Raw genomic sequence first — 288,358 nt, forward strand, 5'->3', positions numbered from 1 at the left:
GCCTAAATCCATTGTTTTTTTGCTCACCATGCCATTTGAGTTTGGATCCAGCCATATGCAAATCAGTCTTGACCCTGCGTCTAATGGGATCAGTCCAGCCCGAAATGCCAGGCCAGGTCCTCCCTGAACTGGAAACAAGCATCCTAGGTACGGGTTTGGGCTTTCAGCCCTCATCAGCCAGGATAGCTTGACTCCAGTGGCATCGAGAGCACGGGACTCAGGTCTGAGCATACTTGTCCCCCTCGGGGTGACTAATGCAAAAAGAACAATTGGTGGACAGAATGCAGAACAATGTCATACATTCTACCCTCAGTACAGAGATCTGGTCCTGAATGCATTGTACTTTTTGCTCACCATGCCATTCCAGTTAGGACCCAGCCATATGCAAATCAGTCTTGACCCTGCACCCAATGGGAACAGTCCAGCCCGAACTGCCAGGCCCGGTCCTCACTGGAATGGAAACAAGCATCCTAGGACCAGTTTTCGGCTTTCAGTCCTCATCAGCCAGGATAGCTTGACTCCACTCACATGGAGAGCATGGGACACATGTCTGAGCATACCCGCCCCACTCGGGGTGATAAATGCAAAAAGAACAATTGATGGACAGAATGCAGAACAATGTCATACATTCACTCCAGTACAGAGATCTGTTCCAAAATCCAACTTTTTTTTACTCACCATGCCATTGCAGTTTGGACCCAGCCATATTCAAATCAGTCATCACCCTGCACCCAATGGGAACAGTCCAGCCCAAACTGCCAGGCCAGGTCCTCCCTGAACTGGAAACAAGCATCCTAGGACTGGTTTTGGTCTTTTAGCCCTCATCAGCCAGGATAGCTTGACTCCAGTGGCATGGAGAGCAGGGGACTCATGTCTGTGCATACCCGTCCCACTTGGGTGACGAATGCAAAAAGAACAACTGATGGACAGAATGCATCTCAATGCCATACATTCACCCCAGTATAGAGATCTGGGCCTAAATCCATCGTTCTTTTGCTCACCATGCCATTCCAGTTTGGACCCAGCCATGTGCAAATCAGTCTTGACCATGTGTCCAATGGGAACAGTCCAGTCTATACTGCCAGGCCAGGTCCTCCCTGGACTGGAAACAAGCATCCTAGGACCTCATCAGCCAGGTTAGCTTGTCTCTAGTGTAATGGAGAGCACGGGACTCATGTCCGAGCATACCCGTCCCACTCGAAGTGACAAATGTAGCAAGAACAATAGATTGACAGAATGCACAACAATGTCATACATTCACCCCAGTACAGAGATCTTGGCCTAAATCCATCGTTTTTTTGCTAACCATGCCATTCCAGTTTGGACCCAGCCATATGCAAATCAGTCTTGACCCTGCGCCCAATGGAAACAGTCCAGCCTGAACTGCCAGCCAGTTCCTCCCTGGACTGGAAACAAGCATCCTAGAACAAGTTTTGGGCTTTCAGCCCTCATCAGCCAGGTTAGCTTAACTCCAGTGGCATTGAGAGCACAGGACTCACGTCTGAGCATATGCGTCTCACACGGGGTCACAAATGCAAAAAGAACAATTGATGGACAGAATGCAGAACAATGTCATACATTCACCCCAGTACAGATTTCCGGGGTTAAATCCGTCATTTTTTTGTTTACCATGCCATTCCAGTTTGGACGTAGCCATATGCAAATCAGTCTTGACTCTGCGCCCAATGGGAACAGTCCAGCCCGAACTGCCAGGAAAGGTCCTCCCTGGACTGGAAACAAGCATCCTAAGACTGGTTTCAGGCTTTCAGCCCTCATCAGCAAGGATAGCTTGACTCCTGTGGCATAGAGAGCCGGGGACTCAGGTCTGAACCTACCCGTCCCACTCCGGGTGACAAATGTAAAAAGAACAATAAATGGACAGAATGCAGAACAATGTCATACATTCACCCCAGTACAGATGTCTGGGCCTAAATCCATTGTTTTTTTGATCAACATGCCATTCCAGTTTGGACCCAGCCATATGCAAATCAGTCTTGACCCTGTGCCCAATGGGAACAGTCCAGCCCAAACTGCCAGGCCAGGTCCTCCCTGGACTGGAAACAAGCATCATATGACCGGTTTCGGACTTTCAGCCCTCATCAGCCAGGGTAGCTTGACTCCAGTGGCATGGAGAGCAGGGGACTCATGTCTGTGCATACCCGTCCCACTTGGGTGACGAATGCAAAAAGAACAACTGATGGACAGAATGCATCTCAATGCCATACATTCACCCCAGTATAGAGATCTGGGCCTAAATCCATCGTTCTTTTGCTCACCATGCTATTCCAGTTCGGACCCAGCCATGTGCAAATCAGTCTTGACCATGCGCCCAATGGGAACAGTCCAGTCTATACTGCCAGGCCAGGTCCTCCCTGGACTGGAAACATGCATCCTAGGGCCTCATCAGCCAGGTTAGCTTGTCTCTAGTGTAATGGAGAGCACGGGACTCATGTCCGAGCATACCCGTCCCACTCGAAGTGACAAATGTAGCAAGAACAATAGATTGACAGAATGCACAACAATGTCATACATTCACCCCAATACAGAGATCTTGGCCTAAATCCATCGTTTTTTGCTCATTATGCCATTCCAGTTTGGACCCAGCCATATGCAAATCAGTCTTGACCCTGCGCCCAATGGGAGCAGTCCAGCCCGAACTGCCAGGCCAGGTCCTCCCTGGACTGGAAACAAGCATCCTATGACCAGTATCGGGCTTTCAGCCCTCATCAGCCAGGATAGCTTGACTCTAGTGGCATGGAGAGCATGGGACTCACGTCTGAGCATACATGCCCACTCGGGGTGACAAATGCAAAAAGAAAAATTGATGGACAGAATGCAGAACATTGCCATAAATTCACCCCAGTACAGAGATCTGGGCCTAAATCCATTGTTTTTTTGCTCACCATGCCATTCCAGTTTGGACCCAGACATATGCAAATCAGTCTTGACCCTGCACCCAATGGGAGCAGTCCAGCCCAAACTGCCAGGCCAGGTACTCCCAACAATATTTGGCAAAAAAAAGCATTTTTGCCCCTTCATTTTCCTGTAGACGTATAACGAATACAAGCACTTGTGGCTATGCAATGTCCTATGGCCTATACTTTATGAGATATTATATGCACAATCTTTCATTTGTCAAGTTTGACTTTTCCAATTTGATTCTCAATCACATGCTTTTACAAAATATCTACATGGAAAAGGTAGGATGGGTATATATTTAAAAGGCATACAAGTACCACAAAATACCACAAAAGGCATACAAGTCTCACGACCACAGGCTGTCGATGTCAGGCCTTGACGAATCCTACAGGCTCGCTCAGTAAAGCTATTGCTACATTATGGACAGAATAACAGATCAGGCCGCACATAGGCTAAACCAGTCTTGCATGCTTAGACCTCAGCCAGCAGCAGTTACAACATCACAGAATGTTTTATAAATGTGGAAGATGAAATGCATCCAAACAAGCGATGATGCAAAAGCCACAGCAGCAGGTCCCTCTTTTTTAACCAATAAAGTATGGACAGCAATAAGGTTCCTAAACTATCAGGAATTATTGCCGAAATATAGGCTTTGAATATATTGTATAGGCGCCATCAGTTTTCCATGTTCTAAAAACACTATGAAAAAATAGCCTTTTTCATAATTAAACAAATTTACCAGAACAGAAAGAAGCTTGTAAATATTCAAGAAAATAAAACTGCTTGTCTCAATTTTTTTTTTATTTTGTCTAAATACAATTTTGGCTTCTTGCAAGTGTGCAGAAAGGAAAGCAAGACGGTTCTTCAGTTTCTTCTCCTACAGACAATCAATATGGAGCGCTTTTTGGTAAACACAAAGTATCCCCATTATGAAATGTGTCAGATGCGAGACAACTGCCAAAAGGAGTGGATGTCCAGTCCAATTTCAGATAATATATAGATACGAATAAATACTAAATCAGCCAATTTCTAAGGTTTAACCAAAGTGCCTTGTTTTACTTTTACTTTATTTAACAGAAGAAATACTTAATTTACTTAGATTTTTTTTATCTTGCAGGACATTCAAATAAAACATACCCACAAAAGCAGGGTCATCTGGTGGTTCCTTAGTCATTGTATCATGTCAAAAAATAAATAAATAAACAAAGTGGTAACTTGTCCATGAATAACCTTTTGCTTCTTTTTGTACTTTACAATGCTGCGCAATTTAACTCCGAACATTTCTTTTTCAGGCGTCTTCAGCATGCAGGCATTTTCTGCCAGAGTGCTTATTATGTATGGGTTATACAAAGAGTAGAGTTTCCTTATTCCTTAACTCGTTTTTAGTTTTGGCCCATATTGTCTGTCTGTGTTCTGCCTGTGTTCATGTTTAACCAGGAATTCAGTTAGTATATTTGTATGGGCTTCTGCCTTGATTCTCCATGGCCTTATTGAGTTTTGATGAGTATGATTCTTTTTACATGCCCCCAAACTTTCCGAGGCCCTCATTTTGCTGTGCTACTAACCTTGTTTAACTGGTTTCCACCTTCCTATATTGGTCTCAGCTATCCTCACAGATCTTTTTTTTTTTTAAATAATATTTTATTGGAAAGAAAAACAGAGTCATGAAATCAGTCACATTAAAAACGACACAATTGAATCAACGTACAAATCAAGCAGAAAAATAAATTCGCATACATTCCGTCATGTGGGTCCAACTCGGGCCATAGCCAGCTCAGTTGTCCGATATTCACAGAGTTCACCTCGATATTTTATCCAGTGTCCCCATTTCTTATCCCACTTCTTGGGGCAGCCTCTGACTTTGTACACTGTTTTTTTGGCAATCATGCAACGGTCCATCTCAGCCATCCATCCCACCACCAGCGGCCTCTCTGGAGCGCCCCACTTCATAGCAATGGACCGCTTGGCAAGGAGGAAACCTAGCGCCACCCATTGTAGTTCCAGTTCGTTCAGGTCATTGGGTCCCCACATATTAAGGACACACTCCTTTGGTGATTGTGGGACTGTCTTACCAAAGGGAGTTTCCCATCTTACGAATAGTTCCACCCCAAAAGTGTTGAATCACCGGGCAGTCCCATAGGCTGTGATAGAAGGTGCCAGGTGAGCCACAACCTCTTAGACACAACACGTCATGGCGTCTATCAATTTTGCCCTGTGTTGGAGCAGACATGTATGCTTTATGTAAAACCTTCAGTTGGATCAGTTGGAAGCGATGGCAGATAGCTGCCTCCCTAGGGGACATTAGGGCCGCCTACCATTCCTCATCATCTAAAAGACCCAAGTCGTCCTCCTATTTGTTCTGCAGAGGTTGGAAGGAGTCAGTGAGATTGTTACAGAGCTTGCGGTAAGTGTAGGAAATGGCCTTCACAGGGAGAGGTTCAGACAGTAGTCAATCCTCCAGGGGGGAAGTTTCAGGTATGGATGTGAGGTCGGGGATTGCGGCAAGGATGGCGTATTTGATTTGTAGATAACGAAAGGATTCAGTCAGTGCAAGGGAGTGTTTGGCCTGCAGTTCAGCAAATGTCAGTAGTCTGCCCCTATGTACTAGGTCTCCTACCGTCGAGATCCCTATCGTGTCCCATTTGTCAAAACCCTGAAGGAAGCAAAGGGAACCCAGTCGTTGCGACGACCATAAGGGTGTTGCCTTGGTAAGTTTATGTGACCATCCCATACACTTGTTGGCCCTGTGCCATATAGCGACCGTGTGTGCCATGGGTCCCGCATATCTATTTCTGACCGGCTTGCTGTAGAGGGCTCCCAAATATCCCTCCCTCCCGGTCTGGCATCTATCAAGGAGGAAGGCCGGATTCAGGGGTGGACCATGTATCCAATGGTTGACTGCCACCAATTGCGACGCCCCATAGTAAAGGTGCAGGTTAGGCAAGGCAATTCCCCCATCGTACCAGCCTTGAAAGAGTTTGTGAAGGGCAATGCATGCTGCCCCGCCGTCCCATAACAGAAGGCGGATATCACTCTCCACCGCATTAAAATAGGAGTCAGGGATCGGGAACGGACAGTTTTGCATAGCGTACAAGAAACGCGGGAGCGCCAGCATTTTAAATAGGGCCGCCCTGCCAGGGAGGGAGAGTGGGAGGGACCGCCAATGAGCCACGTCACTGTGTAATCTTCGCAAGGGACCCAGCAGGTTACGATCATGGAACACCTTGGGGTCTGATGTAACATTGATACCGAGGTATTTGAATCCGTCTGGGGCCACAGCAATGGGGAACCCCCGGGGAAGAATGGGCGGGGGGCCATGTAGCATGTATAAGGTTGACTTAGACCAATTGATCGAGTAGCCCGAATATTTCCCAAAGTTAGTAAGGACATGGAACAAACTGTTAATAGAGGACTTGGGGGAGGATACATATACAAGGATGTCGTCGGCGTAGAGGGAAATTTTGTCTATTACCTCCTCGTTCCATTGGAAGCCTCTAATGGAGACGGCTGTGCGGACCCAGTGGGCCAGGGGTTCCAGGGTGAGGGCAAATAACAGTGGTGACAAGGGGCAGCCTTGTTGGGTTCCCCTGTGTAGTAGAAACCGTCAAGACGTATGGTTGTTGACCCGGACTTGGCCCAATAAGTCTGTGTACAGGAGTCATACCCAGCAGATGAAGTTGGGTCCGAAGCCAAATCTAATCAGGACCTCAAAAAGATAGGGCCACTCAATCGAGTCGAACGCCATCGTGGCGTCAAGGGACAGGATGGCTGCATCTTGATGGATAATCGATTGCAGAGTTAAGACATTGTTTACTCTCCGTAGGTTTAGGGCCGTATTTCGTCCCGGAAGGAAGCCCGATTGGTTGTCATGTATTAAGGAGGGGATCACGAGGATGAGACGATTAGCCAGAAGTTTAGCATCCTCACAGATCTTGACCCACTTAAAATTAAGAAACTCAGTTTTCAAACCATAGCTCAGTTAGCTAAAGTGCCATTCGTTATGGCATCCAATTTTTCCTTGTCGAATATCATTTATCAAGGTCACTCTTTGGATGAAACTGCTTTTCCTAATTCAGTTGGGTACTGATGTCTCTACTCTTCAGGTTTAGTTAATCGATTAAACAACCTTAGAGTTGGCTGGTCATGGTTCTGGTGACTCCAGTTGTGATGGCTAGGCTTCCCTTGGGTCTTGTTGTTTGCTTGAGGTCCGGGACCAATCATCTTTTGCTCCAAGGTTTAAGTCAGGGCAGTCCCACACCTTAGCATATGATCAGCTATTCTTGGTCATAGGTGAGACTTTGATACTTCTGTGTTTTTCAAAGGGGTAGGTAAATCAAAGATCTTCCTCAGTGGTTGCTTCCATCGTTGGTTCCCCTGGACCACCTGTCTTGTAGACCATAGCAATCTCTCTGGCCATGCCCTGGGTGTCTGTTGGGTTGCTATCTACCACTGGTCTTGGGCAGGCTTTATTGGATCAATGGTTGAAATCGGTGCTCCTCCACTGGTTGAAATCATGCCAGTTGCACTTGATCCTAGGTTAGGCTTTGATCCTCATGGTTTCCTTCATGGAGATAGTTGAGAAAGGCTTGTTCCTAGTGGTTGGGATGATCAGTGGTTCCCTCCAGTTAATCTGCCTTGTGGACCATTCCAATCCCTGTTTTTTTTTTAAAATAATCCTAAAGATCAAGTTTAAGTACTCACATATTCCAGTTCCTGCCCCAGTCATTCTTTCTGGCTTTTGTTTATAGAGGTGGGTGTGCGGCTACATTTATGCATCACAGTCTCCAAATATCACAGTGCTTTTTTTTGCTTCATACCAAGCATTCACCTGCGCTTCCTTGCAAATTGATAACTTCGGTCAGAGATCAGCTCTTATTCAGCAGCTCCACCTTGTTGTGCTCTGCCTATGGTCCCACCCAGGCAGGGTTTGAGACCTCAGCTTGCTGGGTCCCGCTGGTGCCTAGCTGCAGTGCCGGTATTTCCTTATTTTTCCTCTGCATCCCCTCACTACAGCCCATTAATGCTGTTCCCCCTCATTTTATTCTGTATCACTGTTATTGTGTGATTGTACTGTAGTCATCTGCTGCTTGTATCCCCCCACTATAGCCCATTAATGCTGTTCCCCCTCATTTCATTCTGTATCACTGTTACTGTGTGATTGTACTGTAGTTATCTGCTGTTTGTAGTTTGCCGTATTCCTTGCTGCTGTTCCGGTAATTTTTCCGGCCGCAACCCGGCCCGCCTCCAAGCTGCATGTCCCTACCCCACTTAATGGCGACCGCTGTGGGGAGCGCGAACTAGACCCCTGACTCTAGGTCAGAGTTCAGCTCTTCCCCAGCAGCTCCTCCTTGCTGTGTTCTGCCCACGGTCCCACCCAGGTAGGGTTCGTGACAACCGCACCTAACTGAGTCCCGCTGGTCCCTCGTGCAGGGCCGGTGTTTCCTAATTTTTCCTCTGCATCCCCACACCATAGCCTATTAACGCTGTTCCCCTTCATTTTATTCTGTATCACTGTTATTGTGTGTTTGTAGTGTAGTCATCTGCAGATTGTATCCCCCCACTATAGCCCATTAACGCTGTTTCCCTCATTTTATTCTGTATCACTATCACTGTGTGATTGTTCTGTAGTCATCTGCTGTCTGTAGTTTGCCGTATTCCCTGCTGCTGTTCCGGTAACTTTTCCCGCCCCAACCTGCCCCAGCTCCCGCCTCCCAGCTGCATGTCCCTCTTCCCTCCCCTACTTAATGGTGACTGCATGGGGCGGGCGAGCCAAAGGCAAGAACGTCTGCGCCCGTCCATGACCCGCCCGCGACCAGCGCCAGGAACCCTGAAACTCTGAGCCCCCGCCGATATGTCTCTGCCGCCCTTCACGCATTTAACTGCGGAAGACACGCTGACTGCCAAAGAGCCGCACCTAACACAAGAGAGTCTCTTTCCACGTACCCAAAAGGAACCTCCACTCCGCCGACCTCGTCTTGGCAGAGACCCCCCCGCATCTGCAGAAACAGAGCTGGCAGACAAGCCTTCTCCTACATTTGAACTGTCTCCCAGCAAACATCTGATGCTCACCAAACCTGCAAACGTTCAGGAAAAACCTCGAGCTGCCCCCTCCCCAACGCCTTGGGACCCTCACGGGTGAGCATCGCGCTTTATAAGCCCCCTGAATGATTGACAACTAAAACCTTGAAAATCCATTTATTTTAAGTATCAAATACATGAAGTGGTCATCAAATGCAAGGGATTCTAACAAGTATTATGCCAAGGATGGCTCTATTGTGTATGGTTGGACCAGGAGGAGATTTTTCTCCTGCTTCCATCCAACTTTGTCGGACTGTTCCTATTGGAGTAAGGCAAAGGCTGCTTTGCATTGCCTGGTTCAAATTTGAGGTGGCATGGTGGGCAAAAAGAAAAATGCACTGGGATGTGACCGAACTACTTATCAGATGCTGGGATTAATCCAAGCATCCTTTTGTTCAATGTAGTTTATCACCGTAGGATGTGGTATTCGAGTCATGACACCTTCTACGGTAACTCCACAATGAGAAGTTACAGATGGTATAAAAAGACAAGAATTGGCCCCCAAAGGCAAACATTAACAGATTGTGTTAGAACACAATGCCACAGCAGAATTCAACATCAAAACTTGATTTAGAGTTAGTAAATAAAGAAAGTGGGCTCTGATCACCTAGTGCAGATGCCATTTGTGTTGCTGTAGATGTTTCACCTTCCCCAAGGAAGTCAATATATGAATCCACAAACTAGACTAGCACTTGTGATTGACATAGCTTACTAAAACGTAGAAAGTTCATCTTTTGGAAAAACACACGCACATTCCACATTAACCTCTGTCTGGAAGTGACAAAAGGATACCGGATAGTCTCATGGAGCAAGAGATCCCCAATAACCCATCAGTCTAAACCCTTGACAGTGTTTTACTCAGCCAAGCTCATTGAAAGGCCTGCAAGCCTTTAGAAGGCAACAATTGAGGGTTCTCTGTGAGTCCTTAGGCTGTCTTTTTGATAATAGAATTAGTTTTTTCAGTTTTCCCAACTGGGGGAACTCATAGACCTTAACTGGTCAACCAATACTTTTTTAAGGCACAATCTTTATTAAGCTTATATAACAAACTAAATACATTCTGGATTCTGCTATGAAGGCTACACAAGAAATCCACTGACCTGAAGACAGAAAATAGAAGTAGACACGATCATTTTAGGATCTCAGGTACTCCAGAGAAGCTTGAAAGTTATTACACACTTTCGTTGCCTCACAATTTATGTTTTAACCTCTTGAAAATGAAGGTAAACCCTTCACTGGAACTTCAATTGGCCAGTGAAGTGGGAATGTGCAATTATTGCAAGTCATTTATGTCACGAACTGAGTCCATTGCCTGCAACACCAACAAGCACAAAAGGTCCTCTTTGGAATGAAGAAGCATGGCCCATGTCTACCGGCCAATTGCCACATTTATATCTTGGGGGACTTTTAAGATATGTCTGCCAGGAATAACGTTTAGCTCTCAGACCCCACCTACACAAATCAGAGATTTACTATGGATTGCTAAAACCAGAGATGATGTTGATTACTACTGATTGTCCCTCTGAAATGTATGAAAAACAGGGACATTTGAAGAATTTTCAAAATTCACTGGAATCCCCAGGAATGGACATTTCAGGGCCAAACGTCTTTCTGGAGTTAACATCAACAGCATAATAGACAGTGAATAAGCCCTTAGAACTGGACGAGAAGACCAGGCTAGAAAAGGCCTCTTTGATGCAGGCATCTGGAGAAAGACCTGGGACAGAATACATTTTACACCAGGGACCAACAGAAACCTCTCCAAGATTAAGGACCATGTGAGAGGACTGGAAGCATTAAATGATAGTTACATTCTCAATGTGGCAAATAAACCAGCCATCCTCCCATATGACCTGAGGAAATTTGGAGGAGTAAAGTGTTAATGTTGTCTGGTGAATACAATTGTTCTAACTCTTTTGTTAATGTAGCAGTGGTATATACATGGGTGAGGCAGTGCTAGATTGATGATACCACCAGAAATGATAAAGGAATGATGTTGGTATGCAATATTATATGTAAAGTCTGAAACTCCTCAATATTAACATACTACATTGGCTTTGTTCTCTCCCCTTTGGCATTCTCCCAAATCCTAACAGCACCACTGATTTTAATTGGGATTGAGACATAAGGACATGAGCAATGATTGATGCCAAACCCTGCACCTTCTGGAGGGCACCTCAGAACTGTTACTTCATCAGGGCATAACATCATAGAAGTGTGCAGTTTGGGGTACGCACTGCCCGAAGTTTGCATGCCACCTAACTATTCATGTTACAATTGGATATATTTATCCACTGATCTTATGGAGCTGCATGTCTAAGCTCAGTTAGGTGGATCCATTTAGTACACTGCAGATTATTCCAGGATGTTTTCTTTCGTTTTTGGGAATCTAGATATTCCTACCACCCAACCAATGTTAACAAAATTACCTGAAAAACCTTAGCACCATATAAGCTGATGATCCTCACAAGAGACTCTGGGTACATGTGGCATCTCTCACTTTTATATTGGAAATATTGAATTACCAGCTGCTCCAATAAGTTAGACCTTTGTTTCCACTGAATAACATTTGCTTTAACTTTACATTCACATTCACTACGCTCTAAGGGAGGACAGGTCAAATTAGCTTTTTAACCACCAACTTTACTCCTGAAACAATGTCTCCTAGGCCCTCACCGCCTTTTTCTCTCAATGTAAAATGACCTTATAAAATCTAGAAAGAAAAACAAAGTAAGCACACTCCTGGATTCAAACGCCCTAACATAGTCCTGTCTCAGGAAAATCATTTGACCATAATTGAAAGTAAGACATTTAAAAACATGTCCCATCAGAATGGAGATGACCCCAGAACCCCACTGGAACACAGAAAGGAGTGTTTCACAATTATGATTCACAAATCCCTTCAGGTGTGGGTTCTACGGACCTGGTCTGATAAAAGCCAATTTTGCTTTTTCGCTTTTTAATGGATCAGTAAATATACCAATAGTTGATCCAACAGAATTTTGGTAATCATCTCCATGACACCACACTCTTATGGTTATGAAGTACTTTTGGGTGGAGACTGGAATTTAACCATACACATTATACTGGACAAGTCTAACAAAGCAGACTTTTTGCACTCCTGAAACAGATAAAATATGGCAGATCAGTCAGTGCTGGACCATATGTGTTCATTAAACCCATGGAAAAAGGACGATATTTTCACCTGGCATGCATGAAACGTGCTACAGAATAGAATTCTTTGTCACTGTCCATTTAAATTGTCCATTTCTGTCAGTCTTCACTATCTGGATATTATATCCAACAATGTCCTGATAGATATTAAAATAGAGCTAGACTTAGCACCTCCCCTGGGAAACCAACAAATGAACGTTTTTCAGATGCATAGTGCCAGACAAAGATCCCTATGTTCCCCCCTATAAATGTGTGTACATGCTAACAAAGGTTCAGTTGCTTGTGCTCATGCTCTATGGCTGTCAGAGAAGGCATAAGCTAGAGGACATATAGGAGATTCAGTGATCAACATTAAGAAATCTATGCATAAGAAACAGTATGTACAAGTTATAACATAAAAGCTAACCTCCTCCTTTAATGAATCGCCTACTGAAAACACTCCGACAGCCATTGCCAAATCTATATAATACTTTAACATATTATACGTCACCCAAGCAGAAAAAAGTTAACTGAGACAATAGCACTATGTAAGAGGAGAAGAAGCTGGAATGCTATTTGCTACTCAACTAAAACAATTAATCTCTTTGGGGGATCTTCACATCTAGGGACAATCAGCATAGACCACTGACTACACCAATAGAAATTATAAAGGAATTAAGCTCATTTCATTAAACACTTTGTAGATCAAATGTGACGAATATAAAAGTCAGTTACTACAAGATCTAAAAGTGCAATGCCTGATCGATTAACATAGGGAAACTTGGGTGATGAAGATGATTTCTAATGAAGAAATTGTGATAACATGGCAGTGAGTAAGGTGCTAGGTGAAGAAGGACTTCCATTGGAGTTCTGTAAGATAAACAAATCCCTGGTCACCCCATTATTATGCAATGTCTTTAAAGAGGCTACCAAAGTAAGATATCTAGTAGATAAATTCAATAGGGCTAAAATCTCAAGGATACCTAAACCAGTTAGCGACCTGTTGAAATGGCCTAACTGTATACCCATATCCCTTATGAAAATGTATGTAAAGCTATTAGTAAAAATGTTGGCCAATAGTCTTAAACATGTAATGCTACAACTAATCACAGGTTGGATGTGTGCTGGGGCACTCGCCCATCAATCACCCATACAAAATCTTGCCCTTCCTCTGGCAGGTTACGGGCAATAATGAGGATTTGGTATTAGAACTGGACACTTAAAAGATATTCAACTACACGGACAGGTCCAACTGTTTCACATGATGGGAAAGCTACGAAAAGGGCAACACTTCCTTGACAAGATACCCAGTTGGAAGATTAAAATCCTTGCACTTAAAAAAACAGGAAAATGGACAAGACTACCATCTGTGATCCCTAGGGTTTCTGACAGCTCTTGAACTCCTGGCCATTGCCATCCATAAAGACTATGAAAGCAGCATTAATACCGTGACCAGATAACAAAAGCATTGTATTAGCGGCCAATTACATTCTAATGACACTTTCAAACCCAATTACCTTTATCCTGGCAGGGCCGGCTCTAGGCTCACGGAGGCCCTGAGCAGGGAGTGTAGGTAGGGGGCCTGAGGCCGCCAAATACCTGCCAGGGGCCGCCACGCAAATATGTATTTAAGGATATATATTGGCGTGGCGGCCCCTGGGGTTTGGCGGCCCTGTGCAGGTGCACAGCTTGCACATGCCTTAGGCCGGCCCTGATCCTGGCTATAAGGTCATTCATAGCCTGGTTCTCAATGTTTTCAGGATACAAACTCAGCTGGTCGAAATGTCAGGCATATCCTACCATCACATCCATGACAATAGCCTCCCTTGTGGACTTACCCATTGAGTGGACCCCGCCTTTGAGTACACCCAATCACACCTAAATTATCTCTGAATCTATCAAAGAAAGGCCTAGAAAACATAGACTGGGCAATGTTTCTTCATAACTTGAAGGGACCATGCACATCATTCACAAAAGGCCTACACCAGCTGTCCATCTGGCCATCTCAGATGACTATAAAATTGTGGCAGAAAACAGAGATGGCAATAGATTAGGAGGGGGAGTAGCCATCATTATCAAGACGGACTGGGAAATATCACACAAAAAAATAGTAACCAAAGATCTGTTGGAAGCTATTTCTTTCAAGGTTACTCTCTCCCCCACACTTAGTATAGCAGGAATACTTATTTATAGACCACCTGACTCAAAACCCAGTGAGTTATGGAATATATGCGATTTCATAGCTGACCTCTCGTTGACATATACAAATTATCTGGTCTTAGGGGATTTCAACATTCACATAGACAAGGTACACTGTTCCCTAGCTTTCCAACTGGTCGATTCCCTTAAAGGCTTAAATCTCAACCAAATGGTCACAACACCTACACATTCAGCCAGGCATATTTTAGATCTTGTTTTTACAAATATCTCTACCCTCGTGGCCGAGAAGTCTATCCCCCTGGCATAGTCTGACCACTATTTGGTCCCATTCAATCTTAGCTTTACTACCAGCATAGACAGTAGGGACAATAAACATGAGATCCAAAGAAATTGGCGGAAAGTCAACCCCAAAACTATTGGCAATGCACTTCAGAATATACCTCTTTTATTTACGGGTGAACCTAACAGCGATGTGGCTACTTTTAACCACTGGGTCACCGCCGCTTTGGACACTATTGCACCCTTGAAAGAGATGAAATCAGCCAGGCTTAAACCCTCCGCAACCTGGTTTACGCAGAATCTCCAAACAGAGAAAATCTGTTGCAAAAGACTTGAGCGAATATGCTGAAAATCCTATGGTATTGAAGCAAAAAATATCTATAGGAAGGCAGTGAACCAATTCCATAAACTAAAACACACAGCTATAAAAAAAACTACTTTGCTATTCAAATCAAAGCATCCAATACCTCTACAAAAGAAGTTTTTAAAATTGTCCAAAGTTTTATGAAACCGGAGGCTTTGAAAAGCAATATTACTCCGTCGAAAACTGTGAGAATTTAGCGAGTTTTTTCCACGATAAGATTTAAGATATTTACACTTCATTTACTGAGAATGAGATCCCAGTCACACCTTGGTCCTCACATACAGAAATCTGAACGAACTTTGGCCCCCTTCAGTACTGAAGACTTGCTTAATTTATAAAACTAAGTCTGGCTCCCCACTGGATCCCCTTCCGGCCAGATTATTTAGAACACTAGCTTACTTGATTAATCCCACTATGGAATGCTTCTCTAAATACTGGTATTTATCCATCTGTATGGAAAACACCCCTCATTCAACCCATCCTAAAAAAAGAAAATGCAGGCCCATCCATTTAAAAAAAATTTAGACCCATTTTCCTTCTGCCAGCCCTGGCCAAGGTTCTTGAGAAGGAGGTACAAAAACGGCTGTCTAGCTTTTTGGAAACCAATAAGCTACTGCATGATACACAGTCTGGAATTAGAGCTGGCTACCGCACCGAGACCGCTCTACTGGAAGTTACGGAATGCATCCGAGACACCCTTGACAAAGGCTGCTGTGCAATGTTGGTGCTGCTTGGCTTGTCAGCAGCATTTGACACAGTGTCACACAAGATTCTGCTCGACAGACTCAGTTAATTAGGGATTTCAGGGACTGTGTTGGCTTTGTTCCACTCCTTCCTTGAAGGACGAGTCCAGAGAATCTGACTGCAACCATTTGTGTCATCACCCCGCCCTTTAATCTGTGGAGTCCCCAAGGGCTCAGCCCCCTGGCCTCACTCATCGAACAATATGATGTCACTGTCATCTCATATGCTGATGACACTCAGCTAATTGTTTCTTTTAAAGATCATTCGGAAGCAACCTTCACCAAATTTCGGGACTGTCTGGCAGACATATCCACCTGGATGACTACAAACTGTTTACGGCTTAATGCCGATAAAACTGAAGTTCTATTTTTTAATCATCCTGCACCCTCTAGACCAGACCTTTGGTGGCCCTCAGTACTCAACCCACCACCCTGCCTTGTCTCTTTTTTTTTGTAAATCTTTTTATTGGGTTTTCACAGTTGTTACATCAGTAACATAATGAAATAAGTCTAAATGAACCTTCACACTACAGCATTCAACTTCCGGGTGATACAATTAATTGATGCACGTAATCTTACACTAAGCAGTCGTACACATATAGTGTAAATCATAAAGTAATTCAGAGTTAATCAATATCATCAACAGTTGGGTTTTCACGCAAATATTCCATGAGATATTGCCAGTAGTCCCGTGGTCTATATCTGGTGGGCAGTTCCTCTCATAAGTGCGCAATGTGTCCTGACAGTGCATCATATCTTCAGTCCAGAGTTTAACAGTAGGTACATTTTTACTGTCCCAGCACATGGAAATTCTGCGTTTAGCTAGCAACAATGCCACCATGCAAAATTTACGCTTTAAAGCACGCACATTTGGCCATAGCCCCAGTAAACACATTTTTATAGTACAAGCAACATCCACCCCCACCATCGCTGTTAACAGGGCCGTGACCCGTTCCCAGTATTCGTTTTTTTTACAACCCCACGCTAAATGGACAAAAGCAGCACGTTCATAACCACACCTTGCACATCTCGCGTCTGTGCGGAGACCATACTTATAAAGTTTTATAGGTGTGTAGTATGTTTGATGTAAGTATTTGACGTGGATTAATCTAAGGTTACCGTTAGGTGTCAGTAATTGGGTTAGTGTACATGCCGTGCGCCATTCCACCTCTGTAATAGGATCTTCTAAGAATTCATTCCATCTATCCTGTGCTCTTTGACTATTGCATCCTATTTCGTCCTGTGCGACAGTATACAGTCTGGAGACTAGATGTGCAGTGTTAGAGGATGTTATCAGGAGCTGAAGGGTATTCAGTTGCGCAGGTTCGTTGGGAAAGTTGGGGTATAATTGCTTAATGGCCCCTCTTAACCTGTGGTATGTGAATTGGAACAATAGGGCTGGGTTTTGAATATACGATAAGTCTTGCGCTGTGTTAAATATGCCATCTGTGTATAAGTCCCCCATTGTAACTATTCCTACTTGATGTAGGAGTCCCATTCCTACCTCCTCGTTTGTAACCGATATCTCAAGATGATAGTGTAGCGGGAGAGCTGGGGCATACAAAGGTAATTTGTGTGCCAGTTGCCCCAATCTGCTCCATGCTGTGTTTGTCGCGTCAAGGGTGTTGATGACGTCCCTTTCGCGCAGAGGCGGTCTGCGATGCGTAATAATCGCAGTTAAGGGGATTGGCTGCGCATCGCCCTCCTCCACCGCTTTGTGTGTCAAGTATGGAATTGTATGATACCTGTAGGTAGCATATTGTGCCTCTGCGCACAAATAATAGAGCAAAAAATCCGGTACACTAAGCCCCTCTTTGGAGTATGGTAGTGTGAGCGTGCGCATCTCAATGTGCGCCTGCTTACCGGCCCATATCAACTTTAGTACAACCAACGTTATTCAATTAAAAACCTCTCGCGGAGGGCAAATAGGAATATTGTTAAATAGATAAAGCAGTTTTGGCATGATCACCATTTTAACAATCGCAATACAATCTGCTAGGGATAGCGGTAACTGTATTCATCTATTTACCCTATCTTGTATTGAGGAGACCACCCGTCCATAATTAGTTTGGATGACCAATTCTGGGTCTCTATGATACCACACGCCTAGGTACTTGATTGGCTAGCTCTACCATTCTAAGGGGAATTCAATATCATGTGGTATGGTGGTGTCCGTGAGTGGTATAATGGATGACTTGTCCCAATTTATATGCAAGCCGGAGTGTCCTCCAAACCGAATGTATTCCCGCAGCAGGGGTTCCAGATGTCGCTCAGGATCTCTTACGTAGAGCAACATATCATCCGCGTACAGGGAAATATGTAGGGGTCGCCCCGGAAACTGCATTGTCGAGGGGTGATGGAGTTGCCTCACTTTACAAGCCAGGGGTTCGAGGGCGAGAGCGAATAATAGGGGGGATAGCGGGCAACCCTGTCGGGTCCCTCGTTCAATAGATCGGGTGTCCAGAATATCACCGTTTATGCGGACCCTAGCTACCGGTTTCATATATAGGAGTTTCACCCAGTGAATAAACAGCAGGGGAAACCCCATCCTATGAAGGACTGTAATTAAATAAGACCATTCAAGGGAATCGAAGGCCGTAGCTGCATCTAACATGACCGCTATGGCCTTAGTATTTGGGGTCAGATAGTGGGATAGGGCAAATAACATTCTAGTGTTGTGTGATGTGGATCTTGAGGGTATGAATCCGGATTGATCGGGGTGAACTAAATTGGTCATAAGGGGCTGTAAGCGGCTGGCTAGTATTTTAGCTAAAATTTTGGAGTCAACATTTATTAGCGATAGGGGTCTATAAGTGTCACATTTTTTGGGGTCTTTTGTAGGTTTTAACAATGCTAATATTTCCGCTTCCATAAGGTTGGGGGAAAGATATTGCTGTCAAAGGCTGCGCCATACATTTCTACCAGTCGGAGCGCTAGCATGTCCACGTGTGCTTTATAAAATTCACCTGTAAACCCATCGGGGCCTCGGGCTTTTCCGTTTGGTAAGGATTTGATTGTTTCTGTTACCTCCTCGATAGTGATCGGTAAGGACAAGTATGCCCTTTGTGTGTCCGAGAGCCACGCAATGGCTACGTCTTCCAGATAATTGAATATGTCAGCAGGTGATGTAATAGGTTGCGACTTATAAAGTCTGCTATAGGTTTGTACAAATCCAGTCAGTATCCCCTGTGTATCTGTGCAGAGATTACCCCCATCGTCTCTTATCTGCAAGACTGTTTGCTGCTTACGCCCTTCACAGATTCTGGCCGCTAGTACCTTGCCTGGTCGTCCACCTTCCCCAAATTTCCTAGCTATGGGACGCTCGTGTACATATTTAACCTCATCTTGAGCAAATGAGTGGTATTCCGTGAGGGTTTGGAGAATGTTGCTTAGGATGGACATGCCTGTTTTTGTAGGCAGTTTCTTGTGTTTTGAGGCGGGTTCACAGCGCGTGAGTTGGGCCCTGATGTGTCGCAGTATCCCAATTGAGGTGCTCATGCACACTCCACGTAACGTGGCCTTGAAAGCCTCCCAAAGAAGGCAGGGGTCGTCTGTGGAGTGTTCATTAAGTGAGAAGTAGTCCTTGATAGCCTTAGATATAGTGTCCGCATATACAGGGTCAGTGAGAGCCGTGGTGTTAAATCTCCAGCTGTATGGAGGTGGCGTTTAATGTGGTATTGGAAGGGTTAATATGAGAGGATTATGATCCAATAATGTCTTCGGCAGATGTTTAACTCCCGTGGCCCACAACAGTGCAGATTCCGAACCCAGCAATATATCAATGCGGTACCAGCTGTCATAGGCCGCAGAAGTGTGTGTGGCTTCTCTAACCTCTGGAATCCGAACTCCTCATATGTCATGTAGCTGTAAATCACCCATAATATCTTGTACTTTGTTCCTCGCTTTCCTATGGGGTCCGCCGTCAACCCTGACCTGTCCATCTAATCATGCAACGCTAGATTCAGGTCCCCTCCCCAAATCAGTGTTCTGCCTTATCCGTCTTGCAGATGCTGCCACATTTTGTGATAGAATTCAGGAGCATCAATGTTGTGCCCATACGTATTAAGGAGTGTCACTCGCTGCCCATGCAATATCCCCTTAAGTAACTAAAAACGTCCTTCTTTATCTATGATTGTGTTTTCTACTCGGAGATTCGTGCCTTTTTTAATAAGCATGGGCGCAAAATTTGTTCCGCTCGTGGATTTTTCGGATTTTCGGTAAATCCGCAATCCGCGAACCTCGCGGATGTGGCGAAAATACGCAAATCCGCGCGCGGCGGATTTTTTGCTTGTGTTCGCACTGCTCGCGGGCCGCGGCGCGGGCAGCAACAATCTCGCACTCGCGAAATTACAAAAATTACAATTGGGGAGGGGTGAAGGAAGTGACCCAGTCTCCAACTTCCTCTTCCTGTCCAGCAAGCTCCTCCCATTGCTTAGTCCATTTCCTGGCCACTTTGAATTCGATCTTGACTGGGAAGGATTACATTTTGTGGATGCTGCTGGAGATTTGGCTTTGAGGCCTTTTGGATTACTTTTTGATTAGAAATTTGATTTACAAGTAAGTTGATAAGTTGATGTTGTTTGTTTGTGGTGATTTTTGTGTGTGTTTTTCGACTTTTTAGGGGTGGGTTTGGGGGCTGGCTATGTGTGGGAGGCCATTTTGAGGCATGGTCCTGCAGGTCCATGTGGATGGGGTCAAGCGGCCATTTTGAAGTCAGGCAGTGTGCTTTGTGCCCTATGCCCACCCAGTCTGCTCTGATTGCTTTCATTATGCCCAGGGGGCCTCGAACTCCCGCGGATTACCCGAAAATCGGATTTTATAAAAAAAATGTGCCTGTGTTCGCACTGCTCGCGTCCCGCGCAGCAACAATCTCGCACTCGCGAAATTGTAAAAAAATTACAATTCTGCACATGAATTGAAAACTACCAGGCTTAGTTATTGGTGCATGCATGATACAACAGTTTTTTTTTAATTTTAACATTATTCTGGCCAGGGCATGGATGGCATTGGATTGTTGTGATTTTTGTGTGTTTTACGACTTTTTGGGGTGGTGTTGGGGCCTTGCTATGTGGGTGGGGGCCATTTTATTGCCTGGTCCCGTGTGGGTGGGGGTCTAGGGGCCATTTTTAAGCCAGTTTGTGTGCTTTGTGCCATAGGCCTGCACCCAGTGTGCTGTGATTTTATCATGCCCAGGGTGCCCAGGCCAGAATACGTCTGTTCGCGGATTTTGCTGGTTTTTCGCCACGTTCGCGTCGTGAAGCAACAATCTCGCACTCGCGAAATTGCAAACATTGCAATTCTGCACCAGAAAACCACCAGCAGGCAGCCTAAACCTTCTGAAACTTGATGGATGGCATTAGATTGTGGTGATTTGATTGGTGTTGTGTTTTTTGACTTTTAGGAGTAGGGGTTGGGGGCTGGCTATGTTGGTGGGGGCCATTTTGAGGCATGGTCCTTGCCATGTGGATGGGGGTCAAGTGGCCATTTTGAAGGCAGGCAGTGAGCTTTGTGCCATAGGCCTGCACCCATTTTGCCTTGCTTTCACCCATTTAGTCCAGGGGGAGTCAGTGGTACATGAAACTATAACCCTCTCTGTGTGTGCTCTCTTGGATCAATGTTAAATTCCTGTTTCCTCCTGATTCCCAAAAATTTAGCAAATCCTAATTTTGACATTTCCATATTGTGTGGTGTGCATGTGTGTATTCATAAATGCCTACTTGCAAACTATTTATTGAAGCGCTACATATGCAACATATATTTACTGATGTTCCTCTGTCTTCGTTTGCTTTTAGGTGCACAAAGTCAATACCTCCGCATCATCGTTGAGCATCAGTGCCAGGAAGAAGTCCTGCTGCGGCCTGTTGTTCCGACATCTGAAGAAGATGGCTCCAAAAAGAGGTGCCCGTAGCTCCTCTTGCAAGAAAAATGTCTCTACTAAGGAGAAGAAGAAGCAAGTGGCACCACTTACCAAGGAGACTGGTGGCTCGACCACTACATTTTTGTGGAACAAACAAAGGCCCACCATGAGTGCTGCACAGGTAGCCTGTTTAGTGGTTCAATCACCAACGACCAGTGATGTTGGCTCATCGCAAGAAAGTAGCAGCACACCATCAACACAGGTTGTAACTCATCTCACAAGTACTATTCAACAACCAAAGCCGCAACAACAACTGCATGGGCTACTAGTACAAGCACAAGTACATGCGCAAGGAGCTGTCCGAGAAGGAGCTGTCCGAGAAGGAGCTGTCCGAGAAGGAGCTGTCCGAGAAGGAGCTGGCCGAGAAGGAGAAGGCCGAGAAGGAGAAGGCCGAGAAGGAGAAGGCCGAGAAGGAGAGGTCCATGGAGAGTTGCAAGTAGAGGTCAGTGAAGAGGCCCATGTAGCGGCGCATGGAGTGGTGCAAGTGCCCACAATGGTTGTTCTTCCAGAAGTAGGGGCACAGGAGGAAATTGACTTTGGAGCCGGGGTATCATGTCAGGAAGACGAAGGCATTCCTCCTGATGATTCATTTTCTCCCAGCTCCCCACCAAGGAAAAGATCAAGGAGTGTGTGTAGAAGTTCCTCTTCAAGCCCCGCTCCATCAGATGATGATCTGGATCTAGATTGGCAACCATCTCTGAGAGGGAGGCACACCATGAGCTGCGAAAGGTATCAAATGTTAAAAGGAAGGGCCCCGGAAAGCTCATACTTATGGATCCGAACGTCGGACTTGATGAAGTGGTGCATTCTGATGTTGTTGAACAGGATGACAGCAATGACCTAGTCATCACACACGTCATTCCAGCCACACCGGCCATGCAGCAGACAGACATTTATACCCTATCCCGACGTCATGCTGAGCGAGACCCTGGCGACGTGGCACTGGTAGCACCACCAACGCAGTCAAGTAGTACAACAAGTTCAACAAAACCTACAGCTCCCATATTTTCTCCCCAGAGGGGGACTCCATCCAGCTCGACCCCCTCAAGTAGGGTTGCTGCAATAATTGCACAACCCAGTAGATGTCTGCAAGGCTCATCCACCACTGCTTCATCTGGCATTGGCAGTATCATCTCGTGCGGCAAAACCAGAAGTTTCCAGTCCCCAGTTTGGAACTTTTTTAGTGTCCATGCAAAGTATGATAACATAGCCGTTTGTTGCATTTGTAAGACTACAGTTAGCCGTGGTAAGACTGGTACCAACTATGGAACCGGAGGCCAGATAGATCATCTTCAAAGAAGGCACGCTGTCGTATGGTTTGCGCACCTAGCAAACATCAAGGGAAAGCAATCCCAAAGGGCAAGTGGCCAAAATATACCCATACTAGGTGTTTCATCTGAAGATGACGGGGAGGTAGAAGAAGCGTCAGACATTTGTCCGGTTGCACCCAGTACCCCTGGCAGCACCACACCCTCCGGAACACATAGGAGGCACACTGAGAGTCTGGGAGACACACCAATGCGGAAAATGTCAACACTGAGCAGAAGTGGGTCGAAGAAGGCATCAGCATCATCCAGTAAATTTGTCCAGCGCACCATTTCAGCCATGTTCTCCTCAGATGCGCAATTTCAACGCAACCACCCAACTGTACGCCTGTATAACACTAAGCAGGCTAAAATGCTAGCGGTGGACCTTCTCCCTTTTTCGTTTGTCGAAAATGTGGGTTTTCTTGAACTCGTGGCAACACTGGCCCCTAAATGGAAGGTTCCTAGCCGGTTCTATTTTGCCAGGGTTACTGTTCCAGCACTACATAAAGAGGTGCTTGAGTTGGTTGGGGCAGCTTTGCAGAAGAGTGCTGTTCACACTATACACCTGACAACAGACATGTGGACCAGTTGCCAAGCCCTTGATTACATGTGCATCACTGCACACTGGGTCTCTTTTTCAGGGGTTGCACAACAGATAAATGCAGGTGGTGACTTGGTCGAGATTTCTAAGGGTGCTCGTAAACATGCAACATTAGCCATGTTTGGCATGGAGAAAAGTCATACTGCAGTCAACATTTTGGATGACTTTAACAAAAAGGTCTCGCAATGGCTGCCCCCAAGAAATTGCAAGGTTGGTTATGTTTCTACTGATAATGGCAGCAATGTAGTTAAGGCCATGGAGAACGGTTACTATTTCAGAGTGCCGTGTTTGGCGCACTGTATGAACCTTGTCGTGCAAAAGTTCTTGAAAAAAGAACTTGCAGTCGACCAAATACTGATCATCTGCAGAAGAATATGCACACATTTCAACCATTCTTTTAGGGCCCGGAAGGAGCTGAGGTGCCAGCAAAATGTACGTAGAATGCCAGTGAAAGCACTTATCCAGGAGGTGGCAACACGTTGGAACTCAACCTTCTACATGCTTGAGCGTCTGCATGAGCTGTTTCCAGTAGTCAATGAGTATTTCTACAACCTGGGTGGTGATACGACAGAAATGATGCTAGCGGTGGAGCAATGGCAGCTAGTTAAAAGCCTGACAGACATGCTTCGTCCTTTTGAGGTCTTCACGCGTGACGTCAGCAGGGAGGACTGTTCTTTGAGCAAAGCTATCCCATTGTTGCTGAAGCTCGAGCACCAAGTCAAGGTGGTGTCTTCAGAATTAAAAGATGCTGGAAAGAATGAAGCATATGAGTTGGCGCAGAGATTATTACAACGCCTAGTTAGCAATAAACGGTTTGTAAATATCAAGAAACAACAGCACTACATTTGTGCTACTATTCTGGATCCACGTTACAAAAAGCCATTGTTTGGCAAAGTAATAATTCCTTTTGAAACATCAGATGTTACAGAGTACAAAGGTTGGCTAGCTCAGTCAGCCATTCGTTTTGAAAGAGAGCGGAAGGAAACTGTAGGAGAAGACAGTACTACTAGTGAATCAGCAGGCCATCAGGCGTCCCAAAAAAACACTTCTGCATCTGTGCCTGTGGCAGAAGTGAGTGACTTTTCCTCTGAGCCGTTAACCACACCAGCAACCGTATCATCTGCACCAGGCAGAGGCGATATGTCTGAAGCGGATTGGCTAAGTGAGCTAGGGTTTCCTTGTCCCAGAAAGGACACAGAAGTGCAAAGTACAGGAATCCGGGAGGACATTCTTTCAATGGTGCAGGCCTATCTGGATGACTCAACAGCGGTCAATATTACTGAGGACCCATTGGCGTATTGGCATGGGAAAAGAAACATATGGCAAGAGCTCACCAACCTGGCTATCAATTACTTGTCTTGCCCACTCGCAAGCGTGTCTTCAGAACGTGTTTTTAGTTCTGCCGGTGGCATTGTGACTTGCAAAAGGTCCCGCCTCTTGCCCGCAAATGTGGAGCGGCTCACCATGATAAAGATGAACCAGCACTTCATACCACCAGATTACAAAGTACGAGAATGCACGCAGGAAGAAGACGAGGACACCGACCTACCTGAGGAAAGTTCTCCTCAGTTACCAGAAGTACTACCGACTCAATTTGCAGAGTTTGAGGACGAGCTCTGCTTCCCTGACAGCGAGTTCTGAAAATGAGTCAATGATCCATTAACTTTAATATTAGTCCTTATTCACTTTTATTCCTGTGTGTCTGTCTTTCTTTTTTTAGCAAGTGCTTCATCACATTCACAACAAAACTGTAATCAATCAAACAACAAGCCCATCAACAGAACTGTCTTGATTTTGATGCCGCAGCATTCCTCAGGTTCACAACAGTTAGTTGACAAGAACTCAGTCCGGGTCGTCTATCTTCCTCCTCCAGACTCACCCTATCCATTTCCCGTAATGCTGATGCCTGGATTCTGCACAATGAAGAAACTTACGTTGACGAGTCCCCTAAAGAGGGACTGTCTGGAAGTAGTGAGTCCTCATTTAAATACATTTTGCTAAGTGTGACTTTTTTGCGTTTGGGTTTACGGGTCTTGGCTGGGCCATTGCTGGCAAAGTCTATTAATGGATGAAATTGGTTAGGCATTTACTTTGGAAAACTTTTGGCCTATTACACGTGAACGTTTAGGAGTTATTATTGCTCGCTTGCCTGTCTTAGGGGTGCTGTCTGTGGGGCTTCTAGGATTTTGGGGTCTGTGAGCACCGCAACCATATTTCTAATGTTGATTGCTTTTGTTTTGCAGAAAATCCACGCAGGGAAACTCCAGTTGGGGCCCTGCTGCAGAACGCTTTACGACACTGTGATTTCCAGGTGGAGCCAGCCCTCAAACACAAATTACAGGTAAGATAAGCGTTTGGATGGGAGGTAGTATAATGGAGTATTAGGAGAGGTGAGAGAGTGACAGTGGTACTAGTAGTAAAGTCCTAGGACTCCTCAATTAACAAACTCTGTGACAGGCATTTACTTTGGAAAACATTTGGCCAATTACACGTGAACCAACACGATGACAGTGTTCAGTAAAACGAACTTACTGCTAAACCACCACCCAACAGGCTCAAAAGTAGTTAAAAAAAAGATATGCTCAGATAAAGTTTGAAAAAGTATATTTTTATATCCCTAACAAAATAATCTCCCGCAAGACCCTCCCTAACCCCAACAAATAAATAGTCCCTCAAAAGTCCCCAAAAAACCCAACCCCCAAAAGTCTCTAAAAAAGGGGCAAGGGACACTCTAGGGATGCATGGTGTTGTTAACTTTGGCCTCCAGGGCATCATGCCTTAGGGCCAGGGCATCGTATTGCTCCCGGAGGGTGGCGTGATCTAAACGGAGGCCCTCCACCAAATTTTGGTACTCCTTCCATTTCCGGACCTCCGCCTCCAGGTCCGACACTCTGCGGATTGCTCGGCGCAAGCGAGCCTTTACAGTACTGTGAGGTGCAGCTTTTGCTGCTCGGCGGTGGCGTCTTCCAGCACGGCTCCGTTTGGCTGGAGCACTGCGCTGACCGGCAGAACGTGGGGTCACGGAGGAGGATGCAGATGTCACGTTGGAATTACTGGACTGCGTGTCGTCCCCCTCCAGTTCCACCAGCCGCCGATATTGGGCAACAGTTTCATCCAGCCTCTGTTGCCGGGCCAGTACAGCCTGCATACTCCTTGTAGGTTTTGTTTTAGTATGACCAACTATATGAAGAAAGAAAGACATATTCTGTAACCAATGCTCTTTAAGAATATGATTAACACAAAATGATTCAGCAGGAAGTTGTTTCACAGTACAACTAGCAACTAGCCAGCGCAGTACAAAAGAAACTATTCAGGCCAATATCATGGGCGTCCACAGGGATGGGCAAGAGAGGGCGCGATTGCCCCCCTCTGGATCGCAGGTCCATCCAGTGCTGGCCCAGTGACAAATTACAATATGGTAATTACAGTAGGCTGGGACCGACAGACAGATAGAGGCAGAGACAGAGAAAGAGGAAGACAGAAGGAGAGAGAGAGAGAGGGAGGGAGCCAGAAGGTGACAGAGGGAGGATGAGGGAGGGAGACAGAGAGAGAGGGAGGGGGAGAGAGAAAGAAAGATGTGTGTAATGTGTATGCCAGGTCTGGTGGCTCAGTGGACGAAGGCATCCGCTGCAGGGGCATGATTTCAATTTCATGGTCATATTTTTTTGTTGTTGCTCTAGATCCACCCCCCTCCCCCACTGACCCTGCCCCCTTCGGTGCGGCCCTTGGCCACAAACCACACTATCAATCATGTCAGGAGTAGGACTCAGGAGATGGTGATGATGTTGCACCCCCCCCCTGGAAACATTTCATAGTATGTTCGTAGTTCATCCAGTGACCGTCTACTCTCTGTAGATACACATCATATGCTATATAAGAGTCAGATAGTACCATGATCCAGCTTACCTGTACCTGCCACCACCACTGTCTCCTTCCTCACAGTCTGTACTTCTTGGTCCGACTCCTCTTGCGCCGCCTCCTCCCCAGAGTGATCCTCGGACTCGGAGTCGATCACTATTACCACATCCGAGCTGGCCCCGCCACCAGATGTTCCACCTACAAAGTAGATTTAAGAATGTTAGATTACACCACTCACTAGTATTTGGTCTATGAATGAAGAATGTGAAAACAACAGAAAAAGTAATTGACTGTCTACTCTAGTCTAAAGTAAAAATGTCCCTCCTTCCAGGGAAGGCTGTTGTCTTGCTGCATTTTTTTGTCATAATTGATGAATGCTTGATTAATTTTAACACACATCATTTTTCTCTGAACAGACAGAAACTGGACTTCTAAGGACAAGAGCAACATCAACTTCAAACCAGGTGAAAGCTCGGCTCGACCACAAGAAATGTGTTCCATTACTCATCAACTCAGCACCAAGCACTTTTCCATTTCCAACTAACTTTATTTTAAGATATGTGTTTACTTCAACTTTTAATAAAGCTTTTAAACTTGAATAGACTCTGTGGTTTTTGGTCCTCCAGACTAGAGTGACTGAGCGAAAGGTTTTGCAATTTTTGCAAGGAGGAGTCCGTGCCGCTGACACTACCAGGTTTATACAGTGTGCCAAACACGCCACTCTGATATATTATTACTCTGGTCTTTGGTGTCCATAGTTAGGTTTGTGGAGAATTGTCCCTGCAACAGTAGTATTATTGATTTTGCTCCTATCTAAACACTATTTCAAAAAAATTAAATTAGGAACGCTTGGACAACAATAGGTCCTCTATATTTAAATGAAAACTTACTGGGGCCAGCAAAGGAGCACTCGCCGCCCTGGCCTGCATCCTCTTCCTTTGGAGCCACTGCATCTGCTTTTTCTGTCCGCTTGCCCCTGGGCGGACCTGACGTACAACATGAAAGAATGAACAGAAAACATTGATGATTGCTGCTTGTCGATGGCCTTGTCAACCAAATCAAACATTTAGAAAGAACAAGAACCAACTATTTCAGCCAAAAAGAGAGCTACAAAGGAAGGACTGCACCTGAGCCTCTACTCTAGGGGCAGATTTACAAGCCCCTTGCAGCTCTTTTACTCCGTTCTTGCGTCACTTTTGTGACGCAGCGCCACAACAAGAGAGGCGCCATGGTGTGGCGTATATTAACAACGTGACGCATATGGGAGATGCATCCCATTCTAAAGCCCTGCGCCATAAGGGAGCGTTCCAGCGCAAGGGAGGGCGTTCCTGCACAGGAACGCATGCTAAAAGTGGCTATGGGGAATATATAAAATTTCAATCAGTCATTTAGGACAATGATGCGTCACTGAAACCATGCGCCTGCATGAAGCAGACTTACGGCTTGACGCAGCATTGCTGGAACTGCGCCATCGTTGCAACACAACTCCATCAATGAGCCGCCTTTACGGCACCGATGCGTAACGCTTCAGTGACGTTTTGGGACCATGGTGTGCCGCATTGTAAATACGGCGCACCATGGGTGGTGCTGGCGTGCCGCACACTTTGCAGGGATGCGCAGGTAATTGCTAATCTGACACTTAGGGCCATACTTACGAGTTCTGAGCTGGACACCTCCAGATGTGCACCAGAACAAATGCGTAACGCAAAACTAACCTTGCGTCACGGCAGATGCGCCGCAATTACAATGCGGCAAACCCTGGCGCAAGGGTAGGCAGATGCGTGACGCATCTCGTGACGAAAGAGGGGCGCATCTCTAGAGTCGCGTCGCAGGCGCGATGCAACTATAGCAATGCTCAGGGCTGCCCAATACTCAACATACCGCATCAGTCCTTATGCCTGCTTCAAGCAAGCAGGCATAAAGAATTGACGTAGCAGCGTCGCGGAAGTGCCTGCGTTAAATCTTGTAGATTTCACGCAGGCACTTTTGCGAGGCGCACAGCTGCCTGACTGCAGCGTCAGGCAGCTGAATGGCTGCGTGGGAACGCACCCATTGTGGCGCAGGCCCAGGCCTTAACGTGGCGCATCTCCTTAGATGCATCTCGTTGTACATGACTCGCATGGATTCGCCACGTTTACGTCGCTGTGCGTCAGGTAAGGCAGCGTAAACGTGGCGCAAGGGGCTTGTAAATCTGCCCCTTTGTGTCTAGCATTACGCAGTTCTGTAAAGTACACTCATACATTACTCAGCCCAATTAAATGAACACAAAATAGAAAACAAATAAGCAGTGGCACCGCCACAGAGAAGGAGAACAGTGCACCTGAAATGCACAGAAGATTTTGAAATATTAATTTACCTCTCCTATCAATGTAATCAGCAGCATTATTGCTGTTTGTAAAAAAGTTAAAGCAAACATTTGCAATATAACACAGTCACACAGAGCAGGAGAAAAAACAGAGTAGTGAGTGATGAAAAAATTGCTACTACTACTCACCAAGCCCGGGGACCTCCACTCCCAGCAGGTCTAGCAGGTCGCGCTCCCGGTCCAGGATATCGGTCCAGCGGTGGGTCACTTGATTGTAGGTGCGCTGGACCCCTGTGATGTCAAAAAGGGCACGGCACACCTGCCCCCACCGCTTCCGTCGCTCCTGGCTGTTGGTATAACCAGCAGCGATCCTGCCGCCTGCCGTGATGGTCCTGGGGAGACGGCGCTGCACATAAAAAACGAGTGAGCCCACCTCCTCAGGGCTGAAGATCTCCCTGGGCACCACCATTTCCGCCCTTAAACGGCCACACGGGAGCCGTGCACGGGCTGCGGGGGCCGTCTTGGGCAGCTTGACAGCTGTCTTCACCATGTTCTGGGCAGGTGTTAGCAGTAAGGAGACAAAATGAAAAAGAATAAGAGTAGGGAAGAAGGAAATAAAAGTTTAAAAAAGTAGTTGAAAAGTAAACAAAAGTAGCCTTAAACACAAAAATATAGACCTAGAAAAATAGAGGGATAGAAAAAAAGTTAAATAGATCAAAAAAATATTAAAACAAGTAAAGGATGGCAGAGATATACAGAGGATAGAAACACCATGCCCAGACACATAGGAATGAATGAAAAACAAGATGGCGGCCCGAACACGTGCGTGTAAGTAAGTTCGCACGCGATTTCTCTCGCGAACTTGCATTCGCAAGGCGCTCATTGCGCGAGATTACACATAGCGGGCGGAAACGGAAATACGTCATGCAAACAAAATGGCGGCGCCCATACTCAACCTTGGGGTAACTCCCACGAGTTCGCGGCTTCCACGGTCGATTTCGCACGACGCCGCGCCTCGCGAATAGGGCGAAATTACCGAAAAACGAGTTTTGCAAAAGCAAAACCAACGAGCAGGTGCAAAAGTTAGAGCTCATCATTTGTAACCATTTACCTGTAGTGCTTCCTGAAGGGGCCCTCCAGAATCCGGTTGCCTACTTGCAACTATTGTGTGACCCTGCTCTGACAGTCACAGAATAGTTACAAGTATGCCATTGCATCCTGTTATTGCAACAAAAAGGAAAGGGAGCAGACAAGCAGGTGCCAGCCTTCATTAATGTCAGTTGGAGCAGGGCAGGTGTTGTTGTTTGCAAAACTTAAAGCACTTAGCAGGTGTGCTTGGCTTTGCCACAATAATGTACACTCACTGGTCAATCAGACGGTGCTGTGATGACACCGAGGGTGGCATGGGTGTGCCAGCCAGAGGGTGGCATGGGTGACCAAGAGTGCCAGTGTTGACAGAGGATGGCAGTGCTTTGCTTTGCCCCAATAATGTACACTGGTGAACCAGAGGGTGCTGTGATGACACAGAGGGTGACATGGGTGAGCCAGAGGGTGGCATGGGTGACCAAAGAGAGTGCCAGTGGTGACAGAGGGTGGCAGTGATGAAAAAAGCCTTGCAAACAGGCTGGGCACGTAGAAACAACAAGTTCGCAAAACTGGCGACCCGACAAGTAAGTTCGCAATTTGCGAAATTGTACAAAACCCTCGCGAACTTGCAGAAACCCGTGCGAACACACACCCCAAAAAAATACGCAAATCCGCGAGAATTCGCGGATTTTGCATATTGTCGCAATCCGCAAATACGCAAATCCGCAAATTCGCGGATTGCGAATCCGCAAAATCCGCCCATGCTTATTTTTTAACCAATATGGAAACCCCTCTAGAGTACGAAGAGTACGTGGAGTTGTGTACAGTTTCAGCCCATCGTCTTACCAATATTTACAGATGTGTTTGGAGCGACATGAGTTTCCTGCAACATTACAATGTCGATGTGCCACCTATCCAGACATGCAAACATCTGCCTTATTTTTTTCGGGTTCATGAAGCCCCGGATATTCCACGTAATTAAGTTTAGTGCCGTTTTACCTAACATGTTATTAGCCATAGTCAACTGTTATACTTGGGGGTGAGTTTGCCGTGTCTGTGTGTACAGCGACCTTCATTAGATAGTGCCAGAAAATCCTGCATAACAAGAAAATAACGCATGTATGTTGTTCTCCCCGGAACTCAGCAATGCCTTTTAAGTGTTTCGGTTCATGAAACAGAACATTCCCCATCCCTCCCACCCCCCCCACCCACATCAGCAGCCCAATGCTGCCAAAGCCATTCCCAAACATGAAATCCCCAACAATACATAATCAGTTTGGGGATCACCCATTTGGAGGTCCGCCTAGGGTACACATCTCCATCCAATTTAATGGATGTGGACGGGACATATCGCAGTGGCAATAGCTGTGCTAAATATATCAGACAGTTTTTAGCATAATCACGAGCAAATAGTCCCAGTAGGCCTAAGCATAAAGGAATGCATAACTAAACCAGTGTAATAAAAAATTGTGTTATAGTCGCTCATCTGGAAAAGAATGGGCCTTTGGTGTGCCTTCCTCAACAGATGAAGATATGGATATCTGTATCTGCGCTACCTCACCATTTGACCCACTTCCCATGTTGCACCACTTCAGATGGACCATACGTTGGGCGGCAAGTTTTCCCTCGCCCTTTGTTATCCAGGGGCATTCAGAGGGTGCCATGAGTCTTAGTCCAGCAATTGCCACTAGATTAGTAGGAGTGGATAAGGTACAGTGGTAGCAAGTGATTTCGCATGCTGCCTTGTGTTTAAGGCCAATACAGTGCAGGATAAGATACCCTGCATCTCACCACAATGTCTGGAAAAGTCGTATTGCCCATAGTTCCAGGTCAGGCATCCTGCAATTCCTAGAGTTTCAATATGGGACTGTGCAACACCAGACCCATAATACCTGGATTCGTGCAATATTTTGCCAAAAGTCATTAATAACATCATAATATACCACCCTCTCGTCCAACTGTTGTGGCGTGTACATTGCTCAGTCTATTTCGCAACCCATAACCGTTAGCGATCATTTGTACAGTACCTTGTCGTTGCAATTCTTGAATTTCAGCATCTCCGCTACACTTAAAAGTTGTGGTGTCGATGAAGAATATTCAGCATCAGGATCTCAGTCCGACTCCTGCGAGTTATCTGTTTGCTTTCGTTCTTTCCGGTGTTCGTGGATTTTCTTAATGAAATTATGGGCAGCCTTCGGCGTAAAAAGGATCGTAGTTTTGCCATTCCATGTGACTTTTAGGCTTGCTGGATATAGGATTGCATATTCCACCTGTAGATTCCGTAACTTGGCTTTTGCAGCGGTGAACTCCTTACGTGCTTGTTGCACTGCCATTGTGTAGTCAGGATAAAACTCCAGGTGGTTGTCTTGATAGTCGATATCCTGCCGTTCCCTTGCCATTCGCAATATACCATCTCGGTCGTGGTAATTCAAGATCCGCGCTACAATGGGTCGAGGTGTTGCACCAGGCGGCGGTCGAGGCACCAAGGAGCGATGGGCACGTTCTACTATGAAGATGGGCGATAGGTGGTCCGCGCCAAAAACCGCTCTGCAGAGGTCCTCCACACACGTCTCCATGCGGCCTGTGTTGGTTGACTCTGGTATACCCGCTATTCGGATGTTATTTCTCCTCGATCGCGCCTCTGAATCTTCTGCTTTGTTTCTAATCACTTCTAAGACTTTTTCCATCTTGCTGCATTTGGAGGTGCTACCGTGCGCTTCATCTTCCACTGCTGACAGTCGTGTTTCTGCTTAATCCAGCCTCTTGCCCTGTCGGTCCATTTTCGCCGCCATGTTGTCCATACGACAAGTTAAGTGATCAAGTTTACCGTTGATGTCCTGAAGACTAGTTTGGATTGCTTTCAATATAGTCTCCATGCCATTCTCCGTGGCCCCCTCCGCTGCCATGTCTGCATCTGCTGTATTTGTGGGGCCGCGTACTGAGCGACGCGATTCAAAATTCAGCTTCGGCTGTTGCTTGACTGGTTTCCCAATTGCACAATGGGGGGTTATGTGCCTGATGACGCCACAGTGGACTATCCTGATGTCACAGTCTGCAGTTGTCACTGCTAATTCGTGCCTCTGCTCCAATGCACCGAAGTTGTCACGTGCGCTGTCGCCTCAAGCACCCCAATTGTTGCCCCGTGTGGGTGGAGCACCCAGTGAACCTGCATGAAGCTCCATAAGGTGTGATGGTCGTAATTAGGTCCGCACAATGGCCTGGTGCCTGCTATTAGAAGTAGCATGCAATGCAGGTAACAAGGTGATCAAGCTCTGTAGTGGTGGTGACTATAGGCAGGGTAGTTCTCCCGAGGCCCCACATCCGGTGTCAGAAAGGTGCGATCTCCACAGTGCCACAGTCCATATGTGTCTTCCTCTGTATCTGGGCCATCAGGCAGTCAGGCGCATTACAGGCACTTCCGCGCAATCATTAGACTGGCAAGGAAAGTGGCGCATTTTACAATCAACATGAGGGCCTCCCAGGTTTACCGCGGCAGTATCTCCCTTCAACGCCGTCAAAGCCAGAAGAGTTCCGATTTATGCCATCCGGCCGTGGAAGCAGCACACATTGGGCATAGCAAGCTGGTGTTATGGGCATTCGATCGTGTAGCTACCTCAGCGTGTGGCAGTGCAGTAGTGCAAATCAGGGGGCCACCATTAACGCAGTGCCTTACAGATCATTCACAGACCAAATGAAGCCGGAGTCCTTGATGAGCGGTCTTTTTAATCATAATGGGCATGTCAGCAGAGGTATATGGCAGTTAGCAGAGCCAGTGTTGTCTTGTCGCGCTCATTGCGACCATACGTGTGCAGTCAAACAGGGGGCCGCCATCTTAGTTCACTCCGCCGACGTTTTCGCGTCCGAGTGGTGTAGCGGTTAACAAATGTTCCAAATTGTCCCCTTCGTAATAAATCGCTATTCGTTTTTCATCCCACAGCTGGATAGGTTGCGGCGCGCAAGATTTGACCCAGTACTTATGCTGTCGGAGTGTGTGTACGATCCTTAATACAGCGCGGCGGCCGCCATCTTACCGTCTGCAGCTCGGGTGCTTCGGCAAGCAAAATCGGCGTTTTACCCGCAATGAGCCAAGGAATTAGTACAGTCACCACATCTTCAGGCGCCTGATAGGTTCCGATCAATCACGCTGCCTTTTTTGTTCACAGAGACTGCCGGAAAAGCAGCAATTTAGGCCGATCATGAGCCCGTCCGGCGGAGCTGCCTTCTCAACCAGCCATCAAGCAGTGCGCCCTTTAGTGCCTCTCCCCTGCCTTGTCTCTTCAGCAACAAATCTGGGTTTTAAAATCGACGAGACTCTGTCATGCAAAACCCAGATAGGTCAGGTCTCCTCCACATGTTTTTGGAAACTAAAAGACTTGCGTAAATTCCTTCATCTACTACCTGTAGAATGTAGGAAAACAATTGTTCACACATGAGTGACATCCCAATTAGACTATGTTAATAGTCTATACCTGGACCTACCAGCATATATGTACAGAAAGCTGAAGATAATACAGAATGCAGCCGCAAGGCTTATAAAAATATTCCCGTAAGACACCACATCTCGCCACATCTGCGTACCCTTCACTGGCTCCCAGTAAGGAAACGCACAGAATTTAAGGCACTCATTTTCACTTACAGAGCAATAAATGACACTGGCCAGCACTATCTAAGAAAAAATATTCAAATATTAAGACATACAAGAAACCTAAGGTCAAACTACCAAGAACTTCTTGTCATCCCCTGTTTTGCCAATGCCGGACTGGGTGGACAGTCTTTCTCAGTAAAAGCAGCCACCCTCTGCAACTCTCTACCTCTATAAATCAGAAAGGCCCCATCTGAACCCAGTGCCCGTAGGTTAGTGAAAAAATGGCTCTTCAGTCTACTGTAGTTTCTGACCGGGCCCCACAGTACTGACTTACATACTCCTTTTCTTTGCTTAGCGCAGAGACACTCCCGTTGGGGGTAGCTGTGCGCTCTAAAAGATGCATAATAATAATAAAGAGCAGCAAAAAATATTTGACATGGAGAGCTACAAAACCCAGAGTAAACATATGCAATTACAACCAGCTGCAGCGGATGGATCACTAAGCCTCACAAATACAGAATCAAACTATTTTATGCCTCAACATCTATTTGTAGCCACAGACATGAGCATGCATAGAGAAAAACATTTTAAAAATCAGCACAGGCTTGTACCATGTTATACATGGGAAGTCCTCAAATGTTAACCAGAAATAAACTGATATTTCACTTTTCTTCAGATTTACAGCAGAGGGTGCATGTATTGATCAAGAGTAAGAAAGAATTGCACTCAAAGATGCCCTGTGACATAACACGGTGATTCGAACTTGGGAGAAAGGAATAAGTTAGTCAATATTTTCTGGGTTACATCATTCTACATCTTCAGGGAAAATATGATATACCCCGGTCTCAATATTTGAGATATAAACAGTCTCCTGAGCACCAAGAAAATATCTAAAATCAATAAGTTCACTTGTCAGTTAAGATTCTTTATTTTGACTCTCAATCTTCACATTCATCCAACAAACTAGGGAAATCTTGTAGTCATTAGCTTACATGTATTTCTTTTTTTACATCTACCATCAACTTCATCAGGATACAAGAAAGATAAAATACACTCAGCCTTAATGATATGTTTTGACCACTTTTACTTAACCCCTTCAATGCCATGGACATAACGATTACGTTCATGGCTGTGGGGCTCTGGTGCCAAGGACATAAACGTTATGTCGAAGGGACACCACCACCTAATCAATCTGCTAAAAACAGCAAAGGATTTCCTTTTTTTTTGTTTGCCTCGGGAGGTGGGGAAGAGCTTCCCCAACATCCCAAAGCATTTATTTTCTTCAATGTAATGATTTGGCGCGCTGACGTCATTACATTGAAAGTCAAACTGAAATGAGCTGATTGGGTCATTTCAGTTTCAGTGCTTTGGTGCTCATGGGGCCATCTCAGCACCCTGAGCACCGAAACACATGGGAGAGGTATCATTGTAAAGGGGGGAACCCTTCCTTAGTGGATCACTGCTTGGGAATCACTGCAGAAGGGCGATTCCCAAGCACAAATCCACCACTAGACACCAGGGAGGAGTAAGTGGCCCCTTCGGCAAGGGTCTTTGCTCCCCATATTTAAATGAGCATATTCAGTCTTTCTGCCCCCCTGGGATGCAGATGGGAGCAGTAGCCCTCATGTGCCCACCAGGGGGCAGAGATTACACTAGACAACAGGGATTTCATTTTAGTACTTAGGCGTGGGGAAATGACCTAAATGGGAAGTATAAAGCCCTCATTCCTCATAAACATTTGCCAGTCTTTCTGCCCCTCTGGGGTGCAGATAAGGGTAATGGCCTGGATCTGCCCCCTCTGGCAAAAAGACCACTAGGCATCAAGGATGATAGTTTTTTTTATATATGAAAGAGGGGTGGTGGCTGCCCACAATGGGCATGCTAATGCCCCAACCCCCAGTACAAAAGGGACGCACTTTCTTCCCCCCAGGAGGCAGATGGGGGTTATGACCGCGTTCTGGCTCCCTGTGGACGAAAGCCCACTAGACATCAGGGATCATTTATTTTAGTACTTAGGGGTGGGTCACTATAATAACCCCAACCTTCCCCAAAATAACTAGTCTTTCTACTGCCGCCATGGGCTGCAGTTAGGGGCAATAGCAAAAGCCCACTCGGTAACAGAGATATGTTTATGTGCATGTCAGGGGGTGGACCCTTAAGCAAGGGTTGCTCCCATTTTTTGACTGCTTCACACATTATAATTGTAATGAATAACATTAAATGTAAATCTGTGTGAACATTGTGAAAATCAATACTGTTGATATGTTAAAGAAAAAACTGTGATTTATATAGTTTTAATTTAAACTCTTGTTAGTAGGAACATGAACACCAGGTTAGGATATAGAATAACACAGTGTTTATGTTTTTGTCTAGATGTTTTAAAATTGAGAGTATAGTCCTGAAGAAGGTGACGATCCTCATTTGAACACCGAAACGCCGCGTCAACAGAATTGTTTTTAAATAAACTTGTTTTTAATTGTACCTAATTTGTTTTTAATATATGTAGAAATCAAATGTTTGTAATGGTTTGATATGGGCAATGATTATATGCTTTCTAGCAGATAAAATAGATAACGAATAGATTCTTGACTTTTTTTTCTGTTTTCACTAAAATCAATGTTGTTTGTAATTGAAAATTCCTTTTGGTAACCTACCTTAGACTTTATATTTCAGAAATAGACTGGTGAATACTCCACTTTAAAGTGTAAAAGGCATAGATCCCCATTCTGTACAAAAAGCAGGGAAAGGGAGCTCTTTATTTGTTGTAGTGGTATACACCCCCTCCCTTTGCCAGGTAAAAGGGTACCTCCTTCATGTTGGTTAGTCATATTTCTGGGCACATCTGCTCCCAAGGGGGGTAGAAAACCAATAGAGACTGATGAACATTTCTGGGTGTTTATGTGAAGTGGAGTTTGGCGGAGGGTCTGTGTTTCCTGGCATTTGGCTGGCTGTGTGTAAACCTACATTTTGCTGGTGGTGTGTGGCCTTGTGCTTAGCTGGCAACATGTGTGGACTAGCGCTTGGCTGGAAGTTTGTGTGGACTGTCACTTGGCTAGCGATGTACATTGACTTGTTTGGCTGATAATGTGCGTGGGCTGTCGTTAGGCTGGTGATGTGCTTGGATGGTGCTTGGCTGGCAGTGTGCATGCATAGTGCATGGCTGATGGGGTGAGTGGATGCCGCTTGGGTAGCGGTGTGACTAGCGTGGATCCACCAACATTTTCTCACCCAGAATGCCCCGCAAATGTCAAATATAGCTAAAATAAACAAACAAAAAATCCTCACATTTCTGCCTGGGATTACCGAACCACCCAGCCTTCCCCTTGGTCCCCTGAGTAAAATGATACCTCACTTGTGTGGGTGGGACAAGGGCCTGCGACTGGGGAAGGACAAAAACTTGAAATTGAGGGAATAGCACAGCGTGCTCTAAGAGTTATATATTTTGTAATATATATTTTTAGGAGATTATGCATCAGGCAACCAAACAAGTGAGCTATACATTTTAACAGGAGACTAAGGGGAACGCTGAGTGGTAGGAAATTTGTGCTGGTGCGATGATCCCTGACAGAAATGTTTTAGCTAAATTTGACATTGCAGAGGACTCTGGGTATGAAATGACACCAACCTGGACTCCCCTGGGTGTCTAGTTTCAGAAATATCTGGGTTTGGTAGTGGTCCCAATATTGCAGTTAAGCCTGGGTCCAAAAATGCAGGTGTCTGCCTTGCAAAACCAGGTTGTTTTGTGAAAAATGATTTTGCTGTCTCAACAATAAGTTTTGGGCCATTTCCTGTTTCAGGCACTAGGCCTACCCATACACGCGAGGTACCATTTCTGTCAACAGACTTGGAGGAATGCTGGGTGGGTTGAAGTTTGTGGCTCCCCACAGATTCCAGAACTTTCCTTCACAGAAATATGGAGAAAATGTGCTTTTTACAAAGTTTGAGTTTTGCAACGGATTCTGGATAACAGAACCTGGTGAGAGCCACACAAGTCGTCCTATTGTGGATTCCCCAGAGTGTCTAATTTTCAAAGATGTATAGTTTTACTAGGTTTCCCTAGGTGCTTGCTGAGTTAGGGCACAAATTCCACAGCTAGGCACATTGCCAAAAAAAGGTGCGTTTTCACTGGAAAAATGTGATGTGTCCAAGTTGCGTTTTATGCTGTTTAGTGTCGCAGACACTAGGCCTGCCCACAGAAGTGAGGTACCGTTTTTATCAGTAGACTTGGGAGACTGCTGGGTGGATGGAAGTATGAAGCTCCCACCAGATTCAAAACATTTTCCTTCACAGAAATATGAGGAAAATGTGTTTTTTGACAAAGTTTGAGTTTGCAAGGGGTTCTGTGTAGTAGAACTTGATGAGAGCCAAACAGGTCACCCCATCTAGTGATTAAGTGTGGCTCAATGGTTAGAGCGGCGGACCCTGATGCAGGGTTCAATTCCCTGCCTCGGTGGGTCTTGTGCTCAAAATTCCACGGACCTGATAATTCTCGCCTGATATTCCAATCATGGGGTCCCACTCTGCAACTCTGGGCAATAGCTTGCTTAATCTCCACAACGGCCCCCGCAACGCTAAGGATGCCTGGCCTCCGCCTTGGGGGTGCCCAGGAGTGGACACCTCACAGGGAAAGCCAGGATGGGTTCCACAGCGGTATTTGTACAAGCGCCTTGAGACCCTTGCGGGTGAGTAGTGCGCTATACAAGTATCAATTTACATTTACATCCTGGATTTCCCTGGGTATATATATTTAAAAAGAAATTACAGGTTTGCTAGGTTTCCCTAGGTGCTGCCTGAACTAGAGCCCAAAATCCACAGCAAGGCACATTGCAAAAAAAAGGGTCCACGGTGTATTTTGGGCTGATTCCGGTTGTGGGAACTAGGCCCACTCACAACGGAGAGGTACCATTGTTATCAGCAGACTCGGAGAAATGCTGGGTGGGTGGATGTTTTCGGCTCCCCACAGATTCCAGAACTTTCCACCACAGAAATGTGAAGAAAATGTGTTTTTTTAAGTTTGAGGTTTGCAAGGGATTTTGGGAAACACGTCCTGGTGAGAGACACACAAGTCAGTACAGGTTTTCTAGCATTCCCTTGGTGCTGACTGAGCTTGGGCCCAAAATCCACAGCTAGGCACATTGCTAAAAAAGGTCCACGTTGTGTTTTGGGCCATTCATGTTGCAAACACTATGCATACTCACACAAGTGAGGTATCATTTTTATTGGGTAAATTAGTGGAACACAGAATAATAGAACAAGTGTTAATGCCATTTGTTTTTCTATGCATTTCTGCCTTCCAAATGTAAGCCATTGTGTAAAAAATAGTTATTTTGAACAATACCCTCTAATTCACATGCTAATGTGAGTAACCACAAATCCAGAGATGCACAAATAACCACTACTTCTAAACTCCATATATTCTTCTTCCCATTTCAGATATACATAGGTTTTCTCGATACCTATTTTCCACTCTTTATATTTTACCAAATGATTTACTGTATACCCGGTACACAAAAACTAACCATTGCAAGCTACAGCTCACTTATTGGCTCCGGGTACCTCAGATTATTGATAAACCTACAAGTATCATATATCCTCGCAACCAAAAGAGTCCCGCGGACGTAATGGTATTTAGCTTTAAAAGACTCTACATATTTAGAAGGAGCTACAAGGGTAAATGTAGGCACAAATGGCTGTTTTTTTTTTAAACTAAATTTCAATATTCTTTTATTTTAACTGTTCCTTTCTATAGGAAAACCTGGAAGGATCTGCACAATGACCCCTTGATGAATTCAGAATTATATATACTTTTAAAAAATGTATAGCTTCACAGGATCCACTATTGCATTCACACCCCTTTTAACCACTAGCTGGAAGGAGGTTGAAATCACAAAAAAATAAGGAAAATTAAGCGATGTCCCAGAAAAATGCCACAACTGTGTAGAAAAGTTTTGTTTTTCTAACAAACATTTTCCTGTTCCTGAAAGCTGGGGAGATGGTGATTTTAGACAACAAACCCTTTGTTTACACTATTTGCTGTGAAAAAACAGATGCTTTCTTCTTCAGCATTTAAATCCCACTTTCCCCCAAAACCCACAATTTTGTTGTATTTTGCCTAATTTCTCAGTCCCTTCCAGGTGAATCCACAAACCCTGGGTGCTTTTAGACTTCCCAGCATGTTGGAAAAAAGTTTTCAAATTTGGCATGGATACCCTATGTGGACAAAATGTTATAGGGGCCTAAGCATGAACTACCCCAAATAGCCAAAAAAGTGCATGGCACGGGGGAAAGGGCTTGGAACCGAAGGGTTTAACCATCATCATAGCCATGATATTTTCTTTTGGGGTAAACCTGGGTGGTCCCCAATTGCGATGATAATATCTTCAAAATGTGTATGAACCCAAAAAAAGAAGATATAAAAAAAGAAAATTAAGGTACCCTTATGTAGCATGTACAGATAAAAAATAAAAAAAGCTAAAAGGCAAAACCTGTATTGTGACTAAGTAACAAACCACAGAATGGTCACTACTTGATGAAAAAAATGCCCAAGAGACAGCATCAATATCCAATAAGATACTTACTACTCATATATTTGGACTAATGTATTCAAGTTCAAAGAAAGCACCTAGTTTATCCCCTTCTATGCTCATAAGGGAACTGTTCCGTCATGAGCACAAGTTCTAGCGTGTTCAAGACGGAACCATTCTGTCATGAGCACATGCTCAGGAAATTCCTCTGCTGCAGACATCAGAGGGATTTCCCATTTTTTTTAACTGGGAAGGTGGGGAAGAGCTTCCCCAACCTTCCCAGGTATATTTTGTGATTTCATTGCAATCACGATCATGCGCATGGCGCGCGATCATCATTGCAACGAAATCGAAACTAAACTTCGTTTCACTTTCTCATTTTCAGTGCTTGTGGGGCTATCTCAGCCCCCCGAGCACCGAAAAAGATCGGAGAGGTATTGTTGGAAAGAGGAGAATGTCCCCTTTCCAATGGTACCCTTCCCTAATGGATCCCTGCTTGGGGATCACCCCAGGATGGCAATCCCCAAGCAGGGATTTACCCACGAGCACCAGGGAGGGGGAGCGGACCCTTGGGCAAGGGCCTTTGCTTCCCCCATAATTTTTGGGTGGCAACAGTCTTTATGCCCACCTGGGAGGCAGTAGCCCCCAATCTGCTCCCCGGGGCGTAAAGCCCACTAGAAACCAGGGATTATTGTTTTTATTGATGTTGGGGCTGCCCAAACAGGGCATGACAAATGACAATTCCCCCCCCCTGAAAAATGCAAGTCTTTCTGCCTCCCCTGGGTGGCAGATGGAGGCAGTAGCCTCTAATCTGCCCCCAGGGAGGCAGAAAGCCTACTAGAAACTAGCGATTTTTTTATTGACGTTGGGGTGGGGATTGCCCAAAAAGGTAATGGCAATGCCCCCCAGAGAAATGTCAGTGTTTCTGCCCCCCTGGGGGCAGATGGGAAAGTAACCCCCAATCTGCCCCCGGGGAGGCAGAAAGCCCACTAGAAACCAGGGATTCTTTTATTGATGTTGGGGTGGGGGCTACCCAAAAAGGGCATGGCAATGCCCCTACTCCCAGAGAAATGTCAGTCTTTCTGCACCCCAGAGAGCAGATGGGATAGTAGCCCCCAATCTGCTCCTGGGGGGCACTAAGCCCACTAGAAACCAGTATTTTTTTTATAAACATCGGGTAGGGCTGCCCAAAAGGGGCATGGCAATTCCCCCACCCCCCCCAAAAAAATGCAACAGTCTTTCTGCTCTCCCCAGGGGCAGATGGGGGCAATAGCCCTTGATTTGCGCCCGGGGGTCTGAAAGCCCACTAGGCACCAGTTTTTTTTTAAAATAATGTAGTGGTGGGGGGTGTCCAGAATGGGCCTGATAATGCCCCACCCCAAAAAAAATTACCACAGTCTCTTTCTGACCCTTCCCGGAGGCATATTGGGGCAATGGCCCCTTTTCTACCACCCAGGGGTGGGGTAGAAAGCCCTCTAGGCCTCAGGACTTTTTTTTAATTCAGGGTTGAGGTCAGCCCTGAATGAGCATGTCAATGCCCACACCTCCCCAAAAAATGACACAGTCTTTCTGTCCCCCACGAGGGACGATGGGGGCAGTGGCCCCTGATCTGTCCTCTGGGGAGGCAGAAAGCCCACTAAGCACCAGCAATTATGCTGGCTTTTTTTTATGCATGGGGTGGGGGCTGCCCAGAATGTGCATACCAATACCTCCAACCCCCAAAAACATAGCCACAGTCTTTATGCCCCCCTGGGGGGCATTAATTGGGCAACCCCCCCGATACCCGCCCAGGGCGGCTGAAAGCCCACTAGGCACAGACTTGTTTTTAGCAATGTGCCTACCTGTGGATTTTGGGCCCTAGCACAGCCGGCACATAGGGAAACCTAGCAAACCTATACATTTTTTAAAACTAGATTTTCCTAGGAGCTTGCAGAGTTAGTGTTCAAAATCTAGAGCTAGATACTTTGCAAAAAAGGGACAGTTTTCACTGTGAAAATGTGGTGTGTCCAGGTTGCAATTTGGGCCGTTTCCGGTCACGGACCCTAGGCCTACGCACACAAGTGAGGTACGTAGCTGTTGGTGATTTATATAACACTTGAAGCGCCTGGATACATTCTTGTCCAAATCCTGCTCGAACCATGATGTTTCATAAATATTCTCATGAAAGGCGATCAAACGCTTTCTCCGCGTCTAATAATATCAGTCCCAGATCCCAGCCTGAACAACATCAACTAATGTCACAACTTTATTAATATGAGCTGCAGTCCCTCGAGAGGTGATAAAACCATGCTGGTGTAAAGAGATCAAAGGAGATATAACTTTTGCTAATCGGTTTACCAATATTTTGGCATACATTTTGCTGACACAATTAAGCAATGAAATTGGTCGATATGAGCCTGGGATCTCAGATGATTTTCCCTTCTTTTTAAAAACAACAACAGTGGCTTCATCCCATGTTTTAGGTGTCTGGCCGCTTTGAGCGAACCAAAGCAGGAGTGGGACCCATAAACCAAGTCGGGATTGGGTATAGTATGAACGTAAAAAACAATATCCCAACAGGTATCAGTTCAAATTCAGTTATGTATGTATGCGGAAAGCATTACACAAACAAGAAACAAGGAGACTCAATTGGATTGTCTAAAGGTTGTTATTCACCGAATGATATCATAAACAGTTACATAGGGGTATACAGTTAAAGCAGCACTGTATAGAGAAAATCATATGACAACCCGAAGGCACTTGGTGTATAGTGATATATACAAGTGGATAAAGGTGACAACGCAAGTGATCAGAGTGAACAGCATGAACGGCGCAAGGTGAACAATAGTAAAAAAATAATATACAGTGGTGGCTCAAAGAGTAACAATTTACATCAATTGCATTCATTATTTGCCATTTTTTTGTGAGCCAAACGGAAGAAATACGACAAAAATTGTGCTGTGGTGTCGACGGAGTTTCAATCCTCTCTACTAGGGATTGTCTTCAGGACGGGGTTGTCAAACTTGCTGAGTGCTAAAAGGCACCACCCTGGGTCTCGGGTGCTCGGGGAGCCGGCCGGAACGGCAGCGTCTCCGTGTACCCCTATGTAACTGTTTTTTATATAATTTGGCGAATAACAACCTTTAGACAATCCAATTGAGTCTCCTTGTTTCTTGTTTGTGTAATGCTTTCCGCATAAATACATAACTGTCTTTGAACTGATACCTGTTGGGATATTGTTTTTTACGTACATGGCCGCTTTGAGCGACACATATCGTCTCTAACAGCTCCTTCTTAAGATAGTGAAAGAGTACTCTATACACCTCCCCGGGGAGCTTGTCCAGACCAGCAGCCTTCCTGCTTGCTAAACCATTGACAGCGGCCTCTAATTCATCCATAGTAATACCACCATCTAGCTGCTCCGCCTCATCCCAATCTACTTGTATAAATTGCCTCTACCCGTTAGTGGGTAGAGGCAATATTTTAAAAATAAATATCTTACCCAGGGTTCTATACTTTTTTTCAGATCTGTTCCTTTAGAGGTGACTAAAGAGCAACTTCAGCAATTGCAAACTGTAAGTGCTAAATTTTAATGGGGCCCAGGTAGACCTAGAAGAGCAATACAGTTTATGACACTGCCAATAGAAAGGGGTGATTGGTCAATACCAGATTTTACTTTTTATTATTATGCCTGTTTTTTGCTCAAAATGCGTGTATTGTTGACCTGGGAAGAAGTCAGAAATGCAGCAGAAGCTCCATCAATCTTTCATGCATTACTTGGGTCGGAAGTTAAAAATTGTTTGTTTAAGGAAGTGGATGGTAGCTATTATAAACAGACTCGCTTTAAGATTATGGTGGCCTCTTTTACGGTTTGGAAAGTTATCAGGGCAAAATGTTCTTTAACTGGGATAACATTTTACACTCCCACTAATGCTGTACGCATCTTGCCTTCCATTGTTTGGGACCTGGTGCTTAGAAACTGGAGATGCATAGGTATTGTTCAAATTGGTGATTTTTTTGAAGGGGAGGGCCTTTATTCATTTCTCCAAATCCGGGATTTTTTAAGTAAGAAAAAGTTGGTAACGGTACGCCATAAACTGGTTGAGACAATTAAGCGCCAGGAGAAAATAGGGGCTGTATATAAAATATTGTTATCATCAAAAGTAGATAATTTGGAGACAAATAACTTAAAATGGGCTAATGTTCTGGGCGAACAAGAGGTTTCTTTAGAGAAGGTTATCATTATGGCTCGAGAAACATTTTTATCAGCGAATCTGAAAGCTCAGTTTTTAAAACTACCTTCAATTTATATTATACAACTGCAAAGATGTTGAAATGGGGCAGGAGGTATGATGGCACGTGTTTCCGCTGTGGGAGTGATAATGGGGATGCCTTGCATGTATTTTATGCTTGTAGTAAGCTGTCTTTATATATTAGTAACATTGAAATGTTTTTGTCTGTCATAACTGGGATGCCTATTAGAATTACTCCAGCCATGATGATGTTAGGTACTGGGTCTGAGTTAAAGCCTGGGAAACCATTGTATAAACATCGTTATTTATTGTTTTTGGCTATGACGGTTGCCCGGTTGTGTATTGCGTGGTTCCAACCTGAGGCTCTCGTTTTTGAAGTGTGGCGAGTCAGAATGTATAACATATATAATTCAGAATATAGTTTGTTTTCTGCTAAAGGCTCAACAAAACGCAAGATGGGTATTTATATCTGGGGGGCCTTTCTTGAGTATATGATTGCTTAAACTACGTTGATAAAATCTGATGCTGTGAAACAATAAAATTAATTTATTTTAAAAAAAACACAAGTGAGGTATCATTTTTCTCGGAAGAATTTGGGGAACACAAGGTGGGTGAAATGTTGTGGATTTGCACAGATTCCAGAAGTTTCGACAACAGAAATGTGAGGAAAATGTGTTTTTTGATACATTTTTAGGTTTACAAGGGATACTGGGTATAAGATCGTGGTGAGAGCCAGCCAAGTCACCCCATCCTGGATTTCCTTGGGTGTCTAGTTTTCAAAAATGTATAGGTTTGCTAGGTTTCCCTAGGTGCTGGCAGAGCTAGGGTACAAAATCTACAGCGAGGCACCTTACAAAAAAATGGTCAGTTTTCATTGTAAAAATAAAGTGTGTCCACATTGCGTTTTGAGCCGTTTCCTGTCGCAGGCACTAGGCCTACCCAAACAAGTGAGAGACCATTTTTATCTGGAGACTTAGGGTAACAGAGAATTGTAGAGGAGCAACTTATTACCTATTGACTTTCAATACATTTCTGTATTCCAAATAAAAGACAATGTGTAAAAACAAAGTCATTTGGAAAAATGACCTATAATTCTCAAGCTAGTATGGGTACACACAATTTGGGAAACGTGCAAATATGAACTGTTTCTAAACTCTATATATACATATGTGTCTTTTTTTATACTGATTTTTCCATGTATATATTTTCCCAAATGAATTGCCATATACCCGGTAAATAATTAAAAACCATTGCACAAAGCTGCTCAGTTATTGACTCTGTGTTCGTCGGGTTCTTGGTGAACCTAAAAGTTCTAAATATCCCTACAACCAGAAAGGTCCAGCAGATGTAACAGAATATTGCTTTCAAACAGCTGTCATAATTATAAGAAGTTACAGGTGAAAACGTTGACACAAATGGCTGTTTTTTTCAACTAATTTTCAATTTTTCCTATATTCAACTGTTAGTTTCTTTGAGGAAACCTTGAAGGATCTACACAAATGACCCCTTGCTGAATTCAGAATTTTGTCTACCTTTGGAAAATGTATAGCTTTTCAGGATCCATTATTGCTTTTATACCCATTTCTACCATTAACTGGAAAGAGGTTGAAAGCACAAAAAATAACTAAAATAGGCTATGTCCCAGAAAAATGTCAAAACTGTGTAAACAATTTTGGTTTTCTGACAAAAGTCTGCTTGTCCCCAAAAGCTGGGAAGATGGTGATTTCAGCACCACAACCCCTTTCCTGATACCATTTGCAGTGACAAAATCCACAAACCCTGGTACCTTTAGAATCCCCATGATGTTGGAAAAAAGGACGTACATTTGGCGTTGATACCTTATGTGGTCAAAATGTTACAGGGGTCTAAGCGCAAACTAACCCTAATAGCCAAAATAAAGGCTTAGCACGGGGGGGAGGCCTAGTAGAGAAGGGGTTAAATAATGCTATTCTCAAACAAAACCTATAATCAAGTAGAAAACAACATGACAAGTAACCAAGTGCAAATATGTACAAATATTTCTTCTCTCTCATTCTAATTTTGATGTGTAAAAAGTTTTTGTTCTTCCTGTTTTAGTTACTATCATGAAACGGGGATGTGATCTTCTTGTTATTGTTATTAATACTTATAAAGTGCACTATAACCGTATGGGCATCCTGGCGCTGAGCTACATGTACGCACAATTGTCAGTGGTTGTAGGACTATCAATTGAACACACTGCTTAATTGTACCTCCGTTTTCTTCTCTTCTATCTTTCGTTGGGGTCACACCTGTTTCGAGGAAATTCTTACAATTGGGGACCAACTGTTTTATCCAAAACAAACTATCACAGGTATGATAATGGTTTTGTTAAAAGTGACAACAACATATGATTAAGGCTGAATGCAATTTATATATTTTGTAGCCCTGATTAAGTCAAAGGTAGAAGTACCACATGACGAAACACATGTTGGCTAGTAACTACAAGATTTGTCGCGATTGTTGGATGAATGTGAAGATTGAGAAATCGAGTAAAAATAAAGAATCATAACTGACATGTGGACTTTTTGATTTTGAACATTTTCTTGGTGCTCAGTACACTGTACTTTGTTTGGAGGCTCTTTGAATTCACTTTTTAGAGTGTTGGGTGGCCGTTTCTCCTTCTTGGAGCATCCTCATGTTCATTTTTAAAAGTGTATAACACACAATTGTGTGCACAGGATGACCTTGCCACCTTGTTGTTTGGATATCAATATTGAAGATACATTCAATGTTCCCATTGTCTTAGACAAATACTGGGATTGGGGGGCTATCATGACATTAAATGAAAAGGAAATTTATTAAGAGCGAACATTCACTTGAGGGTGTCAAGGTGCTAGCTCATCAAACAGAATTAACTGGATGGTTCAAGGCCTCGTCAGAGGTTAACCAGCCAGGTCTTCAAGGCCTTCCTGAGGGCCAACATGTGTGTTTCTTGCTTTAACCTTAGAGGAAGGGAATTCAAAAGTCTGGTCGTGCTGACCAAAAATCTTCTTCCACCCAGGCGCATTTTTTAAACCTCGGAATTATCAGTTTATGGGAGTGGGATGAACGAATATTGCAGGCTGGTATATAAGACTGCAGATTATGTTGAAAGAAACCCTGCCCTTTATCATGTGTGGCCTTAAAAGTGAAACAAAGAGCCTTAAACTCAATCCGCCTCCTCACTGGCAGCCAGTGTAGTTCCTTAGATGGAATGTTCAGCAAAAGACGCGCCACAGCGTTTTGCACAATCTGTAATTTGGACAGGCACGTCTTCCGAAGGTTGATGAATACGCCATTACGGTGTTCAGCTCTAGATAGCACCAAAGCCACAACCACTGGCTTCCATACCTCAACCAGAATAAATAAAAGAATCCTTCTCAGTACTTTTAGTGTGAAAAGGAGAGCCCCAAGTTTTTCACCTTATTCGTAGTGGGCCCAGTTCGAACGGCCACAAAGTAGGGCACCAAACGTTAGTATGGCCTCCAAAGAGGAGGACTTCAATAGTACTGGAATACAGTTTCAAACAGTTGGCGGCTATACAATCCCCAACCTGACGCAGACAGGTGTGAAACTGTGGAGCAGTGTCTTCAGGGGAGCCTGTCACTGAGACTACAATATGGGTGTCATCAGCATAAGAAATAGCCGAGAAACCCAATGACCTGATTAGCCTAGCTAGTGGTGCCACATAATGTTAAAAAGGGTTGGGATTAATGAAGAGCCCTGTGGCACTACAAAGTACAACAGTCCCATATTTTTCAATTTTACTCAGACATGGAAGACAGAGAGGTACTGCATTAGATATGTGCTTGACCTGGACCTATAAACTTTCCTCCAACCTGAACTCGACTTATCTGAGTCACTGATCAGAAATACACTTAACGATTCAGTTCTCCGGTGAGCATTGCAACTCTCTCTCTCTTAGAGAATCATGAAAAAAGCCTAAGAGAGGCACACTTAAAATTCAGCTACTTTAAGATTATTCTGCAATGGCACTGGACTCTGGCCAAAAAGAAAAGATGAAACTTGTCCAGACTAAGTGCTGGAAATGCAAAACCCCAGGTTGCAACATAATTCACATCATATAGAAATGCCCAAAAACAATACGGAATGAAATAAAGATTGATGGACACCAAAGCACTCTTCACTGCTAAAAGAGTGCTAATACAGATACCTCAGATCTTTTGGCAATACCCTTTCATGTTATGAGGTGGCTATCCATGCATCAGCAAATGGTAAAATCAGCTACTCTCTGTTACTAGAAAACAGCAACCCTGTCAACCTATGTAAATTGGTTGTAAGATGTACAAATACGGCCATATATTAGAAACTCATCAACAAAGTAAATGACCAATAACACATTGAAAAAAGTGTGAAATAGGTTTCTTAGAAGCGGAAAATGCAGAAACGAGTGCTCATGGACTGATTTAGTCAACTCCAGACTGATACAATAACCCGGAATGACAGGCCGTTTCGATTATCAAATGTTACCCTGCATGCCCTCAGTTTGTTTAACATTAAATATCCTCATTCCTCTGAGATTATCAGAATATCACTCTACTTACTTCATTCTGGAAAGGATGGCCACTCTAATTGCATGAGGAGCCAAAATGATATTCTGAATTCCCACAATACATACATTTTATGCCCCTATTAAGCTAAGTGTTATGTATGGAGAAGAAGCTTGCCCAAATATTGTAGTAGTAAATGCTTCCTTGCATGTGCAACAACCTGGATGGAATAGAGGCGATACGCGTAAAGAAGGTTATATGAACTAATATAAAAGAAAGATAGAAAACAATTTATATTGCTGTTATGCATTGCATACTGAGAGTACAAACCATAATATAACTGTGTGCCCACATTCCTGCACTATAATCTGTGCCCTCACCGCGTTTAGCGCGGAGTCTGTTGTCCTTTGTGCTGCCTTCTCGTGGCGCTTGGCCGCCATCTTGGGGGTGGTTATTGCTGATCGCGCCATTTGCCTGAGCGCTCTAGCGCTTTCCAGGAGGCCAGGTGAGCTGGTACTTAAAGCTCACACTGGTCGCGCAGCGGTGACGCGCAGCGGTAGCGCCTGACTCGCGCCTGAGTCAAGCCAGAGTCTGCCCGTCTGCGCCCGTCCGCGCTAAGGACGCGCGGGACGTCGCGGGTCTCTTCCGGCATTACCCTCTGAGTGGTAGGATGATCGTATACTCCAGTGCCTCGCTTCGGGCAATTGGGGACTCTCTTCCACGGTGCTCTTCTGCACCGTACCACCCGCTGTGCGGCCATCATCAGTGCGCCTGCAAGAGGTGGTCGCTGGACCTGCCAGTAGGTATTCGTGCCACTGACACCCCCTCTGTTCCACGAGCACACAGTGGTGTGCCCCCGGTGACTAGAGGCTTGGTGCATGGTCTACGAATCCTAAATCTTAATACCAGATCTCTGGTAAAACACCACCTGTCCATCGCAGACTTAATCATGGATGAGCTGCCAGACCTGTTTGCCATCACTGAAACTTGGCTCCAGGACACCGACACTGCCATAATCAATCTAGCCTGTCCTCCCGGTTATTCTTTTTTCACATGTAATCGCCGGTCTAGAGGTGGAGGTGTCGCCTTAGTTATCAAATCCACTTTTGCGTGCACCTGGACGGTTTTGCAGATTGCTGGGTGCGAAAGCGCGCTGTTTAAGATCATCATCAACCCCCAGTTCTCGCTGTCGGGGATGGTCGTTTATCGCCCCCCAGGCAGCGATGTTGCTTTTAGGGGCGCCTTTCCGGAGGCGGTGAGCACGCTGGCTAGTGGTTGTGCCAACTTTTCTATCTTAGGTGACCTTAACCTCCATTTCGACAGGCTGGAGACTATGGCTATTAGTGGTTTCCTGGCCGACTTAGAGGCCCTGCAGTTGACCCAACTTGTCTCCCAACCTACACATCTAGCTGGCCACACTTTGGATCCGTTCTTCACCAACTTAACGGATGTCCAAATCGCGGCTGTTTCTCCTGTGGCATGGACTGACCACTTTTTGGTGTCCGTCTGGCTACCCCTTCCTATAACCCCCACTATTCCATCTTCTAAGCAGATTCCTCGGCGCCACTGGAACAAGCTTAGGCTAGAGGACCTTCATCACATCATGGCTGACGAGCCACTAGGCCCCCTGCTTAATGCTTCCTCGGGCTATGATCTGTTCTGTAACTGGATTACTAAGGCGCTTGACGCCCTGGTACCTATCATCTCCAGTAAATCCAGTTCCCGGCAGGCGAGCCCCTGGTACGACAGTGCTCTCCGCGCCTTGAAGGCCTCTTGTAGACGGGCAGAAAGGGAGTGGCGTAAGACGTATGACGCCGTTAAAAAAACTGCATATCTGGCTTCTGTCAAGCTCTACCATCGAGCCATATGCAGGACCCGGGCGGCGTTCTATGCGGCAGAATTCCGTAGCAGCCTCAATCCATCTAAGACCATCTTTAAAATTATTAAAGATCTGATGGCTAAGAGAGCTGCCCCGCAGGTGGACAGTTCCATCTCCCACTGTGAAACCTTAGCCACTTTTTTCTTGGACAAAGTTAAGAACATCTACCAGTCGTTTCCAAGTACGACGCTGCCTGCGATCCCCTTGAGGGGCTCCAGTAGTTGTCTGTCGTTGCACTCTCTCCCTACTCTTTCTGGAGATGAGTTTGACAAGTGGGCGCAGCGAGTCAAATCTGGCTCGCCTGCAGACCCGTTAAGATCTGCCCTTTTCAGGGATCCTGCCTTTCAGGGGCGCACGACAGTGTGCTCACTGATTAATCTCTCCCTGACTTCAGGCCTCGTTCCCGCCAAGTGGAAGCAAGCGGTGGTCTCCCCGATCCTAAAAAAAACATCCTTGGATCCTTTAAAACCAGAAAACTACCGCCCGATCTCTTTGCTTCCTTGGCCGGCCAAATTTATGGAGGCCCATGTCAATCTGGCCCTCGTGGAGCATATGACCCGGGCCAATGTCCTCGATCCCATGCAGAATGGGTTCCGTGCTGGTCACAGCACGGAGACAGCCCTTCTGGCAATGGTTGAACATCTGCGGAATGTGTTGGATGCAGGTCAAACGGCAGCGCTTATTCTATTAGATCTTAGCTCTGCCTTTGACACCGTGTCCCATCGCATCCTTCTACACCGCTTAGAGGACATTGGCATCTATGGCTCTGCTCTGCAATGGTTCCGCTCCTTCCTCAGTGATCGCTCCTTCTGCGTTGCCACCCCTCCTTTTCAGTCCAAGTACCATCCTTTGGACCTGGGGGTTCCCCAAGGCTCCTCGCTGAGTCCCACGCTTTTCAACCTGTACGTGCAGCCGCTGGCTGAGGTCGCCAGGCAGTGGGGCCTAACCATGGTCTCTTATGCCGACGACACTCAGCTAGCGGTTACGATCAGCGGGGATGCCGAGCAGGATGCCCCCAGGTTCCGAAACGGGCTGAGAGAGGTGGCCAGCTGGATGAATAACAACTGTCTCCAGCTGAACGCGAAAAAAAACTGAGGTGATGATCGTTGGAAGAGATGCGGACCGTTGGGGGGACAGTTGGTGGCCGCCTGAGATGGGGCCGGCCCCTACACCAGTCTTGGAACTCAGGAACCTGGGAGTGTGGCTTGACCATACACTCTGTTTTACGACCCATACCAAGAGAGTGGCGGCAAGCTGTTTTGGTGTACTACGCGGGTTAAGACCGGTGCTCAAATTTTTTGATGCCCCGACAAGACAGCTGGTCATCCAAGCGATGATTATCTCCCGGTTGGACTATGCTAGTTCACTTCTTCTGGGAGCAAACCAAGCTGAGATTCTTCGTTTACAACGGGTACAGAATGCAGCGGCGAGGGCGGTGGTCGGTTTGCCTCGGACCTGTCCTACCTCTACCGATTAAAAGTAGAATTCACTTTAAAGCCCTTAGCCTGGCTTTTAAAATTTTCAAAAGGTCGGCACCTGAGATACTTAACAATCTTGTATCTCCCTACGTTCCAACTCGCCCACTCAGATCTCTCGGTCAATCCCTTGCGGTTGTCCCACGGTTTAGACTCAGCCGGATGGGCGGACGTTCATTTCGAGTGAGAGCTGCGACTCTCTGGAATGCTCTTCCTTTAGAAATCCGCCTCTTAGATGATCTATTAGCATTTCGTAGGGCTCTGAAAACCTTTTTGTTTTAAAAATTCCTGTTTCTTCCTTTCCTTCTGGTTTTAGTGTTGTGTTATGTCCACCTTTCCCTGCGCCAGGACGCTCCTTCGCTGGAGCATCTGTGCGCACTAAAAATGACAATAACATAACATAACATAACAACATAACAAGGCACTGCCAATGCATTGTTAACACCCATTCCCAATTCGGGCATGGAGCAAGAAAGCGAAGGGAACACAATTCATCTTGTAGAAGGATATCAAGTAGAAGCCAAAATACTGACTGAGATCCACAACAAGTGCAAGGTCAGCTTGTCTTTGGATTAAACATAACATTATTAGTGCTCAAAAGTCAATCAGTCAATTTGGAGAATAATATCCCAATCCATAGTGACTGATCAGAGGAACAGGCCTTGCATGAATCAAGGAATACACCATGGGGGCTGTTGCCTATGGGACAATGAAAAGGATAATCAAGAAGGACTAGCATGTCGTGAACAGTAAAAATAGCAATATACTGCAGCCCTATTTCCCATTCAGACACACCAATAACTTTAAAGAGGGACTGGTAAATACTCAACTTAAATAAAATCAAATACGGCATTATGGGACCTGCCATCAGCCACAGGAGATTACATATGTAGAATTTTCAATGAGTGCCATCTTCAAAAGTGCGACCAAAGAAAGCACATTTAATGGTGGTTGTACAAGTGCTCAACAGCAGAGTGCAAAACCTAGTTTACCATCCACAAATGTTAGTGTATTTTCCAACTACGTTATATATTCTTGACTAGATGTGAAATAAAAATACGCATTTGAAAACACACCAACACGCTTATGAAAAGTTTTAATAAAAGGGTCCTAGGACATAGGTAAAAACATCGTCGGGAATTGCATGAGGTTTATGAATCTACCTCTGTGTCACTTCAGAGATTTAGGTCTACTAGTTTCAACCTTTGAATTAGTTCAGGAGACTTTCGTCAGGACCAAAATAAAGTGTGTTACCAAAAAAGGAAAGAATGGTCACAGTGGTGAAAATATCAGCACACACCCTAAAGTGTGCTTTAAGAGTAGTGGATTTTTGTTACTTACAAAATCCTCTGGTTTGCTAATGTTTATACACAATGTTACGTTTTCACCCACCAGGGTCTCTTACTCCTAACCTTGTACCATTCCCATTTCAACATGGCTGCACCTCTGTGAAAACCTGCAAACCTGTCCCTATCATGTGCTCACCTACCTACCAAGGCTGTTACAATCTCTAAGGAACCAATAGAACCACAGGACGAGGATGACTGGGACCTGGGGCGGGGGGTGATTGTGGGTCAATCCGATCTTCCATCCTTTGTTGTTGAAAAAACATTGGCTCAAGCACTGTCTTACAACAGCGTGCCACAGTTCATACGAATTTTGTAAAAATGTTGTATGGTGACACCAACTGGAATGTCACCTCCTATTAGTTAAATGATGTTCACAAGACTGAATATATTCTCCTGCATTCACTTTTAGAAGATGAGTGACAACTCTATACATTCCAGCTGTTAGCAGGGCCATGTTTCCTCCCCCAAAAGCCAAGACGTACTTTCTTCTCACCAGTTGGGGGGCAAAGAGGGGGCTATTTAGGCACATCTGACAATGAACCCGTGCTGCTTTTCTCCACACAATAGGGAATTACAAGTGAATATTGTGATCAGTTAATTGCACCAGAGAACACAGAAACATCATACTCACTAGCATGCTATTAAATAAGTGAGGACAAACACATATCATCCCAAGGGCCAACATATACAAAATGTTGGACTTGGCTCTTTTTGCAGGGTCATTCCCAAACTTTTTGCTTTCTTCTTGTATTTTGTCTGACCTGTTTATGTTGCTTTTATGATTCTGGGCACTTTACCACTGATGATCAGTGCTAAAGTGCATATGCTCTCCCTATTGTAAATTGATGTATGGATTAGTGATTCCATGATTGGCTAGTTTTGTTTACATGTCAGACCCTAGTACATTGCACTGAGTATGCCCAGGTCTTGTAAACCAAATGCTGCTGGTGGGCTTGCCGCACTGGTTGTGCCACCCACAGAAGCGGCCTGTAAGAGTTTGTCTAAGGCTTTCCATTGCAGAGACTGTGTGCAGTCTGGTACTGCCATACTGACTGGGCAAGTGCACCCACTTGCCAGTTCCTAAACCTTCCCCTTATCCTCATATCAGACACTCCTAAGGTAGGCCCAAGGGCAGGGTGCATTGTAAGTATAAGGTATGACAAGCCTTGATGTGTGTGGCATGTCCTAATAGGGAATTACAGCCATGTTTGTTTTTCACTATTGCAAGGCTACGTATTCCCCATAGGCCAGAATGGGCAGATTGATTATTACATCTTATAATCCTAACTGACTCAGGGAACTAGGTAGAAATTTGAGTTTTGTATGCCTGAACTCAGAATGGTAAAATACTTAGTGAAGTTGATTTTAACATTCTGTGTTTGAAAATAACACTTTTAGAACATAGTTTTTTCTTGTCTAACTATCCAAGCCTGCCTCTGCTAGTTTGTGTCTTCCTTGTCTGGAGTTTGAGTGACAGGGGCTGGGGGATTCCAGGAGACAGCGTGAGTCAGCCCAGTGGTGAATAGAGAGATATGCATCTAGATGGGAGGGAGGAGTTGCACCTGGGACCTTAATAGGGCTGTGCCTTCCCTCCACAATGCTGGCTCCACCTCCTGTGGGGTGTCTGATGTCTCCACCCTTCACTGTGAAAGGACTGTGTGTACTTTCATCAACTTGTAAGGATCTCCAAGGGCTTGAGAGAAGAGCTTGCTTCCTACTGAATTCTCAGGGACAACAGACTTCAACCACCAGCTCCCCAAGAGTTCTTTGGAAGTGCCTGCTGCTGTTTTGGGCCTTCTGAGGGACTGTGTGGGACTTCGTGTTGCAAGGAGCTGGAAGCATGGCTCACAAAGAAGAAGCGTGTTGCCGTTGCAGCTGCTGCCGTTGCATCTCTGAACAAGGACGTCGCCGCTGTAGCTGACGCATTGCACCGCATTGCAAGAAACGTCCCGCAACATCGAAGAAGCGGGTAGCCGTCGCAGCTGCCGCATCCGCCACATTTCTGAACAAGGATGTCGCCGCTGTAGCAGACGCATTGCACCGCAGAAGCGCCTCGCATCCACGGAGAAGCGTGCCGCCGTTGGAGCCGCTGTTGTTGCATCTCTGAACAAGGGTGTCGCCGCTGAGCTGTCGCATCGAGCAGAAGCATCTCACATCGAGGGAGAAGAGTGTCATCACCGAAGCTGCTGGTCTCGCAAGGGTGTCGCTGCTGCCGCTGATGCATCGAGTCGAGACATCTCGCAATATCAGAGAAGCGCACCGCATCAAGAAGAAGACGTCATCTTTTTTTCTTTTCATCAGATCTTCAACGAATCACCGTCCTTGCTTGTCAGGGACTACCGCATCACCTTTACTGCAACACTTTCATTGCCCTGCATGTCGCATCTTAAGGTACATTGACTCAAAGTGTCGCATTTTAAGATCTAAAGAGAACTAAGCCAATTCTACAATTTTAAGCCCCAGTTCTCGCTGTCGGGGATGGTCGTTTATCGCCCCCCAGGCAGCGATGTTGCTTTTAGGGGCGCCTTTCCGGAGGCGGTGAGCACGCTGGCTAGTGGTTGTGCCAACTTTTCTATCTTAGGTGACCTTAACCTCCATTTCGACAGGCTGGAGACTATGGCTATTAGTGGTTTCCTGGCCGACTTAGAGGCCCTGCAGTTGACCCAACTTGTCTCCCAACCTACACATCTAGCTGGCCACACTTTGGATCCGTTCTTCACCAACTTAACGGATGTCCAAATCGCGGCTGTTTCTCCTGTGGCATGGATTGACCACTTTTTGGTGTCCGTCTGGCTACCCCTTCCTATAACCCCCACTATTCCATCTTCTAAGCAGATTCCTCGGCGCCACTGGAACAAGCTTAGGCTAGAGGACCTTCATCACATCATGGCTGACGAGCCACTAGGCCCCCTGCTTAATGCTTCCTCGGGCTATGATCTGTTCTGTAACTGGATTACTAAGGCGCTTGACGCCCTGGTACCTATCATCTCCAGTAAATCCAGTTCCCGGCAGGCGAGCCCCTGGTATGACAGTGCTCTCCGCGCCTTGAAGGCCTCTTGTAGACGGGCAGAAAGGGAGTGGCGTAAGACGTATGACGCCGTTAAAAAAACTGCATATCTGGCTTCTGTCAAGCTCTACCATCGAGCCATATGCAGGACCCGGGCGGCGTTCTATGCGGCAGAATTCCGTAGCAGCCTCAATCCATCTAAGACCATCTTTAAAATTATTAAAGATCTGATGGCTAAGAGAGCTGCCCCGCAGGTGGACAGTTCCATCTCCCACTGTGAAACCTTAGCCACTTTTTTCTTGGACAAAGTTAAGAACATCTACCAGTCGTTTCCAAGTACGACGCTGCCTGCGATCCCCTTGAGGGGCTCCAGTAGTTGTCTGTCGTTGCACTCTCTCCCTACTCTTTCTGGAGATGAGTTTGACAAGTGGGCGCAGCGAGTCAAATCTGGCTCGCCTGCAGACCTGTTAAGATCTGCCCTTTTCAGGGATCCTGCCTTTCAGGGGCGCACGACAGTGTGCTCACTGATTAATCTCTCCCTGACTTCAGGCCTCGTTCCCGCCAAGTGGAAGCAAGCGGTGGTCTCCCCGATCCTAAAAAAACCATCCTTGGATCCTTTAAAACCAGAAAACTACCACCCGATCTCTTTGCTTCCTTGGCCGGCCAAATTTATGGAGGCCCATGTCAATCTGGCCCTCGTGGAGCATATGACCCGGGCCAATGTCCTCGATCCCATGCAGAATGGGTTCCGTGCTGGTCACAGCACGGAGACAGCCCTTCTGGCAATGGTTGAACATCTGCGGAATGTGTTGGATGCAGGTCAAACGGCAGCGCTTATTCTATTAGATCTTAGCTCTGCCTTTGACACCGTGTCCCATCGCATCCTTCTACACCGCTTAGAGGACATTGGCATCTGTGGCTCTGCTCTGCAATGGTTCCGCTCCTTCCTCAGTGATCGCTCCTTCTGCGTTGCCACCCCTCCTTTTCAGTCCAAGTACCATCCTTTGGACCTGGGGGTTCCCCAAGGCTCCTCGCTGAGTCCCACGCTTTTCAACCTGTACGTGCAGCCGCTGGCTGAGGTCGCCAGGCAGTGGGGCCTAACCATGGTCTCTTATGCCGACGACACTCAGCTAGCGGTTACGATCAGCGGGGATGCCGAGCAGGATGCCCCCAGGTTCCGAAACGGGCTGAGAGAGGTGGCCAGCTGGATGAATAACAACTGTCTCCAGCTGAACGCGAAAAAAAACTGAGGTGATGATCGTTGGAAGAGATGCGGACCGTTGGGGGGACAGTTGGTGGCCGCCTGAGATGGGGCCGGCCCCTACACCAGTCTTGGAACTCAGGAACCTGGGAGTGTGGCTTGACCATACACTCTGTTTTACGACCCATACCAAGAGAGTGGCGGCAAGCTGTTTTGGTGTACTACGCGGGTTAAGACCGGTGCTCAAATTTTTTGATGCCCCGACAAGACAGCTGGTCATCCAAGCGATGATTATCTCCTGGTTGGACTATGCTAGTTCACTTCTTCTGGGAGCAAACCAAGCTGAGATTCTTCGTTTACAACGGGTACAGAATGCAGCGGCGAGGGCGGTGGTCGGTTTGCCTCGGACCTGTCCTACCTCTACCGATTAAAAGTAGAATTCACTTTAAAGCCCTTAGCCTGGCTTTTAAAATTTTCAAAAGGTCGGCACCTGAGATACTTAACAATCTTGTATCTCCCTACGTTCCAACTCGCCCACTCAGATCTCTCGGTCAATCCCTTGCGGTTGTCCCACGGTTTAGACTCAGCCGGATGGGCGGACGTTCATTTCGAGTGAGAGCTGCGACTCTCTGGAATGCTCTTCCTTTAGAAATCCGCCTCTTAGATGATCTATTAGCATTTCGTAGGGCTCTGAAAACCTTTTTGTTTTAAAAATTCCTGTTTCTTCCTTTCCTTCTGGTTTTAGTGTTGTGTTATGTCCACCTTTCCCTGCGCCAGGACGCTCCTTCGCTGGAGCATCTGTGCGCACTAAAAATGACAATAACATAACATAACATAACAACATAACAAGGCACTGCCAATGCATTGTTAACACCCATTCCCAATTCGGGCATGGAGCAAGAAAGCGAAGGGAACACAATTCATCTTGTAGAAGGATATCAAGTAGAAGCCAAAATACTGACTGAGATCCACAACAAGTGCAAGGTCAGCTTGTCTTTGGATTAAACATAACATTATTAGTGCTCAAAAGTCAATCAGTCAATTTGGAGAATAATATCCCAATCCATAGTGACTGATCAGAGGAACAGGCCTTGCATGAATCAAGGACTACACCATGGGGGCTGTTGCCTATGGGACAATGAAAAGGATAATCAAGAAGGACTAGCATGTCGTGAACAGTAAAAATAGCAATATACTGCAGCCCTATTTCCCATTCAGACACACCAATAACTTTAAAGAGGGACTGGTAAATACTCAACTTAAATAAAATCAAATACGGCATTATGGGACCTGCCATCAGCCACAGGAGATTACATATGTAGAATTTTCAATGAGTGCCATCTTCAAAAGTGCGACCAAAGAAAGCACATTTAATGGTGGTTGTACAAGTGCTCAACAGCAGAGTGCAAAACCTAGTTTACCATCCACAAATGTTAGTGTATTTTCCAACTACGTCATATATTCTTGACTAGATGTGAAATAAAAATACGCATTTGAAAACACACCAACACGCTTATGAAAAGTTTTAATAAAAGGGTCCTAGGACATAGGTAAAAACATCGTCGGGATCGGCATGAGGTTTATGAATCTACCTCTGTGTCACTTCAGAGATTTAGGTCTACTAGTTTCAACCTTTGAATTAGTTCAGGAGACTTTCGTCAGGACCAAAATAAAGTGTGTTACCAAAAAAGGAAAGAATGGTCACAGTGGTGAAAATATCAGCACACACCTTAAAGTGTGCTTTAAGAGTAGTGGATTTTTGTTACTTACAAAATCCTCTGGTTTGCTAATGTTTATACACAATGTTACGTTTTCACCCACCAGGGTCTCTTACTCCTAACCTTGTACCATTCCCATTTCAACATGGCTGCACCTCTGTGAAAACCTGCAAACCTGTCCCTATCATGTGCTCACCTACCTACCAAGGCTGTTACAATCTCCAAGGAACCAATAGAACCACAGGACGAGGATGACTGGGACCTGGGGCGGGGGGTGATTGTGGGTCAATCCGATCTTCCATCCTTTGTTGTTGAAAAAACATTGGCTCAAGCACTGTCTTACAACAGCGTGCCACAGTTCATACGAATTTTGTAAAAATGTTGTATGGTGACACCAACTGGAATGTCACCTCCTATTAGTTAAATGATGTTCACAAGACTGAATATATTCTCCTGCATTCACTTTTAGAAGATGAGTGACAACTCTATACATTCCAGCTGTTAGCAGGGCCATGTTTCCTCCCCCAAAAGCCAAGACGTACTTTCTTCTCACCAGTTGGGGGGCAAAGAGGGGGCTATTTAGGCACATCTGACAATGAACCCGTGCTGCTTTTCTCCACACAATAGGGAATTACAAGTGAATATTGTGATCAGTTAATTGCACCAGAGAACACAGAAACATCATACTCACTAGCATGCTATTAAATAAGTGAAGACAAACACATATCATCCCAAGGGCCAACATATACAAAATGTTGGACTTGGCTCTTTTTGCAGGGTCATTCCCAAACTTTTTGCTTTCTTCTTGTATGTTGTCTGACCTGTTTATGTTGCTTTTATGATTCTGGGCACTTTACCACTGATGATCAGTGCTAAAGTGCATATGCTCTCCCTATTGTAAATTGATGTATGGATTAGTGATTCCATGATTGGCTAGTTTTGTTTACATGTCAGACCCTAGTACATTGCACTGAGTATGCCCAGGTCTTGTAAACCAAATGCTGCTGGTGGGCTTGCCGCACTGGTTGTGCCACCCACAGAAGCGGCCTGTAAGAGTTTGTCTAAGGCTTTCCATTGCAGAGACTGTGTGCAGTCTGGTACTGCCATACTGACTGGGCAAGTGCACCCACTTGCCAGTTCCTAAACCTTCCCCTTATCCTCATATCAGACACTCCTAAGGTAGGCCCAAGGGCAGGGTGCATTGTAAGTATAAGGTATGACAAGCCCTGATGTGTGTGGCATGTCCTAATAGGGAATTACAGCCATTTTTGTTTTTCACTATTGCAAGGCTACGTATTCCCCATAGGCCAGAATGGGCAGATTGATTATTACATCTTATAATCCTAACTGACTCAGGGAACTAGGTAGAAATTTGAGTTTTGTATGCCTGAACTCAGAATGGTAAAATACTTAGTGAAGTTGATTTTAACATTCTGTGTTTGAAAATAACACTTTTAGAACATAGTTTTTTCTTGTCTAACTATCCAAGCCTGCCTCTGCTAGTTTGTGTCTTCCTTGTCTGGAGTTTGAGTGACAGGGGCTGGGGGATTCCAGGAGACAGCGTGAGTCAGCCCAGTGGTGAATAGAGAGATATGCATCTAGATGGGAGGGAGGAGTTGCACCTGGGACCTTAATAGGGCTGTGCCTTCCCTCCACAATGCTGGCTCCACCTCCTGTGGGGTGTCTGATGTCTCCACCCTTCACTGTGAAAGGACTGTGTGTACTTTCATCAACTTGTAAGGATCTCCAAGGGCTTGAGAGAAGAGCTTGCTTCCTACTGAATTCTCAGGGACAACAGACTTCAACCACCAGCTCCCCAAGAGTTCTTTGGAAGTGCCTGCTGCTGTTTTGGGCCTTCTGAGGGACTGTGTGGGACTTCGTGTTGCAAGGAGCTGGAAGCATGGCTCACAAAGAAGAAGCGTGTCGCCGTTGCAGCTGCTGCTGTTGCATCTCTGAACAAGGACGTCGCCGCTGTAGCTGACGCATTGCACCGCATTGCAAGAAACGTCCCGCAACATCGAAGAAGCGGGTAGCCGTCGCAGCTGCCGCATCCGCCACATTTCTGAACAAGGATGTCGCCGCTGTAGCAGACGCATTGCACCGCAGAAGCGCCTCGCATCCACGGAGAAGCGTGCCGCCGTTGGAGCCGCTGTTGTTGCATCTCTGAACAAGGGTGTCGCCGCTGAGCTGTCGCATCGAGCAGAAGCATCTCACATCGAGGGAGAAGAGTGTCATCACCAAAGCTGCTGGTCTCGCAAGGGTGTCGCTGCTGCCGCTGATGCATCGAGTCGAGACATCTCGCAATATCAGAGAAGCGCACCACATCAAGAAGAAGACGTCATCTTTTTTTCTTTTCATCAGATCTTCAACGCATCACCGTCCTTGCTTGTCAGGGACTACTGCATCACCTTTACTGCAACACTTTCATTGCCCTGCATGTCGCATCTTAAGGTACATTGACTTAAAGTGTCACATTTTAAGATCTAAAGAGAACTAAGCCAATTCTACAATTTTAAGTAGAGTATTGTGGATTTTTGTTGTTTGTGGTCTTGTGTTAAATCTATATAAAGAATACTTATTTTTATATAAAATCTGTGTGGTGTCCATCTGTAGTGTTGTCACTGCGTTACTGTATGTGTTCACAAATGCTTTACACACTGCATCTGAGATAAGCCTGTCTGCTCGTGCCAAGCTACCAAGGGGGTGAGCAGGGGTTATTTTAGGAGTATACCCCCTTACCCTGACTAGAGGCAAGGGTCCCTATTTGTCACAAGTACCTACCTGTGCCAACTAAAGACCCCAAATCTAACACAAAACTGTTGAAAAAACACAGACAAATAAGACCTACCAAGGATTTCTGAAGCCTGCTTCCTTATGGGCTCGGTCAGTAAGTAGGCAAAAGGCAAAATCTTCCAATAAAAAGCTGCTAGTTCAATTATGTATATAACCTACTGTTGTTTGCAAGTAGGTAGTTATACTTTGTTGTGTAGTTCCTATAAAACCCACACAGGATCTGTGTGTTCGGACAGCGCACACTGTAGGATTGGTGTCCGACTGATTCAGAACTCCCTCACTGGGTATTTTGGAATTTTTTACCAGCTAGCACACAGTGCCACTATAATCTCCTCTTATCAAGGAGAGAATAGTTCTTGACAACCATCGAACATTACAACCCTAATCCCTTAGGCCCATGGAAACAATATACTACTTTTTGCTCAGTCACTCGTGCTTACTTAGCCTGTCTTCGAGAGATACACAGAATAAACAGCTGGGAGCTTTCAAGAAGGATGAATGAACAGTTGCTATTCTGGTGTAGACTAGATGAACTTTAACAACCACTAGACAGTAGCAGATATATAGGATCAGAAGTGCGATGAAAGTAAATGGATGGTAAAGCTCTACCATCTTACAGTAATCATGAATACCTACAAGTATAGAAAATAGATGATAATGAAAGGATGTGTACTCCTACGATGCCAAACTAGACGTACCTACGTGTACCTAGCACATGTGTAGAATCCCTCTAGGATAACGTCAATCCCATTACCTGAAGTGAGAGATTGTGGGGTCCTGTCTTGATCTCAGGTTGGACACCCCATAAGGGATGTTAGACCACTGCGAGCTGCAGTGTCTGCATACAGGAACCTCAGCGTCTCGCATCAGTGTGTTGGCCGGAAAGTCCTGGTCTGCACTATCTATTTTAGCAAGATGTGATATATAAATATCCATAGGTCTCACCAGGGGTCCTACGTTGCTGTATTACTGTGTCGGCATAAGGATGACGTCGGGAATGAACTTTGTACATAGATATCATGCAGGAGTTGTTAGCCCTGCTGCGCTTCCAAAAATCCTCCTGCATAATGTATGAGGTTTTTCCAAGGGAAAATTCAGCGTTCTGAATGCAGTGTGGTATCTAGGTAAAAGGTCAGTCCTTGAAAACCGTTATGCATGTAGTGTAGGGAAGAATATAGGTGAAGGGTTATGAAGTTACCTGGGCCTATATCAGGGCACCTTTATGTAATATAACACCCATTCCTCTTCCGAATGGACGACATAGTTAAATTCTCAATGTACTATTAGGTCGACTAGATACTGGTACGCTACTAGCTCCAAAACATTAGGTTTTTTTGCTAAAAAATAATTCAAAGTTCTAAAAAATCTTTAAAAAGTTTAAAAAGAAAATTGTCACTTAAGCCATTGCTCTGATGTGTCTGTAGATATAGTTCGAACTACTACAAGCATTTTATAGCCATGTATGTCATAAAAAGTGTCAATATTGGGTTTGAGTTCCAATTTGAAGTGTGTTTGAAAAAGGCTGAATTTTTCCCAGCATGCGATGAGCCAAATGTTTTGGTGTCCTGGCTGGTAGATGCAACATCGCTGTTGCCTGCCTCCACATACGATGAACCCTGGAACACCTCGCACATTACTTCAATAGAGAACAGATGATCTTCCGCACTGCCAGAAGCCTATTTTGGGGCAGCCTGGGTGTCAGTGGAAGAACCGGTATCCTTTCCAACAGGAGCCGAAACTTTCTGTGGTGGCTGTAAGAATGCTGCCAACAACAACGGGATGTGCTGGGGACACTGCAGAACATGGGCCATTATCGGGTCCATTATAGCATCAAAGTCCACATGTGCACATGATGGAAGTGCCAGACAGAGATCCAACACGCGCTCTTCTCTGCAGAACAGGCATAGGAGTACAGGTAGGGCACAGTCCAACCATACTGGTCTGACTGACAGGAACCAAGAGGTGCTTAGTTCCCATAGGAAAGGTGTGTCTAGATGTTGTACCATGGGATCACTGTATTTACGCTCCAGGAGCGCTCTTTCCATCTCTTTGATGACTGGGGCGTCCATTGCATAGCAGAAATAATTGCAATCAAGATTCCTGCTATTAGAAACAGGATCAGTGGAAGTCTTCCAAAAATGCTTCCGAACACAGAGTATATAAAGTTTGGTATAACTCCAAGGACCGTCTGAAAGGTGCTTAATAGCCCCGAACCTACGGTCTTACATTGTATCAGACATGTTAAAGATACGATTAACCATTTCTACAAAATGGAAGAGGCAGTTTGTACATATGAGTGCCTGTATCTCAGCTGAGGACCTTGCGATCGGGAGATCAAAAATCTATTGAATGGAGATTAATGGCACGGTCTTGTGTAGAACCATGGCTTTCATTCTGCTCACAGTATCAAACCCTATTAAAGAAACATTTAGTTAAGGCCATAACGCTCCTCCCTGACTGTATGTGTTGATGGAAACAATACTTGCATACAGCATGTAACCCTGCAGCTCATGGTTACCAGATATGCGGTGCCCGGAATCATCCCACAGTAACGTTGATTGTTCAGCATCAAGTACCTCCCATTCAAAAGCAGCTTGAACACTGGAGTGGTCACAGCAGCTGGGGCACCCCTCAAGTGACCGGTTAAATTAGCTACTGATCCGTAGCAGGCCCCATGCAGAATTATAACCTGATAAATGAGTGATCCACTCAAAGTGTCCTCACAGTTTTTGTAGCTCGAAAACACTTCTCTATCCCCACTAAGGCACTGAAATCTGTACGGTAATTCCCAAGATTCCTTGATGATTCCTTTCCATTTCTTCATTTCTGCCTGCCTGCTTTTGCTTAAGACAATATTGAAATTGAAAAGTAACGACCGGTAGAGTTATGTGGCCATGGATTAAGCATTCTGTGGATGGTGATTCTGCCCCTGTAATGGCTAATCTATCAAGTTTTTCAATAAACAGCATTGTACATTTTGCACCCCTTTGTGCCATCTCTATCTGTTTTTCTGTTAGTTTATATGAAGAAAACAGAGATGCATGGTTGATGAAACGCCAAGGCACATAGCCTGTGCACAAAAATTGCGGCGTCCAGCTTAACAATATATTAGAACACAATTGTGATTGCCCATGTTGTAATATGGACAAAACCTGTTCTAATATATCTATTGCAGAAGATACAATGTTGCCCAGTGAATATATCCTGGAGAGTAGTGTAGTTAAACCATTGTCAACCACGGCCAGAGCTTTCTCTAGGTTTCTACGATCTATTTCATGTAATCTCTCCGCGGCCTCTTGTTGTGATATTTTCCAGATTTCATTATAGACAGCATAAAAGAAACACTTCTGGCATGGCTTTCTAGGACCCAATAAATACAGTAGATCCACATCCTTTGTAAGTAAGGATAAGTGTTGTTTCACATGTGACAGTGTCGAGGTTCTTAGCTAATCGAGGCATAACTTCCCAACACTGTATGATGTCACTGCCCCTGGATGTTCTTTCTGGAGACACTGTGAATCTGGCCGGTAGATATTAAACCCTTTGGCTTTACCCAATAATCTTTCTTGACATCTATTGGATGTATGTGGGCTAAACTAACCATCCCTTCCAATCGGGGTCTGATCTATTGTATTGCATGATCTCATCTAAAGTAATCCCTTCTTGTGATGTTATGTTACCCTCAATGTGTGATGGTGTCGGCATCCAAGTTGTATTTAAGTCTTTGTTCTTGGCTACTCTAAGACAGGTAGTATGTTGCACAGTTTCATTCAAAAACATTATTTTCTGAGGAACAAGGCTTGCTTAAAATAGTGCTTCTGTACCCTGGGCCTGCCAGTCTCTAGTACCCCAGTGAGATTTTAAGTCTATTGTGTCTTTCCATAAGTCGAAACCTTGTACAGACAACTGGTCAAAAAGAGGAAGCAGAATAAATCTGTTTGGTGTTTGCAAACATATTTCCTTGTGCTGGTATTGGTGGAACCTTATATTAATATGAGGCTAGGTCAGATGTGTTTAATCCTGAAAAATATGGACATTTCTGTGCAAATATCTTTGAACTGCTTTTCGGCGGTGTAGGGTAATGTTCCCGTTGGTGGTAGGTAAAAACATTTCGGGGATTAGCAGATTTATGCAGAAAATGATGACCATAATGTTAATAGCAATACGTTGTTTCAAAATCCGATGTGTCTTCCAACATTTCACTATTAGAAAAGGCAGCAGATTTTTCTAAATCAGACAGCATATTATTTACAGTTTCATAATCTCAATCATCGGAAAATGTACTGGAGGTAATGATATCATTCAATGATATGTTAAATAAATTTGGAATTTTTAAAGGTTTGTTGGGACCAAATATATTGTAATCAACCTTGTCCCACACTATACCATCAGGTATAGGACCTGCTGTAATGTTCACTGATGACAAGTCTCTTTGTTAACGATGTGATGATAGGTGAGGTTTCAGACTCATTTTTTGTGCTACAGAGCTTTGTCAAAGGTAATTCCATTTATAAGCATGCTAAATACAGTTACTAAGTCTATCCAGAAAAGAAAGAAAAGTATCCCAGTAATTACCCAGAGTTCTATCCAAGGTGATAGCAGATAAGTATTTTTAAGAAAGTTCAGAAAGTCTTTAATTTGCTGGTTGAGTGTTTTTTGAGCAGGCATCGTTTCAGGTTCACTGGGATCAAATGAAAAGGTATCAAAGTCGATGAAATAGCCAGATGCAGTTCGATCATTTTTTGGGATTTCTGCCAGTCTTGTGGAATCTGTAGCTTGCTCTCCATGAGGCATGTTTTGATATTTGATATTTGATATTTATGGGCATTTGTAAAGCGCGAGCGTTCGCTCCCAAGGGAGCATCATGGCGCTGGGCAAGCTGCAGAGAAATAACTGGGAAAAGTGAAGTAAATGGAGGAGAGAACTAGATGGCAGCCAGGACAAGTCTATTGTGTCTTTCCATAAGTCGAAACCTTGTACAGACAACTGGTCAAAAAGAGGAAGCAGAATAAATCTGTTTGGTGTTTGCAAACATATTTCCTTGTGCTGGTATTGGTGGAACCTTATATTAATATGAGGCTAGGTCAGATGTGTTTAATCCTGAAAAATATGGACATTTCTGTGCAAATATCTTTGAACTGCTTTTCGGCGGTGTAGGGTAATGTTCCCGTTGGTGGTAGGTAAAAACATTTCGGGGATTAGCAGATTTATGCAGAAAATGATGACCATAAGGTTAATAGCAATACGTTGTTTCAAAATCCGATGTGTCTTCCAACATTTCACTATTAGAAAAGGCAGCAGATTTTTCTAAATCAGACAGCATATTATTTACAGTTTCATAATCTCAATCATCGGAAAATGTACTGGAGGTAATGATATCATTCAATGATATGTTAAATAAATTTGGAATTTTTAAAGGTTTGTTGGGACCAAATATATTGTAATCAACCTTGTCCCACACTATACCATCAGGTATAGGACCTGCTGTAATGTTCACTGATGACAAGTCTCTTTGTTAACGATGTGATGATAGGTGAGGTTTCAGACTCATTTTTTGTGCTACAGAGCTTTGTCAAAGGTAATTCCATTTATAAGCATGCTAAATACAGTTACTAAGTCTATCCAGAAAAGAAAGAAAAGTATCCCAGTAATTACCCAGAGTTCTATCCAAGGTGATAGCAGATAAGTATTTTTAAGAAAGTTCAGAAAGTCTTTAATTTGCTGGTTGAGTGTTTTTTGAGCAGGCATCGTTTCAGGTTCACTGGGATCAAATGAAAAGGTATCAAAGTCGATGAAATAGCCAGATGCAGTTCGATCATTTTTTGGGATTTCTGCCAGTCTTGTGGAATCTGTAGCTTGCTCTCCATGAGGCATGTTTTGATATTTGATATTTGATATTTATGGGCATTTGTAAAGCGCGAGCGTTCGCTCCCAAGGGAGCATCATGGCGCTGGGCAAGCTGCAGAGAAATAACTGGGAAAAGTGAAGTAAATGGAGGAGAGAACTAGATGGCAGCCAGGACAGAGGAGTCTGGTAATTTGTAGATCCATGTCTTGAGGAGTTTTCTGAAATTGTTCTCGTTGTCTATGACTCTAAGGTCGGCGGGTAGAGTGTTCCAGGCTTTAGCTGCCAGAACATTGAAGGATTTTCCTCCTCTAGTCTTATATTTAAATCTGGGAATTTGAACCAGGTTAGTCCCAGAGGATCTCAAGCAACGCGAAGGGTTATAGCGCTTGAAACGGTTTACAAAGTAACGGGGTCCTGTGTTTTGCATGGTTTTGTGGACTGTAAGAAGCAGTTTAAAAAGGATTCTTTTGTGCAGTGGCATCCAGTGAAGTGAATTCAGGGCTGCAGACGCAGATGACCTTCTGGGGAGTTGTAAAACCAGTCGAGCTGCAGCATGTTGTAGGCTCTGCAGCTTTCTGAGGGTGGATTTTTTCACTCCGGCCATGAGGCCATTGCAGTAGTCAAGTCGGGAAAGTAAGAGGGCTACCGCGACTGACTTTCTGGCTGCTATTGGGAGGAAGTCAAAAAATTTCCTCAGAGATTTTATTAATCCAAAGCATCGTCCGGCAGTGATCTTAACATGGTCATCAAAAGTAAGAGAAGAATCAAATTGCACGCCCAGATTTCTAGCTGATGTAACTGCACTAGGAGGGGCCTCAGATCCTGTGGGCCACCAATCTTTTGGGCAAAAAGAAGGATTCTTACCTATTGGGATGATCTCTGTCTTTGCGCTATTGCATCTAAGATGATTAGTGTTTAACCAGTCAAAGACGTCAAGGAGGCAGTTTTTGAACCGGAGCTCTGCGTCGATACGCTGTTTGTCAATGGTGACGACCAATTGAGTGTCGTCAGCGTAAGACGTAACCAGAATCCCATGTGATTCTATCACGGCTAGGAGGGGTGCCATGTAGATATTAAAAAATAAAGGGCTTAATATGGACCCCTGGGGCACTCCAGATGTAATTGGCTTTTCGCAGGATAGGTGTGGTCCTAGCGCCACAGTCTGAGACCTATTTGAAAGAAATGATAAAATCCAGGCCAGGGCTGAGTCTGTCACGCCAATCTCTCGCATTCGATTGATTAGAATAACATGCGAGATGGTGTCGAATGCTGCTGTGAGATCCAGCAGGATGAGGACAACTTGCTTGCCCTCATCCTGTAGGAATTTGATGGAATCAGCAAGTTCGATCAGGGCTGTTTCGGTGGAGTGACCGGAGCGGAAGCCCGATTGCTGGGGGTGCAAGATGTTGTGGGCTTCTGTGAAAGTTTTTAGCTCCTCATGCACTAAATGCTCCGTGACTTTGCCCAGAATAGGAAGTAAGGAAATGGGGCGCATGTTAGTCAAATCTGTAGATGATTTATTCTGTTTTTTCAACAGGGGTTTGACAGTAGCCTTCTTCCATTCGGCAGGTACAATTCCGGATTGAAGGGATTCATTAATGATTCCATTAATGTAAGGATTGACTGTGTCAATGAGATGGTGAAGAATGATTGGGGGACAGGAATCAGTGGGTGCTCCTGATTTACAGGCCCGGATTGCCTTGCTTGTTTGTTGATGTTGATATCTGTGTTTGGTCGAGTTGAAATTTGTATTTCATTTTGATTTTGACTCTGATTAAGAACTTCAGTTTCAACCAGATGGACACTAAGATAGTGGATAAATTGCCTCAAAGCTGGCCGGATCACTCTCTAGTTCACTTCCATAGATCAATACCCAAGTCGGAGGATAATAATAATCGCCGGACGACCTACAGACAGGGAAGAGAGTGGGCCATGCTAGTAAAAAATAAGATATACGTGACACCTCTGAATCAACATCTTTTTGCCCCTACAAATTCGGTTGGTGAAAATTATCACATATACTGTAGTTTTATAGCTAGTTCTCTGGATAATATAGCTCCAATTGCCTCGAATAGTACAAAAGCTCTGTTTATCATTGTTATTGATCTCTTCCATCCAGCATGCACCAGCAGTAAGGTGACTGCCTTGCAGAAAAATTGTTGGTGAGCTTTGCCCTTATAATGTCAACAATAAGGATGACTTGACTGAGAGACCTGGGGAAGGGCTTGGGAGAGCTTCTTGTCTGGAGAACTTTCAAGCCCCCTTAGAGGACCTTTTCGACACCTTAGCCCAAAGTATCACCTCGAGCTCCTCCCGGGATCCCTTCCCGCATAGAATCTGAAAAGTATCTGGGAAGAAACCTCTTCGCATGGTTGCGATTAATCTGCAAACAATCCCTGGAAGAAGGAGTGGTTCTGGAGGCTTGGAAACAGGCTGTAGTTACTCTCTTGCTTAAGAAACCCTCCCTAGACCCCTCGGTCCCGGCCAACTTCAGACCTATATCCCCTATATTCCTTCTGCCATACCCTGTTAAAATCCTCGAGAAAATAGTTAGTAAAACTTTGTCAGGCTATCTAGAGGACAATCATCTACTAGATAGAGATCTATTTTGTCTTTCGTCCAAGCCACAGTACTGAGTCTGCTCTGGTTACTGTAATGGGCAATTTACGGATGCGTGCCGACAAGGGAGATTTCTCTATTCTAGTATTACTAGACATGTCGGCCGCATTTGATACGGTGAGCCACACAGTACTGATGGAAAGATTAAAAAACATGGGGGAAAAAAGACGAGCCTTGCAGTGGCTACAATCCTATTTATCAGGGAGGCAACAGACTGTGACTATGCCACCGTTTGAGTCCAGTCACTCTCCTGTACTTCACGGGGTTCCGCAGGGGTGTGCGATAAGCCCATCCTCTTCAATATCTACCTGCGTCCTCTACTCTCTCTAATCAAGTCTCATGGAATCGACCTGGTTAACTACGCGGACGACACCCAATTGGTGTTCTCCCTGAAAGGGAAACAGGCGGTGTTTATGGACAAGTTTCAGGAGTGTATGCTCCAGACAGTAGGCTGGCTCAGGCAAAATTCTCTGCAATTCAATGGTGGAAAAACAGAGGTGATATTCTGTCCGCAAACCAGCCTACATTTACTTCCAATGCTGGAGTTTAAGCTCACACCAGAGGATGATCCCCTGGTTCCTGCCACAACAGCGTGCAACCTGGGGGTACTAGTGGACGGTAGTCTCCAAATGGAGTCCCAGGCAAATAAAACTGCTAATGTTTGCTTCTTTCTGCTACGAATGTTACGACAGATCCTCCCGCTTCTGCCGAAAGATACTCGATCGCTTGTAGTAAGAAGTGTAATCCTGCAGACTGGACTACTGCAATGCTCTGTATTTGGGAGCCCCGCAGTACATCTTACAGTGACTGCAGAGGGTCCAGTCCATGGCAGCAAAGCTGGTGCTGAATAGGAAATGAAGGGCCTCTACGACCGGAGCCTTGAGAGACCTACACTGGTTGCCTGTTAAAGAGAGACTCTGCTTCCAATCTCTTTGTATTGTTTGCAGAGCGGCCCATGACTTGGGCCCAACACCACTACAGAAAAGATTTACCTGGCATAATCTGAAAACGCAGCTCTGCTCCTCTAATGCAAACCTTGTAAGTACCACCAGGTTTAAGAAAACCAGGAAGGGGGGGCAGACCCTTTGGCGTGGCAGCAGCACGTCTTTGGAATGACCTTCCTCAGACCATCAGACAGGCCAATTCGCTGACCTGTTTCAGAAAAATTATGAAAACTTGGAGATTTCCAAGGGCGGAAAACTAGACCCTCTACTGCCAGTTTAGGTTTGCCCGCGTGCTGACTACTCTGAAGTCTAAGCGCCAGGATACCAGCAGGGTGACAGTTTTTGTGCTATATAAATGTCCAATACAATACAATACAATACAATGAGTTCCATGGCATTATTGCATAGTTCATCATTCCGTGCAGGGGACTCTTCAAATGTGATGAGTTCTGTTTGAACTTCTTGTATTTTAGCAAGAGAAGGGCATTGGCTACTCTGGAGTCAGCAAGGTCAACTATTCAGTATCGACCAAATAGTGTGGTTTGATTAAGTTGATTGAGACAAATCTTTTCTCCTTTTTTCTGGCAAGAGGCGGCAGAAGTACAGTTCTTGTTCCTTTAATGGCCAGGACAGGTACAGCCTTTCTCTTATGATGGCCCAAATGATTTTTTGTCCGCAGTTATTTCTCTGACCAGATCCCCAACTTTAAGGACCCAGACAGGTCTTGCGATAACGGACTTGACTTCCCCAGTGGCAGTCCGCTTTACCACGACATTTCTTTGTAGTGCCCTGGATTAATTTAGCTCCTGTAAAACAGCCAAGCGTTTATGGTTGTGAAAAGGCTTTTCATCCACCACTGTGCCTTCACAATCAAGATCAGGTACCCACATTCTTGTCCCAAATAAGACCTCATAAGGAGTGACACCCCCTAGAGAAATTCTTGGCATATTATTCAATGCTCATTGAATTTCATACTAATGTTTTACCCATCTCTCACCCTATCCTAATACTCTAGCTGTTAAAGACTGCTTTAGGTCCCAGTTTTTCCTTTCCAATACAGAATTTCCCTCGGGGTGGTACGGAGGGGAGTACCACAATGCTACACCCAAACCTCCCATGGCCTCCTTGTAAGCCCTAGAGCTAAACTAGATGGCAGCCAGGACAGAGGAGTCTGGTAATTTGTAGATCCATGTCGTGAGGAGTTTTCTGAAATTGTTCTCGTTGTCTATGACTCTAAGGTCGGCGGGTAGAGTGTTCCAGGCTTTAGCTGCCAGAACATTGAAGGATTTTCCTCCTCTAGTCTTATATTTAAATCTGGGAATTTGAACCAGGTTAGTCCCAGAGGATCTCAAGCAACGCGAAGGGTTATAGCGCTTGAAACGGTTTACAAAGTAACGGGGTCCTGTGTTTTGCATGGTTTTGTGGACTGTAAGAAGCAGTTTAAAAAGGATTCTTTTGTGCAGTGGCATCCAGTGAAGTGAATTCAGGGCTGCAGACGCAGATGACCTTCTGGGGAGTTGTAAAACCAGTCGAGCTGCAGCATGTTGTAGGCTCTGCAGCTTTCTGAGGGTGGATTTTTTCACTCCGGCCATGAGGCCATTGCAGTAGTCAAGTCGGGAAAGTAAGAGGGCTACCGCGACTGACTTTCTGGCTGCTATTGGGAGGAAGTCAAAAAATTTCCTCAGAGATTTTATTAATCCAAAGCATCGTCCGGCAGTGATCTTAACATGGTCATCAAAAGTAAGAGAAGAATCAAATTGCACGCCCAGATTTCTAGCTGATGTAACTGCACTAGGAGGGGCCTCAGATCCTGTGGGCCACCAATCTTTTGGGCAAAAAGAAGGATTCTTACCTATTGGGATGATCTCTGTCTTTGCGCTATTGCATCTAAGATGATTAGTGTTTAACCAGTCAAAGACGTCAAGGAGGCAGTTTTTGAACCGGAGCTCTGCGTCGATACGCTGTTTGTCAATGGTGACGACCAATTGAGTGTCGTCAGCGTAAGACGTAACCAGAATCCCATGTGATTCTATCACGGCTAGGAGGGGTGCCATGTAGATATTAAAAAATAAAGGGCTTAATATGGACCCCTGGGGCACTCCAGATGTAATTGGCTTTTCGCAGGATAGGTGTGGTCCTAGCGCCACAGTCTGAGACCTATTTGAAAGAAATGATAAAATCCAGGCCAGGGCTGAGTCTGTCACGCCAATCTCTCGCATTCGATTGATTAGAATAACATGCGAGATGGTGTCGAATGCTGCTGTGAGATCCAGCAGGATGAGGACAACTTGCTTGCCCTCATCCTGTAGGAATTTGATGGAATCAGCAAGTTCGATCAGGGCTGTTTCGGTGGAGTGACCGGAGCGGAAGCCCGATTGCTGGGGGTGCAAGATGTTGTGGGCTTCTGTGAAAGTTTTTAGCTCCTCATGCACTAAATGCTCCGTGACTTTGCCCAGAATAGGAAGTAAGGAAATGGGGCGCATGTTAGTCAAATCTGTAGATGATTTATTCTGTTTTTTCAACAGGGGTTTGACAGTAGCCTTCTTCCATTCGGCAGGTACAATTCCGGATTGAAGGGATTCATTAATGATTCCATTAATGTAAGGATTGACTGTGTCAATGAGATGGTGAAGAATGATTGGGGGACAGGAATCAGTGGGTGCTCCTGATTTACAGGCCCGGATTGCCTTGCTTGTTTGTTGATGTTGATATCTGTGTTTGGTCGAGTTGAAATTTGTATTTCATTTTGATTTTGACTCTGATTAAGAACTTCAGTTTCAACCAGATGGACACTAAGATAGTGGATAAATTGCCTCAAAGCTGGCCGGATCACTCTCTAGTTCACTTCCATAGATCAATACCCAAGTCGGAGGATAATAATAATCGCCGGACGACCTACAGACAGGGAAGAGAGTGGGCCATGCTAGTAAAAAATAAGATATACGTGACACCTCTGAATCAACATCTTTTTGCCCCTACAAATTCGGTTGGTGAAAATTATCACATATACTGTAGTTTTATAGCTAGTTCTCTGGATAATATAGCTCCAATTGCCTCGAATAGTACAAAAGCTCTGTTTATCATTGTTATTGATCTCTTCCATCCAGCATGCACCAGCAGTAAGGTGACTGCCTTGCAGAAAAATTGTTGGTGAGCTTTGCCCTTATAATGTCAACAATAAGGATGACTTGACTGAGAGACCTGGGGAAGGGCTTGGGAGAGCTTCTTGTCTGGAGAACTTTCAAGCCCCCTTAGAGGACCTTTTCGACACCTTAGCCCAAAGTATCACCTCGAGCTCCTCCCGGGATCCCTTCCCGCATAGAATCTGAAAAGTATCTGGGAAGAAACCTCTTCGCATGGTTGCGATTAATCTGCAAACAATCCCTGGAAGAAGGAGTGGTTCTGGAGGCTTGGAAACAGGCTGTAGTTACTCTCTTGCTTAAGAAACCCTCCCTAGACCCCTCGGTCCCGGCCAACTTCAGACCTATATCCCCTATATTCCTTCTGCCATACCCTGTTAAAATCCTCAAGAAAATAGTTAGTAAAACTTTGTCAGGCTATCTAGAGGACAATCATCTACTAGATAGAGATCTATTTTGTCTTTCGTCCAAGCCACAGTACTGAGTCTGCTCTGGTTACCGTAATGGGCAATTTACGGATGCGTGCCGACAAGGGAGATTTCTCTATTCTAGTATTACTAGACATGTCGGCCGCATTTGATACGGTGAGCCACACAGTACTGATGGAAAGATTAAAAAACATGGGGGAAAAAAGACGAGCCTTGCAGTGGCTACAATCCTATTTATCAGGGAGGCAACAGACTGTGACTATGCCACCGTTTGAGTCCAGTCACTCTCCTGTACTTCACGGGGTTCCGCAGGGGTGTGCGATAAGCCCATCCTCTTCAATATCTACCTGCGTCCTCTACTCTCTCTAATCAAGTCTCATGGAATCGACCTGGTTAACTACGCGGACGACACCCAATTGGTGTTCTCCCTGAAAGGGAAACAGGCGGTGTTTATGGACAAGTTTCAGGAGTGTATGCTCCAGACAGTAGGCTGGCTCAGGCAAAATTCTCTGCAATTCAATGGTGGAAAAACAGAGGTGATATTCTGTCCGCAAACCAGCCTACATTTACTTCCAATGCTGGAGTTTAAGCTCACACCAGAGGATGATCCCCTGGTTCCTGCCACAACAGCGTGCAACCTGGGGGTACTAGTGGACGGTAGTCTCCAAATGGAGTCCCAGGCAAATAAAACTGCTAATGTTTGCTTCTTTCTGCTACGAATGTTACGACAGATCCTCCCGCTTCTGCCGAAAGATACTCGATCGCTTGTAGTAAGAAGTGTAATCCTGCAGACTGGACTACTGCAATGCTCTGTATTTGGGAGCCCCGCAGTACATCTTACAGTGACTGCAGAGGGTCCAGTCCATGGCAGCAAAGCTGGTGCTGAATAGGAAATGAAGGGCCTCTACGACCGGAGCCTTGAGAGACCTACACTGGTTGCCTGTTAAAGAGAGACTCTGCTTCCAATCTCTTTGTATTGTTTGCAGAGCGGCCCATGACTTGGGCCCAACACCACTACAGAAAAGATTTACCTGGCATAATCTGAAAACGCAGCTCTGCTCCTCTAATGCAAACCTTGTAAGTACCACCAGGTTTAAGAAAACCAGGAAGGGGGGGCAGACCCTTTGGCGTGGCAGCAGCACGTCTTTGGAATGACCTTCCTCAGACCATCAGACAGGCCAATTCGCTGACCTGTTTCAGAAAAATTATGAAAACTTGGAGATTTCCAAGGGCGGAAAACTAGACCCTCTACTGCCAGTTTAGGTTTGCCCGCGTGCTGACTACTCTGAAGTCTAAGCGCCAGGATACCAGCAGGGTGACAGTTTTTGTGCTATATAAATGTCCAATACAATACAATACAATACAATGAGTTCCATGGCATTATTGCATAGTTCATCATTCCGTGCAGGGGACTCTTCAAATGTGATGAGTTCTGTTTGAACTTCTTGTATTTTAGCAAGAGAAGGGCATTGGCTACTCTGGAGTCAGCAAGGTCAACTATTCAGTATCGACCAAATAGTGTGGTTTGATTAAGTTGATTGAGACAAATCTTTTCTCCTTTTTTCTGGCAAGAGGCGGCAGAAGTACAGTTCTTGTTCCTTTAATGGCCAGGACAGGTACAGCCTTTCTCTTATGATGGCCCAAATGATTTTTTGTCCGCAGTTATTTCTCTGACCAGATCCCCAACTTTAAGGACCCAGACAGGTCTTGCGATAACGGACTTGACTTCCCCAGTGGCAGTCCGCTTTACCACGACATTTCTTTGTAGTGCCCTGGATTAATTTAGCTCCTGTAAAACAGCCAAGCGTTTATGGTTGTGAAAAGGCTTTTCATCCACCACTGTGCCTTCACAATCAAGATCAGGTACCCACATTCTTGTCCCAAATAAGACCTCATAAGGAGTGACACCCCCTAGAGAAATTCTTGGCATATTATTCAATGCTCATTGAATTTCATACTAATGTTTTACCCATCTCTCACCCTATCCTAATACTCTAGCTGTTAAAGACTGCTTTAGGTCCCAGTTTTTCCTTTCCAATACAGAATTTCCCTCGGGGTGGTACGGAGGGGAGTACCACAATGCTACACCCAAACCTCCCATGGCCTCCTTGTAAGCCCTAGAGCTAAACGTGTGCCAATTTCGTATGTTCCTATAAAGACTCGCAAATTCTTTATAACAGTTCGAGCAAAAGCTGAGCACTGGGGCCACAACCATTGGAATCTAGAGCAGGAATCCACTGCAACCATTATATACCTGTAAGCCACATCTGTTTGTAAGGGGTCACAGTGGTCCAAAGAAACACACACAAGTGATTTGTCTGATGTTAGCAATGGTATCTGCGTTGGACATATTACTCTGGAGTGTTTCATCTGCTGACAGATGTGGCATTTCAAGGCATAGTCTTTAGTCTGCTTTGTTAAACCTGGCCACCAGTAGCGTTGCTTCAGTAAGGAAACGGTTGCCGTAACTCCTGCATGTGCAGCACCTATACCCTTGTGTGCTGCTAGGAATACACCTACTCTGCGATCCATATTTGGTATTACTCTATCCACCACTCCAGGAATCTGAGCAAATGGAATGTTATTTGCATCTAACTTGTAGGAGTACTTGAGTGGAAATCGTTTTGGTAGTGCCGTTTTATTACATGTAGCAATAATTGCAACCATAATCTCACCGTCTTTTCTTGTTTTTGAATGAGTGATTGTATCTACTGAAGCTATGCATACAGCCCCCTTCGTGGCTTCATCTGCCAATGAATTCCCTTCAACGTGAACACCATCACATTCATGATTCAGGGTGTATATCATGTGAGCCCTTGGTTGTTCATTTTTCAACTCCACTACCTGTTGCCATAGCATGTTATGCTTAATTGTGCTACTTTTTGCATCTTTGAACCCATTTTGTCCCTGTGGTGCAAATATTCATTATATGACAGTACACAGTAAAAGGAATCATATATGATTAGTGTGGGGAGTTCTCAATCTGTATTCACTAGTGCCAGTAACAGTGCTTTCAATTCTGCCAACTGCTCTGTGCAGTCTTCTAGAGACCAGGGGCCAGATGTAGGAGCCAAAATACCGGTCGGTAACGGCCGATTTCGGCCGTTACCGACCGGTATTTAAGAATTGGCATGTAGGGGCCATATTTTACCGAATCGGTAAATTTACCGATTCCGTAAAATACCGAATCGGTATTTTTACCGATTCGGTAAATCCCAGATGTAGGTGGGACTCTTCTGAGTCCCAAAGGCCCTACAAATTCGGTATTTTACCACCCAATCCAATTGGGTGTTAAAATACCGAATCCAGGTGTGCATGCACATGTGTGCATGCACACCTAGCCATGTGACAGACAGACATGCCCTTAGGGCATGTCTGTGTGCCACATGGCGCACATGCCTATTTTTGGGGTGCCAGAGGGTGTCAAAGTGACACCCCCTGCACCCTTGCTGGAATCGGTATTTACCGATTCGGTAATTACCGAATCAGTATTTACCATTGATTCCTATGGGCTTCACAGCCCATAGGAATCAATAGGAAATACCGATTCGGTATTTACAGAATCGGTAAATACCGAATATTAACGATTCCGTATTTCAACATCTAGAAATACCTACATCTCCCCCCTTCATATTTACCGATTCATAAATACCGAATCGGTAAAATTCGGTATTTATGAATCGGTAAATAACATTTACCTACATCTAGCCCTAAGTGTTTGTAAAACTCAGATTAAACTTTCCGTCCTGCATGTGTTCTTTAACTAATGTAGATGCAGCACTGTATTGCGGTTTACTCCCAATTGCCGGCTGAGCAGATCCGTCAGTGTAAATTATATATTCATACTGATCTAGAGGCAATATTTAATTGGGGAAAGGATATTCTTATTCGGATTGCAGAAATGCTTGTGTTTTTAGGTTAGGGTTCTACCTGTATTCTACATCTGTTGCAGTGAGTGAATTAGCCCATTGTATCCATCTCGGATGTAATGCCTTAGTGTTAGGAATGCTAGCTTTTGTAGCAGCTTCTAGGGCCAGTACCAGGGTTAAGACTATTATTTGTTTTCCCTGAGCCAGTGCTCTTTCTCTCAATACAGCAGTCTGTACAGCTTTAAGAATCTTTTTCTATTGATGCAAAGCGCATCTCAGCATTTGTACACAAATGTCATTTGTATACTATTGGTACTGTTTCACCTTCATTATATGTTAGGTAGATTTATCCTGATTGACCCGCGACTATACAGATCACCAGGTTGCGTACCTTCACGCATGTCTGTAAATGTTTTGAACCTATCATGTCAGCTTGTAGGGAACGAAGAATATCTGTATGTTCACGTGTCCATTGTCTAACTGAAAAATAAGGTTTTATGAAATCATCGAAGGGTTTAATCCTCTCTGCGTAATCCAAAATGTATGTTCTGTCAAAGTTCAGGAATCCCAGTATTGATTGTAAACTTGTTTATGATTTTGGAGGTTGTAGAAGGGCACATTTTTCTAAAAAGTTTGCTGCTAGGCTTTTCCCTTTGCTTGAAAGCTCATATCCTAGGAAAAGGACATTGAGGTGGGCTATCTTTGATTGTTTTTAAGAAATGTGTAGCATTCAGAGGCAAATCCCAATATTATGGTATTTACTCTGTTCAAGTGTTCCTCCAAGTCATCATCCATTAGTTAAATATCAACCACGTAGGACAATGCCTCTGTTACTCTGGCTGAAAATAACCCTGGGCTGTTCTTATACCCCTGGGGGAGTCTAAAAAATTGACGATGGGAGCCTATCACTGAAAATGCCGGTAAATACCTGCTTTCAGGTGCCATATTTTGGCAAAAGAATTCATTTGAGATGTCTAGTGTTGTTTTGTATTTTTTCCTCACAATGTTATTCATTAGTGCGACACTGAGTGCATTTTGTACTGCAAATTTCTTTGTGCAAGGGTTTAATGTCTGTAATCCAATACTAGATGATATGAGTTGTCAAGTTTCATTACGGGAACCAAGGAATTATTCATTTGAGAGGTGCAAGTTTCAATCACCCCTTGATATTCAAGTTGATATAAGATCTCCATGACCTGTTTTTTTAGTTTCTTGCTTTATTTGATACTGCCTCTGTGGAGTTGAAGTATTTTTTAAAGGAGTTATGTGGTGAGTTGAATCCTCATCCCATCCAACATAGTTTTTATATAATACCAGGTCTAGGACTACTGCCAACTCCAGTGCATATGTATATTTTAGATATTTTGGAAGAGGGTCAGAAAAGGCTGGTAAAATTACTGTTTCTCCCCTAGGGCAGCCCATGACAAATGCTGGCGGCCAATCTTGTTCAGCTAATAGAATATCATAACCAAACGTCAGGTTCTCCCACCCAAAAGAGACCTCTAATTTTCCTGGGCTTGTCCCCCTCCATTTGGAGTGTTATGTCATATAATTTATGTGGGACACTTACGCTAGTATCAGGTGTTTCCACTGTGATATAATCATTCAAGTACGCTGTCACCAGAATTTCCATTAGGTTCTGGTGAGCTATTGTTACTTCTGCTGCACTGTCTAGCATCTTCAGAGCCCATTCCCTGTTCAGTAGTTGAGTCCTCAGATTTCTGGGCATGTCTAATCTTTAGACCTGCAACCTTCTTTTCGAACTGAGGTTTTGGTTTTGACTTTTTCTTCTTTTTTTTGGGAATTATAGTCTTAAGCGTGCTGCTTGTCTCTGGGTTTTGTACGCTCTTCTTGTCTGTGTGACCGTCCTCCCCTCTCAGAGTTTTTCGTTGAACCCTGAAAGGAACTAGAGGAACTTGTATCAGTAACCTGATACCTGTCAGGTTTCCTAATACTTTCCCTATTCCTAAGGTTTTACCTCCTTTCGGAGGGCTCCTGTTGAGGAGCTCTACCTCTGGATTGAGATCTGTTTTCTTTATTTTTTTGATTTTCGTTGTTGTCCCACTTCGTCTTTGAAGAAGCAGGTGCCTGCCTAAAGGTGTCTTTTTTGGGACTACCCATCAATTGAGGTTTTAATGCTTTCCCACCTAAACTGTCTCTGCCTAACTGTACATACGCAGCTTCAATTATTTTACGTAATTCATGTTCCTGTTGTAAGGGACTGAACTTCCTTAGGCGTTGACGGAATGCCACTGATGCTGCCTCCCCTTTAATATTTGCTAATAATATAGCTGATACCTTGGCAAATGACCTAGTAAGTTCAGAGCAGGCTCTGCTCCGTACTCATTTAGTATTTGTCTTAATACATCTGGTACAAGAGGTACAATCTTCTATCTGTAGTGTTATCCCCATGGGCAAGCAGATTGTAAGCATTCTGTGTTTTTCATAAGGGATGGTATTTGGGAATACTTCTTCTAGCTATGTTATTTTCTGAGCTACCCAGAATGGCATTTGTTCACATTTTGCGGTCATTTTACCCATTAAAGATTTGTGGTGTGATTTTAGTTGTCGTATTTTGAATAGGCCTGGGTGGTAAATTCCGTTCCGCTCGTGGAATTTGCTGAATTTGGGTAATTTCGCGTTCTGCGGATAATGCGAAATTGGCAAAAATTTTGCAATCCACAGCTTCGCGGAATTTTTTGCATATTCGCGTTTTCAAAATGCGTGTTCGCAAGATATTTCCCCCCGAGCACTCAAACAGCGATCGCGAACAGGAAAAAAGCATTGCGAACAAGCAATTCCGCGTGTTTGCAGAATTTCAGCGTGTTTGCGGAGATTTCTTACCTTTTCGCGAAGCTTTGCGTAGCGCGACTACGCAAATTCCACCCACCCCTAATTTTGAACTGTATTCCTGTTTGTTGAAGCCGTAGCTGACTAGACAGTAAGTATCCTCATGAGGAACTGTATCATGTTTTGGTAAAGCTTTATCAATTCTTTGCGAAGTGTAAGCAAGTCTCCTTCTGGCATTGTTTCAATGTCAGGATGCAGTGTGTAGGCCACTAATTCTGGCAATGTTGCTCCGTCTCTTCTGAGCAGACAGAGTCTTACCTTATTTCTTGTATGGGGGAGGGCACCTTTAAACCAGTATAAATGTTCCTGGTAAGTTAGTGGAATGTCAATGTCCTCATAGGGACAATCAGCCAGATTCATCAAGCCGAAATCGGCTCGCAAAGGGCCAGATTCTGAGAATCTGGCCCTTTCCGAGCGCTATTTTTGCATTTGGGATTCATCATCCCAAATGCAAAAATCGCAATTTTAGAAATCGCTAAATTGCGAATAATTGCATTTAAGGAATCTCAATTTGAGATTCCTTAAATGCAATTCATGAACCATTTTAAAATTCCGAATTCGCAATCTGGGTCCGCTATTTACCGTGAAGTCTAACTACGTGGTAAATAGCGAAAACTTAGAAAAATGCACTTCAGTGCATTTTTCCAAGTTGTATGTTACACACACACATGTCCTTTGGACATGTGTGTGCGCAACACCAGTGTACCTTACCATTCCAGGGGTGCTACAGGGTGTCCTTTGGACACCCTGGCACCCTTGAAATCGCTTCCTTATTTGCGATTCGCTAATTACTAATCGCAAATAAGGAATGACTCCCCATTCATTCCTATGGGCCTTTAGGCCCATAGGAATTAATAGGAAAGCCATTCCTTATTTGCGATTAGCAATTACCGAATCGCAAATAAGGAAGCAGTAGAAATCGCAAAAAATATTGCGATTTCTACATGCATCCCGTTTTGCGAGTCTTTAATAGCGATTCCTTAAAAATCGCTATTAAGGACTTGCAAAATGGGACTTTGATGAATCTGGGGGAATATTCTTCCGGTATTCCACTTTCTGTGTAGAAGTGAAATGTTTTTGTTTTTGTTTTTGCATTTGCAACTGGGAATGTAACCCATGAATAGAATACCTCTGTTTTATATTATTTGTGTGCCTCAATCATGCACGCTACATGTCCACCCCAGGATGTTAGACCGTGTGACCTAGTTTTATGGTAACAGCATTCCTAACATTTTCTGCAATGGGAATTGCATCTACATCTTCTTCGTCTGCTTAGAGATGCAGTTCTTGCACAACTCTATCCACGTTTCCTGTTTCTTCAGTCATTGTTTTAGAGAAAAGGAGCTTATCAAAGGAGTTAGGTGTTTTGCACAGTTTAGGAACAATGTGTCCTTAAGCTTGATTAACCAACAGCCAATAAACAGGATTTTTGCCTACTCAGCTGTGGCTGAGTTAGTGCCCACCCACACCAGATGTCTCTGAGGAATTGGGAGTAGGGCTCTCTGAGAGAAGCACGACTGAACTACTCAGATTTACTGTTAAATAAGTACCCAATGAGGGGTGTGGCTTAGCCAGCTGCAAGATGGCCGCACCTTGAGTGGGCCCTCCCAGCCAAGCCTACAATCCGCTAAAGATCCTGCAGAATCAACATTCATCGTGACCTGGAACCCTGCCATTGTTTCCTACCTGACCCTTGGTCGCAGTTTGGTCTGTTTCCCATGGCCCTATGAACTCCCTGTGCTGGGATCAGACACCACGTGTGTTCCGGAATGGGCCCTACATCCTGCCTGATTCTGCCTGTGCTGCTCGCCGGCAGCCTTCCGGGGGCTGGCCCCCTGCCCTGCACTCCACATCTGCGACTCCGCTTTGGGAGCCAGTAAGTGCAGCTGCTGTGGGTGCGCTCCGTGGCGGGGTTGGGAGTGCGTGAGTCGCACTTCCCGACCGGGCATGCTCACAGCCGGAAGCCTCGATCCTGACACCAGCGCTCGCTGCACACCATCCACCATCGGGCCTGGTAAACTTGGGCGGTGCTCTCCACGCGACTCTCCGCTGCGAACTGCTCTCCTCCCGCTGTGGCTGCCTGGCTCCCATGGGTGTTCTCCTGAGGCTGCCGAGCTGGCCATCTGCTTACCTCTGCCTCATTTGCCCAGAGGCTTGTCTGCTGCAGGGTGCGGCCCACTCGGGGCCCTACGATAGGCGGTTGTCCTGCCCTGGGCATTCCCGCCTACCTCTCTACACTGCTGCCTGCGTGCTACACCTGCCTTGCCCGGTGTCTTCCTGTTCTTCCTTCCGGGCCCCCACCAGCCTTCCTACAATTGCTGAGGCTTGCGATCGCTAATAGGGGTAAGTGCATGTGCTGCGGGGACCGCCGTGGCAGGGTTGAGGGTGCGCACGCACACCACTGGCCCATCTTTTCACGGCTTGCATTACTCCTTCTGTTTCACCCATAAGCCTGGTGGTTCTGGCCCTGTGGGAGTGAGCAGTGCGCCCTCCTTGCATCCCTGCTGTCCCGTCTCCCTCTGTCACACTCCCCTACACGATTGCCCCTAGTGGGGGTGTAGGATTCTGCTGGAAAGATACTCTTTGGACTTATTCTACCCACCTGGCTCACCTGCCTTACTGACCGGGAGACCCTGGATGGCACTCCTTTAGGTGGGCAGATGGCGGACACAATTACTGACACCTCCCCTGGGATCCTGGGAACCGCCCCCCAACACTGCCCCCGACTCCTCCGATCCTCCACCTGGGCGGCTGCTAGTTTGGACATTGTTCCTTTGCCCCCAGCCGGGCCCCCCTGTGCGCTCTTTATTTTGGGTGGCCGACATGGATAAGGCTGACCCCAAACAACCCATGCTCACATTTAACCAGCGCAGACAGACGCGCCAGGAGGGCTCGGTCGCCGACAGGGGGGACCCAACTATCCCCGCAGAGATTGCCGCCTCTCAAGAAGATGACCTCAAATCCATCATGTTAGAGATCAAATCCAGGGTCTCTGGCACTGCTACCCAGTTGGAACAGCTGTCCTCTTGCCTGGATGTGGTCAAATCTCGAGTGGATTCACACGACAATAACTTGCTCCATGTCGAGTCAAGGGTCTCCGATGTTGAGGATGCTGCCACTCAAGACCGTTGAAAATTCCTCCAAATGGATAAAGTCTTACTAATATGCACCAAGAATGACGATTTGGAGGCTCACTCCCACAGGAGCAACCTCCATGTCACGTGGGTGCCTGAGTCCACCAACATTTCGCGAATGGAAGACTTCCTGGAGCAACTGGTACTTGAACTGTTTGGTGACGTGCTCTCCCCGGTCTTTATTGTGGAAAGAGCGCACCACTCCCTCGGACCCCGTCCGGCCCCCGGATTGCCAGCCTACCTAATCATCGCCAAAATCCTAAATTTCCAGGATCGCGACACAATTCTCCGGGCGGCCAGGAAAAAAGGTGAAATCCGACATCAAGGCAACTCATTGTCATTGTACCCCGACTACACCTTGGCGGTACAGGCTGCCCGCTGCGAGTTCCTGCCTGCGAAGTGTATTCTCCAGAAACATGAGATCCTATACTCTCTTGCTCATCCAGCAAAATTACGAGTCAAGCAGGGCTCTAAGACTCTGGTCTTCCCGGATCCTAAGGACGCCCTTGTCTATGCCAAGAAATTTGATCGCACCCATCGGTCCACCCCAGCTAACTCCCAGGACTCAGGCATGGCCAATCTCAGCGACAATGACTGACAGGATTTTCTCCAGTGCCTTTGGTTGTTTATCTCTTCCTCCATGATTGCCTTCTTACCTGTCTAACATGGCCTCATTGCGCCCCTGGCCTCCCGAATGTTCGCCCCCTGCCGCATGCCTAAAGGCCTTGCACTCATGCTCCTTTTTTTTTTAGGTTCATGATGTATCCTGAAGTCTGCTTTCACATCTGGCTTGGCCAACCTGCCTTCGCCGGCAGGGGTGTACGCTGAGCAACACCATGCCTCCGCAGGATGATTCCCACTTTGGCTATTGACTGTCCCTTCCAAGTTGTGGTTCCCCGGGGTCGCTGCAGGTGGTTTCTCAACCTGTTTGGGAGGTTGAAGTGGGCAGAGGGAGGGAGGGATTTGGATGTTTGCCTCCTCCTTCTGAGGCGCTTTTGCACTTGGGATGTTCGCCTCCTCCTTCTGAGGCGCTTTTGCACTTGACTATGTTTTCTGCTGTTTTTTAGCACATCACACATTGCTGTATTTCAATCTGGTTGGGGGTTAGTGTGAGTTGGGGATGGGGGTTCATTGGGTTGCATGGCCTCTTCTTGAGTCAACGTTGTTTTTGTATTCAGATATTCTGTTGACATATTGCTTGCATCACATCACTGTTACACATATTCTCCACACAGCCACGGCGCTTCGCTTGGCGCGCTTTCCTAAGGTCGTGCTCTTGGGCACAACACCTAATGCCATCCTCCCTCCTGTGGCTGGTGCTCCCCCTGATTGCCCAGCTACCTGTCTTGGCGTGCTCTTGCCAGGTCCCTTGCACACCCTACGTTGTTGCACTCCTCATCAGTTTCTCAGTTGGTTCGCACCATCATACGCACCCACTCACGGGCACAGGTCTTATTTACCGCACTTCGTTCTACTATTTCCCATGCTACAATGGCATGCCAGACACATCTACTCTGATATGCAGGGGACTCCCTTGGCAAACTACTCAGGTAATCACTGACCCCAATGGGCAGTATGTTATCCTACATGGCTCTCTGCAGGCCCAACCTTTCATGATTGCTGCAATATATGGCCCTAATATTGATGACCCTGATTTTTTTGCGCAAATCTGGCATCACATATCAATCCTAGACCCTGTCGCGCTCCTCTGGGGGGGACTTCAATGTGACACTTTCCACAGTCTTGGACCGCTCTGGCCCCTGTGCCTCCCACCCACACTCTGTGGCACTCCTTACCTCCATTCTCGCTGAAAACTCCCTGTACGATGCTTGGCACCACATGCGACCTGATGTCCTCAAGGGCACTTGCGTCACTGGAACCCATGGTTGTTGGTCACGTCTAGATATCTGGATCACCTCTCCGGACATCCTCTCCTGGCTTACCTCTGTCGATCATATGGCCCACGCTCTCTTGGATCACTCGCCTGTACAGCTTAGTCTCTATCTACATCTATCCCCTCGGCGTGCCTTTTTTTTTTTTTATTCCGTAATTTTTTTTATTGTAGAAAAAATATATATATACATGGATCATTACATATACATGGGTGGAAAATGAAAGAAGAAGAGGAAAGAGAAAGAAAAAGAGAAGAGAAAGCGGGGGGTGGCTGATTCAAAGTCCAGCTTTCCAGTCTTATTGTGGTAAGTCCGATTTTCAGTCTTGGCGGTAAGATGGTTAGACCTCCATCCCCATGTAGCGTTGGTTGTCCTTCTTGGTCATGTGCCCCGGCCGCCCGCTGGAGAGATAGAGAGAGGAGAGAGGGAAGAGGAGCAGTGTGCGTTCCTGGAGTGTGCACTATCTGGGGGTCTACTGCTTGGCTGTTGCTGGTCGGTGACTGACCCTTCTGCCTATGGTGGTTTGTGCGACGCGAGGTAGTTGACCAGGGCCTCCCACATACCTGACTGCCTGTGTATTTTTGGTGAGTATTTCGCTGTGATTGAGTCCGCCCCCCTCAGGAAAGTGACCCAGTTGAGCCATGCCTTAGGCGTGGCTTTCCCTGTGTCCTTCCAGTTGTGCAAGACCGTTTTGACCGCTGCTGTCAGCAGGAGGTCGATGACGTCCCGAATTTCCTTGGCTTCTACTGTGGGGGATGCGAAACCTAGTGCTAGGCTGTGGAAGTCAAGCTGCAGGTTGGTCCCTGTGATCTCATTTATTAGTGATTCTATTGTGTTCCAGAAAACTCTGACTTTTGAGCATTGGAAGAGTAGGTGTGCGAGGTCTCCCTTTTCTTTGTTGCAATTCCAGCAGGAATCGCTGTCGCGGATACCCATGGATGCCAATCGGGCAGGGGTCCAGTATGCCTTATGCATGAGCCAGAATTTGGTCTGGTTTAAAGTAGCGGTGACCTTTTTCCTGGATGTTGATCTCCACATCTCTACCCTCTCCTTCTCGCTCAGCGCGCTCCCTCTTAGTGTCTCCCAGTAGCTGTTTACCTTGTCGTTAAGTTTGGTGGACTTAGGGCATAGTGCTTTGTATAGGTGTGCGACCTGGTGCCCCAGTTTGTTGAGGTTGGTTGCGTATTGTATGATCGACGGTGTTAGTCCATTCAGGTTTGGCTTCCTTATTGCTACCTTAATCTTCAGGAAGTTGTACAGTTCTACGCTCTCTAGGTCGTGTTCCTCCTTGAGTGTGTCACAGGTAATGTTTGTGCCCTGTTTCAGTAGGTCTCTGGCTGTTGTGATGCCATGCTTGTACCATGAGTGCATGTTTAGAGTCTTGTCCCTGTATTTTATCGTGGGGTTGTGCCATATTGATTCTAGCTGAGTTCTCTTTATGCTTGTTCCCATTAGTTTGTCAATACTTAGTAGCGCTGTCTTTGTGCTGTTTAGGATGGGGTTTTCTTTGATTGCTGGGTGTCGTGTGGCTGTTAGTAGGGCGATTGGTTCCATCCCTTTCAGCAGGCTACGCTCCAGTGTTAGCCACGCTGGGGTGTATTCCGCATACGGGGTAAGCCAGTGTAGACCCTGTCTTGCTATGCACGCTTTTTGGAAAGTTCTGAAGTTCGTTATATTCAGGCCTCCTAAGTCCTTAGACAGTCTGAGCTTTTTTAGGCTTATTCTGGGCTTCTTCCCCCTCCACAGGAAGGTATTCAGCATTTTGTCTAGCCTCTTGTGGAAGTCTTCTGTGTTTATCAATGGTAGCATGTTCAGCATGTAGTTCACCATCGGTGTGAGCATCATTTTGATCGTCTCCACCCTACCCCACCACGTGGTGAATTTGGGAGACCAACCCTCCACTCTTTCCTTTATTTTGCTTAGTATGGCTTGTTCATTGTGTTCCAGTGTGGACCTAAGGTCTCTCTCGAAAAGGAGGCCGAGGTATTTGATGGGTTTCTCCTGCCACGTCAGGCCGGACAAGCCTAGGACCATCTTGGTGGTATGAACGTTTAGAGGCTTGCACTCGGATTTGTCCCTATTTAGTTTGTACCCCGAGACCTGGGCGTATTGTTCTATCGTTCCCATCAGTGCCTTGATCGATTTTTCTGGGTCTTCAGTGATTATTAGCACATCGTCTACGTACGCCGCTAGCTTGAAAGTTTCTCCTTTTACCGGTATCCCTGTTATGTCTGTGTTGCCTCTGATCATGTTTAGGAGAGGTTCTATCGCTAGCAGGAACAGGGCTGGTGAGAGTGGGCACCCTTGTCTGGTCCCCCGGCTAAGATGGAGTAGGTGTGACGCCCCCCGTTAACTACCACTCGTGCTTTGGGGTCATTATAGAGGGCCAGCACCATCTTCCTATAGTTGGGTCCGAAGCCGAATTTCAGCATACATTGGTCTAGGAAGGGCCAGGACACTCTGTCGAAGGCTTTCTCGGCGTCTAGGGCTATCATGACCGCTGCATTACTGCTTTTGGAGGAATGATTTACTATGTGGCATAGTAGTCTTGTGTTGTCATGAGACATTCTGTTCCGCAGGTAGCCTACCTGTGAGCAATGTATGAGCTTCGGTAGGAGGGCATTGAGCCTGGTTGCTAGTATCTTTGTGTAGATTTTGCAGTCTACGTTGATAAGTGAGATTGGTCTGAAATTCTTTGCTTCGATTGTGTCTTTGCCTTCCTTCGGTATTACTATTATGTTGGCTTCCGCCATGGTGGGTGTCATGCGTCCTTGCTGGACACACTTTGTGAAGACCTCCTTCATTGTGGGTCTGAGGATCTGTAGGTACTGTTTGTAGAAGCCTGCCGTGAATCCGTCTGGTCCTGGTGCTTTGTTTTCTTTAAGACTCGCTGTGGCTTTCCCTATTTCGTCTTCTGTTATGTCTAGGTCAAGGACTTCTCGTTCCCTGTCAGATAGCGTTGGTGTGGAGATGCGTGCTAGGAGTTCCTTTCCACCATCCTCTCGTAGGGTTTCATCCCTTGTGTAGAGCTCCTCATAGAAGTCTTTGAAGACCTCCAGGATCTCCTTATTTGCAGTCTGGGATTTTCCGTTCCTGTCTTTGATGGCCTCTATCGAATGCTGTTTCTGTTTCCCCTTGAGGTAGGATGCTAGATTTTTCTCTGCTTTGTTTGCTGAGCACAGGTTGATAGCTTTGTATTTGTTTATCCAGGTTCCTGCCCTCTCACTCAGGATTTTGTTTAGTTCGTATTTACGTTTAGTTAGGTTTGTGAGGGTATTCCTATCTTCCAGGTTAGCTATGTGTCCGTTCTCTAGGTTTTTGATTTCTTCCTCCAATTCGGCAATTTTTTTGTTCCTTTCTTTGTTAATCCTCCCTTTAATGGCCATGACTGTCCCTCTTATGGTAGCCTTTAAGGCATCCCATAGAAGGTCTCTGTCTATCTCGGGGGTGTCGTTATTCGATAGATACTCTTTAATTGCTGTCTCGATCTCTGCGCTATTTGAGGTGTCTGTAAGCAGGTCATCATCGAACCGCCATCTGCGAGTTGGTTCCTCATTGTGTTTCCCTGATAGCGTTAGGCTGATGTGTGAATGATCTGAGATGCCCCGGGGTCCTATTTCCGTGTGGTCTGTGAGGTGTGTGTGTGTGTCTGATATGAGGATGTGGTCTATTCTGCTGTAGGAGTTGTGTGGATTCAAGTAGAAAGTGTATTCTCTGGCATCTGGATTTTGGAGGGGCCATGGGTCCTTAAGGTTAAGTTTGGAGCAGAGGTTTTTCAGGATGTTGCCCTTGTGTGTCGTGTGGCTTTGTCTGTGCGGGTGCTTATCAATGGCTGGGTCTAGGACCTGGTTCATGTCTCCTGCAACCACCAGGAGCTCTCCCAGTGGCAGGGTGTGTAGTTGCGTCTCTACTCAATCCCAGAAGGCCTTGTCATCGCTATTAGGGCCATATACATTGGCCACGTGTATCATTTCCCCGGCTCTTCTTAGGCTGGTTACTAGTAGCCTGCCCTCTGTGTCTGTCTGCGTGTTTACCAGAGTTAGCTTTGATTTTTTGCTTGTGAAAGTCACCACCCCGTTCTTTTTGTTCTGTGCTGCGGACCCCCATACTTCGCCTATACATCTGGTCTTGAGGCGCGCTATGTCCTCTGATTCTAATCTTGTCTCCTGCAGAACATAGATGTCGGCCTTCAGTTTCCTCAGGTGCTCTAGTACATTCTCCTTTTCACCGGGCTATTGAGACCTTTAACGTTTAGGGACACTATCTTGATGTCAGATGATAGGTCAGTGTTGTTGTTTTGCATCATTTGTGGATTCGTGCATTTGGCGATCTGTGTGGTCTTGCGATCTGTGGGGCCCTGTGATTCCCCCTCCCTAGTCCTTGGCTAGCTAGTGCGTTATTGTGCTTATACCTGTGCTTGCTGCTCCTCGTTGAAGGTGTGGAAAGTTGAAAGATAGAGTAGTAGAGAAGATAGAAAAGAATGATCCCATGTGTGTGCTCCCCGACCCCTTCTGCCCTCCCTGAGCCCCCCTCCCTCCCTCCCCTTCCCCCCTTACTTGCTGAGTGGGAGTGCGACGACAAAGTTCCTTTGCTCCGCATCCTCCCTGAGGTAGAGTTTGTGCGTTGTCTGTGGTATAGTTCTGAGGTAGTTTCTTCCGGACCTGTCCTTCTCCTTGTGGCAAATAAATAGGGTTAGGACTCTGCTGTGCTGCTTCCATTGTCTGTATGGCTGATTGTCGCTCGTTAGAGTCTGCTCGCCTGAGGTAGCCTTGTTGCGCTGTAGTTCCGGGTTGTTTCTCACTCCGATTGGGCGGACCCATCTGGCGAGGCGCTTCTCTTGGCTGCGCCTGGGGGTTTTGTGTCCATCTCTTCTGTCGGTGGTTTTTGCATGTATCGTCTCAGGTCTTCAGGGTTCTCGAATGTCATTGTTCTCATCTTGTCTGTGATCCTGAAGCGGGCTGGGCCCGCGAAACTGAAGCTGATGCCTCTTTTGCGTAGGGCATCCCTGAGAGCGAAGAAACCCTTCCGGGTCTCGACCGTTGGCTTCGAGTAGTCCTGGGTTAGTACGATCTTGCTGCTCGCCCATGTGAGATTTTGGTACTTCCTGGCGAATGCGAAGATGGCATCGGTGTGGGTTGTTCGCAGTGGGTTGCATATTATAGGTCTCGGCCCCCTTCCTGTTGTCAGTTTCCCTGCCGGCACTCTATATGCCTTTTGTACTTTGAACCTTCTGTCGAAATTGATGCCTGTGAGCTCAGGGATCATGTCCTCAAGCATTTTTGCGCATGAGCCTGCTTTGTCTTCTGTTTCTTCCGGCACTCCTAGTATCCTCACGTTACCTCTTCTGGCTCTGTTGTCCTGTTCCGCTAGCTGTTTTGTATGGCTTTCGTGGCTTTTTGGCACTCTGCTATTATTTTGGAGTTTTCCACAGTTACATCCTCCACGGAGCTTATTCGTCCCTCTGCTGCTTCCATTCTGATATTGGTGCTGTGCAGGTCGGCTTTGATTGCCGCGAGTTCTAGTTGCATGTTGTCTATCTTAAGTTTTGTTTCCTTAGCCACTGCGTTCCCTTCATTGATCTTCCTTAGGATAGTTTCAGCGGGGAGTCAGGGGTCTCTTTTTTTGCTTTTTTCGGGTCACCTGCTGTTTTGCCATCATTGTTTGCCATTGTCCTGATGCCCCTTCTTGATAGGATGCTGCCCAGGCGCCCTTCTTTTTGAGCGGCGATCGGGCCACAGGTTGGGTTTGTGGCTTGGGCTGTTGCGTAGGTTCTGTACCTGCTCGGTTCTCTTATGTGCCTTGTTCTGGTCTTAGCTTTTGGTCCTGCCAACGTGTGCTTTGTCTCGTTCGCAGCCTCAACCGGCTGTTTTTTACTGGGTCGCTGGTGAGTTTGTTGTCTGTCTAGGAGGTGCCAGTTGAGGCTCTGTTTGGGTCTTGGCTCCCCGGCTCTTGATCCGTTGTTCCGGTGTCGGATGTGGCGGTTCGATGGTTCCCCCTGCTTTTGGGCTTTGTATGCGGGTATTCTTAGGGCACAGCTTGCGAGTCAGCCTAGAACCCTTGCGCGCGTTTCCCGCTCTGAGCTTCCACAAGTCTTTCCCAGCAGGTGCGCTTTCCAGCTCGTTTCCCAAGAGCGTGCGTGTCTCTCTTTCCCGCTACTTGTTTGTCTCCTCCACGCGGCTGCCTGGGGCTACTTAGTGGGACCATGCTGCGGTCTTCCTGCGTTTCCTCACCTTCGCCTTCCCCTGTTGCGTCGTGTGGGGCTGCACTGTCGCGATGGTTGCGTTGCTTGCTGCCCCTCGGGCGTTCTCCACTTCCGGTGTTTCTGCTTGTTGTTTACTGTTTCTCGCTTCCAGTAATGGCGGCGCCTATGTGTGGAGTTGCTTTCGATTTTGCCAGCGCCTGTTTCTGAAAGTGCCCTTCGCCGCGAGAGGCACCGGGGCTTCGGGGCTTCCCCGCTGCCTGGCGTCTCCCCCTGCAGGTCTCCCGGCAACTCCTTCACCTCTCCCCGCCTTGATCACCCTCCTTTCTCCGTGCGTCCCCCTCCTCCGTGCCTCTCTCCTTCCGCTCTGATTGCCCGGTGCGTTTGGGGGGGGCGGGGGAGTAGTGGGTGGTTCCGCTCTGGGGGTAAGGGGTGGTTCCGCTCTGGTCGACCTTGCGTGGCTGCGCTGTTGAGCGTGGCGGTGGTGCAGAGAGTTGTCCCTCGGGCGTTTACCACTTCCGGTGTTCTCGGCGCCTGTTGTTTACTGTTCCAGGCTTACGGTAATGGCGGCGCCCATGTGTAGGGTTCGCTTTCGATTTCACCAGCGCCTGTTTTTCGAGAGTGCCCTGAGCTGCGAGAGACACCGGGACTTCGGGGCTTCCCCGCTGCCTAGCATCTCTCCCTGCGGACCTCTCGGCGACTCCTCCGCTTCTCCGCCCGCCTCGATCACCTTCCTTCCTCCGTATGCCCCCCTCCACCTTGCCTCTCTGCTTCCGCTTTGATTGACCGGTGCGTTTGAGGGGGGCCGGGGGTGGTGGGTGATGGTGCTTGGCTCACCTCCACTTCGTGTCTTTTTGTCTCGCTCGGCTCGGTGTCTGCGGTGGGCTACCTTCTTTTACTCACTGGGCGCCATTTTGTCTGTCCTCCGTTTTTGGGTCTCAGGGGTTCCGTGGTCCGATATTGCTGATCGCGCTGTTCCTGTCATGCGATCCTTCGTTCCGATTGTAGCCTCTCTCTTCCCATGCTCCAAACTTGCTCTCTTGCTTAGAACAAACTTGTTTGGCTGCTCATTATGGCCTTAGTTAACCTCAAGGGTGCGGAGCGAGTGGACTCAGACGACCGTCCACATTGCCGTCCAAGCCACGCCCCGCCCCCTCGGCGTGCCTTTACCTGGCGGCTTCCCATGAATGCGCTATGAGATTCTGTCTTCTGTGACGAGGTCCAGGACACAATCACTAATTCTTTTGAGCAAAACGAGTGTTATGTGGATTCTCCCTCCACACTTTGGGAGGGATTCAAGGTCGTTATCCAGTCCAGAGTCGTACGCTCTCTTGATAAACTGGAAATTAACTCTTTGGACTCCACCCATGCTCTTCACCCCAGCTCCGATACACTCACTCGCCTTCATGAGAATCACACAGAATGTGCTGAGAAGGCCAACAGAGAGCTCTCATTCCTTGGCATGGAGGCCTGGGCACAACGCTTTATTGGGAGGGGATCAGCCCAATAAAACCCTGGCCAATCTTCTCCATCTACCTCATGCCGCATCCTATAACACAGCGCTTCAGGATGGTGGCCCTACTGGGACTACCTCCCCTGAAGAAATCAAGGCACGATTTGCGGAGTACTACACACATTTATATACTGTGGGTTCCACCCCCATGCACGAGGTCTTTAACCAGTATTTTGATACCCTTGAGCTCTTATGGCTTGATAACTATCCACGCGAATTCCTGGACGAGCCCTTCTCTAAAGATGAAATACTTGCAGCCATCAATGGTATGCCTGGAGACACGGCCCCTGGTTTGGACGGTTTGCCTCTTTCTTTCTACAAGACCTTCACCCTGCTTTTGGTGCTACACCTGGCTTCCATATGTAATGAATCTTTCGAGAGCAGTCTTCTCCCACCGTTGCTCCACAAGGCTATGTTAACTCTTCTTCTCAAGCCGGACAAGCCCCCCCAAATGCCGTGATTCCTACTGTCCCTGTCCCTCATTATTACAGACAATACAGACAATAAAATCTTCGCCAAGCTGCTCGCCTCGCGCCTCCTTCTTCCCATGCCGCTCATTGCTCGGCCTGATCAGTCCGGCTTCATTCCTGGACTCCCTACTTCACACAATCTTCAGGCCATCTTTTCCGTCCTCCATCAGATTTCCGGCTCTCCCTGCAGTGGCCGCCCTCCTTGACGCCACTAAGGCCTTTGATACCCTAGAGTGGCCCTTTCTTTTCTTTCTCCTTCCACGTCTCAGCTTCAGCCCAGTCTTTATATGCAAAATCTTACTCCTATACACTCTTCCCACCGCCCGTCTTCAGACTGATGGACAAATATCCGATCCTAGCCCTATAGGGTGCGGTACCCGCCAGCCCATGCTCTTCGCCATCGCAATGGAGCCACTCACGGCCAGACTCCGACAACACCACAATCAGTGGAGCACTGGCTTTGCAGCCCATGCCCTCTTGGTCTCCATATATGCAGACAATATTACTTTATATATCCGCCACCCCCAAGAAAATCTCAGTCCTCTGGTGCACGAGATCATACAATTCAGAGGATATTCTGGAATTCAGGTGAACTGGAGTACGTCAGTCCTCTTTCCTCTCACTGACATCACTACTCCCTTTACTCCAGACTACCCCTTCATTTGGGCGTCTGGTCCCACTTGCTATTTGGGTCTCTGGCTTAGCAGGGATGTGGATGAACTTTGGAGGGCTAACTTCGGTCGCTTGAGTCCAAGATTCCCCAATGGAACCAGGTGCCCCCATCGTTGGCCGATCGCATAGCCATTGCCAAGATGGTGGTCCTCCTGAAGGATCTGCTCGTTGATTGTCTCTCCAATTTGGGCTGGTATAACACTCTCACCCTCCCAATGTCGTGCGGTGGCCTGAGCACCCTTAACTTTAAGCTCTAATCATTCTGTGCTCAGGCCAGTTTTTTGCATTTCTGGATTCATCCCACCTCTTTCCAGCTGCATGTGGCAGTTGAGGCGGACCTAGCTGCACTGTGGTCGCTCGGCACCACCCTGTTTGCCCCAATCATACTCACATGCACCGAAATAGACACAGTCGAGACCTTGTGCTAGGCTTTGTATGAACTACGCCATTTGTCCGGTGCTCTGATGCTTTCTGCAAATACAATGCTGACCGTTCGGCATCCGGCTTTCCCCCCTCTCCAGCCCTCCGGCATGGCTAAACATGCCACCCGCCTGGGAATGGCTACATTGGTAGATCTCTACCTGGGGAACACATTCTATTCTCTTGCTGACGATTCCGGTCCCATGGATACTTTACTTTTTTTATCAGCTACAGGCTATCTGCAGGGAGCTGCATCCTGTGTTCCCCCAGCCTCCTCCCTCGATGACCACTCTTAATTTCCAGTATTCGTCTCCCTCTCCTCAGAAGTTGGATACCAAACTCTATACCCTCACGCTGGCGGCCACATCCATCTCCACTGACCACGCTAGTGTGGCATGAGGTGAGGACCTTGGTGTTGATATCTCCCAAGTCGATTGGCTTTATTGTTGCAACCAGATGAAACCCTGGTCCCCGAATTATCGCCTGCATCTCATACATTTTAAATAGTTGCATAGGCTTTATCGCACTCCCGTTCAGCTACATAATTTGGGACTCATCCCCAGTGATAGCTGCTAGCGCTGTTCTGCTCCCGCGGCGGACTTTTCTCCTCTTGCCTGGTTATGCCCAAAGGTCTCCAAATATTGGCGAGCGGTCTGGACCGCAATCTCTGAGATCACCTCCTCACCGGTTCAGCTTGACCCAACGCTCTGCCTCCTAGGCTTTGTTAAATATTGCCCAGACATCTCCCGCTGTTTGATTGCCATGCGGCTTTTCCTCACGCGGCGAAGGGTATTCATGTGCTGGGGCCGCAAATCTGCACCTAAGTTCGCTCAATGGCTCGAGGATGCATAGCGATGCCAGACCCTATTATCTGAATTTTGGGACCTAATGCCAGCAAGGTCTCGCCCACTCGACATATGGGGGCCTCCTAGTGACATACTTCAGGCTCATTTTCCCCAAAGCCAGACTGCCTCTCCCGGGCTCCCCACCAGCACTCTGCTTGCGGCAGTCACCGCTGAAGGACAGTAGCTGCCCTTTACCCTGTCCCTATCCCTTCCGGTCAGGCCTGCTCCTTCTCCTGTAGTTTGTAGGATTTATATCCTCTATTGCTCACTGTCCAGATGTGCCTGCATAATGTCTGTCTAAGCTTTTGCTCTCTTCTGGTCTGTACTAATGGCCCTCCTTTATATCCTCAATTGCATTTATGTATACGTTGCTCTGATTTGACGCAAGATTGTAACGCGTCTATGCAATTCTGTCAATAAAGATTTTTGAACATTTTAAAAATAAATAAATAATTAAGTACCCAACGAACGTTTGGCGCTATGTTGTGTAGTTCTTATAAACCCTATAGAGGATTTGTGTGTTCGGACAGCATACACTGTTGGATTAGTGTCAGAATGATTCTGAACACCCCCAACGGGTATGTTGGCATTTGTACCAGCTAGCTTACAGTGCCACTATAATTTCCTCTTACCAAGGAGAGAATAGCTCTTGGCAACCATGGAACATTACAACCCTGACCCCTCTGGACCATTGAAACAATATACTACTTTTTGCTCAGTCACTCAGTCTTACTTAGTCTGTCTTAGAGAGATACACAGAATACCCTCCTGGTAGGTCGCTCCCCCTCCACGCAGCTCCGCCTGTGTGCTCCTGCTGCCGCTGGCGAGTACCAGCTGGTAAGTGTGCTCTACCCCCGTTTCTGTGTCCCGCTTCTGCCCTCTGTGCCACTGTTTTTCCCCCTCTGTGTGCCCCGTTTTTGCTCTCTGTGCCACTTGTTTTTTCCCTCTGTTGTGCCCCTTTTTTCCCTCTGTGCCACTGTTTTTCCCCCCTCTGTGTGCCCGGTTTTTGCTTCTGTGCCACTCGTTTTTCCCCTCTGTTGTGCCCCATTTTGCCCGCTGTTCCACTGTCTTCCCCCTCCTTTGTGCTCCGTTTTTGCTCTCTGTGCTACTCGTTTTTCCCCTCTCTGTGCCCCATTTTTGCTTCTGTGCCACTCGTTTTTCCCCTCTGTTGTGCCCCGTTTTGCTCTCTGTGCCACTGTTTTCCCCCTCTTTGCGCGCCATTCTGCTTTCTGTTCCACTCTCCCCACTCGCTGTTCCCGCCTCCCAGCTGCTCCTCCCTCCCACTTCCCCTTATATGCCGGACTCTGTGCGGTCGCGCCGCTGGAGTGCCAAAGGCGTGCCTAAGGCAAGCCCGTCTGCGCCCATCCGCGACTGGACCACGCCAGGTGCCAGAACCCCTGGACCCCGCGAAGGCCACAACACCAGACTCTGCTATGACGCCAGCACCCTCAAAGCACTCAACGCCGGCCGAAACCACACCTGTTTCCAGGCCGCCCCGAACCGGACCCACGGACCCTTGTCCTGCCGCACCTGCAGCTTCACCAACGACAGAGCCACCAAACCTCCAAGGACTGGACACAACCACCTCCGCTGCATACTCCTCAACCCCCACTCCGCACGCAAACACGCTGCCGAGCTCTGGGATCTGCTCGACACCTCCGCCACAGACGTGGCCTTACTAAACGAGACTTGGTGGAACGACTCCTTGGCCTCGACATCGCCATAGCTACACGATCACCCGCAGGAATCACGCCAACGGAATCGGAGGAGGAATAGCCATCGTCCACAACTCCACCCTCAAGGTTGCCACCCACGCAGACGACACCCTCAACACCGCCGAACACCTGCACTTCCGGATCCACACCGACCCCAACACCATCCTTGGAGGAACACTTGTCTACAGTACCCCCGGACCCCGGGCTCAGTTCAGCGACTCCATCGCCGACCTTGCCAGCACCCACGCACTCACCTCCACGGACTACATCCTCCTCGGGGACCTGAACTTCCACGTCGAGACAACGATGATGCCAACTCCGCCATGCTGATCGACAACCTCGCCAACCTCGGCCTCAGACAACTCGTCACTGCAGCCACCCATGCCGCCGGCCACATGCTGGACCCCATCTTCTCCACAAGCACCCACGTTGCTTCGACTGCACCACCATACTCCACTGGACTGACCAAGGCTGCATCCATTTCCCCTCCAAGAAACCAACCATGCATCACCTCACCCAACAGCTGCCTCGCCGCTGCTGGAGCAAACTCACTGAAGACCAGCTGATCACCACCCTCGCCCAGAACCCACCCACCGACCCCAACAACCCAGACGCCTCAGCCCGCAACCTCAGACAGTGGATCGACGACTGCGCCAACACCCTCGCCCCACTCAAGAAACCCTCCAACAGCCACACCAGCAAGAGAGCCACCTGGTTCACGGCCGAGCTCCAGACTCCAAACGTGCATGCCAGAAACTGGAGAAGAAATGGCTTCACGAACGCAAACCGGACAACCACGCAGCCCACAGACATCACCACCTCATCAGATCAGCAAGAGGTTGTCCTTCAAAGACCGCCTGGATAACAACGCACATGACAGCAAAGAGATCTTCAGCATCGTAAAAGAACTCTCCAACCCCAACGCCAATGCCAACAACATCCCGCCCTCACAAGAACTGTCCGACTCACTGGCCATCTTCTTCCACCGCAAGATTGCTGACATCCACGACAGCTTCAACACCACGACCGCCCCGACTACGCTAGACTCCATCTCCCCTGCGAACACCATCAGCGCCAACTGCCCGACCTCCTGGTCAAACGTCAACGACGACAAGACACGCAAGGTCATGAACTCCATCCACTCAGGATCTCCATCAGACCCGTGCCCACACCATGTTTTCAACAAAGCAGACGCAGCCATCGCACCCCAACTACGGAAGGTCATCAACATCTCCTTCAAAACAGCAACATTCCCGGAAAGCTGGAAGCACGCCGAAATCAACGCCCTCCTCAAGAATCCGAAGGCAGACCCCAAGGACCTCATGAACTTCCGGCCCATCTCCCTGCTCCCGTTCCCGGCGAAGGTCATCGAGAAAATCGTCAACATGCAATTGGCCCGCCACCTCGAAGACAGCAACATATTGGACTCGTCCCAGTCCGATTCAGACAAAACCACAGCACCGAGACAACACTCATCGCCGCCACAGACGACATCAGGTGCCAACTAGACAACAGCGAAACATCAGCCCTCATCCTCCTTGACCTGTCAGCCGCCTTCGACACGGTCTGCCATTGCACTCTAAACACACACCTCCAAGAAGCTGGAATCCAAGAGAAGGCCCTTGACTGGACCACGTCCTTCCTCTCCGGCAGAACCCAGAGCGTCCACCTCCCACCCCTCTGATCCGAAGCCACCGACATAATCTGCGGCATCCTCCAGGGCTCATCCCTCAGCCCGATGCTGATCAATGTCTACATGGTCCCCTCGCACATGTGGCCCGCCATCACAACCTCAACATCATCTCCTATGCCGACGACACCCAGCTCATCCTCTCCCTCACCAAGGACCCACACACTGCCAAAATAAACCTTCACAAGGGATTGAAGGCCGTCGCTGACTGGATAAGGAGCAGTCATCTGAAACTGAATTCGGACAAGACGGAGGTCCTCATCCTCGGACCTACCCCCTCAGCCTGGGACGACTCCTGGTGGCCGACCACACTGGGAACAGCACCGACATCCACCGACCATGCATGCAACCTAGGATTCATCCTCGACTCTTCACTCTCCATGTCTAAGCAGGTCAACGCCATCTCCTACTCCTGCTACAACACCCTCCGCACGCTCCGCAGGATCTACAAGTGGATCCCAACCGAAACAAGAACGGTGACATAGGCGCTCGTCAGCAGCAGACTGGACTACGGCAACGCACTTTACGCAGGAATCCCAGCCAAACACCTACGATGACTACAACGCATCCAAAACGCCTCCGCCCGACTGATCGTCAACGTCCCCCGCCGCAGCCACATCACCCCTCACCTGAGAGACCTACACTGGCTCCCTGTCGACAAGAGGATCACCTTCAAGCTCCTCACCCACGCACAAAAGCACTCCACAACGCCGGACCAGCCTACCTGAACAGCAGACTCAGCTTCTACACCCCCACCTGCCAGCTCCGCTCAGCCAGACTCGCCCTCGCAACTGTCCCCCGCATCCAACGAACTTCCTTCGGCGGCAGATCCTTCTCCTACTTTGCCGCCAAGACCCTCCCTACCCACCTACGGCAGACCCATGACCTACTTGCATTCAGAAGACTCCTCAAGACCTGGCTCTTCGAGCAGTAGCGGCACCCCCTCCCCTCAGCGCCTTGAGACCTTCACGGGTAAGTAGAGCGCTTTACAAGTACTCTGATTGATTGATTGATTGATAAACAGGCTGGGCACTTTTAATAAGTATTTATTGAACAGTTGTTACTCTGGTTTAGAATAGATGAGCTGCAAAAACTGCTAGACAGTAGCAGATATAGAGGATCTGAAGCACTATGAAAGTAAATAGATGGTAAAGCTCTACCTTCTTAAAGTAATCATGAATACATACATTTTAGATTTGGGGGTTTCTAGTTGGCACAGGTACATACTTGTGACAAATAGGGACCCTCTCCTCTAGTCAGGATAAGAAGGATTATACTCCTCCTAAAATAACCCCAGCTCACCCTCTAGGTTGCGTGGCACGAGCAGTCAAGGCTTATTTCAGAGGCGTTGTAAGTTAAGCAGTTGTGAACACACACAGTAACCCAGTGACAACACTACAAATGGACACCACACAGGTTTTATATAGAAAGTAAGTAGATTTTATATACAGTTACCACAAGACCATAAACGACAAAAATACACACTATGATTACTTTAAGATGGTAGATTTAAGCTTAGTTCAGTTCAGTTCTTAGATGCGACACTCTGCTTCAATGTACCTTAAGTTGTGTTGCGCTTCCACGACAAGCAATGTCGCAGCGATGGGAAATGCGGCAAAGTTCAGATACAAAGAAATAAAGATGTGAAGATCTTCCAGATGCGGCACGCTTCTCGGGGATGAGAGAAGTTCTCCATTCGATGCGTGGACTGCAGCGGCGACAACCTTATGATGCGACGGCAACAGCTCCAGTGGCGATGCTCTACTCCCACGATGCGTGAAGCTTCCGCTCAATGCGACAACTACCTCGGAAACATCCAAGATGCGATGGCAGCAGCTCTGACAGTGGTGCGCTTCTCGGGGATGCGAGGTGCTCTTGGTTGATGCAGTGCAATGCAACAGTTCCAGCTGCAACACCCTCCTTCGGAGTTGAGACGTCAGGCACAGCGACGGCGACACGTACCGACCTGTTTGCGAGGTTCTTCTCCTGATGCAGTGCAGTGCGACAACTACAGCGGTGACATCCTCCTTCGGAGTTGCAACGGCAGCAGCATCGACAGCGACACGCTTCCTCTTCGTTGTGGCACACTTCTCTCCGATGCGGTGCAGTATGATAGTTCCAGCAGTGACACCCTCCTTCGGAGATGCGACGGCAGGCACAGCGAAGGCGATACACTTCTTCTCGTTGAGTCACACTTCCAGCTCCTTGCGACACGCAGTTCCTCAGAAGGCCCAAAACAGCAGCAGGCACTTCCAAGAGAACTCTGGGGAGCTGGGGTTTGAAGTCTGTTGTCCCTGAGACTTCAGCAGGAGGCAAGCTCTTTTCCAAGCCCTTCACAAGTTGAAAGCAAAGTACACAAAGTTCCTTTATCCTTCCTTTGGCAGTAAGGCAACCACTGCAGGCCAATCCCCCAAGCAGCACTTCCGCTTGGGAATAGTCTCTCCTCTGTTTCTTCAGGTTCCTCTCCTCAGTAAAGGTTTCTTCTTGTAGTACAAAAGTGATCTAATTTCATGGGATCAGGGTCCCAATATTTATACCCCAAAATCCTTTGTTCTCTGAGGGGAGAGGTGCCTTTGCCCAGTCCAAACCAGTTCTGAAGCACTCTGTTTACCAGACTTCTCCTTTCCTTTCACAGTGCAGGGCATGCACATCAGACGCCCCACAGGAGGTGGAGACAGCATTGTGGAAGGCAGGTACAGTCCTGGAGCACTTTGTTTACAGGACTCCTTCTCTTCTTTCAGTGTGCAGGGCAGAGACATCAGCCGCTCCCCAGGGGGTGGAGCCAGCATTGTGGAAGGCAGGCACAGCCCTATTCAAGGTTCAGGTGCAGCTCCTCCCTCCCATCTAGATGCAGATCTCTCTATTCACTGCTGGGTGACTCAGACTGCCTCCTGGAATTCCCCAGACCTGTCACTCACAAAACCAGACATAGGAGTACACCACCTAGCAGAGGCAGGTTTGAATGGTTAGACAAGCAAATACCTACTTTCTAAAAGTGGTATTTGCAAACACAGAATATTAAAATAAACGTCACTAAAAGATGTATTTTGTTATTCTGAGTTCAGGCATGGTAAACTCGAATTTCTACCATGTTCTCTGAGACAGTTAGGATTATAAAATGTAATAACTCTAACAGCCCATTCTGGCCTATGGAGAACAGATAGCCTTGCAATAGTGAAAAACGAAAATTGCTGTAATTCACTATTAGGACATGCCACACACATCAGGGCTTGTCCTACCTTATATTTAAAATGCACCCTACCCTTGGGCCTACCATAGGGGTGACTGATATGAAGAAAAGGGAAGGTTTAGGGACTGGCAAGTGGGTACACTTGCCCAGTCAGCATGACAGTACCAAAGTGCACGCAGGCTCTGCAATGGCAGGCCTTAGACACATTTTACAAGGCTGCTTCTGAGGGTGGCACAACCAGTGCTGCAGGCCCATCAGCAGCATTTGGATTTACACGCCCTGGACACACTCAGTGCACTAGACTAGGGTCTGACAAGTAAACCAAATAGCCAAACATGGAACCACTGATTAGTACATCAATTTACAGTAGGGAGCACTTGTACTGTGGCACTGGATTTCAGTGGCACAGTCCTCAAAGCATATAACACCAGCAAAAAGACGAGGCAACAGCAAAAATGAAAGGGAGACCCACACCAATGGTTCCAGGTCTAAAACGTGCCCCGTCCAGCTGAAAAGTGGGGAGAACTACCCTAACTCGTGGGAGTTCTTTTCACTAAGACGGAAAAATCTGGACAGACCGTCAGCGTTGGCGTGTTCTGTACAAGGGCGGTGTTCCACCATAAAGTCCATACCCTGTAGGGAGATGGACCACCTCAACAGCTTCTGATTCTCACCCCTCATCTGCATCAACCATCTGAGGGGCCTGTGGTCTGTCTAAACGCGGAAGTGAGTCTCAAACAGGTTTGTCTCAGCTTCTTCAGTGCCCAGACCACAGCAAATGCCTCGCGCTCAATAGCACTCCTCCTCTGTTCCCGTGGAAGTAACCTTCTACTGATAAAGGCTACAGGTTGATCTAGGCCCTCCTCATTCATCTGTGACAGAACAGCCCCCACGCCATGCTCTGAAGCGTCTGTTTGAACGATAAACTCTCTTGAGAAGTTGGGTACGAGGAGCACAGGCACCGTGCACATGGCAGCTTTCAGGGCCTCAAAAGCTTTCTGACAGGTGCCAGTCCAGATCACCTTCTTAGGCTGCTTCCTGGAAGTCAGCTTTGTCAAGGGTGCAACAATGTTGCTATAGCCCTTGACAAACCTCCTGTAATACCCTGTGAGACCTAATAAGGCTCTCACCTCTGTCTGGGTTTTGGGTGTCTCCCAAGCCAGGATGGTTTCAATCTTGGTTTGTAGGGGCGCCACCTGGCCGCTCCCAACTTGGTGTCCCAAATACACCACGGAACCCTGCCTGATCTGGCACTTACTCACCTTGATCGTGAGGCCTGCTTTCCCAAGCGCCATCAACACTTCCCAGAGGTGGCACAGATGTTCCTCCCAACTGGCACTGAACACTGCGATGTCATCCAGGTAGGCGGCACTGAACTCATCCTGTCCAACCAACACCTGGTTGACCAACCTCTGAAAGGTGGCAGGGGCATTCTTCATCCCAAAGGGCATAACACGGAACTGGAAATGCCCATCTGGTGTCGAGAATGCTGACCTCTCCTTTGCCCCATCTGTCAAGGCGATCTGCAGTACCCGGGTGTTAAGTCAAACATGCTGAGGTACCGTGCAGCCCCTAGCCGATCTATGAGGTCATCAGCTCTGGGGATGGGGTGTGCGTCAGTCTTCGGGACTGAATTGAGCCCTCTGTAGTCCACACAGAACCAGAGTTTGGGTGTGGCACCCAGGGCTGCAGCCTTCGGGACCAAGACCACTGGGCTAGCCCAAGGACTGCTAGATGACTCAATGACCCCAAGTGCAAACATCTTTGAGACCTCCTCTTTAATGCAAGCTCTTACCCTGTCGGTTACCCTGTAAGACTTGTGCTTTACAGGTAAGTTGTCTCCTGTGTCCACATCATGGACGCAACAATCTGTGACACCAGGAACCAGGGAGAACAGATCAGAAAACTGTCCCAGCAACGGGCGGCAGTCATTCTGTTGTTCATGGGTCAGGGTGGAAGAGAGGTTAACACCATCCATTGACCCATTTTGCTCTGAGGCTCATAGGAGGTCAGGAAGAGGCTCAGTCACCTCCTCCATCCCAGCATCTGTTGCCAAGAGCATGCCCACTTCAGACCTCTCTCAGTGGGGCTTAAGGCTGTTGACATGTAGGACCCGCAAGGGGGTCCTAGGAGACCGCAAGTCCACCAAGTAGGTAACTGGACGCTTGCGCTCCACAACCTCAAATGGTCCGGTCCATTTATCCTGGAGCATGCAGGGCTCCACTGGGGCCATGAGCCACACTTTTTGGCCAGGTTGAAGCTCTACAAGAGATGCATTCTGGTCATACCAGCGCTTCATATCCTCCTGGCTGGCTTCCATATTTGCCTCAGCGAGTTGCCTGAAACACCTAGTCTGGTTTCTGAAGGCCAGCATGCAGCTATATACATCCTGGGGAGGTTTCCTGGAAGATTGCTCCCAGCCTTCTTTAACCAGACTCAGAGGTCCTCTGACTGGGTGTCCATAGAGAAGCTCAAACGGACTGAACCCTAGAGATTTCTGTGGAACCTTACGGTATACAAACAGTAGGCACTGTAAGAGGACATCCCACTTACGCCTTATGGGTTCCTCAAGACCCATTATCATGCCCTTCAGGGTCCGGTTGACCCTTTCAACCAACCTATTTCCTTGGGGTTGGTAAGGAGTGGTGAACTTGTAGGTTACACCACACTCCTGCCACAGGGACTTCATATACTTGGAAATGAAGTTGGTATCCCGGTCAGACACTACCTTGCGAGGGAATACCACTCAGGAGAAAATTCCCATCAGTGCTCGTCCCACCACGGGGGCCGTCACTGTCCTCAGAGGTATGGCCTCCGGGTACCGGGTGGCATGGTCCACCAAGACTAGGATGAACCTCTTGCCCATGGCTGTCTTGGGGTCCAGTGGCCCCACAATGTCAATTCCCATGCGCTCAAAGGGGGTACTGACCACAGGGAATGGCTGGAGAAGAGCCTTGTGCTTCCTCCCACTCTTTCCTTTTGCCTGGCAAGTCTGACATGTCCTGCAATGAGTATCAGAACTCTTGCGCATTTGGGGCCAATGAAAGTGGGTGACAAGCCTTTCAAAGGTCTTGTCCTGCCCCAAATGTCCTGCTAACGGTACATCATGAGCCAGCCCCAGTAGGAAGGCTCTGTATTTCTGGGGTACCACCAGCACACGGGCTGACCCAGGTTCAGCAACCTTAGGCTCACTATACAGGAGACCATTCTCCCAGTAAATCAAGTGTGACCCTGACTGATCACCTGCTGCCTGGCTTGCAGCCTGTTGCCGCAAGCAAACAAGAGAAGGGCACTCTCTCTGCTCCTTGCAAAATTCTTCCCTGGAGGGGCCTCCTTCTTGCTGCCAATGGGTCAGCGCAGGCAGGTCCCCCAGTACAGCTACTTGCTCCCCGGTAGGGTCCAGGGCATCCCCCTCAGGGTCTACCTCCTCCTGGGCAGTGGGAACTTCGGGGGCCGGTTTACTGCGCCCCTCGCCACTTCTTTCCTTGACAGGTTCCTGGGCCTCCCTCTCAGGCTCTAGGTCCTCTTGAGAACCCCTACTGGCTGACATTGACCGGGTGGTCAAGCACGCCCAGTCAGGCAGTCCAACCATCTTCAAGTGAGTTGTTTTCCCCACCTTTTCCAAAGGGGTGCTCTCCAAATAATTTACCAACAAACAGTCAACAGGCATGGCGGGCCTCACAGCTACCTGAAGAGTACCAGAGACCCCCCACTCTAAGGGAACCTGAGCCATTGGACAATGACTCTCTGTGTTGTCAGCGTTAACAACTCGGCAAAATGCATGAGGGAAAATCTGCTCTTGAGACACCAGGTGACACCTGACAGCTGTCACACTGGCTCCTGTATCACTAACAGCCTCTACCTTTTGGCCATTGACGGTTACTCGCTGCCCATATTTCTTAGTATTCCTGGGCAGCTGAGTCTCTGGGACCATCTCACTGTTTCCTAAAGAGTCTAAGGTCATCTGTATGGGACCCCACCCACCTTGGACTTCAATCTCCTCCCCCAAGGCTACACTAGCCATCTGCCAGGGTGGAGCACCAGTGGGTGCTTGTTTACCAAACAGGCAGCACATGGTATCATTTGTCTTATGACCCATGTCACCACACTTGTAACATTTCAGGGGCCCCTGGGGAACAGGACTACCTGTCAGGCCCCTTGTTTTCTCTCAGGGGATGCTGGGAACCTTTCACGGGGTTCCCCTGGAGACTACTTTGGGGCCCTTTGCGGAACTACTTCTTTTTTCCCTTGTCACCCCCACTCTTCTGCTGGGGACCCTGCCCACCTTTGGCTGAGTCTCCCATGTGACCCTTGTGGACCCGGGTGCTCACCCAGCGGTTCGCCTCCTCCGCAAGCTTCCTAGGGTTAGTCAGCTTGCTATCTAGCAGATGCTGGCGCAGCTCTGGAAAACAATTATCAGACAAGTGCTCTCATGCAATCAAATCAAAGAGACCTTGAAAATCATTAACCTTGCTGCCCTTTACCCAACCATCCAATGTTCTGCAAAACAAAGTGATATATTCAACCCAAGTACTGTTTTCTTTTTTTTATATAATATTTTTATTATTTTCACCTGGTATAAAGTTACAAACACATTCAGATATTATTTCAAATCAAATTAAACCAGTTCGTCATATACATACATGATCTGCTCTCATTTTATAAAATAACATTACTGTACATAAATCAAAACTTAATGTCAATTCAGTTCAATTCTAGTTTCCCCCATATTTTCTCATATTTCTGCAACGATTTGACACCTCTAAGTTCTGCCAACGTGCATTCCATGATGTTGATTTCGTTAACCAGATACCACCATTCCAAAGCGTTAGGTGAGTTAGGACTGACCCAAGCTCTAGCTAAAGTTAATTTAGCACAGGATAATAAGATAGATAATAATACGGAATGTGGTTGATTTGTGGTGTGTATACCTAAAATTACCATAGGGGCTGTTATTGGTGTGCTGGTAACATTTTTTATAGCTAAGATTTTTCCCACTTCTTCCCAGAACTTCCCAAGTTTTGGACATGTAAACAGCATATGTGTTAGATCTGCTGCATATTCGTCACATTTTGGACACTTGGTTTTTTCTCCCAGATTATTATTTGAAGCCCATTTAGAGATCTTTTCTGGTGTATAGTATAGCATATATATGGTTCTATATTGTTGTAGACGTAGGCTAGAAGATCTTACATTGTAATGAATGTTAGTGTACGAATTAGTTATTTGTTTTCCTGTTATATTGGTTCCCAGTTTTACATTCCATTTATTAGCTATTATTTCGTTATCATTCGTTCTTAAATCTGTCAATATCTTATATGCTAAACTGATTATTGATTTCTCCTTTTTTGAGTTTAGGATATCCCAGATACCCCCGCTCGATAAGACTTTGATTCTGTTCTTCCGCACTAGAAAATCATATATTTGCCTATATTTAAACTCATGTGTATCGAGTAGTCCATATATTTGTTTTAAGGTGCGAAAATCCATTATGCCTTGAGAGGTATATAAGTCCCCTAGTACCTCGATTCCTTTCGATTGCCATCTTCGGGATTCCCCGTCACTAAATATGTTAGGTAGTCCAGGATTGTCCCATAAGGTTAGTTGGGTGTGATATATGTTGCTTTTACAGTGGGTTAGTATATCCTTCCAAATCCTTACTAGATCCCGTGCAGTCTTAAATTGAACCCTTTTGTAGAAGTTCGGGTCTGTAATACGAAGTAGAAACTGTTTGGAATCTTCTTTTAAAAGTAAATGATGGTAGAAAAGCAAATTCTCTGAATCTAATAAGGATCTAATACGCCTTATAAATGAGGCCCAAAAGTAAAGTTTTAAATCAGGAAAGTTGAGACCACCTGATCCTATTTGATTTTTTAACATCTTTAGCGACCTCCTAGCTCTCTTATAACCCCAGATAAAGTTACAGAAAACGCTGTCTAATTGTTTGAAAAAAAGCCTATCTCGTGCCAGAGGAATTGATCTGAATAGATATAAGTATTTGGGTATGATTTTCATTTTTATTAAATTTATTCTGCCGATTAAGTTCAGTGGAAGTCGGTGCCATTTTTTTAGATTCGAGGTGGTGGTTTTCATTAGTTTATTATAATTGATCTTGTTTATCTCTTTAATATTTGAGGTAATTTGTACTCCTAAATATGTCGCAGTCTTACAAATTTCAGGCATTATTTGAGGGGGAGCAAAGTTAGCTATTATTTGAGTTTTGTGGGTGTTTAATTTGTAACCAGATACATTGCCGAATTTGGATGCTTCTAAATTGATTGTTTTCAAAGAATCGATAATCTCAGTAGAATAAATGGCTATATCATCCGCGTATGCGGTTATTTTTAAGCTCTGCCTATTGGTTTTGAACGGTATTATTTCTGGTTGATTTTCTAATGCCTTTAAAAATGGTTCTAATGATAAGGCAAATAATAAAGGAGATAAGGGGCACCCTTGACGTGTGCCTCTCCGGATTGTGAAGTAATTTGACGTGAGACCGCAATAACTAATATATGCGGATGGATTATCATAAAGTGCCTGGATCCCATTTATAAAATTTCTGCCGAACCCCATATATCTCATTGTATGCCATAAATAATCCCACCCCACCCGATCGAATGCTTTTTCAGCATCAAGCATTATCATTGCTAAGGGAGTGGACTCTACTTCTGCTATGTCAAAAGCTGTTATTGCCGTGTTTACGTGAGCTGATGTGTCCCTCCCCATCACAAATCCGTGTTGTTGTGTACTTACTATTTTAGGCAATAGCGGTGCTAGTCTTCTTGCTAGGCATTTTGCGAATATTTTAGCATCGGCGTTAATTAAGGATATAGGTCTGTATGAGCCCATCTCCTCTTTGGGTTTACCTTTTTTGTGAAAAAAAATAATTTTCGCCTTATTCCAAGAGCGCGGAGCGGACCCTGTTCTACTTATATGGTTGATTACTTCTAAGAAGAGGGGTGTTAGCTCTTCCATACATAATTTATACAATTCCAGAGGGATAGTGTCTTCCCCAGCAGCTTTACCTAATGGTAATGATTTTATAGCTTCTCTTAGTTCTTCTCTAGTTATTTCTAAAGCCAAGTTTTCTGCTTCACAAGTTGTTATTTTGTTTGTTAAGTTCTCTTTTAAGTAGTTATCAATTGTATCGCTATTGGGAGTGTTTTCCGGAGTATATAAAATTTCGTAATATTTAGCAAACTGTTGTATTATATTGTCTGTCTGATTATATCTCCTATTGTCGACTCCTATAATCTGTGAAATTGTAGATTCTGCTCTATCCTCTGCAACCTTAAATGCTAAAATTTTACCAATTTTGTCACCGCCTTCATATTGTGCAAATTTATATTTATGAATCTGTGCACTTCTTTTTTTTATCAAAGTTTCTTTTGTCTTGCATTTTAACCGGCTAAGATTAGTGTTAATAACCAAAGTTGGAAGATTTCCTCTTAAAGCCTCCACTAGTTTTGCCTCTTCTACAACAATATCCGATGTTAGGGTTAAGTTATGTTTACGTCTTTCTTGATTTTGTTTTAGGACATACGTCTGTACGAACCCTCTAATACTAGCTTTGCATGTGTCCCAAACTGTTAGACAGGAAGCAGTATTTCTATTAAAAATCAAAAATTCTATAATATGTTGTTTCAGTTGTGAAGTGAAGATCGTATTCGATATTAAATTCCTTGGAAACGTAAAGGCTCTAGGAGGATTACGTTTTTGAAAGGTAGTTAGTTCCACCATAATAGGGTTGTGGTCAGATGTGATGCGTGGGTATATGACCATTGTTGTGATAGAACTCATCAAAGAGTCTGATATTAGAGCCATATCTATACGTGAGCATAGCTTGTGAGGAGCAGAGTAGTATGTATACCCTGGGGCATTAGAATATAATGAACTCCAAACATCTCTAACATTATGTAGCTTGCACAGGTTTAAGATAGATGTTCTGGTTCTGGGCTTTCGGATAAGGTTGCCAGGGCGTGTTGTGTCCGTCTGACAATTCATGATACAATTAAAATCACCCATTATTATAATTTCTCCTTCCCAGTCTAATAAAGCTATATTTAATTCTTCATATATACTTGGATCTTCTCTGTTTGGTCCATATACAACACAAACCACAAGCTTCATATTGTTATGACATAATTGAGTGATTGCCCACCGCCCCCTTTTTTCAGATTGCGTCTTAATTATCTCTACCTTGAATCTTTTATCTTTTAATATGGCCACCCCTCTGACATGTGAGACAGCTGCTGAATATATTATCATCTCAAAGCCCAATTGATTCAGTAGCTTCTTGTCACTATCTATAATATGGGTTTCTGACAAAAATACTAGCTGGGGGTTATATAAATGTAGTTCTTCAGCGACTAAGTGTCTTTTGCGCTTATTGTTTAGCCCTGAGACGTTCCATGCTAAACATCTAATGCTTTGCATCTTTAAAGTAATAAGAATAAACAATAGTGCCAATTAACAGCATAGTTTGACATTCTCTAACATGTAAAAGAAAGTACTTTACAGACTTAAATCTCTTCTTAAGTCTTTCTACCAGGTTGAAAATATTTTTTTCCTCCCCCCTTTTTCCCCAGCCCTTTCTCCACCCGTCCTCCCCACACACAACCCCCCCAAACTGCGAAGACCTACCCTCCCCTTCCCCCCCTTACCTACTGCTGCCGTTGATAAGGCAGCCCTTGCGGCGCGAAACCTAGGGCCGCCCCCCCCCTCCATCCTTAGTGATTTTACATCTGCTAATAGTGTTAGATCAAACTCCCCTCTTTTTTTTGTTATTTATTTATTTTTATTTTTTTTGTTATATGCTACCTCCTTTCATTTCAACTTTGTGGTTGTTTACTCTTATTAGCGCTTAACACTGGTTAAGAATGCCTGCGCTTCCTGTACATCATAAAAGAAGTTTGTATGTCCTTTCAAGATCACTTTGAGTCGAGCTGGTTCCTGCAAATATGCTAAGCCACCCAGTTTATTGATTGGATCAATTAATTTGCGCATCTCCCATCTCTTATCCATCGTAGCTTTACTTAAATCTGAGCGCACAAAGATGGTAAAGTTATCAATTGTTATTGGAGTATTGGGTTTAGCTTTTTGCCACACCGCTTGTCGTAGCAGAAAGTTGCCGAAGTAGATCAAAAACGGGTGCGGAAATTTACTGTTGAGGCGTTTTTGACCAAGTGGGAGCCGATGTGCTCGTTGAATTTGGGAGTCCCAGTCCCAATCAGAGAGTTCAGGAAATGTTCGGGGCATCAGTTTCACCAAGAAGGCCCTAGGGTCGGACCCCTCTGCCCCTTCCGGAATACCATACAACTTAAGATTTGACCTTCTTAAACGATTTTCCAGGTCATCCACTTTCCCCTGTAGCTGGGTTAGTACTGAGTCATGTCGCTCCACAGTGGCATCAACCCTTTGCGTTCTTTCTTCAACTAATACTGTGCGCTGTTGTAGCTCTGTTATCTCCTGTGTGACTCCCGTGTTTGGTCTGGCTAAAACAAGGTTTCAGTCTACAGGTATAACTACAGCTACTGAAGGCATGTCACCTAAACACCCCTCGCGAACAACGCGAAACACAAAAAACTCAACAACAGCCGCGGCGGTAGCAGCGGCGACTACTGTATCTGTACCTGTTTCTTTGCCTTCGGCAGGAGACGTAACGGCAGCCCTGACCCCGGCCCCTATTCCTGTTCCAGCTCCAGCCCAACAGACAGCAGGGATTCCAGCAACTAGTACGCAGGGGGGCGTGGAGAAAACGACAGCGAGTATGGAGCCGAATGAAAGGGAAGCAGAAATGGCAATGCAAGTTCCATCAACTCATGGAGCAAAAGGCAATCCTGAAAAAATTGAAAAAACTGCTACTGTCAAGGGGAGCGATAAGAAGATGGCAGGTAAGACGGTCCTGCACCCTCCTTTATTTAACTGTGGAACAATTCCAAAAAAAAGTACAATGGTAAAAAAAAATACAGACACTAATGAAAGTGCTAAAGTTGGGACTAATGTAAGGGGGGAAAGAGGCTCACTCAATAAAACCGACAATAATGATAACACCCCTACTATGACCGAAGGCAATAAGACCCATGAAATAACAGAGCTGGAAAGCCCCGAGATAACCATCGAGCTAGAAATGGCAACTAAGATACTAAACACTGCTAAACCATCATTATCGGCAAGGAAGGAAACTACCGCAGATAACGGCAAAAATACAATGGAAGAGCTTAATTATCTTGCCGCTGAACCCATGAGTAGTCACATGTCAGAGCAAGTTCCGGAATTTAATGAGGATCACCCCTCTTCTGAGGATTGTGACTATGACACAGAGGAGGAATTAGACAAACCTACGAACAAGACCTCGAATAAACTACCTTCACGGAAACGCAGAGGCAAGGTCAAGACGATCTATAAAAAAATAGGTAGAACTTTGACCGACATGGTAGCAGGAGTAATACCCTTAAGCACAAGGAAAACTACTATTGATGAAAGCCCTTTAAGAAAGTGGATGGCGGCTAAAGGACTAGTTAAAAATATGACTTTAAGGCTCTCAGGGGGCAACCCCATAGACTTTGACAATGGGATACAGCAGCCTCAGGAAAATGTGTCTAACTCAATGACGCAAACCCCGAATCTTATCATTAACGAACAGGTAAACGAACAAATCAAAGGGAGGAATGAAGTTCTGGCTGGTGCATCCTCATCGGGTTCAGCAGTTATAGTGGACCTGGGCTCGGACTCTGAATCAAACCAAACAAATGCTGAAAGCAAGCAGGATAAATCAAGGGAAGAGCCCAAGCTGGGCAACACCGACCACCCTCAGCTAGATGCCATCTTAAATCTCCTTGTGAATCAAAGGGCAGAGTCGGAGGCACACTATCAGCTGCTAAAAAATGATAATATAAGACTGCAAACCTCAATAACTGACATAGCCTCCATATTAAAGGGAGTCACCCAAGTACTGTTTTCTAACGTTTTGCATTTCCTGAACCTCTGCCTATAGAGCCCAGGTGTCAAACCATATCTAGACATCAATGCATCTTTCATGTGGTTGTATGAATTGTGGACTTCAGAAGGCAAGTCTAACAATGTATCCCGCCCCTCACTAAGAAACCTTTCCCACAACCCAGCTCCCCAATCTCTCTCAGGGACCCGGTGGGAAGACATGGCTACCTCATAGGCTCTGAACCACTGACCAATATCATCATTTTTGTAAAACTCCTTCACCACGTCCTTGGGAATATACACTCTACGTTCTGTATGTACGACAGTATGCTGCTTCCAGAGTGAGTAACTTCTAAACTTTTGGTTTTAAACTCCAACTCCATCAAAACTTGTTCATGCTCAAATTGCATTTACTTTTTTCAAGATCAAATCTCTTATTTTCTATTTCCAGTTGCCTATTCACATTGAACTTGGTCAGTTTCATTTCATGCCTCCTTGATCTATCTCTGTCCTCCAACTCCTCTGGAGACAGACTTTTGTTAGAAGCTTTGCTCCCTGCAGGGGAAGGTAGTCTCCTTCCTCCTAAGCCCCATTACCCTTCCTGTTGTACTTCTGCATCGTCATACTCCTCAATCATAGGAGTTTTCCTTGCTTCTACCCAGGCCCTCAGTGCCTTGTAGAATTCTTCCTTCACTTTAAATCCAGAAGTGGAAACATTGAATTTCTTGCAAAAGTACTTTATCTGCTTTACTGTATAGCATTTCAGCCTCTTTTCTTCCCTTTCACAATTAAGGGAGGCTACTGATTCTTCTCTCTCTACTACAACTGAATCAGGCATCTTTAAAAAATAGGCAATCAAAACAAATTCAAAGGGGAATCTACCAAAAAGTATGTGGTATTGTTATGGTCTGCACTCACCAGTCACTGTACATGAGTCACAAATGCAAATCCAGAATCCTCACCTCTAACTGCCAAAGTTAGATTTGGGGGTCTCGAGTTGGCACAGATAGGTACTTGTGAGAAATAGGGACCCTCCCCTCTAGTCAGGATAAGGGGATTATACTCCTAAAATAACCCCTGCTCACCCTCTAGGTTGCGTGGCACGAGCAGTCAATGATTATTTCAGAGGCATTGTAAGTTAAGCAGTTGTGACCACCTACAGTAACCCAGTGACAACACTACAAATGGACACCACACAGGTTTTATATCAAAAATAAGTAGACTTTATATACAGTTACCACAAGACCATAAATGACAAAAATACACACTATGATTACTTTAAGATGGTAGATTTAAGCTTAGTTCAGTTCAGTTCTTAAATGCAACACCCTGCGTCAATGTACCTTAAGGTGCGTTGCGCTTCCGCAACAAGCAATGTAACAGCGATGGGAAATGCATCAAAGTTCAGATGCAAAGAAATAAAGACGTGAAGATCTCAGGGTTATTCATGAAGTGGGGGCTGAGAAAAAGGGGGGTTCAAAAACTTTTTCTCCATTTTAATTTCCATAATTTCTTTGGTTTTGACCAAATGAAATGTCAGACTTACTATATCGTCCCTCTAACCTTTGGCTATTTCCGTGAATATCAAAGGATTTTTTAAATGCTAAATACTAACTATAACGTCCCCGAAACCTGTGGTCTTCCAGAGAATTTCTAATGTTTTTTTATTTCTAATTTCTAAATATAACATCCCTGAGACCTGTGTTTTTTCAGTGAATATATATATTGTTGTTTAGCAGAATTGGTATTCAGCACTTACAAACCCCCCTGCCCACTCGTCCCAATTTGTGTAATCCTGGCACCTTTACAAACAAGGTCTCCAGAGGCATATAGTCCTCATTCAGAAAGAAGAGTTAATATGTTTTAACACTGTAACACTGGTGGACCCTTTCTTTTTTACATAAATAATGATTGATTTGCTCTTTCCATTCTGAACTCGAATTGTCCAATCTCCATTTGTCAGCAACTTCGACACCGGTGGCAGTTCCACCCAGATTAACTCCTCATTGCAGCCTCAACTTTTGCCCTTAAACCTGTGTCTCCTTCCTGGGGAAAGACGCCCCTTAACTAATTTAGAGAACCGTCTCCTTGACAACACATCATCACAAAATATACCATCAAAACAAGGGGGCAAATCTACCACCTAAAGATAGACAAAGACATCCGAGCAGTACTGTGCTGCTAGATGTATTGATATTAGATCAAATGAAGTAGTTTTTTTTTAGGCAATGAATAAATCTTATTGCAAGCACTCATTGTTTTCTACCTACTTTAATCTTGCGCGTTTATTTGTATTTACCGTAAGAATGAATCCTTTTGAGGAACTTTACACTTTTACCCTACCAGACCTTTCCATTTTGTTCCCGCTGGTCTCACATTTATCTCAGTTGTTACCGGGGATTGTTCCACAGGGGTAGCACAGACACATGGGGCAGCGAAATAACTTTTTGTCGTACGTTTATTTTGAACGTGTTCGCTAATAAAGTAATAATATTATCACTATTCCAAAATGTATTAGACATCAGCTAGCATTTTCTGCCCCATACAGAGGAAGCAGCCGGGATACATCCTGAAAACTATACCGGCTCGCCTCAGTAAATAAAAAGCAAAGGTTAACAGAAAAAAACTGTAGTTAGTTTCCGGTCAGATATGCTATTACCAGTAGACACTTTTTGTTTTGTATCACTATTCCCATATTAACTCTTTTCTATGAGGTGCGTTTAAAAAATAATTACATGCGATGTTTAGCTGCTCTAATGGCTTCCATTTCCCACCTGAAAATTACCAATTATCAAGCGCTCTGTACAAAAACCATTTAGCAAATTTAAGCATCAGATGAGACAGCTCAAATCTCATTAACATTTTCATTTGCTGCATTTGTGGTCCACGGAAATATAAACCTCTGTGAGGGAATGCTAGCTTTTTGGTGTAAAGCCCGTTCTCGCAGCCTCTGGAGCCTGAGACACAATATCTTGCAGTAAATCATCTCTCGTGATCCCCGGAGCCAGACGCTTGCCACATTAGATTTCTCAGTGCTGCTGCTCCCCATTAATGTTGGTAACCAGGCTAAACTCACTGTCATAGCACAATCCGTGGAGGCAGGGGCCGGAGAGGCACTCGTCAATATTGAGCTCGCAGCGCGGGCCTGCAAACCCCCGTGCACACAGGCAGCTGAATCCGAGGGGAAAGCTGTCCAGCGCTGTCTCTTCCGTGCACAGAGCTCCATTCTCGCAGGGTTTGCTGGTCTCGCAGGTCCCTAATTCGCAGTTAGTTCCTGAAACAAGAAAACAAGCAGGAGCTGTAGCTGTCAGTCTTAAATTGATGAACAAACCACCCTCATCTACTGTTCTATCCTAAAGCGTCTCAGCGCTCAACTAACAGCGAGAACCACGTTCTAAGGTGTTTTGCTGCTTTTCGTCAAGAGCGAAATGTCAAACAAGAGCTATGTGAATCTTCACTCTCTCATCTTCTCAATAAAAATGCCGCAAGGCATTTATATAGTTATAGCTAATCTGGAAATTCACTATAATTGTGTTACTTGATGTTTGGGCCACTCTACTTCTCTCTGTTGTTATTTCAGCAGAAACGAACATTATAGTTATTCCTTGAGCGTCAAATGTATAAAACGGTTGAATATGCTTTGCAAATAAAACAAGCAATGAAAGAAACAAATTTATCGAGAAAAGCTGTTCTAGTGTTACAGTAGAACTCAATAAGTAGGAAAGGGTTCAATATGGTGGCGGTGTCTGTTAGACACCACCAGCCATATTTGGATGTTGGATGGAACATGCCTTTCCGTGCCAGCATGAAAGGCATGCGGTGTCTGCTTGCGGGGGACCGCTGCGGCCCCCAGGGACTCCAGGGGGGGGGAGGTGTACATGGGGGTACCTTGGGTAACCCCCTGCATTTCCATGCACAACATGGCAGGCACCGCGCGGTGTCCAAATTACCACCTCAAGCATAGTGTATTCAGTCCAATTTGTTTTATTTGGATAGTGGCACTTCAAGTTCTTTTTATTCATTTATAAATTCAGGAGTACAACTACAACAATGGATAAAAAATCTGTCTTGAGTGAGCATCAAATATTAACTCTGGAAACAGGAGAGCTTAGCACAATCCACTCAAGGTAAAGCAGCACAATTAAACTCAAATAATAATTCTAGATTAAAAACCACGTTTACAGATGCAACCATGATTCGGCCCCCACCACTAGGCCTCGACCAAGAGGAGGGGCAGATGTTTCCATTATTTTCAGGTGAGCGAGGGCCTATACCAAGCCCCAGGGGGGCTGTTGGGCTCTTTAAAGACTCCCGCTCGCTCAGGCTTGTCCGGACCGTCTCTCGTCCCCTTCCGAACAGAAAACCGCCGGTGGATCAGGCTTCCTACGTGGTGTGGTGCGTCGCGCACCTCACTGTCCCCCTGAGACGAGCCTCCCGCCGCTTGAAACAAAGCGCGGGAAGGTCAGCGATGAAATCTCTGGCACCGTGGGTAGGTCATGCGTCTTCGGTGAAGGAGAGCACCGTTCGCCCTGCAGGCGCACAGTACTCCTGGCTGCTCAGTCCGCTGGTTCAGTAGTCTTCAGGCCGATCGTCTTCTCCGCTGGTCCAGTATCTCTCCGCTGGTCCAGTAGTCTTCACGCCGATCGTCCTCTCCGACAGAGCTTCGCCGTGCACAGCTACTTCGGGCCTCTTCCTGCAGAACTCCGTCCGGTGCGCCGCTCTCCCTGCTCCACGAAGTTAGGAGCTACTCGGGAGAGCGGCGACTTATATCCTCATTTCCCTTACTTTGGAACTCAGGTGTCGCCCCCTGATTGGGGAGGTTCGAACCTAACGCCACATGCCCATCGGTCGCCTTTTGGCACCTCTGGGCACTCTCCTTTTTGCGGGGTTGGCATCTCCTTCCGGCTGCGCCCAGAACCGGTTTTCCACTGGGGGCACGGCGCGGGTTATGGCGCCGGCCCCTGAGCCTCCCCCCCTTTGGAGGGGGTGAAGCGGCCTCTGCAAAACAAGAGCTATGTGAATCTTCACTCTTTCATCTTCTAAATAAAAATGCTGCAAGGCATTTATATAGTTATAGCTAATCTAGAAATTCAATGTAATTGTGTTACTTGATGTTTGGGCCACTCTACTTTTCTCCGTTGTTATTTCAGCAGAAACGAACATTATAGTGTGCAAGTTATTCCTTGAGCGTCAAATGTATAAAAAGGTTGAATATGCTTTGCAAATAAAACAAGCAATGAAAGAAACAATTTTATTGAGAACAGCGGTTCTAGTGTTACAGTAGAACTCAATAAGTAGAAAAGGGTTCAATATGGTGGCGGTGTCTGTTAGACACCACCAGCCATATTTGGATGTGGGCTGGAACATGCCTTTCCGTGGCGGCATGAAAGGCATGCGGAGTCTGCTTGCGGGGGCCTGTTGCGGGCCCCCAAGGACTCCGGGGGGGTGGGATGTGCACATGGGGGTACCTTGGGTAACCCCCTGCATTTCCATGCACAACATGGCAGGCACCTCGCGGTGTCCAGATTACCACCTCAAGCATAGTATATTCAGTCCAATTTGTTTTATTTGCATAGTGGCACTTCAAGTTCTTTTTATTCATTTATAATTTTAGGAGTACAATTACAACAATGGTTAAAAAATCTGTCCTGAGTGAGCATCAACTATTAACTCTGGAAACAGGCGAGCTTAGCACAAACCACTCAAGGTAAGGCAGCACAATTAAACTCAAATAATAATTCTAGATTAAAAACAACATTTACAGATGCAACCATGATTTGCAGACTTTCAGTTCTGTGTACAGCAAATCTGATAACTAGAAACCTGTGTATTTATAGTTGTCAATAAACACAAATTCCCCAACACCTGAGCTTAAAAAGATATACTTATTTGTAGGAACACTTCACTTTGCTTAAATATAAGGCTTTTTTTTAAATCACGGAGGAAATTAAATAGGTAATGACTACCCAAAATTCATGTCCTCAGGGCTAATTTAAGGCAGTTCACGGTGCAAGGCTCTCCGTCTAGTTTCTGGAGGTAAAATGTGACAAGGATATTTATTCCTGTTTACTGTGTGATTTTTTTGAAATGGTTATTTGTTTTGTTGTTTTTTAGGTCTCGCCTAGGCAGCGGATGCACTGTCTCTTCAATGCAAGCTGTTTTAAGTATGTGGGGTTCAATTCCACCCATCACTGCCAATTTGCTCAAATGTGTGTCGATCTTAAAAGCTTGATTTTGTATGGTTTATTGGCCTTATCTCTCCCACCTTTTCTGTTTTGCTACTCCCTTGGATTATTGGGCACTACAGCTATCCATTCTCTGCAGGCTTTTTTCTTTTGTGTTCTCACACTCTTTTTGCATTAGCAGCCTGTGCATTTGTTTTCTGAATATTCTTATTTCTGTGCCACTTTTTTCATATGGCTTGTTCTAAAATACAGCATGCATGTTTGTTTTCTGAATGTTCCTGGTTCTTTGCCACTGTTTCTTTACACCTTGTCAAGCTTTGGCACAGATTTTTTTTCGTGTTTGTTTAAAATCTACCTTTTGTTTTGATATTGTCAACCTTCTGTGCAATGTTTTGTACTGCTTTTGAGTCTTCCTTTTGTTTCAGTTTTGTCAACCTTTAGCACAATGTTTTGTATGGCTTTCTAGTCTGGGCAGGAGGCTTAACAACTACTTCCAAACTACTAATTTTGCCTCTGCAGTGCTGCCAGATTACCGAAAGGCTCAACCGCAGCTCAGGGTGTGCCTGGGTAGGTATCAAGCTCTGATCGAGTTTGCACTCCAACATTACCATCGGGCACAAAAAGGGACTCCTTGCAGGCTCCTGTATTCTTTGTGCACCCTCCAGTGCCCCCAGGCCAAAGCAGGCAGCCACATTGTTGTGTCTTCAGTGTGCCCAACCCCAAGGAACACATGGAAACAGGTATATATTCTATACATATATATATACAGTTATTTATTCTTTGCTTCTGGACTGCATTCACAGGCACGTCTTCCTTAGGCCCTGGTCTCCCCAAGGTGCCACATCCTCTTCCATGACCGGAAGTGGTGTCTGGTGGCTGGCCCCTCCCTTAGTTCTTGTGCACGGTCCTAGTGCCCTCTGCACCACCTCACAATATCTACCACTTTTGTGAAAAGAACAAAAAGAGAAAATAAGAGAAAGCGAGAGAAGAAAACACACTGGCAGGACATGGGACAAAACCACTGTCATCATTGTCCTTGTTTGCTTTGCTGCTGGTGGTGTTTGTTTGCTGCCCCCACCACTAGATTTCTTTGATACCTCTCTTTGGCCTTTAGCTCAGTCTCTTTGGGCAAGGCACTTCTGTTCCTTTGTTTGGTATCCCATCCACAAGGCCTCGTCTCTCGCAGCAGTGTGACATCCTATCCATGCTATCGATGACTTCCTCTTTGAGATGTGGTGCATTGCTCTTGGGGGCCGCATCTCCTTCATCCTCATCTGATGTCCTTAGACCCTTGAAATGTGAGCTGTTTCTGGTGATCCAGTAGGGGCCTGAAGCAGCTGTTATCATTGGTCCTTTAACATTTATTATTGTTAGTGGTTAAATTGAGAAAATGCTGTCACATTTCCTTGCCTGTCATTGACGCACCAGCACTGAGTCCCCTTGCTTCAGCTTGGATGGTGTGGCATGTCTCCGGTCGTCAGCATATTGATTCCTTTTTTCCTTCACCTCTTGATCTCTTGCAGCGATGCTGTTGTGCTATGGTTGCGCTTTTGCCTCCAGCTAGGGCAGTCTTGTCCTGCTTGTTCTTCCCAGCACCAGTTCTGCTGAACATCGTCATGTGGAACTGTGAGGGGTGTCTTGGTAGTCTCTTAGTATTTGCATAGTGCTTGGCCCACAGAGATCTGTGCCAGTGTGGCATGCTGGACTGCTTTCTTGAAGTTTCCCATGAATCTTTTCACCATGCCATTTGCTGGTGTCCACAGAGGTGTTACCTTCCAGTGGTGCAAATGGGGGTGGGGTCGCACACTACTCACACACCGGCGGTGTCGCCCCTAAGGATTCTGGTCAATGTAGTAAAGTTTTCGCGATGCATCATCTTTCGATCTTCTGCTATCTTCGCTGTCTTCACCATCCCTGGACACGTGTTTCGGGGTATCACCCCTCGTCAGCAGGGATAGGCCGTGTACTGGGGTTGCCGATGGCTGCCAATATCTGCAAGGTATAGTACCACTCAGGCGCGTAGGTGCGGGATCCCAGGCTCGTCAGCCCACTGCTCACGGGAGCTTTAAAGTTACAAATGGGGGTGGGGTCGCACACTACTCACACACTGGTGGTGTCACCCCTAAGGACTCTGGTCAATGTAGTAGCTGACGAGGGGTGATACCCCGAAACACGTGTCCAAGGATGGTGAAGACAGCGAAGATAGCAGAAGTAGTATGCGACCCCACCCACATTTGTAACTTTAAAGCTCCCGTGAGCAGTGGGCTGACGAGCCTGGGATCCCGCACCTACGCGCCTGAGTGGTACTATACCTGGCAGATATTGGCAGCCATCAGCAACCCCAGTACACGGCCTATCCCTGCTGACGAGGGGTGATACCCCGAAACACGTGTCCAGGGATGGCGAAGACAGCGAAGATAGCAGAAGATCGAAAGATGATGCATCGCGAACACTTTACTACATTGACCAGAGTCCTTAGGGGCGACACCGCCGGTGTGTGAGTAGTGTGCGACCCCACCCCCATTTGAAACTTTAAAGCTCCCGTAAGCAGTGGGCTGACGAGCCTGGGATCCCGCACCTACGCGCCTGAGTGGTACTATACCTGGCAGATATTGGCAGCCATCGGCAACCCCAGTACACGGCCTATCCCTGCTGACGAGGGGTGATACCCCGAAACACGTGTCCAGGGATGACGAAGACAGCGAAGATAGCAGAAGATCGAAAGATGATGCATCGCGAACACTTTACTAACATGACCAGAGTCCTTAGGGGCGACACCGCCGGTGTGTGAGTAGTGTGCGACCCCACCCCATTTGTAACTTTAAAGCTCCCGTGAGCAGTGGGCTGACGAGTCTGGGATCCCGCACCTACGCGCCTGAGTGGTACTATACCTGGCAGATATTGGCAGCCATCGGCAACCCCAGTACACGGCCTATCCCTGCTGACGAGGGGTGATACCCCGAAACACGTGTCCAGGGATGGCGAAGACAGCGAAGATAGCAGAAGATCGAAAGATGATGCATCGCGAACAATTTACTACATTGACCAGAGTCCTTAGGGGCGACAGCGCCGGTGTGTGAGTAGTGTGCGACCCCACCCCCATTTGTAACTTTAAAGCTCCCGTGAGCAGTGGGCTGACGAGCCTGGGATCCCGCACCTACGCGCCTGAGTGGTACTATACCTGGCAGATATTGGCAGCCATCGGCAACCCCAGTACACGGCCTATCCCTGCTGATGAGGGGTGATACCCCGAAACACGTGTCCAGGGATGGCGAAGACAGCGAAGATAGCAGAAGATCGAAAGATGATGCATCGCGAACACTTTACTACATTGACCAGAGTCCTAAGGGGCGACACCGCCGGTGTGTGAGTAGTGTGCGACCCCACCCCCATTTGTAACATTAAAGCTCCCGTGAGCAGTGGGCTGACGAGCCTGGGATCCCGCACCTACGCGCCTGAGTGGTACTATACCTGGCAGATATTGGCAGCCATCGGCAACCCCAGTACACGGCCTATCCCTGCTGACGAGGGGTGATACCCCGAAACACGTGTCCAGGGATGGCGAAGACAGCGAAGATAGCAGAAGATCGAAAGATGATGCATCGCGAACAATTTACTACATTGACCAGAGTCCTTAGGGGCGACACCGCCGGTGTGTGAGTAGTGTGCGACCCCACCCCCATTTGTAACTTTAAAGCTCCCGTGAGCAGTGGGCTGACGAGCCTGGGATCCCGCACCGATGCGCCTGAGTGGTACTATACCTGGCAGATATTGGCAGCCATCGGCAACCCCAGTACACGGCCTAACCCTGCTGATGAGGGGTGATACCCCGAAACACATGTCCAGGGATGTCAAAGACAGCGAAGATAGCAGAAGATCGAAAGATGATGCATCGCGAACACTTTACTACATTGACCAGAGTCCTTAGGGGCGAAAGCGCCGGTGTGTGAGTAGTGTGCGACCCCACCCCCATTTGTAACTTTAAAGCTCCCGTGAGCAGTGGGCTGACGAGCCTGGGATCCTGCACCTACGCGCCTGAGTGGTACTATGCCTGGCAGATATTGGCAGCCATCGGCAACCCCAGTACACGGCCTATCCCTGCTGACAAGGGGTGATACCCCGAAACACGTGTCCAGGGATGGCGAAGACAGCGAAGATAGCAGAAGATCGAAAGATGATGCATCGCGAACAATTTACTACATTGACCAGAGTCCTTAGGGGCGACACCGCCGGTGTGTGAGTAGTGTGCGACCCCACCCCCATTTGTAACTTTAAAGCTCCCGTGAGCAGTTGGCTGACGAGCCTGGGATCCCGCACCTACGCGCCTGAGTGGTACTATACCTGGCAGATATTGGCAGCCATCGGCAACCCCAGTACACGGCCTATCCCTGCTGACGAGGGGTGATACCCCGAAACACGTGTCCAGGGATGGCAAAGACAGCGAAGATAGCAGAAGATAGAAAGATGATGCATCGCGAACACTTTACTACATTGACCAGAGTCCTTAGGGGCGACAGCGCCGGTGTGTGAGTACTGTGCGACCCCACCCCTATTTGTAACTTTAAAGCTCCCGTGAGCAGTGGGCTGATGAGCCTGGGATCCCGCACCTACGCGCCTGAGTGGTACTATACCTGGCAGATATTGGCAGCCATCGGCAACCCCAGTACACGGCCTTTCCCTGCTGACGAGGGGTGATACCCCGAAACACGTGTCCAGGGATGGCGAAGACAGCGAAGATAGCAGAAGATCGAAAGATGATGCATCGCAAACACTTTACTACATTGACCAGAGTCCTTAGGGGCGACACCGCTGGTGTGTGAGTAGTGTCCGACCCCACCCCCATTTGTAACTTTAAAGCTCCCGTGAGCAGTGGACTGACGAGCCTGGGATCCCCCACCTACGCGCCTGAGTGGTACTATACCTGGCAGATATTGGCAGCCATCGGCAACCCCAGTACACGGCCTATCCCTGCTGACGAGGGGTGATACCCCGAAACACGTGTCCAGGGATGGCGAAGACAGCGAAGATAGCAGAAGATCGAAAAATGATGCATCGCGAACACTTTACTACATTGACCAGAGTCCTTAGGGGCGACAGCGCCGGTGTGTGAGTACTGTGCGACCCCACCCCCATTTGTAACTTTAAAGCTCCCGTGAGCAGTGGGCTGACGAGCCTGGGATCCCGCACCTACGCGCCTGAGTGGTACTATGCCTGGCAGATATTGGCAGCCATCGGCAACCCCAGTACACGGCCTATCCCTGCTGACAAGGGGTGATACCCCGAAACACGTGTCCAGGGATGGCGAAGACAGCGAAGATAGCAGAAGATCGAAAGATGATGCATCGCGAACACTTTACTACATTGACCAGAGTCCTTAGGGGCGACACCGCCGGTGTGTGAGTAGTGTGCGACCCCACCCCCATTTGTAACTTTAAAGCTCCCGTGAGCAGTTGGCTGACGAGCCTGGGATCCCGCACCTACGCGCCTGAGTGGTACTATACCTGGCAGATATTGGCAGCCATCGGCAACCCCAGTACACGGCCTATCCCTGCTGACGAGGGGTGATACCCCGAAACACGTGTCCAGGGATGGCAAAGACAGCAAAGATAGCAGAAGATCGAAAGATGATGCATCGCAAACACTTTACTACATTGACCAGAGTCCTTAGGGGCGACACCGCTGGTGTGTGAGTAGTGTCCGACCCCACCCCCATTTGTAACTTTAAAGCTCCCGTGAGCAGTGGGCTGACGAGCCTGGGATCCCGCACCTACGCGCCTGAGTGGTACTATACCTGGCAGATATTGGCAGCCATCGGCAACCCCAGTACACAGCCTATCCCTGCTGACGAGGGGTGATACCCCGAAACACGTGTCCAGTGATGGCAAAGACAGCGAAGATAGCAGAAGATCGAAAGATGATGCATCGCGAACACTTTACTACATTGACCAGAGTCCTTAGGGGCGACAGCGCCGGTGTGTGAGTACTGTACGACCCCACCCCCATTTGTAACTTTAAAGCTCCCGTGAGCAGTGGGCTGACGAGCCTGGGATCCCGCACCTACGCGCCTGAGTGGTACTATACCTGGCAGATATTGGCAGCCATCGGCAACCCCAGTACACGGCCTATCCCTGCTGACGAGGGGTGATACCCCGAAACACGTGTCCAGGGATGGCGAAGACAGCAAAGATAGCAGAAGATCGAAAGATGATGCATCGCAAACACTTTACTACATTGACCAGAGTCCTTAGGGGCGACACCGCTGGTGTGTGAGTAGTGTCCGACCCCACCCCCATTTGTAACTTTAAAGCTCACGTGAGCAGTGGGCTGACGAGCCTGGGATCCCGCACCTACGCGCCTGAGTGGTACTATACCTGGCAGATATTGGCAGCCATCGGCAACCCCAGTACACGGCCTATCCCTGCTGACGAGGGGTGATACCCCGAAACACGTGTCCAGGGATGGCGAAGACAGCGAAGATAGCAGAAGATCGAAAGATGATGCATCGCGAACACTTTACTACATTGACCAGAGTCCTTAGGGGCGACAGCGCCGGTGTGTGAGTACTGTGCGACCCCACCCCCATTTGTAACTTTAAAGCTCCCGTGAGCAGTGGGCTGACGAGCCTGGGATCCCGCACCTACGCCCCTGAGTGGTACTATGCCTGGCAGATATTGGCAGCCATCGGCAACCCCAGTAAACGACCTATCCCTGCTGACAAGGGGTGATACCCCGAAACACGTGTCCAGGGATGGCGAAGACAGCAAAGAGAGCAGAAGATCGAAAGATGATGCTTGGCGAACACTTTACTACATTGACCAGAGTCCTTAGGGGCGACAGCGCCGGTGTGTGAGTACTGTGCGACCCCACCCCCATTTGTAACTTTAAAGCTCCCGTGAGCAGTGGGCTGACGAGCCTGGGATCCCGCACCTACGCGCCTGAGTGGTACTATGCCTGGCAGATATTGGCAGCCATCGGCAACCCCAGTACACGGCCTATCCCTGCTGACAAGGGGTGATACCCCGAAATACGTGTCCAGGGATGGCGAAGACAGCGAAGATAGCAGAAGATCGAAAGATGATGCATCGCGAACACTTTACTACATTGACCAGAGTCCTTAGGGGCGACACCGCCGGTGTGTGAGTAGTGTGCGACCCCACCCCCATTTGTAACTTTAAAGCTCCCGTGAGCAGTTGGCTGACGAGCCTGGGATCCCGCACCTACGCGCCTGAGTGGTACTATACCTGGCAGATATTGGCAGCCATCGGCAACCCCAGTACACGGCCTATCCCTGCTGACGAGGGGTGATACCCCGAAACACGTGTCCAGGGATGGCAAAGACAGCGAAGATAGCAGAAGATCGAAAGATGATGCATCGCAAACACTTTACTACATTGACCAGAGTCCTTAGGGGCGACACCGCTGGTGTGTGAGTAGTGTCCGACCCCACCCCCATTTGTAACTTTAAAGCTCCCGTGAGCAGTGGGCTGACGAGCCTGGGATTCCGCACCTACGCGCCTGAGTGGTACTATACCTGGCAGATATTGGCAGCCATCGGCAACCCCAGTACACGGCCTATCCCTGCTGACGAGGGGTGATACCCCGAAACACGTGTCCAGGGATGGCAAAGACAGCGAAGATAGCAGAAGATCGAAAGATGATGCATCGCGAACACTTTACTACATTGACCAGAGTCCTTAGGAGCGACAGCGCCGGTGTGTGAGTACTGTGCGACCCCACCCCCATTTGTAACTTTAAAGCTCCCGTGAGCAGTGGGCTGACGAGCCTGGGATCCCGCACCTACGCGCCTGAGTGGTACTATACCTGGCAGATATTGGCAGCCATCGGCAACCCCAGTACACGGCCTATCCCTGCTGACAAGGGGTGATACCCCGAAACACGTGTCCAGGGATGGCGAAGACAGCGAAGATAGCAGAAGATCGAAAGATGATGCATCGCGAACACTTTACTACATTGACCAGAGTCCTTAGAGCGACACCGCCGGTTTGTGAGTAGTGTGCGACCCCACCCCCATTTGTAAATTTAAAGCTCCCGTGAGCAGTGGGCTTACGAGCCTGGGATCCCGCACCTACGCGCCTGAGTGGTACTATACCTGGCAGATATTGGCAGCCATCGGCAACTCCAGTACACGGCCTTTCCCTGCTGACGAGGGGTGATACCCCGAAACACGTGTCCAGGGATGACGAAGACAGCGAAGATAGCAGAAGATCGAAAGATGATGCATCGCGAACACTTTACTACATTGACCAGAGTCCTTAGGGGCGACAGCGCCGGTGTGTGAGTACTGTGCGACCCCACCCCCATTTGTAACTTTAAAGCTCCCGTGAGCAGTGGGCTGACGAGCCTGGGATCCCGCACCTACGCGCCTGAGTGGTACTATACCTGGCAGATATTGGCAGCCATCGGCAACCCCAGTACACGGCCTATCCCTGCTGACGAGGGGTGATACCCCGAAACACGTGTCCAGGGATGGCGAAGACAGCGAAGATAGCAGAAGATCGAAAGATGATGCATCGCGAACACTTTACTACATTGACCAGAGTCCTTAGAGCGACACCGCCGGTGTGTGAGTAGTGTGCGACCCCACCCCCATTTGCAACTTTAAAGTTCCCGTGAGCAGTGGGCTGACGAGCCTGGGATCCCGCACCTACGCGCCTGAGTGGTACTATACCTGGCAGATATTGGCAGCCATCGGCAACCCCAGTACACGGCCTTTCCCTGCTGACGAGGGGTGATACCCCGAAACACGTGTCCAGGGATGGCGAAGACAGCGAAGATAGCAGAAGATCGAAAGATGATGCATCGCGAACACTTTACTACATTGACCAGAGTCCTTAGAGCGACACCGCCGGTTTGTGAGTAGTGTGCGACCCCACCCCCATTTGTAAATTTAAAGCTCCCGTGAGCAGTGGGCTTACGAGCCTGGGATCCCGCACCTACGCGCCTGAGTGGTACTATACCTGGCAGATATTGGCAGCCATCGGCAACTCCAGTACACGGCCTTTCCCTGCTGACGAGGGGTGATACCCCGAAACACGTGTCCAGGGATGACGAAGACAGCGAAGATAGCAGAAGATCGAAAGATGATGCATCGCGAACACTTTACTACATTGACCAGAGTCCTTAGGGGCGACAGCGCCGGTGTGTGAGTACTGTGCGACCCCACCCCCATTTGTAACTTTAAAGCTCCCGTGAGCAGTGGGCTGACGAGCCTGGGATCCCGCACCTACGCGCCTGAGTGGTACTATACCTGGCAGATATTGGCAGCCATCGGCAACCCCAGTACACGGCCTATCCCTGCTGACGAGGGGTGATACCCCGAAACACGTGTCCAGGGATGGCGAAGACAGCGAAGATAGCAGAAGATCGAAAGATGATGCATCGCGAACACTTTACTACATTGACCAGAGTCCTTAGAGCGACACCGCCGGTGTGTGAGTAGTGTGCGACCCCACCCCCATTTGCAACTTTAAAGTTCCCGTGAGCAGTGGGCTGACGAGCCTGGGATCCCGCACCTACGCGCCTGAGTGGTACTATACCTGGCAGATATTGGCAGCCATCGGCAACCCCAGTACACGGCCTTTCCCTGCTGACGAGGGGTGATACCCCGAAACACGTGTCCAGGGATGGCGAAGACAGCGAAGATAGCAGAAGATCGAAAGATGATGCATCGCGAACACTTTACTACATTGACCAGAGTCCTTAGAGCGACACCGCCGGTGTGTGAGTAGTGTGCGACCCCACCCCCATTTGTAAATTTAAAGCTCCCGTGAGCAGTGGGCTTACGAGCCTGGGATCCCGCACCTACGCGCCTGAGTGGTACTATACCTGGCAGATATTGGCAGCCATCGGCAACTCCAGTACACGGCCTTTCCCTGCTGACGAGGGGTGATACCCCGAAACACGTGTCCAGGGATGACGAAGACAGCGAAGATAGCAGAAGATCGAAAGATGATGCATCGCAAACACTTTACTACATTGACCAGAGTCCTTAGGGGCGACACCGCTGGTGTGTGAGTAGTGTCCGACCCCACCCCCATTTGTAACTTTAAAGCTCCCGTGAGCAGTGGGCTGACGAGCCTGGGATCCCGCACCTACGCGCCTGAGTGGTACTATACCTGGCAGATATTGGCAGCCATCGGCAACCCCAGTACACGGCCTATCCCTGCTGACGAGGGGTGATACCCCGAAACACGTGTCCAGGGATGGCGAAGACAGCGAAGATAGCAGAAGATCGAAAGATGATGCATCGCGAACACTTTACTACATTGACCAGAGTCCTTAGGGGCGACAGCGCCGGTGTGTGAGTACTGTGCGACCCCACCCCCATTTGTAACTTTAAAGCTCCCGTGAGCAGTGGGCTGACGAGCCTGGGATCCCGCACCTACGCGCCTGAGTGGTACTATACCTGGCAGATATTGGCAGCCATCGGCAACCCCAGTACACGGCCTATCCCTGCTGACGAGGGGTGATACCCCGAAACACGTGTCCAGGGATGGCGAAGACAGCGAAGATAGCAGAAGATCGAAAGATGATGCATCGCGAACACTTTACTACATTGACCAGAGTCCTTAGAGCGACACCGCCGGTGTGTGAGTAGTGTGCGACCCCACCCCCATTTGCAACTTTAAAGTTCCCGTGAGCAGTGGGCTGACGAGCCTGGGATCCCGCACCTACGCGCCTGAGTGGTACTATACCTGGCAGATATTGGCAGCCATCGGCAACCCCAGTACACGGCCTTTCCCTGCTGACGAGGGGTGATACCCCGAAACACGTGTCCAGGGATGGCGAAGACAGCGAAGATAGCAGAAGATCGAAAGATGATGCATCGCAAACACTTTACTACATTGACCAGAGTCCTTAGGGGCGACACCGCTGGTGTGTGAGTAGTGTCCGACCCCACCCCCATTTGTAACTTTAAAGCTCCCGTGAGCAGTGGGCGGACGAGCCTGGGATCCCGCACCTACGCGCCTGAGTGGTACTATACCTGGCAGATATTGGCAGCCATCGGCAACCCCAGTACACGGCCTATCCCTGCTGACGAGGGTTGATACCCCGAAACACGTGTCCAGGGATGGCGAAGACAGCGAAGATAGCAGAAGATCGAAAGATGATGCATCGCGAACACTTTACTACATTGACCAGAGTCCTTAGGGGCGACACCGCCGGTGTGTGAGTAGTGTGCGACCCCACCCCCATTTGTAACTTTAAAGCTCCCGTGAGCAATGGGCTGACGATCCTGCGATCCCGCACCTACGCGCCTGAGTGGTACTATACCTGGCAGATATTGGCAGCCATCGGCAACCCCAGTACACGGCCTATCCCTGCTGACGAGGGGTGATACCCCGAAACACGTGTCCAGGGATGGCGAAGACAGCGAAGATAGCAGAAGATCGAAAGATGATGCATCGCGAACACTTTACTACATTGACCAGAGTCCTTAGGGGCGACATCGCCGGTGTGTGAGTAGTGTGCGACCCCACCCCCATTATTAACTTTAAAGCTCCCGTGAGCAGTGGGCTGACGAGCCTGGGATCCCGCACCTACGCGCCTGAGTGGTACTATACCTGGCAGATATTGGCAGCCATCGACAACCCCAGTACACGGCCTATCCCTGCTGACGAGGGGTGATACCCCGAAACACGTGTCCAGGGATGGCGAAGACAGCGAAGATAGCAGAAGATCGAAAGATTATGCATCGCGAACACTTTACTACATTGACCAGAGTCCTTAGGGGCGACACCGCCGATGTGGGAGTAGTGTGCGACCCCACCCCCATTTGTAACTTTAAAGCTCCCGTGAGCAGTGGGCTGACGAGCCTGGGATCCCGCACCTACGCGCCTGAGTGGTACTATACCTGGCAGATATTGGCAGCCATCGGCAACCCCAGTACACGGCCTATCCCTGCTGACAAGGGGTGATACCCCGAAACTCGTGTCCAGGGATGGCGAAGACAGCGAAGATAGCAGAAGATCGAAAGATGATGCATCGCGAACACTTTACTACATTGACCAGAGTCCTTAGGGGCGACATCGCCGGTGTGTGAGTAGTGTGCGACCCCACCCCCATTTGTAACTTTAAAGCTCCCGTGAGCAGTGGGCTGACGAGCCTGGGATCCCGCACCTATGCGCCTGAGTGGTACTATACCCGGCAGATATTGGCAGCCATCGGCAACCCCAGTACACGGCCTATCCCTGCTGATGAGGGGTGATACCCCGAAACACGTGTCCAGGGATGGCGAAGACAGCGAAGATAGCAGAAGATCGAAAGATGATGCATCGCAAACACTTTACTACATTGACCAGAGTCCTTAGGGTCGACACCGCCGGTGTGTGAGTAGTGTGCGACCCCACCCCCATTTGTAACTTTAAAGCTCCCGTGAGCAGTGGGCTGACGAGCCTGGGATCCCACACCTACGCGCCTGAGTGGTACTATACCTGGCAGATATTGGCAGCCATCGGCAACCCCAGTACACAGCCTATCCCTGCTGACGAGGGGTGATACCCCGAAACACGTGTCCAGTGATGGCAAAGACAGCGAAGATAGCAGAAGATCGAAAGATGATGCATCGCGAACACTTTACTACATTGACCAGAGTCCTTAGGGGCGACAGCACCGGTGTGTGAGTACTGTGCGACCCCACCCCCATTTGTAACTTTAAAGCTCCCGTGAGCAGTTGGCTGACGAGCCTGGGATCCCGCACCTACGCGCCTGAGTGGTACTATACCTGGCAGATATTGGCAGCCATCGGCAACCCCAGTACACGGCCTATCCCTGCTGACGAGGGGTGATACCCCGAAACACGTGTCCAGGGATGGCAAAGACAGCGAAGATAGCAGAAGATCGAAAGATGATGCATCGCAAACACTTTACTACATTGACCAGAGTCCTTAGGGGCGACACCGCTGGTGTGTGAGTAGTGTCCGACCCCACCCCCATTTGTAACTTTAAAGCTCCCGTGAGCAGTGGGCTGACGAGCCTGGGATCCCGCACCTACGCGCCTGAGTGGTACTATACCTGGCAGATATTGGCAGCCATCGGCAACCCCAGTACACAGCCTATCCCTGCTGACGAGGGGTGATACCCCGAAACACGTGTCCAGTAATGGCAAAGACAGCGAAGATAGCAGAAGATCGAAAGATGATGCATCGCGAACACTTTACTACATTGACCAGAGTCCTTAGGGGCGACAGCGCCGGTGTGTGAGTACTGTGCGACCACACCCCCATTTGTAACTTTAAAGCTCCCGTGAGCAGTGGGCTGACGAGCCTGGGATCCCGCACCTACGCGCCTGAGTGGTACTATACCTGGCAGATATTGGCAGCCATCGGCAACCCCAGTACACGGCCTATCCCTGCTGACGAGGGGTGATACCCCGAAACACGTGTCCAGGGATGGCGAAGACAGCGAAGATAGCAGAAGATCGAAAGATGATGCATCGCGAACACTTTACTACATTGACCAGAGTCCTTAGAGCGACACCGCCGGTGTGTGAGTAGTGTGCGACCACACCCCCATTTGTAAATTTAAAGCTCCCGTGAGCAGTGGGCTGACGAGCCTGGGATCCCGCACCTACGCGCCTGAGTGGTAGTATACCTGGCAGATATTGGCAGCCATCGGCAACCCCAGTACACGGCCTTTCCCTGCTGACGAGGGGTGATACCCCGAAACACGTGTCCAGGGATGGCGAAGACAGCGAAGATAGCAGAAGATCGAAAGATGATGCATCGCAAACACTTTACTACATTGACCAGAGTCCTTAGGGGCGACACCGCTGGTGTGTGAGTAGTGTCCGACCCCACCCCCATTTGTAACTTTAAAGCTCCCGTGAGCAGTGGGCTGACGAGCCTGGGATCCCGCACCTACGCGCCTGAGTGGTACTATACCTGGCAGATATTGGCAGCCATCGGCAACCCCAGTACACGGCCTATCCCTGCTGACAAGGGGTGATACCCCGAAACACGTGTCCAGGGATGGCGAAGACAGCGAAGATAGCAGAAGATCGAAAGATGATGCATCGCGAACACTTTACTACATTGACCAGAGTCCTTAGGGGCGACACCGCCGGTGTGTGAGTAGTGTGCGACCCCACCCCCATTTGTAACTTTAAAGCTCCCGTGAGCAGTTGGCTGACGAGCCTGGGATCCCGCACCTACGCGCCTGAGTGGTACTATACCTGGCAGATATTGGCAGCCATCGGCAACCCCAGTACACGGCCTATCCCTGCTGACGAGGGGTGATACCCCGAAACACGTGTCCAGGGATGGCAAAGACAGCGAAGATAGCAGAAGATCGAAAGATGATGCATCGCAAACACTTTACTACATTGACCAGAGTCCTTAGGGGCGACACCGCTGGTGTGTGAGTAGTGTCCGACCCCACCCCCATTTGTAACTTTAAAGCTCCCGTGAGCAGTGGGCTGACGAGCCTGGGATCCCGCACCTACGCGCCTGAGTTGTACTATACCTGGCAGATATTGGCAGCCATCGGCAACCCCAGTACACAGCCTATCCCTGCTGACGAGGGGTGATACCCCGAAACACGTGTCCAGTGATGGCAAAGACAGCGAAGATAGCAGAAGATCGAAAGATGATGCATCGCGAACACTTTACTACATTGACCAGAGTCCTTAGGGGCGACAGCGCCGGTGTGTGAGTACTGTGCGACCCCACCCCCATTTGTAACTTTAAAGCTCCCGTGAGCAGTGGGCTGAAGAGCCTGGGATCCCGCACCTACGCGCCTGAGTGGTACTATACCTGGCAGATATTGGCAGCCATCGGCAGCCCCAGTACACGGCCTATCCCTGCTGACGAGGGGTGATACCCCGAAACACGTGTCCAGGGATGGCGAAGACAGCGAAGATAGCAGAAGATCGAAAGATGATGCATCGCGAACACTTTACTACATTGACCAGAGTCCTTAGAGCGACACCGCCGGTGAGTAGGTAATGTGTGCGACCCCACCCCCATTTGTAAATTTAAAGCTCCCGTGAGCAGTGGGCTGACGAGCCTGGGATCCCGCACCTACGCGCCTGAGTGGTACTATACCTGGCAGATATTGGCAGCCATCGGCAACCCCAGTACACAGCCTTTCCCTGCTGACGAGGGGTGATACCCCGAAACACGTGTCCAGGGATGGCGAAGACAGCGAAGATAGCAGAAGATCGAAAGATGATGCATCGCAAACACTTTACTACATTGACCAGAGTCCTTAGGGGCGACACCGCTGGTGTGTGAGTAGTGTCCGACCCCACCCCCATTTGTAACTTTAAAGCTCCCGTGAGCAGTGGGCTGACGAGCCTGGGATCCCGCACCTACGCGCCTGAGTGGTACTATACCTGGCAGATATTGGCAGCCATCGGCAACCCCAGTACACAGCCTATCCCTGCTGACGAGGGGTGATACCCCGAAACACGTGTCCAGTGATGGCAAAGACAGCGAAGATAGCAGAAGATCGAAAGATGATGCATCGCGAACACTTTACTACATTGACCAGAGTCCTTAGGGGCGACAGCGCCGGTGTGTGAGTACTGTGCAACCCCACCCCCATTTGTAACTTTAAAGCTCCCGTGAGCAGTGGGCTGACGAGCCTGGGATCCCGCACCTACGCGCCTGAGTGGTACTATACCTGGCAGATATTGGCAGCCATCGGCAACCCCAGTACACGGCCTATCCCTGCTGACGAGGGGTGATACCCCGAAACACGTGTCCAGGGATGGCGAAGACAGCGAAGATAGCAGAAGATCGAAAGATGATGCATCGCGAACACTTTACTACATTGACCAGAGTCCTTAGAGCGACACCGCCGGTGAGTAGGTAATGTGTGCGACCCCACCCCCATTTGCAAATTTAAAGCTCCCGTGAGCAGTGGGCTGACGAGCCTGGGATCCCGCACCTACGCGCCTGAGTGGTACTATACCTGGCAGATATTGGCAGCCATCGGCAACCCCAGTACACGGCCTTTCCCTGCTGACGAGGGGTGATACCCCGAAACACGTGTCCAGGGATGGCGAAGACAGCGAAGATAGCAGAAGATCGAAAGATGATGCATCGCAAACACTTTACTACATTGACCAGAGTCCTTAGGGGCGACACCGCTGGTGTGTGAGTAGTGTCCGACCCCACCCCCATTTGTAACTTTAAAGCTCCCGTGAGCAGTGGGCTGACGAGCCTGGGATCCCGCACCTACGCGCCTGAGTGGTACTATACCTGGCAGATATTGGCAGCCATCGGCAACCCCAGTACACGGCCTATCCCTGCTGACGAGGGGTGATACCCCGAAACACGTGTCCAGGGATGGCGAAGACAGCGAAGATAGCAGAAGATCGAAAGATGATGCATCGCGAACACTTTACTACATTGACCAGAGTCCTTAGGGGCGACAGCGCCGGTGTGTGAGAACTGTGCGACCCCACCCCCATTTGTAACTTTAAAACTCCCGTGAGCAGTGGGCTGACGAGCCTGGGATCCCGCACCTACGCGCCTGAGTGGTACTATGCCTGGCAGATATTGGCAGCCATCGGCAACCCCAGTACACGGCCTATCCCTGCTGACAAGGGGTGATACCCCGAAACACGTGTCCAGGGATGGCGAAGACAGCAAAGATAGCAGAAGATCGAAAGATGATGCATCGCGAACACTTTACTACATTGACCAGAGTCCTTAGGGGCGACAGCGCCGGTGTGTGAGTACTGTGCGACCCCACCCCCATTTGTAACTTTAAAGCTCCCGTGAGCAGTGGGCTGACGAGCCTGGGATCCCGCACCTACGCGCCTGAGTGGTACTATGCCTGGCAGATATTGGCAGCCATCGGCAACCCCAGTACACGGCCTATCCCTGCTGACAAGGGGTGATACCCCGAAATACGTGTCCAGGGATGGCGAAGACAGCGAAGATAGCAGAAGATCGAAAGATGATGCATCGCGAACACTTTACTACATTGACCAGAGTCCTTAGGGGCGACACCGCCGGTGTGTGAGTAGTGTGCGATCCCACCCCCATTTGTAACTTTAAAGCTCCCGTAAGCAGTTGGCTGACGAGCCTGGGATCCCGCACCTACGCGCCTGAGTGGTACTATACCTGGCAGATATTGGCAGCCATCGGCAACCCCAGTACACGGCCTATCCCTGCTGACGAGGGGTGATACCCCGAAACACGTGTCCAGGGATGGCAAAGACAGCGAAGATAGCAGAAGATCGAAAGATGATGCATCGCAAACACTTTACTACATTGACCAGAGTCCTTAGGGGCGACACCGCTGGTGTGTGAGTAGTGTCCGACCCCACCCCCATTTGTAACTTTAAAGCTCCCGTGAGCAGTGGGCTGACGAGCCTGGGATCCCGCACCTACGCGCCTGAGTGGTACTATACCTGGCAGATATTGGCAGCCATCGGCAACCCCAGTACACGGCCTATCCCTGCTGACGAGGGGTGATACCCCGAAACACGTGTCCAGGGATGGCAAAGACAGCGAAGATAGCAGAAGATCGAAAGATGATGCATCGCGAACACTTTACTACATTGACCAGAGTCCTTAGGAGCGACAGCGCCGGTGTGTGAGTACTGTGCGACCCCACCCCCATTTGTAACTTTAAAGCTCCCGTGAGCAGTGGGCTGACGAGCCTGGGATCCCGCACCTACGTGCCTGAGTGGTACTATACCTGGCAGATATTGGCAGCCATCGGCAACCCCAGTACACGGCCTATCCCTGCTGACAAGGGGTGATACCCCGAAACACGTGTCCAGGGATGGCGAAGACAGCGAAGATAGCAGAAGATCGAAAGATGATGCATCGCGAACACTTTACTACATTGACCAGAGTCCTTAGAGCGACACCGCCGGTGTGTGAGTAGTGTGCGACCCCACCCCCATTTGTAAATTTAAAGCTCCCGTGAGCAGTTGGCTGACGAGCCTGGGATCCCGCACCTACGCGCCTGAGTGGTACTATACCTGGCAGATATTGGCAGCCATCGGCAACCCCAGTACACGGCCTATCCCTGCTGACGAGGGGTGATACCCCGAAACACGTGTCCAGGGATGGCAAAGACAGCGAAGATAGCAGAAGATCGAAAGATGATGCATCGCAAACACTTTACTACATTGACCAGAGTCCTTAGGGGCGACACCGCTGGTGTGTGAGTAGTGTCCGACCCCACCCCCATTTGTAACTTTAAAGCTCCCGTGAGCAGTGGGCTGACGAGCCTGGGATCCCGCACCTACGCGCCTGAGTGGTACTATACCTGGCAGATATTGGCAGCCATCGGCAACCCCAGTACACGGCCTATCCCTGCTGACGAGGGGTGATACCCCGAAACACGTGTCCAGGGATGGCAAAGACAGCGAAGATAGCAGAAGATCGAAAGATGATGCATCGCGAACACTTTACTACATTGACCAGAGTCCTTAGGAGCGACAGCGCCGGTGTGTGAGTACTGTGCGACCCCACCCCCATTTGTAACTTTAAAGCTCCCGTGAGCAGTGGGCTGACGAGCCTGGGATCCCGCACCTACGTGCCTGAGTGGTACTATACCTGGCAGATATTGGCAGCCATCGGCAACCCCAGTACACGGCCTATCCCTGCTGACAAGGGGTGATACCCCGAAACACGTGTCCAGGGATGGCGAAGACAGCGAAGATAGCAGAAGATCGAAAGATGATGCATCGCGAACACTTTACTACATTGACCAGAGTCCTTAGAGCGACACCGCCGGTGTGTGAGTAGTGTGCGACCCCACCCCCATTTGTAAATTTAAAGCTCCCGTGAGCAGTGGGCTGACGAGCCTGGGATCCCGCACCTACGCGCCTGAGTGGTACTATACCTGGCAGATATTGGCAGCCATCGGCAACCCCAGTACACGGCCTATCCCTGCTGACGAGGGGTGATACCCTGAAACACGTGTCCAGGGATGGCGAAGACAGCGAAGATAGCAGAAGATCGAAAGATGATGCATCGCGAACACTTTACTACATTGACCAGAGTCCTTAGGGGCGACAGCGCCGGTGTGTGAGTACTGTGCGACCCCACCCCCATTTGTAACTTTAAAGCTCCCGTGAGCAGTGGGCTGACGAGCCTGGGATCCCACACCTACGCGCCTGAGTGGTACTATACCTGGCAGATATTGGCAGCCATCGGCAACCCCAGTACACGGCCTATCCCTGCTGACGAGGGGTGATACCCCGAAACACGTGCCCAGAGATGGCGAAGACAGCGAAGATAGCAGAAGATCGAAAGATGATGCATCGCGAACACTTTACTACATTGACCAGAGTCCTTAGGGGCGACAGCGCCGGTGTGTGAGTACTGTGCGACCCCACCCCCATTTGTAACTTTAAAGCTCCCGTGAGCAGTGGGCTGACGAGCCTGGGATCCCGCACCTACGCCCCTGAGTGGTACTATGCCTGGCAGATATTGGCAGCCATCGGCAACCCCAGTAAACGGCCTATCCCTGCTGACAAGGGGTGATACCCCGAAACACGTGTCCAGGGATGGCGAAGACAGCAAAGATAGCAGAAGATCGAAAGATGATGCTTGGCGAACACTTTACTACATTGACCAGAGTCCTTAGGGGCGACAGCGCCGGTGTGTGAGTACTGTGCGACCCCACCCCCATTTGTAACTTTAAAGCTCCCGTGAGCAGTGGGCTGACGAGCCTGGGATCCCGCACCTACGCGCCTGAGTGGTACTATGCCTGGCAGATATTGGCAGCCATCGGCAACCCCAGTACACGGCCTATCCCTGCTGACAAGGGGTGATACCCCGAAATACGTGTCCAGGGATGGCGAAGACAGCGAAGATAGCAGAAGATCGAAAGATGATGCATCGCGAACACTTTACTACATTGACCAGAGTCCTTAGGGGCGACACCGCCGGTGTGTGAGTAGTGTGCGACCCCACCCCCATTTGTAACTTTAAAGCTCCCGTGAGCAGTTGGCTGACGAGCCTGGGATCCCGCACCTACGCGCCTGAGTGGTACTATACCTGGCAGATATTGGCAGCCATCGGCAACCCCAGTACACGGCCTATCCCTGCTGACGAGGGGTGATACCCCGAAACACGTGTCCAGGGATGGCAAAGACAGCGAAGATAGCAGAAGATCGAAAGATGATGCATCGCAAACACTTTACTACATTGACCAGAGTCCTTAGGGGCGACACCGCTGGTGTGTGAGTAGTGTCCGACCCCACCCCCATTTGTAACTTTAAAGCTCCCGTGAGCAGTGGGCTGACGAGACTGGGATTCCGCACCTACGCGCCTGAGTGGTACTATACCTGGCAGATATTGGCAGCCATCGGCAACCCCAGTACACGGCCTATCCCTGCTGACGAGGGGTGATACCCCGAAACACGTGTCCAGGGATGGCAAAGACAGCGAAGATAGCAGAAGATCGAAAGATGATGCATCGCGAACACTTTACTACATTGACCAGAGTCCTTAGGAGCGACAGCGCCGGTGTGTGAGTACTGTGCGACCCCACCCCCATTTGTAACTTTAAAGCTCCCGTGAGCAGTGGGCTGACGAGCCTGGGATCCCGCACCTACGCGCCTGAGTGGTACTATACCTGGCAGATATTGGCAGCCATCGGCAACCCCAGTACACGGCCTATCCCTGCTGACAAGGGGTGATACCCCGAAACACGTGTCCAGGGATGGCGAAGACAGCGAAGATAGCAGAAGATCGAAAGATGATGCATCGCGAACACTTTACTACATTGACCAGAGTCCTTAGAGCGACACCGCCGGTGTGTGAGTAGTGTGCGACCCCACCCCCATTTGTAAATTTAAAGCTCCCGTGAGCAGTGGGCTTACGAGCCTGGGATCCCGCACCTACGCGCCTGAGTGGTACTATACCTGGCAGATATTGGCAGCCATCGGCAACTCCAGTACACGGCCTTTCCCTGCTGACGAGGGGTGATACCCCGAAACACGTGTCCAGGGATGACGAAGACAGCGAAGATAGCAGAAGATCGAAAGATGATGCATCGCAAACACTTTACTACATTGACCAGAGTCCTTAGGGGCGACACCGCTGGTGTGTGAGTAGTGTCCGACCCCACCCCCATTTGTAACTTTAAAGCTCCCGTGAGCAGTGGGCTGACGAGCCTGGGATCCCGCACCTACGCGCCTGAGTGGTACTATACCTGGCAGATATTGGCAGCCATCGGCAACCCCAGTACACGGCCTATCCCTGCTGACGAGGGGTGATACCCCGAAACACGTGTCCAGGGATGGCGAAGACAGCGAAGATAGCAGAAGATCGAAAGATGATGCATCGCGAACACTTTACTACATTGACCAGAGTCCTTAGGGGCGACAGCGCCGGTGTGTGAGTACTGTGCGACCCCACCCCCATTTGTAACTTTAAAGCTCCCGTGAGCAGTGGGCTGACGAGCCTGGGATCCCGCACCTACGCGCCTGAGTGGTACTATACCTGGCAGATATTGGCAGCCATCGGCAACCCCAGTACACGGCCTATCCCTGCTGACGAGGGGTGATACCCCGAAACACGTGTCCAGGGATGGCGAAGACAGCGAAGATAGCAGAAGATCGAAAGATGATGCATCGCGAACACTTTACTACATTGACCAGAGTCCTTAGAGCGACACCGCCGGTGTGTGAGTAGTGTGCGACCCCACCCCCATTTGCAACTTTAAAGTTCCCGTGAGCAGTGGGCTGACGAGCCTGGGATCCCGCACCTACGCGCCTGAGTGGTACTATACCTGGCAGATATTGGCAGCCATCGGCAACCCCAGTACACGGCCTTTCCCTGCTGACGAGGGGTGATACCCCGAAACACGTGTCCAGGGATGGCGAAGACAGCGAAGATAGCAGAAGATCGAAAGATGATGCATCGCAAACACTTTACTACATTGACCAGAGTCCTTAGGGGCGACACCGCTGGTGTGTGAGTAGTGTCCGACCCCACCCCCATTTGTAACTTTAAAGCTCCCGTGAGCAGTGGGCGGACGAGCCTGGGATCCCGCACCTACGCGCCTGAGTGGTACTATACCTGGCAGATATTGGCAGCCATCGGCAACCCCAGTACACGGCCTATCCCTGCTGACGAGGGGTGATACCCCGAAACACGTGTCCAGGGATGGCGAAGACAGCGAAGATAGCAGAAGATCGAAAGATGATGCATCGCGAACACTTTACTACATTGACCAGAGTCCTTAGGGGCGACACCGCCGGTGTGTGAGTAGTGTGCGACCCCACCCCCATTTGTAACTTTAAAGCTCCCGTGAGCAATGGGCTGACGAGCCTGCGATCCCGCACCTACGCGCCTGAGTGGTACTATACCTGGCAGATATTGGCAGCCATCGGCAACCCCAGTACACGGCTTATCCCTGCTGACGAGGGGTGATACCCCGAAACACGTGTCCAGGGATGGCGAAGACAGCGAAGATAGCAGAAGATCGAAAGATGATGCATCGCGAACACTTTACTACATTGACCAGAGTCCTTAGGGGCGACATCGCCGGTGTGTGAGTAGTGTGCGACCCCACCCCCATTATTAACTTTAAAGCTCCCGTGAGCAGTGGGCTGACGAGCCTGGGATCCCGCACCTACGCGCCTGAGTGGTACTATACCTGGCAGATATTGGCAGCCATCGACAACCCCAGTACACGGCCTATCCCTGCTGACGAGGGGTGATACCCCGAAACACGTGTCCAGGGATGGCGAAGACAGCGAAGATAGCAGAAGATCGAAAGATTATGCATCGAAACACTTTACTACATTGACCAGAGTCCTTAGGGGCGACACCGCCGATGTGGGAGTAGTGTGCGACCCCACCCCCATTTGTAACTTTAAAGCTCCCGTGAGCAGTGGGCTGACGAGCCTGGGATCCCGCACCTACGCGCCTGAGTGGTACTATACCTGGCAGATATTGGCAGCCATCGGCAACCACAGTACACGGCCTATCCCTGCTGACGAGGGGTGATACCCCGAAACTCGTGTCCAGGGATGGCGAAGACAGCGAAGATAGCAGAAGATCGAAAGATGATGCATCGCGAACACTTTACTACATTGACCAGAGTCCTTAGGGGCGACATCGCCGGTGTGTGAGTAGTGTGCGACCCCACCCCCATTTGTAACTTTAAAGCTCCCGTGAGCAGTGGGCTGACGAGCCTGGGATCCCGCACCTATGCGCCTGAGTGGTACTATACCCGGCAGATATTGGCAGCCATCGGCAACCCCAGTACACGGCCTATCCCTGCTGATGAGGGGTGATACCCCGAAACACGTGTCCAGGGATGGCGAAGACAGCGAAGATAGCAGAAGATCGAAAGATGATGCATCGCAAACACTTTACTACATTGACCAGAGTCCTTAGGGTCGACACCGCCGGTGTGTGAGTAGTGTGCGACCCCACCCCCATTTGTAACTTTAAAGCTCCCGTGAGCAGTGGGCTGACGAGCCTGGGATCCCACACCTACGCGCCTGAGTGGTACTATACCTGGCAGATATTGGCAGCCATCGGCAACCCCAGTACACAGCCTATCCCTGCTGACGAGGGGTGATACCCCGAAACACGTGTCCAGTGATGGCAAAGACAGCGAAGATAGCAGAAGATCGAAAGATGATGCATCGCGAACACTTTACTACATTGACCAGAGTCCTTAGGGGCGACAGCGCCGGTGTGTGAGTACTGTGCGACCCCACCCCCATTTGTAACTTTAAAGCTCCCGTGAGCAGTTGGCTGACGAGCCTGGGATCCCGCACCTACGCGCCTGAGTGGTACTATACCTGGCAGATATTGGCAGCCATCGGCAACCCCAGTACACGGCCTATCCCTGCTGACGAGGGGTGATACCCCGAAACACGTGTCCAGGGATGGCAAAGACAGCGAAGATAGCAGAAGATCGAAAGATGATGCATCGCAAACACTTTACTACATTGACCAGAGTCCTTAGGGGCGACACCGCTGGTGTGTGAGTAGTGTCCGACCCCACCCCCATTTGTAACTTTAAAGCTCCCGTGAGCAGTGGGCTGACGAGCCTGGGATCCCGCACCTACGCGCCTGAGTGGTACTATACCTGGCAGATATTGGCAGCCATCGGCAACCCCAGTACACAGCCTATCCCTGCTGACGAGGGGTGATACCCCGAAACACGTGTCCAGTGATGGCAAAGACAGCGAAGATAGCAGAAGATCGAAAGATGATGCATCGCGAACACTTTACTACATTGACCAGAGTCCTTAGGGGCGACAGCGCCGGTGTGTGAGTACTGTGCGACCCCACCCCCATTTGTAACTTTAAAGCTCCCGTGAGCAGTGGGCTGACGAGCCTGGGATCCCGCACCTACGCGCCTGAGTGGTACTATACCTGGCAGATATTGGCAGCCATCGGCAACCCCAGTACACGGCCTATCCCTGCTGACGAGGGGTGATACCCCGAAACACGTGTCCAGGGATGGCGAAGACAGCGAAGATAGCAGAAGATCGAAAGATGATGCATCGCGAACACTTTACTACATTGACCAGAGTCCTTAGAGCGACACCGCCGGTGTGTGAGTAGTGTGCGACCACACCCCCATTTGTAAATTTAAAGCTCCCGTGAGCAGTGGGCTGACGAGCCTGGGATGCCGCACCTACGCGCCTGAGTGGTAGTATACCTGGCAGATATTGGCAGCCATCGGCAACCCCAGTACACGGCCTTTCCCTGCTGACGAGGGGTGATACCCCGAAACACGTGTCCAGGGATGGCGAAGACAGCGAAGATAGCAGAAGATCGAAAGATGATGCATCGCAAACACTTTACTACATTGACCAGAGTCCTTAGGGGCGACACCGCTGGTGTGTGAGTAGTGTCCGACCCCACCCCCATTTGTAACTTTAAAGCTCCCGTGAGCAGTGGGCTGACGAGCCTGGGATCCCGCACCTACGCGCCTGAGTGGTACTATACCTGGCAGATATTGGCAGCCATCGGCAACCCCAGTACACGGCCTATCCCTGCTGACAAGGGGTGATACCCCGAAACACGTGTCCAGGGATGGCGAAGACAGCGAAGATAGCAGAAGATCGAAAGATGATGCATCGCGAACACTTTACTACATTGACCAGAGTCCTTAGGGGCGACACCGCCGGTGTGTGAGTAGTGTGCGACCCCACCCCCATTTGTAACTTTAAAGCTCCCGTGAGCAGTTGGCTGACGAGCCTGGGATCCCGCACCTACGCGCCTGAGTGGTACTATACCTGGCAGATATTGGCAGCCATCGGCAACCCCAGTACACGGCCTATCCCTGCTGACGAGGGGTGATACCCCGAAACACGTGTCCAGGGATGGCAAAAACAGCGAAGATAGCAGAAGATCGAAAGATGATGCATCGCAAACACTTTACTACATTGACCAGAGTCCTTAGGGGCTACACCGCTGGTGTGTGAGTAGTGTCCGACCCCACCCCCATTTGTAACTTTAAAGCTCCCGTGAGCAGTGGGCTGACGAGCCTGGGATCCCGCACCTACGCGCCTGAGTGGTACTATACCTGGCAGATATTGGCAGCCATCGGCAACCCCAGTACACAGCCTATCCCTGCTGACGAGGGGTGATACCCCGAAACACGTGTCCAGTGATGGCAAAGACAGCGAAGATAGCAGAAGATCGAAAGATGATGCATCGCGAACACTTTACTACATTGACCAGAGTCCTTAGGGGCGACAGCGCCGGTGTGTGAGTACTGTGCGACCCCACCCCCATTTGTAACTTTAAAGCTCCCGTGAGCAGTGGGCTGACGAGCCTGGGATCCCGCACCTACGCGCCTGAGTGGTACTATACCTGGCAGATATTGGCAGCCATCGGCAACCCCAGTACACGGCCTATCCCTGCTGACGAGGGGTGATACCCCGAAACACGTGTCCAGGGATGGCGAAGACAGCGAAGATAGCAGAAGATCGAAAGATGATGCATCGCGAACACTTTACTACATTGACCAGAGTCCTTAGAGCGACACCACCGGTGTGTGAGTAGTGTGCGACCACACCCCCATTTGTAAATTTAAAGCTCCCGTGAGCAGTGGGCTGACGAGCCTGGGATGCCGCACCTACGCGCCTGAGTGGTAGTATACCTGGCAGATATTGGCAGCCATCGGCAACCCCAGTACACGGCCTTTCCCTGCTGACGAGGGGTGATACCCCGAAACACGTGTCCAGGGATGGCGAAGACAGCGAAGATAGCAGAAGATCGAAAGATGATGCATCGCAAACACTTTACTACATTGACCAGAGTCCTTAGGGGCGACACCGCTGGTGTGTGAGTAGTGTCCGACCCCACCCCCATTTGTAACTTTAAAGCTCCCGTGAGCAGTGGGCTGACGAGCCTGGGATCCCACACCTACGCGCCTGAGTGGTACTATACCTGGCAGATATTGGCAGCCATCGGCAACCCCAGTACACAGCCTATCCCTGCTGACGAGGGGTGATACCCCGAAACACGTGTCCAGTGATGGCAAAGACAGCGAAGATAGCAGAAGATCGAAAGATGATGCATCGCGAACACTTTACTACATTGACCAGAGTCCTTAGGGGCGACAGCGCCGGTGTGTGAGTACTGTGCGACCCCACCCCCATTTGTAACTTTAAAGCTCCCGTGAGCAGTTGGCTGACGAGCCTGGGATCCCGCACCTACGCGCCTGAGTGGTACTATACCTGGCAGATATTGGCAGCCATCGGCAACCCCAGTACACGGCCTATCCCTGCTGACGAGGGGTGATACCCCGAAACACGTGTCCAGGGATGGCAAAGACAGCGAAGATAGCAGAAGATCGAAAGATGATGCATCGCAAACACTTTACTACATTGACCAGAGTCCTTAGGGGCGACACCGCTGGTGTGTGAGTAGTGTCCGACCCCACCCCCATTTGTAACTTTAAAGCTCCCGTGAGCAGTGGGCTGACGAGCCTGGGATCCCGCACCTACGCGCCTGAGTGGTACTATACCTGGCAGATATTGGCAGCCATCGGCAACCCCAGTACACAGCCTATCCCTGCTGACGAGGGGTGATACCCCGAAACACGTGTCCAGTGATGGCAAAGACAGCGAAGATAGCAGAAGATCGAAAGATGATGCATCGCGAACACTTTACTACATTGACCAGAGTCCTTAGGGGCGACAGCGCCGGTGTGTGAGTACTGTGCGACCCCACCCCCATTTGTAACTTTAAAGCTCCCGTGAGCAGTGGGCTGACGAGCCTGGGATCCCGCACCTACGCGCCTGAGTGGTACTATACCTGGCAGATATTGGCAGCCATCGGCAACCCCAGTACACAGCCTATCCCTGCTGACGAGGGGTGATACCCCGAAACACGTGTCCAGGGATGGCGAAGACAGCGAAGATAGCAGAAGATCGAAAGATGATGCATCGCGAACACTTTACTACATTGACCAGAGTCCTTAGAGCGACACCGCCGGTGTGTGAGTAGTGTGCGACCACACCCCCATTTGTAAATTTAAAGCTCCCGTGAGCAGTGGGCTGACGAGCCTGGGATGCCGCACCTACGCGCCTGAGTGGTAGTATACCTGGCAGATATTGGCAGCCATCGGCAACCCCAGTACACGGCCTTTCCCTGCTGACGAGGGGTGATACCCCGAAACACGTGTCCAGGGATGGCGAAGACAGCGAAGATAGCAGAAGATCGAAAGATGATGCATCGCAAACACTTTACTACATTGACCAGAGTCCTTAGGGGCGACACCGCTGGTGTGTGAGTAGTGTCCGACCCCACCCCCATTTGTAACTTTAAAGCTCCCGTGAGCAGTGGGCTGACGAGCCTGGGATCCCGCACCTACGCGCCTGAGTGGTACTATACCTGGCAGATATTGGCAGCCATCGGCAACCCCAGTACACGGCCTATCCCTGCTGACAAGGGGTGATACCCCGAAACACGTGTCCAGGGATGGCGAAGACAGCGAAGATAGCAGAAGATCGAAAGATGATGCATCGCGAACACTTTACTACATTGACCAGAGTCCTTAGGGGCGACACCGCCGGTGTGTGAGTAGTGTGCGACCCCACCCCCATTTGTAACTTTAAAGCTCCCGTGAGCAGTTGGCTGACGAGCCTGGGATCCCGCACCTACGCGCCTGAGTGGTACTATACCTGGCAGATATTGGCAGCCATCGGCAACCCCAGTACACGGCCTATCCCTGCTGACGAGGGGTGATACCCCGAAACACGTGTCCAGGGATGGCAAAGACAGCGAAGATAGCAGAAGATCGAAAGATGATGCATCGCAAACACTTTACTACATTGACCAGAGTCCTTAGGGGCTACACCGCTGGTGTGTGAGTAGTGTCCGACCCCACCCCCATTTGTAACTTTAAAGCTCCCGTGAGCAGTGGGCTGACGAGCCTGGGATCCCGCACCTACGCGCCTGAGTGGTACTATACCTGGCAGATATTGGCAGCCATCGGCAACCCCAGTACACAGCCTATCCCTGCTGACGAGGGGTGATACCCCGAAACACGTGTCCAGTGATGGCAAAGACAGCGAAGATAGCAGAAGATCGAAAGATGATGCATCGCGAACACTTTACTACATTGACCAGAGTCCTTAGGGGCGACAGCGCCGGTGTGTGAGTACTGTGCGACCCCACCCCCATTTGTAACTTTAAAGCTCCCGTGAGCAGTGGGCTGAAGAGCCTGGGATCCCGCACCTACGCGCCTGAGTGGTACTATACCTGGCAGATATTGGCAGCCATCGGCAACCCCAGTACACGGCCTATCCCTGCTGACGAGGGGTGATACCCCGAAACACGTGTCCAGGGATGGCGAAGACAGCGAAGATAGCAGAAGATCGAAAGATGATGCATCGCGAACACTTTACTACATTGACCAGAGTCCTTAGAGCGACACCGCCGGTGAGTAGGTAATGTGTGCGACCCCACCCCCATTTGTAAATTTAAAGCTCCCGTGAGCAGTGGGCTGACGAGCCTGGGATCCCGCACCTACGCGCCTGAGTGGTACTATACCTGGCAGATATTGGCAGCCATCGGCAACCCCAGTACACGGCCTTTCCCTGCTGACGAGGGGTGATACCCCGAAACACGTGTCCAGGGATGGCGAAGACAGCGAAGATAGCAGAAGATTGAAAGATGATGCATCGCAAACACTTTACTACATTGACCAGAGTCCTTAGGGGCGACACCGCTGGTGTGTGAGTAGTGTCCGACCCCACCCCCATTTGTAACTTTAAAGCTCCCGTGAGCAGTGGGCTGACGAGCCTGGGATCCCGCACCTACGCGCCTGAGTGGTACTATACCTGGCAGATATTGGCAGCCATCGGCAACCCCAGTACACAGCCTATCCCTGCTGACGAGGGGTGATACCCCGAAACACGTGTCCAGTGATGGCAAAGACAGCGAAGATAGCAGAAGATCGAAAGATGATGCATCGCGAACACTTTACTACATTGACCAGAGTCCTTAGGGGCGACAGCGCCGGTGTGTGAGTACTGTGCGACCCCACCCCCATTTGTAACTTTAAAGCTCCCGTGAGCAGTGGGCTGACGAGCCTGGGATCCCGCACCTACGCGCCTGAGTGGTACTATACCTGGCAGATATTGGCAGCCATCGGCAACCCCAGTACACGGCCTATCCCTGCTGACGAGGGGTGATACCCCGAAACACGTGTCCAGGGATGGCGAAGACGGCGAAGATAGCAGAAGATCGAAAGATGATGCATCGCGATCACTTTACTACATTGACCAGAGTCCTTAGAGCGACACCGCCGGTGAGTAGGTAATGTGTGCGACCCCACCCCCATTTGCAAATTTAAAGCTCCCGTGAGCAGTGGGCTGACGAGCCTGGGATCCCGCACCTACGCGCCTGAGTGGTACTATACCTGGCAGATATTGGCAGCCATCGGCAACCCCAGTACACGGCCTTTCCCTGCTGACGAGGGGTGATACCCCGAAACACGTGTCCAGGGATGGCGAAGACAGCGAAGATAGCAGAAGATCGAAAGATGATGCATCGCAAACACTTTACTACATTGACCAGAGTCCTTAGGGGCGACACCGCTGGTGTGTGAGTAGTGTCCGACCCCACCCCCATTTGTAACTTTAAAGCTCCCGTGAGCAGTGGGCTGACGAGCCTGGGATCCCGCACCTACGCGCCTGAGTGGTACTATACCTGGCAGATATTGGCAGCCATCGGCAACCCCAGTACACGGCCTATCCCTGCTGACGAGGGGTGATACCCCGAAACACGTGTCCAGGGATGGCGAAGACAGCGAAGATAGCAGAAGATCGAAAGATGATGCATCGCGAACACTTTACTACATTGACCAGAGTCCTTAGGGGCGACAGCGCCGGTGTGTGAGTACTGTGCGACCCCACCCCCATTTGTAACTTTAAAACTCCCGTGAGCAGTGGGCTGACGAGCCTGGGATCCCGCACCTACGCGCCTGAGTGGTACTATGCCTGGCAGATATTGGCAGCCATCGGCAACCCCAGTACACGGCCTATCCCTGCTGACAAGGGGTGATACCCCGAAACACGTGTCCAGGGATGGCGAAGACAGCAAAGATAGCAGAAGATCGAAAGATGATGCATCGCGAACACTTTACTACATTGACCAGAGTCCTTAGGGGCGACAGCGCCGGTGTGTGAGTACTGTGCGACCCCACCCCCATTTGTAACTTTAAAGCTCCCGTGAGCAGTGGGCTGACGAGCCTGGGATCCCGCACCTACGCGCCTGAGTGGTACTATGCCTGGCAGATATTGGCAGCCATAGGCAACCCCAGTACACGGCCTATCCCTGCTGACAAGGGGTGATACCCCGAAATACGTGTCCAGGGATGGCGAAGACAGCGAAGATAGCAGAAGATCGAAAGATGATGCATCGCGAACACTTTACTACATTGACCAGAGTCCTTAGGGGCGACACCGCCGGTGTGTGAGTAGTGTGCGATCCCACGCCCATTTGTAACTTTAAAGCTCCCGTGAGCAGTTGACTGACGAGCCTGGGATCCCGCACCTACGCGCCTGAGTGGTACTATACCTGGCAGATATTGGCAGCCATCGGCAACCCCAGTACACGGCCTATCCCTGCTGACGAGGGGTGATACCCCGAAACACGTGTCCAGGGATGGCAAAGACAGCGAAGATAGCAGAAGATCGAAAGATGATGCATCGCAAACACTTTACTACATTGACCAGAGTCCTTAGGGGCGACACCGCTGGTGTGTGAGTAGTGTCCGACCCCACCCCCATTTGTAACTTTAAAGCTCCCGTGAGCAGTGGGCTGACGAGCCTGGGATCCCGCACCTACGCGCCTGAGTGGTACTATACCTGGCAGATATTGGCAGCCATCGGCAACCCCAGTACACGGCCTATCCCTGCTGACGAGGGGTGATACCCCGAAACACGTGTCCAGGGATGGCAAAGACAGCGAAGATAGCAGAAGATCGAAAGATGATGCATCGCGAACACTTTACTACATTGACCAGAGTCCTTAGGAGCGACAGCGCCGGTGTGTGAGTACTGTGCGACCCCACCCCCATTTGTAACTTTAAAGCTCCCGTGAGCAGTGGGCTGACGAGCCTGGGATCCCGCACCTACGTGCCTGAGTGGTACTATACCTGGCAGATATTGGCAGCCATCGGCAACCCCAGTACACGGCCTATCCCTGCTGACAAGGGGTGATACCCCGAAACACGTGTCCAGGGATGGCGAAGACAGCGAAGATAGCAGAAGATCGAAAGATGATGCATCGCGAACACTTTACTACATTGACCAGAGTCCTTAGAGCGACACCGCCGGTGTGTGAGTAGTGTGCGACCCCACCCCCATTTGTAAATTTAAAGCTCCCGTGAGCAGTTGGCTGACGAGCCTGGGATCCCGCACCTACGCGCCTGAGTGGTACTATACCTGGCAGATATTGGCAGCCATCGGCAACCCCAGTACACGGCCTATCCCTGCTGACGAGGGGTGATACCCCGAAACACGTGTCCAGGGATGGCAAAGACAGCGAAGATAGCAGAAGATCGAAAGATGATGCATCGCAAACACTTTACTACATTGACCAGAGTCCTTAGGGGCGACACCGCTGGTGTGTGAGTAGTGTCCGACCCCACCCCCATTTGTAACTTTAAAGCTCCCGTGAGCAGTGGGCTGACGAGCCTGGGATCCCGCACCTACGCGCCTGAGTGGTACTATACCTGGCAGATATTGGCAGCCATCGGCAACCCCAGTACACGGCCTATCCCTGCTGACGAGGGGTGATACCCCGAAACACGTGTCCAGGGATGGCAAAGACAGCGAAGATAGCAGAAGATCGAAAGATGATGCATCGCGAACACTTTACTACATTGACCAGAGTCCTTAGGAGCGACAGCGCCGGTGTGTGAGTACTGTGCGACCCCACCCCCATTTGTAACTTTAAAGCTCCCGTGAGCAGTGGGCTGACGAGCCTGGGATCCCGCACCTACGTGCCTGAGTGGTACTATACCTGGCAGATATTGGCAGCCATCGGCAACCCCAGTACACGGCCTATCCCTGCTGACAAGGGGTGATACCCCGAAACACGTGTCCAGGGATGGCGAAGACAGCGAAGATAGCAGAAGATCGAAAGATGATGCATCGCGAACACTTTACTACATTGACCAGAGTCCTTAGAGCGACACCGCCGGTGTGTGAGTAGTGTGCGACCCCACCCCCATTTGTAAATTTAAAGCTCCCGTGAGCAGTGGGCTTACGAGCCTGGGATCCCGCACCTACGCGCCTGAGTGGTACTATACCTGGCAGATATTGGCAGCCATCGGCAACCCCAGTACACGGCCTTTCCCTGCTGACGAGGGGTGATACCCCGAAACACGTGTCCAGGGATGGCGAAGACAGCGAAGATAGCAGAAGATCGAAAGATGATGCATCGCAAACACTTTACTACATTGACCAGAGTCCTTAGGGGCGACACCGCTGGTGTGTGAGTAGTGTCCGACCCCACCCCCATTTGTAACTTTAAAGCTCCCGTGAGCAGTGGGCTGACGAGCCTGGGATCCCGCACCTACGCGCCTGAGTGGTACTATACCTGGCAGATATTGGCAGCCATCGGCAACCCCAGTACACGGCCTATCCCTGCTGACGAGGGGTGATACCCCGAAACACGTGTCCAGGGATGGCGAAGACAGCGAAGATAGCAGAAGATCGAAAGATGATGCATCGCGAACACTTTACTACATTGACCAGAGTCCTTAGGGGCGACAGCGCCGGTGTGTGAGTACTGTGCGACCCCACCCCCATTTGTAACTTTAAAGCTCCCGTGAGCAGTGGGCTGACGAGCCTGGGATCCCGCACCTACGCGCCTGAGTGGTACTATACCTGGCAGATATTGGCAGCCATCGGCAACCCCAGTACACGGCCTATCCCTGCTGACGAGGGGTGATACCCCGAAACACGTGTCCAGGGATGGCGAAGACAGCGAAGATAGCAGAAGATCGAAAGATGATGCATCGCGAACACTTTACTACATTGACCAGAGTCCTTAGAGCGACACCGCCGGTGTGTGAGTAGTGTGCGACCCCACCCTCATTTGCAACTTTAAAGCTCCCGTGAGCAGTGGGCTGACGAGCCTGGGATCCCGCACCTACGCGCCTGAGTGGTACTATACCTGGCAGATATTGGCAGCCATCGGCAACCCCAGTACACGGCCTTTCCCTGCTGACGAGGGGTGATACCCCGAAACACGTGTCCAGGGATGGCGAAGACAGCGAAGATAGCAGAAGATCGAAAGATGATGCATCGCAAACACTTTACTACATTGACCAGAGTCCTTAGGGGCGACACCGCTGGTGTGTGAGTAGTGTCCGACCCCACCCCCATTTGTAACTTTAAAGCTCCCGTGAGCAGTGGGCTGACGAGCCTGGGATCCCGCACCTACGCACCTTAGTGGTACTATACCTGGCAGATATTGGCAGCCATCGGCAACCCCAGTACACGGCCTATCCCTCCTGACGAGGGGTGATACCCCGAAACACGTGTCCAGGGATGGCGAAGACAGCGAAGATAGCAGAAGATCGAAAGATGATGCATCGCGAACACTTTACTACATTGACCAGAGTCCTTAGGGGCGACACCGCCGGTGTGTGAGTAGTGTGCGACCCCACCCCCATTTGTAACTTTAAAGCTCCCGTGAGCAATGGGCTGACGAGCCTGGGATCCCGCACCTACGCGCCTGAGTGGTACTATACCTGGCAGATATTGGCAGCCATCGGCAACCCCAGTACACGGCCTATCCCTGCTGACGAGGGGTGATACCCCGAAACACGTGTCCAGGGATGGCGAAGACAGCGAAGATAGCAGAAGATCGAAAGATGATGCATCGCGAACACTTTACTACATTGACCAGAGTCCTTAGGGGCGACATCGCCGGTGTGTGAGTAGTGTGCGACCCCACCCCCATTATTAACTTTAAAGCTCCCGTGAGCAGTGGGCTGACGAGCCTGGGATCCCGCACCTACGCGCCTGAGTGGTACTATACCTGGCAGATATTGGCAGCCATCGACAACCCCAGTACACGGCCTATCCCTGCTGACGAGGGGTGATACCCCGCAACACGTGTCCATCGATGGCGAAGATAGCAGAAGATCGAAAGATTATGCATCGCGAACACTTTACTACATTGAGCAGAGTCCTTAGGGGCGACACCGCCGATGTGGGAGTAGTGTGCGACCCCACCCCCATTTGTAACTTTAAAGCTCCCGTGAGCAGTGGGCTGACGAGCCTGGGATCCCGCACCTACGCGCCTGAGTGGTACTATACCTGGCAGATATTGGCAGCCATCGGCAACCCCAGTACACGGCCTATCCCTGCTGACGAGGGGTGATACCCCGAAACACGTGTCCAGGGATGGCGAAGACAGCGAAGATAGCAGAAGATCGAAAGATGATGCATCGCGAACACTTTACTACATTGACCAGAGTCCTTAGGGGCGACATCGCCGGTGTGTGAGTAGTGTGCGACCCCACCCCCATTTGTAACTTTAAAGCTCCCGTGAGCAATGGGCTGACGAGCCTGGGATCCCACACCTACGCGCCTGAGTGGTACTATACCTGGCAGATATTGGCTGCCATCGGCAACCCCAGTACACGGCCTATCCCTGCTGACGAGGGGTGATACCCCGAAACACGTGTCCAGGGATGGCGAAGACAGCGAAGATAGCAGAAGATCGAAAGATGATGCATCGCGAACACTTTACTACATTGACCAGAGTCCTTAGGGGCGACATCGCCGGTGTGTGAGTAGTGTGCGACCCCACCCCCATTATTAACTTTAAAGCTCCCGTGAGCAGTGGGCTGACGAGCCTGGGATCCCGCACCTACGCGCCTGAGTGGTACTATACCTGGCAGATATTGGCAGCCATCGACAACCCCAGTACACGGCCTATCCCTGCTGACGAGGGGTGATACCCCGCAACACGTGTCCACCGATGGCGAAGATAGCAGAAGATCGAAAGATTATGCATCGCGAACACTTTACTACATTGACCAGAGTCCTTAGGGGCGACACCGCCGATGTGGGAGTAGTGTGCGACCCCACCCCCATTTGTAACTTTAAAGCTCCCGTGAGCAGTGGGCTGACGAGCCTGGGATCCCGCACCTACGCGCCTGAGTGGTACTATACCTGGCAGATATTGGCAGCCATCGGCAACCCCAGTACACGGCCTATCCCTGCTGACGAGGGGTGATACCCCGAAACACGTGTCCAGGGATGGCGAAGACAGCGAAGATAGCAGAAGATCGAAAGATGATGCATCGCGAACACTTTACTACATTGACCAGAGTCCTTAGGGGCGACATCGCCGGTGTGTGAGTAGTGTGCGACCCCACCCCCATTTGTAACTTTAAAGCTCCCGTGAGCAGTGGGCTGACGAGCCTGGGATCCCACACCTACGCGCCTGAGTGGTACTATACCTGGCAGATATTGGCTGCCATCGGCAACCCCAGTACACGGCCTATCCCTGCTGACGAGGGGTGATACCCCGAAACACGTGTCCAGGGATGGCGAAGACAGCGAAGATAGCAGAAGATCGAAAGATGATGCATCGCAAACACTTTACTACATTGACCAGAGTCCTTAGGGGCGACACCGCCGGTGTGTGAGTAGTGTGCGACCCCACCCCCATTTGTAACTTTAAAGCTCCCGTGAGCAGTGGGCTGACGAGCCTGGGATCCCGCACCTACGCGCCTGAGTGGTACTATACCTGGCAGATATTGGCAGCCATCGGCAACCCCAGTACACGGCCTATCCCTGCTGACGAGGGGTGATACCCCGAAACACGTGTCCAGGGATGGCGAAGACAGCGAAGATAGCAGAAGATCGAAAGATGATGCATCGCGAACACTTTACTACATTGACCAGAGTCCTTAGGGGCGACAGCGCCGGTGTGTGAGTAGTGTGCGACCCCACCCCCATTTGTAACTTTAAAGCTCCGTGAGCAGTGGGCTGACGAGCCTGGGATCCCGCACCTACGCGCCTGAGTGGTACTATACCTGGCAGATATTGGCAGCCATCGGCAACCCCAGTACACGGCCTATCCCTGCTGACGAGGGGTAATACCCCGAAACACGTGTCCAGGGATGGCGAAGACAGCAAAGATAGCAGAAGATCGAAAGATGATACATCGCAAACACTTTACTACATTGACCAGAGTCCTTAGGGGCGACACCGCCGGTGTGTGAGTAGTGTGCGACCCCACCCCCATTTTTACCTTCCAGTGGTGGATGCCCTGTATGCAATGAATCTGATAAACTCCTCTCCTAAGAAGGGTGGTCCATTGTCTATCTTCATCATTTGTGGGGAGCCTTATGCTGCAAATATGTCATCAAATATTGACACAGTTGCTGTTGCTGTCGTTGATACCACTTGTCATACTATGGGAAACCTGAAAAATTCTTCAATGACTACTAGCAAGGTGGTTTCCAGTGTCCAGTGGTCCATAGAATTCAGCTGCTAATGTTGTCCACACTTCCCCGGGAAGGTCAAACATCTATAGCTGTTCTGCCGTCTCTGGCCTTACTGTTATTTGGCATTGGTGATAGTTTATTATTGTGTCTTCCACCTGTCGATCCAACCTCGGGAACCATACTCTTTCCCGTAGCATCTTCTTTGTTGCTACTATGCCTCTGTGGGACTCATGTGCTAAGTTCACATTCTGCCGCCATAGCGTTTTTGGTATTCCTCTTAGTATAATTTCCTTTTCTGCTTCCGATAACTCTTCTTGTATGTTTTTGAACGTCAGCATTTCATCCCTTCTTACTCCTTCTCCCAATGGGCTGCCTTTGTTCACATGTCTCCATTTTTGCTGTTCTGTTGTTATTTTGACTGCTTGCAGTGTGTCATCCCTGGTTTTCTCTCACTCCAGCTCTTTAATTGTTATTGGAGAGGGAGTCTTCTACCTTAACACAAAGTTTAGGTACTCTTCAGCCATGGATGTGTTCCCTGGTGCCTATGGTAGAGGATGCCGTGACTTGTAGTCAACTGGGTTGTGTTGCTTGCCAGGTTTGAGCACTATCTTGAAGTCATAGTCCATTAGTCATATTCCCCAGTTTTCAATGTGCGGTGGTATTTTTGGTGTTTGGGTTTCCATATATATATATATATATATATTGTTATTAGTGCTTGGTGGTCCGTTACAATGGTGAAATATTTCCGTAAATGAACATGTGGTAGTGTTCACATGCCCAAACTACTGCTAAGCTTTCCTTCTCTGGTTGCCAGTATGCCCTTTCTATGTCCGATATACGCTTGCTTGCATATGCAACAATTTGCCTGGGTGAGTCTCTTCCAGGCGTGTGTTGTGCTAGAATTGCTCCTAGCCCCTAGGTGTCAACTGGCTGGCGTCAACAGTGAGCTCGGTGCATAGAGAGGAGTTGAAGTATGCAAGATGATCCAGTTCTGTGACTGCGTGTCTGATGGCCTCAAACGCCCTGTTGCATTCATTGGTCCAGAGAAATTTCTGGCCTTGCTTCGTTAGGTCCCGAAGTAAGGCACTTACTATGGCAAAGTGCTTTATGTATCGAGCACGGTAAACACCCAAAATATCGAATTTTAAATATCTATCTACTGTCCAAAATATCGAATCAAAAATATAGAGAGGCCAGAATGTTGAATTCTCAAAATATGGTTGCATAGATTATCAAATTTGTGGTAAGACATATCGATTTCCATAATATCAAATTTAGAAACATAGTTTTCCATAATATCACATTTTATTTAGTGTTATGTATGCTAGTATATGTTTTCAAATTATACATTATTTTTGTAATGTATGTTTGATTTTTTTAAAGTAATAAAGTTTGTTATTTAATTTTTGCGTAATTTAATTCCATAGCGGGTTGTGGGTTTATAGGGGAATAGGGTGGGAAGTAACTTATTTATAGAAAATTAAATATACATTTTTAGGAATTATTAATTATTTGTAATTTAATTTTGTCTTTTAGTTCTGTAGCGCGTTGTAGGTTTAGAGGGGAATAGGGGGGAATTAATTTAATTGTAATTAAGTAAATACGTATTTTTATTTATATTTATTGATAATTAATTGATTGTTAATTAATATATTAATTGGTAATTATTTGTTATCAATTGGTAATTAATTTTAATTAATTGTTTAACTGATAATTATGTTAATTGTATAATGTTATCATTTGGAGTGGGTTTTGGGTTATAGGGGAATTGGGTGGGCAGAAATGTGATTGTAATTAAATAATTATTGAAATAATTTTTGTGTATTGATAAAGAATTTATTGTTAATTAATTATTAATTGGTAAACATTTGTATTACTTATTATTGGTATTGAAAATTAATTGGTTGTTAATTAATTATTAATAGGTAATTAATTTTTAATAGATAATATTTATTGGTATTTATAATTAATTAATTATTAAATAGTTTGTGATTGGTAATTAATTTTAATCTCTCTTTTAATTGGTATTGATACTTAATGTATTCTTACTTAATAGTAATTTTCACCCCTACTCTATCCAACGCTTTCCCTACTGTTGCACTCATTGGAGTGGGAATAGTCATTTTTACCCCTCCGCTATCCATCGCTTTCCCTACTTTTGCACTCCCTGAAGTTGGAATAGTAATTTTTACCCCTACGCTTTCCAACGCTTTCCCTACTGTTAGACTCACTGGAGTGGGAATAGTAATTTTTAACCTCCCACTATCCAATAAATTCTCTACTTTTGCACTTGTTGGAGTGTGAGTACTAATATTATTCCCTTCGCTATGTAATGTTTTTAATTTTGTTATTTTTAATGTAGAGTAAATTATTAATAAACATAAAAAGTATTACTTTAATTATTTAAATTATTATATATTATTTATTTTTATATTTATATAATAGGCTTATTTATATATATATATGTAAATACATTTTTAATAATGTTTTAAATATTTTATAATTAAGATTAATAACTATTTTATATTAAGTAAATATATATGTCAACAAATGTATGTTTTTTTTACATTACATTTATTATTTTTACATTTTAAGCTTTTTACATTATTTTAACAGTTTTATTTAATTGTGTTTATTATTTAATTACTTTTATATTATTTTTAATACATTTAAAAAATTCGATATTTTAGTTACCTGTATTTTAACTATCGATATTTTGTACTCGATATTTTAGTACTTACCTGTTTGTAGATAGGGATTCTATATTCTGTCCCTCGATATTTTTGAATCGATATTCTGGGCAGTCTATATTCTGTCCCTCGATATTTAGTCAATGAACCATCGAGCACAGTAGCTTCCTAGTTCAAGAATTGACCTCATTCTGCTACCTCTGTTGAAGGTCTTGCTTTTTTCAGTGTTTCCACTTTGCTGGGATCTGTCCTCGTTCTTTTAAAAAAATATATATATGCGTCCACAGAACATTAGTTCTCCCTCCATCTCACACTTTTCCTCATTTAAAGTCAGGTCGGCTTGTTGTAATTGGCTTTATACCTCTCGCAGGGCCTTGTTGTGCTCCTCATCTGAGCGTCCGAATACCAAGATGTCATCGCTGTAGTTCAAGCTGTTTTTTACAGGCCGGATCACCTGTATTACTTTTTCTTGAAATATTTCTGCTGCCGATGATATTCTGAAGCTGAGTCGCTTGTAGAAAAAAGACCCATGTGAGTGGAGAATGTTGTGATGTATTGTGATTGTGGATCAAGTTCCTGTTGATGGTATCCTTTGCATGGGTCTAACTTTCAAAATCTGCAAGCGCTGGTAAGACAGCTGACAATGTAATTTAAGTGAGGTCCTTGGTGTCTATTCCTCTCAATTGCTGTGTTTGGTATTCTTATGTTAACTTAGATGCACATTTTTGGTGTGTTCTTCTTTGGTATTGTTACTATTGGAAATACCCATGGAGTCGGTTTATCTACCGGCTCTATAATGTCTTGCGCCAGTAGGCTTTGTATCTCCTCTTCCACTTGTGGTTGCAGATGTATGGGCACTCTTTGCTGATGCTGAACTACTGGCTTGACTGGGTTCTGAAAGCAAAACTATTACCCTCCCTCAATTACGCTACACAGGCCTTCCCGGGCAAATTGAGTGAAGATCTTGAAAAGATTAACTGCGCAGCCTATAAAAAGCTATTTTGCCTTCCACCATGCACAAGGAATACTTTAATTCGCTTAGAATTCAATCTCAGCCGGCAATCCTTGGAAGAACTGGCAAACATGGCAAAATATTATTACTTAACGACTACAGCTCCGGAGAACTCGATGAAGCAACTAATAAATAAAATATTTACAAAATCAGGTAACCCATGGTCAGCCAGCCTAAACCTAGCCAAAGAGTACCTGAGTTTAGCGATAGAAATTTGGGACCCTAACACAATAAAATATACTGCCATCAAATCAATTATGAAAAAGCAAGTAAGAACTTGCTCAAGAAAATTGGACATTGAAGCATTGACGGTCAGAGGCTTCCATGAGTCTCAAAGCTCTCCTCATATTTTAAATGGCCACAAACCACATCTTGTACAGTCGTTCGGTAGGCAAGCCCTACAAAGGATCCTGGCTCCAAGACTGCATGTGCTCCCCTTAAAACAGCTGTATCCGGCTGTGAAAGTAGGCCCAGCTATCGCGGAATGTCGCCTTTGTCATTATAAACAAATTCAATTGAGTTTATGCTGAATTACTTCATTCAGTAACAAACAATCATTACAAATTCCTTTGAGATTAATTAATTGTTGGCCTATCTATTATCTGTGTATATAATTGTATTTATTCATTTTCACTGTACATATACCTTAGCACTTGAGCACTTCTTTCACCAACTGTCACTGAAATGTATCTATGTTTGATGGTCTTACTTTGTACTGATTGTTTGTTACTGAATGAAGTAATTCAGCATAAACACAATTGAATTCTAAACATAAATACTTATGAATTCAATAACTGGCTATAACATTTATCTGTTTCTGCTTTAGCATTGATTTCTCAGCTGCACATGTGTATCAGAGAGTTCTCATTTTCATTTCATTTGCATGTATTAGCATTTTCCAAAGCAATTTGTCTTACCCAACAGAACCATTTCTTTGTTTAACCACTAAAACCCAGGTTCTGAGGGACACAGGGTTACCCCTTTTTTGTTAAGCGATGTTGCTTAGTAGACACAGTGCTGGGATCTCTCATCGTAGCACATGTACTTCATCATTTATCGACCTTTCTTTGTATGTCAGTATCTCCATGAACTCCCCCATTTTCACCACTGGTTTCCTTGAGCCCCACGTGAAGACATCAACAGTGGACAGTGATACAGGTGGTTTCCATCTCATCTTTTCATATTCTGACACGCACATGATGTTGCATGCAGCTCCACTGTCCAGTAGAAGCTTGTGCTGTGATTTCCTACCTCAATGTTCACCGTCGCTGTCTTCTTTATCTTTTGTGCTTCTACTAGTTGGATGTGCTCCTGTGTGCGACCTTCTGTTGGTACGTCTGACACCAGATACAGCCGGTCTGCTGCATCTTGCAGATTTGTCTAATCCGACTCTGTTGACGGACTGCAGTTTTGCGGGTCCATGTGCCGTGTGCATCTGCTTGTCACAGTCTGTTATCGGATTAGTCTCCCCTTCTCACTTTGGAATTGTCCACTCATACAGGCGTTCGCAAAATGTTTTTCTCTGTTGCATTTCTGGCATTTGTGACCCATCGCTGGGCAGGCACCATCATGTGGGAATTCGAGCCCACAGCGATGGCATGTTCTTTCTTGTTTCTGCTTCTGGGTGGCAGCATTTTCTGACATTCCCAGCTACGCGATTTGTCTGATCCACTGTCCTTGCTTTCTCATTTTACCATTTGCCTGGCATGTGCTGCGGCTCTGGCCTTGGCCCGGGCCATTGCTTGTATCTTCTCCAATTTATAGGGTTCTTTTAGTATTCGGGCACAGAAATCCACTGACTGACAGCCTTCGCTGATGCGCAGTTGTATGGCCTGCTCATTGCGAAATTTGTTGAATTTGCAGTATGTAACCAGTTTGCATAGTCTGGTTGCCAAGTTATTGAGGGACTCCTCTGTCAGTTGGCAGGTGGTGTAACATGTGTATCTCTCAAAATCCACTTTTTTTTAGGTTCAAATTTGTCCATGAGGCACTTCATCAGCTCTTTGTATGTTGAAGACTGTTCTGGGTAAAAGGTTCTCAACAAGTTTTCAACCTCATCGCCCACAAAGTTTAAAAATAAGTCTATGCTTTGCTGTTCTGAGTAGTCCTTGCATTTGGTACTCATGTAGTATTCAAATTGCCTAACCGATCTCTCCCAGCGAATCCCTTTCGCCTGTGGGTGTGACAAACCAAAATGTAGTGGTCTGCGCAAAATTGCATTTGCAGAGTTTTTGTCATTACCTTCCTCTGTCATTATTGTTGTAGTGCAGGCCTGCTTCTCCTTACTCTGCCTTCCTTTGTATGTGCAATTTCCTCTTTATTCGCTCTTTATTTCCTTTTTTTGCCTTTGTTACCTCTTTATTTTTACATTTCTCACTTTTTTATGTCTTTTCTATTGACTTGTTTGACTTCAAAATGGCAGCCGGGCCTTCTTCAATGCAGATTGGCTCCTTTACCTGACTTAAAGATCACTGTGAGGTCTTGCAGGAGCGAGATTTCCCATTTCTTGGTATTGCCTGCCTTTACGATGGCCGCCAGGCCTTCTTCAACCCTGATTGGCTTATTTTGCCTGACTTAAAGATAGCCGGTGAGTTATCGCACAATTTCAACTTGTAATCCAAGCAGAAGGCTCGGGATTTCTCTTAAATCAGTGGGTGGCTGCGGGCACAGTTGGGTGCACTGCTTGTCCGCAGATGGTTGCGGGGGAAGCTTCTTTTATGCAGATAGTCAAGGAGAGCCTCTTACCGCCTCTTGTATTCAATGCGGCCTAAGTGGGCTCCTAGTGTCACTGGAGTCCCTTTGGCATGCTGACCAGGATGGGCTCCTGGCTCCATTCTTTCCTGCAGCTGGGGTAGGCTCCCGACATTGCAGTACTTCTCATGTGGCAGGTCGACCAGGGTGGGCTCCTGGCTCAGTTAATGAGTTGCAGAGGACACAGGCACACGTGTCTGGCTGGTGGCGATTTGTAATCCCACCTTCTCCTCGCCAGTTGCTGTGTCTTCAGTATGCCCGACCCCAAGGAACGTACGGAAACAGGTAGGGGTTTCTCTCTATTTATTCTTTGCTTTTGGACCGTGCTCCCAGGCACATCTTCCTTGGGCCATTGTCTCTCCGAAGTGCCGCATCCCCCTTCCCTGACCAGAAGTGGTGTCCGGTGGCTGGCCTCTCCCTTAGTTTTGTGCAGGGTCCTAGTGCCCTCTGCACCACGTCACAATACACATCCTTGTACTTTTGTGGTGCGGAGGGATTCCCTGAGTCCGGCTTGCTTATCTATGTGTACAGATTCAATTGCAGTGTTTAAAACTTCAGCATTCTTTTCTGGTGCCCATGCACTTGTTATCTAGTTTGGATGAAGTGCCAATGTCTTAATCAAAGAACGATATAATACTGGTCTAGTTCTTTTGCTGAGATAAAGCAGGGGCTTTATATTGGGATGAATTTACTTTTGAAATCGGCTATTGTTATTGCAGCACAGGTGTCTTACGTGTTAGCCCACAACTCGGGCTCTTATGTAATTGTATTTAAGTGACCGGCAGCAACGTAATTGACTGCCCTGACAGCTACAACCGTGTTTGTGAATGGTAATTATTCGCCCCTCAGAAAGCAGGATTACCGTGTCACTCAGATGATGAACACTGGCATTAGAGTCAAGAACATTGCAGTGGTGGATAACGTAAAGTGGATCCTTGACCAGCCTCTCTCCTTTGCGGGGGACCACTATAGGATTTATAGAAAGTTACATAAGACCAATTCATGGTCAAAGTGCAAATAATAGTTTCTGTATTAGATCAGACATATGGCCCTGTATTGACAAACATACCTTCACTATGTACATTTGCGTCACTATTCATCTGTCTTCGACGGGTAAAAGTTTATCAAAAAGTACCAACTCGACAAGTGCCAACATTTCTTTAAGAGATATCACAAAAAAAACAAATCAAAATTCCATGTCTCCTATGTGGTCATTTTATCGCTTGTTAATAGTATACAGCCAAATTACTAAGACCCTGAAAAGATCTACACGTAAAAAACGTGATTGCCACATTAAAAAAGTGATAATGATGCATTGGCGTCCGCAATATCTGATGTAGTTTACCATAATCTTGCTACTATGATTGCTGTTTTCATCACTTATGTTCTCCAGATGTTTTGACATGGCATGAATCTGTAGTACTTATGGCGATTTATATCCTTTTAGCAATAAATGTCGTATTTGATCCGTGTATAATGTATTTCATAACTTTAGAAATTCCCTTGTGTTGGGGCACTAATTTTTATTTGAAGAATTGTCTTAAATATACAATTCCCTTAAATACTTTGTCATCTGCACTACTGGGACTTAAATTGTGCATGATGGAAGAGCAGAACTTTACAAATCCATGTCCTGGTCGCTTCTCTCTTCTTTACAATAGCCTAAATGTTATATTAGGGATACATACATACATAATACGGACATAACCTATCGTTTTCAACGATACCAGTAGGTCACCGTATTACTGTTTATGCAGTTGGGTTACTTGAGGAATACGTGGTTTTCCTTTAATTTCCTCAGAAACTGTTCTATTTGAAAAATTGTTGACAAGAGACTTAATATGGTGTCCATTCTTGGACATTGTATGCAGTTGTATAAATGGAGGGTCAGCATGATCACCATAGTTGATACCCCCATAGGATGTTTGTTTTAGGATGTACCATTTTGCAAACCATCAGGTGTTTGTTGAGATGCAAGGCCGACCATCTAACACCCAGAGATGAGCGTTGGAGAAAGTCTGGACCCCACACGCACGCCTTGCCCCATGGAGTGCCATAGCAGGACGGCCAGTGACGGTGCAAGGGGAATCCTCCTGTAAACACTCTTCCAAACCCAGGGTGGCACACCAACAGGTGTGAGCGGAAGATCACCTGTGCAGGACCTGCAGCAGGGGAAGCACTAGCTGGGATTACAAAGGAACACAGGATCAAGGACCTGGTGGAAGGGGAGACTTCCCCCTCCGACTCCTGTGCAGTCACTCTATTTGCGAGAGAGACCCCTGCACCATTATAAGGGCTGCGCAGGTGACACTACAGGAAGCATTGAGGCAGTAACTCACCAATCACCTCCCGCCGTGAGCCCAATTCACAACTGCAAGGGCAGCCCCAAGGTAGCGAAAGAGGAGAACATTTCCTGTGGTGCACATTACGTGAGGCGCCTGTGACACCAGTGGTGTTCCTTGCGCCGTGCTAGGGCGCAAGCCATGGTTTCGCCCCAACTATTAACTCACTATCAATCACCCTTGAACAATAAATGTGGGCACATTGAGGACTCATGGAGAAGCCCTGACAACTGGGTTACCCACCAGGAACATACCAATACACCAACGCTTTGAGCCGTGTGGTGCAGTCTGGTGAAGTAGAGTGAAACGGCCACCTGTTGGACGTGAATGCCTACTGCACAACAACTAGTGATGGGTCGCATACGAGCCAATATGCAGCAGGGTGCACTGCGTGCAAGTAGCTTGGAGCCACTGCACACCGAGGGAGAGGGTGAACACAGCTTTGGCAGTCAAAATAGACTCAGTATTGGCGGCAGTGTAAAAGATCGATAATGCACTGGAGCAAACTAGAGCTTCCCTGGAATCCAGGCTTGACAAGGTCACCTCAGACTTTGCTTTGGTACACGTGGACCACCGTAATGTACCTGAGAAAGCAACCTGCTCAACCAGTCACTTACGGAACTAAAGCCTATCACCCAGAGCCATACCGCTGGCCCACAGCACATTCTCGATGGCATCCACACGCTGGAGGATAGAGTCAAAGATGCGGAGGGGCGTTCCCTCCGCAATAATATCTGTGTGGTTGGCCTTCCGGAGGGAGAGGATGGACAAACTCCAGAACTTTACATTGAGCACTGGCTCTGAGACATGCTGCCCCAAGGAATGCTATTGTTGCAGTTTGCAGTTGAGAGGGCACAACGAGTACTGGCACAAATACCTCTACTGGGAGCCTGGCTGTGGCTGTTTCTCTTCAGACTCCTGAACTACAGGGAAGCAGTATTGTACAAAGCTCGGAAACTTGCGGAACTCAAGGTGGGTGGAAACCAGGTTATGATGTTTCCGGATTATACAGCGCTGGTGCAGACACGCAGGAGCAACTACAAGGTGGTGAAGCGCCAGCTCCAAGAGCTAGGCCTACCCTATTTCCTACTATTCCCCACCAGGCTGAGAGTGGTGACGAAAGGAGGAGTTCGGTTCTTTGACTCCCCTGCGGAAGCATTGCGCTGGCTGGAGGAGTCGGGGCTGTGGTCGGGAACGCGTCCTTCTGACACAGACATCGTCAAGATGACTGGCAAGAGAATGTGTAGACAGGGGCGACGTGAGAAGCAGGGAAACACAGCACCGGTGACGACGGTACTGAGCCCCGAGAGAATCAGGATGGAGCGACAGGACTTTTAGAAACAGTTGTGGCACATATAACAGCACGGGATTGGGAGCACTCGGATGGGTGCTCGACTGACTCAATTGCGGCTAGTGGCTCGTTGTCCCTTGGGCGTGAAGATCGTGATGAAGTGAGGCTCCCTGTGGTGACTCAGCACACTGCTGATGATATCAAATGAATGGACGCCATCCCTATGAACAATCTCAGAGACAGTTCACACAAGTAGAGACTTATTCATGAAGTTTGCTTGTGTGTATAACTGCGGGCTGTTCACGTGGGTAACACCTATGAGTTAGTAAATGCACAAGGTATCTAACACGGAACCACACAACCACTGGCAGTAAGAGTTTGGCATAGTGCATACACTGGAGCGTAGAATGGGTGAATGAGTAGCGATGGCCTGACATGGCACACTGTGCTGCGCCTCCCCTAAAGCCTCAACTAATCACCAAAGCTGAGCTCAGCCAAATTACATATTAGTCAGTTCGGAAATCAGAAGGGGACGCCTCTAAACAGGTCAAGAGTCAGTGAAGTGCTATTACACCGGAGGAGTGGCTGTGATGTCTGCCTGAGCACATGCAGCGTGCTGTCCTATCCCTTTCTAGAGGCATGCAGCATACCTGCAGACACCTCACATACCTGCTGCTGTGGCTCATTGTCCGTATATCCTGTAATTATATAAACCCAAGTACCGACCTGGCTGGAAACCGGATAGTACCCCATTTGAACATAAAGGGAATGGAAATGCTGTAGTTGAGCACACGTTAAAATGCACTGTACTAGAATAGTTACTTTCCTGTCATTGTTAGATGCACAGTTTGAACGAACATCGTCGCAGTGTTCGCCCCAATTATTATGATGTTAACAGTTGAATCGATGTTTTGGTTACGTAAGACCAGCCCAAAGCTACTTACATATGGCACATGTTTGAGAACAAAGTCTTTGCGCTTGATCCCCTTGCTGGTTATGCATGTTTGTAATGGGACGAGTTAATGTACTAACATTGAATATACGCGGCATGCATACACCCATGCAACAATACTCAATATTTGCCAACCTCCAGAGACATTCAGTCGGCATCGCCCTGTTACAGGAAACGCACATTTCATAAATAGAACTGGAAAGGCTACGCAGGTGTTGGAGAGGGCAGATATTCGGCACTGCATACTCAGCACATGCGAGAGGCACACTAATCTGGGTGAGAGCAGGATTCGCATTTACACATGAGGAAGCTGTAATCGATACTGAGGGCAGATACACCTTTGTACGAGGAAGGCTGAATGTTCAAACTGTGTTACTAGGCTCTATATACACCCCAAATGTGGACCAACCCTCCTTTTTTAGGCTTCTGACACAAACAATGACCCCCTATGCTGGGCTCCCCCGGATGATGGGAGGAGACTTCAACTTGGTGCTCAATGTTGATCTGGATAGGTCATTCTCCCCTCTCCATAAGACTTCCGCCATGTCTAATGCCCAAACACTTACGGACTGGCTCGCAAATTGGGCACTATTGGATATATGGCACACTCTTAACCCTACATAACGTGTCTACTCCTATTGCTTGGCTGTGCATGACCTACATGTACGTCTTGATAGTAGTGAGTTCCCAATCACTACTCCCTTTAATTATGAAGATAGAATACCTCAGTCGGACACATTCCGATCATAATTCCCTATGGATGCAACTCAGCTGGGAGGCAGACCGTCCCCCCATACCCACATGGCGTCTCCAAACACCTGCGTTAAAATATCCAGAATTCCGCTTGTTGCTAGGGATGGTCATCCTCACATATTTTTAACTAAATGAGGGTACAGCGAGCAATGCGCTCATAGAGTGGGAGGCTGCTTTTAAGGTGACTATCAGAGGGCACTGCCTGGGGGCCACGTGAAGCATACGTAAGCAGCTGATGACCTCATTCACGAAAATAGAAACCCATCTACTGGGGTGCGAGTGGGAGGGAAAAGGTAAGGATACATGGCACATGGACAGCTGCATACAGAGCATGCAGACCTACTGGAGTGATTAAGATGCCTTATTTACACAGCACATACAGCTCGCACCCATGCATCAGCCGATCGAGCGGGCAGACTGCTTGCCTGTCTGATACGACAGGAAACCAACCGCACTCTGATAGGGGCCATACATACACTGGAATATACACAGCACGAGATACACAAGGCCCTGACAGACCACTACACCCAGTTATACCAATCTATAGAGCGCTGTCGGAACCATGAATTGGAAGGGTTTCTGAGCTCTGTGCAACTGCCTACAGTCTCCGGGAACACCAGGATATACCTAATGGTCCGCTCACATTGGAAGAGATTGGAGATGCAATCGGATCCATGGCATCCGTGAAGATGGCAGGGCCGGATGTCCTGCCAGCAGAGTACTATAGGGCATACCGTGAGTCTCTCACGCAAAGCCTTCACACTCTATTCACAGCATATAACAGCTATAACGGTGTGCAGGGGCACCAGACAGGGATGACCATTGTTCCCCCTCCTTTACGCGCTCGCAATAGAGCCCCTGGTAGAGGCGATGTGCACCACACTGGGAGACGGCATACCTCTGGGTGAGGCAATTCACCAAGTATCACTCAACGTTGACGATCACCTAGTTTATGTTAAAGATATAGAGAGTGTTCCTGATCAATTGGCACACCTCTTAGAGAATTTTGCCACAATCTCCAGGCTGTGAGTGAACATTGATAAATCCTGCTTATATGCGTTCCATGAGGAGGGTCGAGATCTGGGCTATACTATTAACAGTAAAAGACTGCAGTGGAGAGAGGGCACCTTTTGCTACCTGGGGATCCTGGTCTATCGCCAGCCGAAAGACCTGTTTGACGGGAATCTTGGGTGAGCCTTAACAGCAATATGGTCGCAAATGCACTTTTGAGGCATGCTTCCACTGGCGGTACCAGACAGAGTGGTGCTGACGAAGATGGCAATGCGTTCCCGGCTCCTATATTATTTTGCCAATTTGCCTTTATATATCCTTGTATCCTTTTATACCACACCAACTAAACTAGTTCAGGACTTCCTGTGGGGGAACAAATGACACAGAATGGCATTGGTAAAACTATATTTACCTACGGACCAAGGAGGATTGCTGCGCCTTGCTTTGAACACTACTATCTGGCTGCTCAACTGCAGTGGATAGCCCGCTGGCTTGCGTATAGGAATCATGCAGACACAGCTACCACACATCCGCCCCACTGATTTCAACAAATAGCCTGACTTTTTCACCCTGCTACTCGGGCTAAAACACCAACATCATTGCTACTAGCGGTGGCATACAAATGCTACTCCCTATGTGCCGGCAATACAGCTGGAGCGGTCCCCTAGCGAGCCCACAGTGCTCAAGTCACAACTGATTGAATGTACCCATTCTCCATCCCTCTTGCATCTCCCCCTTCCATCCCCGCTGTCTCCCCACTTCCCCCTTCCCCCCACCCAGGACAGCCCCCTCCACTCACCCCCATAACTAGGCAGTCAGGCAGAGCCTGAATGATGTGCATCTAATAGGCTGCCCCGCCACCCCTCCAAATGGAAAAAACAAAATAACATAAGTGCAACATTTCATTTCTCTTGTCAGTCATAGCCTCAAGGCCTGCTGACCTCACACCTTCGTGCTCTCCACACCTTTCCCTAATTTGAAAATCTCATTTAGGTACTCCTGCACCATAATTTCTGAGGCAAACACCTGAGTAGTATACTTGTACTTCACTTTCAACCTGGCCGGGCTCTGTAAGAACACCTCAGCCCCTGCTTTCTGTAGAGGTGCTATCAATTGTCTCAGTCTCCACCGTTGTTCCACAGTCGCATGGGCAAAGTCCGGCTTAGCAAAAAAGGAGACACCATCATGCGACTTTGGGGAATTTGGTTGGGCTTGATCGTACACAAGTTGGCACTGTAGAAAATTGCCAAAGAACGCTAAAAAAGCCATTGGTCGCTCTTGGGGCTGTCTCCTCATCGTCAGGGGTATTTGGTGGGCTCTTCGAATCTTGTCATTCCAGTCAAGTTTCACCTGCTCTGGAAAAGTATTTTTCAGAAGATTCACAATGTACAGACTCGGCTTATTACCTTCCACCCCCTCTGGTACCCCCAAGGAGCTCAAGTTATTCTTCTGCTGCTTATTTTTCTGCTCCTCAAGCTTGCGTATAACATCTGGTAGGGTTCCACTCTGTCCTAAGTTCTGTTCCTTTAGTGCCTCAACTTCTAATTCTAAGGCCTCAGTTTGAGCTCCACCATCGTCAGCCTTTCTGCAAAATCCCCGCATTTTAAAATTTATTTTCCTAATCCTGGCTTGTACCTTCTTGTTGGTGATTTTTTCCCCTGCGACCATCCTCCCTTAGTTCCTCCTGCATCTGCTGACTGGAGCATAGTATCATTGATAGTGAAGGTTCTGCCATCTCTTTCATGCCTTCCCTCACTTCCTCCCCCGGAACCGGGTGCATATTCAATTAGTCCCATTTCAGCTGTCTCCCCCCGTGCCATCTCTGACTTTCTTTCCTTTTATGCCCATCTGTGCTCTTTCTCCTTGGGTTAATTGCAGTAGGTCCTCCGATGAAGAGTCATCTGTTTCAAAGCCCCCTTTACTACCATTTGAGGAAATCTCGTCTTTTCCAGAGGGGTACGATTCATCAGTCAGAGAAAAAAAAATCTCCCCAGTCCTTTAGGGCGAGAATTCCTCTCTGGTCTGCTGCCCCATTCTCCCCATGTCTCTCCTTGCTAGATTTGTATGCATATCTTGCTCATTTGCCGGTTCTTGTAGCAATATTTCACTCTCTGGAGTAGCTATCTTGTCTTCATTTTCCTTCCTTAGGTTTAAAACATCACAATAGTCGCCTATTTCCTCCAAATCATCATCTGAACTCTTCTCTGAGCCAGGAGACACATTTCTGGAGGGTAGATCAAATTTATCATTCCTAGACCGGTTTCCATAGAGCCCACCTCTTCACCATGCATACTCTCCTCTGTCCTAGGGGTTATCTATGTCTGCATAAAAGTTTCCCCCTTACTTACAGTTTCTGCTGTAGACTGGCTGGTAAACATGGAAATGAGAGTGGGCTGCGCTGGGTCACCTTCTGTCTGCTGACCTGATTTCCCCGGTGCTTTCTTGGCTCCAAGATCCTTCTTTGCTCCTCTGGTCATAGCGGCATGTTGTTTACCTTAGCCTAAGCTCCCGCTTGCCTCCTTCAGGTTTGCCGAAACTGAGGGTGTGGAGCCACCCCCTATGGCGCCTCCCACGCCAGCCGCAGTATGAGCCTTGACCACTTTAGCGCCCCAAGCAGCCATTATCCCTGAAACCTTTTTCCGCGTCCGCCGAATCAATTCAGCACTCTCGCGGCATGAGCACGTCACAGTTAAGCACAGGACGATCAAAAGCAGCAGGAGAAGGATATCCACCGTCTCAGACGCTGTGTTCGACCTCAGGCCAGCAAGTTCAGCCTGCCTCTGACCATCGCATTGATCCATTCAGGGGAGCTAGCAGGAACAGAGCAACTAACCACATGCCATCTTGCCACTCCGATTACTTTTCAAGTTACTTTTGCTAATCAGTGTGATGTGCTTAGATATCAAGTTACTTTTGCGAATCAGTGTGATGTGCTTAGATATCACACTGAAACATTTTCTGGATAAAGGGTAAGTAATTCAGATTTTTACCCACATGCAGTTTTTCAATGTTTCATACAAACCAATTCCACAGTTAGAAGAATTTCCAAGTAAAGCAATCAATGGAATGCTATGGGAGGAAATGAAGTTATCAGTTTGCGGGTAAGTACTGGTTTGTGGGAATTGATATTCTGGGGTTGGAACCAGGGTTCCCCCAGGGTCCTGGATGTGCTCTCAAAGCACCCTCATCGGCACTAGGTTGGCTGGGTGCAGAGTGCAGAAACCCAATATTATCCAATGTGGGACAGAGGTCTCCGGTTGGTGACTGATCACAAGCAGGCCACAATGTTCTGGGGTTGGGCTCAGGCCTAAGCAGGGTCCAGTTTTGCACACAAGGTACACTCACAGCAGCACTGGGGTGGCTAGGTGCAGGGCACTGGTTTGGCATTGGGTGCCCTGTTGTTTTTAATGGAGATTCTCCTGTTGCAACAAACACTGCAGGCTTGAGGACCAAGATCTTCTGGAGGTGACCACTGATTGGAGAGGTAAGTTGGGATGCCTGGGGATGCTGGGACACTGTCGGTTGCACCACCCAAGGCTGTGGGACATCAGGTGCAGGGGTGTCTTTAGTCATCAGGTTTGTTTTAACCGCTCCAGTCGCTGTAAGGGAGATCCTCCATAAAGGAACTGCACGTGTCGACTGGAGAGTCAAGGCAGGTCAGAGATCACTAGATCTCAGGTTAGGATTGCCAGGAAGGCCTCCTCTTAGTGTTGACCCACTCAAACTCATGCAGGCCATGGGTTGTCGGGTGCTGAGTGGTGCAGATTTGAGGATAATGCCGGTGCCAGAGTCTGTTGGTGAGCAAATCTGGTGCTCACAGGAGACAAAGTCTTGGTTTAGGAAGGCAGAGCAGATCCTCTGGGTTCTTGGGGGCTGCTTGCTGCAGAACACACTGGGATTTCCCTGGAGCAGATTTGAGGCAGGGACAGGCCGGTAGGGGTGGGACCAAGTCAGTGGGCGTCCTCCTCTTCTTAGTTCAGCATGGCTTCTTCAGTCCTTCTTCTTCTGGTCAGTTCTTGTTCGAGGAGGCGAGGTTTGTGGTTGCCCCTAAATACTAGATTTAGATGCGCTACAGGTAGGTAAAGGTCGGGATCAATGGGTCCCTTCCTTGGGGTGGGAACATCCCCTAATTTCCCTCCCTTCAGTGGGAGGTGGGCATATGCTTCACTTCGGTTGGCTAAGTCCCCCATCTACAAGATTGCGGGGACTGAGAGTTGTGCTTCACCTCGCCTCCCCCACCTGAGGGTTGGGGTTTGCAAAGGTGGGCACACCTCCCTTCCTCGCTTTTCCTGCAGATTCTCCTGCCCAAAGTGGGGATCAGAACCAGGGGGGACCAATTGCTGGAAGCAGCAAATGGCTGGGGTAGCTCACAAAGGCGGCAAGCCTTTGAAGATTCCCCTTCATGGACCCTGCCCATTCTGGGGTCGGAGGCCTTAGGACCTCGTCCCAGGATATGCATTGTTTCAGGATCCCAGGAGCAGCAGGCTCTCAACTTATGGGTCCAGAAACATGTGTGGTGGTGGCAGCTGGCGAGCAGCCACTTATCCAGGACACTAGACTTATGTAATATTTTCAAGGGGCCTCTCTAAGATGCCCTCTGAGTGCATTTTTCATTAAATCCCACACTGGTATTTGTGTGGGTTTAATGTGCTGAGAAGTTTGATACCAAACTTCCCAGTTTTCAGTAAAGCCATTATGGTAATGTGGAGTTCGTATTGACAAACTCCCAGCACCATAAAATCTTAATGGAATTACTGCACTTACAATGTCTAAGAATTGGTTTAGACACTGTAGGGGTACATGGCTCATGCACCTGTACCCTCACCACTGGTATAGTGCACCCAGCTAGAGGGGTGGCTTACCTATGCCAGGGCAGTGGGCTGTTGGCATGGCACACATATCGTATATGTTTACACAGGGATGTGTGCCACGTTGACTCTTCACTTTGTTCTGCACCAAAACTTGCAGCCTGCAATGGCAGTGGGTGTTTGTAAACGTATAGGGCCTCTAAGGGTGCACCATAAGTGCTGCAGCCCTTAGGGGCCTTCCCTGGCCATTGTGCCTTTGGTACCCGTGGTACCATTTACAAGGGACTTACATGTGGCCAAAGAGTGGCAATTGGGTTTTGTATCAATGCAGTTTAGGTAAAGAACATATGCCAAAGCGTACCTGGTTGGCAGGAACCTAGGGGCATGCTCAGTTAAAGTATGTCAAACATTGGCACAAAGTGGGCACAGCCATGCACAAAGAGGGCACTTTCTTACATCCTGCTCTAATGGAAACAGTCCAGTCTGTACTGTAAGGTCAGGTCCTCCCTGAACCAGAACACAGGCATCCTGGGATCGGTTTCGCCCTTATAAGGGATCACCAGCCAGATATAGTTTGGTTCTAGTTTCAGAGATCCTCAATAGGCTCACCAGCTGGTTATTGTTTAGTTCTAGTAGCACAGAGGCCACGGGACCCACGTCTGGGATACCCGTCCCACTTATGTCTTGTCACTGAAATATACAAAATAGTGATGAATGGAACCTTTGATTTAATCTCAGCCAATGGTAACTAGTAGGGGCTGCATCCCAGCCCATCTTTACTTTGTACACCATGCCACCTCAGTTTGTACCCAGTGACATAGGCAAAAACATCTTGACTCTGGTACCATGGAAACAGTTAGGCCAAAACAGAAGGACCACGTACTCCCTGAACACAAGCAACCCTGGACCCGTTTCCCATTATTAAGCTTCATCAGCTGGGTATAGCTTGGTTCCAGTGGCACAGGAACCACTCCTGGGCATACTAGTCCCACTTAGGGCATCACTCCAAAGTATACCAAACAGTGATGGATGGAATGCTTGAATAATCTTAGTCGCTGGTAATTACTTGGACTGCATCATAGATCATCATTATTTTGCACATAAAAAGTCCTGCGTTTGGACCCAGCCAAATGCAAATCAGTCTTGACAATGTTCCAGTGAGAATAGTCAGCATGAACCACCAGGTCTTTCCTGCACTAGACCACGAGCAACCTAGGACCGGTTTCACCATTATTAGAGCTCTTAAGCCATGTATAGCCTGGTTCCAGTGTCACAGTGTGCACCAAACCCTCATCTGGGCATACTCTTCCCACTAAGGGCATCATTCAAGTAGACAAGAAAGTGATGCATGGAATGCCCCATCCTTGTCTGTCATTACTATGTACATCATGCCACCCCACTTTGGAACACGGCATTTACTAATCAGGCTTGACCCTGCTCCAAAGAGAACCAGCCAGACCAAACTACCAGTTCCTCCCTGAATCAACACACAAGCAACCCAGGTTGGGTTTGGCACTTCTTAAGGCTAATCAATGAGGCATAGCTTAGTTCCAGTGCACAATGTCCACCCCCCCATGTCTGAGCATACCATTTTGCTTTGGAAATCACACTGACATTTACAAAAGAGTGATGAATGGGATGATTGCAATAATCTCAGCTACTGGTAAGCAATTGGGGCCACATTCCAGTCCATCATTATTCTGCACAACAAGAAACCTCTGTTTGAAAATCCGTCTTGACCCTGCTCAATTGGGAACAGTCTGTCCAGAAATGCCAGGCTAGGCCTTCCCTTATTAGGGCTCATCAGCTAGGTATAGCGTGGTTCTTGTTGCACCTCGTGCACAGAACCCTCTTTTGGGCATACCAGTCCTGCTTAGTACATCATATTGAAGTATACAAATATTCTGATGGATGGGAACTTGAAGTTATACTGTCCTTGAAAGAGGCAGACATTTCCTGCTGCTCTATCAATGTCAGAATTGCTGGATCTCAGTACCGTCGCATCGCTCACGGACTTGACTCACCACCGGCATTTTGAGGAGAAATTAAAATGTATCACCACAACTGTGTGGGATCATGGTTGCATCTTGTTGTTTGCGACTAGAATAAAGGTACTTTTGCTCAGTGGGCCCTGTATGGGTCCTGTTTTGAGTCAGCCCTCCATTGTGGTCAGTCTGAACACTTGACTTTCTCCTTGTGCAGCAAGACCAATGAACTCTTTAAGAACTATTTTTGCATTTAATCTTTAAAAATCCATATCTCAACTTCTAATGATTCGATTTTGTCATTTTTGTCTTCTTTGTTTTTTAAAAGTTTTCTGTTTTTTTAAGCTGGTGTGAAGTATTTTTGTCGTGTTCTCACTGTGTTTGGTGTGTTTCACAAATACTTTACACATTGCCTCTTATGGTGAGCTGGACTGTTCTGTGCCAAGCTACAAGAGGTTGAGCACAGATTAATTTAAAGTATGCTACTGACTTACCTTGACTATTATTGTGGTTGTTGTTTGGACAGGGTGCATGCCTCTGCCAACCAGAAACTCAATTTCTAACTTGAGAAAAGCTGTTACGGTCTTGTGTTTTACTGTCCAGTTCTGACTATCTCCTTTATTTTTGTTAAGGTCATGTTTTATACCTCCTGATGCCACCCCTTATCTTTTTTACTCTTATTGAAGTGTTTTGTTCAATAAAGTTGCATTATTCAACTAAACTTAGTTTGGACATGATGGAGAGGGGTTTTCTATATCACAACCTTCAGGTGTAAATTATTAAATAAACTCCACCACTGGTTGTATGGACCTCTGTTCGTCAACAAGGAGAAACGAAAAGGAGCAAACATCTATATCAATCGGATGTCATGTTAAATCAATAATGATTTTCAGTATAGTCAATAAAGAGAATTTGAATGGGCTGAAGGGTTTTATTTTCAAAGATGTAATTTTTTACATGAAATAATCTTTTAGGGACAGATGTAGGTAGGCAAATACCGGTCGGTACCGGCCGAAATTCGGTAATTTCGGCCGTTACCAACCGGTATTTGGAAAATGAGATGTAGGTGGGCATTTTACTGATTCGGTAATTTACCGATTCGGTATTTTAAGGAATCAGTAAATTACCGATTCCTTAAAATACCGAATCGGTAAATTACCGATTTTGCTATGTAGGGAGCACTCAAATGAGTGCTGTTCCCCTTTTAGGATTCGTTATTTACCACCAACTACAAGTTGGGTTCTAAATAATGAAAACCTTGGAAAAAGCATTTTTTTTGCTTTTCCACCCGTGCCATGTTGCAGACATACATGCCCTTAGGGCATACACAATTGAGGGGTGCAACAGGGTGTCAAAGTGACACCCTACCACCCTTCAATGTTTCCCCCTTTTACCGAATCGGTAAATACCGATTCGGTAATTGCCATTCATTCCTATGGGTCTCCAGGCCCATAGGAATGAATGGCAATTACCAAATCGGTATTTACCGATTCGGTAATTACCGAATCTTAACGTTTCGGTAATTTTTCACCTACATACCATTTTCTGAATTTAAAATACCGAATCGGTATGATTCAGTATTTTAGATTCGGTAAAATGGAATTACCTACATCTGGCCCTTAGTATCCATAATAATAGTTAGTGTAGTCTAAAAATCGGCATTTGACTATAAAATAGAAAACAATTTTTGTTGTAATAACAGTCAATAGTGGAATAATACAACAAGCTTGTTATGTTGGTTAACTAACATGAATCATCGGAGCCACGTTGAGGGGAGGAGGTCGAATTTCGTCCAAGTAACCATCGTTCTATTGAGCCAGATGGAACCCTCCAAAACGTAAAAGGCTCATGAGGCATTATATCCTTATTTATTGAGTCTTCACCACACGCCGATTTGGCGAAGAAAGATTACGCTAAAGATCTAGCAACTAGGTACATTACACCTATAGTTCACTTTTTCTGTAATTTATGTATAATACACTTTGATAAGTACATACATGTGAGTAAGGTGGGTCTCTTAGCAATTCCCGTCCTGAAGAAGGAGGCCTTGAACTCCGAAACATGTCCATGTAGACGCACAAACGAGGTTGTTGTACTTAACTATACACTCACAACCTCACATTGCACCCCTTTTAACAATACCAGCCGGGGGCTTAATAAAAATGTATTTTCCTACCCCACGAGCCAGGTATTTTTTATCTTTCACTCACTTTAAACTCACCACTCACATATGTCCTTGTACCCCACACACATTCACACATAGTCCAATAGAAAGTGCTCCCACTTCGTTGTCGGTCGTAGCACGCCGCATCCCATAGAGGGGTGCGAAGACCCCGATGATGAAGCATGACCCCAAGGGGCATGTTGGTGTGTGAGGGGTTTTTAAACAACACTGAGTGTTCCCCACCACTATAGGGATTAACTCAAAGCTGCCTAAGTGGATTCCACTTTGTTTCTGTGGTTAACTAACATGGTCATCAGGCACATTGTGATTCTCTGCTGCAACATTGGAAGACAAATACTTTTTTGTCAATGCCTTAGGAGTTTGAACCAAATGGATAGTTTTCTTTTTGCTCCTTTAACATGAAGATAATACATTTTTCCTGTTGTATAGAGATTGCTTTTTCTGAACACAGTGTTTCACAGAAAGTTAGCAGTTAATGAGTGTGCTTGTTATTTACTGCAGGTGTGATGTTTGGCAAAGTAAGAAAAAATGTATAGCCAATCATTCTTTAGAGAACTTTTGAATTCATATATTTATTATTACCTGGGGTTCAAGGTTGCAGATAAATAGTCTTAGCACATTATACCTGTCCCTCCTCTTCCACGCCAGCCGAAGCAGTACTTTATTAACACAAATGCACAGCTAGCATATAGTCAGCCACCTGTGCAGTTTAGGTAAATTATTTAAAACATACATTTATGAATATATCCTTAATGTACTCTGGTTTATTGGCAATAACTGGATGGCAAACCAGTCTCCATTTTCTGAATCCCACATCACAAATTAGTCTAAGATGTTTCACACTGATTATGTGTTTGAGTTCTCATATGACATTTCATTTCCTTGACTGGTTTTGTTGCAATTTAATTAGTGAAGCCATTATGCACACACATCAGCTGCTGCAGCTTGGGTCGATGGTGTGGGCAGACATATTATTTGAAAATACCTGTATTGCTTTCATTTTATAGAAAGTTTGAGTGAGATGGAGAGGCACCATCAATTCTAATATGTGTCTGCTATCCGGTGGTACGTGCCTCTACAGATGTGTATGTCCATGTCTAGACTCTATGATTTAAATGTAATATTTTTGGTTTCAAGCTTGGTCCTTAGGAAGGAAAACTGCAGCAACCACTGAACTCTGTAAATGAGAAAAATCCCAGAGTTCATAGCAATTGACACAGGAAATACTGAGGGCTCGACTCACAAAGGCAAAGCTAGACCAAAAGTCTAAGTTTAGATCAAATGTCTAACTGTACTACTTTTCGGTATTCACCAACGGATTTACAGTAGTATCTTTATGCCTTCAGAGGTTCCACATTCGGGCAGAGATTCTCACTCTGGGCAGAACCTCTTCACTCAGGGCCGATCACAACACTGTGAAAGAAAAGGGCAATCATTGGTGTATGCGCAACACATATGCCTAGATCCACACATCATGAGATCTATTACATCTTGTTGTAGTACCAACATGGTACAACATGCTTTACTCGAAATAGAAAATAGCTATATGTAGGCACTGGGCTGTTATGGTCATGCTGTGCCATCCTCCCCTCAGAGCATCATCCACTGCGATCCTGCTGCTCTGTTTATCTAATCTGACCTCAACATGGCTGAGGTACCTGAGGACAATGCAACCCCTTTCTTTAATATTAAATAAACATTCTAACTTAGGGAGAGCTTGATAAGTACCCTCAGCTTTATAGGGGCCCTGCTAGTCAAATGAGCCATGCATCACACAAGCAAATCTGGCATGATATAGCTGCATGCTGCAGAGCAGTAAATGTGTACCAGCCACGGGGCAAGATGTGTTGTAAGTGCTCGGAGGACCTGTGATGCTGGGCCCATATTAATATTAATGGCCAAGACATCATGGGAATGTCCTCCCATATCCTTTCACAAGGGTCCGCTTTAACCCACCATACAGGAGACTCCTGGAGACAGCCTGACTGACCCTCCATACTCAGCTAGAGGATTTTGAGCAGCAGCTACCTGGTAAGTGCATGAACAGCATTATGTGTCTTGAAGTATGATTTGAGTGGTGAGAGAGATGTACAATCATGTGTCTTTTGTCACCTTTCACTTTGACTGAACAATGACTGCAATAACGATAAGGTCTAGGCATCAGTGGAGCTATTAAAGTGCTGTTTTCTGGGCATTTTGGAACTGCAGTGTTCAAAACACGTGGGTAGATTTCCATCACAATTTCATTTTTGTGGAAAAATGCACTTACATAATCATGACCAGTGAAGTAAGGGCCTTAAAACTTTTGTACACTATGGTGAACAAATGGCTTGGATAGTGTCCATGGTTGGCATGTGAGGCTTTGTATATTATATGTTGTAACCTGTATCCTTTTTGTGTGTATTTTCCATGAAGACTATAATTTCTTTAAAAGTGAAGTAAAGACTACCATCATGTCATATGTCTCAATCAAAATGACACATACGTTTCCAAGGTGTACAAAATACACACAACAGTGTCATGTATGTCATTTAAATATATATATATAGGTATCTGTAAGCACATATGATTTCTGTTGTACAGGACAAACAAAGCAGTCTTCTCATGCAAAATGTGGTCCTTGCCATGTAGCGTCTGTGGTGTTGCCAAGGAATATATAAAATTGGAATCACATCTTTGCAAACACATTTATCTAAGGCTTTGTTTGAATAGGTACAACACATGTAGCATGCATGGCATTTGAGAGTAAGTGTAAGACTGTTGAGACTGTGCATTTAACAGGATAAAACTGGATCCACTTTAAGGTGCGGATATATCGATCCAGACTGTGTACTATCTCCACTGGTAAAATTACATTGAATGATAACTATACTTAAATGTTTGAAACCTCACATTGCACCAATGCTGAAGGTGAGGGCTGTCTAAATAGTAAAGAATATACTCTCCTAAACTGAGAAAGATTTTATTGTTTAATTAATTTCTGGACATGACACCTACTTTTGGTTACAAACCACATATCATTGGTTGGTGAGGTCAAGTAATTACAGTGTAAGCACTTGCTTTCTGTTGTCTAGACCTACATCATAAATTTACACAAACTACATAATTGTTTGTATTCATTTTCAGTGCAGCTGGCTGGTCAAGAGGCATCCAGACAGAGGCAAATGCATAACAGGACAACCTGACTCACTGTTGGGCATGTCTTTTGTACATCACAAGTGAAGAGAAGGTGGTGGGAGATAAACCAGCAGGCAGAGCTAGTTCACCTACCCAGACCAAACCATTCCCAGCTACATCAACAACCAGGGTGGAGGCTGAGGAGATGGAAGGGGAGACATTGATAGGGACTCCACCAAATAGGTGGAAGATGAATGTGTGTCTCCCCCTACTCTACAAGAGTTTGATTTGGAAATGATGTCCCGTGAGCAGTTCCCAACACCATTCAGTCCCTAACTCTTGATGCCCCCATTCCCTTGGCATCTCCTCTTGTGATCCCTACCAGTACTCCCTCTCCAAGTGCCTGCCCAGAAGAGCTGAAGGAGACATTTGCCTGACACCCCAAGCTCCTCCATGTGTTGTTATTCCTGTGGCTACATCCCAGGAAGTGATGGTGCCAGCTGAAGATATCCAGACTGTGGTCTCCTGGGGCGTTCAGGAGGTTAGGCATGAGATACTGATGTTCCATGAGTCACAGTCCAGACAATTGGATGACCTCACTTCCTTAGGTGCAGCCATATTGTCTGCATTGTACCAAGAATCTACCCAAACCACTCTTGTTGTGCCTCCAAGTGTGTCTTCCCTCACTATTTACCCTGCTACCCTTCATACCCCTCATGTTATCCACTCCAGCGCGGTGTCTGGGCCTTTATCAGCCATCCACGGCAAGCCCACAGGTGCGGACGATTTGGACATTGTCATCAAGGTGTACAGTGAGGCTGACCAGTGACTGTGACCCCCCAAACGTGGACTCTTGTTGGGAAAGCACATGTGGCTTGGGGGATGCAGATATTTTCTTTTCTTTGACAGTGGACTCTTCTGAGGACTTCATTACATTTTCTACAAGTACATAAACTGGCTCCTATGATGCTTTGTATGATGTTTTGTGTCTAGTGGTGGATGATAAATACCTCCCTGCCGGCTGAGTTTACAGAGTTTTGCCCACCACACGTTAAGCTGGTAATGCAGAGCTCTGCAACGACGCTGCCAACTGCCATGTGGTGGAGTTTTCCTCACATGCTTCCCACCAACATTAAGTTAACTAGTACAAGCAAGAATTGGAATCACCTATGTCAATTTTCTGGCACTATAACGTCACCCGGTGAGATTTTCTCAACGCAGGCAGTCACAACCACTCGCGGTAAGAAAGCTGCTTCTTGCGGTGAAGTAGCACCCTTTGCAGCAAAGAACAAGCTCCCAACACTAAAAATCAGCACAATATGATGATTCTGCCTGCTCATGGATCTCCATGTGACCTCACTGAGTTTGTATGTAACTCTGGGGAATTCCACCAATTGAAACTCCACGCCCTTCCGCCCTCCCTATTTCTGAAGTATTTTATTTATGCCGCCCAACTCCTTCCAAGTTCCTTTGTCATTCTCCCTTTCCAATGGACAGTATTTATTTGAAATTTATTTTGGGAACTAATTTAATTAATACATAAAATTTAGTTTAAACCTTCTCTCAATCTAGTGTTTTCTATCATATATGCTGGATTCAAAGTAGGGAAGTCTATATCTGCCAGTGTTTTTCCATGCTTTCAACACAATACCTTGTAACTACTGCAAACCAACCTTTTTTATTCACATATATTTAGTCGCATACATGTCCTAAAACCAGAATAACCATTTGACAATCACCAACTAATAATCCACTCAGGACTAAAGTACTGAATTGTAAATGTTATTTTTATTTACATATTTTTTGAGTATTTATATATTCATAGTGCTCATGGGAGGTCTCTCTTGCAACTTTGCAAATGTGGTGGTGAGGATCTGTGTGAGTAAGTGCGTATTTTGTGTTAGTGTTGATTTGTGGGGAGTGTTGTGCATCTGACTTTGCAGGTGAGGATGTGCCTGTACAGGGAGGAAGGTGCCTGTGAAGGGGGTGCCTGTGCAGACGGAGGATGTGCTTATGCACGGTTTGTTGCTATTCAGTTGGGGGATGTGTCTGTGCATAGGGGTTGTATGTACAGGTGTGGAGGACACCAATATGTATGGGGGACATGCCTGTGCATGGGAGGGCTACCTGTGCAGGATGGGGTCATGTCTGTGTCCGGGGTGTTGCTAATACAGGTAGGGGACGTGTCTGTGCATGGGGGCTGCCTGTACAAGTGGGGACGTTGCCTTTCCATATGGGAGACATGCCTGTACAGGTGACGGACATGCCTGTACAAAGGGGGTCGACTGTGTATGTGAGGAAGTGCCTGTGCAGTTGGTGGCACAGGTGGCTGGTGGGTGGTTTGCAGGTAGGTATGTTGGGTCCCCGCCACATGTTGACTGTGAAGGAATCCTTTGAAATATTTTTAACATACCCTCCATAATCTTCATGGCCAATGCATGGTGTCTTGCACTCTCTGCCTTACAGATTGATAGTTAATCATGGTGCATCCTTGACATGTCTTGGTAAGACTTCTCAATCCCGTCCAAGACACATGTGTGCCTGTCAATCATCTGAGGGATTTCCTGTAGTGATTCTGAAATACCATACAGAGAAGTCCCTTTTGCACAAATGTCCTTCCTCACATCAGACTGTTTTTGGAAATAATCTCCCTCCCATTGGCCAACATAAGCACCTGCCATCCCTCTCCACATGGGATGCCCTCTGATATGACCATCCAGTCCAACAGCATGAGGAGGGGTGCCATCTGGGAGACTGTGAGAAGCAGATTCATGACTTGGGGATACCTGCTCCTCGCCAGGGTCGTTAGGTCCTTCAGATGCTTTGAGAGAATGCCTGGGATGCACTGTCATGTAAGGGGTGTGCAGGAGAAGCTACACAGTAACCTTGGATAGGAAGGCTGTGAGGTGGGGATAGTTGTGCTGGGTGAGGTGAACTCTGTGGTGGGTTGACTGACTGCTGGTAATGGGCCATCCTTAGAAGTGAACAGGGTGGTACTATGCTGGCCGGGGCTTAATGTTACCTTCAGACTTTTGGGCAGTAGGACAACAATCAGGGCCGGACCGGGGACCACAACAAGCCTTGGCAAAGTGTTTGGCTGCCCCCCCCCCCCACTTGGGGAGGGGGGTTGGAGGTGCCGCCGAGCTCTTTGACAGGGCCAGTTTTTGGCCGATTTTGGTACAGGTCCGATTTTGCAGCCAGGGGCCCAAAACCGTCTCGCACCCATGCAGTGCACCAGGGGATTGCCCGGTGCCCGCTATGGCCAGTACGACCCTGACAACAATGCACTTCCAGGTCCAACCCCGCAGCCAGCATGTGCACATCTTCTTCCTCCTTATCATCCTCTTGTTGAGCAGTGCTGGCTACTGACATTGCCTCCTTGAAGGTGGATTTGGGTCGCTCCTCTGATTGCCTGCTCCCCTCCTCTAGTAGATGATTCAGCTTCATCAAGCGACTCATTGTCCCCAGCACCTGAAAGACGGCGGTTGCAACATGGTAAGTATTTGCCATAGTATATAATGTGCAACAACACAAGGGTTAGAACCATCTTTCTTTGCATACATCTGAAGTTCTAAATGTGATCTGGTTTGTAAAGCTATATGTGACAGCTCACACTGTACATTGACGTGTTCAGTAAAGATGTGCAATGCAAAACACACTCACCAGCACAAGCCAAAGGTCTTATGTGGTATTGAGATCCCCCTTGATGTCAGCTGCTGAACCTGGCTCCTTGATTATATGGCAGAAGGCATGATCCTCAATCTAGCAGTTTCAGAAAGAAGTGACTCCTTAATCAATGTTCAGCATGAATTATAAGTAAGCATGGGCGGATTTTGCGGATTCGCAATCCGCGAATTTGCGGATTTGCGTATTCGCGGATTGCGAAAATACGCGAAATCCGCGAATTCTCGCGGATTAGCGGATTTTTTGGGGGTGTGTGTGTTCGCACGGGTTTCTGCAAGTTCGCGAGGGTTTTGTACTATTTCGCAAATTGCGAACTTACTTGTCGGGTCGCCAGTTTAGCGAACTTGTTGTTTCTACGTGCCAAGCCTGTTTGCTAAGCTTTCTTCATCACTGCCACCCTCTGTCACCACTGGCACTCTCTTTGGTCACCCATGCCACCCTCTGGCTCACCCATGTCACCCTCTGTGTCATCACATCACCCTCTAGTTCACCAGTGTACATTATTGGGGCAAAGCAAAGCACTGCCATCCTCTGTCAACACTGGCACTCTGGTTCACCCATGCCACCCTATGGCTGGCACACCCATGCCACCCTCAGTGTCATCACAACACCCTCTGATTGACCACTGAGTGAACAAACACCTGCTAAGTGCTTTAAGTTTTGCAAACAACAACACCTGCCCTGCCCCAACTGACATTAATGAAGGCTGGCACCTGCTTGTCTGCTCCCTTTCCTTTTTGTTGCAAATGCAATGTAAATAAATTTTTTTAACAGGATGCAATGGCATACTTGTAACTATTCTGTGACTGTCAGAGCAGGGTCACACAATAGTTGCAAGTAGGCAACTGGATTCTGGAGGGCCCCTTCAGGAAGCACTACAGGTAAATGGTTACAAATGATGAGCTCGAACTTTTGCACCTGCTCGTTCGTTTTGCTTTTGCAAAACTCGTTTTTCGGTAATTTCGCCCTATTCGCGGGGCGCGTCGTATTGCGAACTGGCCCGTGGAGGCCGCGAACTCGTGCGAGTTACCTCAAGGTTGAGTATGGGCGCCGCCATTTTGTTTGCGTGACGTATTTCCGTTTCCGCCCGCTAAGTGTAATCTCGCCCGACTCGCGCCTTGCGAATACAAGTTCGCACGAGTTCGCGAGAGAAATCGCGTGCGAACTTACTTACGCGCACGTGATCGGGCCGCCATCTTGTTTTTCATTCATTCCTATGTGTCTGGGTATGGTGTTTCTATCCTCTCTATATCTCTGCCATCCTTTGCTTGTTTTAATATTTTTTTGATCTATTTAACTTATTTTCTATCCCTGTATTTTTCTAGATCTATATTTTTGTGTTTTAGGCTATTTTTTTTTACTTTTGAACTACTTTTTTAAACTTTTACTTTCCTTCTTCCCTACTCTTATTCTTTTTCATTTTGTCTCTTCTTTACTGCTCACACCTGCCCAGAACATGGTCAAGACAGCTGTGAAGCTGCCCAAGACGGGCACCGCAGCCCGTGCCCGACTCCCGTGTGGTCGATTGAGGGCGGAAATGGTGGTGCCCCGGGAGATTTTCAGCCCTGAGGAGGTGGGCGCACTTGTTTTTTACGTGCAGCGCCATCTCCCCAGGACCATCGCGGCAGGCGGCAGGATTGCTGCTGGTTACACCAACAGCCAGGAGCGACGGAAGCGGTGGGGGCAGGTGTGCCGGGCCCTTTTTAAGATCACGGGGGTCCAGCGCACCTACAATCAGGTCACCCACCGCTGGACCGACATCCTTGACCGAGAGCGTGACCTGCTAGACGTGCTGGGAGTGGAGGTCCCCGGTCTTGGTGAGTAGTAGTAGCAATTTTTTCATTAATATTTCAAAATCTTCTGTGCATTTCAGGTGCACTGTTCTCTTTCTCTGTGCCGGTGCCACTGCTTATTTGTTATCTATTTTGTGTTCATTTAATTGGGCTGAGTATGAGTGTATTTTACAGAACTGCGTAATGCTAGACACAAAGGGGCAGATTTACAAGCCCCTTGTTCCACGTTTACACTGCCTTACCTGACGCACAGCGACGTAAACGTGGCGCATCCCTGCGAGTCATGTACAACGTGATGCATCTAAGGAGATGCGCCACGTGAATGCCTGGGCCTGCGCCTCAATGGGTGCGTTCCCACGCAGGGGGGGAGTGGGGGGTGGGTGGTGCCGGTCAGGCAGATGTGTGCCTCGCAAAAGTGCCTGCGTGAAATCTACAAGATTTAACGCAGGCACTTCCGCGACGCTGCTATGTCAATTCTTTATGCCTGCTTGCTTGAAGCAGGCGTAAGGACTGATGCGGTATGTAGAGTATTGGGCAGCCCTGAGCACTGCTATAGTTGCATTGCGCCCGCGACGCGACTCTAGAGATGCGCCCCTATTTCGTCACGAGATGCGTCACGCATCTGCCTACCCTTGCGCCAGGGTTTGCCGCATTGTAATAGCGGCGCATCTGCCGTGACGCAAGGTTAGTTTTGCGTTACGTATTTGTTCTGGTGCACATCTGGAGGTGTCCAGCTCAGAACTCGTAAGTATGCCCGTAAGTGTCAGATTAGCAATTACCTGCGCATCCCTGCAAAGTGTGTGGCACGGCAGCACCACCCATGGTGCGCCGTATTTACAATGCGGCACACCATGGTCCCAAAACGTCACCGAAGCGTTACGCATCGGTGCCGTAAAGGCGGCTCTTTGATGGAGTTGCGTTGCAACGATGGCGCAGCTCCAGCAATGCTGCGTCAAGCCGTAAGTCTGCTTCATGCAGGCGCAGGGTTTCAGTGACGCATCATTGTCCTAAATGACTGATTGAAATTTTATATATTCCCCATAGCCACTTTTAGCATGCGTTCCTGGGCAGGAACGCCCTCCCTTGCGATGGAATGCTCCCTAATGGCGCAGGGTTTTAGAATGGGATGCATCTCCCATATGCGTCACGTTGTTAATATACGCCACACCATGGCGCCTCTCTTGTGGCGCTGCGTCACAAAATTGACGCAAGAATGGAGCAAAAGAGCTGCAAGGGGCTTGTAAATCTGCCCCTAGAGTAGAGGCTCAGGTGCAGTCCTTCCTTTGTAGCCCTCTTTTTGGATGAAATAGTAGGTTCTTGTTCTTTCTAAATGTTTGATTTGGTTGACAAGGACATCGGCAAGCAGCAATCATCAATGTTTTCTGTTATTTCTTTCATGTTGTACGTCAGGTCCGCCCAGGGGCAAGCGGACCGAAAAATCTGATGCAGCAGTGGCTCCAAAGGAGGAGGATGCAGGCCAGGGCGGCGAGTGCTCCTTTGCTGGCCCCAGTAAGTTTTCATTTAAATATAGAGGACCTATTGTTGTCCAAGCATTCCTAATTTAATTGTTTCGAAATAGTGTTTAGATAGGAGCAAAATCAATAATCCTACTGTTGCAGGGACAATTCTCCACAAACCGAACTATGGACACCAAAGACCAGAGTAATAATATTTCAGAGTGGCGTGTTTGGCACACTGTATAAATAAACCTGGTAGTGTCAGCAGCACAGATTCCTCCTTCCAAAAATTGCAAAACTTTCCGCTCAGTCACTCTAGTCTGGACTCTCTGGAGGAAAAACTACAGAGTCAATTCAAGTTTAAAAGCTTTATTAAAAGTTTAAGTAAACACATATATTAAAATAAAGTTAGTTGGAAATGGAAAAGTGCTTGGTGCTGAGTTGATGAGTACTGGATTGGTACACATTTCTTGTGGTCGAGCCGAGCTTTCACCTGGTTTCAAGTTGATGTTCCTCTTGTCCTTAGAAGTCCAGTTTCTGTCTGTTCAGAGAAAAATAATGTGTGTTAAAATTAAGCAAGCATTCAACAATTGTGACAAAAAAATTAAGCAAGACAACAGCTTTCCCTGGAAGGAGGGACATTTACTTTAGACTAGAGTAGACAGTCAATTACTTTTTCAGTTGTTTTCACATTTTTTCATTCATAGACCAAATACTAGTGGAGTGGTGTAATCTAACATTCTTAAATCTACTTTGTAGGTGGAACATCTGGTGGCGGGGCCAGCTCGGATGTGGTCATCATTGACTCGGAGTCCGAGGGTCAATCTGGGGAGGAGGCGGCGCTAGAAGAGTCGGACCAAGAAGAAGTACAGACTGTGAGGAAGGAGACAGTGGCGGTGGCGAGTACAGGTAAGCTGGATCATGGTACTATCTGACTCTTAGATAGGATATGATGTGTATCCAGTGGTGGCCCAGTGACAAATTACAATATGGTAATTACAGCAGGCTGGGACCGAAAGACAGATAGAGGCAGAGACAGAGAGAGAGGAAGACAGACGGAGAGAGAGAGATGGAGGGAGCCAGAGGGAGGGTGAGGGAGGGAGACAGAGAGAGAGAGACAGCGAGATAGAGGGAGACACAGGGAGACAGAAAGAGGGAGACAGAGAGAGAGAGAGAGAGAGAGAGAGAGAGAGAGAGAGGGAGGGAAACAGACATATCGCCTGGGCCTGGTGCAGATGATACGGTTGCTGGTGTGGTTAACGGCTCAGAGGAAAAATCACTCACTTCTGCCAGATCTCTTTCATATGAAAGAGCACCAAACCAAGGATACAAGTGAGTTGTGGGAAGGGAAATGGTGATTCAAGCGCCCCTCCCTGCGGACGCCCATGATACTGGCCTGAATAGTTTTGTACTGCCCTGGCTAGTTGCTAGTTGTACTGTGACACAACTTCCTGCTGAATCATTTTGTGTTAATCATATTCCTAAAGAGCATTGCTTACAGATTATGTCTTTCTTTCTTCATATAGTTGGCAATACTAAAACCTCCAAACCAACGAGGAGTATGCTGGCTGTACTGGCCCGGCAACGGAGGCTGGAAGCAACTGTTGCCGAATATCGGCGACTGGTGGAACTCGAGGGGGATGACACGCACTCCAGTGCATCAAACTTAACATCGTCTACATCCTCCTCTGTTACCCCACGTTCTGCCGGTAAGCACAGTGCTCCAGCGAACCGGAGCCGTGCCGGAAGACGCCACCGCCGAGCAGCAAAAGCTGCACCTCGCAGCACTGTTAAAGGTCGCTTGCGCCGTGCACTCCGCAGAGTGTCAGACCTAGAGGCGGAGGTCCAGAAATGGCACAAATTTCAAAATGTGGTGGAGGGCCTCCGCCTAGATCAAGCCATCCTCCAAGAAAAATATGATGCCCTGGCCCTAAAGCATGATGCCCTGGAGGCCAAACTTACCAGCTTGCATCCCTAGAGTGTCCCTTGCCCCTTTTTTTGAGACTTTTGGGGGGTGGGAATTGGGAGTTGGGTTTTTGGGGGACTTTTGAGGACTATTTATTTGTTGGGGTTAGGGAGGGTCTTGCGGGAGATTATTTTGTTAGGGATATAAATATACTTTTTCAAACTTTATCTGAGCATACCTGTTTTTTTACTACTTTTGAGCTGGGTGGGTGGTGGTTTTGCAGTAATTTCATTTAACTGAACACTGTCATCGTGTTGGTTGACGTGCAATAGGCCAAATGTTTTCCTAAGTAAATGCCTGTCACAGAGTTTGTTAATTCAAGAGCCCTAGGACTTTGCTGCTAGTACCACTGTCACTCTCTCGCCTCTCCGAATACTCCATTATACTACCTCCCATCCAAAAGCTTATCTTACCTGTAATTTGTGTTTGAGGGCTGTCTCCACCTGGAATTCACAGAGTCCTAACGCGTTCTGCAGCAGGGCCACAACTGGAGTTTCCCGGCGTGGATTTTCTGCAAATCAAAAGCAATCAACATTAGAAATGTGGTAGCGGTGCTGACACAACCCTAAAACCTAGAAGCCCCAGAGACAGCACCCCTGAGACAGGCAAGCGAGCAATATAACGCCTACACGTTCACGTGCAATAGGCCAAATGTTTTCCTAAGTAAATGCCTGTCACAGAGTTTGTTAATTCAAGAGCCCTAGGACTTTGCTGCTAGTACCACTGTCACTCTCTCGCCTCTCCGAATACTCCATTATACTACCTCCCATCCAAAAGCTTATCTTACCTGTAATTTGTGTTTGAGGGCTGGCTCCACCTGGAATTCACAGAGTCCTAACGCGTTCTGCAGCAGGGCCACAACTGGAGTTTCCCGGCGTGGATTTTCTGCAAATCAAAAGCAATCAACATTAGAAATGTGGTAGCGGTGCTGACACAACCCTAAAACCTAGAAGCCCCAGAGACAGCACCCCTGAGACAGGCAAGCGAGCAATATAACGCCTACACGTTCACGTGCAATAGGCCAAATGTTTTCCTAAGTAAATGCCTGTCACAGAGTTTGTTAATTCAAGAGCCCTAGGACTTTGCTGCTAGTACCACTGTCACTCTCTCGCCTCTCCGAATACTCCATTATACTACCTCCCATCCAAAAGCTTATCTTACCTGTAATTTGTGTTTGAGGGCTGGCTCCTTCATTTCTTCATTTCTTTATTGTGCAGAATCCAGGCATCAGCATTATGGGTAATGGATAGGGTGAGTCTGGAGGAGGAGGACTCAGGATAGACGACCAGGACTGAGTTCTTGTCAACTAACTGTTGTGAACCTGAGGAATGCTGCGGCATAAAAATCAAGACAGTTCTGCTGATGGGCTTGTTGTTTGATTGGGTGATTACAGTTTTGTTGGGAATGTGATGAAGCACTTGCTAAAGAAAGACAGACACACAGGAATAAAAGTGAATAAGGAGGACTATTTACAATTAATGAATGAATGATTGAGTCATTTTCAGAACTCGCTGTCAGGGAAGCAGAACTCGTCCTCATACTCTGCTAAATCATCAGTCGGGGTTACTTCTGGTAACTGAGGAGAACTTTCCTCGGGTAGGGCGGTGTCCTCTTCTTCCTGCGTGCATTCTCGTACTCTGTAATCTGGTGGTATGAAGTGCTGGTTCATCTTTATCAAGGTGAGCCGCTCCACATTTGCGGGCAAGAGGCGGGACCTTTTGGAAGTCACAATGCCACCAGCAGAACTAAAAACACGTTCTGAAGACACGCTTGCGAGTGGGCAAGACAAGTAATTGATAGCCAGGTTGGTGAGCTCTCGCCATATTTTTCTTTTCCCATGCCAATACGCCAATGGGTCCTCAGTAATATTGACCTCTGTTGAGTCATCCAGATAGGCCTGCACCATTGAAAGAATGTCCTCCCGGATTCCTGTACTTTGCACTTCTGTGTCCTTTCTAGGACCAGGAAACCCTAGCTGAGTTAGCCAACTCGCTTCAGACATATCGCATGCGCCTGGTGCAGATGATACGGTTGCTGGTGTGGTTAACGGCTCAGAGGGAAAGTCACTCACTTCTGCCACAGGCACAGATGCAGACGGGCTTTTTTGGGACGCCTGATCGCCTGCTGATTCACTAGTAGTACTGTCTTCTCCTACAGTTTCCTTCCGTTCTATTTCAAAACGAATGGCTGACTGAGCTAGCCAACCTTTGTACTCTGTAACATCCGATGTTTCAAAAGGAATTATTACTTTGCCAAACAATGGCTTTTTGTAACGTGGATCCAGAATAGTAGCACAAATGTAGTGCTGTTGTTTCTTGATATTTACAAGCCGTTCATTGCTAACTAGGCGTTGTAATAATCTCTGCGCCAACTCATGTGCTTCGTTCTTTCCAACGTCCTTTAATTGTGAAGACACCACCTTGACTTGGTGCTCGAGCTTCAGCAACAGTGGGATAGCTTTGCTCAAAGAACAGTCCTCCCTGCTCACGTCACGCGTGAAGACCTCAAAAGGCCGAAGCATGTCTGTCAGGCTTTTAACTAGCTGCCATTGCTCCACCGCTAGCATCATTCCTGTCGTATCACCACCCAGGTTGTAGAAATACTCATTGACTACTGGAAACAGCTCATGCAGACGCTCAAGCATGTAGAAGGTTGAGTTCCAACGTGTTGCCACCTCCTGGATAAGTGCTTTCACTGGCATTCTACGTTCATTTTGCTTGCGCCTCAGCTCCTTCCGGGCCTTAAAAGAATGGTTGAAATGTGTGCATATTCTTCTTCAGATGGTCAGTGTTTTGTCGACTGCAAGTTCTTTTTTCAAAAAATTTTGCACAACAAGGTTGATACAGTGCGCCAAACACGGCACTCTGAAATAGAAACCGTCCTCCATGGCCCTAACTACATTCCTGCCATTATCTGTAGAAACATAACCAACCTTGCAATTTCTTGGGCGCAGCCATTTCAAGATCTTTTTGTTAAAGTCAGCCAAAATGTTGACTGCAGTATGACTTTTCTCCATGCCAAACATGGCTAATGTTGCATGTTTACGAGCACCCTTAAAAATCTCGACCAAGTCACCACCTGCATTTATCTGTTTAATAACCCCTGAAAAAGAGACCCAGTGTGCAGTGATGCACATGTAATCAGTGGCTGCGCAACTGGTCCACATGTCTGTTGTCAGGTGTATAGTGTGAACAGCACTCTTCTGCAAAGCTGCCCCCACCAACTCAAGCACCTCTTTGTGTAGTGCTGGAACAGCAACCCTGGCAAAATAGTACCGGCTAGGAACCTTCCATTTAGGGGCCAATGTTGCCACGAGTTCAAGGAAACCCACACCTTCGACAAACGAAAAAGGGAGAAGGTCCACCGCTAGCATTTTTGCCAGCTTAGTGTTATAGAGGCGTACAGTTGGGTGGTTGCGTTGAAATTGCGCATCTGAGGAGAACATGGCTGAAATGGTGCGCTGGACAAATTTACGGGATGATGCTGATGCCTTCTTCGACCCACTTCTGATCAGTGTTGACATTTTCCGCATTGGTGTGTCTCCCAGACTCTCAGTGTGCCTGCTATGTGTTACGGAGGGTGTGGTGCTGCAAGGGGTACTGGGTGCAACCGGACACATGTCTGACGCTTCTTCTACCTCCCCATCATCTTCAGATGAAACACCTACTATGGGTATATTTTGGCCACTTGCCCTTTGGGATCGCTTTCCCTTGACGTTTGCTAGGTGCGGAAACCATTCGACAGCGTGCTTTCTTTCAAGATGACCTATCTGGCCTCCGGTTCCATAGTTGGTACCAGTCTTACCACGGCTAACGCTAGTCTTACAAATGCAACAAACGGCTATGTTATCATATTTTTCATTGACACTAAAAAAGTTCCAAACTGGGGACTGGAAACTTCTGGTTTTGCCGCACGAGGTGATACTGCTGCCAATGCCAGATGAAGCAGTGGTGGATGAGCCTTGCAGACATCTACTGGGTTGTGCAATTATTGCAGCAACCTTACTTGAGGGAGTCGAGCTGGATGGAGTCCCCCTCCGGGGAGAAAATATGGGAGCTGTAGGTTTTGTTGAACTTGTGGTACTACTTGACTGCGTTGGTGGTGCTACCAGTGGCACGTCGCCAGGGTCACGCTCAGCATGACGTCGGGATAGGGTGTAAATGTCTGTCTGCTGCATGGCCGGTGTGGCTGGACTGACATGTGTGATGACTAGGTCATTGCTGTCATCCTCTTCAACAACATCAGAATGCACCACTTCATCAAGTCCGACGTTCGGATCCATAAGTATGAGCTTTCCGGGGCCCTTCCTTTTAACATTTGATACCTTTCGCAGCTCATGGTGTGCCTCCCTCTCAGACGTCGGAGATGGTTGCCAATCCAGATCCAGATCATCATCTGATGGAGCGGGGCTTGAAGAGGAACTTCTACACACCCTCCTTGATCTTTTCCTTGCTGGGGAGCTGGGAGAAAATGAATCATCAGGAGGAGTGGCTTCGTCTTCCTGACATGATACCCCGGCTCCAAAGTCAATTTCCTCCTGTGCCCCTACTTCTGGAAGAACAACCATTGTGGGCACTTGCACCGCTCCATGGCCATCTTCACTGACCTCTACTTGCAAGTCTCCATGGACCTCTCCTTCTCGGCCTTCTCCTTCTCGGCCTTCTCCTTCTCGGCCTTCTCCTTCTCGGCCTTCTCCTTCTCGGACAGCTCCTTCTCGGCCTTCTCCTTCTCGGACAGCTCCTTCTCGGCCTTCTCCTTCTCGGCCTTCTCCTTCTCGGCCTTCTCCTTCTCGGCCTTCTCCTTCTCGGACAGCTCCTTCTCGGCCTTCTCCTTCTCGGACAGCTCCTTCTCGGCCTTCTCCTTCTCGGACAGCTCCTTCTCGGACAGCTCCTTCTCGGACAGCTCCTTCTCGGACAGCTCCTTCTCGGACAGCTCCTTCTTGGACAGCTCCTTGCGCATGTACTTCTGCTTGTACTAGTAGCCCATGCAGTTGTTGTTGCGGCTTTGGTTGTTGAATAGTACTTGTGAGATGAGTTAAAACCTGTGTTGATGGCGTGCTGCTACTTTCTTGCGATGATCCAACATCACTGGTCATTGGTGATTCAACAACTAAACAGGCTACCTGTGCAGCACTCATGGTGGGCCTTTGTTTTTTTTGTTGTTGTTGCCCAAAAAATGTCTTGGTTGAGCAACCAGTCGCCTTGGTAAGTGGTGCCACTTGCTTCTTCTTCTCCTTAGTAGAGACATCTTTCTTGGAAGAGGACCTACGGGCACCTCTTTTTGGAGCCATCTTCTTCAGATGTCGGAACAACAGGCCGCAGCAGCACTTCTTCCTGGCACTGATGCTCAACGATGATGCGTAGTTTTGTGCACCTAAACGCAAACGAAGACAGAGGAACATCAGTAAATATAAATGTTGCATATGTAGCGCTTGAATAAACAGTTAGCAAGTAGGCATTTATGAATACACACGTGCACACCACACAATATGGAATTTTCAAAATTAGGATTTGCTAAATTTTTGGGAAACAGGAATTTAACATTGATCCAAGAGAGCACACACACAGAGGGTTGTGCTTTCATGTACCCCTGACTCCGCCTGGGCACAATGGGTAAAAGAAAGGCACAATGGGTGTAGGCCTATGTCTCAAAGCTCACTGCCTGCCTTCAAAATGGCCGCTTGACCCCCCCATCCACATGGCCAGGACCATGCCTCAAAATGGCCACCACCAACATAGCCAGCACCCAACCCCTACTCCAAAAAGTGAAAACACACAACACAAATCAAATCACCACAATCCAATGCCATCCATCCATTTTCAGAAGGCTTATGCTGCCTGCTGGTGGTTTTCCGGTGCAAAATTGCATTTTTTACAATTTCGCGAGTGCGAGATTGTTGCTTCACGGCGCGAACGTGGCAAAAACCCGCAAAATCCGCGAACAGACCGATTCTGGGCCCCCCTGGGCATAATGGATGACATCAGAGCACAGTGGGTGCAGGCCTATGGCACAAAGCACACAACTTACAAATGGCCCCTAGACCCCCACCCACATGGGACCAGACAATAAAATGGCCCCCACCCCCATAGCAAGCCCCCAACACCACCCCAAAAAGTCCTAAAACACACAAAAATCAGCACAATCCAATGTCATCCATGCCCTGGCCAGAATCATGTTAACAAAAATAATTTCAACAAAACAGTTGTATCATCCATGCACCCATAAATAAGCCTGGTGGTTTTCAATTCATGTGCAGCAGAATTGTAATTTTTACAATTTCGCGAGTGCGAGATTGTTGCTGCGCGGGACACGAGCAGTGCGAACACAAGCAAAAACATCCTCAGCTCGCGAACTTGCAGATTTTCCCCCCAAAAAAGTCGAAAAAAAACAACACACACAAAAATCACCACAAACAAACAACATCAACTTACTTCTTTGTGAAATCAAAATTCGAATCCAAAAGTAATCCAAAAGGCCTCAAATCCAAATATCCAGCAGCAACCACAAAAAGTAATCCTTCCCAGTCAAGAATGATCGAAAAGTGGCCAGGAAATGGAGGAGCTTGCTGGACAGGAACAGGAAGTTGGAGACTGGGGCACTTCCTTCACCCCACCCCTATGGGAGGAGCTTGCTGGACAGGAACAGGAAGTTGGAGACTGGGCCACTTCCTTTACTAAGTAATTTTTGTACTTTCGCTAGTGCGAGATTGTTCCTGCCCGCGCCGCGGACCGCGAGCAGCGCGAGCAGTGCGAACACAAACAAAAAATCCGCTTCGCGCGGATTTTGCGTATTCTCGCCGCATCCGCGAGAGTTCGCGGATTGCGGATTCTCCGAAAATACGAAAAATCCGCGAGCGTAACGGATTTTACGCCCATGCTTAATTATAAGTAAAAATGCAAAATAAACCCAGGCATCATAGATTATGTTGGAAACAAATCAAACACCAACATCAGCTGCTTAGAAAAAGTAGTGAAATCTTCAAATTTACTTTCACAATGATATGGTTATTGTGAACTATTAGGAAAATAAAAGTTTACAAATCTCTTTAGCACGCTTACCTGATGGACTGATGCTAGTGTGTCTGACTGTTGTAGCCAGAAAGTCCTATAAATCCATGGATGTGATACTTTGGATGACTGAGGTACTTCTGACAGCACCTGTAATAAAAAAATATCATTTTTCTATACAAATGATATCATAGAATACTTGCTCAACACAGTTAGTGCTACACATCTTCAAATAAGATGATATAAGCAATTTGGTATATAATTTACTATTTAAATTTAAATGTAGAGTCATCTTTTCATTAGCCTAAATGCTATGAAATTGTATTCTCTTAGGAGCCATATCTGAGCATATGGACATGGGTGACAACAGGGGTGTTTGACACACACCATATACTGCTAACATGTCACCCAATATAATAGATTATGAGCTTTGAATGAAGTTTATTTTCATTGACCTTACCAAGGCATACCATCCGACCAACGTGTGGTGCTTGACTATATATCACAGACGTACATGGAGCAGAGGTCACTGTAGCATGTGATTTCCTGGGCAACGGTGCGGAGCCTAAAAATATATGAGTATATAATAATAGTCATTCTAGTTGACACATGTTAAAAACCAATATATACTATTTCAGATCACATGTGTGAGACTAAGGATGGAGTTTATGTAAAATATCTATAGGTTGTCGTATGATAATTTAGTACATGGGAGGTAATTCTGGCCACATATATGTACCAGGTTGTGTCGGTGGTAGTGGTGGATCTTCCCTAAGATGTTGCACCCTTGCAAGTGCAGGAACCTCTGCTCCAATGAATGGATCTCTAGCTGTATGTGGATATTAAATGAAGGACACACCAGACAAATACAACAAATGATTATGTACAACTTTTTATATAGTTACTTAATTGCATTTACTATGCAACTATGAGTGTTACTGATTCATGCACAGTTTCACATGCCAGTTACAAACAATATTCAAATCTCCAGCAGAGATGGGCCACTGTTTGTGAAGAAGAAATTCGAAGCTAAGATTTGCAGTACTTAGTATTCTGGGACTTGTAGTGTGATCGACAAAATTAAACACATGACACTCCAATTGACCATAAATATGTGCTCAACTTGTGGCTTCCATAATCACATTTTCCAGTTCATATTAAACATTTATCAAAAAAAGAATCATTGTTTAATCATCACATATTACCTGGCACCACATCAAGATCACCATTCACAGGTAGCCCAGGCAGCAGATGGAGTTGCATGGTGGAGAGGATGGCCTTCTTAAGTGGTGTGAGACAGAGACAGGGTCCAATTAGTCCACCAGAAAGAGATATGGCCACCTATGTCCTGGTGAACTTCTCCTATGCCCGCCACCTTTAATCCTGCCCCTTCATTTTCATGTTTGTGATGATCCCGACATCCTTCCCCAACGTACAGACTGCATTAGCCAACTTCTGCCATAGGGGTTCCTTCTGTGTTTCAATGCTGAGGAATGGAGGAAGACCAGGTAATTGTTTGGAGTTCCCCATAACAAATCTAACAATTATCTGGGTCTTCTCCTCTGTGAAGTTGTTCTTCCTCCTCACATTTAACAGGCTTACACTTGGCAGATGGCAAGGCCAGGTGCAGAGGGGCAGGTGAAGTATGGGTGTGGAGAAACCAGAGCTCTGGGTGTATGCTACTTTTATGTACTTTGCAGACAAGAGTTGCAGGTGGCATAAATTATCTGCAAGTGTATGAACCTACATGTACTCTTGCCGAAGTGCGGATGTTCCACTCTGAGAGATGAGTTTCTGACCTGAGTACAGAGATCTCGCAATCGGCTGGAGATTCGCCAAGAGTGTGGAACCTCCATTGGAGAAAATATACTGCTTTTAAGTCCCTATGTGAACCCCGAAATTTAGTAATGCTAAACCTTTGGTCTATATTTAGACTTGGTTGAACTTTACCTTTGTGAATTGGGCCCTAAGTCTTTAATTGAAAGGGGGGCTAATTAGGAATCCTGAATTACCTGAGTAGATGTAAGCAAGCAGTCAATGTTTTCAATCAAGGCAAATCTGTAGAGTGGGTTTAGGAACAGTAGAATACAATTATGGAGCAGCAATAATGCATAAATGACTAGAAGAAGATTGTGGGCACATAACACTTTTATAATAGCTCATATATCATAAACGCATTTTCAGTATAAACACGATCATATCAGATGCAAGCTGCAGAGAAAAATCCCATGCATTACAAAACGTAAACTCAATATATGCAGTTATGGTACAATGAGCCGGTAATCTCTCGAATATAATAGCAATCTCATGTCAAATTAGCTTTATATAGGTCAGCCTGTCTCTAACCATGGTATGGGGTTCAGCAGCACTGTTGATGTTTGTGAACACAGGTGTTTAACTAAAGAGATTCTTTGTAGCTCTCCACAGTGGCTCAGGTTAAAATCAGGATCTTTGTAAATGCAGGGTTATTGGGCTTGCTCTTGACTGCAGCACTAGTGAATGGGAAATGTAAGGCATACAAGCAGAGATCGAGTAGAGCTGTTACAGCCAAGAGGAAGCGGGCCGCTGGCCTCACACTCTTGATACAGTTTAGCAAACCGTGGTCTCCACAGGTCAAGGCTTAAATTGGCTCAGTGAGTTAAAGGACAATACCGATCTCAATTTATGCGGGCCGGATTCACTACGGTAAACTTACACTTTTGTATAAGTTTACTGATCTTTTGGGTATTCACAAACTGCAAGCTAATAGCAAGTTTACAACTTTTTCATTTGCAAAGAACAAAAAAAGAGCAAACTCGCACAAAAGTGTACATTTACATTTGTGAAATCAGGACCAAAGTGGGGCATTTTGCATAGATCCAATAGACAAGTGCAAGATATAGATCTCATTATTTTATTGAGCAGGCCCATCAGTGAGTGGTATGGTTCACTTCCTTGGCGAGAGGATCTGGGATTTCATAGCAAGGCAAGGAGACGTTCAAATTATAATGCAATTTAAAATTAATGTCAACTCTCAGCAGCAAAACCCTCACAGAGTATCTGTTTTGTAATTGAAACACATGCCTCTCATAACAAGGATACTGGCTATTTAAGCCTTTCACTGCTAGGCCATTCCCCACCCAGCTCTAAGCCCATTTTTTGACTATTTGCAATAGTTTGTACTTAGGCCTTCATAACTGTTTTTCCACACAAGTTCTCCATGCCAAATTTGTGTCTTTGTTTTCCAATTTCCTGGGGATTCTAAAGGTATCCAAGATTTGTTAATTCCCACAGAAAAGAGGGTAATGAGAAATTAGCCAAAATATAGCTACATATTTAGTTTTGGGGGAAATATTGAAATGCTCTGAAAAAAGGTGTCTGCTTTTTCCCTAAAATTTGCATTAACAAAAGGTTAGCTTTGCCGTAGCCACAATTTTTCTGGCTCTCTGGAATATGCAAAGCTGAATCAAAAACCTTTTTTTTAACCACAGTTTTAAAAAATTTCTAAAAGGTACGCCATTTTTCCAAATTTTTATGCTCTCAATCTACTTCCAGTTTGTGCTGGAAACTGCTTTGAAACCCCTGGGTGATCCTGGAATGCTATTGATTTATGAAATGTAGGCGAAATTCTCAACTCAGTATGGATCATTTGTGTAGATATATCAAAGTTTTCCCAAATAAATTAACTGTTTAAATATTAAAATATTGAAAACTAATGGGAAAAAAGTATATTTATGTCAAGGTTTTCATTTATAACTTCTAATCACGGTAGCCGATTTACAAAACCAATATACCAGTACATCTGCTAGACCCTTCTGACTTAGGGCTTATATAGGATTTATTGTTTTTCTAGGAACTCGAGGTACTCAGAGCCAATAACTGAGCTGCACCTTGCAGTGTTTTTCGTTACGTATTGGGTACATAGCAAGTCATATGGAAAAATATAAAGGGTGAAAAATAGGTATCAAGGAAACCCATTATTTACAAAATGGGCACAAGATAAGAAGTTTAGAAGCAGTAGTTATTTGCATATCTCTGAATTTGTAGGTACCCATACTAGACTGTGAATACTAAGGCGTTTCTCAAAATGTCTTCTTTCTTACAAACTGGCTTACATTTGGAAGACACAAATACAGAGAAATACAATTTGTAATAACACTTGTTCTACTATTCTGTGTGGATAGGGCTAGTCCAATTAACTGGAGCCTCAGGGGGAAGAAGAGGGTACAGGCCGCCCCCCACTCAAACCGTGATAAACAACAAAAGGCCTGTCCCTCCTGACAATTTTATTCTCTTCTTTTTCAAGAGCTATAGCAGTATACAACTTTTACTACCACCAGCCCAATGTCTTTGGGCTATTCATAACTGCACATGTGTCAGAAGCTAGCAAGGTACACACAAGATACAAATAAAATTTGTCATGATACCATCACCCACCAAAATTTTAATGGAAAAAAATGTGTGGAAAAGAGAGTGAGCACCTCACGGAAGATCCGCCAATGGGGTTTTTTGGCTAGCAATTGCCAGGATACCCATTTATCATCATCGGTGACTCACTCTCGTGATAGTGGGAAGTAAAGACAAACACCAGAAAAAGACCGACAACATAAAACAGTGCTTTTTCTCAACATCAGCCCCACAATCTGCTGATTGTTAATACCATAGCAAGTCAACATGAACCCTTGCTATTCTCATGTGCACATACACCAAAACCCCTAGTGAGAAATGAAAACGTGAATCTCACACAATTAAAATTGAAGAGTTCACTGGCCACTCTGGATTTATTCTGGGCTGTGAATCCTCCAAATTAAAAACGACTCACACCAAGCATAGTCTCGTGTGAATCATAGTCGCCAACATGTTTCGTTGCTCTTATTTTACGCAACTTCTTCAGGGCAAATAGGGGTTACCCACTTAAATTTCTACTTTCTTGTAAAACACACCTGTGATGGTAAAAACGACAAATTGCAAATAAAATGAGCCAGGGGTTCAAGACCCTCACATACCCAATGGCTGGATCAAAATATAGTACACGGCTGTGGTGCTCAAGTCAACTGTAGCATAATCACCTGGGGTTAGCGTCTCTCACGCATACCTGCTACCCCTCTCAATAGGTACGTCTGTGTCCTGAAGGATCACGTGTCCCTCTGAAGACCCGCTGTCGTCGGGTGTTCTGCGCACAAAAAGAAATACATAGACCGAATTCAATCAAAATACAGCCACATCTCTTTCGGCCCTGTACCCTGTCTACAATGTCAATGACACTCAGTCACACGGGTGAAGGATTAAATGGGCGAAAGATTAAATAACCGCCCGTCCTCAGAGTGATGCACCTCCACCAATACAGCCATTTACTGGCCGATTATCTTTCAAACACTCCCGGTGGGGATACTAACTCAATACTCTTACCGCTTAGGGTAGAGCCTCTTACTCACGCCGGATCGCCGGCAATTCTTGATCTCAGCCGCGCCCAGCCCGGACTTCCGCAACAGATTATCAGAAGCCGTGTAGTGACGTGCAGTGCGTCGCGTGTCACATGACAGCAATGCGCCTACCGTGGCGGCCATCTTGAGACAGACCCAATCTCGTATGTTCAGATCTATCGGTCAGACTGTTCTTCATATACGTCCTGATTACTACACCATACAGGCGTCAGGTACCAATATATGAATAATAATATAGTTGTATGTGGTCTAGCCTCAACCTAATGGCTTGTTACCAATCGCACATCGTATAAGGGCTACTAAGTTGATAGAAGTGCCTGAACTATGTGGCGGACATCTTAGAATGGGGTGGAAATGGACTACTACCCTGTATGTAATGCATTGTACAGCCCTAGCATACCAAAACACTACAATATCTGATTGTCCAGAGTGTTGCCCCCCGTTTTGTACAGTCATCGTTTGCTAATCTTATTCCATTCGATCAAGTCATTTAAACCCTCGCGGTCAACCTGTTCCTGGTTGATCCAGCGTGCTTCTTTTCTGGCCAAAATACTTTCAGCATTGTGACTCTCACAAATTACTCTCTCCAGAACAACCCACTCCAAATCCTTGGGATCATGTCCCATCTTGTTAAAGTGTTGCACCAATCTCGTGGTCAGTTTTTTTGCTCTGAGAGTGCTGAGGTGTTCTTGAATGCGGACTTTCACCTTTCTCGATTTGAGTCCAATATAATGGAGGCCACATTTACAGGTTAATCTGTAGATCACGTTTACAGTGTTACAATTACTAAACCTAGTAAGGAGCCAGATTCTGCCATTTCTCAGGGTGACTGCCTTGGTAGTAGTTGTCAGATTGCATACTGAACAACTAGTGCAGGGGCGGTGGCCCGATGGTAACCTATCTGTATATGAAGTATGTAAGGTCCGAGTATGGACCAGTTTGTCCTTCAAATTAGTGGCTCTTTTGAAGGCAAATCATGGAGGAGGCATCTTTCCGTCACTGGTATCAAGAATCGACCAGTGTTTCCTCACAATTTGTCTCAATTTGGTAGATAAGGGATTGAAGGTCGTGACCACCGGTATGCACTCCTGTTTGGTTCTCACATGTCTTTCAAGGAGTGCCTCGCGGGGCGTGTTCAATGCACGTGTACGGGCTTGCTTCACAACCTTCTTAGGATATGCCCTGGCAGACAGTTTCACAGCCAATTCTTCAGACTGTCCCCCAAATGCCTCGTAGTGGAGCAATTGCGCCGATAGCGCAAAAATTTCCCCACGGGAAGATTGTCACGAAGAGCTCGTGGCTGGAAAGATTTATAGTGGAGCAATGAGTTCTTGTCAGTCTTTTTATGATGTACAGTCGTTACCAGTTTACGGTCAACTTCCAAGATATCAACATCTAGGTAAACTGCTGTGGTTCTATTGATGGACCAAGTGAACTTCAGGCAATCATCCATCTGATTTAACCATGTTAGAAATTCCAGGAGGTGGTCCTCTGTACCTGTCCAGATACAGAGGACGTCATCAATATATCTCCTCCACAGGGAAATATGTTCCCTGAAGGGGTTGTTGTTCCGATGGAGGACCGCATTCACCTCAAACTGTCCCACATAAATGCAGGCCAGACTTGGGGCGAATGTGGCCCCCATCGAAGTCCCGGACACTGGCAGGTATAATTGGTTCTTGTACTCAAAATTATTTTTTTGTCAATGCAAGCTCAATACATTGCATGACAAAAGTGACGGGCGTATCATAAAACCACTCCAGCTCCCCCAGGGCCCGTGCTGCTGCCACCAGCGTGGCGTCCTGGAGGATACTGGTGTAGAGTGACTCGATGTCGATATTCACTAATAGTTGCAATTCGGGATCAAATTGCACTCCGTCAAGGACATTCAAGATGTCGCTCATGTCCTGAACATAGGACTCCTGGGTGATCACTGCTTCACGTAAAAAGAAGTCAGCGAATTGGGATAAGGGCTCTAGCACTGACTGGATGCCCGAGACTATAGGGCGTAGGGTCTCTAGCCAAGGGATGGTAATTAGTGCGTACACTCAGTAGTCTCAGCACTTCTGCCTCATAATCGCATGTATTTAACACCACGACCGCACCCCCCTTATCAGCTTGTTTTATAGTTAACAGTGTATTCTCTTGTAGGGATTTAACAGCTTGCCAGTCCTGTTTGCTCATGTTGCAACCACGATGTAATTGTGGGGCTTGTTCCAGAGTGGCAACGTCGCAGAGCACTTTCTGTACGCACTAATTACCATCCCTTGGCTAGAGACCCTACGCCCGATTTACTCGAGATGATTACCAGCATGGTGGCAGATGCCTTAGATAAGAAGTGGATAACATCGAAAGTGGCGGACTTTATTGTCAACAAAAAGTCAAGCATTCCGGCGTTTTATATCTTGCCGAAGATCCACAAACCCCAACGACCACCCCCAGGACGCCCTATAGTCTCGGGCATCCAGTTAGGGCTAGAGCCCTTATCCCAATTCGCTGACTTCTTTTTACGTGAAGCAGTGATCACCCAGGAGTCCTATGTTCAGGACACGACCGACATCTTGAATGTCCTTGACGGAGTGCAATTTGATCCCGAATTGCCACTATTAGTGACTATCGACATCGAGTCACTCTACACCAGTATCCCCCAGGACGCCACGCTGGTGGCAGCAGCACGGGCCCTGGGGGAGCTGGAGTGGTTTTATGATATGCCCGTCACTTTTGTCATGCAATGTATTAAGCTTGCATTGACAAAAAAATGTTTTGAGTACAAGAACCAATTATACCTGCAAGTGTCCGGGACTTCTATGGGGGACACATTCGCCCCAAGTCTGGCCTGCATTTATGTGGGCCAGTTTGAGGTGAATGCGGTCCTCCATCGGAACAACAACCCCTTCAGGGAACATATTTCCCTGTGGAGGAGATATATTGACGACGTCCTCTGTATCTGGACAGGTACACAGGACCACCTCCTGGAATTTCTAACATGGTTAAATCAGATGGATGATTGCCTGAAGTTCACTTGGTCCATCAATAGAACCACAGCAGTTTACCTAGATGTTGATATCTTGGCAGTTGACCGTAAACTGGTAACGACTGTACATCATAAAAAGACTGACAAGAACTCATTGCTCCACTATAAATCTTTCCACCCATGAGCTCTACGTGACAATCTTCCGGTGGGGCAATTTTTGCGCTATCGGCGCAATTGCTCCACTACGGAGGCATTTGTGGAACAGTCTGAAGAATTGGCTGTGAAACTGTCTGCCAGGGCAAATCCTAAGAAGGTTGTGAAAAAGCCCGTAAACGTGCATTGAACACGCCCCGCAAGGCACTCCTTGAAAGACATGTGAGAACCAAACAGGAGTGCATAACGGTGGTCACGACCTTCGATCCCTTATCTACCAAATTGAGACAAATTGTGAGGAAACACTGGTCGATTCTTGATACGAGTGTTGGAAAGATGCCTCCTCCACGATTTGCCTTCAAAAGAGCCACTAATTTGAAGGACAAACTGGTCCATACTCGGACCTTACATACGTCATATACAGATAGGTTACCATCGGGCCACCGCCCCTGCACTAGTTGTTCAGTATGCAATCTGACAACTACTACCAAGGCAGTCACCCTGAGAAATGGCAGAATCTGGCACCTTACTAGGTTTAGTAATTGTAACACTGTAAACGTGATCTACAGATTAACCTGTAAATGTGGCCTCCATTATATTGGACTCACATTGAGAAAGGTGAAAGTCCGCATTCAAGAACACCTAAGCACTCTCAGAGCAAAAAAACTGACCACGAGATTGGTGCAACACTTTAACAAGATGGGACATGATCCCAAGGATTTGGAGTGGGTTGTTCTGGAGAGAGTAATTTGTGAGAGTCACAATGCTGAAAGTATTTTGGCCAGAAAAGAAGCACGCTGGATTTACCAGGAACAGGTTGACCGCGAAGGTTTAAATGACTTTATCGAATGGAATAAGATTAGCAAACTATGACTGTACAAAATGGGAGGCAACACTCTGGACAATCAGATATTGTAGTGTTTTGGTATGCTAGGGCTGTACTATGCATTACATACAGGGTAGTAGTCCATTTCCACCCCATTCTAAGATGTCCGCCACATAGTTCAGGCACTTCTATCAACTTAGTAGCCCTTATACGATGGGCAATTGGTAACAAGCCATTAGGTTGAGGCTAGACCACATACAACTATATTATTATTCATATATTGGTACCTGACGCCTGTATGGTGTAGTAATCAGGACGTATATGAAGAACAGTCTGACCGATAGATCTGAACATACGAGATTGGGTCCGTCTCAAGATGGCCGCCGCGGTAGGCGTATTGCTGTCATGTGACACGCGATGCACTGCACGTCACTACACGGCTTCTGATAATCTGTTGCGGAAGTCCGGGCTGGGCGCGGCTGAGATCAAGAATTGCCGGTGATCCAGCGTGGATAAGAGGCTCTACCCTAAGCAGTAAGAGTATTGAGTTAGTATCCCCACCGGGAGTGTTTGAAAGATAATCGGCCAGTAAATGGCTGTATTGGTGGAGGTGCATCACTCTGAGGACGGGCGGTTATTTAATCTTTCGCCCATTTAATCCTTCACCCGTGTGACTGAGTGTCATTGACATCGTAGACAGGGTACAGGGCCGAAAGAGATGTGGCTGTATTTTGATTGAATTCGGTCTATGTATTTGTTTTTGTGCGCAGAACACCCGACGACAGCGGGTCTTCAGAGGGACACGTGATCCTTCAGGACACGGACGTACCTATTGAGAGGGGTAGCAGGTATGCGTGAGAGACGCTAACCCGGTGATTATGCTACAGTTGACTTGAGAACCACAGCCGTGTACTATATTTTGATCCAGCCATTGGGTATGTGAGGGTCTTGAACCCCTGGCTCATTTTATTTGCAATTTGTCGTTTTTACCATCACAGGTGTGTTTTACAAGAAAGTAGAAATTTAAGTGGGTAACCCCTATTTGCCCTGAAGAAGTTGCATAAAATAAGAGCAACGAAACATGTTGGCGACTATGATTCACACGAGACTATACTTGGTGTGAGTCGTTTTTAATTTGGAGGATTCACAGCCCAGAATAAATCCAGAGTGGCCAGTGAACTCTTCAATTTTAATTGTGTGAGATTCACGTTTTCATTTCTCACTAGGGATTTTGGTGTATGTGCACATGAGAATAGCAAGGGTTCATGTTGACTTACTATGGTATTAACAATCAGCAGATTGTGGGGCAGATGTTGAGAAAAAGCACTGTTTTATGTTGTCGGTCTTTTTCTGGTGTTTGTCTTTACTTCCCACTATCACGAGAGTGAGTCACCGATGATGATAAATGGGTATACTGGCAATTGCTAGCCAGAAAACCCCATTGGCGGATCTTCCGTGAGGGGCTCACTCTCTTTTCCACACATTTTTTTCCATTAAAATTTTGGTGGGTGATGGTATCATGACAAATTTTATTTGTATCTTGTGTGTACCTTGCTAGCTTCTGACACATGTACAGTTATGAATAGCCCAAAGACATTGGGCTGGTGGTAGTAAAAGTTGTATACCGCTATAACTCTTGAAAAAGAAGAGAATAAAAGTGTCAGGAGGGACAGGCCTTTTGTTGGATAGGGCTAGTGACTGCTATAGGAAAGGTGCAAAAACGCAACATTGACAACCACATTTCTCCACTGATATCTGGCCCTTTTTGTCTGTGCCTAGGTGTGGATTTTGGGCCATAGGTCAGTCGACACCTAAGGAAACCTAGCAAACATGCACATTTTTGAAACTACATACCTGGGGAATGCTGGGACTTCGGGCGTGCATGGGTATCACCAGGTTTTCTTATCCAGAAGCTGTTGCAAATCTCAAACTTTGACAAAAAAATAATTTTCCTCATATTTCTGTGATGGAAAGTTATGCCATCTACAGGGAGCAACTCATTTCCTACCACCTACTATTCACCAAAGATTCTCAATAAAATAGCATCTCACTTGTGTGGGTGGGCTAGTTGCTGCAGCAGAAAAGGTACCAAAATGCAACATGGACGCATCACATTGTTCCACTCAATACTGACCCTTTTTTGCATTGTCCCTAGCAGTGGATTTCGGGCCCTAGCCCAGCGGGCACCTAGGGAAACCTAGCACCTGGGGAAATACAGGGTGGGGTGACTTGGTTAGCTCTCACCAGGTTATCTTACCCAGAAGAACTTGCAAATCTCACATTCTGACTAAAAATACATTGTCCTCACATTTCTGTGATGGAAAGCTTGTGGAATCTGTATGGAGCAACTCATTTCCTACCACCTACCATTCCATCAAATCGCTAGTTAAAAATGGAATCTCACTTGTGTGGATATGGCTAGTGGCTGCGATTGAAAAGGTCCCAAAATGCAACATTGACACATAACATTTTTCCACTGTCATCTTTTTTGCCTGTGCCTAGCTGTGGATTTGGGGTCATAGGTCAGTCGACACCTCACATTTCTGTGACAGAAAGTTCTGACAGCTACAGGGAGCAACTCATTTCCTACCATCTACTATTCACCCAAGTCTCTCAATAAAATATTACCTCACCTGTGTGGGTGGGGCTAGTGGCTGCAGCAGGAAAGGTACTAAAATGCAACATGGACACATCATATTTTTCTACTCAATACCAACCGTTTTTTGCAATGTTCCTAGCTGTGGATTGTGGGCCCTAGCTCAGCCGGCACCTAAGGAAGCCTAACAAACGTGCACATTTTAAAAACTAGACCCCAAGGAAAATCCAGGGTGGGGTGAATACCATGGCTCCTACCAGGTGTTTCTATTCTGAATCCCTTGCAAACATAAATCTTTGACTAAAAATGGTACCTTACTTGTGTAGGTTGGGTTAGTGGCTGTGACAGGATAGGTGCCAAAATGCAACATGGACACATCACATTTTTCCACTGAATATAGCCCCTTTTTTTGCAATGTGTTTAGCTGTGGATTTTGGGCCGTGGATCAGCTGGCACCTAGGAAAACCTAGCAAACCTGTACATTTGTTAAAACTAGTCACCTAGGAGAATCCATGGTGGGGTGACTTTTGTGAATCCCACCAGGTTTTTCTATCCAGAAGCCATTGCAAACCTCCAACCTTGCCTAATATTGTGTGCATTTTCCTTGCATTTCTGTGACGCAAACTTCTAGAATCAATAGTAATCCACAACATTTCTTCTATCCCATTTGTTTCAATAGGAAATGCTGACCCACTTGTGTTGTGGGCCCAGTACCTGCAAAAATATATGTTAATTTGATCTGTTCCTGTTGCAGGCTCTAGGCACAGTCAACTAAGTGGACCAGCATTTTTACTGGGACAAGTGGGAAAACGCTGGGTGTGAGGAATTTTGTGTATTCCTTCTTATTATGGGAAATTATGTCACAGAAATGCAAGTAAAATGTGCAAATTTGGTCACATTTTGAGGTTTTCAGGACATTGTGTGTAAGAAAGGTTTGTGGGATCCATGAAAGGCACACCATTCCCCTGAGTATCTAGTTTTCGTTCCTGGGTTTAGTAGGTTTTCCTGAGTCCAGGAACAAAAACTGCATCTACCTGTTTTGATGATATTGCTACATTGCATCTATGATACCCCCTTATGCGGGCACTAGGCCTACCAATTCAGGTGAGGTACAATTTTTATCAGGAGATAAGTAGGAAGTCTGGGTGGTAGGAAATTGAGGTTCCAGCAGATTCCAGTAAACGAGGGATCCACATGAGCCACACTGGAGTGCTCCTGGTATCTAGTTTTTTTAAATATCTAGAGTTGGTAGATTTTCCTAAGAGGCAATGTACACCATGGCAGAGAATGACCAAAAAGACAAATCTTACTGCACAACAATCTAATCCTCATGTGCACATACATACTGTCTGAGTTTGACTCAAGGTTGAGTGAAAAGTTCAAAATGTAAAATTTTTTCCCAAAAGATTTCACAAAAATGAATTTCACTTTTAGTAATATAATTAAACTTTCAGAATACTGAATCAGTGACTCACAGAACATGAGTTGTAAAGCCACGACAAGGCACCAACTGCTTTTCATGCATCACAAACACAAAACCATTCACACCCCCAGCAGCGGGCCCAGCACAGAGCAACACTCACATCAGCAAACAGCACCGTTCAAGGGCCCATCACATTCATACATGCGTAGGACTGACAAAGCAATCACACTGCCGGGCAGCTGATGGAGTGTGTGGAATTGAGTTTGGCGTTCAATGTGTGTGTAGAGACCAACAGCAGGTCACTACACACACACTGCCAGCCAAATGTAACCACACACACACCATGAGTCAGAGGCCAACCACACACACTTCCAGTGCACAAACCACCAGCCAGATGACAATTCAGACATCGCAATCACACCTTCTAGAAGCTGGTGGAATGTGTGGACTGCTATTTTGGTAATGGTGTGCATGTGTAGTGACTTGCTAATGGTCACAACCCACACACCCACAATGGCAGGCAAATGCCACTTCACACACACTGCAGGTCACACACACTACCAGTCAAACACCAGACTACACATGCTGCCATTATTTCAGTTTAACAAAAAAGAAAACACAAACCAATTTGAAGGAGATGAATAAATAACTGTGACTTCAAACAGAACAGGTCTAACTAAATACATAAACTAACCACCAACTGTGAAACTGAGCTAAAATGAAAAAATAAAACAGACCAGTCAATTAATCAATCAATCAATCAAGGGCTGGTAACGCACAACTACACAACTACTCAACCATGAGGGTCTCAAGATGCTGGGGGGAGGTGGGGAGCAGATCCGTCTAAGTGTTAGGGTCACTCGAAGAGCCAGGTCTTGAGGCCCTTCCTGAACTGGGGTTGTGTGTGAGTTAGTCTGAGGTAAAGGGGTAGGGTGTTTCAGGTCTTGGCAGCGAGGAAGGAGAAGGACTTTCCTCTGGTTCTGGTCCTATGGATCCATCGGATAGTGGCCAGGGTGAGCTGGGCGGAGTAGAGGTTTCTTTAGGCTGTGTGGAAGGAGAGGCGGCTGTTCAGGTATTCTGGTCCGCCATTGTGGAGGGCATTGTAAGCATGGGTGAGGAGTTTGAAGGTTACAGCTTTGTCTTTGGGAGCTAGTGGAGTTTGCAGATGTGTTCAGTGATGTGCCTGTGCTAGGGGAGGTCACGCACCAGTCTGGCAGCGGCATTCTGGACATTTTGGAGCTTGTGGAGGTTTTTCTGGGTAACGCCGGCATAGAGTGCATTGCCGTAATCTACTCTGTTGCTGATGAGAGCATGAGTGTAGTATGGTGTTGAGGTTTTGTGTATGGTCCATCTGGGTTGGGGGAATTCCTAGTACAGACTACCACCAGGTATCTTTCCATGCGATGGAGGTGGATCCTAGGATGAGGAATTCTGTCTTGTCTGACTTGAGTTTAAGGCAGCTGTTCTTCATCCAGGTGGTGACCGCTTTCATTCCTTCTTGGTAGTTGTGCCTGGTAACCTTGGTTTCATTGGTGGGGGAGAGATCAGTTGTCGGTGTTGGAGACGATGTTGAGTCTGTGGTTCCTGATGATGTCCACAAGAGGGGCCATGCAGACATTGAAGAGGGTGGCCCTGAAAGAGGAGCCCGGGGCACTCTGCAGTTGGTCTCTGTCGGTTCCAAGAGGTATGGCGGAAGTCTGACCTGTTATGTTCTGCCTGAGAGGAAGGATCAGATCCAGTCTTAGGGCCTTGTTGCCGATGCCGGCGTCATGGAATCTAGTGGTTAAGGTGTGGCGTGAGATGGTACTGAATGCTGCAGAGAGGTCCAGGAGGATAAGGGCCACGGTTTTACCCTGGTCAAGGAGGGAGCGGTGTCATTGGTGGCAGTCTTTGTGCTGTAATTGCTTAAGAATCTGGATTGGGAGATGTCCAGGATGTCAGTTTTGTCGATGAAGTTGGCTAGTTGGTTGTTATCTGCATTTTCAATGACTTTGGCTGGAAATGGGAGCATAGAGATGGGCCTGAAGTTCCCAAGGTCTGTCAGGTCAGTGGAGGGTTTCTGTAGGAGGGGGTTGATTTCTGCATGTTTCCAGTTTTCGGGGAAGGAGGCGTTCTCGAGGGAGCAGTTGATGTTTCATGTTTCGGGTCTAGCTCAGTGCAATGGCAGGGAAGGCTCTGGGGAAGATGTGGTACGGGCAGAGGTCCGATGGTGCTGTGGATTAGATACTGTTCAGTCAGTCAGCTCACTTTACTTTGACGGTTGCTCCCAATATGTAGGTTGCCTGAGGTATGAATTAAAACATGTGAGCACACAGAGCCCAGGATTAGAATGACACTCGGGGCAGTATATGCAATCCTGCTTTTGTATGCCTCTTAGGACACTGACTCAACATCTCCTACAGGGAAAGTTTTCTGGGATGTGAGAGGAATGTAATTAAGAAAGTGGTGATTTTTTAATCAAGCCACATCCTTCACAACTCCAACTCCATGAACACTTACCTGTCCCACTACACACAGGCTGCTGAAAATGAACAAAAGTCATCTTTGAATCTAGAGAACAATCCTTGAGTACAGCAAAAACATTCAAGGTTGCCAAATGAAACAAATGCACAGATAACTTTTATATTACATTTATGACTTACAAACAGCTCTGTAAGACTACAACCTTTGATTTACTCTATCTACACCATCCATGTGCTTATTGTAGTCTAAAATGCATACCAGTTTGCGAACTTTAGCAACTTGACTCCAAACAGTCACAGGTAAAGTACTTTCATCATGAATGGTTGTCAGCATGTGGACATCTCTCCTGTTGAATAATTTTGCAGCTGAAGTTCCTCACTGTTAGATGTTAGGAATTCTCACGTAAACACTCCTGTGTAATTTGCCAACCTTCTTCTGGAGTATATTTAAATCATGTCTCTGTAATTTAAGCATGTTTCTTGCTATTAATCATGTTCACACGTTTATGTACGAACATTTGGTCTTGACAATGCTTTTTTGGTTTACTGGTATTGTGTATAAACCGGTACACCGTTATCAGGGACGTCAATATCACGCTTGGAACAAGAAGTGATAAACGTAGATACCACAACCTTGCTTCCTCTATAAATATCCACACCCATCATGTAGCGGTGCCCTGGCTTTTTGTTTAAGTCTTGTGAGGATCTTGATCAACCACGCAGAGACCTGTGAGAAGAAGGACGCCTGAATTCTTCAAGCCATCTCCAACAACCAAGAGGATCATTCTCTCAAGAACAAAGCTAAGTGACACTTGAGCTTTATTTTTTGAAAGCGCATTTGAAATATTTGCTGCGTTGTCATCAAAAGAAAAGTCTCCACCTTAACCCCTACCATTCACGTGACTGAACCGTTCCGTCATGAGCCTCGGGTGGGCTGTGCTGCTGACGGAATGGTTCCATCACGGTCCGCTCGTCGGAGCCTGCGCGAATTCTGCGCCTGCGCTGACGTTCTAAAGAGCGGGCGGGCCGTGACAGAACCGTTCCGTCACAAGCACAGCTCACTCGAAGGCCGTAATGGAATGATTCCGTCACGAGTACAGGAGCGCCGCGTGGCCACGCCTCCCCCTTAGTGCTGCGGCGGAATAGCCGCCGCAGCGAAGGGGCTAAATGTGCGTGTGCTTTTTACAGCGAACGGTGTGTTGATTACTGTACGCTTGAGTTCTTTCAAGAAGGTTTGATTATGAGGCATACGGGAAAGCTGCAAACTATTTAGGATATAAATCTAAGGCTTAAAAGTCAAGTTGTTCGGGACAATTATAAAAACAAACTTAACAGTGATATTTAACTGTGTTTGTTCCATGTTTGATTTGTCAACAAAAGAGAACTTGGGGGCATATTATCAAGGGTGGCGATAGGGAATTTTTGCCGCTTTAGCGGCCGTTTTAGGCGTTTTCGCCCTATTAGCAAGCTGGCGCTAACACCAGTTAGCGACAGCTTTTAGGTGATAGCGAGCGGTTTGGGGCCCGCTTTGCATGTTAGCGATATTTATCGCTAATGACATGCAAAGTGGGTGTACCCAAACTGTTAGCGACTGAAAACAGTCGCTAACATCGCTATCGCCTATTAGCAAGGCAGGCATAGCAATGGAAATATTCGCGCTAAGCGCGAATATCTCCAAATACTAACACCTGCCCAGACCAGGTCTTAGCCATGTTATCCAATTGGAGTTGGATAACATGGCTTGGCTAAGAGCATTTTGTCGCTAATGCGTGAATATCGCTGTATTCTCAGCGATATTCACGATTTTCGCCGCTTTCACCGGAAAATGTATCGCTTTGGAGATAAATGTTCCTAATAGCACGTTATCTCAGCGATAAATTCCGGCGATGCTCACCGATAAAAAAATCGTCGCTTAGCCTATTTAGCGATAAATATCACTACTTGTTGGTAATATGCCCCTCGGTTTACATGCAATGTGAAGCGGCTGAGACACAATCTGCATATTTCTTTCGGTCTTAGTCTTGATTCTGTGAAAATCTTTGAAGGACCTTGAACTGCATCTTAGACAAGTAGTTATTCTTTAGGTATGTTTCTCCTACAACCTGTGGGCTAATTTGGGGGGCTCAATTCAACAAAGCTTGAGAAGTCACTGCACATATTTATTGTGTTTTTTTGTATTCCCTTTAACCAACATCAGTTATTTAAGATTTAGAAGTCATCACTGTCATTCCCAATTTACTGTGCAACACCAGTCATTATTAAGGTATTCACTAGTGCAGCATGATTTTCTTATAAAACTGTTCAAGTTCAACTGATGTTTCATTATATTTCATTTATTGATTACATTTTTCTTATTTACAGATAGAAGATACTTACACAACACCTACTCATGAGAACTAGGATCCTGGCTGGCCCAGGTAGAAGATGATTGCGGTGTCTTCTCTTTTCTCTCTTGTCGTCCCAATCCCCTTCTCTTTTGGGACAATTGCCAAGCCTGCTGTTCTTCCAGTAGCCTTGAGAATTGTTCCAAGAGGAGTGGAGATCTAGCATTGCCCCTGCAAATCTTCTTGGATATTCAGGTGAGTGGCTGGAGTCTCATCTGACATTAGACTTGACATCTTTTGGCATGTTTCCCCTGTCTTCTTGCTTTCTGACCTCCTGGTTTTGACTCTGTTGTTGCCGGTTTAGTGTCTCTGCAAACTTTCTCACTGCTTTTCAATGTTAAAGTGCAAGTGCTCCTGTTGTAAATTGTGCAATGGATTGGTGTTTCCATAATTGGCATATTGTATTTACTGGTAATTCCCTAGTAAAGTGCATTGAGAGTGCCAGGGTCTGTAAGTCCAAGGCTACTGTAGACTCGCTGCACGGGTTGTGCCACCCGCAGAAGAAGCCGGTAAAAAGATACCGCATACCGCATACCTGCCATCACCGAGTCTGCATGGAGATTGTATCTGCCATGTCAACCTGGCAGGTGCACCCACTTGCCAGACCCTAAATCTTCCCTTTTCTACATGTTAGTCACCCCTAAGTTAGGCCCAAGGTACCCCTGTGCCGCTCGTGAAGGAGACGCTGTTTCTGCTCTGTTTGTTTGCCCACGCTACTGGAGTAGCTAAAAACCTTTTCTTTTGCTGCTGGACTTAGGCATCAAGCCTATATACACCCTTGAGGCCGCAGAGGAGGGAGAGGCGCCGGCCCCGGGACTGCGAGGACCAGCATACAACACCTCCAGCTGGTCCTCTTCCCGCGTGAGCCGCGCCCCCTCCCAGTGCCACGCCCCCAGCCAAGTTCGGATAACTTCTCGCGGCCCCCGCTTCGCGGGAGCCGCTCGTGAAGGAGACGCTGTTTCTGCTCTGTTTGTTTGCCCACGCTACTGGAGTAGCTAAAAATCTTTTCTTTTGCTGCTGGACTTAGGCATCAAGCCTATATACACCCTTGAGGCCGCAGAGGAGGGAGAGGCGCCGGCCCCGGGACTACGAGGACCAGCATACAACACCTCCAGCTGGTCCTCTTCCCGCGTGAGCCGCGCCCCCTCCCAGTGCCACGCCCCCAGCCAAGTTCGGATAACTTCTCGCGGCCCCCGCTTCGCGGGAGCCGCTCGTGAAGGAGACGCTGTTTCTGCTCTGTTTGTTTGCCCACGCTACTGGAGTAGCTAAAAATCTTTTCTTTTGCTGCTGGACTTAGGCATCAAGCCTATATACACCCTTGAGGCCGCAGAGGAGGGAGAGGCGCCGGCCCCGGGACTGCGAGGACCAGCATACAACACCTCCAGCTGGTCCTCTTCCCGCGTGAGCCACGCCCCCTCCCAGTGCCACGCCCCCAGCCAAGTTCGGATAACTTCTCGCGGCCCCCGCTTCGCGGGGGCCGCTCGTGAAGGAGACGCTGTTTCTGCTCTGTTTGTTTGCCCACGCTACTGGAGTAGCTAAAAACCTTTTCTTTTGCTGCTGGACTTAGGCATCAAGCCTATATAAACCCTTGAGGCCGCAGAGAAGGGAGAGGCGCCGGCCCCGGGACTGCGAGGACCAGCATACAACACCTCCAGCTGGTCCTCTTCCCGCGTGAGCCGCGCCCCCTCCCAGTGCCACGCCCCCAGCCAAGTTCGGATAACTTCTCGCGGCCCCCGCTTCGCGGGAGCCGCTCATGAAGGAGACGCTGTTTCTGCTCTGTTTGTTTGCCCACGCTACTGGAGTAGCTAAAAATCTTTTCTTTTGCTGCTGGACTTAGGCATCAGCCTATATACACCCTTAAGGCCGCAGAGGAGGGAGAGGCGCCGGCCCCGGGACTGCGAGGACCAGCATACAACACCTCCAGCTGGTCCTCTTCCCGCGTGAGCCGCGCCCCCTCCCAGTGCCACGCCCCCAGCCAAGTTCGGATAACTTCTCGCGGCCCCCGCTTCGCGGGAGCCGCTCGTGAAGGAGACGCTGTTTGTTTGCCCACGCTACTGGAGTAGCTAAAAACCTTTTCTTTTGCTGCTTTTGCTGCTGGACTTAGGCATCAAGCCTATATACACCCTTGAGGCCGCAGAGGAGGGAGAGGCGCCGGCCCCGGGACTGCGAGGACCAGCATACAACACCTCCAGCTGGTCCTCTTCCCGCGTGAGCCGCGCCCCCTTCCAGTGCCACGCCCCCACAACCCGACATACTATTTAACCATATCCTGTAACGCGCATCGCGGGACGCGCGCGGGTCGGAGCACGGGGCGAAGCCCAGGCAAAGGGCGGGCCGTCTGTGGCCGTCCTGGGACGTCCCAGGATGGGACGGGCCACCTCACTTTCATTTTACATTTTTCTACTGTGAACAATAAGATCCTGTTACCCTAGGGTCCCTGGATCGAGTAACAACTGGCATCAGTGTGGTAAGTGTAATTTCTGTCTACCTGATAAACGACTCCCAGAGCTGTTAGTGTATCAATTAACAACAGAGAAGCAAACAACAACTATACCTCCACAAATTTGACTAAGGAAAACTTTATGGCTTTTAAAAAGCTCAGATCTCGCACTATATTTATGAAGCGAATGGGTACCGAGGAAGCAGTCAGAAAATCTTCTGACAAAGCGATAAAACATGTTCAGTTAACTGGAACGCCGGCAATTAGTAACTACTTTTTAGCCTTATCACCAAAAAAGCAAGTTCCTACCCATGTCCGGGAATATCCTATAAATATTGAAATAACAACATTAAATGAGGCAACAGAGTTGCCCCTCCCAGACTTTGAAACTACTCAAAATTCAAGTGTTTCGGGTCCCGAATCCAACCAAAAGATTTTATTTTCAACACAGGAATCACAAATCCCGATTCACGAGTCCTCACATCTAACATCTTTAACTCCTATAAAATGACTAGGTAGCCTTTCTTGTACCGAGGATCCTTTTCAAAACGACATGAAGTTTATGGAAAATATCTCAGATCTTCAGTTAAATCCTGATAATTCACTTACCAAGTTTCAAGATCAATCATTAGAACATAAAATAGACCGGGATACATCATTGGACCCATTTCTTCCCAATTACATTAATTCAACTGATACCGCAACACCTATCTCTAAAGCTCTTTATACCTTACAGGAAATATTGGAATCGGTTCTTTCTTTTTTAGGTAATATTTTGGAAAATTCCGATCAAACTTTGGATGTCCAAATTGGTATATTAAAATTTTTAGTAGAAGAAAAGAGGAAAAAAGATCTCGCTGATGTAACAAATAACAAACAGATAACTGATGCGAAGCAGGATAACTACAATATTTCTTCTAACATTATCATAAGCACTGAATCTCAAATTAAATGTGATATTAGTACCCAAACATCCGATGTAAAAATACTAGAAAAATCCAATAAAAAGATCCGGAAAAAGCTTAAGGATGTTAAAATATATTCCTTGAAGAATCTTTTTAGAGAAGAGCCTTTACCCACTATTAAAGAGTACTCTATTTTTTCGGTCTCCAAAAAACAAAACTTGCCAAAGAAAGGATCCGATAAAGAAGAACAAGGAACCTCCACTATACTTTCACTTGACGAAGTTGGAGATGACAAGATCACCCAAACAAAACTCAACAAAAGAAAAAAGGGAAAAAACAGAAAAAGGAAACCGCTAAGAAGAATAAATAAAAAGAAATCCCGAAAGCTAAAATTCAAAAGTGCAATCACTCCTCAAAAAAACCAAGAGGAACAAAACGATAAAACAATACCTAACTTTTTTTCGGTAGAGGCAACTAGCGATACAATAAATATACCATCAATAAAGTTATTGAACAACAAAGCAATTGAATATATACCTTCCAAAGTAATTGATAGAGTAGGTCTGACAAACAAAGAAATAAGCGAGAATAATAAGAAGATGCCTTTAGGCGGTGAACAAATTCTGACTAACCGTTTACAGTTTGAAGAACTCTTTCCTATCGATAATTTACCATTAAATCGAGGAAGGATAATTAATTTGCTACAGCAAATACATCCTTTACAAACTATAACTAGCAAAGAAATAGATTTGGTGACCTTCCCCACAAAAGAAAATCGTAAAATAGCGGAAGTAGTATTTTGGTCATCAGTTCTTCCTGGGATTATCATAAAGGAAAAAGAAACATTACATAAATACGGTTATGATGTAATCGAAAGATTTCTACCTAAAGAAATTAAAATTAAGAACAAGATTTCTGGCCTCCAAGGAACTAACTTGAATATCCCAATTGAGAATTGGTATTCCAATAACTTTAATCAAGATGATTCAGGATTAACATGTCCAAGGAAGGAAATTTTGAAAATTCAGGTAAATAAAGGTGAAAGGAAAGTTTGGAGCCAAGACCAAGAAGTAAAAGAGGTAAAAAAAACAACAAAGTCCTGGGCTTGGGTCTCGGAGACCATAAACAGCAATAAATTAGTCCATCAACAACAATTTACTGTTTAACAATGGTTTAAAGATCACCTCATGGAACATAGCCGGAAAAACGAACAATAAATTTAATGAAGCACTCGAAAATTATCCTGATATTTTAGCTATACAGGAAACATGGGCAATAAAATCCTTCAATCAGATGGGCTACTATGTCTACGATATTCCGGCTAAAGCTACAAACCGTGGCCACGCAAAGGGCGGTTTGGCAATTTTGTTGAGTGAGGAGCATTCATGGTTCCAAGAAGTTGTTGAGTCCAAATCTGATAACTTCCAATGTATTAAGGTTTCGCTGAAGATTCACAACTTTGACCAAAAAAAGGACTTTCTACTCTTTAATATGTACGTCCCTCCAGGCACCAACCAGGACGTCACTTTTGTGGAAACCTTGGATGCAATTACACAGATAATCGAAGATAGAGCAAATATGTCATATTTAATTATGGGTGACCTGAATGGGAAAATCTCTAATGCCGAGATCGGAAAATGGGCAAAACTATATGAAGAAGAATCGCTGGAACTATCTATCCCAATATTCCCTAAAGGGAAAGCTTCTGACAAAAGAGGAAAATTGTTACTAGCATGTTTGCCAAATCTAAATGGGACAATTCTGAACGGCAATGTGGACGGAGATATACCGGCGTCTTTTACAAGACGAGGGAAAGGAACTCTAACAATTATTGACTACATAATATGTGGTATGGAGCTAGTGGAGACGGTTTCACATTTGAGTATTAACTTTACAGATGATAGCGACCATGCTCTTTTACATTTAAATACTGGTTGGTCGGTAAAGCCCTCCTCGTCGAACCGAATCATGTTCCATAAAAGCAATATTGAAATTAACAACAATCAGAGACGGATCTTTTGGAACTCGGCGACCTTAGACCATATTACTGAAATGATTTCACATAATCAACTTTTAACTAGTATACATTCTAATGACCAAATAACAAACTTTGAATGTATTATTATTAACCTTAAGAGAGCCCTCTTAGATAGGATAAAACAAGATAAAAAGAGAAACTGCAAGATGTCCAACAAGAATACAACCAAGAGGAAGCTCAATAAACTTATTCAAGGGCAATACCTGAATTTTTCACCTGTAACTCAACAAGAAATAAATAAATTAAAAAATCAATTAAGAAGAGAGAAGATCAGCCAAAAGAGAATGTTGCAGGATAAAAATTGGGTGGATATCCAAGTAGCGGCTAAAAAATATAATCAAAGAAAATACTGGTCTCTGATTGCCAAAATGACTGGAACAAAAAAGAAACTGCATGCTATACCAGTTCCACCGCAGGAATGGGAAATTTATCTAACTGACCTATATAAAGAAAATGTAATTGAATCTGACAGAAAAGATACTGATATTACTTTGGAAAACAAATCAATTCCGATAGTAAAAACTACAACATTTTCAATAGAAATGCATATTAGAAAAGCAAGAAGTACCGCAGCGTCAGGTCCGGATCAAATACCCATTAAGGTTCTGCAGTCGTATCCTAAAGAATGGAGTCAGATGTTATTACCGCTTTTTAATTATATTTTCAGTACTGGGAGACTACCAAAGTCGTGGCAGGGGAGTATTATAATTCCAATATACAAAAAGGGGAGTAAAAATATCGCTGGAAACTATCGCCAAATAGCATTGATGGACGCTACAGCAAAAATCTTCGCTGCAGAGGTCTTGGATAGACTAAAAGACTGGGCCTTCTCGCAGGGACTAATACCTAAGTACCAAGCAGACTTTCGACCTAATCATTCAGTTACTGATAATATATCAATTCTCCAGACTATTTTAGACAAATACATTGTACAGAAATCACAACCAGTGTACGCTGCGTTTATTGACTATTCTACAGCGTTTGACCGCGTAGACAGACCTACACTGTGGAAAAAATTAAGGAGACTGGGAATTTCTGAAAATCTACTGCAGGTCGTAATTAAACTCCATACTAACACTTGGTCCCAGGTGCAAATGGGGAGTGAAAAAGGACTAACTAAACCGATCAAAACTTCTAACGGCCTCAAACAAGGGTGCCTTCTAGCACCAATATTATTTTCACTATATCTGAGTGATTTACCGTACCATCTGCAACAATGCTCTAGTTTGCCTCCAAAGATTGCTTCACATAGCATTCACGCTCTGCTATACGCAGATGATATTGTAATGCTGGACCTTACTCCTTTTGGTTTGCAAAAGTTACTGGACTCCTTAAACGACTATTCAAAGGATCATTTTTTAATTCCTAACTTAACTAAAACCAAAGTGGTAGCTTTTTCTGGTAGGAAACAAAGTGTAAAATACTGTTGGAATCTTGATGGGATCAGAGTAGAGGAAGTAGAAGAATATACTTACCTCGGCAGGATTTTCTCAAAGAACTTGCAAAATACAAAACAGATAAACAACTTGAGGAGAAAATCAGAATTACATCCCGGGGCTCTCTCTAGATTGTACTCTGCCACAGGAAACAGACACTTCTCTTCATTGCTAAAAGTGTATAGAGCAAAAATTCCCCCGGTTTTATCTTATGCTACCGAGAACATACCAACAAAGCAATGGTCCTATATGGACACAACCGAAGGGAAAATTTTGAAAAAAATCTTAAAGGTTTCTAAATCAACACCTGTTCAAGCTCTAAGACTGGAATTCTCAATAACAACCTCCTATGCTATAGCTGTCGCCAATGTTATCAGATGGGCTTATAATATTCTGCACGCAAAGGAAGGAACATTGCGATTCTTGCTTAAGACTGAGATATTTGACTTAGTGGCATTAAAACTCAATTTTTACAGGAATATGTCAGCGGCATTTGAAATTGCTAATCTTACTAAAGACATTTTGCTGACCTGGTCAAATTCCCAATTGAAACTCTTTTTGAAATGCTTCACATCAAGACTGAGCTTTGATCTTGATCTTGCATATTGTAGTAAGTTATCTACATACAAACTCTATTCTGAGACATTGGAATATAAGCAAATACAGCCATATTTAGGGTTTTGCCTTACGCATGGTGCAAGAAGGGCTACAACAATGTTGCGCCTAGGTATCTTACCTGTGTCTACCTCTAGATGGTCACTAGCAGGTTCCCCGATATGCAAACTCTGTCAAGGAGGTGATCAGGACATTGAGCATATTTTATTTGTTTGTCCCCATCCAAATATAGTCTTAGCACGGGCAAGATATCTTGACCCGATATATCGAAAATGTAAAATTACTACAGTAAAAGATCTGTTACTAGTGGGCAAACATCCACCCAGTGAATGGGTTTGTTATAATTTTTATAAATTTCTAAAGTCCTTTTTAATACTATATTAATTTCTGTTGATTTATCCTTATGTAAATTGTTTTTTAAGTTTGTGGTCCTCAGTTGAGTACCAAAACAAATAAAATCTTTTTGACTTGACTTTGTACCCCTGTGGGAAGGGTGCAGTGTATGCAAAAGGTAGGACATGCCCTGATGTGTGTGGCATGTCCTGATGGTGAAATACTGCCAATGTCGTTTTGCACTATTGCAAGGCTACCTGCTCCCATAGGACAGAATGGGGAGTTTGTTTATAACAGCTTAAAAACATAACTGGCCCTGGGTACTAGGTAAAAAATGAAGTTTAAACTCAGAATTTAAAGATGCATCTTTTAGTGACAGTGATTTTTACATTCTCTGTTTGTAAATGCCACTTTTTAAAAGTTGGTATTTTCTTGCTCAGCCGTCCAGTAGGCCTCTACTAGGTTTGTAGATTGACTGACTGAGTTTTGGATGACAGGGGCTGGGTAAGAGCCGTGGCTCCAGATAGTCTAGGTGGGTCAGGAAAGGGCTGAATAGTCCTGGGCTGCATTTAGAGTAGGGGGAGGAGATTTCCATTCACCTGAATAGGCCAGGTCTGCCTCTGGCAATGCCGTCTCCACCTCCTGCCAGGAAGCCACACCAGAGAGGGCAGAACTGGTTCTGTCTGGGCACAGACACTCTCTGCCTGAGAGGACAAAGGATTTTGGGCTATATAATGTGGGGCCCAAACCCCTGAACTATAGAATTCTTTTGGACCAAGAAGACGGGCAAGAAGAAGAGCTGGAGTAGCTGTGAGGAGGAACTACCACTTTGCTGAGTGCTTTGCTGTGTTGGCCTGCAGTGGCTGCTTCTGTCTTGGGCAGTGAAGGGACTGGACTAAACTTTCTGCAATCAACTTTTGTGAGTTTCTCCAAGGGCTTGAGGTAGAGCTTGGCCCCTGTTCAAAAAGTCTCAGGAACAGCAAATACTTCAAGTTATTCTGCCCTCAGCACTGGCTGGGTACTGTGTGTTTTGTGAAGTAACAGAAGAAAAAGCAACCCAACCTCATCAACGCCGCCGCTGCTGACTCCGTGTCCTGAAGGACTATCTGAATGACTCAACAGAGGTCTATATTCATGATGACCCATTGGCGTATTGGCATGGGAAAAGAGAATTGTGGCCAGAGATCACCAACCTGGCTATAAATTACTTGTCTTGCCCACTCGCAAGCGTGTCTTCTGAATGTGTTTTCAGTGCTGCTGATGGCATTGTAACTTGCAAAAGGACCCGCCTCTCGCCCAAAAATGTGGCGAGGTTCACAATGATCAAGATGAATCAGCACCTCATTACAAAGTACGAGAATACACGCCGGAAGAAGACGAGGAGGACACCAACTTAGATGAGGGAATTTCTTCTCTGTTAGGTGACCTACTCCCCCCTGAATTCGCAGAGTATGAGGACGAACTCTGCTTCCCTGACACCGAGCCCTGAAAATGAGCCAATGAATCAATAACTTTCTTTTTCGTCCTTATTCACTTTTATTCCTGTGTGTATGTCTTTCTTTGTTTTGCAAAGTCAATATAAATAAAAACTTTAATCACCTAATCACAAATACAAGCCCATCAGCAGAACTGTCTTCAGTTATTTGCTTATTGATTTGAAGGTGCCGCAGTCTGCATTCCTCAGGTTCACAAGTTCACAAGAACATGCTCCTCTATCCTCCTCCTCCAGACTCCTATTTCCCTCGAAGCAGAGGGCTGGATTACGCCCAATGAAGAAGGACTCTGCACTTGTGGGGGTGTTTTACTTCTTTGCGGGTGAATTGACGGCTCTGGGGCCATTGCTGGGAAGGTCTAATACCGGATAAAAGTGGTTTGGACAAAATCGGAGGCGAAATTTTCTTTACATTTTTGCTGGCTTGCTTGTCTTTGAGGTGCTCTTGGGGGGGGTTCCGGGTGTTTGTGGGTGGGTTTTGTGGTCTGGGAGCACTGCTGGCACAGTCTAATTTTGATTGCATTTGTTTTTCAGGAAATCCATGGTGGAAAATGGGAGTTATGACCTAGCTGCACAGCGCGTTTGGACAGAAGGCAGAAAAATATTGTAAGTATGAGATTTTCCATTTTTGCTTTTTGCCTGTTTGGGGGTGTTGTGCTTTTTTGAGGGTGGGTTGGCGGGTCTTGCGGCATTGCTGGGAAGTTCTAATACCGGATAAAACTGGTTTGGACCAAATCCATGAGGAAAAAGTTTTTGCTTTTTCTGACATTTCGGTCAATTTAGCGTTTTCGGCGGCCGGTTTGGGGGTCTTCCTGGTGTTTGTGGGTGGGTTTCGGGGTCTGGGAGCACTGCTGGGTATGGATAGTTTTGATAGCAAGAGGTTTGAAGAAAATCCATGGTGGCAGAGGGGAGTTAGGGCCTAGCTGCAGAGCGCGCGCGGAGTAATTTTGGAAACTGCCCCGAAAATGACTAAGTGCCCATTTTTGTACTTTTGATTTTTGGCTGTTTGGGGGTCTTCTACTTGTTTTCGCCTGGGTTGACGGCTCTGGGGCCATTGCTGGGAAGCTCTAATACCGGATAAAACTGGTTTGGACCAAATCCATGAGGAAAAAGTTTTTGCTTTTTCTGACATTTTGGTCAATTTAGCGTTTTCGGGGGCCGGTTTGGGGGGCTTCCTGGTGTTTGTGGGTGGATTTTGGGGTCTGGGAGCACTGCTGGGTATGGATAGTTTTGATAGCAAGAGGTTTGAAGAAAATCCATGGTGGCAGAGGGGAGTTAGGGCCTAGCTGCAGAGCGCGCGCGGAGTAATTTTGGAAATTGCCCCGAAAATGACTAAGTGCCCATTTTTGTACATTTGCTTTTTGGCTGTTTGGGGGTCTTCTACTTGTTTTCGGCCTGGGTTGACGGCTCTGGGGCCATTGGTGGTAAGCTCGAATACCGGATAAAACTGGTTTGGACCAAATCCATGAGGAAAAGGTTTTAGCTTTTTCTGACATTTCGGTCAATTTTGCGTTTTCGGGGGCCGGTTTGGGGGGCTTCCTGGTGTTTGTGGGTGGTTTTCGGGGTCTGGGAGCACTGCTAGGTATGGATAGTTTTGATAGCAAGAGGTTTGAAGAAAACCCATGGTGGCAGAGGGGAGTTAGGGCCTAACTGCAGAGCGCGCGCGGAGTGATTTTGGAAATTGCCCCGAAAATGACTAAGTGCCCATTTTTGTACTTTTGCTTTTTGGCTGTTTGGGGGTCTTCTACTTGTTTTCGCCTGGGTTGGCGGCTCTGGGGCCATTGCTGGGAAGCTCTAATACCGGATAAAACTGGTTTGGACCAAATCGGAGGCAAAAACTTTTTTGCGTTTTTGCTGACTTGCTTGTATTTTGAGGTGCTCTTTGGGGGGGTTCCGGGTGTTTGTGGGTGGGTTTTGGGGTCTGGGAGCACTGCTGGCACAGTCTAATTTTGATTGCATTTGTTTTTGTTTTTATTTGTTTAAATAATTCCTAACCACTATTTTGAGGGTGCCCCAGATAGGAGGTAGAACCTAAACTTCCAATTAGGACCAATATCCAAACATAATTGATACAGCAGGTATCTGTGCACACGTCGCCTTTTACAGAGTAAATTGATACGAATCAGCGAGAACCTCCACAGTACCCGGTAGCCAGGTCGGAATTGGAAGCGGTTGAGAGCACCTAGCCATTGTGGCAATAGCTTTGGAACCGCTGCCCGCGGGAGCCCTGATGAAGTCGCAGGCTACTAGCCCTGACGAAACACGTGTTGGCTGGGCGTGGTGGATAAAATCTGAATTGAAGAAAAACTTCTATCAAGACTACTTCCACATTGTTCGTCTATTGGTTGTGTTGTTTGATTACCTACAGCATTTACTCTGTAAAAGGCGACGTGTGCATAGATACCTGTTGTAACAGTATAACATTTTGGCATGTATCTTTCCGCCGTCTTTGTAAGCCTGTGACATTACTGGGAGTTTCAGGAATTCCACTAGCAGCACTATGGGTGGACTCACTACTTCATACATAGTCAGAGAGTACTAAAAAAGGCCTTTTTTTACTTTTTTTCTCTTGGGTTGCAAAAGAAATCACTGGTACGTGAACATGTGCTCGCCGCCATAATGGCAGCTCACTCTGCTTTCACCCAAGAAATACAGACACAGGCCATGATGATGCAGACTCGCAGTACTTTAAGCAGTACATGCAAGTGGGGATCTGAATGTCTTACTTTTCTATAGGGGTGGCACTGCCACTGGCCATACTTCTTCCACTCAGCGTCTGCTCTACTACATCATACACCTCTGCTATCGACGAGGAGGATAAAGAAGATAACATCCAGGCTTCGAAAGTACATCTATGATTCTTCTTGATGTCTCAAATGTACCAAAATGTATTTTTGTCAAAAACCAACGAACACCTTTTTCATTATATTTTGGAAAGCAATGTCTTCTTATGTTGAATTGCATTCAACAAAACCATTCTTTACAGTCATAAATATTAAGACTCGCTCGTCCTTCGTTTCACCCTTCTTTAACTTTTCGTTCTTCACATCCCTAAACTTCATCTGATATGACTTGGCTTCACAAATCACAATAAAAATTTGCCAGCTGAGTTGAAGTGAAATAGAGGGGGCCATTGCTTACCAGAGTAGAACCGCAGCTAATGCTATTAAAAGTCAAGGTTGACTGTCTTCTACGTGATAGTCCAAAAAGTAGTTCTAAATTAGTAAATGTTCTTGACAGTACAGTCTACTTATACTAGTACTGTGTACTACTGTACAGTACATCATACACTACTTTGCGAGGCTACTCAAAAAAAATTCAATATGTAAGGAGTATAATAACTTACCACCGTCTGCCGCCACTGAGTCTTCCCCCCCAGCTCCTCCTGTTGGCGCCACCCCATCCTGAGTGGACCCCTCCGCACTGCTGGCCCCGGCACTGGTTGTCATCTGTGCCGCGTCAGATGTTGTGACGTCTAGGAAAAACATGTCATATTTTCAGATGCCATACACAACACCCTATTTTGTCTCGTAACGGAAGAAAATGTTACATAACACATTTTTTTTATTACTGGGATTGAAAAAAAGTAACGGTTTTGGGGAGGGTGTTAACCTTTTATATGCTTATTCCATTAAATGCTACTCTTGTTCTTATGACAACTGATGAATGCTTGCTTAACGGGCACCATTTTTCTCATTACAGAAAGAAGATTCCATTGCCCTTCTGCCAGACAATTCTCCAACTACTAGTAAGTTATCACCAGCAGTACTGTGTTTTCATTTCTTAATTGAAAATAAAACTTTAAAACTAACAAACACTGTGTGGTTTTTGTTTAGGAGTGAGTGAGCGGAAAGGTTTGAACTACTGCACTTGGCAGTCATGTTTCAGTGACTCAGATAGGACGGGACTCAGAGGTAGTCTTCTTCTGTTCTTCTGGGTAGTAAAAATCATTGGTCAGACATTCTAGATAGTCGGTCAGGGAATTGGGGGTTCAACTTCTGTTCGGACTGAGGTATGTCGAAAGACGAACTGCACCTATCTTCTTGTCCATACTTCTTTGTGTGCAGAATAGTCCCCGAAACACTAGCGGTATGGGATGTGCTCCTCTCAAATCAAAAAGGACACTGCTACCTTTTACATGGTGTAAACAATTACATTTTGTTGTTGCAAATTGTCAAAGCACTTACATTAAGAAGACTGGAATAGACAGCAAGGGCAACCCAGAGGACTACACTCAGTGCCTAGAGCTATTGCTGTATCAGAGTTTTGTTTCACACCGTTTGCCGAATGGGCAAGCTTAGCTACCTACACAGACCGACTCATAATTGTAAATAGTAGTAGCACAGAGAGTGATGGTGGAGGCAGGATAAGAATGTAAAAAGTAGTCTACATTAGAAGAAGATCCAAGACTATTTTGTAAAACATAGAATTATTAGGAACCAGTTTATAATAAATAGGGGCTGTAAAAGTTAGGGAAGTATAAGTATTAAGATAACAATAAGACAACTTACTGGGGCCAGCAGAAGAGCCTGGAAGGGACTGCTCCTGTCCAACTTCTGCCACTGGAGTCTCTGTCGCCGCCGTCGCCTTGCCCCTGGGAGTTGCTGCTGGTGATCATGAAATAAAGAAACACAACATGGACAATTGTTTTTTGGGAAATATTTGATTTCTTTGTACTCAATCTAAAATTGTGTCGGGGAAACAAATTAACATCAATTGCATCTGATCTGGTCAACTAAGAGGATAGTAGTACAGTATTGCAGGATTCGCAGACCGTCTAATAGGAAAGTTATGTAATTCACGAACTACATCAACAACAAAAAGGTTCTACTACGACTGCCATCACTCAGCAGCACGAGACATCGCGTGACAGACATAGTCCGTCATCATGATTGCAGACCACTAACAAATGTCCTAGAACAAGTAATAAATAGTATACTCAACGTAACAATCCACCACTATCTCTTCAAAGTGGCAGCAGCAGGAGTACAAAGAAGGACTAGACTTGAGTCTACTGTCTCTAGCATTACGTAGTAATGCTCTCAAATGACTAAAAAGTTGCAAACAAGTAAGCATAGTAGCAACACCAATAACCAGGCGAGCACCTGCAATAACAGAAGGTATTTAAACATGAATTTACCTGCAATGTAATCTAATCAGAAGCATTCGTACTCTTCAGGAAAAAAATAGATTAGCAATATAACAGAGCAGAAGGAAAAAAAGTAGTTATTAAATAGCTACTTACCAAGCCCAGGATCTCCACACCAAGCAGGTCGACCATGTCATGCTCCCGGTCCAAGATGTCACTCCACCGGTGCGTCACTTGGTGGTAGGTGCGCCGGACCCCAGACTCCTTATACCTTCTCCCACAGCTGGCGACGCTCCCTGGTTTTAGGGAGGTGGACTTGCACAAACACCATCAAGGCGGCCACCTCCAGAAGATCTCCCTGGGCTGCACTTCCTCCCCCTTCCAACGCCCGCAAGGGAGCCGGGTACGTGGTGCTGGGCCCTTCCCCTTGCCCTTGTCGCCTCCCTTAGCCATGGTCCTCGGCACAAGAAGAAGGAAAGAAGAATAGGTGTGAAAAAAAATAAGAGAGAGAGCAAAAGAAATAAAGTAGGTAATAAAGTAACAAAAAGTTAAAAAAAAACACAAAATATAGATGTATGAAATTGAAGAGAGATAATAAGCAAAAAAAAACAAGACGTTCAGAAAAATATAGGATTGCAAAGATGTAAGGTGGATAGAAAGGTAGCATGCCCAAAACCATAGCAGTGAATGAAAAACAAGATGGCCGCGCCCATAAAGGACCGCGTGGGTAAATTTGCGCGATATTTCCCCCGCGAGCACGCAAAAAGGCCCACGAATACGTAATCGCGCGCCGCATACGACGCGAACTTGCAACGAGCGGCCGGAAACAGAAACACGTCACGCAAACAAGATGGCCGCGCCCGTACATGACCTCATGGGCAACCTCGGAGTCGGTGCGCTGCAAGCGGCCCGCGAATAAGCAAAAAACCGTCCGAACACGCAAAAAAAAAGAAAATCCGCCCGAACATACAAAAAAAAGAGAAATCAGCAAATTCGCAGGAATTTGCGGATTGCAAGTTCGATTTCGCGTCCCGCAAATCTCGCGAAATAGAAGAAAAACAAATTTTGGAAAACTGAAAGCACTTAGCAGGTGCAAAAGTTCAAACTAATTTGTAACCATTCCCTGTAGTGCTCCATCCTAGATTATACATTTGCCAGTTTGGCCTAATTTCCACACATCCTGGGATTTAGAATGGGGGACAAGGGCGAAAGTGATCACCGCCCCCAGGAATGCCATTTAACGGCAAAAACGCCCACTGCACTTAAGCCAGACAAAATGATAGGGGCTATTCATTCGATCAATCAAAAAAGACTTAAATGCACGCCAACCAATCTGTCAACTCTGGCAGAAACTGCCCTTAAATTACATAACACGCTACAATCAAATGTGGTTGGGCATATCCAATACTGGGAGCAATACACTGAGTCTCTGCTACGAGATCTGACAACCAAGCCCACCCAAAAAAGCAATCTTCCTAATAAGGGCACCAAATCCAACTTAAAAAGAGGTCAGAGAGCACAACTAAGGTCACACAAAAAACAAATTAACTCGACTTTACGGAAGCTAAGAGCATCTGCCGAGAATACAAACCTTCGGATAGAGCTGAGGAAACAAAGAGCGGAACTCAAACGCACAAAATGGAACATAAAACAAGAGGCTGAAAACGAAACATGGGCAAAACTGCTATATGACACCAAAAGCAGTAATAGCGCACGCTTTTGGCAATCGGTGAATAGGATTCTGCGTCCACAATATAAAGAACCAGGCTCGCACATCATGGAACAGACATGGATTAACCATCTCTCCAGTCATTTCAACAACCACCTGGAACAGGCAGGAGCCCAAGAATCCAACAAAATAGAGCCCCACCACACAACGCCCTCGTCGCAGTCTTAGATCAAGAAGGAACAAGGCCTACCCGAAAGTATTATGGTTGCATCAGCCTCTCAGCAAATAACACTAATATCAAAACAAATTCGCAAGGGCAGAAAAGAAGGCGCTCCAGGTCCCAATGGCATACCGCCAGTTCTATTCAAGGAAAAGAGCATAGAATGGGCCACTATTATGCAACCGCTATTCTGGGAAGTTAGACTTCTAAATAAAATCCCAGAATCCTGGAGAGGGTCGACAATAGTCCCCATATATAAAAAAGGCGATAAAATGGATCCAAACAACTATCGTCTAGTAGCCCTTCTCGACAATGAGGCAAAATACTTTGCGGGTACAATCTTAGAGGAGATTGTTTCATGGGCGGACTCTAATGAGATTATACCATTGAACCAGACCGGCTTCCGGAAAAACACTGGAACAACTACAAATATTCTGGCCATCTCACTAATGATCGATGCAGCAAAAATACGAAAATTGCCGCTGCACATGTGCTACATTGATTTCAGTGCGGCATTCGATAACATTGAGAGAGACAGACTCTGGAGTAAACTGGCACAATGGGGAATACCGCATTCCATGTTAAGTATGCTGAAGCTTCTCCATTCTGACACCTGGGTGCAGGTGAAGCTAGGAGGCGGCACACATCTGTCATCTAAAGTCCGCACCACCAAAGGCCTTAAGCAAGGGTGTGTGCTTGCCCCTATATTGTTTAATTTGTATATGGCAGATCTACCAGGCATATTAAACACTTGCAATTCCCATTCCCCGAGGCTGGGAGGGAAACCCCTGAGTAACCTTTTGTACGCAGATGATGTCATGCTACTGAGCCATACTTACATCGGCCTCAAGCAATTATTAATTCAAATGCATAGTTATGCCACGGAAAATAAACTAAAAATAAATTTGAGCAAAACTCGCACTATGTCAATAAACTTACACAAAAAGCCACAGAAGATTTGGAAACTGGGCGGCCAAAACATTGAGTCAGCTTCGGACTACAAATACTTGGGAGTCCTCTTCGACCAAGACGGTTCATTCTCACAGCAAAAGCTGGAAGCAAAAAGGAGAGCGTCTTGTATTGCTGCCACATTAAAAAGCATAGCTAACCAACTAATGGGACCAATTCTGACTCCTTATCTGAAAATCATCCAGGCTAAGCTACTACCTTCCATCTGCTACGGCAGTGAGGCTCTACGTGGGAGAGATGCCAAGAATCTGGACTTAATCCAGATAAAATCCTACCGAACAATGTTTTCGCTCCCGTCCTATACATCGCCCGCCCAACTCAGGCTGGAATTTGGATTACAAAAACAAGCTCTTGCAAGACAGGGAGCTTATATTATCTGCTGCCACAAACTTCGTTCTGCTACTACTAACACTTTAAATGAGCTGTTATGGCAAGACATACAAAGCAGCGACGTATCTCAGGCAAGATCTTATCTGAAGACAGCCTTGGGGGCTACCAAACTAACCGCGATCTGGGATATGCAACTCGGCCACAGAGCATTCAAAAATCTGGTTTGGAAAACTGTCAAAACTCTTTCACTACTAGAGGATAAAGAGTCATTTGCTAAAAGAAATCATGCATGGATGACCATAAACTCATATAAATCCCTGACACCACAACCATATTTCAGCCAGGGTTATTCCAAGACAATAAAACTGAAGTTCCTGAAATACAGACTAGGGGTCTTGCCTACTAGAGAGCATTTTCCACCATAGCTCAGGAGCAACGGCCACGATGCCTGCACCTTCTGCAATACAGAGAAGGGCGATATACTTCATATGACTTGCCTCTGCCAAGAGTTTAGGCCAGCACGCCAACAGTTCTTAAAGGACCAGCTTAAACAGATAGGAACTCGCACTAGAAGGCAAGCAGTACTTGCTTGTCTTAACCCTGCAAACACAAAACTGAACTGCAGGTATGTAAAGTTCCTTGCGCTAATTGAGCAGAAACTGCCCAAAAACATTACACAGTAAACATACAGATGCTAATCAGAACTCAATGATACCTGCTCCTGCCTAAAAGTAATGCATCTGGACATTAGATTGGGCTTTTACTGTTTGCTCTTTTAATGACGTTTTAAAGAAACAACTTCTCTTATGATATTTTAATCTGTTTTGTAAAATGTTTGCACTGGTTTTAATTAACTATGCACAACAAAAATTACCTTACCTTACCTTACCTGCAGTGCTTCCTGAGGGGCCCCTCCAGAGTTCAGTTGCCTACTTTCAAGTTTCAACTATTCTCTGACCCTGCTCTGACCATCAAAGCAGGGTCAGAGAATAGTTACAAGTATGGCACATTGCTCCTGTAAAAAAAATAACTGCAACAGGAAGGTCTTACAGCTAAGGAAGCAGGTGCCAGACTTGAAGCACAAATTCAGTGACACATTAACCAGCCCCAAATTAATTCATCTCAGTTGAGGCTGGGAAGGTGTGCTTTGCTTTTCCCCCCATAATCTACAGTGGTGAACAAGAGGGTGGTAGTGGTGAACCAGAGGGTGCTGTGGCAAACTAGAGGGTGGCAGGGATGAACCAGAGGATGGCAGTGGCAAACCAGAGGGTGGCAGTGATGAACCAGAGGGTGGCAGTGATGAACTAGAGGGTGGCAGCCTTGAACCAGAGGGGGACAGTGATGATCCAGAGGGTGGCAGTGGCAAACCAGAGGGTGGCAGTGATGAACCAAAGGGTGGCAGGGAGGAACCAGAGGATGGCAGCGATCAACCAGAGGGTGGCATTGATGAACCAGAGGGTGGCAGTGATCAACCAAAGGGTGGCAGTGATGAACGAGAGGGTGCTGTGATAAACCAGAGGGGGACAGTGATGATCCAGAGGGTGGCAGTGATGAACCAGAGGGTGGCAGGGATGAACCTGAGGGGGACAGTGATGATCCAGAGGGTGGCAGTGGCAAACGAGAGGGTGGCAGTGATGAACCAGAGGGTGCCAGGGATGAACCAGAGGATGGCAGTGATCAACCAGATCACCACATCATTTTGCTCCACAACCCTGATCTCACCGACAATGCCATCTGATAATGCCACCAAGCCGCTGCTCGCACAATGACCTGAGGACATTGCACCGCAGCAACCAATGCCTGCCGACACCAGCGCTCCTGACTTCAACCATGAGGAGAGGAGTTTGATCTGCAACGCGTGTGACTTCAAGGGCCTGACGACTCCTGCAATGAACTTCTGCACTGACGCCGGTGGACGCCGTGCTTTCAGAAGCACAACAAGAGGTCGCTGACACCCTGCATTTCTAAATGTACGGTTTTGCGGGTCTTCCCGACACCGTAGCTGGCCCGCGACGCAGAGGTCTGCCAGAACTGTTTGGATTTGTTTGTCCACGACGCTGTGATAGCCCCAGACAGAGCTATCAACTTCAAGGAACTGTATTGCAAGCTTATTTTGATAACTGAAGATTTCTAAGTTCCAAGGGGTCTATTAGGATGGCCGGCGGAGGCACCACCGCGGTGCTGGCGGTGAGGTCAAATGCAATTTTCCGCCAACGAGTAGTGGTCCTCATGCCCGACATATTACAATGGGCAAACACAGCCCATTTCCCATCCACTGCGGTGCAACGCTAACTGCCAACTAAAAGCTCCCGCCACCACGGCGGTGGGAGCCAATGGACACTCACCGCCGTGCAGAATGACGACCCGACCGCTGTATGAATCAGGATGCTCCAATCAGCCTGCCCCACCGCAGCGGAGAAACCAACCAACCAGAGATGGCGGAAACATCACAGCAGATCGAGTACAATCAGATTCACGGTCCCGACCACAATGGACCCTGCCTTACACATTTTCCTTGCGCTGTATGTGACACACTACCAGCAATTCATGGACCGTCGTGGACGCTGCTACAGGTACGCAATGACACAACTCCACCCACAAACACACCACACAACTTCAGAGCTGATATAGGGTCCATGTCCACACCATACACCCTGGTGGGGACAGGAACACATCGACAAGTGCATCCACACATGTGCCAACCGTCACAAAATCACCCCTCCAAATCCAGGTCACACATCTACCGCAATTTTGCCAAAATGTCCCAGTCACATCACCACATCGGTGAAGCTGCAGGAAAGCAAGCGCTGAATGCAGGAAGGCAGGTCCTGCACCAGGCCTGGGCAGTGCACAGAGATCACAGGGCCACACCTCCACCCACCAGGCCCCCACCCTGAAGCGACATGCCATGTGCCTCACCTGTGCCACCCCATGTAGAACAACCACCTGGGTGAATCCACACCCAGCACCGAACACTCCAAACAACTAGGGAGGCAGCTCACCCTGGCAGGGCTGTAGAGGAACAGACGGCACAGAAGCACATGACAGGGCAACCCTCACACCACACCTACATAACGCATGGTGACAAAACTGAGACCAAGCACAAAATCAACACCCGTAGAGAATAGAACCAAACACTCAACTGGACACACAGCCTGTCAAGTCACACATACATACCTCACACTGACACATAGCCACATACACAGGCCACAAGTCAGCAGCAATATAGGCCAACAAATAGGGAAGCAAAATTGATGTGCACACCAATGGAAGGCCAAGGAGCCAACCACTAAGCAATTGGACATCACATGCACAACAATGAACACATGACAACACCTTTACCCCAACAAAGCACACATGGCTGCTACAGTGAGTGAAATTAAACCACTGCCACCCCATTTGCAACAATTCAGGGAGACAGCAAAGCAAACCATGTATAGGCTAAGGAATTAAAGGAAGTCACTGAAGTCAGACAACTGCCACACATCTGCATCTAACTACTTGATAGATGTGGCTCAGCAGCACCACACACAGGGTCCATTTACAAACTCCATACCTGTCTAACACAAGTAGCATCCTCCACACATACCGCCCCCAACCACACATGCATCACACAACACCAGTGTCAAACACACAGTAGGGTGGCAATAATGTCCAGTCAATAAATCCACAGACAATCATACTCGCTGGTGGGCATACACAAACATCACACACACTCAGGGAGTCCTGAACCAATGCTGACACAAAAACAACAGCCAACCACCAACATCAATAACAACACACACAGGAGTACAACACAGGGGTAACCAGGAGACTTGTAAGACCAATGCCCTTCGATGTCAGGCGTTGCAGTGTGGATGACGATGACCTTGACTCTGCAGTTGTGAGGATCAGGTGATGATGAGGAGGACCAGGAGCCTTGCACAAGCTGTCCCACGAAGGATGATTTACAAACAGTGATCCGGCACTCCACTCGGTAATACGTATGTTTATAACAGACACATTTTCAGAGACAGATCAGCAGGTCGTTGTGCAACTTCTTTATTCAAGGTTCTTCTTTTTTTAATTAAAAATATGACATAGAGTAGCCAACACGCTTCGTCCTTATGGACTTCTTCAGGGGTCAATAGAAATTATGTGATGACAAAATCCAGTGCGCTATGGTGGTAGGCTCTAGAGTATCATCCATCAATGATACAATTATAGTATTTATACATATCCCAATTTGTAAAACAACACCATGTCGGTTCTAAGCTGCGAGCGTTCCGGCTGTGTCCCACGAAGGATGTCAAGTGCTGAGGGATTGGGGTCTGGCAGGAGCACCAACAAGCCTTGGCAAATGCAACCAAAGCAAATGAAGAAGGAGCAATGTCGGGACCAGCAAGATCCAGGGGACTCTTTAAAAGCGGGGGTGTCACGGCATAAGCAATCAGGAAAGCTCAAAAGAAACAACGGTGACCATCAAGTGGACCCACAGGCCAGAGGCACTGGAGTAGCGAGAGGACCTCAAGCAGCTCACTAAACGTTTCAGGCCACAATACACACAATATGGTTTGGCTGAAGATTCAGGTCACTGGGAGTGTACGAGATTTGGGCTATTTGGAGCTTGAAGGTCTTCTTGGAAAGATGTCAACAAGCTTTGCAACTAAAGGTGGATGTGTAGCACAGGGGTTCAGTTATTGCAACCCTCACAAGGAATACTGGCCTGAAACTTGGTGAGATGACAGGGCAGGCCTTGGGAGCTGTGCAAAATCATCACCTGTGTTGCAGAGCCTTTGGAGTCCGGAGGAGCTCAGGATCAGCAGACCAGTCGACTCAGTTGCGGTGCCTTCGAATGCAGGGGAGTAACTCCTTCATTCCAAGGGAGACTCCTTCCATTTTCTTTGATGCTTTGCAGGCCTGGGAAGCTTCCTGTATGATGCACAGGCACAGTCGATGCAGCAGATTGGAAGAGAGATGTAGTCAGGCCCAAAAAAAGTCCAGCAAAGTCCAGAGATTCCATACGGCAGAAGAGTAATGGTGTCTGATCTGAATCTAATCCCACAAAGAATCTAGGGACCGAAACCCAGGTAAGCCCCTAAGTACCCTAGGGAAAAGGGTGGGAAGATTCAGGGGAACCGCCTAAGTGTGGGTTTGGATAGGGGGGAGGTTACTCCCATGTCCTTTGTCCAGTTTCGCACCAGAGAAGGAGCCAAGAGCTCCCAGGAATGGTTTTAACTGGGCTATACACAGGGACACCAAATGTGCCCCTCGTACAGACTTTGTGGCGCTGGCAAGCGCTCCCACCCGGTTGCAAAACACTAAATATTGTCTGGGAGGTGGTTACACCTCCCTGTGACAGGATGAATATTGTTCTGCCTTCCTCTGCTCGAGCTTGGCTCAGCCGCAGGAGGGCAGAAGTGTGTCTCTGGGTGGCAGCAGCCATGTTGTGCTGTCCTGGTCTAGAAGATCGGCACTGGGAACACTGAGAGCCTCACGGAGGGCTCTTTCAGTGCTTGGAATCATACCGGTATGATTTCAACATGTTTGATACCAAACAGGATAGGATTTGTTGCAGCCAAGAATAATAGTTTCAATATCTTTGTGGGCCCTCTATTCCCTTTCTCTGAGGGATTAGGGACTCTACAAAGTTGGCTAACATGAAAAGTCAAAGGAATATCTTGGAGCAAACAAGGAATTCTGGGGTTGGCCCTGCTATTGTGCTGGTACCAGGTATTTGTCCCATCAAATGGCATGGGCTATAGTGGACATAGCTATATTAATCTGCTATTGTGACATGGTAAATTTCAATGGTGAGAACTGGTTTCTGCTAGAAATAGTCTCATTTGTTGAGTAAGTTATTCCTGTCCTTTGGATGCTCTTTCTTATCAGTGTCTCATGGCCCAAGTACTGCTTTCATCCGCTATTATGGGAATTTTTTTAAGGTTTTGCCTTCACAGCACTTATGCTGTCCTTGTTTACCTAATGTCCTAGTGGCTGTACTTCAAGGTTTTAGGTTTTACCTTCACAGCACTTGCACTGTGCTTGTTGAACTAATTTCCCCGTGGCTGCACGCCTTTCAAGCGTGCTTGTTTTACATGGTTGTTGCACAGGGTTGTAACCTTTGTAAACTGGCTGCTGTGTGAGTCTGCATTTACATACAAATCTCCCCGTGGCTGCATGCATTTCAAACTTGCTTGTTTAACACAGCAGTGCACAGGGTTCATAGCCTTTATAAACATATTGCTGGGTTAGTCTGCATTTACAAAAAAGGCTATAAACCCTGTGCACAGCCATGTAAAAAGCATGCTTGAAATATTTGCAGTCACTGGGAGTGTTGATCCCTATCCAGTGAATGAATTATCCCCCCCTATTAGTCAACTTGTATAGCCTTGCCCCAGGAAGAATATTATTGTTTGGTCCTATGCATCTTTCTTTGATGATCCCCAATGTGTCTTGTTTTCACAAGCATCGGCAGTGACATAATTGCCCTTAACTCTTAGTGATTGCACTGTTGTATAATTTAACAGTTGTGTAGTGCTGTAGAGTTTAGTACACATATGCCTACATTTGCGATCAAGCATATACCTTCTTTTGAAGGACATGGGAGACATTGTACATTACATTTGGGATACCAGAGTTTCTTTCTTTTCAAAGTTAAACTACAGGAAGATACATTAAAGTCTGTGGCACACAAATCCCTTTTGCACAAGCACTAAAATAGGTGAACCTGTAAACTAACGTTCTTGACCACCTAAGAACTTCCTTTCTTTTTCCAACAGTGCCAGAATGGGCGACAAACAGAAACAGTTTCTTGAACAAACATGACCATCAGTCAGTGTTTTGTCATCATTTGAAAGAAAAAGAAAAGTCCCCAGAAAATGAGTTATAGGGGAAATTAGGTTGTTTTCAGATTAGGGTTAAACTTTATCTCAAGTGCCTCCTAATTTGATTGCACAGTGGGAGACTGGTGTGCTGTTTCCACAAGGACTCTCACGTGAACAGCTATTCCACTACGTCATCAGAGCACAGATGTCAGCACCAGAGAAGGATCACTCGGTACCGGAGCAAGATTACTTGGCTGACTAACGGTAAAGGAGGCTGAGTGAATAATTTCAAGGGAAATAAGTTTTCTGACAAAGTAACCAATGCCTGATACGTTCATTCCACGCACTACACTTGTCCCTTTGCTCTCACTTGGCAATATGATATTGTACAAAACATCGTCTAGTAGTGCGACTTTCAAAAGATGCAAGCGCTCAGTTTCTCTCTTCGTCAGTGCACATATGGCACATAAAACATGCGCCTGTTTTAAAATGAGTCAATTACAATATACATGCACATATCACTCAAGCTAACCACTTCTCTGACCTGTCACCTTGGGATGTGCCTTCAAACGCAGCTGTGTTTCATACTAGGCAGATCGCTGGAGTGACAGTTGATAGACATTGGGAAAGTTGTGACAAGGTGGTTCTCTGAACTGGGATAAATGTTCCGCATTTTGAACCAGGCTTATAGCCCACAGTGCTGAGACAGTTTGTCCACAAAAGAAATAAAATTTAAAGGAAACTTAGAGGCCCGAATCACAACTAGAGGTCTATACCCAGAGAAAAAGAACCAGAATCTAGACACCTGGCCCAGAACTTCATCTTGGACAAGAGAACTGGCTCTAAATTTTTCGACGGGAACATCCTTCCAGAACTTTTGTCCCATTGAGGCATTTGTTGAACTGTTTAATCTTCAACAATGAGCGGGAAGCCGCGACAGACAAACACTCATTGGAGAAAATAAACTTTATATTCCGGTTTTTGCTGGCCACAATGACGGGTTTTAGAGAGTAGACTAACTCTTCATGTTTTGTCAATCGAAGGGGAGAAGGTGGTCATCATGATCTTTTTCATCATTCTCATCTTGATCCTGATTCTCTTCCTTCGTGATCTGGACATCCATGAGGTCGCTGACCTCCTATGTGTTATATGTTTTAATCTTCGTGTTTTCCATGCTTTAACTCTTACAATGTGTTTGAGTCTTTTATTTTTGTTTTTATTTGTAAAGGGAGAATATATGTTGTATATTTATACTTCATTCAATACGGCTACTTGGTGTCAGTAGTCCTTTCTTAGTGTTCCCATCTTCCCATCTTCCCAACCTCCCATAGTACCTAAGAGTGTTCTATCTAGTATGTGAAGATTCCAGCCTTGGCAGTTGATGGTCTGGTCAGCTGTGAGGTTTACTGCTCTGCAGTGTAACTTAATAAATCTATCTTATTAACTTGAAGACGTGTCCTGCTGCCTACCTAATCTACTTACAACACAATTCCTCGGCAGTTCGAGGGGGCCCATGTTCACCATTTCGTTGAATAAAGTGGTATAGTTCAGAGATTAATTATTTCTTCTGCTTCCTATACAACTTCTTTCAAATTTGTCAGAGGGTGTCTTCCTGAATTGCCCTGCCACTTAACATGCCTCCCATAAAATTCGACCCATGCCAGCATGCCACAAACTCAGTAAAAGACTTTGTAATTTACAGTGCCAACAGCTCAAACTCAATCAGATGCAAGACCAATTTGCATTTCAAATGCTTGTTTTACATGTTGCACTGCGGCACGGGTTGTTCTGCAGCATGACAAAGTCAAAAGCACTATAAAAGGTCAGAGGTGGTTGCATCAGTGCTTTTTTCTCTTTAAGCCTTGTTTAATAATGCACACTCTATCGGAAGGTATCAGTGCTTTTAATGAGCACAAACTACATTCCTCAGCCTCAAATTATACCAAAAAGGAGATTAAGGTATTTTTCCGGAATGCAAGGATGTTTAGCCGACACCGGGCATTGAACTTGTTGAATCGTATGCCAGATAGGCAGCAGAGGTATTCTGTATTCATCCAGTTGGCAGATATACTTCACTGATTATCCATCAGCTCATTAAAAAGCAGTCTTTCTCTTTATTTGTCTTGCTCTTCGTCACTTAGCAGATTTTCTTCAGTAGTACTGCCAGCACCATAGCTCAGTAAATTGAAAGGTCGATGATTACAAATACCATGATCTAAAGACTATTAGAAGCACTTAGAAACAGCAAAATGATGGTATAAAGTTGTTACATAAAACCCCATGATGTCTATCCGACTACAATCAGCCTGCTCATATATCTAACTGATGTTTTTGCTAGTTACTGATGGTGTTGTCATATAGTACATGTTGTTCACCCGTTACCAGCTTACCAAGCACATAGCAAATACCCTTAATCATTTATCTGCTTCATAGATAGAAGATATTCTTCACTAGGTAATTGGCTCCCTGGTTCTGAACAGATTTACTTTTTTACATTACTCTTTCATACGTGACAAACACTCTTTGCTATTTATCCAATACATTCCACTATCTCACCTGACCAGTAGACCTGCCTCTATTAAAGCATCACATTTAAGTAGTATGAAATAGGTTAAACGTTATTCAACCAGGAATTGGTGACTGGTAACTTAAAAGGGAAGGTGAGGGATTATTGAAGGCTCTACTTGCTTCCTGCAGGTGCTTCAACTGTGTGTCCCTGCTGTGCCATACGGATCTAGCACAGATTCCAACCTGCGATCAATGACCTTCCACTGGCTACAGGTTCCTGCAGATACTTTTTTCTTTATTTTTTTACATGCACTCTATATATGAGTGCATGTGTCTCCATCACCTTCCTCCACCTGCCAGCCGCACTCTCTTCCCCTATTCCAGCCCGTTCCTCATTGTGTTGTTGCTCCCTCCCTCCCGCCAACCCCACACCTCCCTTATGTTACTTAACCCCCAGCCACATTCCTCCCACCCTCCTCCTCCACACCTCCCTATGTCTGTTGTGTTGCTAACTCCCCCTCACTGTTTTTCACCATCCAACCATTCCACCCGCCATGAAAAATATCAATAAATATTTTTAAGACATATTGCTTTCAATCTATCAATCAATCAATCAATCATTTGTAAAGTGCACTACATACCCGCGAGGGTCTCAAGGCACTGGGGGAGAGGGGGCGCTACTGATCACAATGCAGCGTTACCTACGAGGAGCCTGTGCATCGGCCAACTGCCTGACCATTTTGCCTTAGCGGATCGCGTATTTCACCGACCGCACCAACGGACAGGCTCCTATCAAAACGCGGATCGAATATCAAATCGAACGCTGGTCTAAAACAAAAACAACCAACGTGGCACCCACACGGGGCTGCCTGGTTCCTTGAACAATCGCGCCATTACCTAATTTCGGAAATTGCCACCAGGATCCAGCCACCACTCATCTGACTTCTTGGAAACCATCTCACGCGCCACTCGAGCTACCTGGTTGCTCGAACAATTGCGCCATTAACCATTTTTAGGAATTGCTACCAGGATCCAGCCACCACCTATCTGACTTCTTGGAAATCATTTTACGCGCCACTCGGATCATTCTAGCACCGAGGGCAAAAATGTTCTTTGTTATACCAGGCAACTATTAAGTCCTGATGATGATCCCATTATTTTGAGCACGGGATCGAAACGCCGTCGACTTTGCTCAGTAGACATACAGTTGATTTATAAATATTTTATATGTATGTACCACTGTGGAATATTGCCTATTTGAATTCTAAGCAGTATCCAGTTTTGCTCAAACTCCCTCTTTGCCTGACGTAAACTGTCTTCTCTTCTGCACCCTCTCTCACAACCTTCCTCTATTTTTCTAGTACGGCACAGGCTTGTGCCTCACTCCAAACGCCAAATGTTTGTTGTTTGATTGTAACTTACATATTGAATAATTGTTTGAAATAAATTCTTTGCCCGGCTGGGTATAAGAAAAGTACATATAGTGTCCAATTGTGGTCTATATGACATTGCGTTGAAATAATGTTCTAGGCTTAGGACCGTTGTTTTCTGAAAATAATTGATACCCATGATCCCAAGCCATTTAGTGGGTCCCCTTGTTTTTTGATAAAACTGATCACAATGCAAGCTGCTGTGCAACATGGCTTATAGAAAAAAGAATGCTAGGATGCGGTCAACACTGGTCGTATCATATCGCTGTTTTTTATTTTACTTTATGCCATGTTGTATTTAGTTCACGCTTCTGTGCACCATGCCTAAAACATTGACAAATCCAAAACATGTCCATCTTGGATTGTACTTTGGTGGAAGAAGCCTGTGGGGGCTCAACTTCTTAGTGTAAAACAAACTCTTGCGGTGTCAGGGAATTACTTTGCTGGCTTTTTGCACAGTTTGTGAATGTACAGATTTTCCGTACGTGACTACATTGCTAGAAGCAGTTGAAACTGTGTTTGTTTCTCCCTCAGTTTTTCCCACTCACAGGTCTATAACAAGTGTATTCTTGAATATTGCATAGGTTACTTGCACTGGTTGTGGTACCTTACTATACTTACAGTATTTAAACATGCTCCTGTCCTTTGATACATTTGCGGCACTCAGTTAGTGTATCAGCTGTGTTATTTCACTTGACTATGCAAATTGTTGCTCCACCACAATTTTTCATCTTCAATCCAGGAGAGCCTATGTGAAAGCCGCTCACGATCCGGGGAACTGAATTAGCACCCCCGTTAGTCCCCTGGTGTATCCTTGCCCTGAGAACGTGGCATCCTAAAGCCATGTTAAATACTCCCTGATGTCCCAGGAAGAACATCATTGTTAAAATGAATCAAGCAGATCTGCTGCTTGAAGATTCTCTTGTTTGCAATAATAACTAATGATAAGATAGCTATCAATTGCAATGGTTCATCACTCTTTTCAGAATATTATTACTTCCTATTTATATTGTTTTAACACAAACACATGATATTTCATACACAGCTTCAATAATTCATATTCTCCAATAGTTGACTTTGAAAAAGATAATCACGTTTTGTCCTGATGGACTCCTTCAGGGCTCTATGCAAACAGTGGTACTTACTGGAGACAGTACTCATGTATAACTGGTCAATATCCATAAAAGAACTAATCCATTGAATCCTGTGGTGTTAATAAGTTTCCGCGCAGACAATGTTGTCCTGCTCATTAGGAAATTCTCTCATAACATTTCTGGAGTTCGAGTACTCCAGAGCATAAATTGTGTAACAATGTATTCTGAAGAAGTCCATCCAGACCAAATACATTGGCTACTGTGGTTATTGTTTTTCAAAAGAATAAGAAGAATGTGAACATGAATAAAGAATTATCTTCAAAACTCTATTATGGGAGAATATGAACTATTGAAGCAGTGTATGAAATATCACGAGTTTGTGTTAAACCAATATGAATAAGAAGTAATATTATTCTGAAAAGAGTCCCGAACCATTGCAATTGTTTTGTATTGGAATATTTTCCCATTGAAAGTTGAAAGAGGGTGAACTTTTGGTAAAGGTCACCTTAAGAAGTAACTTAACAATTTTCCTATGGTAAGGTTGGATGCATTAGCATATTGTCTCAACTTCTTTTGGAAATATATTTCATGATAAAACATCTCCTCTATGAACTATTCAGTAATAGTGCCAAAACCTTGGCATATAGCACGCTAGGCAGGGGTGACTCCAGCAAGTCTTGAATGCTTTCTTAGACATTATGTGTTTCTTTTCCCTCTCATGTCCCTCCCCTCCGCACCACTGGCTGGGTTGGGTGAGGAAGCCTCAGCCAGTGTCTCTTGGGGACTTATTGCACTGTATGTGCCTCTCTCCACCCCAATAACTTGCTTCTCCTTCCTTTTCTCCTGCTGCACGTACCTGTCCCTTGACCCACACCCTCAAGCTCGCTCTCCCTACATATTTAATGTTCCATAGCCAGCAGTTCTTGCTAGAAACACAGGCTGGTCTCTTGCTGCCTGTCCATCTTCCTCCCTACTCCTCTCTATCTACTCTAGACATCAAACCTTGCCCCAGTGTCTCTCTACTATTCCCTACCACACTGTCTCTGGCTCAACAACACTCGGTCCATCCATCCTCATCCTTCTGTCTCATGCTCTCTACCCCCATGTTTTCTCTGTACCCCTTCTCGAGGTCACTATCTCTTCTTCTCCAAACATGGCCTCTTATCTCCATATCCCTCTGTCTGCTGCTCTCTACCCCAATCTCCTGATACCTACTCCTGATAACTACGCTAGTATCCCTTCATTCAAGTCACTCTCTTCCGCTCTGCACCTCTCTGTCCCTTGCACTCTGCCTTGTGTTTTTTAAAGAGTCTTTAAAGATGCATACACATCTGTACACTTTTAGTAATGATTTCCCATTCCCTGCATTAGCCGTATTGGGGAAGGCATGCACTGGGCGGACTACGGCAGTAGCTGACTAGGAATAATCTACAGAGTAATTTGGCATCACAACACCTCTATTAACAACCGTTAATATACTTACATTTTAGGATTACAAAAAAAAATATTAATCACAAAGGCGAAACCTATTGCCTCCACCATTGCTTTTTCACTTTCTTGCCTATACTAACCAGTGATCTGCATGGAAGCTGTTTATTTCTCAGTTCTTTGCATTTTTTCATTCCATAACTTGCCATTCAGTGCCTTTGCACATACAAATACAGGTGAATCGTTTTCACTTGAATTCCTACATTCACCTGGCATTGCTCGCTTAAACAGTTATTGTTTGTTCGAAAGCTCTTCATGGTCCTCTGCATTACTGCATCTAGAATTAGACTGTTTCAAGCAGACAGGCCGCCGGGAAGAAGGGACTGCGAAATGTAGCTATGAATGTTTTATTTACAAGTTCCAACATAGAGGCCTTGGGAATTAACTTTCATCACCTCAGCTAAATTCTCTAAAATGGCATTTTCCATAACCTTGAAAGAGGTTAGGTGCACCTCTAAGCTTTCAATCATTTCTATCTGCTAGATCATTAGTTCCATCAATTTCATGGTACCGGTACACAACTGGGTAGTCATCATGTACAACACACAGGTTAAAACCCGTATTCCAACTTTACATGCGAATATAAATGCATGTATGCTGCATTTTAAAGCGCAGTTAGGTAAGAATCTCATATTGTAAAGTCAAAGGGAATAAACACAGGCAAACAGACATTAATTTGGCACAGGAAGTCTGCGCGTGTAGCTAATTATCAGTCCAGCTGGTCTGCTGGTGATGCATTCCTGTAGACTGCTGATTTTACACCAGATTTTACTAAAGAAAGAAGTACATAGATGACAGTGAAATGCGGCAAATATATCAAATCAATGGATCGTCACGAAGAATCTGTGTATGCTGAGCTGACATCAGAATGGGTTCACTATTATAAAACAAATCTATCGAGAAAACGAAAGCATGCAGCATGTCCTCTGCAGCCAAACACAGCACGGGGCAAATAATTCGAGTCACGAAACGAGACGAATTCAAATGCATAAATGCACAGATAAAAAATGTTGGTACAGTACAGATTTCTGTATATTATTATAGACCTCTATGGATTCTTAGCATTGCATTTCAACTGAATCACTTCGATCGATTCCAGATCACCTTTTTTTATTAAAGAAGTAGAACATTTCAAAGGAAACTGGAGGAATACAGAGAAACCTAGTGCGTTAAACCTTTTGTTTCTCTAGGAGCTGTTTTTTTGTCACTGTAGGTGGAATATTACTCCGGCCAATATTTTAATGTAATGTCTCCTTCCTCCCCGCAAAAAGTCAAAATGATTTTCTGGCTAGGGTGCTACTATGAGCCTGTGCGATTTGTTAATGATGAATTATATTGCATGCTGTACACGTGATGGTACTGCTATTGAAGCTATGACCAGTGCCACTTGAACTATACCTTAGTCTGGCGTCTTTCACAAAATTATGGATTCGATACTGGAGCAGCATAATTTTGTCTCCATCCTTTTTACGTTTGGCTTGAAAAAATTATTAGGTTTCAAATGCTTCCATACGTTATGGAGCAAGTAACCAGCAAAGTGCAAGGTGCATATTAATCCCCGAAACATATTTATATATATATATTGCTTACGAGGGCCGTTGGGAAATTTCCAAAAGAAGACAGTGGCACACCTGACAGACACAAATTTATTGTGCCCAAAAATGATGCGTTTCGGCGAAGCCTTTTTCAAGTAAGTGACCTGTGCCCAACTGCCTGTAAAAATACGGGAAACGGCCACTACAACGAAGCCGTTTCCACAAAATCCTTAACCACGCATGCAGTACAACGCAAAAAAAACTCACCTGAAGTCACGTCGGGATATGCAGAAAATCAGCGTCGTTTAAGAGAAATCGGAAAATAAACTTCCGCTTTCTCTTAACGACGTATGACGTCACCACGCAAGTTTTCGAGGTAAAGGTTATGCGTGGAAAACGAATTCCGTTGTAACGCATGCGTGGTAAAGGCATGCGTTGCAACGGAATTCGTTGTAACGTCATACATTCTAAAAATACAGGTCAGCGTCAGTAGACATGAAAGACATACTACAGCCTAAACATAATACATATCAGCTGTAACTGAAAAAGCATTTCATAATTCATGGATGACCGTGTAGAAATTTGCCATATTTCATTATACATCATAATAATTGTTTTGTAAATTTCATTTCAATGAATTAACCAATTTCTGTAAATCCTTGCACATTGCACAATGCGGACTCAGCCACAGAAAGTGCATTTATATCCCCAATTTTTCAATTTATAGAAATCATACCATTAGGCTCAATGGTTAGAGCGGCAGACCCTGATGCAGAGGTCTGGCCCGGGACCAGGGTTCAAATCCCGCCTCGGCGGGTCTTGGGCTCAATTTCCTCGGACCTGATAATTCTCGCCTCGGTGCCTATTCCAATCATGGGTCCCACTCTGCAACTCTGGGCAATAGCTTGCTTAATCTCCACAACGGCCTCAACAGCGCTGGGATGCCTGGCTTCACCTTGGGAGTACCCAGGAGTGGACATTTCACAGGGAAAAGCCAAGAAGGGTTCCACAGCGGTATGAGTACAGCGCCAGGACGCCCCATTGCTGGGGCAGCAGTGTGCTTTAACAAATTCATTCATTCATAGGTAAACATGCACACAGGGCAAAAAAAGTAGGAGCACTGTAATCTCTGTGGGGGAGTGTGAAGGGAAGAAGTCACTCCTACCGGTCTGAAAGTGTGGTGTTGCTCAGAGTGACATGGTGCTGAGATGAGATGCTGCTACACTCGGGTATGAAACGGAGAGCCTAAACCATGAGCTCATTGCTGTAAAGTGATGTGGTCTGATCTTTGTAGCATTCGTGTGGAAGTAGTGTTAATAGGCGTTTATACCATACAGGGAGTGGGAAGCGAACTACTGACCGCTACCCTGCATTTGTACTATACCAGAAGTGAAGTACTCACGCCTACTGGTGTGAAGACTCATGGATCAAACGTAGCTGATTGGTGTGAAGTGATGGGCTCTGGGCGCAGTAGCATATTGGCTGCTGTAGTATTACTGTGTAAGTAGTGTGCGTATGCGTTTATAGTATAGTCTAATCACCCCTACTGGTCTGAAGACTCGGGGATTAAACCGGCAGCCTAAATCGAGTTCATTGCTGTAAAGTGATGTGCTCTGGGTGGTGTAGCATACCTGTGGAAGTAGTGTTAGTTTGCGTTTATACAATACAGGGAGTGGGAAGTGAACTCCTCACCCCTACCAGTCTCAAGACTCGCGGATGCAACTATGAGCTCATTGCTGTAAAGTCATGTGCTATGTGTAGTATTGCAATGTAAGTCATAGTAGAATGTTAGTATGTAATGCTACTAGAATTAAGTATGTAATGTTAGAATGTAGGATTGTCAGGAGGGGAATCTTGGGGAGTTTGTATATGGTGCTGGAGAAGATGGTTGCCTCGCTGTCCGGTCCTGTTGGTGGATGTTTAAGCTGTCTTGTTTTCCTGTGATAAATATAGTAATCGGATCCACTGCTGTCTGCCACTACAGTACATAAATTTGGTGACGAGCGGGAGAAGGTAAAAAGAAGGCAGCACTCACCAATATTTTGAGCTTGCTTGCGTTGTGCTGAAGACCCGTTTTCTTTGTGAAGCTGTTTCTACTCATCCCAGGGTCGTTGGCTCATTGAACTATGTCTTCTGACCTCTGGTAGGATTTATATTTTTAGATTTTGGGCTTCCTCTGCCTCTTCAGTACACTCTGGTCACTGCACTACACGTGTGCAAGTACTGTTATACTAATTCTGTAGTTATGCAGAAACCAATGCATCATGGCACTAGGGAGTGCCACGTCACAGGCGCAGCTCACACAATGTCCTGGGGTGTGCATCCGCGGGACATTTATGTTTGCTATTACAGGGCGGGAGCATGGCTTCAACTCTATGATAGCAAATCCATGTTTGGCTCGTTGATGCAAGAGGAGGAAAACTTCGTATTGCTTCAATAAAGCGGAACCGGATGGTAAAAATGGAGAGAAAAAAAATGAAGAGGGGTCTCACCTGTTCATTTAAATGAGCCCCCTGGTGGGTAATGTTCCGAGGCCAATCCTATTATTATAATGCGGGGTCTGTGCAGGACTGGGGACCTTAATCTCACATGTAAATTAGGCACGAGAGGGCACAGAGACGTTTCGCAGCCTAGGGGATCGCCACCTCCCCGGGTTTTGTCTACTAATTGTTCAGGGGGCTTCGAGGCCAACTGAAGCCCGGGGATCGCCACCCTCCGAGGCATCACTTAAATATGCGGTGTGGGCCTCGCCAGTCCTTGCAGCCTCAGTGGTCCTAGGCAGTGCCTTATTGATTTATAATCACACGGGCAGTACACATGGTGTTGTAATAAAGTGATACACGCATAGAACCCTTGCAGTTGTAGAATTCCAAATACTTCATTTATGTAATAGTCTGTTGGTGTATATTTGGTAGGTGCATCACTAAATTACAGATGTTTTCCCTCATGACCTCCTAAGACAGACAATTTCCACAATAAACTACAGAGAAGTGTTTTCAGAAAAAGAAGACGTATACACTCCCTTATTTATTTGTAAAAAAAAAAATAACCTAACAACAAAAATAAATGCAAACACAACTTTATTCGAAGAAACAACAGTATAACTTGAAATAAGTGACTGGGTCTCCTCCGGAAGCAGTGTACAAAACCTGTAAGACAAAAATGAAACATAAGTATGTGTGCTATGTCCAAGAGAAAAAGGTAGTCAGAATGGAAGGAAGATAGTGAGAATGGGACAGAGAGGGAGTCGGTGGAAGGGAGAAGGGGAGGTAGAGTCAAAAGAAGGAGTGAGGAGGAGACAGAGTGTCGGTCTACTGCACCCAACTCTCACTGTTTACCTCCCGTCACCCCTGTGTCTAGGACGCTGGGGTCCACGATAAAGAGTGCGGTCCAGCAAGTCCTTAAAATGAAACAAGTATGAATGAGGCCAGAGATTACATTATTAGCTCCGGGAACATCACTTGCCTGCACCTGTGCGCCCAGGCTGCTGCACCCCAGCCCCTTCCCCTGCATGTGCTCAAATGTAGTTCCTGCGCACCGAGACTTCACTGCTCACCTGCCATCATCGGTGTGTCCAACGACGTGCCGGTGCAAGCTTCGACCCTGAGGTGCCTCTGTAGGGTGGCACAGCCGGTCTCCGGTTGGGGATGTTGTCTTGATACCACAATGGAAGGCCCAGGGCATCATCACAGAGTGAGCACCAATTCCGCCCATTTCGGCGCAACAAATTCAGTGTCTGAAAAGGAAGAAAAAATATAATGGTGGAAATGTCTGAAGGTAAATGAAGGTTTATTTGAAGTTTAATAGAGAACACCAGTTGAGTGCATCCTTCCTTCTTGAAGTACAATCTATCAACTGTTAGTGGTAATTGTGGTTCAAAGAGGAGTTGGAGTGCACGAGAATACACAAGGTTAAATAATAATATGTTATGCCAACGTTTACATACAAAGGCACAGAGCGCATGCTAGAAGCATAATGCGCACGTGTAATGCAGTGGCGCAAGCCTGTGTGCATGTACACTTAGTAATCAGCTCATTACAGTGCCTTTAAAGGCAACACTATGTGTCTGTAGGGCAGCGCTGCCCCTGACTCAAACCTACAGTACGGTCCAGCAGGTCCTTAAAATGAGAGAGAGATGTGACTGAATGAGGTCAGAGATCATATCATTAGGCACGGCAACATCGCTTGTTTGCAGCTGCACACCCAGGCTGATGCACCCCACCCATCCTGCAGCGCTGCGCTCAACACGCGTCTGTAGGGCAGCGCTGTCCGGTGGCTCGGGACTACAGTACAGTCCAGCAGGTCCTTAAAATGAGACAGAGATGTGAGTGAATGAGGTCAGAGATCATGTCATTACGGAGGGCAGTATCGCTATTTCGCACCTGCGCACCCAGGCTGATGCACCCCACCCCTCCCGCAGCACTGCCTCAAATGCAATGCCTGGGCACCCAGGCCCCACTGCTCACCTGCTGTCATTGTTGTGTGTCCAAACTCAACAGGCAGTAGTGTTCACAATACAATGCAGTGTTGATTGCAGGATGGTGTACACCTCATGGATCCCTTTCGAAACACGACGTCCAGCAGGGTTCACAAATGATGTCCAGTGTTGATTGCCAGGATGAGGTACGCCTTATGGATCCCTTTTTTTTATTGCGCATTGTGATATGCAAGATGGATGCGGCCATATCACCTTAGGCAGTGTGGAAGAACTGGGACATGTGGCATCGTCGTTATCCTATTTATACGTACCCAAAGTGGGCTGGGCTTGCATAGGCCAGGCCAGCATAGGGGTGTGAATAAGTGTTCCTGGGACCTGGGCGTGGTTCAGTTCCTGCCTGGCCAGGAAGTGCACTTATGTGTGTTTCTGTTGCAGTTTTGACGTCTCAGAATGCGCAGTTAACATTATTGTAGCATGTACCGGGAGGGCGGCAACCATCGCTAATTAGATGCTGTTCAAAAACATTGAATGGCCAACATCACATGTCGTTGTCAAGGATGATGATATGCACAGACACGCATGTAAGTGGTTTGTGGTTATATTGAAAGTGTTGCTATTGCGAAGCGCACACATGTGAATGTGCTCGGATGGAGGGAGGATCAGCAGTAAGGCTACTTCATACACAGTGATCAACGTCCATTACAATCAAGCAATGCATGTCAAACATGAATCTGAAAGTCTCACATATGACACACTACTATACCGGTAAAGCCTGACAAGAGATTATACAGCAATGCAAATTTACACATTACTGTTTACTGTTTGTCACATGTGATCTAGGATGTGCACTCTGCCCGTTGCTGATGATACCCCTTCGTGCCAACAATACCCAGGCTGAAAGGCAGTCCACTAATGTAACGTTTGAGATACATGACCATCACACGTGGAAGGCTAATGTACAGACCATGAATATTGATCAAGATGATCGTTGCATGTTGTGTGTAGTATAAGATATGTGTACACAGCAAAAATCTTTTTAAAAAAGCTCTCTAAGAAGAAGGGGTGTGTCTCATCAAACGCTGTAGAGAGAATGGCTTAAATGGGTTGGGTCCTCCAACTGTTACAATGGGAAATGTTAGAAACTAATCAAATGCTTTTTTTAGGTCAGGGGGCAATCGCGTATCGAGGGAGCAAGAAAGCCGCACCTGACGTGATTTTGAGAAAATATACTTATCATAATATAAGTTTATTACAGTTAGAAATATATAAATGTTTATAAGATTTTAGATTATCGCTCGCTCACTTATACAGTTTAAAGTTATTTAGATTTCGAATGGAGACATAAAAAAAAACGAGGGAATGGCGTACCCGGCGAGACACAATACGTCTGTGACATAACACAGGGCCTGGCAGCGTGTATTTGTTGCATACGTTCCCATACGTACATGACGTAACGCATGGCTTGGTACTGCATACCCGTCAGATATCAAAGTAGCAGCTGGCGCAACCTCATATGCATATGATGTTTTGCGGGACGCGGTGCCACGAATCAGTTGGATACGAAATGCACATAATTTACGAGTTTAGCAATATGGCGGATAGAATTCGCGTGGTGATGGAGCTTGGTACACTACCGGTATAGGAGTGCAGTTTTGGAGAAAAAAAAAGATATACATATTTTTGGGGGACGATATGAAACATTACATAATTTTTAAAGTTAAAAAAAGAAGAAGTATAGTAGAGTTCCAAAATATTACAAAAAAAGAAAAAATGTAGGTTTTATAAACATTAAAATATGAAATTTGCATAAAAAAAATCACTGAAACAACCATAGGTTTTACAGAGCTTATAGTTAGAAATTAGCATTATAAAAATACTTTGAAATTTACTTAAAAAACATAGATTTCAGGGACATTATAGTTAGTTGGACATTTGACTCATATAAAACCAGAGAAATTATTGTCTGTATTTTAGAGAGGGTGTATCAAGTGTTATATTAGGGTCTGATGAGGTGCATCAGATTTTTATCGGGATGATGTCATCAGTGATGTCATTTGAGATGTCATCAGTGATGTCACTGACCATATCATGAATGATGTAATGTGTGATGTCATCAGTAGTGCATTGAAGAGGCGCAAGTTATGGTTAGCTCAACTAACTATAACAGATGAACTTCTCTGGTTTTATATGAGTCAAATGTCCAACTAACTATAACGTCTGTAAAACCTATGTTTTTTTCAGTGAATATATATGTATATATTACCTACTGGCGGTCGGCAGTAGGTAGTTACAACCTAGTTTCCACAGGAAAAGCATTTATTGATTTGCTAATAAATTTGTCGGTTGTTTGATGAATCTTTGCGAAATTCTTCAAAAAGAAAGTCTATCCAGGTCAGCTCCTATGCCGAAAGGTTGGGGGTGATTCGTCAAGCGTGGGCTGAGAAAAAAGGGGGGTCCCCTGTTTTCCCCATGTTAATTTACATAAGAAATTTTGCGACAAGCTATAGCCCGAACGGCTGAACGGAATTACCCCACATTTTGCAAAAATGTAGTGCTTGGATCAGAAAGTGAATTTTTTTTAAATGGTGTAAATCCGTTCAGTAGTTGCTGAGAAATTAGAAAAATAAAAAATGCAATATCTGGGCGGAGCCCAAGTCCCCTGCATGAGCTTCACTGTGATTGGCTGTCAACACTCCAAACCAGGAAGTGTTGGCAGCCATCTTGTGGCTCGGTAGAAACGAGTCACCAGAAAATAGAGAAACAAAGGTATAAAACAAGGGAAGGGGGAAAGGTAGAAACACTCTGACCCACTAGGCCTGCTCAGGGGGTCCCAGAAGGACCCCCAGGGCCTGAAAGAAAATTTGTTTTATTATTATTTTGGCGCGTTTGCACAGTGGGGCAGCGAGGGGGCGGGGCTTGACATAGCAAGTGTGCAAACGCACCACCTGGCACATTGTATATTGGTGGATTAAGTCCCCTTCAATCCTAAGGGTCCCTGGTGGCAAACTAGCCCACCAGGTATCTCCAGTATGCACCAGGGAGCTGCGTTGCAGAGAGGTGTTGAGAGGCCACGTCCCTTTTTACACCTTTCTTCAACGTAGCTCTGTGGCGCTTACTGGAGGTAGCTGGTGGACTAGTTGGTCCCCAGGGACCCTCAGGTCTCAAGGGGATGTAATCCCCCAATATACAACGCTCCAGGGGACGCGTTTGCACCATTGTGCAGGGAGGGGGCGAGGCCTGATATGACATGTGTGTACTTATGCAATCACTCTGCCAAAACCCAAACAATTATAAATTCACCATGCACTCTCCTTGCATCACTCTAATCCCCCAGTCACTACCCATGCACTCATTCAATGACTCATGCAGTAACTCATGCATTGCTACAATACCCTGAGCAGTACCCATGCACTCCAGCCATTGCCCTGTCACTACCCATGCACCCCTCAAATCACCCAGCGAGCACCATGTACTTATCTAATCAACCCAGGCACTTATACATTCACCATGCAATGTCCTTGCAGTACTCTAATCATCCAATCACTACCTATGTACTTATGCAATGACCCAGGCATTAACACATGCACTGCTACAATCCTCTGAGCACTACCCATGTACCACAGCCATCCCCCTGTCTCCACCCATTCACTCTTTCAATCCCCCAGCCAGCACCATGTACTTATACAATCCCTCCACCAAAACCCAAGCACTTATAAATTCACCATGCACTCTCCTTGAAGTACGAAAATCTTCCAGTCAGTACCCATGTACTCATGGACTAACCCAGGCACTAACACATGCACTGCTACAATCCCCTGTGCACTACCCATGCAGACCTCTAACCACCTACACAGTAGTGATTCACTCCTCCAATCATCCAGGTTGTACTCCAGAAATCCCTCTGTCACTACCCATGCACTCCTCAAATCAGCCATCCAGCATCATGTACTTATCCAATCACTCTGCCAAAACCCAAGCAGTTATAAAATTACCATTCACTGTCCTTGCAGCACTCTAATCATCCAGTCACTACCCATGTTCTCATGCAATGACCCAGGCACGAACTAAAGACAAATACAGAGGAGGTCATGCTAATTACAGGGGTACCCCAACACATAGTGTTCCCTAGTGTATGTAAGAGGTTTTACCGTATTCTAAGTGTCTTTTAGCATAGCACTGGCCCCGGTCCTGGTTAGTCAAAGTCAGTTACCACCAGTACCCGTCAATAAAAAGTTGGGGGCACATGAGGACTTTCTGCTCCTCTGTTCGTTCTTTCTGCACATCTCTTGCTTTTTCCTGCAGTTTTCTTTGTCTTTCTGGACTTCTTTTGCCTCTTTCTGTATTTGTCTTGCTTCTTTTTGTGCTTTTTCCCTCTTTCTTCACATGTCCTAACTTTGTAGGCACAGTTAGAAATTAGCATTTAAAAAAACATTGAAATTCACTGAAAAAAACATAGGTTTCAGGCACATTATAGTTAGAAATTAGCATTGAAAAAACCATTGAAATTCACTGAAAAAAAACATAGGTTTCAGGACAATGCAGTTAGAAATTAGCATTTAAAAAACCTTAGAAACCCACTGAAAAAAACATAGGTTTCAGGGACGTTATAGTTAGTGGGACATTTCACTCGTACAAAACTATAGAAATGTTCCGTTATAGTTAGTTCAGCTAACTATAAGTTGCGCCCCCGCAATGCACTGCTGATGATGTCACATATTACATCATTCATGACATGGTCAGTGACATCACTGATGACATTTCAAATGGCATCACTGATGACATCACTGATGACATCATCCACGTGAAAATCTGATTCACCTCCTCACACCCTAATATAACCTTTGATACACCCAATGTAAAATACAGACTACCATTTTCGAAACCATCGACACACCAATACCAGTTACTACATATGCACTCATTGATTCCTAGGTCTACACACACATTCACTCATTCACCCATAAAATCACTCATGCATACAGTCACTCATCAATGCAACACTATCATATGCACTCATATACCTATACAGACACTCGCACAGCACCAATCATTCATGGAGTTACTCACTCACCTAGTCAGTCAGGCAAAGAATCAATCCACTTCCATTTACTGACCTATAGAATTATACACACAACAGATCACGTATTCAATCAGAATTGAACACATAATTACTCTCTTATACACTCACTGATACAAGTAAACACTCATCTATACAGCCACTCTCACAATCACTGACTCTCACATATAGTCATTTATATACTCCAGCTCTCACATACACTGCCTTTTACATATGTAGTTACTTTGACATGTACCACTGAGACATCCATTTACTCAGTAACATACCCATACACACACTGACCCACCCATACAGCTGTTTCCACATGCACTTTCGAAGCCATACAGCCAATGAATCAATCCCGTAAAAATGTATGTACAGAGTCACACACCTCCCATGCACCCACATACACACTCAGGCACCCATACAAATACTCTGGCGCCCAATTAATAACCCAAGTAGACACTCATGTAGCTACTAACCAACCCATGGAACAGCTTATACAACAGCAGACAGAATGATACATACATTCACACAGTTTATTCCCTAACCCATGCATTCAATAACACACATGTAATAACTCATTTAACAGTCAATGAAGCACCTACTAAATCCTCCATCGAGACACGTACACCCACTCGTTCTTCAATACACCTTGGCATATATATATTACATATTTAATCTTTATAGAAACACACAATCACTGGATGATCTCATCAGTGATGTAATTTGAGATGTCATCAGTGATGTCATCAGTGATGTCACTGACCATGTCATGAATGATGAAATATGTGACGTCATCAGCAGTGCATTCCGGAGGCGCGAGTTATAGTTAGCTAAACTAACTATAACGGGGGAATTCCTATGGTTTTGTAAGAGTGAAATGTCCAACTAACTATAACGTCCTGAAACCTAGGTTTTTGTCAGTGAATATATATATATTCATGGTCCAGTTGAAGGCATCTGCCGAAACGCGTTGACCGTCCTTACACGTTGCACTAATGGTGTAGTTATAATAAAGTACCTTTAAAAAGAAGGCATTTTCGTGGACTCCGTCTGTGCTGTGGAGAATCTGGTTCACCGATGGGAGCATTGGAGGGTTCTTTTGTTGAAAAAAAATAAATATATATATATATATATATATATATATATATGTCTCACAACCAATTTCTGTGGGAAAAAGGAGAAGGCCACTCAAGGGAAACGTAGGAAGCTTCTTTATTCAGCACAGCGTAGCATGATGCATTTCGGCCTTGCGGCCTTTCTCAAATGCCGCCGTATACCAAGTGTAACTCCACCCCCATCTTTCAATGTCCGGCTTCTCCCTCATTGGCGGAAATCCGCTGACCTCTGGTCACTTGACACCAACTTCGCTGCAGTCCTGCCACGACTACAGCTCCCAGCATTCAGTATTACCAGGCAATTGTTGGTTGGGGGAGAACATTTTCCGGAAGGTGCGGGGTGTTAGAATACCGAGTGCAAACAAAGTTCTTCCCTCGGTCCCTTTTAACACTCCAGCCTCTGAGCGCAAGTGTCCACAGGATCGTGAAACAGGATGGGTTAAACCTGCCTCCTCGTCAAAGTGGCGATCTGCGTTAAGCAGCGATTACCTGCTGGGCATGCGTTCAAGGGCGGGCCGGAGTTTATCAATAACTTGATCTGAGGAAACGCTGCAGGCAGCGGGGTGCCAGTAGAACTCCAGCCACTTCATGGAGCGGGGCCTTCAAACGCGCTTCTGGCCAGCGCGTACAAATGTCTCACAACCAATTTCTGTGGGAAAAACGAGAAGGCCACTCAAGGGAAACGTAGGAAGCTTCTTTATTCAGCACAGCGTAGCATGATGCATTTCGGCCTTGCGGCCTTTCTCAAATGCCGCCGTATACCAAGTGTAACTCCACCCCCATCTTTCAATGTCCGGCTTCTCCCTCATTGGCGGAAATCCCCTGACCTCTGGTCACTTGACACCAACTTCGCTGCAGTCCTGCCACGACTACAGCTCCCAGCATTCAGTATTACCAGGCAATTGTTGGTTGGGGGAGAACATTTTCCGGAAGGTGCGGGGTGTTAGAATACCGAGTTTTGGTGCAAACAAAGTTCTTCCCTCGGTCCCTTTTAACACTCCAGCCTCTGAGCACAAGTGTCCACAGGATCGTGAAACAGGATGGGTTAAACCTGCCTCCTCGTCAAAGTGGCGATCTGCGTTAAGCAGCGATTACCTGCTGGGCATGCGTTCAAGGGCGGGCCGGAGTTTATCAATAACTTGATCTGAGGAAACGCTGCAGGCAGCGGGGTGCCAGTAGAACTCCAGCCACTTGATGGAGCGGGGCCTTCAAACGCGCTTCTGGCCAGCGCGTACAAATGTCTCACAACCAATTTCTGTGGGAAAAAGGAGAAGGCCACTCAAGGGAAACGTAGGAAGCTTCTTTATTCAGCACAGCGTAGCATGATGCATTTCGGCCTTGCGGCCTTTCTCAAATGCTGCCGTATACCAAGTGTAACTCCACCCCCATCTTTCAATGTCCGGCTTCTCCCTCATTGGCGGAAATCCGCTGACCTCTGGTCACTTGACACCAACTTCGCTGCAGTCCTGCCACGACTACAGCTCCCAGCATTCAGTATTACCAGGCAATTGTTGGTTGGGGGAGAACATTTTCCGGAAGGTGCAGGGTGTTAGAATACCGAGTTTTGGTGCAAACAAAGTTCTTCCCTCGGTCCCTTTTAACACTCCAGCCTCTGAGCGCAAGTGTCCACAGGATCGTGAAACAGGATGGGTTAAACCTGCCTCCTCGTCAAAGTGGCGATCTGCGTTAAGCAGCGATTACCTGCTGGGCATGCGTTCAAGGGCGGGCCGGAGTTTATCAATAACTTGATCTGAGGAAACGCTGCAGGCAGCGGGGTGCCAGTAGAACTCCAGCCACTTGATGGAGCGGGGCCTTCAAACGCGCTTCTGGCCAGCGCGTACAAATGTCTCACAACCAATTTCTGTGGGAAAAAGGAGAAGGCCACTCAAGGGAAACGTAGGAAGCTTCTTTATTCAGCACAGCGTAGCATGATGCATTTCGTCCTTGCGGCCTTTCTCAAATGCCGCCGTATACCAAGTGTAACTCCACCCCCATCTTTCAATGTCCGGCTTCTCCCTCATTGGCGGAAATCCGCTGACCTCTGGTCACTTGACACCAACTTCGCTGCAGTCCTGCCACGACTACAGCTCCCAGCATTCAGTATTACCAGGCAATTGTTGGTTGGGGGAGAACATTTTCCGGAAGGTGCGGGGTGTTAAAATACCGAGTTTTGGTGCAAACAAAGTTCTTCCCTCGGTCCCTTTTAACACTCCAGCCTCTGAGCACAAGTGTCCACAGGATCGTGAAACAGGATGGGTTAAACCTGCCTCCTCGTCAAAGTGGCGATCTGCGTTAAGCAGCGATTACCTGCTGGGCATGCGTTCAAGGGCGGGCCGGAGTTTATCAATAACTTGATCTGAGGAAACGCTGCAGGCAGCGGGGTGCCAGTAGAACTCCAGCCACTTGATGGAGCGGGGCCTTCAAACGCGCTTCTGGCCAGCGCGTACAAATGTCTCACAACCAATTTCTGTGGGAAAAAGGAGAAGGCCACTCAAGGGAAACGTAGGAAGCTTCTTTATTCAGCACAGCGTAGCATGATGCATTTCGGCCTTGCGGCCTTTCTCAAATGCCGCCGTATACCAAGTGTAACTCCACCCCCATCTTTCAATGTCCGGCTTCTCCCTCATTGGCGGAAATCTGCTGACCTCTGGTCACTTGACACCAACTTCGCTGCAGTCCTGCCACGACTACAGCTCCCAGCATTCAGTATTACCAGGCAATTGTTGGTTGGGGGAGAACATTTTCCGGAAGGTGCGGGGTGTTAGAATACCGAGTTTTGGTGCAAACAAAGTTCTTCCCTCGGTCCCTTTTAACACTCCAGCCTCTGAGCGCAAGTGTCTACAGGATCGTGAAACAGGATGGGTTAAACCTGCCTCCTCGTCAAAGTGGCGATCTGCGTTAAGCAGCGATTACCTGCTGGGCATGCGTTCAAGGCGGGCCGGAGTTTATCAATAACTTGATCTGAGGAAACGCTGCAGGCAGCGGGGTGCCAGTAGAACTCCAGCCACTTCATGGAGCGGGGCCTTCAAACGCGCTTCTGGCCAGCGCGTACAAATGTCTCACAACCAATTTCTGTGGGAAAAAGGAGAAGGCCACTCAAGGGAAACGTAGGAAGCTTCTTTATTCAGCACAGCGTAGCATGATGCATTTCGGCCTTGCGGCCTTTCTCAAATGCCGCCGTATACCAAGTGTAACTCCACCCCCATCTTTCAATGTCCGGCTTCTCCCTCATTGGCGGAAATCCGCTGACCTCTGGTCACTTGACACCAACTTTGCTGCAGTCCTGCCACGACTACAGCTCCCAGCATTCAGTATTACCAGGCAATTGTTGGTTGGGGGAGAACATTTTCCGGAAGGTGCGGGGTGTTAGAATACCGAGTTTTGGTGCAAACAAAGTTCTTCCCTCGGTCCCTTTTAACACTCCAGCCTCTGAGCACAAGTGTCCACAGGATCGTGAAACAGGATGGGTTAAACCTGCCTCCTCGTCAAAGTGGCGGTCTGCGTTAAGCAGCGATTACCTGCTGGGCATGCGTTCAAGGGCGGGCCGGAGTTTATCAATAACTTGATCTGAGGAAACGCTGCAGGCAGCGGGGTGCCAGTAGAACTCCAGACACTTGATGGAGCGGGGCCTTCAACCGCGCTTCTGGCCAGCGCGTACAAATGTCTCACAACCAATTTCTGTGGGAAAAAGGAGAAGGCCACTCAAGGGAAACGTAGGAAGCTTCTTTATTCAGCACAGCGTAGCATGATGCATTTCGGCCTTGCGGCCTTTCTCAAATGCCGCCGTATACCAAGTGTAACTCCACCCCCATCTTTCAATGTCCGGCTTCTCCCTCATTGGCGGAAATCCGCTGACCTCTGGTCACTTGACACCAACTTCGCTGCAGTCCTGCCACGACTACAGCTCCCAGCATTCAGTATTACCAGGCAATTGTTGGTTGGGGGAGAACATTTTCCGGAAGGTGCGGGGTGTTAGAATACCAAGTTTTGGTGCAAACAAAGTTCTTCCCTCGGTCCCTTTTAACACTCCAGCCTCTGAGCACAAGTGTCCACAGGATCGTGAAACAGGATGGGTTAAAACTGCCTCCTTGTCAAAGTGGCGATCTGCGTTAAGCAGCGATTACCTGCTGGGCATGCGTTCAAGGGCGGGCCGGAGTTTATCAATAACTTGATCTGAGGAAACGCTGCAGGCAGCGGGGTGCCAGTAGAACTCCAGCCACTTCATGGAGCGGGGCCTTCAAACGCGCTTCTGGCCAGCGCGTACAAATGTCTCACAACCAATTTCTGTGGGAAAAAGGAGAAGGCCACTCAAGGGAAACGTAGGAAGCTTCTTTATTCAGCACAGCGTAGCATGATGCATTTCGGCGTTGCGGCCTTTCTCAAATGCCGCCGTATACCAAGTGTAACTCCACCCCCATCTTTCAATGTCCGGCTTCTCCCTCATTGGCGGAAATCCGCTGACCTCTGGTCACTTGACACCAACTTCGCTGCAGTCCTGCCACGACTACAGCTCCCAGCATTCAGTATTACCAGGCAATTGTTGGTTGGGGGAGAACATTTTCCGGAAGGTGCGGGGTGTTAGAATACCGAGTTTTGGTGCAAACAAAGTTCTTCCCTCGGTCCCTTTTAACACTCCAGCCTCTGAGCGCAAGTGTCCACAGGATCGTGAAACAGGATGGGTTAAACCTGCCTCCTCGTCAAAGTGGCGATCTGCGTTAAGCAGCGATTACCTGCTGGGCATGCGTTCAAGGGCGGGCCGGAGTTTATCAATAACTTGATCTGAGGAAACGCTGCAGGCAGCGGGGTGCCAGTAGAACTCCAGCCACTTGATGGAGCGGGGCCTTCAAACGCGCTTCTGGCCAGCGCGTACAAATGTCTCACAACCAATTTCTGTGGGAAAAAGGAGAAGGCCACTCAAGGGAAACGTAGGAAGCTTCTTTATTCAGCACAGCGTAGCATGATGCATTTCGGCCTTGCGGCCTTTCTCAAATACCACCGTATACCAAGTGTAACTCCACCCCCATCTTTCAATGTCCGGCTTCTCCCTCATTGGCGGAAATCCGCTGACCTCTGGTCACTTGACACCAACTTCGCTGCAGTCCTGCCACGACTACAGCTCCCAGCATTCAGTATTACCAGGCAATTGTTGGTTGGGGGAGAACATTTTCCAGAAGGTGCGGGGTGTTAGAATACCGAGTTTTGGTGCAAACAAAGTTCTTCCCTCGGTCCCTTTTAGATATATATATATACGTGCGGTGAGTTCATTCAACGAAATACTACCCGGTGGTGAAGTTGTTAAGCAGCGATATTAGAGCGGGCGGAAGAATTACATTTGCCTGCTAGTTATTTATACAAAATACAACAGAACTAAAAAACAACATGAACGAAGAGGAAATTGACAAACTACGGGAGGAAGCCGCTCTCACTTTGTTTGACAGAACTGACAATCCCCCTGGTCAAAACAAAGTACCATCGCAGGGCGATCGCAACACTATTCAAACAAGGGACTTGAAATATTTATTCAAAGAACTAATAAAATTGCGTAAAGCTGAATGTACAAAATGGTGGGAGCATAAATCCCTAAGCAAATATGAACAAGTTGGTCGTGTTCCTCGTGGGTTGCGTCTTATAGTGGCGCCTTGCTTTGATGATCCGGATCCGGCGATGCTGCAGGAGTGGGGGGAGAGCAACCTAGCGGCGTCTATGAATTTGGTCTGCATCTTAATTAAATATGCTGTGAGTGACCGAGCAAAATTGTTGGACAAAATTAAAACTATAGAAATAGAAATAAACGCTTGCCCGGAACTATCAGAAATCAAACAATTAACGGACAACATGAACGAACAACTACGCAAACATGAGGAAAGAATTAAAATCAGAAAAGCCACCAAGTTCACTCGTGATGCCGACGATTACCGTTTCGGCAGGATTTTTACATTCTCGCGAAAATATAACACAGCAAAAAGGCAAGCCTACACTAAGAAGAAAAATGCTATGGGAGGTAATACCAGCAATGTTAATCCAGCCATAAGTGCCGGTACAGCAACATCAGGTACTTCTAATAATGATGGGGCTGAGCGAAACTACGAAACCTCATCTATAATAAGCACATCTAGTATTGAATTATCATCATCCGGCTCCACAAGCTCGGATTTAAACTCAATGGGACTGGAAGCGTTCAATCTCCAGCAAGAAATGGATTTTGTGGTGAAAGAGAGATTGCAAACTCTGAGGTCATGGCAACCCAATTCACAGACAGGCAAAGGAGGAACCAACGTCGGAAAGCACGACGGCGCAGATGTAAACAGCGCCGGGACACAGCAACAACAAAAGAAAAAGAAAAAAATATGGGGGAAACATCGTTAGGTGACAACACCATCATTAATCTATCTAACGTCACCCTAGATAAAGCTGAAAAACAATTGCTGTCGTTAGGTTTGAATTACTCACCTGTACAAAGCCTCAATTATGCTATGACCAGAGTGGACCTCTTCCGCTTCATAAGGAAGCTGAAATTAAAAAAACATTTCGCTTTACAAACTGCTAAAGATCTTAATAAATCAAATGACCCAAATGAAGAAACAGAATCCAATGAGCTACATGAATTATGCGCATCAGACACCCATACTTTTTTGGACGCCAATGAATTGATGGACTCCAACAATGATTTGGAATTAGAATCCGAAGAGGCCACACAAAGTCGTTTAAGGCGAGTACCCATTGCCCAAAAAGGTGCTGGCTTGAGTCCTTTTCGCAGCAAATCAAAATTCATCCCCTTGATGCCCAAGGATGCGATCGATACCTTTAACGACTGCGTTACCAATGACATCAAAAAACTTTATATACAAGTAAATAACAAACATCGAAAAAAGGAGATACATACCAAATGCGCATATAACAAGTTGATGAGGAAATTGGAAGAGAATCCAGATATCGTAATAAAAAAATCAGATAAGGGAGGCAATCTGGTAATTTGGCCCAAACAAGACTATATTAAGGAGGCCAAACGCCAACTTGGAGACCCTCTATGCTATACTTTTTCCTCACAAAAAGAATATGAGAATGCTACTTCTAGACTCCACAAGATGTTAAGTCAATGGAAAAGAGAGAGTCTAATTTCATCTGAAGAGTACAAATTTATGTACATTAATTTTCCTATTTTGCCCTCTCTCTACCTTATCCCGAAGGTGCACAAAGATGTACAACCGATACCTGGAAGGCCTATTGTATCGACAATAGGTAGCATGGGTGAGAAAGTGGGGGAATATATTGACTTTTTCCTCCAGGATTTTGTGAAACATCTCCCCAGCTTTATCCGGGATACTAGTGACTTCATCACAAAAATTTCTAACATTAAGTGGGACAGTGATATGTGGCTCATCTCTTTGGATGTCGAGGCATTGTACACTAGTATAGACCATGTACAAGGGCTTTCCGCAATACACCATTACCTCTCTAGCAGACAAATCATGTACTATGAACATAATAAGGTAATTTGGAGCCTCATAGAATGGTGTTTGCACAACAATTTTTTCTCCTTTGGTAAAGAAATATATAGACAATTAAGAGGAGTGGCGATGGGGGCCTGCTTCTCTCTCAGCTATGCGTGCTTGCACGTTGGCTGGTGGGAGGAGCAGGTCCTCAACATACGCCACAAAGCTTGGATGGAGAAACATGTGAAGCCCTTCTGTTTATTCAAGATATCAATAACAATTCACTCAACTTGAACTTTACAGCGCATATTGATAAAACCAGAATTCAATTTCTAGATGTTGAAGTATATGTTACTAATTGTACATTACACACAACATTACACAGAAAAGTGACAGCGGGTAATGCTACATTGCACGCCACTAGTATGCATCCGAGACACACCATTTCAGGAATTCCGTATGGCGAAATCTTGAGACTCAAAAGGATTTGTAGCTCCCCCGAAGACTATAATAATTGTCTAGGAGACCTTATGATGAGATTAAAAGCTCGGGGCTATTCAGACACTATCTTAAAGACAGTATGAACAAATCCTTATCTAGATCTAGAGAAAGTCTCTTTCCCATATCTAGGTCTGAAACTGAAGACTCCAGTAATATTGAGTCCCAGTTGGAATGCCCACGTCTAATTACTACGTACAGTAGAGAGGACAGAAAAATTAGGTCCATTTTAAACAAAAATTGGCCAATAGTTTTGAGTGATCCTATACTCAACTCCCGACTTCCAACTACCCCTACTGTTACCTTTAGACGGGCTAAAACCATGGGCAATTCCCTGGACAAAACAGCCCCTGAATTAAAAATGAAAAAACCTTGGTTACGCCCTACCAAAGGTTTTTACAGATGCACTAGTTGTCGTGCATGCAAATTCGGTACCACCACTACACATTACTCTACCCCTTTCAGTACAGCTCCTAAACCGATTACTGGTCACTATACCTGTAGGACAGATCATGCTGTCTATGTTCTGGCATGCACCTGTGGGCTTAGATATGTTGGTAGCACTAAGCTCCAGGTGCATGTCCGGATATTACAGCATCTACGGGCTATACTACATAGTGACCCTGCGTACCCGGTTGCCCGTCATTTTAAACGGGTACACAATAAAGATTTAAAACATCTCAGTTATTTTGTCATTGGAGCTGTACCAGGTTTGAAAAGAGGGGGTGATCAGGAACTACAGCTAAGAAAACTGGAGTCTCGGTTTATTCTTGAGCTTGATAGCCGCTGGCCTAATGGGCTTAACAACATTGAAGAAATGCACCATTACTTATAAATATCTAGGTTTTGGGTTGCAGTTTCTCAGAGCCAGTAGTACATACCCAGTATTCTTCCCTATACGTGGTCTCTGGCAGTTGATGGAGCGAGATAGAAAACAAAATTTTGTTTAATCTCGTGAAGTCACATTTCCATAACATGAATAATAATATTAATGATTTGTGATATGTCGTGCTAATACAACTTAGATTAAACTTTACACATGGGGGGACTAACATGTGTGCTCATAAACGTGCATAATTGTTGCATCTTTTTGTTCGTGCAAAATAATAAAATAATTTATTGTTTTCGTTTTTGTCATTACTAACTGCTGCAAACTTAAAAGAAGCATGTGCTTGTTTTGCTTTTCCTTGTCTGTGTGATGTCATTTCTACTATTCTAGGTGCATATGAGTCTCATGGAATAACGGAGACTGGTAGATATAAACGCTGCTTTATTTGTTTGCTTTGGCTAGGTAACATTTTGATTAATCGGGTGGGTTAATTAATTAGTAAATCTTGGGGTGGATACAGAATCTACATTATTTCTTACATTAATACTTTTCTTGTGTTTGTTTTATACTAGAAAGCTTAAGTTGCCTGCTTTGGGCCTAGTCACTTGAGTCGCAGAAAAAGAGCTGACTTGTAATTCTGCAAGAGTCACGAGACGCCCATTCTGAAATAAATTATTCGTCAAAAGCTGCGTTCACAAAGCAAAAACTAACGTGCTGTCATCATTCTGTCGGACATGGCCAAGGTCGAAAGTGAACATTTTGTCAGCCTTAACTTGGCATCCGCGGAAGTTGCTTGGACGTAGTGAGAACAAATTTGAACATTTGTTGCAAACTCAGGAAGCTCCTGGTTTCACGTGGAAGAGACAATGGTCTTTATGAAACATGAGCTAATGGAACTTTTGAAAAGTGGGTGACATGTCACTTGTCACTCTCAGCCAATGGGACGTCGAAGATTTCTGAAAACTTTCCTTTGAGTAGTTTAGTTAGCGTAGAAAGGTATAAAAAGTCATGCCCCTAGGGATGGGCTGGCTGCTGCTTTCTGACTTTCCGATGAGGGTGATGTGCTGTCGGACTTTGCGTGGAGCACGTAAGAATCCTCAAAGAACTTTTCTTTAATTTCTATCTATTTAGCTCAGTTAGGGAATTAGGTTTTAGAAATGCTAAACTTTAAATATTCACTTTGATTTTGATTCACTTGCTTAAATTGTATTTTCTCATATTTCTTTACAATCATGCTTGCTTTATTGCTAATAAAATTCATTTATAAAACTATCAACTTATATACCATAATTTAGTAAATAAAATCTTACTTTTGACAAACAAGCTGGTCTTGGTTATTCAGGAGTGTAGGTTACTATTAGCTAGATCACGTCGCCAATGGTGGTCATATAAATGGTTAAGTTTTATTCTAATGACAATATTCCTTTCGCAGATGTATAAAATGTATATATTTTGTAGATAATGTGTATATAGATTTAATCTGACCACCTGATTCAGTAGGCCCAAAATATGTCAGGTTTATAAATGGGTCCATATTTAGTATAGAATTTTGTTTATAGGTTATGAAGTTGGGTAGCGTTGTTTATGATATATTTTCTATAGGCCGCTGGATCAATTCTCTGGTAGCAGAGGATGGTTGCTAAGGGTAACCAAGGTAATATGTTGGTTGCTAAGGGTTACTAAAACGTTATGGTATGGAAATAGGATCGATGTTTTAACACATGTTGAGTTCGTTTTTCGTGCTATCTGTAAGCTATACCGGTATAGATTGTGTGGCGAGAAATTAGTCACGCAAGCCATCTGTTCCGTTTGTAGTGATATCACCGAGTATCACAAGAGGTATCGCCGTGTACCATAGTGTTGTCGCCGAGCAGCACAGTTTTAGGGCTAGGTCTGAATCTTGTAAAGTGAGGGTTTTCTAAGAAATTAAAACAGCATGAGAATAGGGACAAAGCGCCTTCCATAAAACTCACTGTGATGAGAGTATTAGTTATATCCGAGCTTGAGTGAAGGGTAAATTAGCGTCGGTGCATGATTATCTATAAACAGGTTAGAGTCCTGTACGGGTACATGTTTCATATCTATAAACAGGTGAGAGCCCTGTACGGATAACGTCGTTATTTTGCTAACGGTGCATGATTTCTATAAACAGGTGAGAGTCCTGTACGGATTTCATGTGTGTTTGAAATTAGGGAATTTTCAGTGTGAAAGTGCGAGTTTGAATTGTATTTTATGTTCAAGTGGAACTCTTAGAACTTTCACTTCGCGGTGGGTTCAGAGCAAAGCGAGTTCATAATTATACGTGTTAGAAGAGTGGGGTAAGGGTTACTCTACTGACAATTGAATATTATCCTTAGTGTGAATAGCGCCGTCTATTCCGAAGTGTGGATACTTGAATGTATGTAAACTATCCTAAATAGTGAAACGAACAGATGTTGTCTTTATAGTCATTGTTAAGAATTAATTTACACTGAAAAGTGTTCTTAAAATGGCGCTGTGAAAAGATTTTGTGAAGGAGGGGTAAGCGCCAGGAGTGAGAAACGAGAAACCGCAGCTGCTGTGTACGTCACAGAGCCGCGCTGGGATTGGGTGACCTACGTCACAAGCTATATTCTGATTGGCTCTTGAGTCTCTGACGGCCTGTGAGCTGATTGGTCTTTCGGAAAAACTCCAAATTTATTGGTTGAGCAGAAAAGTGACGTAGCTCAACTGTCATTGGCTTGTTGGTGTGTTTCGCGCACGGATTGGTTGTTTTACGGAACATCCCGGAAATATTTTACGAACGACTTTGTGAATTAGATTTAACTCTTAAAAATGAGTTATCATTTTAAACATGTTGAGAAAAAGTCAACATTACTTCAGAAGTTTAAGAATTTATTTTCACCTGACAAGAAAATCGAAACGCGAGGTGGTAAACTACTTCATAAGTATAAAACACCTGCAGCGTATATGGAAGGTGAATATGGATATCATACTGTCTTATGGTTCGATAGTTGGAAACGCTATACTAAAAACGACGGTGTTTTAACTTGGCCTGATGATGGTTCATTTAATGTAAGAGTCTTGAGAAATTTACGAGAGAAAATGAATGCTCTTGTTCCGAAACCGAGACCAACTCAATTTGAAGCTTTAGTTGAGTGGGAAGACGAGATGTATCAGTTACAAAGAGAAGCTAGTGGAATTAAAAGAACTTCTAAAAATCCATCTTGGAAAAGAGAAACTCATGAAGATAGATTGCGAATGTGGAGACAGGGAAACATGAGTGAAGGATTGTATTTAATTCATGAAATGGTAATGGGTACTCCTACAAGGAAATCTATGGAAAGTGAATCTGAGGATGCAGTTATGGAAGAAATATATACAACTGCTAGAAAGAATCAGCCTTTGAGACCTCCTAGATCATGGTCTACTCCGGTGGTTTCTACTGAAACTTCACCGAGTGCACCTCCAATTAATGAAGCTCCTAAACTTTATCCAAATAATTGTGAAATCATTGAAACTCCTAGAAGACCAGAATTCGAGAATGCTCGAAATGAAGGTAGACATTTTACAATGGCTCCAAGAGCAAGAGAACCTCCAAAAGATTATACAAGAGAGGCAAGAAATGTTGAAGATGTTGATTATAATGAATATTTAAGATCTAAAGAAGAATTAATAAAAAGAATGACAAAAGGCATGGAAGCTGTGACAGTTCCAGTAACAATTGGTCCTGTTCAACCCGTATTTGACCAAAAGGAAACAAACAAAACTGGATTAATTATTCCTTTAAATACAGAAATTCAAAAGGCTGCTGAAAAATTTTATTCAGACTTATCTGAAATAAACTCTTCTAAATCGAGAATGCCTGATTTAACCTTTAATGAGGATTTATCTCCAAAAACACCAATGGGTGCTATATCAGATATAGGGAGTCCTGAAGTCAGGGTAACCACACCAAAACTTGATGTGGCCAAATTAAAAGCGAATATTGAAGAATTAATAATTGGAACAATTGGTCCAGATAGTTTTAATTACTATCGAGATGATGAACTACTGTTCATTTGTAAAAGCATTCAGTGGAAAACGAAAAACAAATATGATCAACTAGAGGATCTAGCAGCAGAACTTGAAATTGATGTGAGTAAACAAAAGAATTTTGCAAAGCATTACAGATTAGATTTTTCAGAAAGTGACATCGAGAGTTTGAACTCAATGGGAAGAATAGTTCATATTAAAGATTTGATTGTCTATATCAAAAAGCTAGGAGAACTGAATAAATGGAGAGTAAAATGGACGAAAAAGAAGGAAGATGAAAGATTGGAAAAATTGTCAAAACAATTTCCAATGAGAGAAATTGCAGGTGGAGGATATGTTCATGTCCCTTGGTCGAGACAGGACATTCTGTTATTTACAAATGACTTTCCAAAATTGAGGGAAAAACCAGTTGAGTGGTACAGGCAAGTCGATAGATTTATTAAAGTGTCAAAAGTTCTGTGGATTGATTTAGATGGATTTTTTGACATTGTCGTTCCATCGGATCTTTGGACAGAATGCAAAATATCGATTAGTTGGCCAAAAACAGAACCTGAGAGAATTAAAGAAACAGGTGCTCCAAATCCACTTGTAATGGATTTTTATGAGAAAGTAATTGTTTGGATGAAAAACAAAATTCCACCCAAAGAAGTTGATTGGGTTAAAATAGAAAGGACAGAACAGGAAACAAAAGAATCAGTTCATTCTTTTTATGAAAGACTACTGTTAATCTTTAAACAATACAGTGGTTATGAAAAATTAGATGAAAAAGACATGAGCCATTTTGTCTATAGATTTGTTTATGGACTAAAACCTGAAATTGGAGAAATGATCAGAAATAGTATTGTCGGATGGCAATCACTATCTGTAGATGATATTCTAAGAAAAGCAAAGTATTGCAGTGATGAAATAGAAGTAAAACAGAAGAAGCTGAAGGAGAAAGCCATGTGGGCTCAGGTAAAAGTGGCTGAGCAACAGATTGCCAGCATGGGAAATAAGAACACTAATTTTGTTCAAACTGGAAATACAAACCAGATACAAGGAAAGTTTAAAGGTAATAATTTCCAAAAGAAATTTAGCCCAAAGATTGAGGAGTTAAAACAAAGATTACCTTGTTTTAATTGTGGCGAAATTGGACATTGGAGAGACGAGTGTCCTCATCCTCCTAAAAACTTAAAGAATCCCTTATTGAATCCACAGATGCAGAATGGTGTTGACCTGCAGCGACAGCTACAGATGCAACAGGGGTTAAACGAATTTAATATTCAGCGACAGTTACAACAACAGCAACAACAACAGGTGAATAATCGTCAAGACCAATTGCCACAACCACCTTTTCCGAATTGTGGGGGAGTTCAAAAATATAATCCAAACGTAGGATTTCAGGGAAGTGAACAGGTAATAAAACCACAAAAACAGCAAAAGCAGCAAAGGGTTCAAATGCAAAATGCTTCACAACAATTTTTATTAACAGAAAGTCAAGACAGCGATTCTGATGATTATTGCTGACGGTGCCCGAGAGAGGAGGAAGAGTGTGTTGTTGGAGCCACTCTTGAGGTTGACCAGTCTGGTCCTTTTGTAAACGGGAAAGTTAATGATGTAGACATCACTTTTCTAGTGGACACTGGTGCTACCCGTTCTACTGTTAGATCAGTGGAAATTGAAAACCTACCTCTCTCTGGGGATACCATCCAAGTTGTCGGAGTAAGTAATCAGCAAATTAAAACTGACTTAACTGATCCAGTACCAGTCGAAATTGGAAATTACAGAGACAAACACAGATTTGTGGTTTGTAATAGTAGTCCAGTAAATCTATTGGGCAGAGACATCCTATGTAAAATGAATTGTAGAATATATTGTTCTCCTGATGGAGTTGAGTTACAAACAATGGAGGAAGATGGTTTATACAGAATGACAATGATGATGATGGAAGCAGAAGAAACAAAATTGTTTCCTGCATTTGAAGAAAAAGATTTACCTGAAGAACTCAAGGAAACAGTGAAATCTGAAATATGGGATTTTACTGGAAATGAGATGGGTCTGATGAAAAACGTAGATCCAGTAAAAATTACATTGAAACAGGGAATAGAATTTCCAAACACTCCACAATATAAAATGAAAACAGAAACAATTGAAGGTATTACACCTATAATTGAAAAATTAATCAAGCAAGGTGTATTAAAAGAAATGGAGAGTAGCTCTTGTAATTCACCAATTATGGGAGTTAAAAAGTCTAACGGAACATTTAGAATCGTACAAGATTTGAGAAAGGTTAATCAAATTGTCGTTCCATGTTGTCCTGTGGTTCCAAATCCAGCAGTAATTCTATTTCAGATTCCACATGATGCTGAATGGTATACAGTCATTGACCTTTGCAATGCATTCTTTACTGTTCCCTTACATCCAGACAGTTATGAAATATTTGCTTTCAGATTCCAAGGTAAGACCCTCGGATGGTCAAGAATCCCTCAGGGCTATACAGAAAGTCCTTCAATCTTTAACGAATTGTTAAAAAGATCATTAGAAGACCTAGACTTACCTGGTAGGTCTACGCTAGTACAGTATATTGATGATTTGTTAATAGCTGCAAAGACAAGAGAAAATTGTGTAACAGACACAATAATTCTGTTAAATCGCCTTGCAGAAGAAGGACATAAAGTGTCCCCAGCAAAACTACAGTTTTGCAAACAAGAAGTAAAATATCTTGGTCACAGAATTGCAAAGGGAAAAAGACAAGTAACAATAGAAAGAATAAAAATGATTCAAGCAATGTTACCACCAAGAACACAAAGACAGGTCAGAATGTTCTTGGGAATGGTTGGTTACTGTCGACAATGGATAAGTGGATTTTCAGTAATTGCAAAACCACTACAAAGACTGACAAAGTCAGATGTAAAAGATCCAATTATTCTCAATGATGCTGAGATGGACTCTTTTGAGAACCTGAAAAAGAGCTTATGCCAAGCTCCTGCTTTAGGTATGCCAAATTATGAGAAAGATTTCGAACTGTATTGCAGTGAGAGAGAAGGATGTGCATTATCTGTGTTAATACAGAGACACGGAAATTTAAAGAAACCTATTGCATACTTCTCTGCAGTTCTTGATCCAATTGCAAAAGCATTACCAGGTTGTTTGAAAGCAGTTGCAGCTACAAGTATCAGCCTCGAACAAAGTGAGGGGATCATTATGGGATTTCCTGTGAAAGTTTTTGTGCCTCATTCAGTTGAAATATTACTGACAAGAGGTAAGACTCAACATTTAACAAGTAGCAGATTAACAAAGTATGAGAAAATCATACTAGGAGCAGATAATGTTTCGATTTCAAGATGTTTAAATCTGAATCCTTCTACATTACTGCCTGATTCTGAAATTGTTGATGACATTGAAACAGAACATGAATGTTTAGATGTCATGGAATTCTGCACTAAACCAAGAAAAGACATCAAAGACAGACCTTTGTCTGAATCGGATTTTGTCTACTTTGTAGATGGGTCATGTTTAAGATCCGAAGGAGGTGTCTTAAAAGCTTCATATTCGGTTTGTACAGTCGTAGATGTTGAAGAAGCATCATGTCTTGAAGGAGTTCGTTCAGCACAAGTGGCTGAATTAATTGCTTTAATTCGTGCATGTGAAATATCAAAGGATATAAGAGTTACCATCATTACTGATAGTCAGTATGGGTACGGAGTTGTGCATGATTATGGACAACTCTGGTCACAGAGAGGATACATGACATCAGCAGGATCACCAATTAAAAATGCAGTTTTCATTAGGAGATTAATTGAAGCAATACAATTGCCAAAAGAAATCGCCATTGTTAAGTGTGCAGCGCACACTAGAGGAACTGATTATATTTCCAAGGGAAATGCCTTCGCAGATGAAACAGCTAAATACTGCGCAAGGAAAAATTATTCATACAATCGGGAGAGGAGTAAAGAAACTGATTCAAATTCATTAATGCTAACAACTGTTGTAGAAACATGGCATGAGATTAGAGATTTACAAAATGAAGCAGAAGATGAAGAAAAAGACTTGTGGTTAAGATCAGATTGTAGACCACGTGAAGAAGATGGAGTGTGGGTTTACAAAGATGGCAGAGTAGTCTTACCAAATTGTTTGATTGCTGACATGGCCAGATTATATCATGGTCCAGCACATCTGGGAAGAGATTCTATGGTTAGACTTTTCAGAGAAACATGGTTCAATACCAAGTTTAGAACCATTGCTGAATCTTTTTGTCAAAGGTGTTTGTCATGCCAACAAATGAATCCAAACAGAAAATCAGTGGTGGGGACAGGAATAATTGGTCGAGAAGGTGGTCCCTTTACCAGGTTACAAATGGATTTCATCGAAATGCCCTTACACAATTGTTTGAAATATGTGCTTGTAATTGTGTGCTTATTTTCAAGATGGGTAGAGGCTTTCCCTACACGACATTGTGATTCAATTACAGTGGCAAAACTAATGCTCAGAGAAATCATCCCAAGGTACGGTTTTCCAGTCACTATTGAGAGTGATGGAGGAAGCCATTTTGATAACAAACTGATGAAGTTAATTTGCGAAGCTTTGAGCATTGAGCAGAAAATACACTGTGCATACAGACCAGAGGCATCAGGAGTAGTTGAACAAATAAATGGAACAATTAAAAACAGAATTGGAAAAATGTGTCTTGAAACAGGTATAAAGTGGACTGATGCTCTTCCACTTGTTTTGATGTCATTAAGAAGTACACCAGATAAAAAGACAGGTTTGAGTCCTCATGAAATATTAATGGGAAGAGTTATGAGGCAAGCTTTTGTACCTGTAGGTAAACTGTTGAGCATAAATGACAGTGCAATTTTGGATTACTGTAAAAGGTTATCTGATATGGTAACTTCTGTGTCTAATCAGGTGGGAACTGAAGCTCAATCAAATGAAAAGGTTTTGACACATGATCTGAGACCTGGCGATTGGGTCAGAACGAAAGTACATCGAAGAAGAAATTGTCTAGCTCCTAGATGGCAGAAACCTAGGCAGATAATTTTGATCACTACTAATGCTGTAAAGTGCAAAGGATTAAAACGTTGGATTCATCCTAGTCATACTATTCCAGTACCAACTCCTGAGAGTTCTGATATTGAAAGTGATACCACAGATGATTCTGATTCTGAAGCTGAAGGCGAAACAGAAGGTGAAATAATTCCAGATTCTGAAGATCGACAAGAAAGTCGACATCTGGAAACTGTGCCAGTGAATGGAAATTTGACAAGAAAAGACTTGGAAATAATTGAAATAGATTCTGAAGGTGAAGAGAATCTGTTAAAAGGAAAGATAACTGAGGATTCGGTTATATCCATTGAAGACAAAGAGGCAGAACAAAAAGAAGTTTCAGACCAGGAGAGTATCGAAAGACAGAGAACAAACTCTGAAGTAAGGAACAAAAATCCGAAATCTGGGAAGTTGGAGGTAATTGAAGAAGAGGAGGAGAACGAATTACCAAGTACCAGTGATGGAAGACAAAGTGAAGTTCCTGAAGGAGTGAAATTGCCGAATAGAGAAGTTCCTGAGTCAATTGAAATTTCAGACTACGAAACTGAAGAAAGTGACGTGGAAGGTGTTTGTTACATAAAAGAAAGAAACAGTTGAAAGAAAAGAAAAGAATCTATAAACTCAGAAAAGAAGAAGAAAGGGAGATCGAATTACAGGAGTTACATAGAGAGCGTTATGCTAATTCCAAAGATTATGCAGAAACAGACTTTTAGGTTTACTGATACAAATGAATTTGAATCGATTTCTTAAAAATATAAATTATCAAAATTTTGAGTGCTGGTGTGGTGATTTGTTAATCACCAGATGAGGGAGTTGATGGAGCGAGATAGAAAACAAAATTTTGTTTAATCTCGTGAAGTCACATTTCCATAACATGAATAATAATATTAATGATTTGTGATATGTCGTGCTAATACAACTTAGATTAAACTTTACACATGGGGGGACTAACATGTGTGCTCATAAACGTGCATAATTGTTGCATCTTTTTGTTCGTGCAAAATAATAAAATAATTTATTGTTTTCGTTTTTGTCATTACTAACTGCTGCAAACTTAAAAGAAGCATGTGCTTGTTTTGCTTTTCCTTGTCTGTGTGATGTCATTTCTACTATTCTAGGTGCATATGAGTCTCATGGAATAACGGAGACTGGTAGATATAAACGCTGCTTTATTTGTTTGCTTTGGCTAGGTAACATTTTGATTAATCGGGTGGGTTAATTAATTAGTAAATCTTGGGGTGGATACAGAATCTACATTATTTCTTACATTAATACTTTTCTTGTGTTTGTTTTATACTAGAAAGCTTAAGTTGCCTGCTTTGGGCCTAGTCACTTGAGTCGCAGAAAAAGAGCTGACTTGTAATTCTGCAAGAGTCACGAGACGCCCATTCTGAAATAAATTATTCGTCAAAAGCTGCGTTCACAAAGCAAAAACTAACGTGCTGTCATCATTCTGTCGGACATGGCCAAGGTCGAAAGTGAACATTTTGTCAGCCTTAACTTGGCATCCGCGGAAGTTGCTTGGACGTAGTGAGAACAAATTTGAACATTTGTTGCAAACTCAGGAAGCTCCTGGTTTCACGTGGAAGAGACAATGGTCTTTATGAAACATGAGCTAATGGAACTTTTGAAAAGTGGGTGACATGTCACTTGTCACTCTCAGCCAATGGGACGTCGAAGATTTCTGAAAACTTTCCTTTGAGTAGTTTAGTTAGCGTAGAAAGGTATAAAAAGTCATGCCCCTAGGGATGGGCTGGCTGCTGCTTTCTGACTTTCCGATGAGGGTGATGTGCTGTCGGACTTTGCGTGGAGCACGTAAGAATCCTCAAAGAACTTTTCTTTAATTTCTATCTATTTAGCTCAGTTAGGGAATTAGGTTTTAGAAATGCTAAACTTTAAATATTCACTTTGATTTTGATTCACTTGCTTAAATTGTATTTTCTCATATTTCTTTACAATCATGCTTGCTTTATTGCTAATAAAATTCATTTATAAAACTATCAACTTATATACCATAATTTAGTAAATAAAATCTTACTTTTGACAAACAAGCTGGTCTTGGTTATTCAGGAGTGTAGGTTACTATTAGCTAGATCACGTCGCCAATGGTGGTCATATAAATGGTTAAGTTTTATTCTAATGACAATATTCCTTTCGCAGATGTATAAAATGTATATATTTTGTAGATAATGTGTATATAGATTTAATCTGACCACCTGATTCAGTAGGCCCAAAATATGTCAGGTTTATAAATGGGTCCATATTTAGTATAGAATTTTGTTTATAGGTTATGAAGTTGGGTAGCGTTGTTTATGATATATTTTCTATAGGCCGCTGGATCACCCTCTAGTTAGGTTCCCTATTAGAGGGCACAGTGAAGAAATACACCATTACTTATAAATATCTAGGTTTTGGGTTGCAGTTTCTCAGAGCCAGTGGCACATATCCAGTATTCTCGTCTATACGTGTTCTCTGGCCCTCTAGTTAGGTTCCCTATTAGAGGGCACAGTATACTTTAGTTACATTATGGTAGACCACATTGCCATGTTTCACTGTACCGAATTTTTGCTAAATTATTTCTGTGTTGTTCTGATAAGAATTCATGAGTACTCTTTCTAATCATAGACTTCCATCTACTCTATTGGTATTTTACAATTCTGTATTTATTCTGATACCTGAGGGTTTAGGTCTTGATTTGTGTTTAGTCTTATATTTAGATTACACTATTCGAACTTTTGTTTGGGTTTTTTTTGTATATAGGGGTTTTGGCATTATGTAGTTGTGTCTTTTTATGTAAGTGAGTGTATTTGTATATATATGAGATATGGTACTATTTTTACATATGCTCGTTTTTAACATTTTTGATACATAGTTTTACCATTAATAACTTTTAGAGAACCTCTAACTATATAATGTAATCATTTATGAAGTTATGAAATTGAAAATGTTAACCAATATGTAGCATTAGGTATCTCTGTTTCAATGGTAACACGGCTTTTCCCTGCACTTTGTACCTTTTATAAAATGTCTTCACTTATGCACTTTTTTATACACTTATTGCACTTTAACTTTCGCTGCTATAATGCATTGTTTTGCACATAGGTATACATCCTACAATATTTGGGGTCTAGCAAACCTTCTTAATATAATAATATGGAATGTAATCGGATTTATCCAGAAATTGCATTGTCTCCTTGTTCTATGTGCTAAAGAAGCAAAGAAAGACTAACAGCGATAGTATATCGTCACTATTTGTTATTTACTGGTGATCACCACTAGGGGGCGGTGATGTTATCACTAAAAGCATATAAAAAAGCATTATTACGTCTAAACATGTTGCAGCGTGAACAAGGGCTTTTTAGCTCGAAACGCGTCGCTGGTTCTGTTTTGTAATAAAACCATCTTTGCTGACTCTGTTGGTCCGTTCCTCATTACTGCTGGCGTGGAGGCGGTGTCTGCGAGCGCAGAGCGTGCTGAGGAGGAGCTCTAATTTCATATATATATATATATATATTCACTGAAAAAACCATAGGTTATAGACCATATATAGTTAGGAATTAGCATTTACAAAACCTTATTTTACTCACACAAAACCATTGAAATTCCATATATAGTTACTTGCACTAACTATATATCGCGCACCCGCAATCCACTGCTGATGATGTCACATATTACATCATTCATGACATGGTCAGTGACATCACTGATGACATCACTGATGAATTCTCAAAAAACATGTGGAATAACAGAGAGAAAAAACAGAAAGCATAAAAGAAGAAGTAACAGAAAAGGAATGATTGAAACAGCAAAGAAATGTAAATAACATAGGGGTATATTATCAACATAGGTGATAAAATTATCGCTGCTTTTATCGGCAGAAATCTGCCGCTAAAGCCGCTTTTGCGGCAGTTTTCTGCCGATAAAAGCAGCGATAATTTTATTGCCTGTGTTGATAATATGCCCCTTAGTGTGCTTGAACTACAGGGAGAAACCATAATGAACAAGTAGTGAAAGAGTGATCAGTCAGAGACAGTGAGAGTAATAGAGACGGAGTGAGTGAACAAGAGTGAGGAACTATGAGAATAGAGGGACTGAGAAAAGGAGTGGAAGGAGTAGAGTAAGTATGTAATAGAGAAAGGAATGAGGGAAGTAGCAAAGGCAGGAAACTGAGCGTTAAAGAAATGAAGCAGTGGAACTAATAGAAGTTAAATGTGATAGAAATGTAACGAAAAGAGTACAAAACATTTACCTTATAATTGTCGTTAACTTAGTCACTTGTTATTTTTATACTTTCAATCTGTGAAAGAAAGAACAAAAATTTGAAAAATATTAAAACATGTATTTAAAAATTAGAAAAGACAAGGGAAAAGATTGAAGGACAAACAGTTTTTCAACAACTTTGACACTTACAGAAGCCTCTGCTTCTCCATGCCCCCTACACAGTCCTAAATATATACATTTTAAACTAACAGTATCTTGTTGCAGATGAAGTGAGGCCTATCTTGCAACATGGTGCATCTTTTGCACTGCTGCTTTGTCACAAAAGTGACGCAACGGCAGCGCAAAAGAGGTGCACGGCCATCATAAAACTGCCCCTAACATTTTAAATGATTGTTTCAGGATGCCGGTAAGGTGTGGCCTATCCAGAGATTTGTTTGAGGTGAGGTCTACTCAGAATTACAGATTAAATTTAGGCTTGTTGAAGAGTACAGACGAGATAATACATGTGCAAGCCTACCAACGAAGTGAGTCATGTCCACTGCACTCTTGAAAAAAGGCCAGACCTCCTCTGTCTCCCTGGACAGGCCTAAACCTCATCTGCACAATGTGATTCGTAATGTTAGGAAACACAGGTGATATAATTGAAAAACGTGCAAATATTTTTGCTCATTTAACAATCACATCACCTGTATTTCCTCAGCTTAGGTATCTCATTGTACAGATGTAGCTTAGCATATCCAAGAGTACGCAGAAGGTGAGGACTGTATGCAACAGAGCAATGTACATTACTCACCTCCCTTGACACTTACAGAAGCCTCAGTTTCTCCATGCCTCCTACACATTTCTAAATGTATTAATTATACATGTTAAATGGTTTATTTTTGCTGTTCTCAGAATATATCAAATTTCACTAAAAACAGTGACTTGAAGGTATTCATCATATAACAACGGGGGAAAAAAACACAACCAAAATGATTGTGTTTAAAAAACCCATATAACATAACCAATCAGAAATCAGAACTCCTCAAAAGTAACTTACTTTCCATGACATCGAAGGATGTCCTATGAACAGCTTATACTCTGTTGTGCTGATATTATTTTCAGCCCACCACTTTCTGAAAGAAAAGCTCAATCGTTTTGACAAATATGTTACATACAATAAATGACTTCTCGCTCTCTACCGCACTTCTCCTCAAGGCCAAATCGTGTAAGAGCCATTTATAAGTCTTGGAATTCTTCTAAGCAAATCCCGTCATTTTCTTTTTCCGCAACTTTCAGAAAGAAAAAGTTCAAGATCACTTTCATAATCCTGTACTAGTAATATCTCACCCTTCTTGCTCACTCATGTTCCACATTTCCTATGACACTGATACTGCTTACTATGAAGCAGACTTACACTACCTCTATGACTACTACAATTATTTAATTCTCTACATCACTTTTAATCACAAAGCAATTTAAAACAGTACATAAAATTATATCAACTCCTAAAATCATTATAGGCCAGTTACCTACCCTAAATTCTTCCTTCTGAAAACAGAACGTAAGAATATTTTTAAATAAAAAGGCAACATTGTTTCATAGTGCAATGTGAATTATTTCCGGAACATCAGCTTTTTTTACAATTTGAATAAGATGTGTAATAAATGGATGTTGTCAAAGGACCATCATGTCATATAATAGCTGCAGTTAGAAATGTTTTTCCTAAAATCAACGACTGTGTAGCCATAACATTTGTAATTAAAGTTGAAAACTTATTTTCATCAGGTTTATATATTTGGAATTTTTAAATGACATTATAACCAAAAGTTTGTTCAAAATATGTCGACAGCATTGCAGACTTACATTACCTCTACTCCATGTTTTGATTGGCTGCTTGAATTAGCTTATTAAAAGAAACAGTTTTTCTGAACTCATTCAAAGTGTAGTTATTTTTCCATGACGTCAAGTGTTATGGTAAGAACACCGTTTGCTTTGGGAAATACTCTGTTGTCCTTTAACTAATCCGTGCCCACCACTTTCTGTAAGAAAACCTTCTTTTTTTTCAGGAACTACTTAAAACTGAAAAATAACTTTTGCCTCTGTACTACACTTATCCTCAAGGCCAAATAGTGTAGGAGCCATTAGAACCTCTTGAAATTCCTCAGAGCAAATCCCGAGATTCTTTCCCTAAAATTTTGGTTGTAAAAACACCAGGTAAGAATTTTTAAGGTCAAAAGGCAATTTTTTTTTTTAAGTTAAAACAGAATCATTGCAGAATGACCAGCCATTTCTAAACTTCAAATAAGCTGTGTAATGTCCTGATGTTGTTGAAGGACCGTCATGATATATAATTGCTGCAGTTACAAAAGTCCTTCCTGATATTGACAACTGCGAAGCCACAAAATTTTTAATTAAAGTTCTCAATTTTGTTCCATCAGGCCTACATCGTTGGAACATTAAAATGACATACTGGCCATATGTTCGTATAAATAATGTGGACAACATTTCAGACTTACATTGGCTACACTCCATATTGTGATCGGCAGCTTTTACTAGCTTATTAAAGGACACTGATTTACTGTCTGGCAAAGTTAAATATATAAATCTTTCTGAGTCTACACTAGTAGTACTTGATACCCTACAGTTCTCGCAGTCATGCTGCCATTGATAAGAAAGGCCAAACAGGTGATCTACATCTACACCTTCATCTTGCAATACATCAAGCATATACATTAAAAACTCCTGACAATCTTGCTGAATATTTTGAGAGAATTGCGTTTGACCTGAACATTTGTCTAACAGATTTCGAATTTCAGACACACTTTCTATTTTTGTTCTGTCAGTGCTACATTTCTCTGACACAGAATTCAACAAACTGCAAAATCTTTGATCCGAATTGACCACAATCTCTTCTTTTAAAGTTTCTAGAGAAAAGACAACATTAACCACAACATTAGCATAGCAGTTGACACCAGAACTATTTTCAAATTGAAAACCAACAACATCTTCAACAGAATCCATTTTTTTTCTGCTTATAATTTCGGGTTCATCGACTTTTCGTCTTTTTGCTACAACCTCCCTACTATTGGTCACATTTCTTCGTTTCCGGCCTACCACACGTTTCTCAAACAAAGGATATTGAGGCAAATGTGGCGCATACTCTCTTCTTAACCTATTGTATTCCTTAACACAATCTAGATCCGCACAAATGTTTGTGACATCACAATCAATCAAGTACAATCCCGATAAAGTTCTGACTCGTGACAATGCCACATATGCCATACCCTCCTTGAACACAGAACTGCCAATATTCACCAATGCACTGTCTACACTTGAACCTTGCGATTTATGGATTGTCACCGCATATGCCAAGCAAACAGGAAACTGCTTACGGCGAACATATAAGTCTTTTACAAGCAAAAACCTAGCAGAGCAACGACCAATTAGCTTTACTTCCTCAATGCCATCAAATTTAATTTTTAAAAATTCAATTCCATCTCTATTTCTGTATTTCTCAAAATCAACAACATTACCCATTGATCCATTTACCAGACCTCTTTCAACATGTAAATTCCTTCTTAAAATTATACGGCAATTTAAGCACACATTCAGAGTCTTTTCAAAACCAGCAGTTTTAGATATAGTCTTCTCTAATGAATCCAATTTTGATTTCAAATTCTCAGACAAAATAATTGTTGCTCCCATATGCTCTATTCTGTCAATAGCTTCCAGTTTCACAATCTCTTGGTTTTCTAAATTCAACATTTTGTTGTTGAAGATGGCATATTCTGCAAGAGTTGGCATCAAACATATTCCAGATTTCTTCTCAGTAATTTTCCGAAAAATATTCTCAGGCACAACGTCTTCTTCTGGATACAAATTTGACAGTAATCGTGCATGTAAAGCTTCTTTCCCATGCTCGGTCACTTTTCCGATTCTAACATCTTGTAGAATATTCTTATAATCTTCATCCTTCGCTTGACGCATATTTTCACGCAGTTCAGCATAATTGAAGTTTAACCATATATTGACGTTGCCAATGCTCCCTAGGCACTTCCTGGTATCTTCATGCGTGAGCATTTTGAACACAGGTTGTCCTTTCACTGGTGTCAGCTGCAGAAGATCACCGAAAACAATGATGTGTTTGCCACCAAATAACACATCATACTCTGTTTTGAGAACTTCTTGCATTCTCAAATGCACAAAGGCAAGCATGACATTGGAAACCATGCTTACTTCGTCAATGATAAGAAGTTTCATTTTCCTCAAGACTCTTGAAACTTCACAACAAGCATCTCCAGATAACTTGTGGTATTGTAATTTGTTATCATGCTCCACTGGCAGCATCAGTAGACGATGCAAAGTAATACCTTTAATGTTATGTGCTGCCAGTCCAGTTGGAGCGGTGACAACACAAGACAGCGATGACTCAGTCCTTTTCTGCAAATAACATGAAATTGCTTTAATGAGGAAACTTTTTCCAGTTCCCGCTTCTCCACTCACGTACAGTCGGACAGGCTTCAACGACGTACATGAGCACTCTTTCTTCTCATGACTTAATCCATGATCTATTTGGTTGGTAACTTCATCATATATTTTCCTCTGCTCAACGTTGAGTTGTCTTTCCAAGTCTTCTAAGTTAACCGCATCCTCCTGAGCATGTGCCATGGCTCTTTCCACTTCAATCATGGCAGTGGCAGCTTCATTTTCGATAACTGGTCCTCCTAGTGGATCCTGACTCAATGAAACAGAACTCTGACTGTCATGAGAACTGTCTCTAGCA

Source organism: Lissotriton helveticus, chromosome 6 (genome assembly GCF_964261635.1).
Source record: "Lissotriton helveticus chromosome 6, aLisHel1.1, whole genome shotgun sequence".
Classification (NCBI taxonomy): domain Eukaryota; kingdom Metazoa; phylum Chordata; class Amphibia; order Caudata; family Salamandridae; genus Lissotriton; species Lissotriton helveticus.